The sequence below is a fragment of the Rhinolophus ferrumequinum genome, unplaced genomic scaffold (assembly GCF_004115265.2).
Source record: "Rhinolophus ferrumequinum isolate MPI-CBG mRhiFer1 unplaced genomic scaffold, mRhiFer1_v1.p scaffold_109_arrow_ctg1, whole genome shotgun sequence".
NCBI lineage: Eukaryota > Metazoa > Chordata > Mammalia > Chiroptera > Rhinolophidae > Rhinolophus > Rhinolophus ferrumequinum.
The window spans coordinates 308,639-552,431 of record NW_022680364.1 but is presented as its reverse complement, the minus strand read 5'-3'; the positions used below and the strand labels follow the sequence as shown (position 1 = coordinate 552,431).

The 243,793-nt window shown below is 39.4% G+C and overlaps 1 protein-coding gene and 1 pseudogene across 10 annotated transcripts; one reads left to right on the top strand and one right to left on the bottom strand.

Moving 5' to 3' along the window:
• Positions 1-349: 349 nt before the first annotated feature.
• Positions 350-127,903, bottom strand: ZMYND11 (zinc finger MYND-type containing 11). 10 transcript variants are annotated; one of them, XM_033102170.1, is made up of 16 exons: positions 127,782-127,903; positions 86,749-86,883; positions 45,417-45,576; positions 38,280-38,324; positions 35,459-35,620; positions 20,998-21,075; positions 20,484-20,576; positions 18,506-18,593; positions 17,904-17,959; positions 16,687-16,764; positions 15,732-15,850; positions 11,119-11,326; positions 10,691-10,759; positions 9,775-10,047; positions 9,304-9,489; positions 350-2,368 (listed from the first exon to the last, which is right to left on the bottom strand). In XM_033102170.1, exons 2-16 carry the CDS (start codon positions 86,862-86,864, stop codon positions 2,246-2,248), a joined length of 1,854 nt encoding a protein of 617 aa, XP_032958061.1. In that variant the 5' UTR covers positions 86,865-86,883; positions 127,782-127,903; the 3' UTR covers positions 350-2,245. The 10 variants fall into 10 exon arrangements, with proteins under 10 accessions (XP_032958061.1, XP_032958065.1, XP_032958059.1 ...); XM_033102174.1 differs by lacking the exon at positions 127,782-127,903 and adding an exon at positions 127,226-127,429 and having other exon boundaries at positions 17,904-17,956; XM_033102168.1 differs by lacking the exon at positions 127,782-127,903 and adding an exon at positions 127,226-127,426.
• LOC117019945 (hsc70-interacting protein-like) lies at positions 74,121-75,358 on the top strand (annotated as a pseudogene).
• Positions 127,904-243,793: the final 115,890 nt, after the last annotated feature.

Here is a 243,793-nt window from a genome sequence, read left to right as displayed (position 1 = left end):
AGGGATGATGACCATGTGATCTGGGCTGTCTGGTTTGGTGCCAGGGAACGGCGTGAATCAACAATGTAGTGAGGCCAGTTTTTTTAAATACATTTATTACCAATGTTAACACATTAAATGAATCTATATATTGCTAGTCAGAGCAGCTTACAAAATGCCAGAATGCATCGTAGAACTGGACAGCCACAATGAGTACTTACAATGTGCAGAGTGGCTAAGCTCAACATCTCGATATAGCTTTATGATTTGCAGAAAATTTTTAATCATGATTCCTAAAACAATCAATTGTAATTTTACCTAAAACTTTTACAAAACCAGGCCACAATCTTTTTTTAATTTTGTTTTTTTGTTTTTTTTTTTTTAAACACACAGTTTTCACACTGTAGTAACTTGGAAATGTGCAACCGTGTCAACGGAGACAAAAAAGCCAAAGTAACACGAGTCTTACGTTCATGCAGCTATCAGTAAATAGTACACACTCTGGAATGGTTTACACCGAAAGTATTTCCACAATAACTTGCTCTCATAGGGGTGGATCGAAGTTTTAAAACTTGAAAAACGATCAGAGAAGGTAAGTGTCTTGGTGGCGACGTCTCAACCGGGCCACATGGCACGGTGGCAGAACTGCGGCCTGACAGTGACCAGGAGTGACAGGGATGCCAAGTCACTGTGTCCTGCAGGTGCGGCGCTGAGACGGCCACGGCCGTGCTTATGAGCCACGGGCACCACTGGCAGCAGCTTGTCGATTAACTTGTGTCACCAGCACCTGCAACAGCACCAGGACTGATGGGTGATTATGTCACAGAAGACTTAGTTACATTTTTATCTTTAGAGTGACCCTGACAAACCTGGAGAAAACTTTTTAAAAGGTTTTTCTCCTGATTCTTTCACTTCCATTGTGTGTAATTGCTTTAATAAATATCAAAGGTCTAAATAAATATTTACAAATTATTTCTCTAACCTTCAAAAATAACTAAACGATAAATGGGATTTTGACTTGGTCTAAGATCAGTCTTTGAAAAAACATAATTGTGAGATTTTTCTTAAAAAAAAGTAATTTAAGTTTTCCTGGTTGTATTTTATATATCTATGTATAAAAAAATCATTATTCAACTATCGATCCATTCCTATTGGTAATGCTTCTTAATCCAGACATTCCGCAAAATACAGACTTTTTACAAATCACGGCATCTTTAATACAAGAAAATTAACATGCATTATTCTTCATTCTGTGTACAGTGATGGAGCTCATTAGTAGGCAATGATCCATTACTACAAACATAACGGCTTCTGTGAAACTTAAGTGCTTTCTTTCCTTTTAGCATTAATTAACTCACAATATACGAGGTGACACCAGATAATAGGCAATCAGATGATATTTGGGGAGGGACGGGAAGCATTAAATAAATTTGTATGCCTCATCTATAATTTCATGTATGGATTAAGGTAGTTTTTGGCTTATTTTTCTTATTTTGTTACAAGCACTCATGTTAGGACAAAGATGAAATGTGCAAACTTTAAAATTTAAATATTCATTTTCTCTAAGATCCAGCTCAGTAAAAGATTACCCCAGTTCCCTGCAATTTTAAACTACAAGATCAAAGCTAATAATTTGTTATAAAAGTTATATATTGAAAAGAAATAATGAAAAACACAACTGGGAAATATTTAAGAAAAAATATGCAGGACCAGCACCTGCTGTGTCAACCCTGTTCCCTAAATTCAATCTCATACCCACTGGCATAACCAATAGGTAATGCCTTTAAACGGTAAATTAAGTTGAATAAAACCAGCTCAACAAGGTTAAGAAATAAATTTCACATCAAGGTAGTATGTTTTTTTTTTTTCTGAAACAGTTCTGTAGTTCTTACATTCAGATCCATTTTAAATGTTTATTTGTTAAACTCACTTGTATTCACCTGTTATTTTTTTAAAGATCTGTTTGTTGTTTAAAGGTTAAAATCTCTGTAAAACCTAAAAATGTTTTAAAATTTGCTGTAAATGCAACAAATTCTCAATTAAATTTCATTTAAAATAATACCCTCCACTGATGGTACTTTTACCCCCTGAAAACTCCAGAGGGACATTAACAAAAGATTCAAACTACTGTGCAAAATTTCTTCACGAAAAGTGTTTAAAGGCTGGTGCAAAATGGGAAGCAAATTCTAAACAATTTTGGCTTCTTGGAAACAAAAACCGTCGTGTCTGAGGAGTGGCGGCGGCGCTTCCCAGCAGGAGCCCGCCTTCATCTTTTCCGGCGACAGGTGCGTTTGTGCTCGGCGTGCCAATGCTCCTGCTGGCACTTGATGGAGCAGTAGGACGTATTCCAGCAGCAGTGGTACATGGCCTCCTCCTCACAGTTGTAGCACTGTGGGCGAGAGACCGGGCGGTTAGACAGGGCCTGCGTGCACAGCGGCCGGCTACGAAGGCACTCGGGAAGCGCTTCTACAGTTCCTCCCGGCTCGTCCTGGAACGAGCACTGCGAGAACACAGAGTGGCTGACGCATGAGCCCAACAGCAGCGGGCAGAGGCTGCGGGATGCGGCCACGCTTAGCTAGACAGCCTCCTCCATCTGTGCTGGGTCATTCTCAGCAGCACACAGACTAAGTAATTTCTACTTCCTTAAAAAGGTCTTGAGCAGCTTCTGGAAACACAATGGAAGGCACCAGGCATCTGTCCTGCCCTGACCACAACCTGTGTGAAGTGATTGGCAACGTGGGTGTGCTGAAGGCTTCCAGGGGAGGTGTGGACAGGATGTTGTTGCTTTGGGTCAGTCTCCTCTCTTAGCACATCCCGGCCCCATGGCAGGCAGTTGTGCCTGTGGGAGCCGGGCTGAACAAAAGGCCCCTGCCCGCCAGAGTGCAGAGCGGCGTGCTGACTGCTGCTTCTGGTTGAGGGGGCAGCGAGGGGACAGCTGCTGTTGTATCTCTCCCCACTGTCACGAGCCCTCTCTTCTCCAGCTGAAGTGACTTACAGGACAGTTAAAGGGCCAATGCCCCTTAACCTCCCCTCCCAGGAACTAGACATTAAACACTAGGACACTCAAAACCAATTGCACATACAGGGAACATCAGTGAATGTGCACGCCCCAGGAAAGGCCAAGAAGACACTTAGTTTACACTTCAGGCTGATTCTTGGCACAGCCATCAAACAACCCTGAGAAGGGGGAGAAATAGTGTTCCAGAGTTACCGTATTATTAGATTCAGATGTCCAGTGTTCAACCGTGAATCATGCAGTTACAAAGAAATAGAAACACATGACCTTCAAACACCCTAATGGCAGTTATATTCGACAAAGACTTTAAAACAACTAATAAAAATGCTCAAATAACTTTGTTTCCCCGAAAATAAGACATAGCCAGACAATCAGACAATCAGCTCTAATGCGTCTTTTGGAACAAAAATAAGACCCGGTCTTATTTTAATATAATGTTTTATTAAAATAAGACCGGGTCTTATATAAGACAGGGAATATGATATGATATAATACCGGGTCTTTGTTTTGCTCCAAAAGATGCATTAGAGCTGATGATCCAGCTAGGTCTTATTTTTGGGGAAATATGGTAAAGGAAGATGTGGAGAAAGTCAAGAAAATGATGTCTGAAAAAAATGGAAATATCAATACAAGGAAACCAAAAGGAAAATCTGGTACTGAACAGTCCAGTAACCGAAGTGAAAAATCACTAGAGGGAGTCCAAGGCAGCTTCGAGGAGGTACAATGCAAATTAACAAGTATAAGGAAAAGAAAAGATTGAAGAGAAGTGGGCAGAACCTAAGGGACTTGAGGGACAGCACGATATACGTGTTTGGATTCCCACAAGGAGAGAGAGAGAAAAGGACAGAAAGAATATTTGAAGAAATAAGGGCTGAAAAGTTCCCAATCTGATGAAAGGTCTGAAAAGAAATATACAGGAAGCACAATGAGCTCCAAGAGACCCATATCAGGACACATATAACCATACTTTCCAAAGCAAATGTTACTAGAATCATGAAAGCAGTAAGAGAAGCAAGCAAAGGATCATCAAAGTATGGTCAGAGTTCTCATCAGAAACTCTGGAGGCCAGTGGCTGATATACTAAAGTGCTAAAAGAAAAAAACTGTTAACAGAGAATTCTATATTCAGCAAAACTGTCCTTCAAAAGTGAGAAAAATTTTAAAATTCCCAGATAAACAGAAGCTGAGGGAGTTCCAAAGATCTCAGTGAAGGTTCATCCTGGACAAGTATAAAAGCTAGTGCTATTATAACAATGCCTTGTAACTGTACCTCTTGTTTTCTACACGACTGAAGAGATTGAACAGATTTTTTAAAAAGTTGTTAGTATGAAAGCTAGTCAGTCCTATTGTACATTTCATTTGTAACTCCAAAACTCCAAATCTTGTTTTTTATATAATTTAGAAGAGTAAAGCATTTAAAAGAATTTTTTTTTTTTTTAAAGATTTTATTGGGGAAGGGGAACAGGGCTTTATTGGGGAACAGTGTGTACTTCCAGGCCTGTTTTCCAAGTCAAGTTGTTGTCCTTTCAATCTTAGTTGTGGAGGGTGCCGTTCAGCTTCAAGTTGTTGTCCTTTTCAGTCTTAGTTGTGTCGGGCGCAGCTCAGCTCCAGGTCCAGTTGCCGTTGCTAGTTGCAGGGGGCACAGCCCACCATCTCTTGCGGGAGTTGAACCGGCAACCTTGTGGTTGAGAGGATGCACTCCAACCAACTGAGCCATCCGGGAGCTCAGCGGCAGCTCAGCTCAAGGTGCCGTGTTCAATCTTAGTTGCAGGGGGACAGAGCCCACCATCCCTTGAGGGAGTCGAGGAATCGAACTGGCAACCTTGTGGTTGAGAGCCCGTGCTCCAACCAACTGAGCCATCCGGGAGGCAGCTCAGCTCAAGGTGCCGTGTTCAATCTTAGTTGCAGGGCGCGGAGCCCACCATCCCTTGAGGGAGTCGAGGAATCGAACTGGCAACCTTGTGGTTGAGAGCCCACTGGCCCATGTGGGAATCGAACCGGCAGCCTTTGGAGTTAGGAGCATGGAGCTCTAACCACCTGAGCCACCGGGCCAGCCCAAAAGAATTTTTAATTTACGTTTCTGGGCACACAATGTGCAGAGATGTAATTTTGTGACAACAGTTGAAACAGGTGGGGACAGCTGTAAAGGAGCCAAGTTTTGTATGTTGTTGAACTTAAGCTACTATAACTTTAGGTGCTTAAATGCAGTCCCCATGGTCACTACAAAGAAAAGAGCTATAGCATATACACAAAGAAAATAATTCACTACAAAAAAAAAATATCTATTAAACACAATAGACAGATATTCAGGAAATGAGGGACGAAAAGCTATGGGGTGTATATAACACAAACTGCCCCCTTATCACTTTTTCCCCCCATTTTTTAAAATTAGTTTCAGGTGCACAAAACAATGTAATAGTTACACGGATTAAACTCTCTAGTCAAAAAACAGACTGGCAGAATGGCTAAAAACACATGGTCCCAATACGTGCCGTCTGTAGGACACTCACTGGAGAAACACACAGTTTGAAAGCGAAAAGGGTGGGAAAAGATGTTCTGTGCAAATAGTAATCTAGAGAGCAGGGTCACTATATGACTGTCAGGCAAAATAGACTTTAAAGAGGGTTACAAAGATACTATATAGTTGTATTTTCTTGCTGTATTGAGCCTTCTATTAATACGAACATTTACATACCTAACGACACACCATCAAAATATATGAAGCAAAAATTGACAGAATTGAAGGAAGAAACACTTTTACAATAACAGTTGAAGATGTCAACACCCCATTCACAAGTGCATAGAACAACCAGACAGAAGATAAGGAAATGGAGGACAAAATCCACAATAAACCTAACAGACCCAGAGCGTGTACATGGGACATTTTCCAGGACAGACCGTATGTCAGCTTACAAATTACGTCTCAATGTATTTTAAAAGGTAGATATCAAAAAAAAGAGATCTTCTCTGACAACAATAATGGAATCAAACAAGCAATTAAAAAGAAAAGTAGAACTGGAAAATTCACAGAGTTGTCAAAATTAAACAACACACTTTTGAACAACCAATGGATCAAAGAAGAAATCACAGGGAACTCAGAAAGCTCAACATACTGAAACTTAAGGGACGCAGAAAGGCGGTGTCGGAGGGAAAGTTATCGTTGCAAATACTGACTGTAAGAAAAGAAAAGTCTCAAATCAGTAAGCTAAAAGTCCACCTTAAGGAATCAGGAAAAAAAAACTAAACCCAAAGCTAGCAGGAGGAAGGAAATAATAAAGATTAGAGAGTAGAAAAATAGAAGGAAAAAAAATCAATGAAGGTTGGTTCTTCAAAAAGATCAACAACACTGAAAAACTTTTAGTTAGATGGACTCAGAAAAAAGAGGGGACTCAAGAAAACCAGAAACAAAAGTGGGGACTTTACTACTAATTCCACAGAAACATATGATGGTAACAACACACTATTAACAATTATACACACCAAATTGGACAACCTAGATGACATGGACAAATTCCTAGAAACACAAAACCTACCAAGACTAAATCACAAAGAAGCAGAAAATCTGAGTAGACCCATAACTAGTAAGGAAAGTGAACCAGAAATCAAAGATATCCCAATAATAAAGAGCTCTAGACATGACAGCTTAAGTACATTCTACCAAACCATTAAGGAAGAACTAACACCAATCCTTGAATTTTTCCCAAAAAACTGAATAGGAGTCAACACTTCCAAAACTCTATGAGTCCACCAAACCCTGATACCAAAGCCAAAGTCACCACAAGAAAACTACAGATCAGGCCTTAAGAACACTGGGACAGAACCCTCCACAGAATACTAGCAAATGGACTTTCAGCAGCTTTTTAAAAAGATTAAAATACCATGACCATATAGTCCTGTAATGTGTGGATGGTTCGAGTGAAATCGGCTAATGTAACACCACATCGACATGATGAAGGAAAACACAAGCATGATCATCTCAATTGATGCAGAAAAAGCATTTAACGAAATTCAACACCCTGTCATGATAAAGACACTCCACAAAACAGGAATAGAAGGAAACTACCTCCATATGATGCGAGCCACATATGACGAGTCCACAGCAAACATCACACTCAAAGGTGAAAGACCAAGTTTTCCTTTAGACCAGGAACAAGACAAGGGTGCCTGCTGGCTTTCACGCCTGCTATTTAGCACCATCCCAGAAGTCCTAGCCGGAGCAGTTAGGCAAAGAAGAATAAAAGCATCCAAATTGAAAAGGAAGAAGTGAAATGATCTCTGCATACGATGTGATCTATGTAGAAAACCCTGAAGACTCCAGAACAAAGCTGTGAGATCTAATACATTAATTCAGCAAAATACCAAGACACAGACAACACACTACAATTGGCTGCATTTCTATACACGAGTGATGAACAATGTCATAAGGAAATTATGAAAAAATTCTATTCAAACCAGTTCAAAATAAGAATAAAACCAAGGAGGTGAAAGACGTGTACGATGAAAACTACAAAATGTGTCGGAAAGAAATTAAAGAATAAATGTTCACAGTTTGAAAGACTTAATATTATGAAAATGTCAGTACTCCTGAGAGTGCTCTACAGATTCAATGCAAGCCTATCAAAATTCCCATGACATTTTTAGTAGGTATAGAAAAGCCCCTCCTAATTTTCATGTTGAATCTTAAAGGGATCACAAATAGCCAAAACAGTCATGAAAAAAAAACCAGCACATCTGGAGGACTCTCGCTTCCTGATTTCAACTTACTACAAAGCTATGGTAATCAAAACTGTGCAGTAGTGGCATAAAGACAGATAGACCAGAGGAATAGAATAGAGCACCCAAGAAAAAAAACCCTCACATTTTTGGTCAAATGATTTTTCACGAGGTTGCTATGACCATTTAATGGTGCTGGAAAGAAGTTGAACTCTCACCTAACACCATATACAAAAATTAATTCAAAATGGATCACAGATGTAAATATAAGACCTAAGACAATAAAACTCTTAGAAGAAAATATAGGACAGAAGCTTCAGGACGTTGGATTTGGTGATGATTTCTTGGATATGACACCAAAGGCACAGGTAACACAGGAGAAAGTAAACCAAGAGGACTTTTTGAAAGTTATCCACAGAATGGGAGAAATGATTTGCAAATCATATAGCTGATAAGGGATTAATATCCAGAATACATAGAGAGCTCTTAAAACTCAACAACAAAAAAACGTCAATTCAAAGAGGGCAAGGGACTTGAGAATAGACATTTATCAAAAAAGATACAGGAATGCCAATAGGTACATGAAGAGATGCTCAACGTCACTAATAGTAGTCAGGGAAATGCGAACCAGAACCAGTGAGATGCCACCTTACACTTCTGAGGACAGCTACCGTCATCATAACACACAAGTGCTGGGAGGCTGTGGAGAAAAGGGAACCCTTGTGCACTGTTGGTGGGATTGCAGACTGGTGCAGCCACTACGGAAAACAGTATGAAAGATCCTCAAAAAGTTAAAGATAGAACCACCTATGACCCAGCAAAGTACTTCCAATAGTCAAACACGGAAGCAAGCCAAGTGTCTGTCAACGGGCAGATGCACAGAGGGGGCAGAACATACATACGACGGAATGTTCCTGAGCTACAAGGAGGGAGGAAATCCTGAACTATGTCTCAGATTCTAAGTGCAGTTAAAGACCTGTGAGACGTCACTATTATACAGTAAAACTAATCAATTTCTTTCATAGACTCTACTGTATAAAAGTCAAGTAAATTCTGAAAATCCCAATCTGCTACCGTGACACCTACGTTTATAATTTCACAATTTAGATATCCCCTATCAGGAGGCAAAAGTCAGGGTGAGCGGATTTATCCACATGAAACAGAAGCTGAGATGGAGAAGTCATGTAAATTAACTACTGTGTTTTCCTGAAAATAAGACCAGGTCTTATATTAAGTTTTGCTCCAAAAGACGCATTCGGACTTATGTTCAGGGGATGTCATCCTGAAAAACCATGCTAGGGCTTATTTTCCGGTTAGGTCTTATTTTCGGGGAAACACGGTATACTAACAAGCTCTGTCCTGAAGCGTCCCAGTCTCAACCTGACACAACCCTGAGCAGGGCTTAGCTCCGCGGGGTCTGGCGCCGAGAGCACAGATTTCAGTGGAACTGTACTGTAAGTGACACTGCCAATTCCACGCTTGATCTGTGCGCACAGACCTCCTCCCTCCGTCCCACGTCTGTTTTCGCCCCCCACCCCCCGCCCCCCCGGCCCGTCTGCAGCGGCCAGCTTCTGAAGCACACTGCCTGCCACTCACCCACTGCTTCTTCTTGGTCTGAGAGATGAGCTGCTTGTGCTGCGTTGCCAGCTTCTTGATCTCCTCCACGAACTCCTCTTTGCACTTGTCCTTCACTTGCTTACATTTTCTGTCCACCTCGCCTTGCATGTTGGCCACAGCCTTATTTACAGCTTGTCTTTTCTCTTCTTCCATCTCAGAACGCAGCTGAAATGAAAACCAAGTCAGCCCACAATGTACAAGACCATGGACACTCAGAACAAAACCATAACACATAGTTTGTACTGAAATGCTGTACCTCGTCCCCTTATGTGACTAAGGGCTGCAAATGGTTACGGGAGAAAAGCACTACTGCAGATGGAAGTATTAGAAAAGACGTTTTTCTACTGTGTTTCTCCTGGCTGATGCGTGAGTGGAAGCTCACCAGCCACAGGAGAACTGCCCGCCGTGCCCAGGGAAGGGGCAGGGCACCGTGCCTGGTGGGCCCCTCACCTTTTCCAGGGCTTCTCGGACGACTCTTTCAGTTTCTCGCTTGTGGTCAGACTTCATGCGGTCCTTGAAGTCATTGAAAATCTTGGTGTACTTGTCATGACACATGCTCTGACACACACCGTCACTGGCGGTCTGGGTGCTCCGATGCAGCATCCTTGGTGAAGAGGCACTTAACTTCTTGGTCTGAGTTGACACGGAAACTTTTTCGATTGGCTGAGGCATGGTGGGGATTTCCTGGCTGGAACTCACGGCTTCGGTTTCAGGTTCTGGTTCCTGGAGGGCAAGAAGCACTTCAGTGTGAAACCAGTTCAAGAACAAGCCACAGAATAAACTGCTGTTAAAAACCACATAATTAAGATGGTGAATTCTATTAGGTATATTTTACCACACTTAAAAATAAACAAAAAAATCCATGCAATAGCTACAATAATTCTAAACAGTAACTTCATTTTTGCTTTTAAAGTAGGCTAAAAAAAAGTATCATACAAAATATGAAACTATTACCAATGTATAGTCACTTCCTCAGACTAGATTCACCAACAATTTTCCTAAAGTCCTAAACCACTTTTCGCCGAGTCTGCGTGTGGACTATGCCCAGATTTACAACTGGTTTTAAAATGTGTGTGGGTTGTTTACTTTTAAAAGTCTGAGCCTCACCATAGTTTCCTCCAGTTTTAAAATGGTGGGCTAACTGGTGTGTTGGATAAAACTGCATGAGCAGTTTTATCATGTATCCCAGGAGTGCCCGCCCCCACCCCCATGCGCGGGGTCAGAGGGTGGGGCCCACACCTGGCTGACAGGACTTGAGTGATGGCCACACGTCCCACAGGCACACATCCCAGTAATTGCCTTGACCACAACTTTGAAAATATTTCCTGTTTCCTGCCACCTGGACTCTGCCAAGTGCACAACTTACTTCTTTTTTGGGTTCCACACTTTGATTACGTCGTCCTTTCTTTGCTCTTGGTTCTTGAGTGACCTTCAGCTGTGGGCACCGTAAAAGTAACAGCACATTATTCCTGACACTAGGAATCACTTCTGTGGTGAAAACACTGGTGATGGACCTACAGGTAAGGGGGTGACTCGCCCCATCCACCTGGAATGTGCCCTTTCCAGCCGCCCCTGCAGAGTAAGGTGGAGGCCCGCAGGGCAGCGTGCTGTCCACATTGGCATGGCTAGGGCAGGGCTGTGGGCGTTTGTCTGTCTCTCTGAACTGGTCGGGTCTCCTTTGCAGAGTGCTTCACAGATGCTTACAGGAAGGAAGGAGAAACCTGAGCACCTGCCGTCACAAGGAGGGGTGCACTAAGGACGCTCGCAGGTGGCTCCTCACAGGACACCGCTCACCTGCTCGTTGCTGGTAGAGGAGATACTGGACTCGGCCTCCTCTTCCCCGCGGTCCTCACTCTTAGACTTCCAGAATCTTCCCTCACGAAGGAAGCGCTGATGCAGCTCCAGCTCATCGCAAGCCTTTTTCCAACCCATACTGCGCTTCACATGCAGCCGATGCACGTTCACGGTGATGTCCTGTATGTTCTCAGAAGGGATCCAAGCCCTGGCAACATTGCAAGGAGCAGTTAAGAGACTCCCCAAGTAGTGCTGGGCCGTACCCACCACACAGCACAGCCTACTGTGTCTGGCAGCTCCGGCTTGGAGAACACGCTCACCACGCAGGAACGGGTGAGGTGGGCATCAGAGAAAAGCCTCGGAGGTGGAACGGCTGCCAGAGCCTCAGAAGTGCTATTTCCTTCAGCCAGCTTAAGCTCCACATAGTCTCTACCTACATTTTGCACAAGCCCTTTCCAAAGGGTTAGCACTACCCTATTCAAAATCCAGCTCTTTGTAGACTACAACTACAGAATCACTTGAAAATGCCCAGAAATTTTCGTGAGATTCATAATGTGAGGGCATCTGAAATCTGTTATCTAGTAAGTCGTATGTACGTCGCATCCTACCCATTAGACGGACCCCGATTAACGAGGACACACATATTTGTTTCATCCAGCAAACCACAGCTTTAAGTGTGTCTGAATTACATGCATTACTGATCTAACACCGTAGGATGAAACACTGTACTTGGTTCTATCAGGAAAAATGGTAAAAATTCAAGCAACTTTTCCGGGGCCCTAATCACTAAACTGGACTGAAGCGGGCCCATCTGGAATGCCGTGCGCTGTGCTTTGTGCCAGCAGGAGGCACCCACGGCTGTCGACGGGACCTGTCTGCCCAGCGTGACCACCTCTCAAACAGCTGGAGGACGTGCTGCCCAGATGGGGTGACGCTAAGCTAGTAACTGGTGGCTGGAGCCCCGTGATGGCACCAAGGAGCCTGGCTACTAGGATGGCACTTCCACATATCATGCCATCGCCTCAAAGGACCTTACACTTTGTCAGGAATGATGCGAATGCAGCACAGCCCAGGTGACGCCAGGGTGCTCTAGACAGGAAGAGGGTGTCACTGGGGCTCCATGTTCAAAGACCGGCAGGATTTAGACAGGGACCGTGTAAGGGTGGAAGTCCAGGTTGAGGGGGCGTCACAAGTGAGGTAGGAAACTAGGCTGCGTGCCTGACAGTAACACGTTTTCCAGAGCACAGGTTCCACAGTGGACTACAGCACTATGAACACACCAAGACTTCTTCTTTTCAGTCTCCTGTTTATATGTGTGAGATGTCAGTTTTCATTCCCGGCCTATAATTTCAGAGTTTCAGAAATCCCAGGCCTGTGACTACTCTGAAGGCATCTTAGAGAATCACAGCTCACAAGTCCATGCCATAAATGCAGACTTCTAGCTTGCTTGTAGAAACTATGCTATTTGCTTTACAATTTAAAAGCACATTTTAAATATATAGTAATTCATACTATTATATGCTGACAGCTAAAATTATTAAATTTGAACTGCTATGTAAATGTTTATAAATATTACATCAACATAGTCTCTTCTGACACAAGTGCTTGTTAGAAATCAAAGAAGAATATACTTTGAAAACCTCTAAACTCTAATGCAAACAGTGCACAGGAGAATTTGCTTATGGAAGAGTTCCTTGTCACTAGATCTTTAGGGAATATTTTATCTACTCTTTCAGTCAACAGATATCTACTGAGCGCCTGTTACGTACCAGACAATCAATAAAAGTATGTTAGTTCATGTTTAAAAACAGTAGGTTTTTGAGAGAGATTTCTGTTACGAGCAGTGCTGACTGCCTGGGACCAGCACTTGGCTTTTCCCCTTAGCGTATCCATTTATGCTTTGGATATAATAAAATCGATTCACATCTATTCTTAACATGGGACATAATTCTCAGTGCTGTTCATACATGCATTCCTGTTCTCCTTTAATCAATTCCATGACTGTAGACAATCAGATTTCAGTTTTAAAGACTATCACTGAGTATTCAATCTGATCTACCAAAAAATAAAAATGAAAAAGGCAAACAAAGAACACCCAACAGTTCAGGGTGTCTAATAAAAAGGGGTATAATCTAATTTAGCTGTACCTACGCATTTTTTGATCCTGAATGCTCTGAATACATGCAGAACGAAAATGGCTCAGAGATGTGCAAGCAAATGAACTCAAAACGTTTCCACTGTTTCTTGCAGCCCCCCGATTTCTTGCCAGCTCCAGCAGAGAGTCAGCGGAGCCGCCAGGCAGACCTCATCTGCTCCTTCCTCGCCGGCCGGCAGAGCCCCACTCGGACTCAGCAAACGAGTCGGCCTGCCTCTTGCAGCATCACATTACAAGGAGCTCAGGGCCCAGGGACGGGCACGTTTCAGGGTGCAGAAGGGACTAGCCCGAGACCACTGATAATTGTTTTCTCCCGCTGACATGTAAAAGACATGACGCATATTTACTGGTGGCGACACAGCACAACAGTGTGAATTTACTCAACACCACTGAACTGTACACTTCAAAATGGTTAAAAAAAAGAATATTAAGGAAAACTTGCAGCTGGTAGTCCTTATTGGCCATCAGCTCTTGGTGTTGCTTAAGTAATTAAAACTCATGGTTTTAATTTTTGTACAGTTTGTTTTTTAATACATCAAATATTCTAATATGATAGAGCATAAATCATTCATTCACTTCAAAGATCTTACTGGTCACAATGTAACCAGGAAAAGCACAGCAAAAAGACTAGATTGATAGTAAAACTATAGATTTTATTTTCTAAAATAAAGGCCTTAGAGACCCATCTGTCCAAAATTTTTTAGATAAAATTTTCTGCATAATTTGTTTTATGTCATTCAGTATATTACCTCATACTGGAGATACTACAAAGCTGTTTGAAAAGCGATGAAAAAGAAAAAAAAAATAGAGTTAAAAAAATTCTGTCAGTTATTCTCACCTGGCAGTACGGTTTTAAAAAATAACTGTTCGATTCTTGTTTTATTCTAAGCTAACTTTTATTATTTAATGAAATTTTAAAACATGAATCAAACTTTTCCTCTCTTGTTCACACATTTGTATTACAATGCTAACGTTTATTAAGTATCTCTACATGGCAGGCATTAAGCTTAGGTCTTTATATACAACAATGTCTTTAAATCTTACAACCCCTATGAGACAGGTACTACGGACGCCCCTATTTTACAAGTGAGGAAACAAGGCTCAGGGAGGCTAAATAACTTGACCGAAACTAGAGCAGGAAATGATGGTGGCAGGACACAAGTCTACGAACCAGCCGTCTGGTCGAGCCCACCTTTCCGCGCTGGCCTGCTTCACTGGGACGGAAACAAGCGAGGGTGATCACCACTTACTAAGCACACAATAGGACACTCATTTTGTACTGAATTATGGTATCATTATTTAATTAATGTTTCTTGCCATGAAAGAAAGCAGTGTCAGGTAAGTGTGCGTCTACGGAAAAACAAAACGACTTTTTTTGGATATTTACACTATCCACTGGTTTCTTGTAACTGAAATTCTGTTTAAATTAAATGAAGACCAACGAAAAGTTCACTACGGAGAGGAATGAAGCCCCTTCTTCTACAGCATCTCACAGTAACAACTGAACAAGACAGCTGCCCCTCAGGCTGACAGGAGACACTTCACAGGATGTAAACTGAAATCCTTGCAAAAGTATGACTTTGACGCTGTAGCCTGACTTTTGGCACTTCTTCCCTTTAAAAATCTGTGTTAAATCCACCCCAAAAAATGACACATGAATTATTTTTCCTATTGTGGTCTGATTAGTTAGACTCATTAAATTTCTGAGTCTTGTGATAGTTCAGAAAACTTGAGGATTTCACATTTTTAGAGTCAATGCTGTTAGTGACACATTACTTAGGATAAGATTTTAGACTTTTTAATTTTCAATGTGCAGTAAGTTTTAAGGCCTTAACATCACAATGAAGGAAGGTAGCTATAGTTTTACAATATAGTTCAGCATGCTTGGTATAAAATACTAACCATGCAACTATAATTTTATAGTAATAAAAATAGATTTTACCCTTGGGATACATGCTTTTATATTATGAAAATGTAAATTTTTAAGCTTTGCTGTATACATCTCCCCAGCAACAGAAACTTTGAAAATCTAGACTGGAAACGTCTGGTAGTTCTACACATGTAATTCTTACGCACGTGTGAGGTACTCATAAACGTTCTCAGATCATGAGACTGACACTCTCGTCTACTCCCGAGTTGTAATTTTTGTCTGTGGCTTTTTTAACACTCTTAGAAAAAAAGGGCTAAAACAGCCATAATGTCACGACGACACTATGAAATGGACACGTCCTGAGAACCCGTCCCCTGCACAGCACTATGAATGCAGTCCCAGTGTCAGCGACTGAAACGGTCCCGTTTAGTAAACAGCATCTGAAATATACCCAGAAATACGATTTATAGACATCCTCGACAAGCTGCCTAGTCAAGTCGTGTGCTGATTCATTTCCTCCATTTAAAGCAGCTTCATGCTGCTCCCCACAGGCTCAGCTCTGACTGCTGCCCTTGGGGACGTGGTTACCTTTGGTGGTGGTGACCAAAGAAGCGGACGTCAACCTGATTGTCCTCTTTCTGCATGACTTTGGCTGGCCAGAATCCAAAACCTTTCATTTTAGCCCAAACCAGCTCATGATTAGGTATCTGGAAATAAAATGTTTTACCTTGTCATATTAAAGTATTAAATACAAGTACACCATTAATACTGAACTATTTGGTCAAGTGTATTCATCATGTTGAAGATTTCTAACTCCTAAACAAACAGAACTTCTTTTTCTGGGATTGATTCGTTTTGCCTCCAAGAAAAACACCCCAAAATTAGAATCTGCATTACAGTAGGAATACAGACAGGAGAGTCTGCCGGCAGCACTCTGGGCTGTGGTGGTCTCAGAGCCGTGTGGGTGGCAGGGACACACGGCAGGCGGTCACTGTGCTTCACAAGCCTGTTACGAACAGGAGGATTTAGGCCCTGCTTCGGACCCACCTCATCAGAGATCCAAATTTTAATCAAACTCTCAAGTGACTGAGAAGCACAGCAACATCTGGAAGACTGGCTGCTCGCAGGCGGCCTCTAACCCCCGTGCCTTTGGGGTCCCCAGAACACTCACAGGGACCCCAAACGGTCCCGTGTCAGCACCCTTCCTGAAATCATGTCATTTCAGGGGAAATTACACAGCCAAAAACATATATAAAGCCTTAGATTTCTTGTGAAAGAATGAGAGGAAAGGCAAAAATCTACTTCATTCTACTGTTAAGGGACCCAATGTTTATTCTTAGGTCCTCATTTTAAAGTCAGAAATGAATTAGGATCCCAAGTTGTTTTCCCGTGTCTAAGGTTTTATACTCATTAAAACCATATGTACTACGATACAAAGAAACATTTAGGAAAGAATATAATCTTTAAGCATATTGGAAGTAAACTTCCTCAGACCATCATATACTTAAGAGGTAAAAACCCCAAACCACAAAATGTCACATACACAAGGGTAGCAGAACCAGTTGTCAGGACGAGCATTTGACAAATAGAAGCAATTCTTGCAAAGCTGTAGTTCATCCAACTGAAAAAGAAAAGCAACCATGTTAGCCTGCATAAAATATACATGTGCATTAAACTATGCAAAATAGGTCCATGTAAATTAATATTCTCTTTCATGTGCACAGATAGCCTTGAATTTCGTTCCAGCTTACATTTTTAAGTTTTCAATAAATACTGGAAGAGCCTGCCTCTTCCCCATGGTCCCAGAACTAGGAATAGAAGACAAATTCCTTGCAGGGCCTGGCACATCTGACCTCTGCCTTCTAGCCTCATCATGCCTCTGACAGGTCAATACCCGAAAAAGCTTTCTCAGAAAGGCCTTCCTCATCTACGCACACAAAAGGCCCACTACCAGGAACAGCAGCCCTTACTTCTTCGCCTATTTTCCATTTTAGTCCCTGTTTTCTTTCGTAACATTCTTTTACAACTTGTAAAGAAATCTATTTTGTCAGTTTCTGTTTCTGAGTCTCCCTCCTTAGAATACATAGCTCCATGAGCAGGAAGCCAGTACCTCCATCACCATTTCACTCCTCCTACTATACTGCAAAGCACATAGCAGACACTCACTAAATATTTGTTGAATGAATAAAAGAAAGTCAAATTTGAAATGAATTCAAGAAAAAACTTTTCACATAGATTGAGACACTTTTGCAAAGACAGGTAGTATGGTTACAGGTTGGAGGTTTCAAATAAGAAAGACCACACAGAAAACACCTTTCCTAAATGTGTATTTCATTCACTGTATAAATATGAACTTTGTTGTTTGGTTGTTTTTTTGCTTGTGTAGTCTAGTAGGAACTCAAATTTGAATCTTTCATTCAAAGATGGTAACACTAATCAAGCATCTGCCAGGTGCCAGAATGCATTATGTGACTCATTCTCTTCAGGGTAGTCATAGTAGAGCAAACAAAGTTTCGTTGTAAAAGTTACCTAGAAACGACATCTCCCAGGATCTCTCTGAGAAGTGTCTCCAGAATTTTTCCCCCTCTATTTGAAAAGCTTTTTTCATACATGGGCATTATTTCCCATGTATGTCAAACACGTAAATAAAATTATATTTAAAGGAAATGACAAAATTAAAATGTATACAAGATGGGTGTAATTCTGAAATAAATTAACATGGAATAGAACAAGAGTTTAATTGCTACGCCTGGACAGTACCTCATGGCAGGTGTCTTTGTACAGCATCCTTGCTATGTCCGCTTGCTCGCTGTCTGCTGTAATTAAATACATATCTATTATCAGTCATCTGGAAACAAGACTATCAAAGTTAACAGCCGTTTAAATTTTCAGTTTGACGAAAGTGGACATGTACTGTTTAAAATGAAAATGTATACTTAAAGTTCAGGTAGCAAAATAAAATTCTACAGGCAGCTTTAATTTTATATCTAACATAACACTAATTCTCTAGGTATAGAGCAGCCTCTTTCTTTATGTTTAAATGATAGGATATTAATAGGGAAACGACCAAAATTAATCACAATGCTTTTAAGAAGCCTCTAAATTAAGTTTATAAATTTAAACATAAAACTATAAAGAATAGTATTTTCATCATTTAGTATACTACTGTTCTGCTGTGCGATAGTCCATTCTATAAGTTATGACTATATTACCAAATATTTTTAAGAGGTAAATCATAACATTACTACTTATGGATCATTAAAATATTAACTTAATGTAATGTTTTATAAAAGATATTTTTAACCTGAAATGTAAATGGTATGGAAAAACATGCAAATGAGAAAAAACAAATACTATTCAACCTCCATAAAAAATCACTGTGTTGTGGAGAAGCAGCTGAGCGTCAGCTTTGAACTCTTCGTAACTTCGGTATTTCCCTTCATTCACTTTCTGCAGAGGCCAAAAAACAAAAAGCCAAGAGTCACTAGTGCATTTGCCTGCATTATGCTACCATGGCTTGAGCATGGTCAGAGCAGAATCTTCCCGTGTTGATGGACCGAGCGGAAGGGACACCCATGGCTCCATGTGCGATGCAGGTGGGACGTGACAGCATGGGCAAGTGCAGCAGGCCTGGTGTCCTGCACCACCGCTGTCCTCGGCGCTGATTCATGACAGTGAGCTTGGCAGCCTACGCATCTCACTCTGCAGCGGTGGTTAAGAGCTGCTGGTAACTGTTGGAAGTAGTGAAAGCTTGGGCCTGTGTACATACCTCCCATTTTTATAACACCGGAGAATAAAGATTGAAAAACAAAAAAAGGAGCTGTTGGCCTCTGTGCTAGTTTGCCATACTATGAAGGAGGTGTGTTTATAATTCTGAGTTGGGATGAGGTACTAACATGAATAACTAAAAACAAAGGCCCACGGCTTCCTCTAGGCACCGAGGCAATGCCAGGCTTTCTCCTACATTGGAGTGTTATACGTCAAGGATTTCCATCACTGGATTCTCTGCAGCTTTGCCTTTAGCTGCCAAAATGAAGGCTCATGGAGGAAATTTGAGGGCTGTTTTTTTTGGGGGGTTGGGCAGGGACACATTTTTAGAAGGGGGTATGACAAAGTTAACTAGCAAAGTTAACTTGTATAGCAAGGAGGCATTATCTTATCCTGGTGATACGTTCAGGAAATAGGTTTGAAAATAGCTTGGCCTTTAAATGCTAAGGCCTCTAAAGAATCATTAAGAACCCACCTTTCTGTCTCCAAGCTGGAGGTGCCTCCTGTCTGTCACCTAGGGTTGCAGGGCTTATCTACAAATGTTGGCATCTGAGCTCTCCCTGGATTTCAGGTTGCACTGGGCTTGGCTACGCTCAGGCGCATCCATTGGCCAGAGCTCCCCAGGGGCCCAACATGTACCCAGGTGATGACAACTGCACCCCAGACCTGAAAGCACCTTTGTGGTTTGTGGGTGTACACCCTCATGGCTTGTATGTTGGTCTGGACTGTAAGCTCCTGAAAGCATAAAAATCACGTCTTCCCCTATTTTCGCTACAAAATAGAGGTGCTTCTGCCAGCACCTGCCAATACACCACCCACCCGTCTAGTATTCCCTGTGGAGCCAAAAAGATCACACGGGATCTGCGAAGACGCCGGGTGGGGAGAAGGGGCTGCGGGAGCAGAGGTGGGTAGGAAGAGCAGCTGGTTCCCATTCTTTAGAGGCCTTGGAGTTTAGGAAAAGAGGCTATAAAACGTGCAGTGAGGAGGTGAAATTAAAATTACTTGTTTTCCTTCCACGATTTGCCAGCCACTTTAAGGGAACCTTCATTTACCCTTTTCTTCCATCGAAATAATACATCTTCAGTCTTTCTTAGCTGATAAGGGGGTTAGGAAACTCGTAAGATAATTTCAAATAATTAGTATGGTCTCCCTATAAGCTATTATGGCCAACCGTAAGACTTTAAAATTTCAAAATGACACATAAGGTACAGAATCAGTAATTCACAACCTTAGCTGGAAACATGGCTAAGTGTTCTATTGGGTTTTACCGTAATTAGTAATTAAGTATTAACAATTCACTGTTTCCCCAGACTCCACCCCGATGGAACATGAAGGGACATTACACTGCCCACGCCCGCACATTCGCTTTAACCAGCAAGTAGCAAGGTCTACAGGTTGCTTAAAGCCAGGCCTTTTATTGGGTGCTGCCACGCATGCACCAGAGCAAGCGTATGACCCTTGCGTGTGCTGGCCACGCCCACTGGCCATAGTGCCTGACAGATGGGCACCAGAATGGCACCTGGCCACCTGGGAGCTATAGGTGAGTCCGGGGCGCACGGAAGGTGGCTTTACCTCCTGGATGGTGGGGACGTCGACTGCTGAGTGCACCAGCCTCCGGTACATCGGGTGTTTGTTGTCTTTCCCCTTTTTGTTAAGGTCTATAGCCTGAAAGGTGGTTAGACACATCAGTTTTAAACGTGGCTACATCAATCTCTAAACAAGTACTTTTGAACAGAAAATGAACATGCCCTGTGGAGTTCCACGTGACAGTCCTCGAGGCTCTGATAGAAAGGACGGTTACTGTGGCAAGTCCCAGTTCATTTTCAATACTAATTATCCATAGAAATGTTCATTCTGATAAATCAATTTTTAAAATGTGTTTCTAATATAATGAAGCTAAAGGAATAAATGTCTGTTCACAAAGACAAAACAAAAAACCTGAAAGCCTTTTATAGAACTATTCACTGTACAAAAGAAACGTGACAGCAGGTCCCCCAGCAGGGTCACACTGCCCTCATCTATGGGGCCCGCGTTGGTCACAGAGTTTTACAGCGTCTCTGGGGACCCAGACCCCCTTCGGACTCACCCGCTCCTTCATGCGGGAGACGATGAACCTCAGGTACGTGCCCAGCTCCTGTTTGTTCGCGTTTTTCTTCTTGACACTCTGTTAAAACAGAAAAGGCCAGATGTGACAGCTGGTCATTTACGTCTCTAGATTCCCACATACGACAGATAGTGGTATTCAAAGATTTCATTAAAAGATGCACTATTTCCAACATATTTGGTACAGAGAAATCTTTGAAATTTGCATTGCAAAAATAGCATTTACTGTAACAAGAAGTGAAAGTATTATGTTGTACTTGACATAATACCTTAGGTAATTATGCATTTTCTATTTTCTTAATATTTTGAAACAAACCAATTTTCAGATAAAAAGAAATAATGACGATAAAGATGATACAATAACGACATAATGTAGAATCACTTATTTTACAAAAAAAATAAAATAAAATAAAAAATCAATGGATGAAGTCCTGTAGCGTTATTTTAAATTAGCAGAGTGACTGGTGAATTTCAAAATAACATCCTTCTTCCTTACAGAAGGTCACCAGCAGTCCGCGTCACTTAGGGACTGTGGTATACTGCAGTGGTATATGCCTGCGTAGTGCTTTAAAGTGCTACTGATCTGTTCAGTAAGAACTCCCAATTCTATTAGTCTGGCCTAAATGCTACTTAGCTTCTTCAATTTTTCTCCCAGAAATTCTAACTTCACATGAAGAAAAAACCCCGAGGATTCTACCTTTCATGACCTTTCTGGACAGTTAGGAGACAGGACAGAGGTCCCCTTTGCCCAGTCAAGGTTAAGACCCCGCGGCAGACACCCGGCCGTCAGAGGTCTAGACCACAACCAAGCAGGCGCTTTCATGGCGTCAGGCCACTGGCTTCTGACTCCCAGCAGAGCTACGACACAGGAAGTCGTCTTACTATGTTCAACACAGTGGAGGGAGATGCAGACATTTCTCATGTAACTGATAATTCTCAGCTAGACCCTAAGCAAATTGATAATACACACACAGCAGTAAAATGTCTGAGATGAAAAGTGAGTGAAAATGAACCATTTTCCTAACTAGGTGCCCCACCTCCACTTCTCGCCTGCACGGGCAGTGGATGTCCCCCCTCACCCAGCTTTATGTGTGACCTGTGCACAACTCCTGGGTTTATGCCAATTATAGGGTAGCTCTCCCAGTCCTGGTCTCACCCAGAAATGCCAGCGGAACTTGTTAAAATGCAGCTGGGCTTCACCCCTGAGCATCTGAGCTACACTTTCCTCTGTACCTTCTTGTTCACCCATCTGTCCATTAATTCATCAGGGGGTTGTGACACCTGGTCAAGACCAAGCACCAAGGGTATGGATGTGGAATTGAAGAGGCAACGACATTTCCTGACCCCAGGTTTATAATCTTTGGGGGAGGGGAGCTTCGATGTGGCTTGTGAGTTCTCATTTGTGTTCAGCCCCCCAGTGAGCCTTGCGCACACCGCCACCGGAAGAGAACGGCCATTCCCGGTCGCCCCAGCACACAGTGGTGCAGAGGGGGCGGGGAATCAGGTCTGGAGCACAGGCAGCTGCTTACACTACGGACACAAGTCTTTGCAACACGGACATGTTTCCATGTCTTTCTGTACTAAATAAATGGTCTGACAAGGAGCGAGGAAAGCTAAGTGGGCCAAGAAGCTGCTCTGTTCTCACCTCTTGGGAAACCTACATTCCCTGAAAAAGAGAATCATCACAGGTGCTTCCAACTACATGCTCGATCTTGACAAACATTGTGGGTACAGTGGTCCAACTGCTGACCCTAAATACCAATCTGATCGGTAAATCCTGAGTCGTGTCAATTCACATACAACAGCAATCTCCATCAGGCGGTGTAACACGATCTGTGGGGCTGTCATTCCTTTAACTAGTTAACATTTTACAGGGGAAATACACAGTCACCACTTCATGGAGGCTGAAATACAAGTTACTTTTCCCTAAATCTGGTCTGCAGTCTCCCGAGGGATGGTGGTGGCCAGGGTCGCGTCATGCCCCGCCATGCCCCGCCACAGCTCGCCCCTGTCCCCGGGGAAGTATATTCCATGTGTGAGCAGAAACACATTTTCATCACCCCATGAGTGCTTCACTGTCAGTTGGAATGAAACCTCTTTTGTTTTTAGAGCCCTGGAAAATAATGCAACTCAGTGCTTCTGCCTGGGCAAAACTAGGCCGTGCTGGAGTTGGAGTTATCACCAGAGCTGAAATGTCCGAACTAACACTCTTTCTGTGAAACAAATTACTGAAACACTTTGAAACAGTAAGGAAAACCCCATTTTACTTTGCTAAATTGGGTAACTTGTGCACTAGACTGCTCCCGTTTAAACAAAGAAAGGTCCGTGTTCAGTGCCTGCTTCCAGTCACACATGGACATGTAACGCGATGTCACATCGCAATGTTTTCACTTTGGTCTCATCTGTGCAAACACTTTTGAAGGAACTGCTCAACTGGTGCCACCACATACAGCAACATTTCTTTCTTGTTGGCAGATTGCAAATGCAGAGTCAGGCGGAAGGCCTTAATCTGACAGAAGTGGTACACACAGAGCACTAATCTGCTTCTATGCTGTGTCTGCACGTGCTCAGAGCCAAGCTGCTCGAGCTTTTCTCCCTCTATGTGCAATTAAAACTGGTGCTGAGATCCTGGAAAGGACTACCTCCAGCAAAATGGAAAAGGAACGTGGATAGTCGACCTCCACGGTTACGGAGACATGAGCCCTCCCCCCTTCCCAGCGTTACTCCGGAGGCCCCTAACCCCACTTAACAGAGTGCTGCCCAGACCTGCTCTCCTATGTCAATGCTGAGCGACTCTGTGCAGGACAGCTGCCCGGGAAGCCTTTAAAAACACCCATAACCACTTTTGTCAAGTTCTAGAGCAGGTCCCATGGACCTGTAATGAGAACAACTGCTTGGGGAAGGGGATTCAATAGTCACATTCTCTGCCTCGGTGGCACTTGGGAACACAGGAGTGTGTATATTTACCTGTTCATCAAATGGTATGTTCAACACTTGTGCGAACCCCTGCAAAGGACATTTTAGCACAAAAAGGAAGGTGCCACCCGAGTATGCCAGTGCTGCCGGAAGAGGGGCCTGGCACTCGTGGCGCTGACACCCAAGTGTTGCTGACATGCAGCTCTGACAGAACCACTGCCCGGCGTCCTAACAGAGGCTGTGCCCTCACACGGACACATGCAGTGTGTCTCAAACGGACAGAAATGCTCTTAAGTTTTAATTACTTTTTCACTCTTTGCAGGTACTGTATTAGGAACGTCAGTGGTTGGGCTGCATGGAGGACACATCAAAAGGAGTTTCACAGACAAAGAAAATGATTTTGTGAAAAGCCTCTGTTACCTGGTTTAATTTTCTTCTCTAGTGCATGCATCTGTGCTGCTGACAAACATGGGACTCTACTGCACATGCAGGACAAGAACGGAAATGCGCAGCTCTTGGGGCGGGGAGTGCAAGGCCATCCTGGCACAGCTGTGTGCTGGCCCCGTGCCACCTGCTCGCAGCTGGAGCAGATGAGAGAGAGAACCCTGAACACAGGCAAAACCTACCCCAACGATGTGCAGGGACAACACATTTGCTGTCAGTGCTTCTATGCTGGCTAAATGTGGGAGCTTTACTGCTGACAGTGTCCAGTTATAAGTTAGAGGCTGAGAACTCACAAAGGAAGTCACCGCCACTGCAGCCGGTCCCTGAGCTGTACCTAAGGCTTCCAGGGATGCCTTCGGTAACGTCCTGAGCTGCCTTCTGGGACATGCACAGACCAAGGTGTCTATAATGGCTGGAGAAAAAGCCACTCTGACTAACCTAAGGTTAGCTTCTAAGGGAGCACTGTTGTCTTTGGAACACAACTAAGCAGACAGCTGTGGACAATGGACAAGTTCAGAAAACATAACGTGACGCTGTATGATGTCTGCAGATCATTTCAGACCCAGCCCTTCCTTGGGCTTTGAAGAACGGCAGCTCCTCTTTACTTGCCGGCCTCAGGACTCCCTCTGTGACAGGGCACAGCTCAGAACACAGCCCAGCCAAGCTCAGTGGGTCCTGGTAACTGTTTCCATCACCCACAGGAGTGATCTGGCTCAACATGTGCAAACTGTCAACAGATTTCCCATTCTGTGGCCAAAGTTGCTGCAACCATTTTAAACTAACAGTCACTTGGCAGCAGCTGTGTTGGTTACAAATACGCAGAAGACGCTGAGGGGAACGTAGCTCAGTGGTAGAGCGCTTGCTTCGCACACGCAGAAGACACCCACTAAAGGGAGCAGCTCTTGGAGACGCTGCACTAACTGAGGGGCTGCTTCCAAGTACTCTACGGGAGAAACAACAGAAAACCGCAACCATCTTCCTGAATAAGGGATGCTTAAGCCAGTTACCAATAACGGCTGGGTCAGAGCAAATCAGAAGCGTCTCGGCAGATGCCATAGACAACCCATGAATAAAGCGACACCCTCAGTGCCTTACGGGTATATCTGGCTGGAAGAAGGTACGAGCAACTATGACTGACTGCAATGCCCAGGGACACTGAGGGTTAAAGGGTCTGGAATGTCAGTGTTCCCTAGAGACCCTGTTCTTCAGTTATAAAACTGTATTTTAGCTCAGCGAGCCTGTGCAAGTATTTCAGTACAGCAAATACCCAGAAGAAAACAAGGAGTGCAAAAGTGGAAATCACGGTATCTTCCACATGAGAGTTCAAATCCAAGCCCCTAAGCCTGTGACAAAGACAAGGGCCTCGTACTTTTTGGACTTCCAATATCCAGAATGTTGTCTGGCAGCAGACTCCCAGGGCTGCAAACCTTTCCTGTGGAAGGAGTGCCAGTGTGACTGTTTAAGCTTGGAGGGCTCGGTGGCGTCTGTCCTGGCCACCCTGCTGCCACTGTGCAGAGGAAGTGGTCGTGGCTGTGTGCCAAGAAGACTTGTGCAGAATGACACTGTAATTTCTTGTAATTTTCACAAAATTCTATTCCCCTTTTGATTTTTCTCCAACCATTTAAAAACGTAGCACCCATTCTTAGCTCATGAGCAGGACACAAACAGGTGGCAGGCTGCAGATTGCCTACTCCTGACTAGACTCTTTAGTTCTGGAAAGCAGCACTAGTTCAAGGAATCTAGTTCAAGGTTCTCCTGCCAGAACCCCTACGCTACCTAGCACACAGTAAATACTCGGTGAATGGAACTGACAACAGCTCCCCTGCCTACTGGAAAAAATATTCTATATAGATGAACTCGATAATAGAAGATCCTTACAAAATGTGAAACAGTTAATCACACCCAAGCTGGGCTAGCACATTCTGGCCACTATAAACAGTTCTGTTTACTTCTGTTGTGTGAACCATTTCACCACCAGAGGATACCTACATGTCACTGTTGACTTCTAATCACCAAGGGCTCATTTAAACGTTAGTGAGTTCACAACCACCTGGGTACCTGCTGGAAAGCAGATCCCTGAGCCTCAGGCAGGCTGTGTTCTAAAGCAGCACAGCAGATGATTCTGGGATAGGTGGCCCTTATATGCCACTGGAGAAACATGAATCTGCATAAATACCTGTATTGTTTGCAGAATCAGGAGCTCCAAGCTCTCCTCTATAATAATGCAGAACCACAGAACAGAAAAGAATCATACTGTGTTTCCCTGAAAATAAGACCTAGCTGGACAATCAGCTCTAATGCGTCTTTTGGAGCAAAAGAAAATTAAGACCTGGTCTTATTTTACTATAAGACCGAGTATAATATAATATATTATAATATCGGGTCTTATATAAGACCTGATCTTATATAAGACCCGGTCTTATATAATGCAATATAATGTAATATAAGACCGGATCTTATATTAATTTTTGCTCCAAAAGACGCATTAGAGCTGATTGTCCAGCTAGGTCTTATTTTCGGGGAAACATGGTAGTAAATTTTATATGCACATAGACTGTCTATGCTGTTACTGAAATCAGGCTCTACGGTACCCTCGACCAACACCTGTAGTGACTGACTACAAAGGAAACAGTATTCACAAGAAACCCCAACACCTGAGACTTGAACAGTAGAACTGGTCTGGCAAAAGTAACCCAAAGTCCTGTCATTCCTCTTCCCATATGTCATCGTCGATGACAATCATTTTTTAGGATAAATTTAGAAACACATGCCAACATTCAGTCTTTTTCACTCCCACTACCGACACATTGAATTAACTCTCCATACAAGACCAGAAGATTAGAATGCACTCTTACTGCGTGCGGGGTTAATGGTGGCAAACGAGGCTGACTCACTTCCGCTCTTGGTTACCACATGGACCTGCCTAACCCCACTAAGTCTCCACAACCAATTCAGCAATACTCATTTGCACATGAGTTTCTGGCAATTTATTTAAATTTTACAACTTCCCTTAAGCTGTCACAAATATGCCTTCTTACAGCTAAAAGTTGGAAGTTGGAGGATAACTCAAACTACTAAGAATATCTTGAGGTGGACCCTTGGAGCATGTTGGGAACACGAGGCCACCCACTCGGCCCATGGGGAGCGGGTCCTGCACGATCTCTGACGCTGACCCGCGGTGCCCCAGACCTGCTCCAGATGTGCAGGCAGCACTGAAGCTGCTCCACCTCAGGTGATTCATGTCCACAAAACAACTCTTTGCTCTCTGCCTGAGGTTAGTAAGCTTTGACCAAGTTCAGATGATAGGATCAGCTCTGTAGCAGGCAATTTTGAGTGATTTAGCCACTGCTAGAGGATTTCAAAATAACTGTACATGCCACAAAACCAACTGGTGTTGTAAAAATATGCAGTATTTTTAAGTCCACTACATGCACATAGTCACAAAAATTTGCTACAGACAGAGGGGTGTAATTAATTACACATGTCAGGAATTCCATCATTCAATACATCAATTCAGTAACTTTTGGCTCCTTTGTGGCACGTTCTAGGGACTTGAGAATGGAAAGGGACATTCAGAGAAACGTCATGGAACCAGGTTTAGGAACCACGTGTTCCCGCCCTTCTACACAACACTAACCTTTAAAAAAAGAACAAGATTCAAAAGGCAGAGGCAGACGCATTCCTCAGTGGAGTAAGCCTTTCCATTCTCTTGTGTGTCTGTTTTCAAGTCATGAGCTGCTATCACTTGTTCTCCACTCACTGGGGCTGACCACCCGCCAGCAGGAAGGCTCCTGCCCTCCTGCCCACACCTTCCCCCCTATTTCTGCATCTGCATATGGTGAAAGGAAACTGGGCACTTTACTAGCAGTCTATCAACATTTCAAAACACTGAATGAGCTTTCTGTTTATCCAGATAAAGTGGTAACCAGCCCAACTATCATCTCCTTAATCCCTTGGAGTTAAAAATCAAAGATAAAATTCAATTAAGATTCTAAACATGCCACCGAGTACATATATCACAAAGACCAAATACACTACCCCCCAAACATTTTGCACACACATCTAAGCTTTGCTGACCATAACACTGTGAAATTTATCACGGACGGCGATGTGGAAAATATGCAGTTTTTTCTTTCTTGTTTGGGTCCAGGTAGCTTCATACAGAGTCTAGGTAACAACAGTGAGACTTACAGTTTTATATCCCAGATCCAATTTTTAAAATTCTCTGGCTTTATCAATGTCCCCATTACTTTTCCCCCTAGTCAAGCCTGTGATGAATAGTAAAACTGCCTTATAAAGTACTTGATTCAGACAAGGACCTTTTTAAAATTAATTTTCTACTTTGTTAGTATAAAAATGGTATGACCCATTTGGCTTTAAAAATTGTAAAAAATATTTGATGTTCATTCATAGTTTAATACTATGATTGTCTATCAGTTAAAAAAAAAAGACCAAAGAACCCCCCCAAAAAATGGGGCTTCTATTTCTATTATATTTAAAAATCATATCTCCATTCCCGATTCATTAATATGCATCTTGATGGTAAACGTATGAACTTAGTTTCAGGATAAAAATATTACTGAATTCCCACTTTAACACGAGAAGACTGACCAGAAAGCAAGAACTGCAGTGTCATAGTAAATACATAGTAAGGAATTTATGTTCAAAACATTTTCATTTAGCATTTTGCCCCATTTCATTCTGAACATTAAATGAACATTCTCCTGACTTCCAGAATAATAATTAAAAAAAACTGTACTGTCTATATACCCAAAAGAATGAACAATGGATTCAGAATTAAGCTTCTATCGCCAATTTCAAGAAAGAGCTTTCATCATTTCTGAACAACCAAAAGTCTCAGTGCACGTGACTCAAAATACAACTAACTCACTCAGAACTAAGTCAACAATGACAAGCCAGTATGTGCCACTTGATAAACTCCAGGTGGCCTAATGGTGACCTAGTCTTGGTTTTGTTTCAGTTGACAAGTTAAATTCTTTCATTTTCAGTATCTGCAGAATGAGTATACTATAACCCATGTGAAAAAATATACATAGTGCCTGGGGCTAAACATCCAATTTAAAAGTTAATTTGAAATGGCTTCCTATAGACTATTTTCTGTGTATATATTTTTAAACTATTAAATTTCCTGCAAAATACATACCTACATTCCAAACATTTTAAAGAGCAGCAGTAGTAGTAGGAATTTTAGGAACAGTTCCAATCAGCTGGAATGACCACTAAGGGGCGCTCTTCCTCAAATCTCTGCAGACGCCTGCCGGTGGGAACAGGGCTCAGACCATCCGGCCACCATGCTGGGAGAGACTCCAGGAAGAACCATCATACTTTTAAAATTATTAATAAAATTCTCCCACAAAGATTCTTCTTCATTTCCTTATCTACATTTTCTTGTGTTTCTGTATTTTATTAATGGGCTAGGTTGACTCACCCCACAATTTGTATATTAACACAATTTAAAAATTTGTGAGCCTTAAACAGAACACTGCCACCTGAAACGTGGGGGATGAGTATTTTCCAGTTTTTAAAGACACAATGGAATAACAAATCCCCTACCCATTACCTTGAATTCCTTTCTTCGTGACTTAAACTTTTATATTCCTTTCATATAAAATCACCATAAGTATATCATAAACGGGAGGTAAACAGAACCAAAGTTGGGTCATAAAAAATCATAATATAAAAGTTTTATATTAATATAAAACAATTATAAAAGCCTAAGATAAAAATCTTTGGCTGGGTTTCACAGGAGTAATGTTCCATCTCAGGAGCCCACACATGGAAAAGGGGACAAAAGTAGGTCACTGTGTCCCATTCTAGGACTTTCTACGTGCTCACAGTAAAGGCACACACTACACAATTCAGAGCACTAAGTTCTGCCCCTAACGATGTGTTTTACTCCACACATAAGATTTTCACTTATCTGCACTTACAAGGAGCAATAACATGGATCTACAGGCCCTCCAACTTATGAAAACAAAATTCACGTATGAAGAAAGATGAACATGTTACATGAGGAAGGGAGAAATAGGGGCCCACTTTTATATTACATCTCAAAATTAAGCCAGAAAGTGCCAACTATTTTGTTTTGCCACAGTATTTCCCCCCAAAGTTAACTTTCTGACGTGTGACGAGATACCATCAGAGCAAATGCAGCACTGTCAAATGTGACAGCCATTAACTGTGCACTACATAATATATTACACTGAACTGTCTTACAGCCATGATGCAGGGTCTGCTATCCCATCTGCTGTGTACACAAGGGAAAAGCTGATTTATCTCCTTCCTTTAGAATTCTTCTAGGTCATAACGATGGCTTGATGGGAAGACAAAATGCCAGGCCAGTCATAGGCTGACATTCCATCCCAAAGAGCTTCTCTCGGAGTACTATGGGTATTTAGAACATGAAGTTCTAAAACTGTGCTGTCTCATACACTGGGTAGCCATGAGCCACAGGTGCCCAATTGAAACCTAGCTCCTGGGTCTGACAAGCCACATTCAAGTGCTCTACAGACACACGTGGACGACGGCTCCTCCTGGACAGCACAGAGAGAACATTTCCATTCCCACAAAAAGGCCTCCAGAATGCGCTGCTCTCAAGGGCAACACAGTGCCAGCCTTGGGGTGGTCCTAGGCTCCTTATAACACATCACCTTGCCCATATATTACAAACATTTCAAGCAGTCATCACTCACACCGTGTCATGATATTCCTGCAGGACTGGAGGCCAGCAAACGTGCAGTGCACGCACACATGCACGCTTGCTCACACAACACACATGCACACATGCCCCTAACCCCCACACACATGCTTGCACACACACACCCATGAATGTATGCATGCCAGCCATGCAGCATGCATACATGTGTGCATGCGCGCGCACATACACACAACAGGCACAAGGGCTTGTGGACATACCCAGGCCTGCCCTCTACAACTAGAGCACCAAAGGATAAAATGACTTTGTAATTTGGAAAATATATATATGAAAATGAAGCAAACATTAAAATAAGACATCCATTTTTACCCTATCAAATTAGTTAACAAAAGATAGGACAATACTTGCATGTTGCCATAAATGGGTATAATTTTCTGCAGACCAACGTAGTCATTTTCATCACAAATGTACATGTGCCTATCCCTTAAATTTAAGAATTCCACTTCAATGAATTTATCTTACGAAGGTGATCAGACAGAATTACAGATACATGTAAATTTATTTGTCGCTTTTTAAACAATACAATTGACTACTGTCAATTAAACAATACAACTGACAGTTTTAAAGATACATCCTTTAAGCAAATAAAACCTCAAACACACTATTCACTCAGGGGTGGCCCGATGGCTCAGTTGGTTAGAGCGCGAGCTCTGAACAGGGTTGCTGGTTTGATTCCCACGTGGGCCAGTGAGCTGTGCCCTCCGCAACTAGACTGAAGACAATGAGCTGCCACTGAGCTTCTGGAGGGGCAGCCGGATGGCTCAGTTGGTTAGAGAGCAAGCTCTTGATGACAAGATTGCCGATTCAATTCCCGCATAGGATGGTGGGCTGCGTCCCCTGCAACTAAGATTGAAAACGGCAACTAGACATGGAGCTGAGCTGCACCCTCCACAACTAGATTGAAGGACAACGACTTGACTTGGAACTGATGGGCCCTGGAGAAAAACACTGTTCCTCAATAAATAAATTTTAAAAATAAGGTTTTCTCTTATTTTTCCTGGAAAATTCATGGCTACTTCTGGAATATAAAATTCATATACATCCAAATAAAACAAACTACAAACTTTAGTTTCGTGCAGAAATAAAGTACAATGAGAAGACTGCTATTGAGACTAGAGAGCATGGCCTGACGGGCATAGCAACGTGAACATGACTGTCAGGTAAGTGTCAATGCAATGTTACTGATCAGATGGGACAGTGGGAACAAGGTGATGATGTGCATCAGTGGGGAACTGGCTGAGCAAATTATGGCACATCATGATGCCTAGAAAAAAGACCCGGGACACTGCTGAAAGGAAGCAAACTGGCTCCATCCAGAAAATTCAAACTGACACAGACACAGATCCCAATGAGCGAGAGAGCAGGGGAGGTCTGAGAACCTTCGCCTGCTGTGCGAAAGCATCTCCAGGAACTTTGTTTTCACCCTTCTCTAAATTATGTGAATTTTTAACAGCAAACTTTTAAAAATTTTAAATCCCTTTTTATTTTTTTTTTAAATGAGAGTTCTCAGTAACAATAGTGTGAAACAGAACATTACTCAAATTTTCTTCAAAAGAAAATTCTTTCAATAACAATCTACTGTGTCTGTAAATAGTTTAATTATTTTTCAGAAAGGCAAACATTCCAAAGAAATAGCCTCAAGGTTATGAGATTGACATTTACTATGAAAACTGATAAAACTATTTTAAATGAAGAAAAATTCCTATCACTGCCCTCTTAAAAATTTCAGAAGCAGTCAGACATTTGAGATAAATCTGCTTAAGCTGACTGGGTGACACAACCTATTCTCAGTGACTTTTTTTTTTTTTTTTTTAACAAATCCTCACATGTACTTTTATTTTTAACTAGAATTGATATTCTCAGCGACTTTTTCAATGCTGTAAGGGACAGAGATTATGTAAAATGAAACAGTCTTCTGATTGCTCTAAGATATTTGAAACACTTTAATCTTCAATTTTAGATGGCTGGCTTCCATCTATCATTTGCTATACCTGCACTGAAGCTGGCTTTGGACACCTTATCTTCAAAATTCCTCATTAGTATATCTAAGATATCTATATTCTTTCCAAACATTAATGAAAAACAAAAATAGAGAAGATCATTATTCTGGTTTGGAACAATAGTTCTTAAGTTTCAGTCTGTCAGTTCTCTTAGTCCACAAATATTTAGATCTGGTCAGTCACTCTCATGTTAAGATTATAAAAAAAAGCTTTACTTGAAGTTTTGACACTTCATTTAAAAAAATAAATCAACCAAAAACTTTAAAGACATACAAAATTCCATTCAAATTTCAAGGTTATTATTACCTCTTGTCCCAGGAAATGTTAGCACTGATCTTTTTCTTAAACATAAAAATTAAAACTGTGGAATAATGTAACAGAAAAAAACTATTTCTTTGGAAGTTTTAAAGCTCATGATAAAACTCACCATCCCCACCCAGACCTAAGCTTTTTGAGCCTAACCAAAGAGTAGTCCACAGTCTATGACATACATGAATTGATGATGTTTTTATTGACTCATAGCATCATCTCAGTAAGCCTAATTTTATCACAATGTGAGAATATCTAGACTGACAAAGAAAACCAGAGGGAAGAAAAGAAAAATAAAGATAGGTAAGCTAAGTTCTACTTCTGCTATCATGTTTCTCTGAACCAGTAAAACATCTGAAATTAAAAAAAAAAAAATCATCTAATCAGTAAAGAGTAGAGCAAACAGACACATATAGAAAATGGAATCTGACAATTTGATGGTAAATTCCAATGGAAGAAATATCACACGTTTCCTTTAGAGGTATACTTGTTCAATTTCTATTCTTCACGTTAAGAATATGGAACACCCATCCTCAAAAATCCCTGTTTTTGTTTCAATTCTTTACTATGAAAATAAGGACTGCATATTAAATATTAAAAAGTTATGGCTATAAAGACACAGGTATGTCCAGAATTATATTTCCTAACTTCCTGCATCTATACTATTTGATCAGTGACCCCCACCTTTCATATTTTTACTACCATAATAAGATCTCATTAATTCTTTACTTCCTGTAGTGTCACCTCGTACCAGAAACAGGATACACATTTGCTTTTACAATGCAAACCCAAATCCATGAGAATATGAACAGCAATGCAGTTCCCACACCATCACTTATAATAATTTCTTGTAGACACATATATGCTTGCAGAGCTCAAAGAGGAGGCCTACAACTTGAGCACTGACACCAACATGTTCAGACCTTGGGATTTATCGCCACTCAGCTAGCACTCAGCATTTTATTGTAAGCCATCATTATATTTTTAATGTGATCCCAACTGTCTGCTGTCTGCCTGTGGAATATGTACAGTACACAGATTGGATGGTGTACACGTAAGTAATACAAAACCACAGGTACTAAGGGAAGATTAGAATGTATGCTGTATTTTGCTCATCATACAGTAGAAAATGTTTGGCTGATACCAAAGAGGAGAAAAATTATGAAGACAAAACTTTTTCCGGAAGAATAAATGAATATTTAAGATACTTTAGTATTACACAGCATGTTCACAAATTGAACTCATGAGTAATCTGGGTAATTTGCATGGTTCCAAATAAGTATCTTAATAATTTTAAGTACAAAATAATGGAGCTTCTAGTCAAATAATTCCTTGCTAATCACTATCAATGCCGTACGATGTAGTATTCAGGTATGGCACACCTCGTACATGCACACACACACCACATTCTGAAATCAACAAGCACAGTCATGTACACTTTTCAGTGGGGAAGTAATACGAATGAAAATAATTGTGCCAAGTACCTATTTTACCTACCAACCTATTTCATTTTGCTTTAAATAAAAATGCTTTATATACAATTGTCCCATCCCTCCACCCTCCAAATAAGTAAGCAAGAAAGAAACTAACCCATGATATGACAAAAAATAAAGGCAACATCACATGGATATAAATGGGAAGTAGATACAGAATGTCTCCAACAATGTGCCTTTTGCTGTGTTTTCTGAGTAGCACAGATGACACATCGAACAGACCTTGATGTGAGAGAAGGTTTCTTTATTCCCAAAGGCTATCCGTGAAAGGGATCACACAGCCAGAGGCAAGTGTAAAGTGAGGGAAGAGAGAGTATTTTTATGTGATTACAACTTTCTAAAACCCATAGCCTAGATGTGTCACGTGTGCTGTGACGCCCATCCGTAAGTGCTCTATGTTCATTTACCATCATATCAGTAGACAACCCCCACCCTCCAGTACTTTATCCATCAACCTGGCGCGACCACCTGCGGTATCTTTGTGCAGCTAGTGTTAATGAATTCCAACCCTCTGACCAGCACATTAAAGCTCAGATAGGTACTCACCCTGCAAACTGGGCACTGCCAGTGACTACTGCTGTCTCTAAGCCTGTACTCATCAGACAAACACTTGGAATGATACACACGAAAACACAGGTCACATATCAACACCTCTCCAGGCAAATGGCATTCAAAACAATACCAGTCATGATTTTCTGTTTCCCAGTCCTACAAAAAATACAAAATAATTTCGTATGACATTTTGTCAGTATCTGCAATGACTAAGAACAAAATTGAAACTAAAGTCCATCAGAAATTAGGCATTTTAAACAATTTCAGACATTTACTGTGTTAAAACAAGAGGGAAAAAATATCTAGGTATTTGCTTCTTTAAATTTCAAATTCTTTCCTAAACAGTATTAATATTCAAAATATCTTAAGGTGATCGGATAGCAAAACCAGTCCAAAATGAAGTAAGTCCAAAGCCAAACCCAGTTCTAACATTATCTTTTATTTTTTAAAATATAATCTATGGAATAATTTCTTCAGTGAACTGAACACCCCAACAAACATCTATAGCTTACTATTTCAAATAAACAAACCTCTGTTTTGTTCTGCTCTTTTAAAAACTATAGTTAAGTACTTAATTAGCGCACTGTGGGGACAGAGAAAATAGTAATAAGTGGTGATGGTCACTATTCCTATCTTCTCATCCATGGTATTGGATGCTTTATTGAAAATAATCATTAATCAGAATGTCCATGTGATAGGTTGTCAAATTTTCAAGGTTTGTTGAATTTGGAAAAATAATTGAAAATGTAAAACTAAAGGTTTAATCACATTCTCCAAAGGACATTGCCATAAAAAACAAAAAAGGAAGGACGCTCATTTTCTTACTGGGACTATTCCTGGAAATAAAAGAACATAACTGCAGGCATACAGGTTTTCTTCAACATTTTTTTGGTTATGCTCTTTTTTGTACAGCCAATACCATTTAAACATAAACAGGAAGATGTTATAAGCTCTCTTAATTTAGAACTCGTTCTTCATAATTATCACTCTTAGCTTTTGTCAAAAAATACCTGTGTCATTCTCAGCTTTCTTTTCTAGATGTGGTAACCAAACAAACAAGGGTTTAACCCACATTTGGTGTAATCAAGGCCACTGCCAATGGGGGTCCTGAACCTCCAAATTTGTCTACACTGCTCATTTTCTCTGATGTTGGTAATGCTCCAATGGCTTTGACACAGCACGTGTGTGGCAGGCAGCAAACCGGCTGCACCGAGGGTGAACTGTGTTAACTTCTGCTGCTGGTCACCTGGAGGAGCTACTACCCCTTCCTATAAAAAGGAAGGCAGTCGCTAGTGTTCCAAAATTCACATCTTCCAACACAAATTCAGAGTCATGGCTCGAGCACATTAATCAATTCAGCAAAAAAGTAAACTTTTTGGTTTGCTTTTTGTTAAGAAATTGGTGGTCTTTATTGACCAAAATGATAAAGAAAAAAAAAACATTTCTAGCAGATATGTATGAAGCTTGGGCAATTAAGTTCACGAACTTCCCACCGTGTGCTCACATGGTGGAAACTTCGTGAACGTGAAATTGTCCGACTTTCTTATATGCTCTGTAAACTCACATTGGTGAAGTAACTTTAGTCAGACTGCTTTAAAAATCACAAGATACTGAATCTGACATAAAATCCTAATCCGTGCATGATAGGAAAAAAATCTACATCACCAAGTCTGGCACAGTGGCACAGAAACAAAGCACGTGTATGGTCTTAGTTACACAAAACGACAGTCACTGTGCAACCATTGCACAAAGCTCCTATACGTGGCATTTTAGCCATTTTAATTTTGGTATCAAAAATCACTGATGAATTAGTTAGTTTCAGAGAAGATACTTTGTTCTCTTTTTAATGAACAGAACTCTTTCCAAGTTTCAAATAAAGTATTTCAGAATATTTTCCTCATAGCTGTTGGTAAACATCTTAAAGGATTTGGTGGCTTATATTTGACTCATTAACAAAGAAATGAGTCAAATATAAGCCTTCATCATTTGACCTTTTTCACATTAATTCATCTTCCTGTGATTCTTAAATTGGTAGTTACTAGTTTAACTAAGAACAGGGAGCAAAAGGATGTAATTGTGGTGCACAGCTCCAGCCTCTCCACACTACCTCCTCCCTCTCCCTATCCCAACCCTCTCCCACCCACCCAGGAAACAAGATGACATAGATCTTTCTTCCATGGGGTGTTTAGTAGTTGACCTAGTTTTTCATAACAATTATAGAAATGACAGTATAATTCAAATGAAATAAAACAGAGAAACATTGGATGCAGGTTTATATAATGGCATATAACTAACTCTTATCTGACGTAAGAGAACATATGGGTTGGGAATGTACGTGCTGTTCATCAGAGCAATAGCTATTTAGAATATACAAAATATGCAAAAGTCAAGTTCAACAGTTTTTGGATTCCGAACCCAGGACACATTTTTGGAGGTGTAACTCATATAAACAAGCTTACGCTAGGCAGAGTAGCCTACAACTTGTCTTGTATATAGTGCTTTGACTAATAGTCAAAAACATATGCACAAAAACTAAGCCTGCATTTTCCCTGGATGTCACCAGATGTCAGCAGCTACTCTGATACACTTGACCCAGCATGTGTGAAATACCACTTCGATACTACAAGAAAGTTTTTAAAAAGCAAACCTACTAGCACAAAATCCAAAACTACAAGCAATGTAAAGACAGTATGGTTTTAATGAACAATTTTAGTAAGAGTTAACTAAACTAGCCTAAAGAAAGATAGAAATGTAATACAAAAAAATAAAAAAAAAAAGAATTAAAGTAAAATAACATAGTGCAAAATTAGTTCACCTTGTTTGGGGTTCCTGTCCTGAAGAAAGGCTGCATACTGTAGGCCTTTCAAAATAAAAACAAAATCATCTTGGTCTCTCTACCATAACTTGACTCAATATCAGGCAATACACAGAACTAAAGGGATTTCGTACATAGTCAAACTATTTGCTCTATGACTTACATTATTTTGCAGATGACGTCAACTGATAATCCATGAATGTGCTGATCATGAATAAAAAGGCAGCAGCATGCAAACTCAAGAGTCATTACTAGTTTAAGAGGAAACTTTAGATACTAACATAAAAGCTACAAAAGGATATCTGCCATGAAATCTATCATGATGTTAGGAAAACATTTTACTAACAATAAATTTGGTGCCATTATAAATGTGCACATAACTGGTTCAAGCTGTAGTTTTTTAATAATCAGGAGTGATGAATGTGAACATGGTAAACTCAATACTTCCCACAGTGTAAACTCACACAGGCTGTCTTCAGAACCTACTGGAAAACATTCCACCATCTAGAAGCAGCCTGCTGGCTTAGTCTCTGTCACCATTTACAGCATTTAAGACTGGAGCCAGACGGGCTCAAATCTGGCTCCGGCACTCACAAGCTATGTGAGGCAGAATCCTTAGCATCTGGGGCAGAATCCTTAGCGTCTCTATCTATTATTTTCTATCTGTAAAATGAACCAAGCAACAACGCCTAGCTTATAGGATTTTTATAAGGATCAAATAAGTTACTATGCTAAGTGTTAGCTGGTGTTAAGATGATCTGTTTGCCATAGTGCACAAAAAAGGAATGAACAAGTCACAAAATGATGTGACACTTGTCATGCATGTGCAAATTCCTTCTCCAGGACTTTAAGTTCATTATAACTAATTCTCATAACATTTCTGTAAGCTAGACGGAGCAAGAAATATTGTTAAGTCAATTGAGAGATAACAGTGATGTAGGAGGGCCCATCGGAGAACTGTCTGGAACAAGGGCCTCCTAAACTATAATCCACTCTCATCAGATGCAAAAGAGATTCTAACTTTTAAAGTATTCTCTGTTTGTACATAATGAGCAGATAAACCTTACATTATCAAATATGTGTTTGATGTGGTATTTCAACATAGATACAATGTAAAATTAACTTCTCTATAATTCGAGGTTTAATATAATTCTGTTAATAAATTCAGTTAACCACTGAGGTAAGAATTTGATTAAATATTTCTATTAATTTTAAAAATTATTTGAATATAAATATTGTAACATTGCTTGATGAAATAGTAAAATTTAGACAGGAGGAAAAAGACTTCTCTCTCACCCATACACACATGTGCATACACACACATACACACAATCAATATTAAGCTGAAAAGAGTATAATAGAATAAGTAGCATGACCCAAAGTATTCTACTGAATAAAATGAAAATTCTTTACCAAAGCAAGAATCATTTCTAAGTGTAAGTACATCAGTTTGAATACACATAGAACTACAGCATAACTGGTTTCTAATTAACAATCGCCAATATTTAACACTTTACAGAATAAACAAACATTTATATTTTTGTACCTGAGATAGGTAATGGACCTTTGGAAGAAATGTGTAGTTCTGCACATAATTAACATAAATATAATAAAATATATTTCACCTTTTAAAAACATCAAAGGTATCCAAGAGGCATGAAGTTTATACTCAGGATACTGAACATGATTAATTTATGACAATTGTAATCACAACAAGGAAAATGCAAAGACCGACATTTTAAAACGTTTACAGCACTTGCTATCTTTATGAAGTGGGCTGGGAGAGTCGAGCTGTTTGAATTCAGCAGGCCTCTCAATATTTTTTCAAGAACAAAGTAAGGGGGCTCTCCTTGCCTCAGCTATTTAACGGTGTCATTTCTGAAGAAAAGGACGTAAGTGCAATTCTTCCTCTGATTTAAAACGTATGAGGTTAGCTAAGTTTCAGCAGCTGCACAAACCATAGCTTCTTTTGTTTGGGCATTTGGAATCAGGATAAGCAGATGATGACAGCGAGCAAAGTGCCCATCTCGGCCTGGTGTCAGTGAATACTAAATCCATTTATCCCCAATATAACACGTAAATCTCTTCAAGAAACCACAAAATATGTATTTTTATTAGTTATGTATCAAAACCTTAAATGAAAAAAACAGCAAAAATACAGAATTCATCCCACCTTTTCATTTAGTCCTACTTTAAAAGTAGCACAAGGTCCTGTTTGGTGGGGCAAACTTGATTACATGAAAAGCAAACACTCAAACTGAAGCCGGGCATAACTGCCAAGACCTGAGCTCATGTTTGCAGTTGCTCCTGAATCGTAAGCAACAAAACTGGTACAAGGATTCTAACTGAAAATGCAAGCTGCGGTTCCTACACTAACACATTTTTGAACTGGCATTAAGTAAGAAAGAAGGAATGAAACCCTGAATCCAGATTTGGCAGGTGAGTACAGACAGTAGTAGTTTCACAGCAAACGTGATTTTTTTACACTTTTAAGTCATCCTCTACACTGGTGGCCACATTATTTAATATCAGATCAAAAGTATCTGTCAAATAATAGGACAGAGTCGTAGCTTTGTGCCAGGGACTATGAATAAAGTTGAAAAGTCACCAAATAATATGAACAGCCTCAATATCAAAACACATATTTGATATGTTTTATCTGCAAAACACATATTTGATATGTTTATCTGTTTAACTTTTATCAAAGTTACCTGCAAAACTATATGAAATACTTTTATAAGACCTTCCTATATTTAGTGAGCACCTTGAGTTAAGAATTTAACTCATAACTTATGTTTATTACAAAGGGAACTACTAAATACCAAATCTAACTGAGCCCAACAAATGGTAAAATTCTGCCCAAGAAATACATTTCTCAAGTTGTTAGAATAAATGTCATGTAATATTGTGATCAAATGTGGATTGAATATAGCCATTCATGTATATTTCTTTAGAGGAAGCAAATGATGAAGTAATCTATGAGAACATGTATGAATCTTTTTTTAAAAAATCGAAAGAAAAAAGGCCCTGATATAAGAAAACACTGAATGGTCCGACATCACAAAGTTTCCCTCTGTGCCCTGGTCTATTAGCCTCTTACCAATAAAATTTCAAAGGTATGAAAACCGTCTAGCAAAAAATTATTTGTATCCTATGAGTGAATATTAATGACATACAAATCTGGAAGTTTAAGATGACCACAGAAGATTTACAAGTTTCCCAGGTTCAGCAATCATGTCATTTTAAAAATTGATTGATACATAAATTTTTGCTTGTTTATTGACTAATATGTAAGCAAACCATTTAAATTGAGGGGCTTTATTTTTAATTATATTTTTCATTCTATTATCTCCAATGAATATATTTGAAATACCACCATGAAGATGCTTATCTATAGCCTAATTTTATCACAGCTTCTCCAGAGGAATTATCACTTCAATCAGGCTACAAATGGTGGTTGAGATCAGCATCTCAAACTGTCTAAAATTCATTCCAGTCTACAAGGAATCTCAATACAATGGAGGCCACCACCTCCCACTTATACAGGCTTCTTCCTCTTAAAGAGATTACATACAATTATATCCAGACATACTATTAGAGTTAGGCTTGTATTATATCATTGCTGGATATAATAAAAATAATGTTGCTCAAGATATGCATATTTTTCAATTCAATCGAGTTTTTAAAAATAAGCACTGGAAAAACTGGTAACAGGTGGAATGAAAAGTGATACCAACAAGCCCTGTGCTCAGCCATAGTTGTGGGGCATAAAGGAAACCACACTCTCGCCTACTTTGTCTTTCCCACCATAGATGTGAAAGTGAAGAGGAGGAGAGCCCAGCCTCCATGCTAATACAAAGTATTCAGGGGATACAAGTTTGGGGCTTATCAAGATAAATTAACTTTTCCCCCCACCCCTGAGCTACTGCTAACTATTTTTAGAGGCTACAGAAGGAAAAGAAGTGCTTTGTTATCCATTTTTTAAAATGACAGAACTTCCCTGAGCCAAGAATATTTGTAACTTTGAATTAAAGGCTTAAAAAATCCTATTCCTTTCCTTCCCAACACCATATATATTTTCTTGACTTCTTTCTTCTTGACACTGAATCAGAAAGTTAACAAGATGAATAATAATGTAAATCCCTCAATTTAAAAACTCAAGTTTTTAGAGGCAGCATGTCATACACAAGGTAGAGAATCTATAAAGGAAGGTACCAGACTCAAATGCCAGCGGGCAGGGCTGTCATTAGCTCATAGAGTTCTTTCATGCAAATCAGAAATGGTGGCTCTTCCGTAAGACTGATTTTTGTTACAATAGGAATTTTACTGCCATATGCTAGAAACTGATGAATAAACACACTGCTGTCTGAGGAGTGGTCCTTTCTAAGTTATGTAGTTCACAATTGGCCCCCATACACAGCAGTGGGCCACAGCAATCCCTACAAACACACACAACAGTTGGCCAGCATGAGATGTTTGTGCTGTGCCAAACGTTACACATGTCAGCTAGGTGTCCTTCGAAGTATTCTAAGGACACGAAAACTGTAGTCCATGACAGCCCCTGGGTAGCCAGGTGGTAAACCAGCCACATTCATGAGATAAACACACACAGGTCTCAACACTTGATGGTTACATCTTAAATATAGGTCCAATGACTTAAAGGAAACATCTATACAAATGTCCTTTTGTTTGATACAGGTCAAAAAAAGTAAAAAGAACCTGATGAAAATTTTTGCATGTATGGTTAGTAAGAAACCTGTGTATTTTTGCTATACTATATATAGGCATTTCTTGTTTTAAGCATATTTATTATTCATTGGTCAAAAATTTGCTTTGAGTATACAGTCATATGCTTTATATAATCTCATTTAATCCTTAAAACAATCAAATACAATAAATATTAATATGCCTGTATCACGGTTAAGGAATGAGTATCAGAGGTTAAGAAATTTCCTCAACTAAATGCTTGAGGTGGGATTGAAACCCTGCATATTATTATTACATATAAGCTCTTACCTCTTTCTACTATACTACCGTGTTTCCCCGAAATAAGACTTAGCTGGACCATCAGCTCTAATGCGTCTCTTGGAGCAAAAATTAATATAAGACCCAGTCCGACTAGATCTTATTTTCAGGGAAATACAGTATATTATTGCCTCTGAATTTTTAATATTTGCGTATTTCACCGATTAGAAACAATTTTTATATACTCACTTGTACTTACATCATACATGCACACTCAGTATAAAAATGTTTGTGAATAAGAACCAACATGAATAAATAAAAATTGTACACTGGTTGTTTGATTTTCATGAGATTTCATCTAGAAAAAAGAAAAGGATGCTGCTATAAATATGTTCAGTAAGAGCATGTAAAAATAAAAAATAGAATACAAAATCTAATGCAGTGCTGAACTCATTAACTACTTGTTGAATTAAACTAAACAAGAAACTTCACCTTGAAGAGGAAAAAAAGCATGTAGAAAAGCACAAATCTAAAAAGTAAAGAGAAATAAAATCACTTTTATGAAAAAATGTATACAGATCCACAAAGCAAAATGCTGTGGATTAAGTTGTACTTACTATTGGTAAATCTCAATAATTATCAGGCTAGCCTTCTATACTAAACGTGTAAGTTTCCAAGTGTTTTGAGATTAGAAATTTTATATTATCTGAATTATTTTGACTATATAATCTATTGATTATCAATGGCCCTCCCTTAAATTTCTGATGGAGACAGATTTCAATCATTTGATATTATTATTATTATACCTGGCATCCAGAGTTTCTTTAAAAGTAAAGTAAAAGCTTTACTTTTCCATATGTAAGTCATCAGAAAAATTATTTTGATAAAAACATTTTTACTCAAGTTTTAAAGAACACTTCTAATGTAAAAATCAAATGATACTAGCAAAATTAAACATTTTTTCTTCCATGTCTTCTGTTTGTGGAAAACACGAGTGTTTTTCCTGAGACTTTGGAGGCATACATTAAACTAACAAAAACAGTGTTAAAACTGAACTTCTCTAAGTCTGTAACTTGTCCTAGCTGCCCCCACGGACCAGCCCGCCACAGAGGACATGCCATGAGTTCACAGCTCAGAACTGACCGCTGAGTGTGTGTCTGGCTCATCTGCTGTAGACCCAGACGGGAAACACAATGCAAAGGTTTTGGGAAATGTTTCCACAAAGAATCAATTTTAAGACTTTTGTGTCATTTTTATATTTTCAGCTTTTCCAGAATTCACAATAAAAACACTCTCAAAATACCTAATTGTTAAATCTATTCCTATCAGAAACTAAAGAAAACTAACATCTATTAAATTTGAAACCTATCACCTGCAATGATGTTCCGCTGCAAAAAGTTTAAGACTTTTCTAATCAAGGTATTAGAAATATCGAACACAAATGAGGTGGGAAAACAGAAATTTACACGTGAATCTAATCTTTACATAAGAAAAAAATTATACTGTTTATGTGTGGGAGTATAAAATTATATACCAAAAGGAAACAGAAGATTAAATCCGCATAACTTGAAAGAGGAGTCAAAGTAACAAGAACTAGGTAAAAATATAACGAATATTAACTTTCTGTCTTTCCTGTGATTTCTGTCCGTGTGTCACAAAACCCACTATCATCACTAGTCAGCGAAGAACTGGCCAGGGGCATCTAAGTCTGGAACCTCGTCCTCTGCAGACCCCTCCTGAAGCGTGGTTCTGGGCTCTGACAGCGTCCAACCTGAAGCGAGATACTCCCCTGGGAAGAGTTTAGCCCTCCAATCTGTCAAAACAGCATCAGGATTATCCTGCATTGAAACATTTTCACTAATATTTATTACAGGAAACAGGAATACCATTAATTGTGTGTACATTAAAAGGGCTTTTGCTTGTTTTGTTTGAACTTTTCCAATTCCAAGTAACCTACACAGAAAAAGCAAGCTCCTTATAAAAGTGAGTTTTCTACTAGTAAAAAAACAGGAGGGAGTATCCATCCAACCAACACAGGTCCTTAACGTGAATAAAAATGTTAAAGTGAAATATTACTAACTTCTGAAAATGAGTTTCTATGGGTTGTATTTAAATAACGTTCAAAAATGGAAAAGTCAGCTTCTCCAAATTTATCAGATAAAACATACTTACAATCTCATCTCCTGGCAACCAATATCCTTCTTGTTCAATACCAGCTTTTGAACCTTTGCAGCCCACAGTGAGAGTTTCAACAATAAGACCATCTTTCACAGCTAAGCTCAGCTGGCGGGTGGTCTCTTTTGGATGCATACCGTGGACTCGAGACATATACCTGAGCACAGAGAAAAACAAATTTAAAAATCCCTTAGTATTAAAACATAAAAATGAATAAAAATAAGAAGCTAGAGGTGATTTATTTCTCTTCTGACATGATTGATACTCATTTGAGAGCCGTGCTGAAAGAAAGGAAGGAGTCCTGAACACTTGACTGGATTACCATGGTGTTATAAACCTTAATTCTGTTTTGTATGTTTAGAGAAACATTTGTTCAAAATAGTCCCAAACAAGCAAATATAAATCACTTAACAGATTTTAGTCAAACATCCCATTTAGTTTTAGTCTCTGGAGCAATTACCAGTAATTTCCACTCTACAGATTCTAAATATAGAATTTTATAATCTCTAGCTATAGAACTTTGGAATAGAAAATACTTTTACCCAAAATTTAGGAAATAACACCAAAGAAAATACAGGAATCACATGAGTGGTTGTCAACATATAAAGAAAACAATGCATGTTGTGATCAATAAAACAAAAGTTGATGTTCAATAAAACATACCTGGGACTGGATCACTAAAGCGTACAAGCTCTCTCTGAGTTACACGGCATTTTTTTAAGTTTAAAAAAATGTAATATTTCAAACATACCCTGGACCACAGAGAGTAGTACTGGAGGCTCCCTTGTATTCACCCATTATACTGAATTCATATTAACATGTTGGCATATTTGCTTCATATCTTCTTTTGTTTTTTAAGGAAATAAAATGTTACAGATGCAAGTGAATTTGTACCATTTTCCATTCACCTCCAATCAAACCCCAACACACACTATCAATAAACTTCTGGACATCCATAAGGCCACTGGATATCCAGGCACAAAAAACCTATCAGGACACCAGTCAGGCCAGCCTCAAACCCTCCAGAGAAACAGTCCATGCTGGCGGGCAGGGGCCAACGCCCACAGTCCTGGAGGAAATTAAGTAGGGTACAAGAATTTTAGATCAATTAATCTGTCATTTAAGTATCAGCATTCAAAACCATTTTGAACATGCAAGAACTCATTGCTGAAGAATCTTCTAAACTCAGAGGACAAATTTCAGCAAAGAACAGTAAAGCCATCAGAGGGCTGGGGGGCATGCACTCTGCTTTGCAGTTTGTGGCAGGCAACAGTGTCTGGTTTCTCTACCGGTGCAGTTAACGGAAGGTCTCAGAAGAAAGAGGCTGGGATTATGGTGATAGTAACGTTGGCCCTGACACAGAAAGATGAAGTGAAGTTAGTCCACATACACTGATTCTGTCACCTTTGCTAACTAAAGGTCTAAGGTGATAAATCATGTATATGTTTTTATATAAAGGTCGAAACTAACAGAAATAAACTGAGGTTTTGAATGTGGGGAAGGGAGATGAGCCAAAGCAAAAATGTACTAATTTCTTCACTGTTCACTGCAGGAAGCCAACCGACATTATCTGAGGAATTAAGCATACAACTTAAACTTTTAAAGGTAGCCCTTAGAACAAAATCACAAGCCTTCCAAATTAAATGAAGAAACTCATAAAAACACATTATGTAGTGAAACAAAGACAACAAAAGAAACAATAAAAACAGTATATCAAATAGGAGGAGAGGACCAAAACCAAGTCTGTCTTTTCAACAAATGCAAATTGGCTAAACTCAACAATTAAAAAGAAAAAGACAGATTGAATCACAAAACAAAAAAATGCACTGTCTATAAGAGACACACAGTGATTCAGAAAAATTGAAAAAGAATGAGCAAAGACATACAAAAATGCAATCCAAATGAAGCAGGGATCAACACTGCAACTGGGCAAAACTCGTTTTTTAAAAAGGCAAACGGCACAGGTAGTTATAAAGCAAAAACTGTAAGAAATAAAGGGGGTACTGACAGGAGTACAGAACTGAGACTTTAATTCACTTCTCTTAGTCCACAAAAACATCAAATGAACAAAATTAAGTATGGATACAGAAGACCTTTAATTAAGTTTAGTAATTAATAAAACAGATCTAGTCAAATTTATTCTGAAACTCAAACACTACCTTCAATAGGTCCAAGAAACATTCACTAAAACTGAGGAGAAAGTCAGCCACAAAAATGACCTTAATATATCTCAAAAATGATAGACATTTGCTAGTCACCACGAAATTTAACCAGATATTAAAAACAAAACTAGAAAACTCTCATAAACCATTGAATCAAAAAGATTTTCTAAAATTGCAAAAAATCTAAAAACAATAATTCAAAAGCTAAAGCAATGCTGGTTAAAAATCAAAAACTGTAGAATATTAATTCAAGTGCTCCTTCTTAAGGAAAAGTTAAATAGAGATAACATTAGCTAATCTAATCAATTATGAAGGGAAAAAATACAGAAACATACAAACTAAGAAATGTCTACAGAGACATAACCATATGTAAAAAGGAAATTAAAAGAGTCATAAGCAGCTACTTTGTTCATTTCTGTGCAAAAATGTAAGAAAAACACTATGATTTTCTAGGAAAACAGAAATGCCCAAAGCTTGCCCACAGGAAAAGCCGACTATTTAAAAAGGACAATTTCCAAAAAAAAAAACAGAGGAAAATTGACAAAGAGCTTCCCCCAAAAAACACAAGGAAAGGACATATTCACAAGGTAATTCTGTCAAACGTTTTAATGACCACATTACCTTCAATGTGACTTACTCTTCCAGTACATAGTAGAGAAGGAAAGCATGGGATCTGCCATAACAATGATAACAAAACCCCACAAAAATAGCACAGATAAACTAGTGTCCCATGATAATACTGGTACAAAAATCCTAAATATTTAAATATATACTCTAATGTTAAATATTAATATAAATTAATAAATGCTAATACATTAATACATTCAAATGTCAAAAGAATACACCATAAGTGAGTGTTTAATTACAGGATTTCTAGGAATATTTACTGTTAAGAAATCTAGAAATATAATTCATCCCATTAATAGATCAAAAGTGAGAAATCATGAAGATGTCTATACATGTTGAGACAGTCTTTAGTAAAATTCAACATCTAGCTCCCAACAAAGTAGGAGTAAACACTTCCTTAACACGATTAGGAATGTTCAAAGATGTCTTTAACACTCTATCAAAGGTATTAACCAACACAGCTGAAACAGAGAAAGTAGTGGGGTGTAAAAGTTGGTAAGGAGTTAAAATTATCATTATTTGCATATCACATAGCTAGAAAACCCAAGAAATCAGCTGATGTGCTGTTTTAAATAATCAAATAATTTAATCAATTATTTGTTTGGATACAAACTAATATACTAAAATTTACAGCATTCATAATACACAAACCAAAAACAGGAGATTTAAAATAAGACAGATCCAATCATTTACAATAGCAGTAAGAAAAATAACACAGTAAAAATAGAAGAAATGACAAGATCTTTACGAAGAAAATTCTGAAATTCTACTGACACAAAAGAAGATGAATTAGAAAGACATAACTGATATTTGGATGAAAGACAACAAAATCCAAATTGCCTATGAGATAATTTAAGCAAATACTACCACAAAGTAGGCAAGTTGATTCTAAAGTTCTATAGAGAATTCAACAAGAACTTCCCTGGAAAATTAAGAGTACTATCAAATGTGTAAACGTTATAGTACCAAAGTAATTAAAGTATGGTCGAACTAGTGCATGAGAGCAGACCAATGGAACAAAACGAAGTCCAGAAAGAAACTCAAATATACATTTGGATTATAATAAAGGTGGCATTTCAAATTAGTAGGGGAAAGACTAATTAATCAATGCACAGCATTGGGACACAAACTGGTTAACTTGAAAAAAATTGAGATGGAGCTCTGCCCTAGTCTGCACCACATCTGCAGATCACTTTGTGGTTCATAGCAAGTGATGTGCTCCCAAGAGGTCCCAGAACCAATGCGCCCACTGGCCAGCTTCCGGCCGAGACAAGCATTCACTTGGCTGCCTCCACGAACAACACATCCCAAGGACAGACTGGGCAGGCACCAGAGCTCTGCTAAACTTAATCCTGCTCTATAGGATCAGCCCCTGCACAGCAGCTCCTCCACTGTAGTCACGACCAGTCCTCACAACCCATCAGCCTGAGAGTCTATCCTTCCCACTGATGTGCAAACAGCAACCAAGGCTCAACTACAATAGGGGGGGCACAACAACCCACACAAGAAACACACCTGGAGTGCATGGCTCAGGTGACCAGGTAGACTGCACCTCTGGGCCCCACAGCACACCTACTACATAAGGCCATTCTACCAAGACCAGGAGGCATAGCAGCCCTACCTACTACATAGAAACAAACACAGGGAGGCAGCTGAAATGGGGACGCAAAGAAACATGTCCCAAATGAAAGAACAGAACCAAGTTCCAGAAAAAGAACTAAACAAAATGGACACATGCAATCTACCAGATGCAGAGTTCAAAACGCTGTTTATAAGGATGCTCAATGATCTCAGAAAGAACTTCAACAAAGAGAGATAGGAAGCATAAAAATGGAGATGGAAAACATTTAAAAAAAACCGTCAGAAATGAGGAATACAATAACTGAAGAATACGTTAGAGGGGATCAACAGATTAGATGAAGCAAAGATTGAATCAGTAACATAGAAGGTAGCAGAAAACACCCAATCAAAACAGGAAAAAGAAAAAGAATCCAAAAAAAAGAGGATAGTTAAAGGGGCCTCTGGGACAACATCAAGCATACCAACCTTTGTACCAGAAAGTGGAAAGAGAGCAAGGAAATGCAAACCTGTTTGAAGAAATGACAAAAAAAAAACTTCCCTAAATTGGAGAAGGAAATAAGACATACAAGCCCAGGAAGTACAGAGAGTTGAAACAAGATGAATCCAAAGAAGCCCACACCAAGACAGATCATAATTAAAATGCCAAAGGTTAAACACAAGGCGAGAATCTTAAAAGCAGCAAGAGAAAAGCAGTTAGTTACCAAAAAGGGAGCTCCCGTAAGACTGTCAGCTGATTTCTCAACAGAAACTTTGCAGGCCAGAAGGAACTGGCACAAAATAGTCAAAGTGACAAAAAGCAAGGACCTACAACCAAGATTACCCAGCTAAACTATCATTTAAAATTGAAGGACAGATAAAGAGCTTCCCAGACAAGAAAGAGCTAAAGGAGTTCATCACCACCAAACCACTATTACAAAGAATCTTAGAGGGACTTCTTTAAGAAGAAAAAAAAGAGATTAAAAAATATGAATAAAATGGCAATAACCATGTATCTATCAACAATTATTTTAAATACAAATAGATTAAATGCTCCAATCACAAGACATAGGGTGGCTGAATGGATAAGAAAACAAGATCCTTGCATATGCTTCCTTCCAGAGATTTACTCCAGATTGAAAGACTCGCACAGACTAAAAGTAAAAGGATGGAAAAATATATTTCATGAAAATGTAAACAAACGAAAAAGCTGGAGTAGCAATATTTATAGCAGACAAAACAGACTTTAAAACAAAGGCTCTATCAAGAGACAAAGAAGACCCCAGTTATCCCATTTCTGGGTATTTATCTGAAGAAACCCAAGCACTACTTTGAAGGGACATATGGATCTGTGCGTTCATTGCAGCATTATTTACAATGGCCAAAATATGGAAGAAACCTAAGTGTCCAGCAACAGACAACTGGATAAAGAAGGGGTGATACACACATACAATGGGATATTACTCAACTATATAAAAGAGTGAAATCTTGCCACCTGCAACAGCATAGTACTAAGTGATAAATAAGAAAAAGACAAATACCATATGATTCCACTTATGTGTGGAATCTAAAAAAACAAAATAAACGAATATACAAAACAGAAACAGACTCATAGATAAGGAGAACAAACCGATAGTTGCCAGATAGGAGTAGGGGTGAGGGGCTGGGTGAAAAGGTGAAGGGATCGACAGGTACAGATCGGTAGTTACAAAATAGTCATGGGGATGGAAGTACAACATAGGGAATATAGTCAATAATATTGTAATGACGTATGTATGGTGCCAGGTGGATACCAGACTTATTAGGGAGATCACTTCATAAATTATATAAATGTCTAATCACTATGCTGTACACCTGAAACTAATACAATATTGTATGTCAACTGTAACTGAAAAATGGAAAATAATTTTAAATAAATACAAAATAAGTCATGGAGATGTAATGTACAAAATGGTAACTACATTAATATAATAGTTATAGTAATACCATATCTACTTTCAGCAACTTTCAAATATGCGATATGCAATATAAATACCATATTGCATATTTGAAAGTTGCTGAAAGTAGATCTTAAAATTCTTAATCACAAGAAAAACACCTTTTTATAGTTATTGTGGTGATACTTTGCAATATATACGAATATCAAATCATTATGTTGTACACCTGAAACTACTAGAAGGTTGTTTGTCAACTATACCTCAATTTAAAAAAAGAAAAAAGAAAATCAGTGAAAAACTATCATCGTATAAAATGGCACAATTTCTCAAAAATATTATAGAAAAAGATTCCTTTCTCCCACATAAGCTTGCCAATCTTGGTCAGTTACCCCTTTTGCAAACTCATCTTGGTTCTTCCTTATCTGTTATTCATCCATAATAATTTTAGCATCAGTTAGCATCCATGAAAAACACTGATGAGATTTTGATTGATTAATTTGAGGAGAATAAATACAATTGATATTAAGTCTTTGCACTGATGAACTTGGTATGTCCGTTTAAATCTTCATCTATGTCCTTAATAAAGGTTTATAATTTTTCTCCATAAAAATCTGCATCTTTTGGGTTCTTCTAGATATAGCATATTTTTGTTTCTTTGAAAAGAGGATTTTATTTTATATGTTATTTTCTGGTCAGTGGTTGCTGGTATATATTCAGAAATCTTGCTAAACTCTCTTATTAGCTCTAAGTTAAGCCTATTAAACTTGTCCTTTCTTCTTGCACTGGTGAGGACTCTAGAACAATGTATACCCTAGGTAGCCTTGTTTTCAGATTTTGCAAGGGATTCTTATAATAGTTCAACCATTAAACGTTGACACTTGCCAAAGGTTACTGATGGATACATTTTATCAGTATAAACTGATAAATATGATGCTTGCTACAGGTACGGGTAGCTAGCTTTTATTAAGGAAATTGCTTTTCAGTCTCAGTTTTCTGTTTTGTCTGGCATTACATTCTATTATTCCGACACATTATAATCCTCTGAATTCCGCCACACAAATGGGTCTTCTTAGCCCCTGTGCACGCCAACATTTGGAAAGCATGGAGAGTAAGACACCAAGAAGTTTTATTTTCTCTTTATTGACAGCATGTTGGGCTCAACTTCCTTAGTTCAAAGAGAACTGAAGTCTGCCATTGATTCTGCTCCTTTGTTCTTGAAGGACCACAAAGATGCACAGGGCGAAGGATGGAGAATGGATCGGGCAGCCCTTTCCCCAAATGCAGGCTGAGCAGGAGAGGGTGTGAATGAAGGGCTGGTTCTGACTGAAACAAGAGAACGGCAGCAGGCAGACAGTGCTTCCTCCTAGTCCCGCTACAGCCTGGGAACGCAAAAGCTCTGAGTTAAGGGGTTTTGTTTTCCAAACAATAGGTCTGGGTTTAGGAAAATTAGAATAAAGAGTAAGATCTAACATGCACTAAAAAGTGTTGCCTAAAGGCTAAGAATACATTATTTAAAATAGTTGTTACAGATGCATTTAAATTTTTTCAAACAGTCACTATTTACTTCCCTTTAAGGCCTTTCTAATCACGATCTATTTGCTGATATATCTGCAGCTGCAGCCAGGAAAGGTGCCACCAGTGGGAGCAGATGACAAGTTACTTCAGATAGATCCTTGCATAAAACTGGTACTCGGTAAATACCGTGTACCGTGTTGAATACCGTGTTTCCCTGAAAATAAGACCTAGCCGGACCATCAGCTCTAATGCATCTTCTGGAGCAAAAATTAATATAAGACCGGGTCTTATTTTAATATAGTATAAGACCAGGTATAATATAACGTAACATAACACCGGGTCTTATATTAATAGACGTATTAGAGCTGATGGTCCAGCTAGGTTTTATTTTTGGGGAAACATAGTATATACGTGAGTGTTAAGAAATTTCAATGGGATTTTAAAACATCTTCATTTTAAATTAATTCTAGATTTGCAGAAGAGTTGCAAACTGGTAGAGTTCCCATATACCCTTTACCCAGCTTCTCCTAGTGTTAAATTAACATCTTATATAAAATAGTACAATTATGAAAATTTCTTAATTTCTTTTTCTAAAAATTTACTTATGTGAGATATTTGATATACATTATGTTAGTTTCAGGTATACAACATAATGGTTCAATATCTGCATATTACAAAACGACCACAATACGTCTACTTAATATCTAAACATTTAGATTATTAATTTATTAACACTGGCACACCTTCACACCTTGGAGATACTGTGTGCTTGGTTCCAGACCACCGCAATAAAGCAAGTCATAATGTTTTTGCTAGTGGAGGGTCCTGCTTTTCATTTGTAAAAAATACAGTATCTGTGAAGCACAATAAAGTGAAGTCCAATAAAACGAGGCATGCCTGTACTTTAGTATTTTAAACTACAGACTTTATCTAGGCTTCAGCAGTTTTTCCACTGTTCTTTTGTCCAAGGGACCAATTCAGGATTTCTCAACATGTGATATATGAAAAAACATCCAGAAATTAAACAGATGATATCAAAAAAAATGTTTAAGAGAGAGAAGAAAAGTGAGTAATGACCAATCCTGCCCAATAGAAATTATTAGAGTCTTCTATTAGGACAATGGCAATAATGAAGTTGGCCTGAAATTTGCTTATAGCTGACAATACAAACCATTTAAAAACAGCGTAGTATGACACAAAAGTTCGAACAAAAGAACAAAAGATCAGAATACCTAGAAATAGGTCCAAATACACAATTGCTAAATGTGAAAGGTAAGCATTACAAAAGAAGGGAAATGTAACAATATTCAGCAAGTGACAGTGAAATAACTAAAAGGCAATGTGAAGAAAAGTAATTTGTAACAATATCATCTAAACTGCGAATGACTTAAATATCACATATAATACAAAAATAAATGAGAACAAAGTATCAGCTATTTGGGGGCAAATTATGAATTATAACAATGGAAGAAACAAAGTAAAAGGCAGATTTGAAAACATAAAATTAAGATTACAAAATACAAGAGTAAGAAAACTAAAACGGAACAATGAATTAGCAAAAAGACCTATCGAGTATGACAAAAGGTTAAAAACATACCTATCAACATTGCTTATGTGCCAGATGTGTGTGTGTGTGTGTGTGTGTGTGTGTGTGTGTGTGTGTGTTTGGTCTACACAATAAACCCAAGCCTTATTGTATGAGAAATGCATGTAAGAGGTTTGGCTTAATATTTGTGATAGAAATCACCAATAAAGTAGCAAGTGTTAACAAACACAGGTTCATAAAACAATGCCTATACTTGAGGAATTCCTACTTTTCCCCTACTCTTCTATTCTTTTAAACTATGTATTGATTTTAATCTATTTTTCTTAAATAGCAGAATTAAGGCAGAGTGCTACAGATGTTAAGTAAATGAGGAACGTTCCTCTTACTGAGCATTGCAGGCTAAGTATATCTGAGTTGGTATAAATCCTGAAGAACTGAGTGATTTATCATACCATAAATACAAGATCTGACACTTAAGTTCATGAATTCATCCTGGAGAAAGTGCTACATACCTCATTGCTGACCATCACTATGGTCACCTTCTAAGTACTCCCCTTGGGAAGCTATGCACTGATGCCAGTGCTTAGTTGACACTTCAAAGCTATTTTGGAACTCTTTTTCTGGAATGGCCATCAAAGCTGTCGTCGTTATTACCCTTGATGTCCTGAATGTCATCAAAATGTCTTCCTTTCAATATTTCCTTTATCTTTGGGGAAAGAAAGAAGTCACTGGGGGCCAGGTCAGGTGAGTAGGGAGGGTGTTCCTGTACAGTTCTTTGTTTACTGGCTAAAAACTCCCTCACAGACAGAGCCCTGTGAGCTGGTGCATTGCCGTGATGCAAGAGCCATTTATTGTTGGTGAAAAGTTCAGATCGTTTTCGTCTTTTTCATGCAGCCTTTTCAGCACCTCCAAATAGTAAACTTGGTTAACTGTCCAGCTGGTACAAATTCATAATGAATAATCCTTCTGATATCAAAAAAGGTTAGCAACATCGTTTTCACTCTTGATTAGGACTGACGGAACATTTTTGGTCGTGAAGAACTGGCTGATTTCCACTGTGCACTTTGATGCTTTGTTTCAGGATCGTATTGGTACATCCATGTTTCATCACCAGTGATAACACGGCCCAAAACATCCTCTTGACTCTCCAAAAGGTCTTGGCGAACTTCGACTCTCTTTTGCTTTTATTCATCAGTGAGCTCCTTTGGGACCATTTTTGCACACACCTTTCTCAAGCCAAGATTTTCAGTTCAGATTTTCCTGTTTCTCTGTCGATGTTTATTTACTTGGTCTGCAATACTTCTCACACTCAGCCGATGATTTTGTCGCACAATTCAAAGCATTTTTGTAATTTTTTCATCAGTTCTGCTCATTTACTGGCCTCCCTGACCTCTCTTCATCAGTAACACATTCTCTCCCCTCAGAAAAACATTTAATCCATTTGTACACTGCCGTTTTCTTCATGGCATTATCCCCATAAACTTGGACTAACAAGTCCTTGATTTTACTTCCACTCTTGCTAAGTTTAACAAGAAATGTAATTCAAGCTCATTTTCGCCACGGCACACAAAAACACGCAACAATAACGAAGGCCACTCAGCAAGACACCCGCCACATGTCGACATGAACACAGCTGTGAGACACTGATATACCAAAGTTTTTATACTTTTATAAGGTTTTATACTCGGTTATAAAACCTTACCGAGCCGTTTGTACAGTGCTGCCAATGTAAGCGCAAGGTGGCAAGTTTGCAAACGTAATTGTCAAATCTTGTATAACAAAGGGTCCCAATCTATTATTCCTTTTCTTAGATCAACTACTCAGGCAGGTTACTTCATGTGAAAATACTTTTATGCCAATAATTCAGGTTACGATCATTCTAGGAATCTCATTTTCTTACAGCCTGCTTCCATCAATCACAGGGACTTTTCTTCAAATAAAGAGGCAAAAATAGCAATTTGGGTTTGAGATGCATTTACAGTGGCCATCTATTCTCCTACTTTAATGTGACTCAGCATAATCATTTCAATGTCCAATATTTAAATGTTATGTTCAATTTATATGAACTTTTTCATTTTTTCCCACCCCTTCCATTTCCTTTCCTATAATTTTCCTCCCTATGTCTCCCCTCTGTTGTTGAGCACTGAAGTGTATCCAAAACACAGATCTGTCATCTCCCCTGAGATAATTAAGCATGTTCCAAGATAAAAAAAATATATAGCTAATGGTAAAAGTCATTGTTGATTTAATATTTTTAGAAAAGTAAGAAACCTCATGAGTCATAATTTCCTAAAAGTAATTATCTGTCTTTAACCCTTCTAATAATGACTTACTCTCAGGACCTTGTCACGTTGTCTGACAGGGACAAATTGGGAACTGGGCACACCAATGAGAACAGTGTAAATACAACCGCATCTTTGGGGAGAAGGAGCCACCACAAAATAAACATACCGTGTTTCCCCAAAAATAAGACCTAGCTGGACCATCAACTCTAATGTGTCTTTTGGAGCAAAAATTAATATAAGACCCAGTATTATATTATATTATACTCAGTATTACATTATATATATTATATAAGATGCAGTAAGTGTTATAAAGATGCCACTCTCAACACAGTGTTGCTGAGAAAACTTCTGGAAAGTACTTTTGCATTATACAGTAATACCTCATGGGTGCTCCTATCACTTGAAATCAGTAATTCTCTTCCTTTGGAGATGATCTGAGATGGGACACAGATTTATATAGGAAAAAAGTTCCTCACATAATGAAATGTTGGAAGGAAAAAAAAGGATCTAAAATGCCCATAACAGTAAAATAAATTAGGGATATAAAATAAGTTATATACCCACCCAATAGAATACAATGCCTTTAAAAAAAAAACTAATGTTTCAAAAAACATAATGGTGTGAGAAAATGCTCACAGTATAACATTAAAGATAAAAAGAACAAAATTTAAAATTATATATACAGAGGGTGCCAAAAAAATGTATACACATTTTAAGAAAGGAAAAATCTGTATTAAAATAGTAATACTCAATATATACCAATAACAAAAGATGAATACAATTCACATTTGACTTCTACAATAACAACAGGTGCTCCAAGTGGTTACCATCAGCGTAATTTTAATAGTCTCTTCCTTTCTTAAAATGTGTATACATTTTTTTTGGCCCTCTCTGTATGTATGCATACAGACAGAGCTCTGCTACTAGTAATAGTTGATTAAGTTATTCAGATCAATCCTTCCACCGAAAACTAGAAAAACCAAACAAAACACTTAAAAATAATTCATTTAATTTTGGAGCATCTGCCAATTCTGGAAGAGGCAACTGAGTCTCAGAAGCCAAGCAGGGCTTTCAGAATTTTATGGGGGCAGGGAGACGACAGCTCTCGCTGAGGCCCCCTAGCAGAAGCAGCCTTGGTAAAAACCCAGACTTTGGATTGTGATCCTGACCAGCTACGCTGAGGGTGAAGCTAGAAAGAGACTGGTTCACACAAGCACTAGATCAAATCAATTCCTGATTAGATTAAGGTGATGTGAAATTGATGGTACACACCTATCAGAAGGAAACACAATTTCTAGAGGAAAAGACAGCATCATCTCAGAGCCTTCATATCTACCTATCTCTGTTTCATATGAATACCTGGCACACAATAAAAAAAAAGGCATGTGGGAGTTAAAAATATGCAATATGCAAGTATTTATTTGTTTTGCAGGTCCTAGGTTACAATATAATAATCCTCCTTCCATAGTTCTGTCCTCGCTAAATACTAGGCACAGAACTATTTATTCATCACAGACCTCCAGAGTAACTATCTAGGGAAAAAGCCAACAGAGAGGTGAAATTTGTTATTTTTTCCAATATCCTTTTCATACTTCTTATTTACTCATAACTGCTAAGTCTTAATTTCCCTCAATTCTGAAATAGTTAAAAATAATTTAGTGTTCTCTGAATATAGATACACTCTGAAGATTTGGGGGGATTAATTAACAGGAACCAAAAGGAAAAAAGAGTTTCCATTATATTTTTCATTAATAACAAAGGTATTAAAATTACTTTTTCTTTCAAAAGTTGCTCTATTATGATTACCCCACAAATGGCATAGTGTAAATTACTACCTTAGATTTTGACCTCCATTATTTATGCAGTGACTTTAATTGTTAGGTTGATGCCAAAGTAATTGTGGTTTAAAAGGTTAAAAACAATTACAAAAACCACAATCACTTTTACACCAACCAACCTAATAAAATCAGTAAAGTAAAATCTATAGTTATTTTAAAGTTAGGTGGACACTTAGGTATTATTTCCATAACAGGCAAAGTTTTCATTTGGTGGGAAAAATTTTTTATGTGACACAGGAAAACTATTTTATAGTTAACAATGGCTCCATTACATAAAAAGGGGAATATTTTCAATTCAAAAAGTCTCAATTTCAGTAATGATGAATTATGTATTTTACAGCTTGCTCCCTTTTACCCGATTAAATCAGGCCTCTTAAAAAATTTTTAAAAGCGTTACTCACCAGTTTACAACACAACTAATAAAAATACGTATCTGTGTAATGATTCAAAATCACTATAGGTTTGAGAGTAACGTAGTTGTTTCCTATCTGAAATGGAAACATATTGCAAGTTTTATGTTTCAATTTCCTTTGTAGTAGGAAAAACAACACAAGCAAAGGTAGAATACCATTTTGGCATACTTTTTTTTTTTCACAACAGTAACATTAATTAATAGTGCTTGAGATCTCAGCCTAACTACTCAGACACAGGGCGAGACTCTGCCATTTGACATGAGCTTTGCAACAATAGTCTAGGAATAAATTTTTTTCTGGTTTCAGTACTACTAGAAATAGTTATGGTTCAACTCAGCAATTGGTTCCCTTACGGACATTATTAAAATGCGGATACTTCCTCTTTGTATTAGCTACCAGAAAATGGAAACCAGATCTATAACATCCTTAGCAAGTGCGGGGCTTCATGGGACTTTCTTCTATTAGCTTTATTCCTGGCTCCATTTTATGTCCTAAACTTCATTTCTCCTTTCCCCATCCTTCTCATTCCCGTCTCGTATATATTACCTTACTCTATTTACTTACATCTTTTTCTAGTTGTTCCTAAAATATTTTGGAACAAATGATGTTCTAATAAAATATACTATGTATTTCTTCGATATGAATACAACATGCACACACACAAATTTAAGACCATTCACCTTCCATCCTTTTTTCTGGACTGTTTTATATGTTGTACCAGTATAACTACTAACAGTGGCCTTTTCGCTCTCACTCCACTTACAGGTATTCTACTTGTAGGTATTTATCCAAATACACGTCACCTAGAACTGTACACGAAAGGACATTGTTGCCTTTATCAGAAGAGCCCCCAAATGGAAACATCCCCAATGTCCCTGAGGAGATGAACAGATTTTTTAAACTCTGGTGTACCCATGTAGTGCAATACTGCTTAGCAACGAAAAAGAATGAACCACCAATATATGCAGCAAATGAATCTCAAAGCATGCTAACCAAGAAAAGCCAATGATGAAAAAGAATATATTGTTTGATTCCATTAAATAAAATTCTAGCATAAGCAAAGCTAATCACTGTGATAGAAAGCAAACTACTGATTGGCTGGGGCTGGGGACAATCATAAAGGACTGAACCATAAAGAAAGATAAGGGATTTCTGGGGGGTGATGACAACTTTCTGTATCTTGATTAAGATGGTGGTTACTGAGGGACATTACTTAGCAGATAAAGGAAGAAAAGTGACTTGCTTGAGAAAACACAGCTTGTTAATTGGAGAACAGATATTAGAATCAGTCTCGTTCTATTAAAGATTAAGCTTTCTGTTGAAAAGACTACTGCTGCAGAAAAAGAGCCTATATTCACTCAACAGTCAACAAATACTGCTGAAGACTGCTGAGTGTCATGTGCCAGTCACCATTTTTTGGTGCTTGGCAAACCCCAATACACAGAAAAGAAAAAGATCTTTACCTGTACAGCTTACACTGTGGTGGGAAAGGGCTTCAGGGGCCGATGCCAACAAAGAGGGGCGCTGCTAATGCCCGATTACACTATGTGGCGCGTTTGCTAGATGGGCCTCGAAAATAGCTCCCACAAGGGTTTGTTGACTTTGAAGTTTAAATTCTGAAGAAAGCAGACTCACAATAGAAAAACACTGGATCCTTTCCTACCACCACATAGAACTACAGATGCATTAAAGACCTAACTGTGAAAGGAAAAACTACAGTTAATAAAGAAAATGTAGGGGGATATTCTTGTGGCCTTATTATTTAAATAAAATTTCAAAAGCACAAACATTAGGCAAAAAAGATTGAATATGATTACATTAAAATTAAAATTTTCTGTCCAACAAAGCACACGATGGGAAAAGTTAATAAACAGCTAACAAAATGAGAAAAAATGTTTACAAAGCAGAAAGTGTAGAAGGGACTTAATATCTAGCATGACACGAGCTTCTGCAAATCAAAAGAAAAAAGACACCAACCCCAATGGAAAGACAGCAAAGGATAAGCACAAGCAGACACAGAAAAGAAAGCCCAAAACCGTCTAAGAACACTGGGAGCTGCCTAAACTCCTTAATAAATACAGAAGTGCAAATTAAAATATATGAGTGACAGCATTTGTGCAACTGCACTTCGAGTAAGCAGAGACATCTGGGGACACCGCTGTGAGCATTAGAGCGAGGCACGGTCCTGAGCATCGTCACGTGAAGTGCGTACATGTCTCTGGAAACGCACACCCAGCCCCTCACACAGGTCAGAAAGGAGACCAGGCTGTGCGACTGCACAATAGGAGCCACGCATGGTGATGTGTGCTAGAGGGAAAACTGGAGACAACTAGAGTCCATTGTAAGGAAATAATTCAAAGCATGGAAATTGCTTAATGCCAGATTACTGAACACAGTAGGGGAAAAAAAGAAAACACACACAACTTATCCAAGAATACAGCAATAGCAGAATGGTGACCAAAAAAAGCAGATGATAATATGTACCTATAGAGCTGTAACAAAAGCTAAATGAGGGCAGAAATGTAAGGTACTCAGCCCAGTGCCCAGTACTTAATATGTTCTAAGTGCGTGGTTCCCGCACTAGTTATCATGATCCCTCTGAGCTTTCATCTTGGTATTTGTATTACTGGATATCTGTATAATTAGAACACGTCAATAGATGACATATGGACAATAGGAAACTACAGTGGGAAAAGCAAGGCCTTTGAAGTCACATGAATCTCGGCTCACACACCAGTTCCACAATTTACTTGCTACATGACCCTGGACGAGTCACTTAACCTCTCTGCATACCAATGTGCATTTCTGTAAGTAAAATTCATAGTGTTAAGACCTGTAGTAGTTTTAAAGGTAAATAAGATGACGTAATGTAAACCTACAATAAATGTGTATGTTACAGAACAGTCTCAACAGATGGACTGCTGTGTAACCATCACCAATAACAACTCATGGGGACCATGTAACAGCACTGAAAAAGGCTAACCAATGCTGAGGAAGAAACAAGCATCAACAATGACCAGAAATAAATCAATTAAAGTAGGTCCATTACTTGAATTTGGGTAGAGGAATTGTAGGTAATTATTTTTCTGCTTTCTATTTTCCAAGAATCCCACATATGGTTATGTTACTTAAAGCAATAAAAAATAAAATTTAATCATAATACTCTGCCACTGGGTGCTTTATAGACGCAAGGATAGTTCAACATATGGAAATCAATAAGTGTAATATACCATATTAACAGAATAAAAGATAAAAATCATATGCTCTCAATGGATGCAGAAAAGCATTTGACAAAATTCAATACTCCTTCAATACTGTTTCATGACAAAACCACTCAACATGTTGAATACAAAAAATACTACCTCCCCATAACACCATATATGTGTGTGTATAAATATATACATAAATATACATATATATGTGTGTGTGTGTGTGTGTATATGTATATATAGAAAGAGAGAGAAATCATGTATTAAAAATGCCATACATTAAAAACTCACCACAAATATCATTCTCAGTGGTAAAAGACAAAGCTTTCCCTCTAAGATCAGGAATAAGGCAAGGACGCTTACTGCAAATCAAAATTCACTTTCACCACTTCCATTAAACACAGTAGTGGAAGTTCTAGCCAAAGCAACCAGGCAAGAATAGGATATAAAAAGCATCCCAACTGGAAAGGAAGATGTAAAATCATCTCTGCAGATGATATTATCTTATATGTAGAAACTCTAAAAGACTTCACCAAAAAAAGCTGTTTTAACTAATAAATGAATTCAGCGAAGCAGCAGAGAACAAAGTCAATACAAAAAAATCAATTCCATTTCTATATACGAACAATCAATCTAAAAAATTATGAAAATAATTCCATTTACAACAGCATCAAAAAGTATAAAATACTTAGCAATTAATCAACAAGGTGAAAGATCTGTACAATGAAAATTATAAAACATTGCTGAAAAAAATTAAAGATAAAATTAATGAAACACATCCCATGTTTATGGATTAGAAGAATATTGTTATACTGTCAATATTACCCAGAGCAATCTACAGAGTCAATGCAATCCCCAACAAAATCCCAACCACGTTTTTTTCAGACATAGGAAAACCCATCCTAAACTTCATATGTAATCCCCAGCCAAAACAATCTTGACAAAGAAAGAAAAAACATGTGGAGGACTCCCACTTCCGATTTATTATTACAAAGCTACAGCAATTACACTTATTACAAAGCTACAGTAATCAAAACTGTTTGGTATTGGCATTAAGACAAATATATAGACCAATGGAAAAGAACAGAGAGCCCAGAAAAAAATCCCTCACATATACAACCAAATGATTTTTGACAAGAGTGCTAAGACCATTCAATCGGGAAGAGTCTTTTCAACAAATGGTGCTCGGAAAACTGGATATCTGCGAGCAACAGAATAAAGTTGGACCCTTACCTAACACCATATACAAAAATTAACTCAAAATGGATCTAAGACCTAAATTAAAACCTAAAACAATAAAACTCTTAGAAGAAAACATAAAACAAAAGCTTCATAACATTGGACTTGGCAATGACAATGTTTTGCATATGACACCAAAGGCACAAGCCAAAAAAAGAAAATAGACAAAATGGACTTCATGAAAATTAAAAAATTTTGTACAAGAGACACTATCCACGTAGTAAAAACGCAATCTGTAAGTGGAAGAAAATATATGCAAATCACATACCTGATAAGGGATTAACATTCAGAATATATAGAGAACTCCCAAAACTCAACAGGAAATAAGCAACCCAGTTCAAATATGTGCAAAGGACTTGAACAGACATTTCTCCAAAGAAGACATACAAATGGCCAATAAGCACATGGAAAGAGGCTTAGCGTCACTAATCCTTAGGAAACGCAAACCACAACTGCAGTGAGATGCCACCTCCCACCCGTGTGGATGCCTACTATCGTGAAAATAACAGAAAACAGTAAGTGTTGGTGAGGATGTGGAGGGGTGAAAAAGAAGAAGGGATTAAGATGTACAAATTGCCAGTTATAAAAACAGTCCTGGGGATGTAAAGCACACTATAGAAAACTAGTCAATAATATTGTAATAACTTTGCCTGATGTCAGATGGACAGTAGTTATGGGGGGGAGGTAAGACATATAAATGTCTAATCACTATGTTGTACACATGAAACTAATATAGCATTTTACGTCAAAAATTTTTTTAAAGAAAGACGATCACTTAAAAATGTAATGGAGTTATTAGGAAAATGCAAATCAAAACTACAATGAGATACTACCTCACACCATTAGGATGGATGCTAAACAATAAAAAAAAACAGAAAACAAGTGTTAGTGAGGATGTGGAGAAAAGAACCCTTGTACACTGCTGGTGGGGATGTAAATGGTGCAGCTGCTGTGGAAACAATATGCAGGTTTCTCAAAAAATTAAAAACAGAAATCTTATATGATATGGTAATCCCACTCCTGGGCACACACCCCAAAGGACTGACAGCAGCAGCGTCTCGAAGAAAGATCTCAACACCCATGTTCACAGCAGCACTAGTCACAGTAGCTAATACGTGGGAGTGACCCAAGCGTCCCCTGACAGATGCCTGGCTAACACACGTGGTGTGTACAGGCCATGGAACGTTACCCAGCCTGAGAAAGGAAGAGAATCCTGCCCCGTGAGACAGTAAGGAGGGACCCTGAGGACATTGTGCTAAGTGAAATGAGCCAGTCACGAGATCACGAGAGGACACTTGTGATCCCACTTCTATGAGGCGCTTAGTCACAAAGACAGAAATTAGAAAAGCAGGGCCAGGGGCTGGGGCAGGGTGAGGGGAATTATTGTTTAACAGGTAATGAGTTTCAGTTTTACAAGGTTGAAAAAGTTCTAGAGGTGCACGTGGTGATGGCCGCACAGTGCGAATGTATTTAATACACTGAATTGTCCACTTAAACAAGGTTAAGATGGTAAAGTTCATGCTACGTGTATTATACAATAAAAAAAATTAAAACAGTGATAATGACCTGCCTCTAGGTGCTTTAGAGATGGACAGGTATACATACAACACATATTTCATTTTAAATTTGCGTTGAACAAAAATTGATAAACTTCAAAACCTAAATAGCACATCTGTGGATCTTTCATCAATGAATTTATTTAAAAATTTAGAATATACTCTGAAGGAACTAGGTTCTTCCTAATCCTAATACTTAACCTAGGACAAATAATTTACTCATTCAGCCTCACATTCTTCACCCATAAAGAAGGTATAATTTGAATGTCAGAGAGTTGCTGTTAGGGTGAAATGAAATAATATGAAGGCACCATATAGATGACTTCAAAGTTTGGAAGAATACAAATATAAATTCATTAAATATCAAAAAAAAATATTCAACAGTTAAAAGCTTACACTATGACATCAGATAGAACTACATTCAAATTTCAGGTCTGCTGACAACCTGTGTGGCTTTAGACAATTTATTTCACCGTATTCATCAGGAAAACAATGCCAACGGACCTCGGGGAGTCACTGTGAAAATCATACGAAGCACAGTGCTTGTCACAAAATAATGACTCCGAAGTTGGTATCGAAATGGCAGCATGAGGTGAGCCTCTGTAAAGCTCCCCTGGAATTTACACCTAATCGAACAACTATAACTCCACAAAGGGCTCCCTGCACAGCAGACAGGCAAGACGAGGAGGCCCACTACTGAATTCACCTAAAGGTGGCGAATCGCGCGAGCGGGGGAGGAGGGAAGGGAGAAGTGCAGAGATGGAGCCCCACGGGCACAGGACGCAGACCTGGCTCAGTGCTCCGAGCTCGCTGCATCCTGGAACTACTGCAGCTGCAGGAGAGGGAAGCACGCGGACTGCTAGGGCTCCACTTATGGCCCACAGGGCTGAGGGGGGAGCACATAACATGGCTGAACCCAACGCTCACGGCAGAGACCTCAGAGCAAAGACTGAGGGAAGAAGGCTGAAAACGGTGGTTTAAGCCCTCGCTGCCGAGCAGAGAACGGAAGCCTTAGGCCCTGAGACTAGCCGCCCCCTCCCGACCCTCCCAGAGCTCGCCCCACCCCCACCTGCCCGGTGCTAGAGGCGGAACAGTAGCAGTGTCAGATCAAAAGAACAGAATATTTGCTGTTCTGAGAACTGTGGACCCCAGACACAGATATGCAGCCAGACTAGTTCCGGCAAAGGGGAGGGAGCTGTGGAAGCAGGACCGGCTGTGGTGGTGGTCGCCGCCATTGCTCTGGGCCACCTCTCACAACTCACCCCGCCCCTGGCCCCAGCAATCTGGGCGGATCCCTGCAGGAGTAAACAGAACTGCTGAAACATATGGGCTCTGAATCTGGTGCAGGAAGAGCTTTGGAACTTCAAAAGCTCTCCGCATACCCACACGGACACTGCGCCCTGTGACCCAAGAGAACTATTAACAGAGGAGAAGCCCGTCTCCCAGGGAATCCCCCCATTGTGTGAGAAGCTGGAATAGTGCAGAGAAAACAGAGCACTACCGTGTGACAGAGAAATAAAAGGCTGCAGTCGGAAAGAAAATAAAGCATTCTACCAACAACTACTGGAAAACAAAAGAAAGACCTCTTCCTATCAACCTGTTGCAGAAGTCACTCCTGTAGATGTCTAGGAAGAGAAATAATGAATCAGTAATTGCCATGAATAACCAAGGCAACAAGACAGCTCAGAAAGAAAGTGAAAAGTCTCCAGAAAGGAACTTAAAGATATGGAAATATGTGACTTAAATGACAGAGAACTCAAGATTGCAGTTCTGAAAAAATTCAACGAGATGCAAGAAAACACAGAAAGGCAGTTTAATGAACTCAGAAACACAATCAAACAACAACATGAGCATTTTACAAAAGAGATGGAAATTTTAAAAGAGAACCAAATAGAATTTCTGGAGATTAAGAACTCAATAGAAGAAATGAAGAATGAAATAACCAGCTTACGTAGTAGAGTTGACCAGATGGAGGAAAGAATCAGTGACATCAAAGATAGAAACCTGGAACTGAAACAGATGGAAGAAGAAAGAGACTTGAGACTTAAAACAAATGAAAGAACTCTACGAGAACTTTCTGACTCCATCAGAAAGAGAAATATAAGAATAATGGGCATACCAGAAGGAGAAGAAAGAGAGAAGGGAACAGAGAACATATTCAAACAAATTGCTGATGAGAACTTCCCAAACTTGTGAACAGAACTGGATCCTAGAATCCAAGAAGCAAATAGAACACCTAATTGCCTCAATCCCAACACCTTCTCCAAGGCACATTGTATTGAAGCTGTCTAAAATCAACTACAAAGAAAGAATCATCAAGGCAGCGAGGGAAAAGAAGGTAACCTACAAAGGAAAGCCCGTTAGATTATCATCAGATTATTCAGCAGAAACTCTACAAGCCAAGAGTGAGTGGAACCAAATATTCAAACTACTGAAAGAGAGAAATTATGAGCCAAGAATAATATACCCAGCAAAGATATCCTTTAGATATGAAGGAGGAATAAAACCTTTCCAGACATACAGAAGCTGAGGGAATTTTCTAATACACGACCTGCACTACAAGAAATACTAAAGGAGGCTATATGACCACCATCAACAGGGACAATTAGTGGCAAACAAAACATAAAAAGGGGGAGAGTAAAGGCCTGAACCGGAATATGGGAATAGAGAAAGTAAGCATGCTAAAGAAAATGGAATACTCTAAATATCAAACTTTCTTTTACATAAACTTAAGGGTAACCACTCAAAAAAAAAAAAAATACAGAACTGAAATATATACTGTAATAAAAGAAGAAACAGAGGGAAACATCATAGAATACCACCACACAGAAATAACAGACAACAACAAAAAGGCAAAGAAACAATGGAGACACAGCCTTACCAGAAAACTAAAGATAGAATGACAGGAAATCCTCACATATCAATAATCACCCTAAATGTAAATGGACTGAACTCACCAATCAAAAGGCACAGCATAGCAGATTGGATCAAAAAACTAAACCCAACCATAAGCTGTGTCCAAGAGACACATCTCAGCTACAAGGACAAGCATAGACTCAAAGTAAAAGGGTGGAAATTGACACTCCAAGCAAATGGTACCCAGAGAAAATCAGGTGTAGCCATAATGATATCAGATGAAACAGACTTCAGGGTGAAAAAGATAACAAGAGACAAAGATGGACATTTCACAATGATAAAGGGAACTATACAACAAGAAGACATAACAGTCATCAATATTTATGCCCCCAATCCGGAAACACCGGAATATACCAACCAACTACTAACAGAACTAAAGGGAGAAATTGACCAAAACACAATTATACTAGGGGACCTAAATACATCATTGACAGCTATGGATATATCATCCAAACAGAAAATAAATAACAAAATAGCAGCCCTAAATGACACATTAGATGAAATGGACATAATTGACATATATAGAGCACTTCATCCTAAAACATCAGACTATACATTCTTTTCTAGTGTACATGGAACATTCTAAAAGGATAGACCATATATTGGGACATAAAACTAGCCTCAGCAAATTTAAGAAGACTGAAATCATACCAAGCATATTCTCTGACAACAAGGCTTTGAAATTGGATGTCAACTGCAAAAAGCAGGAAAAAACACAAATACATGGAAATTAAACAACATACTTTTAAAGAACGACTGGGTCAAAGAAGAAATTAGAGATCAAAAGATACATAGAAACAAATGACAATGAAAATACATCCTACCAAAATTTTTGGGATGCAGCAAAAGCAGTTTTAAGAGGGAAATTTATATCATTACAGGCCTATCTCAAGAAACAAGAAAAATCCTAAATAACCTCAGGTTACACCTTAAAGAACTAGAAAAAGAAGAACAAGTGAAACCCAAGGTCAGCAGAAGAAAGGAAATAACAAAAATCAGAGCAGAACTAAATGAAATAGAGAACAAAAAGACAATAGAAAAAATTAATGTGACAAAGAGCTGGTTCTTTGAAAAGATTAACGAAATTGACAAACCCGTGGCTAGACTAAGATAAAAAGAAAGAAGACACTAATTAAAAAAAACAGAAATGAAAAAGGGGAAGTTATCACAGACACCACAGAAATACAAAGGATCATCCAAGAATACTATGAAGGATTAATATGCCACCAAATTCAATAACCTAGGATAAATGGACAGTTCTTGGAAACATATAGCCTTCCAAAGCTGAACCATGAAGAACTGGAAAATCTAAACAGACTGATCACCAGTCACGAAATTGAATCAGTCATCCAACACCTTCCCAAAAGCAAAACTCCAGGACCAGATGGCTTCACTAGTGAATTCTACCAAACCTTTAAAGAGGATCTAATACCAATCCTGCTCAAACTCTTCCAAAAAAACTGAAGAAGAGACAGTACTCCCTAATTCATTTTATGAGGCCAACATTACCCTGATACCAAAACCTGGTAAGGACAACAGAAAAAAAGAAAAATACAGACCAACATCTCTGATGAATACAGATGCAAAAATCCTAAACAAAATTCTAGCAAATCGAATACAACAATGCATTAAAAAGATTATTCATCACAACCAAGTGGGGTTCATCCCAGGGGCACAAGGATGGTTCAACATCTGCAAATCCATCAATGTGATACATCACATAAACAAAATAAGGGACAAAATCATATGATTACATCAATTGATGCAAAAAAGCATTTGACAAGATACAACATCCATTTATAAAATAGGTATAGAATAGGTATAGAAGGAAAATACCTTAACATAATGCAGGCCATATATGACAAACCCTCAGCTAATCTCATAATTAACGGTGAAAAACTGAAGCCCTTTGCTCTACGTTCAGGAAAGGACAGGGCTCTCCCCTATCAACTCTGCTTTTCAACATAGTGCTGAAAGTCCTCGCCAGAGCAATCAGGCAAGAGAAAGAAATAAAAGGCATCCAAATTGGGACTGAAGAAGTTAAATTATCACTCTTTGCAGATGACATGATGCTATATATAGAAAACCCTAAAGACTCCACCAAAAAGCTATTAGAAACAATCAACGAAGAGACGATAACAAGAGACAAAGATGGACATTTCATAATGGTAAAGGGGACTATACAACAAGACGACATAACAGTCATCAATATTTATGCCCCCAATCCGGGAGCACCGAAATATTCCAAGCAACTACTAACAGAACTAAAGGGAGAAATGACCAAAACACAATTATACTAGGGGACTTAAATACATCATTGACAGTTATAGATAAATCATCTATACAGTTGCTGGCTACAAAATCAACGTACAAAAGTCCATTGCGTTCCTATATACTAACAATGAAATCTCAAAAAAAGAAATACAAAAAACAATTCCTTTTGCAATTGCAGCAAAAAGAATAAAATACCTAGGAATAAACTTAACCAAGGATGTGAAGGACCTATATGCTGAAAACTGTAAGACATTTTTGAAAGAATTTGAAGAAAACACAAAGAAATGGAAAGACATTCTGTGCTCTTGGATTGGAAGAATCAACATAGTTAAAATGGCCATATTACCCAAAGCAATATACAGATTTAATGCAATCCCCATCAAAATCCCACTGACATTTTTTAAAGAAATAGAACAAAAAATCATCAGATTTGTTTGGAACCACAAAAGACCCCGAATAGCCAAGGCAATCTTAAGAAAAAAGAACAATACTGGAGGTATCACCCTCCCTGACTTTAGCTTGTACTACAGGGCTACAATAATCAAAACAGCATGGTATTGGCAGAAAAACAGACACACAGACCAATGGAATAGAATTGAGAACCCAGAAATAAAACCACATAAATATGGACAGATAATTTTTGACAAAGAAGCAAAAAACATACAATGGAGGAAAGACAGCCTCTTCAATAAATGGTGCTGGGAGAATTGGAAAGCCACGTGCAAAAGAATGAAACTGGACTGCTATCTGTCACCATGTACCAAAATTAATTCAAAATGGATCAAAGACTTAAGCATAAGACCTGACACAATAAACTGCATAAAAGAAAACATAGGTACTAAACTTATGGACCTTGGGTTCAAAGAGCATTTTATGAATTTGACTCCAAACGCAAGGGAAGTAAAAGCTAAAATAAATGAAGGGGGCTATGTGAAACTTAAAAGTTTCTGCACAGCAAAAGAAACCATCGACAAAATAAAGAGACACCAACTGAATGGGAGAAGATTTTTGCAAACAGTGCCTCCGATAAGGGGCTAATATCCAAAATATACAAGGAACTCAACAACAAAAAAACAAACAACTCAATTGAAAAATGGGCAGAGGACCTAAAGAGACATTTCTCCAAAGAGGACATACAAATGGCAAACAGACATATGAAAAAATGCTCAACATCACTAATCATCAGAGAAATGCAAATGAAAACCACAATGAGATATCACCTCACCCCAGTCAGAATGGCTATCATCAACGAGACAAATAGTAACAAGTGTTGGAGAGGCTGTGGAGAAAAAGGAACCCTCATACACTGTTGGTGGGAATGCAGACTGGTACAGCCGTTATGGAAGGCAGTGTGGAGGTTCCTCAAAAAATTACGAATAGAATTACCATATGACCCAGCAATCCCTCTCCTGGGTATCTCCCCAAAAAATCTGAAAACATCCATAAAGACAAGTGTGCTCCAATGTTCACTGCAGCTTTATTTACTGTGGCCAAGACATGGAAACAACCAAAATGTCCTTCGATAGATGAATGGATCAAGAAGTTGTGGTATATATACACAATGGAATACTATTCAGCAGTAAGAAAAGATGATATAGGAACATTTGTGACAACATGGATGGATGTTAAGATTATAATGCTAAGCGAAATAAGTCAGACAGAAAAAGCAGAGAACCATAGGATTTCACTGATATGTGGTATATAAACCAAAAACAACAAAAGAACAAGACAAACAAATGAGAAACAAGAACTCATAGACACAGACAATAGTTTAGTGGTTACCAGAGGGTAAGGGAGGGTGGGGGGTGGGAAATGAGGGTAAGAGGGATCAAATATATGGTGATGGAAGGAGAACTGACTCTGGGTGGTGAACACACAATGGGATTTATAGATGATGTAATACAGAACTGTACACCTGTATTCTCTATGGAATTTTACTAACAATTGTCACCCCAATAAATTAAAAATAAATAAATAAATAAAATGGCAATAACTACAGAGAAAAAAAAGAAAAAGAAATGACTCTGTGTTCTCAATTATCCTAATCCTCCTTGAAACAGCCGCTTCAGTCAATGTAACTGCATACTTACTAAGAAACTTTTCCTCACTGCCTTGTCCCAACCCACTATGCTTCACAGTAAGATCCAAAGCCAAGAAGCTGTGTGGCCTGCTCTCCAGGTGCTCACAACCAGCAAAGGAAGAACTGTCTTTCAAAGCCTGTAAGAGACTGTCAAAAACAATGAAACTGAATTTTCTACATATGAGAATGTGAGCACAGAGGAAGGGTACTGGGATTGCTCACAGTGTGGAATGGATCAATTTCTCAAAGGAGATGAAGTCTGAGTTGGATCTTAAAGGAAAGGGTATGTTTGTTTTGTCCATTGATGAAGGAAGAACATGAAAAACCAAAAGAGTAAGGTGCTCAGGCAATAGCAAACTCTCTCATCAGATGGAGTTGAGTGGGCACAGGCAGGCGGGAAAGCGAATGGGAAGGGTTCTGCGCAAATGCAGAATGGGGAAATCAAGAGGATTTTAAGAAGAGCATAATCAGACCTAAAATCTAGAAAAATAACTGGTAAAATGTGAAGTTTAGGTTGACTTAAAGGGGTGGGGAGATGTGACTTGAAGTGTCTGCCCAGGAGACGAGCCCAGGAGAGTGTGGACACGGGGCACCCGGTGCGTCTGGGGTGCAGTGTGGGACAGGAAGCAGGAGAGAAAGGCGAGGCCCTGACGCCTGGACAGGAAGCTGGACGTTATGGGCAACAGGAAAAGGCTTTCCATCATGGAGCCTCTGATAAGATGGTGTTCGGAAAAACACCTCTGACACCACTGATGGGAAGATCCAGCCTAGCAAGACCAGGAGGCCGGAAGCCCAAATCAGAAACCAGCATAGGCAGGAGGTGACAGAGGCTAAAACCCAGGCCAGGAGAGGGAGGAACAGGAGAACTCAAGACACCTTTACTGAAGAGCACCATTCAATGCACTGGGGAGGAAAAACGACTATTTGCTTTTACCATTTCCGTATTCCAAACACATTCACTATTCCCCTCTAGCTACAGGATGAAAGTCTCAGGGCTTATATACAGGCCCCCTAGTCTGGCCCTCTCCTCTTAATCCCCTTTCCCTTAAAATCCTGCAGTCTCTGCGTGGGCTCTCCTCTTTGCCTGACCAAACCCCACCCAACTTCCAAGGACTGACTAATCCCTTCCCCCACAGGGACCCCCCCCCAAGTCAGGCCTGCAGTGCCATTTACTGCCCCCACTCAAAGGGGCTGAGACATGCTCTGCCCTACCGCTCCTATTACGTGATACCGTTTTATTCTTTAATGGTGATTTACACGTTTCTGTGTCTTGTATGTATGTTTCCTTCACAGAACTGCAGAGAAACGTCACACATGAAAACAGCTACACAACAATGCAACCAAGAGGAATGCTGTAAGACATGGTACTGAAAAAACACACTGTGGAGTAGGTTATTCAGATCAATTACTTCTTCTGCAAGGCTGTTAGTTACATTAAAACAAAAGTAGAGCCGCCCCCTTCCACACGGTCACGCTGAGCTAGTGCCCAGGCCTGGAATCGGGCTGTAGCCTCAGCCGCGCCCGCCGCCTCCCGCCGCTTGCCGACCATGGACCCCCGCAAAGTGAGCGAGCTTCGGGCCTTAGTGAAAATGTGTAAGCAGGACCCGAGCATTCTGCACACCGAAGAAATGCGCTTCCTGAGGGAGTGGGTGGAGAGCATGGGCGGTAAAGTACCACCTGCTGTTCATAACACTAAATCAGAAGAAAATATCAAGGAAGAAAAAGCAGATAGTAAGAAGGCGGAGGAAAACATAAAGACAGATGAACCATCAAGTGAGGAAAGTGATCTAGAAATTGACAATGAAGGTGTGATTGAACCAGACACTGATGCACCTCAAGAAATGGGAGATGAAAACGTAGAGATAACCGAGGAGATGATGGATGAGGCAAATGATAAAAAAGGGGCTGCCATTGATGCCCTAAATGATGGTGACCTACAGAGAGCCATTGACTTGTTCACAGATGCCATCAAGCTGAATCCTCACTTGGCCATTCTGTATGCCAAGAGAGCCAGTGTCTTCATCAAATTACAGAAGCCAAATGCTGCCATCTGAGACTGTGACAGACCTATTGAAATAAACCCTGATTCAGCTCAGCCATACAAGTGGCGAGGGAAAGCACATAGACTTCTGGGCCATTGGGAAGAATCAGCCCACGATCTTGCCCTTGCATGTAAATTGGATTATGATGAAGATGCTAGTGCAATGCTGAAAGAAGTTCAGCCAAGGGCTCAGAAAATTGCAGAACATCGGAGAAAGTATGAGCAGAAACGTGAAGAGCGAGAGATCAAAGAAAGAATGGAAAGGGTTAAGAAGGCTCGGGAAGAACATGAGAGAGCCCAGAGGGAGGAAGAAGCCAGACGACAATCAGGAGCTCAGTATGGCTCTTTTCCAGGTGGCTTTCCTGGGGGAATGCCTGGTAATTTTTCTGGAGGAATGCCTGGAATGGCAGGGGGCATGCCTGGAATGGCAGGAATGCCTGGGCTCAGTGAAATTCTTAGTGATCCAGAGGTTCTTGCAGCCATGCAGGATCCAGAAGTTATGGTGGCCTTCCAGGATGTGGCCCAGAACCCGGCAAATATGTCAAAATATCAGAGCAACCCAAAGGTGATGAATCTCATCAGTAAATTGTCAGCCAAATTTGGAGGTCAAGCATAATGCCCTTCTGACAAATAAAGCCCTGGCTGAAGGAAAAGCAATGGAGATCACCCAGTGGATGTCGCAATAATACAAACCAGTGTACCTCTGACCTTCTCATGAAGAAAGCTGGGGTGCTTTGAAGAGAATCCCTACCCCTCTGCCCCAAATGCAGCTGTAACATTTTACAGTGCTTTGCCATAGGGTATTTGTTCAGATAATGTTTTCCTACTAGAAATTACAAACTTTAAACGCTTTTAAACCTTAAAAATATTTAAAAACAAATTAAAAGGGTATGTAAAACCCTACATTTTTCTTTAAAAAAACAAAACAAACAAAAAAAACCCCAAAAGTACACCTGCCACCTGCTACCATAAAACGTTACTTAAGAAAGAATAAGTTAATGTAGATTGAAGTGACAATGTAGTTAGTAATGCTGTGAAGAATTCTTGGGATTACACATACAGTATAATATTAACTGGTGTTATTTTTTGTAACTACTTCTAAAGAAGAATTAGGTTGGTGCAAAAGTAATTGCGGTTTTTGCCATTATTTTTAACCTTTTAACCTGCAATTACTTTTGCACCAACCTAATAATCTAGGCAATTGCCATTTTCCTCCTGTAAATCTAAGGAGTGAACAGAAATTGACAGAGACAAAGCAAAATTATAACTTCAGTAAACAGTACCTAAAAATTATAGGTTTCATAAAATTAAATTGTAATAAACAGATAAATAAAGCATACCTAGCTGCAACCTACACACAAAGAAGACTTACAGTTTGGTCTTATGTCTATCTGTAGTGACAGGAAGAACTCCAGAACTCAGAAATCTCAAAGCCAAACATGTCACAAGAGGTCAGAGGTCACATTTTCTAACTGGGGTTTGACCCTCAAGTAAGCAATACATGGAATTAATTGATGCCCTAATGTGAAACATTAACTTGAATGGGACTAGTCTACCAATCCAATGTTCCTCTAGTCACAAACTGATCACCTCTAGAAACACAAAGTCAAAGTTACCAAGACAGGAAGGAACCATGAAGGCTCAACTGCTTTTCACAGCAGTCATCAAAAAAATAAAATGCCATCTCCCAATGACACCCACGTGGCAATCATTCTGGTAGAGACTAATATAAAATCCATACTTACTTCAAAATATGTCTTTAAATTATCTTATTAACTATTACTGACAACGAAACTCAAATGCCACGTTGATGTTGTAATTATCCAAATTAGATGTGAATAATCTGGATTAAACAGAAAAAGGAAGTCATATAACTTGTTTTTACTGTATGTTAAAATATAGATGACATTTAGAAAAATAACATGACAATGAGTTATAAATTAAAGTGGGAACCTTAGGGATTGAAAGTAAATTTCATTTCTGTTCCTGATTTTGTCATATGATTGTTAGTAAGTCAGAGAGCAAAAGACAAATGTCTTGGCTATTGTGTATTGTGCTGTAATAAACATAGGAGTGCATAAAGATTTTTGAATTAGAGTTTTGGATTTCTCTGGATACCTACGAGTAGAATTGCTGGATCATAAGGTAGTTCCATTTTCAGATTTTTGAGATACCTCCATACTGTTTTCCATAGTGGCTGCACCAATCTGCAATCCCACCAACAGTGCACAAGCGTTCCCTTTTCTCCACATCCTCGCCAGCACTTGCTGTTTGTTGATGTATTGATGATACAATGGAGTATTACGCAGCCATAAAGAAGAAAGAAATCTTACCATTTGCAACAACATGGATGGACCTAGAGAACATTATGTTAAGTGAAATAAGTCAGACAGAGAAAGACAAATACCATTTGATCTCACTTATATGTGGAATCTAAAGAAAAGAATAAGTGAATGAACTGATCAGAAACAGTTTTGGAGACATAGAGGAAAAACTGAGGGTTTCTAGATGGGAGGGGAGGTGAGGGTAAGACGGAAGGTGAGGGGATTAGAAAACAGTCGGTAACCACAAGATGGACACGGGGTTTTGAAAATTAATTTTCAATGTATCAATAATGGGAATGTAATCAATAACGTTGTAAAGCCCAGGGAATATAGTCAATAATATTGTAATAACTATGTATGATGTCAAGTGGGTACTAGACTTATCAGGGTGATCACTTCATAAGTTATATAAATCTCTAATCACTATGTTATATACCTGAAACTAATATAATATTGTATGTCAACTGCAATTTAAATTTTTTAATTAAAAATATAAAAAAAGACAAATGTCATATGATTTCACTTATAAGTGGAATCTAAAGAACAAAATTAACAAAACAGAAACAAACTCATAGATACAGAGAACATTTTGATGGTTGTCAGATGGGAGGGGCTTGGAGGTAGATGAAAGGGGAAGGGATTAAGAAGTACAAATTGCTTGTTACACAGTAGTCATGGGGATGTAGGGTATAACGTAAGGAATATAGTGAATACTATTGAACTAACTATGCATGGTGGCAGATGGGCACTAGGTCCATCGGGGTGATAGATGGGTGGGGGGTTGGGGCAGGGTGAAAAAGGTGAAGGGATTAAGAAATACAAACTGATAGTTACAAAATTGTCATGGGGATATAAAGTATAGGGAATATAATCAATAATATGGTAATAACTAACTATGTATAGTGCCAGGTGGTACAAGTCAGGGGAATCACTTCATAAATTATATACATTTCTAACCATATGCTGTACACTTAAAACTAAATAAAATAATACTGAATGTCAAAGCTAATAGAAAAATTTAAAAAGGGGGGAAAGATCAGTAATATTGTGATAGCATGGTACACTGTCAGATGATTGCTGGACTGACTCATCATCGTGATCGATTCTTTAGCATAAGTAATGTAATCAATAATGTAACAACTCTGTATAGTGCTAGGTGGGTATTGCTGAATAATAGGATGTATACCTGAAAGTAATATAATATTGTATGCTCGCTCTATTTTAATAAAAATCTTTTAAAAAATAAAAATAAAAACTGTAACACAAGGGCTAAATTTTAAGCATAAAAATGTATCATAAATATTTGTTTTATATAAATGCTAAGTAATCAAATATTTCGAAGCTTCAATTTCATGACATCTATCCAAATACCATAAAATTGATTAATTCGTATCTGCTAATAATTTAGTATTTACACTTTTAAACTAAAAGAGAAGCTATTCTTTTAAGATATAAGCCTATGTTTATCTTCATCTAAACTGACTAGTGTACTTTCTTTTTTATGACAAAATGACTCATGTTTACATTATGATTAAACATTACAAAACATACTTCAATTTCTAAGAACATACAATGTTTTTACTGAGACCAAAATTTTTTGTGCTTATTTAACTCCCAAATTAAGACATCTATGGAATTTCATATTATCATTAAATCAAACTTATAAACACGAGCTTTTAAATCAGAGAGACAAGCTAACCATTAAAAATAAAAAATAAAACTTAATCCCACATATGCATTTTGCTTTCTAATCTTTTTTTTGTAAAAATACTTTCTACCCCCAAATAGAACTTGTTAAAGAAAAAGTTTAGTTGTATTTTTAAATACTTGAAATATTCAAATCTCAACAGTGATTCTCTTAACTTATAGTACCTTTCAAACTACTTTTTTGAACAGAACACTAGCAGTTTTAAAAAAAAGGTAAAATTAAAAGTGGTAAAAAGGACTCAAGACTCTTTCCTAGGGGTGCAGTGACAACCAACAGGACACCACTGCTATCAACCCCAAAAGTCAGGTGTCATCACATTAGGTGAAAGAAACATTTGCAACACAGAAAAATTCTTACTTTGTTACGGAAATAAGGAAATTATTATTAGTCCCTAATTATTCAAGTAAGTCTGAGGATCTGAGGCTTCCATTCATGGAATTTCTTTTTAAATTTCAACACAATCTTAATATTCTAACTATCCTGTGCTTGAAGCCAACACTGCTGGAGATTTTGGTGTGTCTAGTGTTATATACAAACATGCAGAATGTTCCTTGGACTTGCTTCTGCTAGAAGGAACTTTTATTGCTTTTAGCTCTGCTTTTGGACTTCAGAAAATACCAGTGCCTTTAGCAACTATATATTTTTTTTATTTTAAGAAAAATCAAAAGACCGCTATGAGCTGGAAAGATGGTGGAGATAACGTAGTTTTCAATCTCTCCCAAACCTCAGACAGTTATTAGAAGAGTTAGCAATAAACAAACAAAAAACCCCACCCTTGGACAACATAAACAACAAAAGTAAGTGCTGAGAAATCCCCTTAAATCACCAAATTTGAGCAAGTGAGGGTTTATATCCAAGAGCTACAACCCCAACTGGTATCAGCACCTGTGTAGGAGAAAGCAGAGGTACGTAACAGTATCTAACGAGACGGAGTATAGGAGGATAAAATAACAGAAAGTACAGCCGGCCATTCTGAGAACAGCAGCTGAACCTGGATAGGGTGTTACACACCCCACTTACAGATGTTCCACAGTAATTCATGAATTCGTAGTAAAGTCTTATGGGCTGGGGCTTAATGGGCCCCATGAACAGTCTAACTTAATAAGCCAAGGCTCCCTTCCAGGCAGAGCCCCACACTGTAAAGAAATTGTTAGCAATTAAACCATCAAATACTACTGGAGTCAGGTCAAAAAGATCTTCAAAGTAAGAACAATACCAGGTACCAAAAAAAAAAGGGTGGTTCCAGAAGAAAGCAGTGGAGAAAAAAGTGAAGAAAAAGCAAGAAACCATGGGAAATATAAGGCCGTATTTTGAACACTGCATTAAAAATGAGGTAGGAAGAAGCTTTTGGGCATGGCTCAATCTAGAAAAATTATTCTAACCAGTTTTCCCTGATCCAAGTTCAGCAAAACTGATTTCCCATCAAAATGACCAACATGAAAGGCTACAGATAAAGGAGAATAACAACATTCCCTTACATTGTAAGCACACCTGAGATTATGTGTCTACCAGACAGAGGAAAACTTTAACTAGTACTCCAATAAAGACACAAAGAAACGAATAAAGACACAAAGAAAACCATGAAAGATGAATTGGAAAAACTCAGAAATTAGTTAAACATTATAAATTTTAAAAATTACTTCAGAAGTGAGGTCAAACTAAAAGGTACACAAGAATGAATACATAGCAGAAAATGTAAAAAAAAAAATAAAAAATATATTGCAATTTTACCCATAACTGCCAGAACTTGGAAGCAGCCAAGATGTTTTGCAAGGTAAATGGATAAACTATGGTCCATCCAGACAACAGGATATTATTCAGCACTAAAAAGAAATGAGCCATCAACCCATGAAAAGACATGGGGGAACCTTAAATGCACATGACTAAGCGAAAACAAATCAGAAAAGTCCACATACTGTATGATTCCAGCTCGATGACATTCTGGAAAAGGCACAACTATGGGGACAGGAAAAGATCAGAGGTTGTTAGGAGTTGTGGGGAGGGATGAACAGGGGGAGCACAGAGGGTTTCAGGGCAGTGAGACTGCTCTGAGTGACACTAGAATGGTGGGTACATGTCATTACACACTTGTCCACACCCACATGATGGACAACACCAGGAGTGGCTCTAATGTCTGCTGTTGGACTCTGGATTATAATGATGTGTCAGTGTGGGTTCATCCATTGTTTAACAAATATACCATCTGGGGACACTGACAGTGGGACAGGCTTGTGTGGGGGGTGCAGGGAGGTTATGCGAAATCTCCACACCTTCCCCCCCAATTTTGTTGTAAACCTAAGACTGCTCTTTAACAACTAAAATCTTTTAAAAAGAGAGATGAAAAGAATTTATGAGGTTGGTGCAAAAGTAATTGTGGATTTTACAATTATTTTTAACCTTTTAAACCACAATTACTTTTGCACCAACCTAATAATATAAAATGAAAAACAAAGAAGACGGGTAAAAATCGAACTGGGAAGTCAGGCAAAAAGACAATCACAGCAAAACGGAAATCAAGTTAGCGGACTGTTTTACACTAACGCTTTAAGTCAGAATATACAATATATAAAAGAACCCCAAAGAAAAAATATAAGCTAAGGATTCTGTGTCTAGTTAAACTGACTTTCAAGTAAAAAGACTGCAGATCAACTGTTATGAATATGCACGAACTCAAAAACTTGTTCCCATGAAGTTTTGATTAAAAATCTACTAGATGGTGTTGCCACAATGGAAAAGAGTGGGGGGTTCCTCGAAAAACTAAAACAGGGGTGGACGGCTGGCTCAGTTGGTTAGAGCGCAAGCTCTGGGCAACAGGACTGCCGGTTCGATTCCCACATGGACCAGTGAGCTGCGCCCTCTGCAACTAGAATGAAGTCAATGAGCTGCCACTCAGCTCCCGGGTGGCCGGATGGCTCAGTTGGTAGGAGCGCAGGCTCTCAACCACAAGGTTGCCAGTTCGATTCCTTGACTCCCGCAAGGGATGGTGGGCAGCGCCCCCTGCAACGAAGATTGAACACGGCACCTTGAGCTGAGCTGCCACTGAGTTCCCAGATAGCTCACTCGGTTGGAGCGCGTCCCCTCAACCACAAGGTTGCCGGTTCGACTCCCGCAAGGGATGGTGGGCTGTGCCCCCTGCAACTAGCAACGGCAACTGGACCTGGAGCTGAGCTGCACCCTCCACAACTAAGACTGGAAGGACAACAACTTGACTTGGAAAAAAGTCCTGGAGTTCCCTAATAAAGTCCTGTTACCCTTCCCCAATTAAGGAAAAAAAAAAAAAAACTAAAACAGAACTATTGTAGGACCCAGCAACTCCTGAGTATTTATCCAAAGGAGGTGAAATCACTATCTCAAGAAGATACCTGCACCCCCATGTTCATAGCATCCAAAACATAGAAACAACCTAAGTGTCCAATGACAAGATGACTGGATAAAGAAAACGTGTGCACGCGCGCGTGCATGTGTACAATGGAATTATTACTCAGCCACAAAAAATAAGAAAATTCAATCATTTTGTGACAATGTAGATGGACTCTGAGGGCATTAGCCTAAGTAAAATAAGTCAGAAAAAAAAAAAGGACAAATACTGTGTAATCTCACTTATATGTGGAATCTATAAAAACCAAGCTCACAGATACAGAGAACAGATTGGTGGCCAGAGGCAAATGTTTATTTTTCTGGGGCAGGGGGAGAATTTCCATTTATAAAATAAATAAGTCATGGGGATGTAACACAGCACGGTTATTACAGTTAATAATATTGTACTGCACATTTGAAAGTTGCTAAGAGAGTAAACCTAAAAGTTCTCAGCCGAAGAAAAAAAATGTAAGATTATACACGTTAACCAAACTTATTATGATGATCATTTTGCAATGTATACATACAGTGGTACCTCGGTTTTCAAACGTAATCCGTTCCGGAAGACTGTCCAAGTTCTGAAACGTTTGAAAACCGAGGCACGGTTTCCCCACAGAAAGTAATGCAAAATGGATTAATCCGTTACAGACCTTTAAAATCAGCCCCTAAAACTGCAAATTTAGCATGAATTTTATTACCTAAAATTAGATAAAAACACATCCATAAAATTTACGGCATTCGTAAACCGAAGTGTTCGTCAATGATGTTTGAAAACCGAGGTACCACTGTATATCAAATCACTATGTTGTACAATTTAAACTAATACCATGTCAACTGTGTCTCAAGAAAGTAGGGGAAACAGAGTAAAAAAGGAATCTACTAGAGAAGGATCTTTCAATATCAACCACAGGACTAGGTAAGGTAAGCATGAGCTGGATCTTAGAGAAGACTAATGGCAGCTGTAAGGAAGTGTATGTATATGCTGTCTCCAACCGTTCACAACCAGTATAACTGTTTCAAGACAACAGATAAAGAATTCATGTGGTCTCCACGACAGACTGTTGATTGTTATTGGCAAACAGTTTGGTGTGTGATGTTGCATGAGACAAACGGAGGGATGACATATTCTAAAATGTTACCACTCACGATGTCCCTTGGAGCCATGACCCTTAGTGTGTAGAAAGGACATATAGATTTCAGATACGCATTAAGCAAAACCCAGTAGTCATAAATTCAAGTGGAAAATAACAGTATGAATTCATGAGGTATTTTTTCTTTTACAGTTACACTTATTTCCTAACTCTGTCCACTAAAAGTCACAGGAAAAGAGCAATGAGCACACCGAGGGCCAGAAAAATGCTCCTGAAATGCTGTTTTTTTAACTGAGAGAAACCAGAAGCCCCTGGAGAAATCTGGGGCAGCGTATGTGCACAAGATGAACCTGAAAAACCCTGTTGTATCAGAAAGCAGGGTAACTTAGCAGCCAGCATGAAGAGGCTCCAGCAGGTCAAAGGTGGAAAATTTTGAGCGTCAATAAGGATTATGTCAGAAGTGGATTGAAATATATCAAATGTATTTAAATACATGAATTCTAAATGACACTTAAAAACATGAATTGGTTTCCATCAGAGGATGCTATTTTGAAAACTGGTAAACACAGAAAAAGAACCAGTTATTCTACTTTTCCAGTATGAACCATACCACACACTAACCAAACACTAAATGATGGGAGGCTTATGTCCCTGCAGAAGTATTCCAGTTGAAAAGAGAAAGGGAAAGTTAGATTAGCACCATTTTGCAATCCTTGAGGAGTTATTGGATGTAGCCCCTGCATCAAGGCTACTAACGTCAATACATGAAAAACAGCAGACACACGGCCTCCTGAGAACAGAACACAGCCACCCCACCCCAAGCCTCCAGATAAAATATCAATTTCCATGAAACGCAGAGAATGAGCAATGGGTCAAAGTACACCGCAGGGATGCAGTCAGCAAAAGCCAGACTATGGGCAACCACAAAGCAAATGAACCAGTTTCTTCAATAAGTGACAAAGAAAAACGACACAACAAGATGAATGAGAAATCTATAGATTAAAAGTGACTTATAAGACACATCAAACAAAATACGCAGAACTAAAATATTACACACAAGTAAACTACAGTGTTTAGGGTGTGCCAGGCTTCCGAATATTATAAGGAGCCAGGACCCGAAAGTCCAAAACTTTGGATGCATGACTAAAGCAGTATAGCTTTCATTTTTATAATGCAGTCACTCACCAGTCATAATACAGAGTAAAACCTAATGATTAATATGTAGCATTCTTTTCAGTAAGTCTGCTACAGCTTTCAGTAACTTAAGATACTTGTAAAGATGAAAAGAAAACTATATGTTCACAATCAGCTATAACTAAGCAGAGCAACTTGCTATCAAATTTGTCCAAGGCTTGAAAAACACCTACATTTAGAATACAGAAGAGGAGTACCAGGCTTTCCAGCAAAAGACCTGAATTCCTGTCATGGTCCCATGTTTCCTCCTAGGCTACACTGTCAAGTGTTAACGAGCAAGCCAAGGCAGTGGGCTAGGCAGTGAGCTACACAGCTCCTTCCCGTGACAAACGTGCTAAAAGAAGTACAGCATGCTGCGAAGCGTGGCCTGGTAATAAAAGGAAAATGGCGTGTTCTCAGACCGGATGCGGCAAAGGAGACACTGGCAATCACTCAAACATGTACCCTTTGATTCTCTTAGTTTTGTTTTTCACCTTTAGATGAGACTGATAAAACAATGACAATTTGGTAGGTAAATAAATTTACTCACATTTATCTTAAGATCGGTGCACCTTAGGATATGAAGAAAAATAAGGCTGTACTGATGAAGAAAGGAGAGGATGCTGACCAACAATCCATAATGTAGAACGACTGCAATGATGTTAGCACTCCTCATGCAGTCTGTTCATTTAATCCACTCCCATGCTGAATATGCTATTAATCTGAGTAAGGTATTTACTGCTATGTGACTGAGCTTGGCTCAAGCGTTATGTCCACAGAGAGCCTTCATCTGGGTTTGAATCAAGGACAGCTAGCCTGAGAGACACAGCTGAATCCTTCTGCGTGCTTTAGCAGCAACCTCTGTGTAACTTCTCCTGTGATCTGACATATGTACGTGGGTCCTCACAGACACTGGGATCACCCACTGCTATGGGGCTAATTCTCGGACCCCCACTATGTGAAGCATAAGGGCACAACCTAAGAGCAACTCGATAGCCGAACCATATACATCTCACACTGGGAGAGTCCCACAGCTTCCTAGACTGTGTCCCTAAAGCTTTTAGAGAAAGATGCTATGGCTTACAAAGAAGTATCAGCCCAAACAACTCAGTTTAGTCACGCTTCAATGACTTTCATTTTAAAAATCAAATCCAAAAAGCAGTATCTTATTTGCACTGCCTCCTGTAAATAATTTGCTTTAAACTAGGGTTTTTTAAAATCCCAACCATAGGAAAATACAGCTTTTAAGTCTTTGAGGTTTTTAAAAAAATGTTTTTATACCAGTATCACTTCACTATAACTTGTATTTAGTTACCGTGACTCAAATTATTTGCCGTATTTAGAAACATAATAAAGTCATTTTAATTATTATGTACTATTCATTTGATTATTTCCCACATAGGTGTTACCTATTTTCCCTCTAATAGACCAGGGAGCCAGGACTTTACATGGGAAACTGAAAGTATTCAAAGGATAAATACAGAGTTAAAACAACAGGTTAACACCAGCTTCCCTTTCTCTTTCTCCAATTCCTTCCCTCTTAACTAGCCTTTATAATTTTCTCCATGAGAATATAAGTAAGGGACAAAAATACAAGGTATTCAATTTTGTTACTTATTAATAAGGAAGGGCAAAAACAAGCATTTAGTTAAATAAGCTTTTTTAAAATCATGTTTTCCATGTTTACAGATAATATCTAAAAACTGTGTGGGAGGAATAAGTAAAAAGAATTCTAGTTTACCAAAAAAAAAATCATTCAAACATATTAAAAAGATAAATTTAGGTTTATTCTTTTAAAAATACCCAGAGAAACAAATGTAATAAAACAAAATCAAGTTCTGTTGGAAGACTCCCTTATAATTAATGTATAACATGTAAAGTGAAAATATTCATAAAGTAGTCTGATTTTTTTTCTACACTGAATCTTGGTCTACCAAGGTAAATAGCACTGGAAACTAGGAGAAAAAAAAAAAAAAAAAAGAACTGTCTTTTTCACCTAAAGATTTATTTAATATATTTCTAAAGTATAGGATGACATTGTTAAAAGTTCTTGGCTAGTGGGCTATGAACTAAAAAGATGGTACTTACTACACATACCATGCCTGTCCTGTATTAAAATGAATAATGAACAAGTAGACTGGTTTTAGACAGTTTACATAAAAGTGATCAACTAAAAGCCTTTTAAATAAAAGACTCAAAGATTTGTTTCAAGAGTTAAATTTTTGATAACTAAAAAGCTATAATAAATAGTATGCACTGGTATTTTAGTTATCTAATATTTATTTACAAAACCTCCAAAGACAAGTTGCTTGTGTATGTTTCTGTCTTTATTTTTCTAACTGCATACTCCTGCAAGGCAACAAAGTGACTGGTACCTTGTAATATACATTGGTTATCATAATAAATAAGTCACTTTTGAAACTTTTTTCCCAAAGTCTTATAAGCAATTTTACAGGGATATTTTTGTTTAAATTTACTTACTTTGTAATACGGTCAATGTTGGCAATTTGCTTCTGGTTTCGTATAATCTCAATGGCAGCCCAAAGATGCTGGATAGCTTTTGTATCCGCCTGTCGTCTTTTTGTTAAACGTGCCATGACCTGTTAACTGCTTTAGCTGTAGGAATATACAAAAACATAAGGGAAAAAGCATGGATTACAAACTGAATAATTACCAATAGAAGTTAACATTTGATTACCGCTGGGTACACTGATGTAGTATGTAGTATGGCCAACGTTTTATTTCATTTTCCATAACACACATCACCAATTACTTCATAAGAATTATCATTCATTATTTCATAAAGAATGATACTTTAAGACCCAAAAGTTAAAAAACGTTTTCCTAAAAAGGACAAGTGGCTACCTTATACCAATGTACCAAAAACATACATTTAAATTTTAATCTAAAACAAATTACAACACAAAGTTTCATTTTTTGACATTACATTGTGTGTAATTTCACAGATCAATACAGAATGGATTTTAAATGTCCTAATTCTTTGGTTCTTTAGTTTATTATATGCATGGTTCAAAATTTTCCATTTTACATAGACATAATGAAAAACGAAAACAACATTCTCTCTTTTTTCTAAGAACACCATAAGCAGAAAATACAAAGTCATTTCTGGCTGAGATGTGCCAGAGATACCCTATCAGAAATGTCACATGCTTGGGCAGGTGTTGGTTGTGCATTATGTTATTTGCAAACAATGTTGCTATTTTATTCAAATTTCAATATTCTGAGTGAACTGAGGAAAATGGAGAGCAGTGTGTCCGCAAGACTGGGGACGGGGTGGCATCCTGGATGGCTAGTGAGTGCAGGCACTGCAGCAGGAGGGACATGGGACCTGAATGCTAGGAAGGCCCTATGCCTTCTTCCCCAAAGCACAGTCCCGCAGGCATGCAGTAGACATCGAACCCTCTGTGATGGCTGAAACCTCCTTCCTCCTTGTCTCTTGAGGGAAGAGAAAGAGTGAGGGAAACTCTCAGCACTTAACCATGTTCTGTGACTGGCTGGCAGAGCCCTACAAATCCTGTTTCTCTACCTCTACATTTCTTTTCACAGCCAAGTCAATTCTCCCTCTTTCTCTGACAAACCCAAATAAAACCAGCAATCGCCACCAAAGCTTGTCTAGAGACACTTCTGGTGAGTTTGGGGTCAGCTGGATTTCTGGAATAAGGTCATGTTCAGAATTACACTACTAACAGAAGGATTGCGAACATGTCTCAGGGTACTCCTGAATACCCTACTTCTTCCCACTACTACTTATAATAGTTCCAAACTTTGCTCCCCAGAGAGAATCACCAAAAACTAATGCCAGTATTCACGTTTTAAAGAAAACTTCAGGAAAATCAGTTGGTTCAGTATAAACTGAAACATAACCCTAAAAGATAATAAAAATTTCAATTATAATTTCTGAATGTGTCTTTTAGAAAGAAATCAATTTAAAATGTATGGAGAGTCTCTGTTTAAATGCACTTGTATAGGAGTGCCAACTTTGCAAATCTCATAAGCTTTATAGTAAGAAATTTATTGATAAGAATACATAATGGTAGAAAGTGACATCTAATGGTCAACTGTAGTAATACACCTTGGAGTATTATACAGAGAGATAAAAGAACAAAATTTCAGCCCTTCTTACATACATAAAAAACAGTTGCCTAGTTTGTATAAGACACTATATTAGACACAAGGAAGTATTTAAAAGTTAATAAACTGTAGTCCTTGCCAGAAAATAACCTAAAATTGACAAAGGAAATTTGACATATACATGGAACTATAATTTTAATGCCTATGACATAATGTCCAAAATATGTGCTGTGAGAATCCAGATAAGGGAGACACCACCTCTAACTTAAGTAGCACTACAAAATGGTAAATATGTGGGAAAAATTCAAAAGAAATTTTAATTTCTTTGAAAGCTAATTGGCTGTTTAAAGCAAAGGTAAAAATAATGGTTAGGTATTATCAGGGTTATAATACACATAGACATACAAATGGATGACACCATCACGAAGGGGGAAGAGGCAGTAACAATTTTGTCACGCAAGTTCCTGCAGTTCATGTGAAGTGGTGTTCTATTGACTCAAGGGGGCCTGTGGTAAATTGCGGACGCGTGTTATAATCCCTAGAGCAAGCACTGAAGAATACAAACAGGAACAGTTAACATTAACTCAACTTATAAAATATTTTTTCAAAATATGTATGTGTAAAATTAATTCATCCAGAACTGCAGAAAATATATATCAGCAAAACTAACGTTTAAAGACGATACCTAAATAAATAACATAACTACTTAAGACAACATAAGACGACAACCAGCGGGAGAAAGCAGCTGAAACCTTCAACTCGATGTCACTTAATTCCTAGAACTGGTTAAAATCCAGATTAAAGAATTAAGCAATACAGGAAAGCAGATGTAAAGTTAAAACCAGAGAATTCTGAGATGTACCCGCACCAGTCACACAGGTAGGCAGACATGCCCTGTAATGAAGGGATGCCTTACAGGAGACGCCCGTAGGTACAGGAGCACAGAGAACATCGCAGAGAACACGAAGCCAAGGAAGGTGAACACAGTGACGCTTGAAGCATGTCATGAACGTACTGAAAACAACCGGACCTATTAGGACAAGAGCTCTTTAAAGTATATATAACCACTGAAATTCTCCTTTCTTATGAAATCTAAAATCATTCATTCATTTAACATCTCAGGCATACATGTTGTATATTAGACATCCTTCAATGTTATGGGAATACAGCAACAACAAAACAGACAAAAATCCATCATCTTGAAAATATGTTCAGTAATATGGGTGTTTATCAATCAAATCTCAGAAAATGAGTTTCTTAGATATATGCTCAGAAGGCTTGTCATTTTAAGTCTTCATTGATGTGGCCAAACCACACTTTTCAGTCCATTCTTTCCTAAATGTTTATTACTACTAAACTGAACTACTCAAAATTCTTAAATATGTCCAAAAACTTAATTCATATCTCTGTCTCTTTGCTTAATTAATAGTTCTCTGCGTAGAATGTTCTACACTGCCCCGTTACTAATTATTAAAATCTTCCTTGTTCTTTCTAGGACTTACTCCAACGCACTTGCTGCTCACAAACCCTCTCCCCTAGAATTAAGGTGAATCAAACTCAATCCTCTTGGGTATTCTAGTATAATTTGCTTACACCTCTCTTAAAACTTATTGCCTCATACAAATAATTATAAATTCCCCCAAAAGAGTCCATCAATTCAAGTTTATTTTTTCATCTGTCTTTCAAGGTGCCTAGCACAGTTATAAACGTGATAAACTTTTGATATAAAATTACGAAATTCAACTTTTGCAACTATGTTATATAAACAACAAAGTCCCAAAAGGAGCTTTCATTTATGTTATGCCAAAGATTAAGATATCAAAAAGAAAGATGAGAAGACTTGTAGAGATATTAACACGATCCTCATCTTATTCTGGCCCCAACACATCCGGGGAATATGATAAAACTCCCGTCAAGAGGAGGAGGAGCTCCTTCACACAGTGATTCTCAAGAGGCCCACAGTTTAAAAAATAAAAATATATAACCAAAAACTTCCCAGCAAATTGTTTCCAATTTCTTCTATTGTTATAAAACACACATAACAAACAAAATCGCCATCTTACCCATTGTAAGTGAACAGACCAGTGGTGTTAAAGACATTCACAGTGGGTGCCGCCATCACCCCCATCACTCCCCATATAACTCATTTAACCCTGTAAAACTGAAACTCTGCACCTATTATACAATAACTCCCATTTCTCCCTCCCCCGCCCATGGCACCCACCCTTCCATTAGATTGGTGCAAAAGTAATTGTAGTTTTGCAATTATTTTTAACCTTTTAAACTGCAATTACTTTTGAACGAATCTAATATTTTCTGTCTCTCCGATTCTTGTACTCTAAGTACCTCACAGAAGTGTCTGTCCTCTCGTGACTGGGTCACTTCACTCAGCACAATGTCCTCAGGGTCCCTCCTTACTGTTCCACGGGGCAGGATTCTCTTCCTTTCTCAGGCTGGGTAACGTTCCATAGCCTGTACACATCACATGTTTGTTATCCAGGCATCTGTCGGTGGACGCTTCGGTCACTCCCATGATTAGCTACTGTGACTATTGCTGCTGTGAACATGGGTGCTCAGATCTCCGAGACGCTGCTGCTGTCAGTCCTTTGGGGTGTGTGCCCAGAAGTGGGGTTGCTGGGTCACATGGTAGTTCTACTTTAACTTTGTGAGGAACCACCATACCGTTTTCCACACCAGCTGCACCATTTTACATTCCCACCAATGGCACACAAGGGTTCCAATTTCTCCACATTTTCATCAACACTTCTAATTTTCTGGTTTTATGATAGTGACCATCCTAAGAGGTGTGAAGTGGTCCAAGTAACTTTGGCAAGCCCCCAGGTGATACTGATAATTCTCTATTGCTACAAATCCATATTTAATGCAATCCCTTCCATCTACTTAAGTATCTTGTTTTGTATCATACAAATGCTACAAACAGGAAAAAAAAAAAGGAGAAAGCAAGTCAGAAAGAATCTTAAAAATAAGCAAAATTAAACAATGCATTGCTTCGTGATAAATACATATGTGCAGAAGCTTTTTATTGCAAGGAAATAATAAACATGATAGGCAAATAAGAGCCTACTTAGGGGGCTGGGAAGAGAGGCTGACCAAGGAGGACACACTGCCACGTAAGATCAAGTACATTCTGACTTTATTCTTGGTGCTGGGCTCGAGTGGCTGTTATAACATACTGTCTAACAAACTACTTTGAAGTATTTCATCATATAAGACATAAAATTTAAAAATTAATTTTACTGTGTAAGTACATGTCTTTGTTACTGAGGTCAGGTTGAAATTATCCCAAAGTCTATTAGCAATTTTAAATTATTTTTTATTGATAGTCTATTCATACCATCTTCTCATTTTTATGTTAATTTATTTACGTATTAAAGATATTCATAAAATATTTTCCTGGTTGTCTTTTAGTAAACAATAAATTATACTATAACCTAGCCACGTATCCTTTTATAATTAGAAATCCTTCAGCACTCAGGTCAAAAAAATATTCACTTCTATTTTCCTCTGGTCTTTTACAACTTTTTAAAATACAGACTTCCCAATCCATCTAGAAAAAACTTTTTTAAAAGTATGAACATTATGAAACTTTATATTTTAGAGCGGTTTTAGGTTTTCAGTAGAAAATACAGAGTCCCATGTCCCTATGTGCCCACAACTTCCCCGATTATCAATATCCCAGACTAGCAGACACATCCGTTAAAGATCAATGAATCTACACCAACACACCATTATTACTCAAAGTCCACAGTATACCTTAGGGTCCATTCTTGGTGTTATACATTCTAAAGAAAGAGTTTTCTTTAATAACAGGAACCAGATAGAGATGTCCACTTTCACCACTATTATTCAACATAGATTTGGAAGTCCTAGCCACAGCAATCAGACAAGAAAAAGAGATAAAAGGCATCCGAATTGGAAAGGAAGAAGTAAAACTGTCATTATTTGCAGATGACATGATACTAAATAGAGAGAACCCTAAAATATTCACCAAAAACATTAAAATAAATTCAGTAAAATAGCAGGACACAAAACTAATATTCAGAAATCAGACGCATTTTTATACAACAAAGAACTATCAGAAAGAGAAATTTAAAAAACAACCCTATTTTCAACTGCATCAAAAAGAATAAAATACCTAGTAATAAATTTAACTAACGAGGTAAAAGACCTGTACTCAGAAAACTAAGACACTGAACAAAGAAATTGAAGCAGGTACAAATAAATGGAAGGATATACCGTGCTCATGGACAGAAAGATTTAACAACGTTACAATACTCATAGTACCCAAAGCAATCTACAAATTCAATGAAATCCCTATAAAAATACCAATGGCATTTTTCAAAGAACTAGAGCAAATAACTCTAAAATTTATATGGACCCACAAAAGACCACGAATAGTCACAGAAATCTTGAGGAAGAACAACAAAGTTGGAGGTATCACACTATTTGATATCAAACTATACAACAAGGGCACAAAAACAAGACACAGAGATCAATGGAACACAATACAGAACTCAGAAGTAAACACACATCGACATGGTCAATTAATCTACGACAAAGGAGGCAAGAATATACAATGGGTAAAGACCATCTCTTCAATAAATGGTATTGGGAAAACTGTCCAGAGAAATACAAAAGAATGAAACTGGATCACTGTCTTACACCATATACAAGATTAAATTCAAAATGGATTATAGATGTAAATGTAAGAACCAAAACCGTAAAACTTGTAGAACATAAGCAGTAAACTGTCTGACACTGCTCTCAGTAATTTTTTTTGGATGTATCTCCTCGGCAAGGGAAACAAAAGAAAAAAGAAAACAAATGGGACTATATCCAACTAAAGAGTTTTTGCGCAGCAAACGAAACCATCAACAAAACAAAAAGGCAACCTACTAAATGGGAGAAGATATTCGCTAATAATACATCCGATAAGGGGTTAATATCCAAAATTTATAAAGAACTCATACAATTCAACACCAAAACAAAACATCCAATTAAAAAATGGGCAGAGGACCTGAATAGACATCTCTCCAAAGAGGACACACACATTGTGAATAGACACATGAAAAGATGCTCAAGGTCACTAATCAGCAGGGCGATGCAAATCAAAACCACAGTGAGATGTCACCTCACACCTGACGGAATGGCATCATCAATTAACAAACAACAAGTGTTGGCGAGGATGTGGAATAAAGGGAACCCTCTGCACTGTTGGTGGGATTGCAAACGGGTGTAGTGACTACGGAAAACAGTATGGAGGGTCCTCGAAAAATTAAAAATAGAACTTCCTTATGACCCAGCAATTCCACTTCTGGGAATTTATCCAAAGAAACCCAAAATACTAACTTGAAAAGATATATGCACACTATGTTCATTTCACCATTATTTACAACAGCCAAGACATGGAAGCAACCTAAATGCCCATCAATAGATGATAAAGAGGTGATACATATGTACAATGGAATGTTACTCGGACATAAAAATGAAGGAAATCTTGCCATTGACAACAACATGGGTGGACCTAGAAGGTATCATGCGAAGTGAAATAAGTCAGACAGAAAAAGACAAATATCATGATTTCATTTATATGTGTATGCTAAAAAACAAAATAAACAAATAAACAAAACAGAAAACAAATTCAGATACAGAGAACAAATTGATGGCTGCCAGATGGGAGGGGGGTGAAAAGAGGAAGGGATTAAGATGTACAAATTGCCAGTTATAAAAACAGCCCTGGGGATGTAAAGTACAGTATAGAAAATATAGTCAATAATACTGTAATAACTTTGTATGGTATCAGATGGACAGTAGTTATGGAGGGGTCACTTCATAAAATGTATGTTGTACACGTGAAACTAGTATTTCATGGCAACGAAAATTTTTTTTTAAAAAATGATCACTTAAAAATGTAATGGAGTTATTAGGAAAATGCAAATCAAAACTACAATGAGATACTACCTCACACCATTAGGATGGATGCTAAAAAAAAAAGAAAACAAGTGTTAGTGATGATGTGGAGAAAAGAACCCTTGTACACTGCTGGTGGGGATGTAAATGGTGCAGCTGCTGTGGAAACAATATGCAGGTTTCTCAAAAAATTAAAAACAGAAATCTTATATGATATGGTAATCCCACTCCTGGGCACACACCCCATAGGACTGACAGCAGCAACATCTCGAAGAGAGATCTGCACACCCATGTTCACAGCAGCACTAGTCACAGTAGCTAATACGTGGGAGTGACCCAAGCGTCCCCCGACAGATGCCTGGCTAACACACGTGGTGTGTACAGGCCATGGAACGTTACCCAGCCTGAGAAAGGAAGAGAATCCTGCCCCGTGCAACAGTAAGGAGGGACCCTGAGGACATTGTGCTGAGTGAAGTGAGCCAGTCACGAGGACAGACACTTGTGATCCCACTTCTATGAGGTACTCAGAGTATAGAAATCTCAGACAGAAAGTAGAAGGGGAGAGGAGAACAGGAGTTATTGTATAACAGGTGCACTTTCCGTTTTACAAGAAGAAATCAGTTACCTGGGGAGTGATGGGGGTGATGGCGGCACCCACTGTGAATGTCTTTAACACCACTGGTCTGTTCACTTACAATGGGTAAGATGGTGATTTGTTTGTTATGTGTATTTTGTCCCAATAAAAAACATTTGAATTGTTAGATTTGAATGTCAAGAATCTTTTAATAGATTGCCTTTTAAATGCCTTTCCCAGAAGTCACTGCAATGACTGTTTATTGCCAACAGTCTCTTTTTTTCTATTAAAAGTACGGATGATTATATTTGAGTTTTTAAACCCATAAAAGCACTGTAACTTTTATGACATTTAATTATTCATTACCAGCAAAACCATGCTGCAAGTGCAGGCAGATGCGTCATCCAACAACAAGCCAACAAGGAACTGCCAGGACCGCAATGCGATGGAGCCCAGTGCAGCCCAGCCCAAACCTTCAAAAGGAGTGCAGGGTGTTTGCAAAAACCACGTAAGAAGCAGGAAGTGCAGTGCTTTTCTTTATTTTATACCTTGTGGAATTGTATATACTTAATGTTCCACTTTTAAGAGAAATAGTAAGAATACTTTGCTATAAAGAGAAGTTTATGTAAACCCTAAGACTCCTTTTAAACGGCATGTCTTGCCAAAGACTGCAGGGATGATTCTGGATGTGCGCTTTTTTTGTAACTTCACAAAAGATTCTGAAAGGTAGTAAGAAATTCTGATGGGCAGTCAATAGTTTATATAAATTCTATTTGGATTAGTAAAAAAAAACTTACATCAAATAAACTATGTCAGTGCCCAGGTAGTGTCAGAACTTTGTGTCATAGTAAATTTACCTTTAATTTAGTCTGACAGAAGCAGTTCGTTAGTTAGCAAGGGCTTTAAAACCATCATTATTGTTTTACTTACACCTTTCATTTACACGCATTCATTTGGTCACAAACATTAACTGCACGCCTGCAGGCACTAGGCTACACACTGGAGATAAACATGCTTGTGCCAGGCACGGCCAACCCCTCACGGTGCTAAGGCCTGTGCTGGGGGACAGACCTGTGAGGAGACATCACTCAAGGGAGCCCCAGAAGGCAATTTATCGTGGGTGGGAGAGGAGAGGAAAGAAAGGCTAGCTTCATTTAAATGTCGACACCAATCAAGTCTCAAAAATCACTGTTATAAACACCTATTTGCAAAACTTCTGTCCTCAAACACATTCAAAACCAATTCTTAATATGCCTACCTGAATCTGCAGAATCAGTGGAGTGGCCACAATTACTTTGTTTCCTATGTTTATTCTTGGCTTCGCATAAAAACCTATGGCCATGTTCAGAGCAAAACCTGAAATATCCACTCATTCCTCTCTCTCGATCACAAATCTTCACCCCACCATTTTCACAGGCCACTGTCAGAACCCAAACCATCCCTGCTGATACAAATAAGAAAATCTGCCCCAACTGCTATTAGCCATGAAAGAAACTAAAATACTCTGTACATAAATCTGAGCTATAGTCATCTATAACCAGGAATAGCAAATCTGACTTCACAAAAGGTTCAAAAGAAAGCTGGAAAGGGAAGAGGGAATAAGGGGGAAAAACACAAAGAGTGGAGATAGGGAGAAGGAGGATGCAGAAGAGGTGGGGGTAGGCAAAATGGGTAAAGGTGGTCAGAAAGCACAAACTTCCTTCTACATTTGAAAATTGCTGAGAGTAAATCTTAAAAGTTCTCTATTCATTTATGCAGGAATAGAAAAAAACTGTAAAGATGTAGGTTAAAAGGTTGTTGGAGTTTTTTACATCTTGTAATATAAAATTAGGGTTAAATATAACACAAACGTCTCTCCTTATAGAGCTAAGATAAACAAGTATCTCCTAAGAATATTATACAGCTAAGAAGTGAAAATATCTGCTTCTAGACAACACTCCTAATTTTGCATTTCCATACTTAGGGCCAAGGAAGCTTTGCGTTGCTTTTTTTATCAGTGATCTAAATCAACATTACAGTTGGAAGTTTAGGAAATTATAAGCAAATCGATTGTATTTTTGGTCAAAACTTTGCTTTGTATTGATTAATGGTGATTCCTTAACTACTTTTTCTAAAATGCTTCAAATACCTAAAAACACTCTACTAACATTAAAGGAAATTACTCTCAGTTGTCTATAGCAATTCACACTAAAGGTGTACCTAATCTTGTTTAATGGACATTAAAGGAAGTGGGAAAAGGGAAGCACTTCTATGAGAGTATAAATGTAAAGTCCCTTCAGTGGAAAATTCTAGATTCATCTAGTCATCATGTAAGGAATTCTCATGAGCACCTCCTGGCACTTGGGGTATGGTGGTGCACAGTTCACGAAGGCTCCTGTCCTTATGAAGCTGGTGGGGGGCGGACAATAAACATAAAAACAAGATTCATTTGGATAGTGTAAGTCGTAGGAAGAAAACAAAAGGAGGAAAATAGGAACAGCACTGGGTAGGGCTCCTGGGATGCTTAATGTTGTATGTCAGCTGCACTGGCCACAGGGTATGCAGACAGCTGATTAGACATTGTTTCTGGGTGTATCTGTGAGGCTGTTTCTGGATTCAGTAAAGCAGATTTCCCTCAGGGCCTGAATAAAACCAAAGGTGGAAGAAGGAGAACTGTGACCTGCTTTTATGTCTCACTGCTGAGCTGGGATATCTCCTCTTCTCCTAACCGGAAACCCGCACTTCACCGTCAGCTCCTCTGGCTTCCCAGTCTTCAGCCTGGACAGGAACTTCACCAGCAGCTCTCCTGGGGACCCCTCAGCCTCCATAACCACATAGCACATTCTTCATATTAAATCTCACTGTGACTGTGCATGAATACGCGCCTGTGCGTGTGTGTGTTCTGTTTCTTTGGAGGACCCTAATAAAGATACTTTACACTGGCTGCTCAAAATTCCCACAGCAGTCATCTGTGTTACCTACCAAACATGTCTGGTTCCTGTCCCAGGCACTGGTCAGACTGCACTTCCCCACGGTCCTGAAAGGAGGTTTGGCCATATGACTACGTCTGGCAAACGGAATCTGAATGAACGGGATCTATGCTACTTCTGTTTTGGAAGATTGAGAATCTATCATTTGCTCTTTCTTTTTCTCTGTCAGGGGTAATGGCGATGCTGCTGATGGCGGCTGCTCTGTCATCTTACATCCCAGCCAATCCATGAGGAACGTGTCAGACAAGCATGAGTCATTGTTCTTTTAAACCACTGAGACATGAAGATTGCTTGTTATCCCAGCAAAATCTAACTGATCCTATCATACAAGTTAAGGAGATGCTATTTAAGACGTGAACGATGAAAAAGACATAGCCACGCAAAGGCCTCAGTGAGCAAGAACCTGGGATGTTTGAGGAGCAGAAAGGACAGTGGCTGGAATGCAGTGAATAAAGACAGCTGTGGTGTAACAAGGGACAGAGGTACACTAAGACCACGCAGGATGCAAAGGCCAGAGTAATCGACTTAGCTTTCCACAGAATTTCAATTGTAAACAAGTGAGAGAATTGTAAACTTCAGTGGGGTTGGAGGGGCGGTAACATAATCTAATCTAAGACGGTCATCTTTAGACTACAGATTTTAAGATGATCGAGTAAAGACCTTTACACTCCCTTCTCAAAAAGTAACAAACACAAAAAAACATCTTTGATGAACATATGCTGTACAAAAACGAAGACCATAGGTACCTGTAGGAACTGTAAGAGTTTTGGCCAAACAGAGGAATAGCAAATTTACATAGGGCAACAGTGGTGAGAAGTAACCACTTGCACAGAGCTGGAGGACGACTTTGGAACAGGATGCAGCAGGTCCTGGAATGATTAGAGATGCTGAATAAAGGGTATTATTTCATAGCCTGGATAAGAAGCGCAGAGTCCTGGCTCTGTAGTGCCGGCAGCTGCAGTCGGACAGCTACCACCGTCATCCCCGAGGGAACAGGAGACACAGCTAAGAATAAGCTGAACCAGACAGACTGAGCCAGCAACAGTCAAAAGTAGTGGTGAGACCAAAAACAGGGTTAGGTGAAGCTACATAATAAAACGTGAATATTTGGCATTCTCTTTCTACTGCCAAATTCCAGGGGCCTTATCTTAGGCTCAGGCAAGAGGCCAAATGAGACCTTTCTGGAGAAATTAAGTCATGCCACAGAAAGGACCGTTAGACACTGACATCTGCGGGAGCCTAAAGAAACAGCCATCAGGCCCCGCCTGACATCCCTACACTGAAGTCCATCCACTGATTTTCAATTAGCATCTCACCCTAAAATACAAACAGACAATGATCACCAGACATTTGAGAACAATTTCTCAATAAAAGAGAGAAAGCAGTCAGTCATATCAAGCAAACAGAAAGGAGGGGCGGGGAGTTGGTATGCAAATAAAATAGGAACAGTAAAGATTTTCAAAATGTACATAATCAATATCATCGAAGAATAGGAGAGGAAACAGCATCTCTAAAACCATAAACAGGAAAATTCAGAAAAACTTTAAATACAATGAATAACAAATTCAGTTAAAGGGACAGAAGATAAAGTTGACGCAATCTCCTGAAAAGTAAAACAAAAGACAACACACAATAAGAGACCGGAGTAGAAAACTTTATGTGATACAGTACCTTATTAACAAAAGTTTCAGAAAATAATCTGGAGAGGAGAACATTTATCTAAGAACAATGCAAGAGAAGTACCTCGCACTGAAAATAGGCAATTGCAGATGGAAAAGGCCCATCAAGGCCCAGCTTATGAATGGACGAAGGGAGGCATGAATCACATCTACTTAGAATGTCAAAACACATGTGAGGAGAAAAACAGCTTCCAGGCTTTATTTACACAGTGGTGGGAGAGGTCATTAACCAAGATGTACCAGATTTCTCAACAGCAACATGAAAGCTAGGAAATGATGGGTGACTGCCTTCTAATTCAGAAGTAACATTATTTTCAACCTAAATTTCTATAACATTAAAATGATCAACTAGTAAAGGTTGAACAAAGAGATTTTCCAGTCATGCAAATTAATCCCAAATGTAAGTCCTATGCACACTTTCTCAGGAAGTTACTGATATGAATAAGCCATGAAAAAGGAAGAGGCGGGATCCTGTGTCACCCAGGAAATAGGACTAACACAGGAAGGAAGCAACAGGAATTCCTGAACCAAGAGCTCCACAGCTGTCCATTGTAGAGGGAGCATGAGGCATGAGTCATCTCAGGGAGTATGACAGAAGTGGAGCAATTACCATATAATCAATAAACACATAAGTTTATACTGTAAACAATAAACAATACATACAAATTATGGATATCCTTGCAGAAGTCTTAAACAAAGTTTGGCAAACAGAATCAAACAGCCCATTAAAATAAATGCATTATTCAGAAATGCAATGGTGGTTCGATGCTAGGAAATAAATCACTGTAATTAACAACACTGGAAGAGCAAAGAAATGATCACCTCTTCAAGTGCTACAAAAGCACCTGACGTGATTTAATATCCACTCAAGTAAAAAAAGAAAAATAAGGTACAAATTGAGGGATACTTCTTTAATATAAACATGCCATAATGCCAGCATTTTCTTAAAGGACAAATATTAAGAGCATTTTCTGCTAGAATTAAGAAAAGATTAAGTAGTCCTCACTACATCCACTCTTACTGAACACTGAATTGGAGGTATTTATCAATGCAATTACACAGAAAAAGCAATCAAGAGGAACAGAACTGGAGAAAGAGGTATAACTATCTATATTTGCAGATGACAAGATTACACATCCAGAAAACTATAAAAAACGAAAAATACAATCAAAATAATGACATTTAGTAAAGGTTAGAAAATTAACATGCAGAAATCACTGCCCTCATATAGATGAACAATAGTTAGAGAAAATGAAATACCTAGTCATAAACTTAACAAGAAATATGCAAACCAATATGGTGAAAATTAAAAATGCTCCTGAAAAATAGACATGTAATTGAATAAATGGAAAGATATTCCATGCTCTTGCACAGAGAGACCCAATATCATAAAGATGTCCATTCTCCCTGTATCTGTGTGTAAGGTAATGATTTAAATTAAAACACTCTTAAATTCTTTTTTTCCCCTGGAGCTAGAAAAGTGTTTTAAAAAACTCATTAGGAATAATAAGCAAGAATTTCCAAAACAAGATTTGTACTCAGAAAATTATAAGACACTGAAGAGAATAATTAAAGAGGATACAAACAGATGGAAACACATACCATGCTCCTGGATAGGAAGAATATCATTAATATGTCCATACTGCCTAAGGCAATATACATATTCAATGCAATTCCTATCAAACTACCAACGACGTTTTTCACAGAAATAGAACATGTGATCCTAAAATTTATATGGAACCATAAAAGACCCCAGATATCCTCGGCAATCTTGAGAAATAAGAACAAAGTAGGAGGTATAACGATACCTGACATCAAATTATACTACAAGGCTACAGTAATCAAAACAGCATGGTACTGCCATAAACACAGACACATAGATCAATGGAACAGAATAGAGAGTCCAGAAATAAATAAATCCATGCCTATATGGTGATTTAATCTACGACAATGGAAGCAAGACTCTATGGTGGGGTAAAGACAGTCTATTCAATAAATGGTGCTGGGAAACCTGGACACAGACACATGCAAAAAAATGAAGCTGGACCACCTCCTTACACTATATACAAAAATAAATTAAAAATGGATTAAAGACTTAAATGTAAGATCTGAAACCATAAAATTCCTAGAAGAAAATACAGGAAGAAACTTCACAGGCATTACCCGGAGTAAGATTTTTACTGATATATCCCCTCGCTCAAGGGAAGTAAGAGAAAAAATAAACATGTGGGATTACATCAAACTAAAAAGTTTTTTCACAGTAAAGGAAACCATCAATAAAACAAAAAGGGATCCTACTGAATGGGAGAAGATATTTGCCAATGATATACCCGATAAGGGGTTAATATCCCAAATTTATTTTAAAAAACTCACTCAACTCCAAAAAAACAAACAACCCAATTAAAAAATGGGCAGAGGACATGAAGAGACATTTTTCTTAAAAGGACATACAGATGGCAAAGAGACATATGAAAAAATGCTCAACCTCACTAACCATCAGAGAAATGCAAATAAAAACCACAATGAGATACCACCTCACCCCACTCAAAATGGCTATCATCAATAAATCAAAAAACAAGTGCTGGCGAGGATTTGGAGAAAAGGGAACCTTTGTGCACTGTTGGTGGGATTGCAGATTGGTGCAGCCACTATGGAAAACAGTATGGAGGTATCTCAAAAATCTGAAAATGGAACTACCTTATGAACCAGCAATTCCACTCCTAGGTATCTATCCAGAGAAATCCAAAACTCTAATTCAAAAAAATGTATGAATCCCTATGTTTATTGCAGCACTATACATAATAGCCAAGACATGGAAACAACCGAAATGCCCATCGGTAGACGACTGGATTAAGAAACTGTGGTACATTTATACAATGGAGTATTATGCAGCCATAAAGAAGAAGGAAATCTTACCATTTGCAACAACATGGATGGACCTAGAGAACATTATGTTAAGTGAAATAAGTCAGACAGAGAAAGACAAATACCATATGATCTCACTTATATGTGGAATCTAAAGAAAAGAATAAATGAATGAACTAATCAGAAACAGTTTCGGAGACAAAGAGGAAAAACTGAGGGTTGCTAGATGGGGGGCGGTGGGGGTAAGGGAGAAGTTGAGGGGATTAGAAAACAATCAGTAACCACAAGATGGCCACGGAGTTTTGAAAGTCAATCTGGGGAATGTAATCAATAATGTTGTAAAGATTGTGTAGGGTATCCGATGGACACTTGTCTCATTAGGGAGACCATCTCAGGGAAGATGTAGATGCCTGATCACTGCACTGTACACCTGAAGCTGAAGCTGAACAATAATGACTGTCAACTACAGTTATATATATGTATGTATGTGTGTGTGTGTATATATATATATATATATATATATATATATATATGTTACGTATATATTTACAAGAAGCGGAGTACAGCATTAGGAACAGAGACAGTGGAAATGTAATGACTCTATGCCATGTCAGAGGGGTAGTGGATGGGGGGAGAGGGGTTGTCACTGTGTGAGGGATACAAATGATAGATGTCTAACTATTACATTGTTTTGTTCACCTGAAACTAATAAAAAAAAATTATCTTGGCCATTCTTGGCCTTTTGCGTTGTTATGTAAATTTTAGAATCAATTTACTAATTTCTTGGAATTTGATTGGGACTGCACTGAATCTATAGATCATTTGGGAGGGCATCTTTACAATGTTGAGTCCCCTAATGCCTGAACATATATTTGGGTTTTCTTTAACTTAGCGCAATAACATGTTATTATTTTTGCACCAAAATGTTGTACTTTGTCCATTCCGAGGTATTTAATATTTTATACTATTGTAATGATGTAATACCATTTCAAATTTTCATTTTCTGATTATTTTTGGTATACAGAAATAAAATAGATTTTTTAACACTGAAAAAAAAAATTCCAAAACAGAAAAATAATAAGGAAGAACTAGCCCAATCAGGGATTAATATATAGCTAATTATTAATATAACATCAATACAGTAGGGTATTGGCACATGAAAAGACACAGACGAATAGAACAAGATAGAAAGCTCGTATTGGCCCCAAGTGCTTACTGAAATCTATTACATGATAAAAAAGACATCTCACATCAGTGGTGAAAAGAAGGATATTTAAAAAGTGATGTTGTGACAACTAGATTCTTCATCTTATACACTAGGATTAATTCCTGGTGTTTCAAAAACCTAAATAAAAAAAATAATGAAATCAGTAAGTACTAAACTAAAGCATGGATAAATTCCTTTTAAACCAGAGTGGAAAAAAACATTCCTGTGGTTCAAAATATAGAAGCAAAGCAACAGGGTAACAGACTGATAAATCTGACTACCACGACCAACAACGAAATTCTAAAATCAAACACAAGTATAACCCTTTGCATGGCCAGAATACTGTATAAGCAAGGCGAAAATATAAATGACAAAATGCAGGCAAAAATATAAAAAGCACTTGCACTTATAGCGTAAAGGAAGTGCTAATACACCTAAACTTTCAGGAAAAGCTTAATAGAAAAAATAAAATGGACAAAAGATATGGACAGGAAGAAAACAGAAAAATACAAAAGGCCTGTATACTTCTGGAAAGATACTTAATTGCTCTCATAACAAAAGAAATTTAACACTCCATTTTAATACACCTTTTCTCACCAAATCAGACTAGCACAAATCTAAGAGCTGGCAATATCCTCTGTAGAGCTGCAGAGAAACAAGCATTTTCAGACACCACTGGTGGGAACACAAATGTCACAGTCTAACCACAAAATTGCATATGCATTTACTCTTCTTTTAATACGTTTTTTTACTTTTCCATTACAGCTGGCGTACAATATTTCCACCACCTTGACCAGAACTCACATTTACTCTCTGACCCAGCAATATCACACATGACGAGCGCACAAAGCCACTGACTGTAGCACTGTTTGTAAATCAATGGGGCACTGGATGATCACCGTAAGGGGCATCATCATACATAGTGGAGTACAAAGTGGGTATAAAAAAGAATGAGGGCTCATTCAAAAATGTAACCAAGAAAATATAAAGTGGGCTTCGTCAAAATTAAAAACTTTTGTGCTTCAAAGGACATCATCAAGAAAGTGAAAAGACAACCCAGAAAATAGGAGAAAATATTTGCAAATCACTTATCTGATAATGGACTTCTACTCAGAACATACAAAAAATTCTTACAACTTAACAATAAAAAGACAACCTATGGGCAAAGTTTTTGAACAGAATTTTCTCCAAGGAAGATGTACAAATGGCAAATAAGACACCAAAAGTTATCTGACATCAATAATCACTAGGGAAATGCAAATCAAAACCACCGTGAGATATCACTTCACACTCGGGATGGCTGTATGCAAAATATCAAACCAAACAAGTGTGGACACAGAGGCAAAACAACTGCTATCTTCATACACAGCTAGTGAGAATGTAAAACGGGCAGCAGCTGCTTCTGAACACAGTTTGACAGCCCGTCAAAAGAGGGGGAGCTGCCGTATAACCCAGCAATTGTTCTAGGTACATGCCCAAGAGATTCCCATTCTGTTGGCCAAAGGGGACAAGCGTGCAGTTAGAAGATGAATAAGCTGTGGGATCTAATGAACAGCATTGGGATCATATATAACACTACATTATATACTTGAAAGCTGCTGAGAGACTAGACTGTAAATGTTAATTATGTGACCAGATGGAGTTGTTAGCTAACTTCTGATGGTAATCATATGGCAATATATGTGTATCAAATCAACACATTGTACACCTTAAACTTACACAATGTTATATGTCAATTATCTCGCAAAAATACCCTATATCCAACAAAAACTTACACGTGTATTTCATAGCAGCATTATTCATAACTAAAAAGAGAAAACATCCCAAAGATCCATGAACTGATGAATGGATGAACAAACTGTGATACATCTACTGGAACATTATTCATATAGTGCAATACTATCGAACCACAAAAAGGAATGAAACACTGACATAGGTCACAACGTGGACGAAATCTTTATGCTAAGTGAAAGGAGCAGACACAAAAGGCTACACGTTGTGACTCCACTGATATGAAATGTCCAGAATAGGCCAATCCGTAGTCAGTAAGCAGATGAAGGGCTGCCCAGGCCCGGTGAGAGGGAATGGGGAGAATTCATGGATTCAAGGTTTCTTTTTGCAGAATGAAAAGTGTTTTACAATTAGATAGTGGTAATGGCTGCACAACCTTGAGAATGTGCTAGAAACCACTAAATTGTGCACTTAATACACAAGTTCCCAAAGCCAACTGACATGTCACTTTGTTGAAGAGCCTGGAGAGGATTATTTTTATAGTTTCTATTAAAAATTTTCAACTTAAAAGTAACTTTCAGAGCACAGTCACTTGTTCTTAAATGTGTCTCCCCTCCCTTTCCCTGAGACCAGCTCCCTATCCTCCAGAAAGGAGCGCCTGTCTATTCTCATTGTTAACTTTTTAAAACAACTGTTACAGAAAATTTCAAGCATATATTACAAAAAAGTAGAATTATAGGAACATTTTGTGCTTCAATAATTAACATTTTGCCATGTATTTTAAGTCTAAATTATTTTCTTAAAATCTCCCAAGCATCAGGTATCAAATGTTCATTACTATACATAGCAATTTATCCTTAATAACAGAAAACAATGATTAAGTGTAAATTACAAAATTCTGTTAAAAAAAAACGAACTCTTTATAATATCCTCCTCCCCTCTACTACCAAAAAATATTGAAGAAACAAAAGATTATTTGTATGACCACCTCTCAAATATCAATGAAAAAAATCTGTGCCTACGTAATGTAAAACATTATTGTATTTTTTGTTTGTATTTTTTACTCTTATTTTGTGGTTTTACTAAATAAGTACTCTGACTCATGTCCTGCATATTTATGAAAACTCAGACCAAATAATCAGAAATTCTGCACTCCACAAATATGCTACCTATCAAATGAATTTAATCAACCAGTCTACTTCTAAATGCATAGTTTTCACATTACTGACAGGAAACTAGTTGTTTTGTTTTGTTTAAATGAGGGCCTTTAAGCTAGTATGCATCATGTTTGTGATTAGCATATTCCATTAAGAAATTACTCACATAAAAAGGAGAAAAGGTTTTTCAACAAGTTAGTTATGTGACTCACGTTAGGTAAAATACTAGAATACAGTAATGCCTATTTTATCCTTACTTAAAGTAAGATGTATAAATCTTCCAAGTAAGTGCTGATTTCTTTAAGCATTAAACATTTCTTTAAAATGTATGACTGGAAACCTAATGACGATTAGACACACCCATACCGGTTTACACGAAGTGTACAGCAAACACATTTGCTTAGTACCTCAGGGCCATCATCACACAGTGGCACACCTATTCCCAGTAGGTCACAAAGGAGCTTCCTGCCCTACACCAGAGTTCTCAACCTTGGAGCTCTCAAGGACCAGGTGACTCTCTGTTGTGGGGTTGTCCTGTGCGTTCTAGGATGTCAGCAGCACCCCTGGCCTCTGCCCCCCAGATGCCAATAGTAGCCCCCAAGGCATGACAACCAAAAATGTTTCCAGACATTGCCAAATGTCCCCTAAGGGGCAAACATTGGCTGCAAACCAAATGGCCACTTTCTCCACCTGTGTGCTGGGTTTTTAAAATTTTCTACTCCTCCCAACATTGGCTGCAAACCAAATGGCCACTTTCTCCACCTGTGTGCTGGGTTTTTAAAATTTTCTACTCCTCCCTACGTTTACCACTCAGTGGCATGACAACCTCTTTTAAGCATACATCCCCTTTCCCTTTTAAAATTATTTTAAATGTGTTGTCCACTAAAATATCAGAACAGCACCCTGATGACAGATGGTCTCTCAGCAGGACCTCTTTGGTCATGGTGGAAGAGGGTGAAACTCTCCTCTGAAGAAAAGCTATGCGTTTTTAGCCCACAACTATCATATTATACATACTAGTTAGCCTTTTTACATTATTCAGTCTTGTTTTAATTTTCACCAAAACCAAAAATGCAAAAATTATATCCTGTTTTATTTTGCTGTCCTTAAGATTGCTATTGAGACCACAAATCTTTTCAAGTATTTTTTTTTATATATACTTGTAGCTCTTCTTTAGAAAAGCACTTATTTGTGTTCTCTATGTATAGTATTGTTTGCCATCTTCTTAATGACTCTTCAGAATTTTCTATACACCAGAAGAAAAGTAACCTTTGGGTTATCATTTATGTTGCCAATATTGTCCCAGTTTCTTCCTTTATAACGGGCTTTTGTTCAGTTTAAAATTTTTATATAATCAAATTTATCCACCTTTTCTTCCAAGATTTTTGCCCTAGTGTCAATCGCCTTTCACAACTTAAAACTTGAAAAACACATACCAAAACAACGTACATTTTATCCCATAAAATCTCAACTTCTTTGAAGTACATCTGATTTGTTTAATCATATGAAATGCTTTCTGAAAAAAAAAAATTCTGATCCTTCTTTTAAAGCCAGATTTACCAAGGGCCTAATATATACCATATTTCCCCGAAAATAAGACCTAACTGGAAAATAAGCCCTAGCATGACTTTTCAGGATTCTCGTAACATAAGCCCTACCCCAAAAATAAGCCCTACTCCAAAAATAAGCCCCAGTTAAGACTGTCAGCCAGATGGATGAATTTAGTACGTCCGTTGCAACACATGACGGACGTACTGAATTATAAAATATTAATATATAACTAAATATAAATACTATTGACATTAATACTTAAAATAAATGGTAATATAAAGAATTAAGTATTTATAAATACCCAAGCAAGCGCCTCTGGACAAGAGGTAAACGGTTATGTAAATAGATGAACCTGAGACTTCCTGCTGAATGACCAATCAGAGTACAGACACAACACACAAATAACATGCGCACTTGATAACAAATGGACGTGGTTGTGTCTAATATGAATCTTCATAATTCAATACGTCGTGTGTTGTAATGGACGTACTTAATGCACTCGTCTGAAATAAAGAAACGTTTTCTGAATTTTGGTGCCTGCTATTTTTCATCGCTTTTGTGTGGACCATCGTTCTTAACTGTCATCATTTTTGTTGCCACTCCTGTCTTGTAAGTCTTCAATTAACACTTTATTTAAAGGAATCGTGGAGGACTCCCAGGGCAAGAATCTTACGGCTTTCTGCAAAGAGAAGAAGGTGGATCTCCGAATGGTCTGAAAATGGTGAGCAGAATAACATAACCTCAGTCAACAGGTGGACGAGAGAAATGCTAAGAAGCGCAAGTGTGGATCAGGTCGGCAACCATTATTTCCTGAGCTGGAAGACATCAACTGTGAATGGATTGCTCACAGGAGAGCAAAGGCTTTGGTTGTGCGCAGGGCTGACATTCAAGCATTTGCCCTCACAATGGCACCACAGTTAGAAACATCCCCAGAAGAATTCAAAGCATCACAACACTGGCTGGATGGCTTCCTTCAGCGATATGAACTGTCTCTTAAGATTGACAACACCGTTCAAGCTGGAAGATACTGAAGTTATTAAATGTGCACTTGCATTCAAGTCCTTTGTAGATGGCATCGACTTTTCTAAATACCAACTCTCCAACATGATTGCTGTGGATGAAACTGCAGTGTTTATAGGCCAAGGATCTCAAACGACAACTGATCAGAGGGGTGCCTCGTCAATCTACATTCCCTCCACTGGTTACGAAAGTGCACACGTTACCTGTATTTTGGCAATTCGTCTGGATGGAAAGAAATCCCCACCTCTAATCATCACTAAAGGCAAGAAAGATAAGGTTGAATGTGTTTCAGGCATATATGTTCTTGAAACCGAAAAAGCCTGGTGCACACAAGCAATTATAAGGAAGAGGGTCAATTTAATGCTGCCACTTGTTCTGCGAGGTGGCCAAAGAGGTCTGCTAGTCTGGGATTCAGCCAGCACTCTCCGTGCTAAAGACATGAAGAACTTCCTTGCAGAGAGAATAGATCAAATAATGATTCCCGCAGGAATGACTGCCTGTCTCCAGATTCTTGATACTGAAATAAACAAGCCATTCAAGGACCATTTGCACATGGAAATCAATGACTACACTGAAAATAAAATGGAGAGAAATCAGCGTGGAAATTTTGTGAAGCTAACCTGCAAGAGGTCGTGACTTGGGTGAAGAATTCATGGGATAAAATCACTGACAGCTGTGTTGCCAATGCACTACGAGCAGGCTACAGACACGAAGTGCTCATTTAAGGAGAGCTGTATTGCTGGACATGAGAGATTGGGGCCAATGGTTCTAACAGGAATTGGAGTCGCTTAGAAATTCAAGCCGAAATTAGGGGTTTGGAGTTATGATAATGTTATGTTCCAGAAGAAGATGACATGACTGTATTTGAATAAATGTAGATTGTTGTACATGAAAAAATAAGACATCCCTGAAAATAAGCCCTAATGCATCTTTTGGAGCAAAAATGTAAGACCTGGTCTTATTTTGGGTGAAATATGGTACTAAGCCCTACCTAGTTTGGAAAAAGAAATTACAGGGAACAAAATGTCCAATTAATAGAACTCAAAACAAGAGGAATTTTCTTGTATTTCATTTGAAGCCATGAAATTTCAGGACAAAATTTATTGTTTTATAAAATGATATAAGAATTAAAAGACACGAAAATGAAACCATCCTAAAAACCCTGACACAGAAAAACTATGGCTACTGTGTCTACTAGTGGACTCGCATTATTCGCAGATTGCTATCTGTGAATCCGCAACTCCCTAAGATTATCTGCACCCCAATCAATACTCAGGGCCATCTGACGTCCCCCGTTCCCCGTGGGTGCAGCAGGGTGATGCTCTGCCTGCTCCTTCCAGCTCAGACTGTGATTCCTTTTCCTTGGTGATCTTGCTCTTTAAAATGACCCCTACATGGCGCTATCTGGTAGTCAGACGCTGTGCTGTGTCAAAGGAGCTTTGCTCAGCCTCCAGAGTTATGGTGCTTTTGTGCTTCCCTGAAAATAAGACCTAGCCGGACCATCAGCTCTAATGCGTCTTATGGAGCAAAAATTAATGTAAGACCCAGTATTATACATTATATTATATTATATTATACCTGGTCTTATATTAATAAGACCAGATCTTATGTTAATTTTTGCTACAAAAGATCAATTACAGCTGATGATCCGGCTAGGTCTTATTTTCGGGGAAACATGATACACACTCGGCCATCAGGTGCACCCAGAACCGGGAAGAGGAGTGCGCCATCTGTGCCAAGGGCATCCTGGAAAGTGCGAAATAACACCTAGAGTGCATGAGGAAGCTATGAAGATGGAAAAGCAGCTGAGTTTGTGGCTCCATGAGATGACAGCCATGGTCAGGAAAATGCTAACCACCCCATTCTCCACCCCCCACTCCTGACTAGTGCTGGCGGGCATGTTTCAAGAGGTGACAGATATTCTGGGGGAAACTTGTAGGCAAATGTTACACAGGAAAAAGGTTATGTAGAAGAACAGGTTTTCGACACTGAGAATGGCTTTTTTACAAGAATGCTGGCAAATGAACCTATATAAATGAAAAGGTACTGGGTTTACAAAATGTGACCAGAGCGTCGCAGGAACCTAACCTTGCATTTCCCCAAGGAGCAAAGGGTCAGTGTTGGCCAATTCCATGTTTGTGGTGACTTCATGGGACATAACTACAGCAAACAACCAGAATCGACTGTAATTTTAACATAGTGATCTTCACCATTTAAATGTTTTGACTAGCCATTTTTATAAGATTATAAAAATAAACCTCCTGAAAACCATTTTAAGCAGGCAGGCGAAAAAAAAAAGAAAAATACTGAAGATTTCATATTTCCAGTTAGAGACAGCCAATTTTGGATAAATGTCAGCATGGCTGAACAGGGTTACTGTGACCCTGTAATTTGCTAACATTTCCTAACAAGTCAGTTAAAATGACACAATCACTGTCTTCCAGGAACTTAAAAATTCATGAAATGGAGGACATATAATGTTGATATTAAAATTATTTTTTTGCCGGCCGGTCGCTCAGATGGTTGGAGCGCTGTACTCCTAACACCAAAGGCCACCGGTTCGATTCCCACATGGGCCAGTGGGCTGCGCCCTTTACAACAGCTCTCCCTGGAGCTGGGCAGCCGTGAGATAGAGGTTGGCATGAGCTACTGTGTGCTGCCACGGGCTGCCGTGTGCTGCCAGGAGTGGCTGTCAGCTGCTGTGAGCTGCTGTGAGCAGACGACTGACGACTGGCGACCGACCGCCTCAGCAGGGGGAGCGCAAGGCTCCTAACACCAGCTGGGTCAGGGAGCTGTGTCCTACACAACTAGACTGACAAACAACGGATTGAACTGGAGTGAGGGGGAGGCAGAAGAAAGGGGGAAAAATAATTATTTTTAACGAGCCATTCACCTATCACCTAGCAATCATACCAGCCTATGCTAAGTCAACCAGAATGTGTCTCTCTCAAGTATTTTTTTCAAAAGCACTGTGTCATAATTCGTAGACTGTATAAGGATAAACTTCAAATCTGAAGAAAAGGACTGAGATTCTGGACTTCACAACCGATGGAATATGAGTTACTTAGAGTATGTCTGAGCACCATGTGGAAGGTATTCAAGAGCAGAGACAACAGGAAGTCAGCCAATTTTGTCTGATATTAACAGTTTACACTAACGTAACAAATCTTGCTTATTGAAAGCTTGAATGAAGTTAGAAAGTAGACAACTCAAATAGTGGGGTATACTTTCAGCACATTAACAACCACGGCACTCTGCTACAGACTGAGATCTAGGTGATACCTCGATCTGTACGGACCTGCTTTTTCTTAATACATTTACCTTTAAAATTATCTCTTTAATTCATGAAATTAGCCCAGTTTGCAAATGAACTTTTCCATTATTTAGATTCTGATTACATGAACATTAACCACGATTTTTTAGAAACCATCTATTATTGAGCAGTCTACATAAAGGAAATTTTATCATAACAAACAGCCAATCTCATTGTACTCTTTATTTTGCTGCAATGAATAAGCAACAGAAAAAACAACTAAGAAATTACATGACCACGTTCTGGATCACAAACAGCAAGTCCACGCCCAGAGGGAGACACGTGGGCCACACTCCACACAAAGGCAAACGTCATCCATGACAGCACGCATTTAGGCGACATACCACCTCTTATTGTCTATACTGTCACACTGAGTTGATATAACACTGAGTTGATATAATCTCAAAGGGGATACCTTTGAAAATGTATAAAATATTATATGTACAAGAAAATCTGAAGTCTTACAAATTATCTTACACACTGTGTGAAGTGTGTTGGTTCTTCCAAAAGTAAACTCTGTAAATATTTCTGTTTAAAAAGTAGTAGCCTAACAAGCTAATACAAATTCTATTCGAGCACATGCAACACTCATTTTAACCATAATTGAACAGTCAAGGGTATTTTATAGCTACCTACCATCAGTTCTTTTGATTATTCTACATTAGAACGCTCAGGTCATCTCATCAGTCAACGTTTATTTCCATTACACAACAATTCTGGTTGTTTTGAATACAGATGCTACAGAGGTTGTGTTCCCTCACCTCTGCTTGGACAGTCAGTAGTTTCCCTGAGGAGCTGACATTTCACCTCAGACCTCTAGGACATTTAGGATCAACAGGCATGGTTGAAGCAAACAAAGACTGTAGCACTAGATAAAGGAAGCACAGCACACAGGGGCCAGGTAATGTGGCATTTCAGAAGCCCCCACAAAGAATCTGAGACTTTAACCTGGAGAACTGATCAGCAGAAGACTAAGGATTAGACTCCCAGCAGCTTTTCAGCTTTGAAGCTTAGTCTGTTCCAAGCACAGTGACTCCACCACCTGCCTGATCACCTGGTATCAGGTTCAGTAACAGCTTTGTGACTTAGTGAGGGAAAGTGTGCTGCTTTTAGGGCATGTCCTAGCTCCTATGAAATGGTCTCTCCCTTCTCTGAATATCGCCAGGTCCAGAAGTGATGCCACAAACTGATGCACCCATTCTGTCACCATGAGGGAACCAGCGACAGAATCAAGCTGAGGGTGATGGACTGCACAAAGGAAAGTCAGTACTTTGGCAGCCTGGAGGTCACAGCACCCCTCTGGGGCAGCTCCAACCATATGATGGTGGCAGAAGCTGGACTGGAAGAAAGAAAATAAGATGACGATGCTTTTGATGAGTGTTCAGAAAGGACACAGAAGAAAAGCAGAGCAGTGGGTGTGTCGTTTTGGCGTTTATTTTGTAATGGTAGATGTTGTGTACCTAAATGCAAATGGCAGGAAGCCTGTACAGAAGAGGGTGGAAATAAAAACGGTGAGAAGTTTCTGGAAGGTATGGTCTTGGACACGGCAAGAGAGTGACAAAAGGAGACATGAGTGCAGGTGTTTGCAGACCTCACATTCCTTCCCAGTGATGTGAGGTGATGCAGTCTCTCTCCTCTGAAGAAAGAGGCCAAAGAGGGCACAAGAGCAAGTGGGAGGAGTTGAGGAAAGAGAAGAAAGTTCAGTAAGTCACCATGGAAAGTGGAAGATGAGCTTGATCAGAAAAATAAAGTATGACTGAGGGCCCAGATGACCATCTATGTCAGTGTCCGAGAAGCTACACAGTGTCACCCATCAGCTCTCTAGATTCCCTCCAACGTGTAGGCAAGGAGAGTGTGAGGAGAAATCCATGCAGAATGTGGGTTTTGCCTATACCTTGTTGGCACTGCAAAGATAAAAGGGCACTCTTCTTTTTACCTATGAACACTTATGCAACCTACTGTGTGTACCACACTGGACATACTAGGTATTACAATGATATTTAAAAGTCAGTGTGAGGGAGACACCAAGATGGCGCAGTAAACGCTGTGTCTACCTTCTCTCACAACTACATCAAAATTACAACTAATCTACAAAGCAACCACTATCGAGAATCGTCTAAAACCAAGCTGAACTGAAGCCTTTCAACTAAGGACGTGCAGAAGCAGCCACCAGACTGGCAGGAAGGTCAGAGATGCAGAACGGGCTGGTCCCACAGCTGCATGTGTGATTAAACATCAGGAGGGCTATTTCAGCTGGGGGAAGAGGTCCCCCCAACAGCCTAAAGGAGCGAGAGATCCCAGCCCCACCCCAGCCTAGGGTTCCAATGCTGGGGAGAGAAGTCCCCATAATTTCTGGTTGTGAAAAGCAGCGGAGATGGTGGCTGAGACTGCATGCGGCGGCACTCCCAGGCGCATCAAGGGACTGTGTGTGGACTTACCCACCAACGGAATCACTCGCTTTGAGCTCCAGCACTGGGGCAGCAGCTAGAGAGGAGGCAAGGACATAAAGTGCGGAACTGAGTTGTCTGGCTTGGAACGAGGGCTGGAGGGCGGTTTTCTCCTGGAAGGGGGAGCTGGTAGAGACCACTGTTTCTTTGTTGAGCCCTCCCCTTTCCCGGTGTATGAACACAGGCGGCCGCCATTTCTGCGTCTCTGCCATTAGTCTGCCACGGCCTAGCAATTTGAGACATGGTCCCGCCCAACTTTCGGGCACACCAAGGCCGCTTCCAGTGGCTTTTTCGTGCAGACCACCTGCCTAGGCTCCAGCTGCAGACTTTCCTAGACTCTCAAAGATTCGTGGAACCCAGACAAGCAGCATCTGTCTTCAGTGTGTCCTGTACCTCTGGCTGAGGAGCCCTAAGTGCGGCACTAATGGCAGCCAGTCTTGGATTGTAGCTTGGTCTCTCAAGGAGCTTCCAAGCACAGCACGGGCGGCAGCCATCTGCAGATTTCTTCCTGGTTTCTGCTGGATGGCCCCGGATGGAGCACGGGCTTTGGCTGAAGTAGACCTACAGCGATCCCCTCCAAGGTGGTCACACAGCTACCTCCAAGGACGACACACCCAAGGGGCAGATTGGGCAGGCACCAGGGTCCTGCTGAGGCAGATCCTGCTCCATAGGATCAGCCCCTGCACCACAACTCTTCCACTGTAGTCAGCCCAGTCCTCACAACCAGTGAGCCTAAGGGTCAGTCTCTCCCACTGATGTGCAATTATCAACCAAGGCTCAACTACAAGTCCCCTTTCGGGCACACACAACCCACACAAGGGACACACCTGGAGCGTGTGGCTCAGGTGACTGGAAAGACTGCACCACTGAACCCCACAGCACACCTACAACATAAGGTCACTCTACTAAGACCAGAAGATATACCAGCCCTACTTAATACACAGAAACAAACACAGGGAGGCAGTCAAAATGGGGAGACAAACATGTCCCAAATAAAAGAACAGAACAAAGCCCCAGCAAAAGAACTAAGTGAAATGGAATAAGCAATCTATCAGACGCAGAGTTCCAAATACTGGTTATAAGAATGCTCAGTAATCTCAGGGAGAACTTCAACAGAGACAGGAAGCATAAAAATAGAGATGAAAACCCCAAAATAGAACCAGTCAGAAATAAAGGATACAATAATGGAAACGAAAAATATATTATAGGGAATCAACAGTACGCTAGATGAAGCAGAGGATCCAACCAGCAGTGTAAAAGGTAGCAGAAAACACCCAACCAGAACAGCAAAAAGAAAAAAGAATCCAAAAAATCGATGAGAGTTTAAGGGGCCGCCAGGACAATATCAAGGGTACCAACATTTGCATTATAGGGATACCAGAAGGAGAAGACAGAGCAAGGAATTGGAAACCTTATTTGAAGAAATAATGACAGAAAACTTCCCTAACCTGGGAAGGAAATAGACATACAAGCCCAAGAATTACAGAGAGTCCAAAACAAGATAAACCCAAAGAGGCCAACACCAAGATAACATCACAATTAAAATGCCAAAGGTTAAAGACAAAGAGAGAATCTTAAAAGCAGCAAGAGAAAAGCAGCTAGTTACCTACAAGGGAGCCCCCATAAGACTGTCAGCTGATTTCACCTCAGAAACTTTGCAGGCCAGAACGGAGTGGTAGGAAATATTCCAAGTGATGAAAAGCAACAACATACAACCAAGATTACTCTACCCAGCAAAGCTACCATTTAGAAGGACATATAAGCTTCCCAGACAAGAAAAAACTGAAGGAGTTCATCACCACCAAGCCAGTATTACAAGGAATCCTAGAGGGACTTTAAGATGGGCGGGGGATTAAGGATGGGTGAAAGGGGAAGGGATTAAGAGGAACAAATTGGGCATTATACAGTAGTCGTGGGGATGTAGGTTATATCACAAGGAATATAGTCCAAAGTACTGAAATAACTAGGTACGGTGCCAGAGGGGTACTAGATCTATCAGGGTGATAGATGGGAATGAGGTTGGGGGCAGGGTGAAAAAGGCGAAGGCATTAAGAAATACAAATTGGTAGTTAATACAGTATGGGGAATATAATCAACAATGTTGTAAAGACCATGTAAGGTGCCAGATGGGCACGGGACTTATCAAGGGGATCACGTCATAGACTGTAGATGCCTGACCAATGCGCTATACACCTGAAAAGCTGAAGTAGAATAATACTGAATGCCAATTACAACTAAATATATAGGTATATATAGTCACGGGATGTGAAGTACAACATAGGAAGATAGGCGACGGTATTATAACAAATACATAAGACGTCCGAGGGGTAGTAGCTTGTGGGTGGGTTATCACTTTATGACATGTTTAAATGTCTGACTATATTACATTGCTTTGTACATCTGAAACAAAAATAAAAAATAAATAAAAGTCAGTGTTTTCAGGTCAAGTAACTGGCAAGATAATTATAGGGATAACAGCTAAATAATAATAAAAGGCAAGAGTAAGAACGAGTTGAGGAAAACATTAAATGCTGTAGAAGTTAGTGAGGAGACAAATCACTGTGGGATGGCAACAAGATGAAGACGAGTGAAACTGGACAGACATCTCACGTCCCAACAAATTTTAAATTAAATTGTAAGCCGACTTCCAGCACTGGGGGTGGAGTGAGGAAGGGAAAAAAGGATACCTGAGCAAGGTAAAAAATATTACTTATACAACCAATAGTATTTGTGCATTAAAAAAACACTTACTGAAAGAATAAACAGAATGACCGGCTGAAGTAAAAGTTTTACTTAAGGGAACAGGAGATAAGACTAGAAAGTCAGACTAAGAACAGAATCCAAAATATCATGATTCACAGAATTATGAGGAGACGTTTACAATGACCTCATCTCACTGCCTAGTAGCAAATTCCAGGCCACAGTGCAGAAAAGGGACCCCGAAGCAAGCAGTCTTCCCGAATTGAGGAGACTAAGAGCAGAGACTGGTGGCCAGTTTTCAGTTTAGCATTTCACTTGCTCGAATCCAAAACAGCCAATTACTTTCCATGAATCAGATGTCAGATCCTCTTCCCTTTCTATTATTTACAATACTTAAGATCATTCTACCAGATGGCACCTCTACTAAACAAATACTGACTTGTAACAGGATACCCATTTAACATTTCCACTCATTTCTCAAGGTCAAAATTTATATTCTATTTAAAATGCAACTCTAACAGTAGCGATTAATGGGATTCTTGAGTGTATCTGGTAACCTGAGACCGGTCACCTGAACGTCACGTCTGCTATGCGCCCTGGCATCCACAGAACTGATGGACGCTGCATCAGAAAGGAGGGGACAGAAACACCTGGACATTATCAGGCACTCCACAAGTTCCCAGGGCCACTGGGTACCACAGCATGCTAGCCAGCCGTGCTCGAGTGACAGGGTTTCTTCCCTCACACTCCCTGGTACTCAGCTCAGACACTGAACCTACCCCTGCAGTGCCCATGTCTCTGGGGAACAACCTGGAAATGAAATGACACCCCCAACCTGGAGGAATACCAAGGATCACCTGAAAGCCAGAGGAAGGCCAAAAGCCAAAGGCCACACTGCTGAGTAGAGCCCAAAAATCGTCCTCACATGATGTCACTCCTGCCTGCAGGCACAACCCACCGTGGCTGGCATGATGCTTATGGAAAGACCTACACACTCTTCTGCAACCTGTCAGGGTTACAAGCTTCCCCCAACACCTGCAGGAACACGAGGCTGCTGCTCAAATTACAGGAAAGCCCAAGAGACATTGCAAATGAATGGCAGGCAGTCTATCTACTGAAAGTCATTCATCTCTGACATGCTGCGGGACCATCAGGAAACACCACCCAACCCACCCTCTGCTACCTACCTTCTCCGACCATCAGCAGAGTGACAACACAGAGCACTGTAGCAGAACCAGAAAAGACCTGAGGCCTTTCCTTCTGGGACGCATTTATTTTTCAGGCTGTCAATCCTCTTTAAAACACATTATGAATATTATTCTTGAAAGAATTTCTGAGACATACAGCTAACGGTCACAAGGTACATTGTTTTCTATAAGCCATCCCCAAAAGAAATACTTAAAAAGAAGGCACATATACCAAGACCGTCTGAAAAAAATAAAAATTTAAAATTAGAAAAAAAAAAAAAGAACTTTTAAAAATAGAGCCCAAATCCATCTCCAGACATTCCTATTTAATGTTTTAAGGGGGAAAAAAAGCAATTCAGAAGCTCAGTCATGACTGAGAACCAGTGTGCTATGAAGAGTAGGCCAGGCAACTCTTGTTCAAAATGTGTCAACTAGAATCCAGAAGAATTTATTTAAAAGAATAAGATCCAGATACTTCTGCAACTAAGGCCTACAATAGTGTATTTTTCATTAACATTTGTTTAAAGTATGTAAATGAACCAAAAGAAAGTCTAACTTTAAACTGGTGGTTGTTCAGCTTTTAATTCACTTAAAAACAACTGAGACTAAAACTAGTTTCATTAATAATCCTAAAAAAATAAAATTTAACTTTCAAATTATCCAAATGGAAGTTTCTGACCTGAAACAATCCAACACGAGTACTGATCAGAAGCAGCGAGGGGCTTCTTAAAATTATGTGTGTAGAATGCATATGTGCAGCATAATAAAACAAGTAGGTGCAGTATCTCAAAATAAAACGTATCAGGTATTTTGACATAACATAATAATAAATGTGCTATTTTTAAACATAAGAAATGTTAGATTGTTTTAACTACAGTGGAAAAATCAACCACCTTAAATTTTACATCCTCTATGCTTTAAAAAGACAAAATCTCTAACATAAATGAAACGTCCCCCAAATCTTTTAAGTGTTATTAATGGAAATCCCCCCAAAATTAGTCTCACTTGTTTCTCCCCAAGAACTGGGCAAACTAGGTATATTTTATATTAATTCAAGGGCTCCATGTAAAAAATTAATTGAAAATTAAGGACTTGATCTCCCAAACAGCATTTCTCAGACGCAGTTTTGAGACAGAAAAACCAAGAGACAGATAAATCAACCTACAAAGAAACTAAGAAGTTCATAATTGCTTTCAAGTTGAGATAGTTTCCACACACAGAGTTTTCCCCATGGTTAGCCTTCATTAAAGAATACTTCTTCCTAAAAATCTTTTCATAGCTATGAAATATAAGAAAACCACATTTACTATTCTGCTGTCACATCCCTACTGAATATCAGGATGGTCGGAATCTGTGAACGCTACAACTCAGTCACCTACTTCTCTCTCCACCATATGCTCCACCTAGTACTTTATTTTAAATGATGGTGAACACCCACTGAACTCTGAAGCCTTCACATTTAGAAAAACTTTCAGAAATTAGCTATTTCGACCCAGACTGAACTTATCCAGCAGAGGGAATGCTAAAGGGCACCCCTTCCCATGCAGCAAGGGCACTCTAGTGTGGAGTTCATCCCAGATATTTTTCCAACATTTCTCTTCTATACATGTTAAACAAAAGTTGTAGGTTCCTACCTCCCATCGTATGGCAAGTATCTTCATCATGTGACCTGCCAACATTGACACCAAGAAAATGAGCCAATTATAGATGCTTGTTCTTAGGTTCCCAGTGGAACTGGAATTGACCAGAACTTCATGTATGGAATGTTCTGATTACCAGGTGGTTTCTAATATTCCTTTTCTCTCCACCTCCTACTTCTGTAAAAAGTGTGAGCTTAGTTTCACATTCTTTTACTGTTCTGTTTCTGGTAGACTGGCACATTTGGGACATGACAGTGCATCATTACACAGATCCAACGACTCTGTGGGTTTTACGGAGACAGCAGACAGAGTGTAGGCGTAGCAGTCGTACACTGGAATTCAAACACCCACTTGTTCATATATTATGTGACCTCAGGCACTGGGCACTTCACCTACTGATATGTTCTCTTAGTATAAGCCACAGATTACTTATAATTGTACTATAATATTGTAATTTATCATACCATCATACTGTTACACTAATTCCCTCATGCTGTTGTAAGGACTACATGCAGTATATAAATTGCCTTGTATATTAGGTACTCGATAAGCGACTCGTTTTGTTTTTTTTAAATGGTGCTGCCACAAGCAATGTTTATAATAAAATCCAGCTTTCTAAAAACTGCTTACAAAGTAGACTTCTAAAGGGACTAATGTGAATATATAATCAAATTAAAATTCATTTATGACAGCCTCTCTTCCAATAAACCACAGTATCTTCCTGATTTTAAAAAACGTAGCATTTTTGCGGGGGGGCTGGCTCGGTGGCTCAGGTGGTTGGAGCTCTGTGCTCCTAACTCCGAAGGCTGCCGGTTTGATTCCCACATGGGCCAGTGGGCTCTCAACCACAAGGTTGCCGGTTCAACTCCTCAAGTCCCGCAAGGGATGGTGGGCAGCGCCCCCTGCAACTAAGATTGAACACGGCACCTTGAGCTGAGCTGCCGCTGAGCTCCTTCCTGGATGGCTCAGTTGGTTGGAGCGCGTCCTCTCAACCACAAGGTTGCCAGTTCAACTCCCACAAGGGATGGTGGGCAGCACTCCCTGCAACTACCAACGGCAACTGGACCTGGAGCTGAACTGCACCCTCCACAACTAAGACTGAAAGGACAACAACTTGACTTGGAAAAAAGTCCTGGAGGTACACACTGTTCCCCAATAAAGTGCTGTTCCCCTTCCCCAATTAAAAAAAAAAATCTAAAAAAAAAACAAAAAACAAAAACAGCATTTTTAATACCAATTGTGAGCTCTCTCAATTTCAACACAAATCCATTTAAAAATACCTGTATAGGGGCGGCTGGATGGCTCAGTTGGTTAGAGTGCAAGCTCTCAACAACGTTGCCGGTTCAATTCCTGCACGGGATGGTGGTGGGCTGCGCCCCCTGCAACTACAGATTGAAAACTGCAACTACAGATTGAAAATGGCGACTGGACTTGGAGCTGAGCTGCACCCTCCACAACTAGACTGAAGGACAACGACTTGGAGCTGATGGGCCCTGGAGAAAATACACTGTTCCCCAATATTCCCCAATTAAAAAAAATAATAAAATAAATACCTCTCTATATATTTTTTTTTAGTGCTTACATGACTAATGCTTAAACTAGGAAAGAAGAATCTACCTTCTTCAAATGGTATTTTAAATTTACTTAGCTACAAGTAGATCAAACTAGGAAAAGAAATTTAAAAATTTCAGTGGGTCAACCTTTCACTTAAATGCTTAGAAAACCTGGAGAACATAAAAATTACTAATCATAACAGTTGTTTTTAAAAATCCTCAGGTAGTTAATATAAAATCACAAAGTTACATATTAGAAGAAATTTGAAATCATGAGTGTTAAGATTTCAAAAGTAATCTTAGCTCAAATACAATGTGCCTTAACTCACACCCCTGTTCTTACATCTGTTACACTCTATTGCACTTGCTACAGTAATTGTGTTACCCAGCAAGGGTCTAGTAGATAGTAGAATTCCAATAAATAATAATGGTTAATGAATGAACTCAAGATATTGAAACATATTCTACCCACTGTAAAAAATACGATATTTTAATGTGATCTTATGAAACAGATTAATCATGGAGTTACTTGAACTATAAAAGCATATATTTAAACAAAACTAGTTTATCTACGATACTTAACTATTACTCAGTTCACACAAAATAAAACATTGTGTACAAATTTTCAGCAACACACATTTTCTAACTAATGTGTAAGAGCACATAATGTGATCTACTAAATATATCCCTCTCATCACTGAAAAACAGATAAAAGTCAATATGATCCCCTACAAATGCTCATAGAACAGTACTCCTTACTTTTGTCATTTCTTTCACATAAAGTTTAGCCACTTATTTAGTGAATGAAAAATATACCCCAAAATAGAATGAAAGATTAACTGTCTAAATATTCACTAGTACTTCCATATAAATTATATTATTTGTAAAACTGAGTTATCAGTTTGCTAAATTTCCTAACTAAACACATAATGGGCATACAAATATTCTTATATTTCCAAATAAATTTTTAATTTATTTGCATTTCTAATTTTGATATTGTACAGCATTTTCACAATACAAAATAACGTAACTTTTTAAGTGGAAAATCAGTAATAGCAGGCACACACATGCAAAAAGATCTTTCCTTAAGGCAGCACCTATATTTAAAATATTAGTTACAACTGATATTTAGATTGTCCTTCCTCCCATTATCTTCCTTTTTATGTTACCTCTTTTGACAGGGATTTTGTTATACGGATCACATTCTCTCACAAACCTCCTAGCTCATTCACTTGGCACTAGAGAGTGTACGTGCCTTAACAGGTATGTGCTACGAGGAGGCATGACATTCCATAATGGAAAGGAAGACTGCTATGTTTTTAAGATGATTCTGTGCAAGATTTTTAAAAGTGGGATAGTGTGTGAAGAACTTTACACAATGTCTGAGACATGGTAAACATACAACATGTAATACATATCACCATCATGGTACGCAATTGTACACTAAACTTGTGGATACCAAAGCATTTCTAAAAGCACGACCATAGGAGGACAGGCCTCTGGTAACGTGCAGACCCTTCTGACCACTGAAGGTCTTCAGGGAGTCACTGCACCAGAGCAGACCTGAGCTGTTTGGCAACTCTGGCAATGCCACTGCAAGGCACTAACTGGAAGTTATTCTGAAAGAGGCATGGGTAGAAACCAAACTCAAATCAGTTATTTTTTTAATTTTGGCAAAATTCCTAGTAAAAATGTGGGTGAGGGATTAGTTCCACAATGATCAAATGAGGAGGCACCAAGCAGTGTTTATTTAGAAAGTTTATATGCTTCAAACAAATATAAAACATACAACCTGATGCAGTTACAGAAAGGATGATAAATGTAGGGAAAGACAAAAATTTTTAATTTAAAACCAATGGTTAAAATAAGAATGCTCGCACTATGTACTGCAATTTGCTTTATTCATCAAATATTAAGAAGTAATGATAGGCAGCTGCCAGGGGCTGGGGAGAGGGGGGATGAATGGGGAGTTAAGTGTTTAATGGATACAGCGTTTCCGGTTTACAAGATGAGAAGAGCCATGGAGATGGATGGTGGTGATGGCTGCACAATAGTGTATTTTACGTATTTAATACCACTGACCTGTACACTTAAAAATGGTTCAGGTGGTAATTTTATGTTATGTATGTTTCAGCACAACAAAAATAAAACAAGCAATGATACAAAGATCCTCAGAACTGCTTCAATTAAGTGAGGCCCAAGGAATATAACAAATGCTTATTTTCCAACCTTCAGAGATAACTAGAGATTCAGACATATGCTACTACAGTCCAATTAGCAAGATAAGGCATATGTAACCATGTCCTGCTGTAATTTCAGAGCTTCACACCTTTCTACACTACTGTAATTATTATTAACACTGAATTTGAATTGAATTGATCTAATAGTTGTTTATAAATCAATAATCCTATAGTACAGTTACTATCATCCTTGTCTTTCAGATGAAGAAACCAAGGCTCAAGTATTTGCCCAAGATCCCTTTGCTAATAAGAGGTGAGATTCAGACCCAAGCCATCTGGCCTCCAAGTCATTTCGCTATGCTACCTCTCTAATCTAGAGACAAAAAAATCTCATTACCCTGTAAAAAAAAATTCAGTATTAAGTCCAAGTTAAGGTTTTCAAATAGTGAAAAGTTTTTAACTATCATAAGTCTATCCAGTTTCTCCTTAATTTTTTTTCTAGATACATCCTCTTTGCGTAAATGATGTTTTCCATGTAGGATTCAATTGAAGGATGGTAATGGTAGGTAAAGAAAATTAAGACACCAGAGGTTTACGGCTTTAAGCAATACTAAGACAGCATTTGATACTTCCACTACAAATGTTAAAATTCTAAATTAGCTGCAGTGTCTCAATTAAGGCATGCCAAAGAGTATGAATGTTTCTATTATACACTATCTCAACAACCCTTAAAGGAAAATGGGGATCGGGTTACAAAAGGGTGGGAGTTCACATAAACACACGTCAATTCACAGAAACATGCAAGATGACATTCACTCAAAGTAGCAACACAATGATATCTGAGAAATATTCAATAGGAACAAAGGAGCTAAATTTTAACATTGTGATTTTTTCTTTGTAAAGCTGGAAGCACTTGCATGTTTATTTAAACACTTTGTAAAAGGTAAGTGCAAAAATTAAATCACCCAATTACAGAATGCAAAAGGGAGATTCAGCAGTCATATGAAACACATGTGTTAAAAAAAAATACGATGTAAAAAAGAAATCCTGTTAACCACAGGCAGAGCTAAGCAAGAAAAATATTTTACTATGTCATAAACACATTCTGTATCTTCTAATCTTTGATTTTCCAGCCTGGCCATCTTATAAAGAAGAGTCCACCAAAATAATGACTGTAACCAGCACGAATTAACCAACGACAAGGAAAATAACATGCCTGTACAAAATTCGTATTTCATCTCCCGCTTGAACAAATTAGAATTCAGAAAAATCAAAGGTGACCTTGCTAACCAAAAAGCACTCCAACTTTTCAAGTATAACCAACGCTATCTGCCTGATAACTTCAACCATTAATTAGAATCAGTGACCCAAAATCCTGAAATGGTTATGCATCCCACAATTACTACATACACTTCAACTACATTTCTCAGTTTAAAAGTAAAGTAAGTAAACGTTTTACTTTCTGCCTTTCTACGGGCAGATTGACGGACAGATGATGCTTCAGCAGGCTCTTGCCTCCATGGACAAGGCCCACAGTAGGATGCAAAACACCTGGGTGAGGTAGACGGGAGGACCCAGGACCTAACCTCAGAATCGGATGGACCCATGCAACCTTCAGACACCCATCCTGAAAAGGCTACCTGGCCACCTGCTTTGAGCTCAGACACCTCAGACGTGCAAGGACCGGACACCCGCGGACACACTGCATGTAACACTGGGTATCACGTGCCCACACCAGGTACCATTCAGACACTACATAACACCGGCCCCGTGGACTGCCGGCACGGCCACACACTGTACGTAACACAGGTACCACGTGCACATCGGGCACCATGCCCACACCACGTATAACGGGGCACCGTGGACACACCGGTATCATGAGCACACCGTATACAGCAGCAGGTACACCGAGTTCCGTGCCCACGCCACGATGCCGGGCACAGTGGAAACACCGTACACAACCCGGGCAGCGCCACGTACACACCGGACCATGGACAGGCCCGGCACCAGGCCCACACCGTAAAGCGTCCAGAGCCGGCCCAGGCGAGCAGCGCGAGGGTCGGTGCACGTGGAAGCTGGGGTCCCAGGGCCACCCCAAGAGCCAGGGCCTGGCAGCTCCTTTGCGGACCGCACGGGCAGTCCCAGGGGCCGGAGGGCCTGCTGAGGCGGCGGAGGCCGCGCCGTCGCGGGCTCCCAGCCCTGGGGAACGCGGACCGAGCCCCGCGTGGGTCCTTGGGGGCCGCCTGCCCAGCCTCGACTATCGCTGCCGAACAACGAGCTGCTACAGCGAACGCGCCCTCCGCACACAGAGCAGCGTCCGAGCCGGCCCCGAGGCCTGGCCGCGCGGGGAAGGCCAGCCTGGCGGGCGGCGCTCACGCGACACCCCGGCTTCCCAGCCCCAGCAGGCCTCGCGCGGTCTCGCTCTGGGCCTCCTCCCCCTCCGGGCCCGCCGAAGACAGGGGAGCGCGGGCGGGACCCCCCAGGCCCGGCCCGCCGCACACAAAGCTCCGCGGGCAGAGACGGCGAGCGACGGTCACACCCGATCGGCGCCCCGAGAGGCTTCAGCCAGCCGTGCTCCACACGGCCCCGCGCCCCGCCCGGCCCCGCGCCCTTCCCACCGTTCTGCTCCGGGCCGCGCCGCGCCGCCTCCCCCGGGCCTGGGCGCCGGCCTCCGCCTGCCGCCCCGGCGTCTCCGCGAGCCCGGCCTCCCGCTCGCCCCGCCGCCCTCCTCCCCGGCTCCGCGGCCCGGGCCCCTCCCTCCCCGGCCCCCTCCCCGGCGTCGCCCAGCAGCCCGCCGCCCCCGCCGCCCGCGCCCCGGCGTCTCCCCGGCGCGCGCTTCGGGGCGCCATGTTTACAGCCGCAGCACCGCCGCGCGGGCGCCGGGAGGGAAGGGGCGGCGGTGCAGGGCCGCGGGCGGCGGTGCCGGGAAGGGGCCCGCCGCCGCCCGCACTTACGGGGTCTCCACGCCGAGCGGCGGGCCGGGGGCCGGGCGGGAAGCCGGTGCGGCCGCAGGGCAGTCGGCGTCCTGCTAGGCCCGCGCGGCTCCCAAGCGGCCTCCTCCGCGGCGCCCGCCCCCGGACTTTATTGTGCGGCCGGCCGCGCCGTGCGCTCTCGAGGCGCGGCTCCCTCCCGAAGGCCGGCGTCGTGCGCGCCCACACCCACCTTCCCTTCGTCCTGCGGTTCCAGCATATTCTCCCGGAGCCGCACATGCACCTCGCGGCCGCACACGTGGAGGCGACGTACGTGCCGGCGCGCGGGCGCGGACGGGCGCACAAAGTCCCGGCCCGCATTGTTCCGCGCGGCCGCGCTGCGGGCCGCCGCCTCCCGCCGCCGGGGCAGCTCCGGCCTTGGAGGAGAGCGGATGCTCCCGTTAGCAAAATTGGGGACGTGGCTTTGATAGCGTTTTAATTCTGCCCTCAGAAGGAATTGCAGGGCTGTCTGATTCCGTATTCTGTACACACACACGCACACACACACACACACACACACATAGGACCTCCAAAAGGACAGGGCCGCCCATTTTCAACTAGGCAGAAACTCTGCAAGTTCGTGCAAGGAGGAAGAGACTGCTCGTTCTAGGTCTAACCAGAGAGGACCCCGCTGTGTCGGTTAAGGAAGTCCCTGAGGTCGGCGTGCTTCTGCAGACGCCGCAAGTTTTCCCTCATGACTTTCTGCACTAGGAATTTGGAAGGAAGACCTTTCGGCCAAAATTTCTTACTCTGCGTCCCATTGCACATATGGATCTGAAAATCATTGGGAAGAGACGGTCCAAGAAGTGTTGCGATTCTGATCCAAGTCGTCAATCTTTCTTAGCTGGCCTCTAGACTGGGTTAGGATTTAGAAATGGGCGGTACTTGAACAGGTCAAAGAAACAACCTTTCAGCCATTCACAGCCCTGGTTCTGATACACCCCACAGAGTTCTTGGTTCTCTCAAGGGACATCCCCAAATAACTTCAACTCATTTTATTTTTACACATAAATATATGCCGTTTAAATCCAGCAGAGAGATTAAAGGGTGTCAAAGAAAGCAAGCTATACCCGGTTCAAATGCTGGAGCAAGGAATTAACAGCTTTAAGTAAATGACGGTTTAAAAAAAAAATCATCTATAAAGTAGACAACATTATATATTAATATGTATAAAAGGAAGCTCACCTTAGGAAACAAGTGACTGTATGACTGACACCACATTTTTCTCCAATTAAATGTTTTAGGCATAATTTCAGTTTTTATACCCAGATACTCTCTCTCATTCTAACTAATGTAAGTTAGATAGGTTATCCCCAGGTTTCCTATCGATTTTGCCTAGAACTTAAAATCTTGGCTCTATTTTCCCTTACAACAGTTTTATTGACCTCGTTTTTCTCTCAGCTGAGGGAAGATGGGGTAGGGGTGGGGGAAATAGTGGGGACCAGTGGTTTGGGGCTGGGAGTTGGGGGGAGGCCCAAAGACTAAATAGTTATTTCCATACAACTTATGTTACACCACGAATTTATCTGCCGGATTGCAAAGAGGCGACAAAGGAGCAGAGGAGAAAAAGAAAGAATAGTGGGCCACAAGGAATAGTGTGTCATCAACTCGGAAATGTTTCGGAGACTTAACACCACCTAAAGAAGGACACCCATACAACACTAATTCTTCTAAGCGTGTTCAAAGCGAGGGGGAGTATTTTTGAGGGGGGTTAGTGGCAATGTGTCTTTTACTCTTATAATTTTTTAAATTTAAACATTCACCATGCTTTTTGATCACACCTTGTACATATGATCTCCATTCTTTAACTATTAGAAGGAAATAATGCAGAAGAAAGTGTTAACAATGCATATTTCTTTGGGTTACAGGTAACATTTTAAAAAAAAAATCTTTGTTCATAATCAGGAAAAAAATTAATAACTAGCCCAAGACATTGGTTGCTCCCATGGGAACCACACCACGTAGATATCCCTTACTTGAAAGAATATACACTTTTCAAAAAACAAATTATAAACTTCAGTTGTATAGAATCTTATTTTCCATTGATTTCTTTAGTTACTGCATAGAGCGATTTGTAGCTGCAATCTACACATAGTTCACATCCCAAAATGTATATTAAAAAAACGAAAAAATATAAATATCAGGCAATTGAACGTAATAAAAATAAATGTAAAATGTATGTGGGTAATTGTCAGAAGCAGCTCACCACAAGAAAAGGTTTATAAATGTGTTACTTATCAATGAGATTAACTATTTTAAATCACATAAAGTGGGTTTAAGTAACTATTACCTTACACTCACTATCTTATCACAATGACAAGGCAATGAGATCTTATCTGGATCCTCATCCTAGAAAACAGAGCAGACAGGACTGTCCCTCAGACCGAGTGCCTGCGGTATCTCCTGGAACCTGCCAATCCAGAAAAAGGAGACTTAAGAAGTAAAGATTCGTCTATGTGCAGTACTATAAAACACATAGTTTTGCAATGTAAGATATGACCACAAGCAATCAGTTACTAGTAATGAGTGTGCACTGTTGCAAATGAGTGCATGCGAGTGTGCAAGGCTATCCCTGTCATGGTATTTTCTTCACTCATTTACCTTTAGAGGTGTTTCCTGATGCAGGGAGGGAACTAAAAGTCACAACCACAGGAACGTGTGGCCTGCTATGAAACATGCAACAGCCCCTCCCCCCAGAGTGGAGAAGAACCATTATTTAATACAAGATAGAGGCTGAAGTGAATGGCCACGGAGCTGGCCACTACAGAGTGCAGAGTGACAATGCCTTAGGGGTCAATAAAATGTTTTGTAGCTGTTCTTTGATTTTACAAACTTCCTTTGATTTTATTCTGTGTGTTTCTAACTTCTGATTGGCTGATTTCATAGTCTTTTGTAATAGGTAGTATTTTAGATGTGAATATAGTTTTTCCCTATCTTCTCTAAAGGTAAATTAATATTTTGGTATTAAATTGCTATATATGAGTTTAGCTAGTGTTGCTTAGTTTCCAAGTGCCTAATCACCTTGGATGATTAAAAATCATGTTTTTGAAACCAAAAAGTTTTGGACCCAACCTTGTCATGGCAATTACCATTTACCAACGTTGCGATTCTTGGTGGCTAAGTCTGAAGCAGGCACTATGCGTATTTTAATTTAAAAAACTTTCTGGTGTAAGTAAGACAGGAGCTCTATTTGTATGGAAAGTGCAGTCCCCCGCTGCCTGCACGACTCCATGGTTCCCAGCCATCAGGCCTGGTCCCCGGCGCAGGTCCAGGCGTTTCTTCAGCTCCGGTCAGGCTCGTGCTGCACGTCTCCTGCTTCTGCCTGTGAATGTACAGTAGCTACTACAGAGGGACCGACCACAGCCCAGCTAGCATGCTTCTGGACATTTCAAGGGAAGCAGCTCGCATAGAACATGAAAAGGGTGTTTGTGCACCTGTGCATCTTTTCCCTCCTAAGCTGGGACCTAGCTTTTGCCCTGTCTCTTCTCCAACACCACATAGAAAGAGACAAACTTTGGTGTAGAATGCTTGAGTTCAAGTTCAAGCTACAATGCCGGAAGACATCGAGGAAATGGTTTCACTTTTTGAACCTCAACTTCCCCATTTGTCAGGAGCATGGATTTTTGACACCAGATTGTTTGGATTAGAATCCTGACTCCAACATTCTCTAGCTGTTGACCTTGGACAAGTTATTTACCAATTTGTGTTTCATTTTCTTCATCTTTAAATTAGGAAAGATATCATTATCATATTTCATAGAATCATGGAGAAGATTAACTGAGAAAATGTGTAATTCCTATAATAGTGCCTGGTTGGAACAACTGCTCAATAATTAATAGCTCCTGTTATTATTGTCATCTGTAAAATGGGGACAATAATACCCACTTTACAGGATAAACAAGGTATTAAGTGAGCTACAGATTATAAAATGTGTCACAACCTGGAGCCTGACACACAGGATAATAAAAGCAGACCTGTCAATCACAGCCCATGTCCCCATCCCCCCAGGTAGCTTCCTCACACTTTCAGTTCCATCCAGCCAAGCCCCAGGACAGATGCGGCCTAATTGCCATACCTTGGAAAAGAAGAAATGCAAGTATCAGCCCGGGTGGACCCAACAGCCACTTTCCCAAACACTGCTTCCAACTAGTTCTGTAACTTTGGCAATGGCAGCCTTTCCAGGCATCTGCCTTCTCCTTTGTAAAGTGAGGGAGCTTTACTAAGTGTGCTTTAAGATGCCACAACCTCCAGGGCTGTTCTCACACCTGTCCATGGAATCCCGTTGTCTGTGCCTATTCTAAGCTGTTTTACACAAGCTCTTTATCAGGTATCCTTCCTGGTTCACACGTCCTTATTTGTCTTCACCCCTGGTTTCACTTCTTTCTTTCCCCCCTTCTGGTAGTTGTTTTGTTTGGGCTTAAATGACTCCTGGCCTCTGCAGAGGTCATCAGACTGGTTGGCTCCAGGTAGAGTCCTTTCTCCCTCTTCTCCCTTTAAACATATAAAACACCAGAAGATACATTTACATTTTTATATACATCCTCCAGTTTCTCCTCGGGGATACCCTTTCAACATCTTGTCACTATTTAGAGAGGACAAAGTTTTTTCACAATCTACACACAGGACAAGCCGATGCAGGATTTCAGTAGTGAGTTTATATTAGACAGGAGACACTGGCTTCCCCGTTCTCATCCAGGTTTACTCGCAGTGATGGTGACAGTGCATCTGAGCACATGGCCCTCAGGGCCACGTTAGGCAGAAATTCTTTTCTCTCATTACCACTATTTGTGCTAACAAAGGAAAACATGTGAGAAACATTCTGAGCTTCTTTAACACCCAGTCCTGTGGAGTATAGTATTTAAGATTTCCCTTTTTATTCTCTTCCTTCATGATAGTTGTGATTGGGTATTTATGCTCCTCCCCACACAAATCCATGTTTAAGGAAACATTAGTTTCCCATCAGTGACTTTGGAACTGTATCTTGTTCTGAAAGATCCTCCATTTTCTAATATTTAGAGAAGATTTTTTTCAGATTTGCATAATTGACATAAAATTAAAAGTGACATTATGTTTATGGAGGTTTCAGGTTTGTTATACCAACAGTGTTGAGAGAAATTTTCAAAAGTCTTAGGTGATAAGTAACAATTTTAAATAAATAGTTCATGAAAAAATTATCTTCTAATAGTGAAACATAAAATGTCCTGTTGTATTCTAACCCTCTCCCTGGTATGTTGAGGAAATACCTGGTGATAAGTCCATCAAACAGCTGAAGAAAATTATGTAAAACATTTTAGATTTCTTGGGTGAAATGGGTAGGTACTAAAAATCTAGGGGAGCATTAAAATTAAAAGCAAATAATTGTAGTGCTAAATTACACTTTCTTAAAAATTATTACAGTCCGAAAGTATTTCCTGAATGATTCTGTCGTTATCTCTGCACCTATCGCTTGATGGTCTCTTTTGCTCACATGCAATATTTAGATAAAGTCGGAGAAAAGCTGCAGACAACACAACTTCCTTTTCTCTTTTTATTTAACCGCGCTGAGAACGTCAGACACAGAAAGTTCTGCTTCCTTGACAGCTGCGTGTCTCTGTTTCTACCCCTCACCCAGCCCTGCCTTTCCAGGCTTTCTCCACCTCCCTCTTCTAGCTGAGCCCGGTGTCACCTTTCACACAGTGCCTGCCATTCATGGGGCTTGTCCTTTCTTATTTGCATTAATTTCTCTTTTTCTTATCCCTAGTTTGAAAACTCCCCCAGAATGGGCAAAGAAAGTAAAAGAAAAAGTGAAAGTTAGCACACTTTGGGGTTTTTATTACTAATTGTATTTTCTTTAAAGGACAGTTGCTGAAAGAGAAAGTAATTGAATTTATAGATTACAAGATTTAGAAGTACAGAATTTTTTATATATTTACTAATGTATTGAATTCAGATTATAAAACAGCTTTAGTGTGTGCCTCCATTCTAGGTAAGTCTGTAACTGAATTAACTCTTGCTGTTTGTTTTAAATGCATACGTGTTTATTTCGATTTCATATTTACTGAAGAGTTTCTATAGAGGTGCTTAGTTGTCATGTGTTAAACACATTTTGGAGTCCTTTGTGTAAACTGCCTATTATGTCAGCAAGTTCACACAAACACACACACACACACACATACACACACGCAACGTGGCCAAATAAATTCTGATTTATTATAGAAAGGATTTATATAATAATTAAAGAAGGTGTTAATAGAGGTTATTTTTCTATGTTAAATTAAAAACTAAGATATACAAGGTCTGACAGTTAAGTTCATGAACTTGTTGCAATGATGTTGCTAACCTTTTTTGATATCAGAGGAATTATTCATTGTGAATCTGTACCAGCTGGACAAACAGTTAACCAAGTTTACTCTTCAGAAGTGCTGAAAAGGCTGCGGTGTGAAAAAGTTAGATACCTGAACTTTTCGTCAACCATTCATGGCTCTTGCATCACAACAATGTACCAGCTCACACAGCACTGTCTGTGAGGGGGTTTTTAGCCAGTAAACAAATAACTGTATTGAAACACCCTCCTTACTCACCTGATCTGGCCCCCAATGACTTCTTTCTTTACCCGAAGATAAAGGAAATATTGAAAGGAAGACATTTTGATGACATTCAGGACATCAAGGGTAATAACGACCACAGCTCTGATGGCCATTCCAGAAAAAGAGTTCTAAAATGGCTTTGAAGGGTGGACTAGGTGCTGGCGTCGGTGCATAGCTTCCCAAGGGGAGTACTTCGAAGGTGACCATAGTGATATTCAGCAGTGGTCACCGAACTCAGGCTGAGTCCAGGATTATCTACTGACAGAATCTGAAGTCTGGGCTATTCCTGGTATCATTTGCAATGTACTCCTTAGTTAGGAACACATTTTTAAAAGAAGTACCTATAATGTCACACCCACAAGAAACCTCCCTACCTAGTATTAAAATTTCTATTCTGTCAATCAGAACAAAATAATAAAATTTTTAAATAAAAGATGTACAGTCACTAAACAAGTGTTTTTAGATATGTGAAAAACTCTGAAAAAAACAAGGAAAAAGAAATATCGTATTCAAATGAGTCACCCAAAGCGAAAAAAAATCTTTCCCATTGATCATCCACTGTTTAGAACCATAGAATTTGCAATTAGGCCCGTCTTGGTTGTTTCATTTATTTCTTTTAAGACGTTTAATATTCTTGGAGTCTCCTCTGGCAAGATTAGGTTGATGATGACAGATACAGAGAAGAAATTGCAAAGCTGTGATCAGGTTTGAGAGTTACAACTATTAGGTTCTTTTAATAGTGATCCTTTTATCAAAGCATTAAAAATTTAGCCTGGATAACAACTTTTGAAATTGCAATTTTAATTGAAATGTCTATTATTGCACTTTTATAAAATCACATTCACCTTTATGTGCGACTCTGGCCCTCTGCATTTTCATGAAAGCTGGACAATTTGGTTGAGATTAAAGTCTACAGTTTGCCAATAACTTCTGCGATATTATGTATAATTAAAAAATTTATTGAACTTGAGAATAAAAGCAATAAAGGAGCTAATTTTAAAACGAAATGCAAGGTCAAAAACAACTTAGTACAAATCATACATAACCGAATGAAGGAAATTCACTAATATCACTTTTTCTTCATCTCTATTAAACTAAATTTGTTAAATGTATTCTTAAAAGTTGTATAAGTGTGCCGTTCCTAATTATGTAGAAAAAATATGAAGGGTGCTTCCATTTGATATTTGCATTTTGCAAAATATTTTGAAACTATACCTTTGCCCTCCATCCCTCTTTCTCTTTCTTTTACCTCTTGTGAATATATTTTCTTCCTGTCTGTGGAGTACATACCCCCTGTAAATTAGCTGGACCACTGTGATTTCCCATAATTTGTATTCCTAAAATACTACAAGTCAAAACCAGACAGCCTAGCAATTAAAATCATGCACAATAGAGTACAGGAGGACTTCAAACACCCATCAGTGTAGAACTTTGTCCTTTTGACCATGGAAGGATAGAAGGAAGTCGGGTCCTTGATAACGTCCCAGAGTATGAAATATCCATCCCTGCAGTTGGGCAGACGCTGGAGCCGGCTGGCAGCCAACAGTTTTGAAACACATTTACAAGGCAGAGCTGACAGGCCTTCTGATTGTCTTGAATTGGAGTCATGAGGGGAAGGAAAAAGATTAAGCATGTCTCACAAATTTTTGGATGGAGTAACTAGAAGGGTATTGTTGCCATTTTTGGAGATGGAGAATACATTGGGATGAACAGTTTTTAGAACAGAATCAGGAATTCTACACCTGATGTTTAGTTTGCCTGAGATACACCAGGAGAAATATCAGTTAGGCACATGGGTATGGACATAGAAGTCAGAGCTGATGAGAAAGGGGGAGGCCTGGGAGACGCATCTGGGAATCACGGGCACGGAGCCCTCCTCCTGTGGTGGGATGGATGCAGCTGCCTTCAGAGAGGACCCCGGGAGAAGAAAGGTGCTGGAAGGAAGGCCCTGTGACTTCTGCAGGTACTGCTGGGAGTCGGCAGAGGACACCCAGAGTTGGCTCGTGAAGGAGGAAAGCTGGTTCTGTGTGGTGTCAGAGAAGTGAAAGCAGAAAATGTTTTGATGGTACGGCATGCTGTCCTGTGCTAAAAGTTGCCGACCGTTGGATATTACTGGACTTTCACACAAGCATTTTCTCGGGGCAGTGAGTTGAAGCCAGATTGGTGCGGGTTAGAGTGATGATTAATACTTCCCTTACTTCAGAAAAGAAATTTGAGAAACAAATTTAATATGTTTGAGAATAATCTATTGGCAACAAGGATATAGATCATAAAAAAATATTTTGGTAAAGAGGACCCAGGACTGTGTTCCTCAGCTTTTCCAAGGCAAGATTTTGTTATTCTGCAAATAAAACTGTAGTCAATAGGAAGTAACATCCCATTTATTTTACCATTACTTCTAATATATACAATTTTGTTTTATTCTATGTCTGTTCTCCTCCATTATTAGAACAAGAAAATAATACCTCTTTCTGTTTACTGAATTATAATTGAGACAGTAATTATTTTAAATGACGTATATTTAATATATAACATATTACATCTAAATAAAATATAGGGTAATATATATTGTTTCTTTACAGGGATTGTATCTATAGCACTTAGATATCAAAACTGATATAAAACTTGTGTTTTGTATTCATGAGTTTAGTTTCCTAAGGTGGAAACTTAGATAACTGATTTTAGATCTTTCTTCTGTAATTTATTCACCCAGCGCTATCAATTTCCCTTTAAGCACTGCTTCTGCTGCACCCCACACATTTCGATAAGTTGTCTTTTTATTCTCATCTATTTTAAAATATTTTAAAATATTTCCTGACTTTTCTTCTTTGAAATACCAACTTGAGATTATAGAGACTTTGAGAAAGCAATGTCTGAGTTTGACTTTGCTCACTAACCTGGAGAATTGTAATTTAAATTATAATTCAATATCCACCATGTCCTGTTATTGGGTGCATTGGGTAGGGTCCACACCCTGGTGTGACATAACTGTATGGACAACTTGTGTGCCTGACACATAATAGGTACCCAACAATCAGCAGCTTTTAGGATTACTGGGAAAATCATAAGTGCTTAATAAAGATTTGTTCATTTAAAAGATGCTAGACAGAGGACATTTCATTATTAATACCTGTAAATTTCATTTCTCACTGAAATAACTCAGGTCTTTAGCTGGAACCGCCTTTCCGGAGCATAGGGAAGACTAGGAGAAAAAGGGATTTCTTTGTATTATATTAAATTCCAATAAAATTAATTACATATTACTATGCAATTAATACAAAAGCAAGGTTAAACATTAAGCTAAGTCAGGTTAAACATCAGCACTCCAGACACAGCAAAATGCATTTTTTACCTTGCTTAAATTAATTAAGAACACAACGTAAGTGGTTTTATCCATCCTTGTTTTTCTCCTGTGTAAAACGAGCACTCTGCCGAGATTACTAGTCCTTTGGCTTGCTGAAAATGAGCGAGCATGAGGAAGGGTTTTCAGGGTCCCATGCTTCTGACCTTGAGAAGCATCACCCCAAGGTGCTTTTGCCCTCATGTAAAAAAAGCCACAACCGTGCTAAATTAAACAGAATGCCTGGGGATATTACTTTCTAGCCATTCTAACCCTGGCATTTTCCTTTCCAGATTTCTGATTAAAATTCTCAATAGAGTGGTAAATTCTTCCTATGTCTCAATAAAACTAAAATGCATCTAAAATGGATGTGCCTAATAACACAAGGGCAGAGAAATACTTATCTAATACTTTAGTGACTCTAAAGTCGCAATCAATTCATTCAAATAGTACTGTAGAATCTCATAAACCTTAGAGGTTCTGCAATTTCAATGTGTTAAATTGACCTAAAAATGACAAAAATGGTTTTCTGGAAATTTATCCAAGCAGAGGGTTGAGTACTGACTGCTCTGTCTTCATGCAAGCATCGAGAAATGCTAGATGGGGTGGCTGGTTAGCTCAGTTGGTTTGAGTGTGGTGCTAATCGCACCAAATTTGCTGGTTCGATCCCCACATAGGCCACTGTGAGCTGTGCCCTCCTTAAAAAACAAAACAAAAAGAGAGAAATGCCCGAAATGTGCTCACTCATGTCCCACTCAGTTTGTACCACAGGTGGTGATGGCATTGGCAGTGACATTTGATGAAGGATTGTTGTCTAGTGCCCCATTACTTCTGATATCTCATCTTAGAGAGTCTATTCTGAAACTAATGTTATATTTAAGTAGAGTTAAACATCACAAAAGACCTTTGATAATGTTGCGTTTCATTATTAGAATCAATTAAGTGAATCAGGGAATTCCTATCCAGCTTTTAGGGTGTATTTTCATATGGAATTACTCTTTCACTTCTTGCATTCCCGTCAGTAACATGTCATCTTCAACGGCTGACATCATGGAATGTGTCTGTAAACATTGCTACAGATAGCAAAATACATTGAAACACAATGTGTTTTCAATGTATTCATTATAATGTACTCTTGACCAGTGGTGAAGTAGAGTCTGAAGTTAGCAAACCCACGTGTATTTCTATTTTTGCTAATTGTTGGAAGTTCTTTTTGAACGGTGTCTATTCATGACCTTCAGGATAGCAATGGAAACAGTTCAGTTATTGAAAAGCCAGGGGAACAATTTGAAATCATTGGCTTTTTGTTTTTTGTTTTTGTTAATGGAGGGGGCTGAAAAAGTGATTCTGAGTAGACACCAAACACAACTTTAGCTAATATTTCATAGTAAGCAGATATAGTTTATGAATAAAGTGTTTGATGGGATACATGGGAAAGAGATTCTTTTGTTCAATACTCTTTTAAATTCTTAACTGCCTGTTATTTATTCTTCAATAATTTCTACCACTTTGAGTGTCAACCGACAAAGAATGCTGTGGTCTTGGTGAGAGAACCATGAGAAAGCAATAAGTCTTTTTAGAAATATGTAATCCAGTTTGATTTTTGAAGTTTACAAAGGTATTAAAATTTCTAAAAGATCGGATGTTTAGAATGTGTGTTATTAATTTATAATTTTGTAAAAACAAGAGTGAAATTTAATAGACAATTTATATTTTTTATTTCATTCTCTTCCATAGCTGTTCTCCTTCAGAATAAGGGACACCAGGGAGAAGGGGGTTGTGTGCAGGGCTTGTCTAGATGGGGGTGGGCAGGCATGTGCAAGGAGCGTGTGACCATCCCAGGAGATGTGCAGTGTCCCGAGCTGTGGCCGGCACACAGAGGTGACCAAGGCCCTCTGGGGACCACTTGTCTAGAGGCTTGCTCAGAGCGCCCTACCCCCTCACCAGGTTCCTCGACCTCAGTTGTAGGAGGCACACACAGTAAGAAAATTACCCATATTCCATATTGCATCCTTTATGTAAAAAGAGACAAAGAAAAATATTTTTTCTTCAAACTGTCTTCCTGTTATCTTTTCCTCACTGTAACCGAAACTGCTCGCGCATGTAACCCCACTTTTATATGACACTGCACCTTCTCAGAGGCCTCGTAATTGTGCTATAGATGTAAAAGCTACAGAATCTGACCACAAGTGAGGCAGTTATCTGGTTCCACGGTCATTACCGTTCCCTCTGCACTTGCCCACTGAAGGTCTGGGTTCTATAGAACGATCCTTGCTTCCTCCTTCAAACTCAGTGTCCCAGATAAATAAGACTGATCACCACATCCCCGAGGACAGAGGGACAGCCCACTGAGAACAAAGGTGCCATTCCCAGCTCATAACCAGGGAGGGCTTTCTTCTTGGTGTCACCAAATGTCCTCATTTGGATCTGAAGAAATCTCACAAAACAAAACCCACATTCAGCATGAGCTTAATGACTATTAATTTTTACCAAGGCAATTTATTGGTAATTAAAAAAAGTAAGTACCAAAAGTTTTCAATCTATATAATAGTTTTATAGGAAGTATTTACAGAGTACTTGAAAAATAGTATAATCCCTGTTTTACCTAATTACTAAAGTCAGTGAAATATTGTAGTGCTTATTTCCTTCCCTGGACAATGCAGAATTTCATTATTTTCATTGGAAAAAGAGTAGCAACTGGTTGTAGCAATCACCTAAAAGTGGTGTTAGCAGACATCATCACAAAGAATTTTTAATGTGATGCATGAAAATACATAATTCTATATAGATTTAAAACTAAAATAACATTATTCTATAAAATAACAATTCAAATAACTGAATTTAGGTTACTTAGAACTAGCTTAGAATAGCGTGCCTGATGATGTATCAAAACTAACGTAAGGTGTATGCAATATCTGTCACTAATTTCAGAAAGGTGGAGTCCCTTTTCCCACCCAACACAAAGATGCCTATCTCAGTCAAGGAACTTACGGGTATCACTTATGCCACTTCTCAGACGAAAGCCCTGTGCTAAAGTCCAGTGGTTATGAAATACAGAAACATTCCTGTTTTATCCCAGGGACTATTCTCTAAAAATTTGACAAGGTAACAACATGAAATAGAAATATGTTCCGATATTTGAACTAATTCAATTCTCACAAAGAAGTTTTTCTTATTCTTCTATCAAAGGAGATCAAATAAGGAGCTACCTTTTTAGAGTTATCCACGATTGGCGATTGCCCATGGACTTCCATCCTAAGCAGATTTCTGTGAGATTTAATAGATTACAGTCTATTAAATAGATAGTCTATTAAATAGATAGTCTATTAAATAGATTTAATAGATTATTTCAGGGTGGTGTATGGCCTACATCCATATTTTCAGGGCCAGTGAGCCCCCTGGATCCTGGCCCAAGAGGCAGAGGTGACCTTCAGTTCCTGCATTTGGCTGTCATTTTCCAAATAGTAACATGTACACAAAGGAGAATTGGGAAGCTTTTTTCTCCTAAGATATTTTCTTGTCACATAATGCCTTTTAGAAAGGAGTAAAATGTGCTTATCACGTGTGCTCATATACTTGGATCAAGTTAAATTTCCAGTCCTTCATTTGAAAGTAGCCACTATTAGAGAAAATGTTTAGCAGACATGCTTGACCCTGGAAATGAACTCAGTAATAAAACCTCTGAGTATACTGATGTACATTAGGAGTGCTCTCTCCCAGAATGCACTATCTCCACATCGGTAAAGAATTCCCTCATTTGAGTTTCTGTGGGTCTTGGTTACATGGGCTCTGATTGTAACCATTAAACAAACCTCCCGGTGTCCTCTGCCTGTACTTTTATGCCTGGCTGGAGGGAATAATGGCCCCTAGTCAGGTGGCCTGCTGTGTGGTTGCTGGGAGAGTGCATTAGCTATGCCTGTTTTGGTTTTGAATGACTATACGCCCCTGGCAAGCCATGGAGCCAACATAGTTTCTTAGGTGTCCCATTTACAGACCTGGCAGCTCACCCTTACAAGCACCCTGCATTGCTATGGGCTAAGCTTTTTTTGTCACAAACACAGACACAGGAACTGCACCCACAGCAGTTTGCCTGCCTGCCTTTTTTACTTCCTTTCCTCCTTCTAGCGTTTGAAAGAAGAGAAGAATATAGGGACATGTCCACAGGCCTTTCCGTTGTTCCATTCCTATCACATTTCCAGGAAAGTCAGACCAACTAGTTTATAGAAATGGTCTACCTCAGGTGAAGAATCAATGAGAGCAGCTGGCTCTGAAGTTTGTGCTGAAATATTACTCATGAGAAAAGTGTTGGCCTGAAGCCTCTTTGCCCCCTAATCGCCACATTGCCACTTGCAGTCTCTCTAGCAGAAATGAGCACGTCATCTGAACACACCTGGAGCCGGTGTGCAGGCAGGGACAATGGGCAGGGAAGGGTGTATGGTTCTGCCCAGCCCCTGGAGTGGAGGAGCCCAGCAGGAAAGGTCCTGAGAACATGCAGTGTCAGTCCCACTCATGGGTAGGTCCAGATGGCCCATGGGGAACGAATCTCCAGCGTACATACAGCAGGTGTGAGGGTGGTTCTCTCTTTACACTGAAGTTTGGATGCCTAAAGAGTGGTGAACATGTCCTAGAAGAAAATAAGTTTGAATTAAGTCTCAAGACAAAACACTTCTAGCAAATTAGTGAGCGGGAATAGTCAGAAATTACTGAGGAAAATTAATAGCCGGCACAGTTAAAACGTCTACAGCACAAGTTCTAGTAAAGAAGCGAATCAGTTTCCCACTGCTGGATGCTGCTTTTTGAGATCCTGGGGTAGATGGGAGATGGCTGTCTTTTCTTTAGCTAAAGGGGGGGTATATGTTCAATTCAATTGTACTATGCTCATTATACCAATATAACCACGACAATTAATAATATATTTATGTACAAGGAACTGTACCAGTTCCCAGAGGGCATTAAAAGAATCAGATTTTTTCTTATTTTCCTTTATTACGGGAGAAAGTTTGGAAATCTAATTTCATCTTTATTTTCCTTTTTCTTTTTCACCTAGAAGTATGATTTTTATTTCTTTTTTGTTTCGTGTACTTGTTTTTCTCTTGACTTCACTGCAGGTTAATATAGTTGCTTTGTGTTGTTTTAACTTTGTTATTTTGTTCTCTCACTTCTTAAAGCCAGTGAGTGCTGTGGCTCTGTGACTTGTGCTTCGCTGTTGAATCTTTTCTGGAGATGACATGATGCAAGGTGGAGCGTTTGTCACCAACTCTGCAGACTCCCACTGAACCTGCCTGTCTCGGTGCTCACACACCTGCAAAAATGCAGCCATCCACCTACACAAATACAAGCACTAAGGAGAATTTCTACTGAAGCAAATGACTTGAGTACTTTTTTTAATTCAAAGAAAGTATTGTGATGAAAACACACACCCTCTGGTTTACCTAGCAGCCGTAGGAAAACAAATGCAATCTTCTGGCCCAAGTACAAAATCTTCATGAAATCATTAAAGACTCGATATCAAATCCTCTGCAACAGGTTTTTTTCTGTCTGTTCTGGCAATGTGTAAGTGCAAACACATTTGTCTTCTTTAGGTCCTGAAGTTTTCAACTGAGACACACTTTTTCCCCCTTCTCTTTTCCAAAATTGTTGTGCCCATTTGAACCTGTATAGCAGCAGTTTAACAACTGCCTGCACCTGTCCTGCAGAGACCTTTGAAGACTCATAAAGCTTAGAGATGCTTTTTGTGAGAAGAGGCCATAGGTATTTAAGAGACTGCGAAAATGTTAAGTTCAACTTCTCCCAATTGGTTTGTCAAGGGCGTATTTTTCTCTTATAACTAGATTCCTATACCTTCATTAGTTGTTAGTTTACGATTAGTTATTTAAGATAAGTGAAAACTGTGTATGTTGGAGGCCTATTGGACTGCATCTTGAATCTTCTCTCAAAGTCCAAAAGAGAGAAAAGCATTCGTATATTTCCTCCCAAATAATGTGGTGAAACTGGTTTAAAAAGGAAGGGGCATAGCCTCACATTGAAGAAATAGTCAGTGAGGTCATAGCCCTCCCCAAACTCCTGATCTCCCTATCTGCTCTGCGTTGGGAGGCTTCTCCTTCCGGTAGCAACAGCCAAGGGTAGGCTCTGTGATGATGCAAATGTTCTGTGTCGCTCCATTCAGTATGGTAGCCACCAGCCACATGTGGTTAGCAAGCACTTGATATCCAGCCAAGTGCAATTGATTGACTGAATGTTTAATTTCATTTAATTTAAAGTTTAGTGGTTAGTGGCTGCCATTTGGATAATATACCCGTATAGTTGTTTACCTCTGGCCAGTTAAGGAAATATTTGTTCTCCTCAGAAACAATTTTTAGAAGATTCTTGTCCCCAAGTGAAGAAGAGTAATCTGAGCTGCTATTACAATGTAATATATATTACACGTAATCTTTCTATAGTTTAATAACTTAATGTAGACTTACGAACTTTAAATGTTGTTCTTATGCCTAAGTATGATCATAAGAAATAGAAAAATTTCAAAGAAACATATATTTCGTAGAATATACCTGGAGATAAAAGTGATTTAATCATCATTATGGTACAATAATAGAATTGATGTATCTTGCCATTACAGATATTTATTATAAATAAAAAGTAATCTGTCTAGTTAATCTCCTGTTATTTATTTTATATATGACTTTAAGAAGTTGCTAGGTTAGCAGTTTGGTAAGACATGCATATATTTCATTCTCCCTCAATCCTTCATGAGTTAACAGATTTTTTCCTACTGTTTCTCTTGTCTCTTGCATATCTTCTTCTTTTATTTTTTAAAGACATGCTAGGCATTGTCAATCTCACCAGTTATGTTCAGCCTTTGTCCTATAAAGAGATTATTTATTACAATGGAAAAGCTACCAGTCTTTCACCATTGAATATGTTGCTCACATGGGTTTTTGATACATATATGGTTTTATTATGTGTAGGTAGTTTCCTTCTATTCTTATTTTGTTGAGTGTTTTTAGCATAAAAGGGTTTGAATTTTGTCAAAGTTCTTTCTGTATCACTTGAGATAATCGTGGTTTTTTTTTTGAACTTCATTTTGTTGATGTGGCATATTATATTGATCAATTTTTGAGTATCATTCCAGGAATCATCCTTACATTCCAGGAATCATCCTTACATTCCAGGAACAAATTCCACTTGGTTATGGTATAAAATTTTTCTACTATGCTACTCAATTCTGTTTGTTAGTACCTTGTTGAGGACTTTTGCATCAATATTTATAAGGGATGTTGGTCTGTAGTTTTCTTTTTTCATTTAAAAATTTTTATTAAAGTATAGTTGGCATACAATATTATATTAGTTTCAAGTGTAAAATAAAGTGGTTCAACATTTATATACCTTACAATATGATCAGCTCAATAAGTCTAATAACCATAAGAGCTAAAAACTTCCAGTTACAAAGTAAATAAGCCACATGGATGTAGTGTATAGCACAGGGAATATAGTCAATAATATAGTTTTCTTCTAGTGTCTTTTTCTGGCTTTGGTACCAGGATTATACTGGTCTCATAGAATTATTTAGGAAGTGTTTCCTCTTCAATATTTTGGAAAAGTTTGAGAAGGTTTGATATCAGTTCTTTAAATTTTTGGTAGAATTCCCCGGTGGAGCCATCGTGTCTATGGCTTTTTGTTATTGGAAGATTTTGATTACTGATTCAATCTCCTTACCAGTTATTGGTCTATTCACATTTTCTATTTTTTTGTTATATATCTTGATAGATTTTGTGTTTCTAGGAATTTGTTCGTTTCTCTAGGTTATCCAATTTCTTGGCATACAACTGTTTATATATCTATATCTTATAATACTTTTCATTTCTATAGAATCAATTGTAATGTCCCTACTTTCATTTATGATTTTAGTAATTTTAGTCTTCTCTCTTTTTTGCTTAGTCCATTGAGCTATAGTTTTCTCAATTTTGTTGACCTTTTCAATGAACCAACTTTTGGTTTCATTTATTTTATCTATTGTTTTTTTCTATTCTCTCTTCTATTCTGTATTATTTTCTTCCTTTAGGTAGCATTTCGTTTAGTTTGTTCTTCTTTTTCTAGTTCCTTAAGTTATAAAGTTAGACTGTTGATTTGAGTTTTTCCTTGTTTTTTTTTTAATGTAAGCATTTATAGGTATAAATTTCTCCCTAGCACTGTTTTCACTGTATCCCATAAGTTATTTTTGCTTCATTACTCCTACTTTCCCTTGTGATTTCTTTTTTCATCCACTCGTTGATTAAAAGTGTATTACATAATTTCCACAATTTTGTAAATATTCTTTTTTATTTTTTTACTTTTTAAAAAAAAATTCTACTTTGTCCCATTGTGGACAGAAAAGATACTTTGTATCATATCTATATTTTAAAATCTACTGAGACTTATTTTGTGGGCTAATATATGGTCTATAATACCTCCAAATACAGCAAGTAATATTTATGTGATGTAATCTTACTTAGTAAACTATCCATTAGCAGTTCTCTGAGAAATCAAAAACATTTTGAATTCTTGTCTGTCCTTGCGTTGCAAATTCCTTTCCTAGAAAAAAAAGCTCTAATTCCTCAGATGGGTATATTTTTGCAAATATAGATGAGTTTCTGAGTATTTAATATGACAGAGTAACACTGAGAAATCAAATGTTGTCTCATGTTTTCCTGGCTATAGGACATCTGGAAAGTATGAAAATAATGCATTTGGCCTGTCCTTGGAGCATTTTGTATAACATTTGTTATTAGAAGTTTATGATAACTATAATCAATATACTGTATTATTCAAAATTCTCTAACCCAAGGAATTTATCAATAAATGCCTTCTAATGTGTTTGTTGAATTAATCTGTGAATTAATTGATTCTTTTTGTAATACAACACAATTTAACAAGACAACTGAGAAGAGTGGATGACAAAAGATACCTATGAAATTACAAAACAGTAAGCTGATGCAATCCACACAGGTAGAAGATACAGTTTATGAGCCCAAGACACAACTTTAATTAATGTGTTAAACTTATTTGTTTATATACCTGTCACTATGTTGAATCTGTAATCTCCTGAAGGGCACAAGCTTTATCTTACTCATCTCTGTATGTGTCTGGCAAACAGTAAATACCAACTTTGTGTCTCAGAATAAAGTAGTAAAGGGATAGATGTTTAGTACATAGTGTGAACACACAGAATCACTTATTTAGAGCAACTAAACATAGCAAACATATTTTGAGTAAGACCATTAAGCCATGAAACAGTGATGGTCTTTTTAAGTGATTTTGGGGACTAAAATTTGAGAAAAGTAGCTGTTGATGTTCTTTCTGTAAAGTGCTACAGGTCTCTATAAATTGCTGTATCACATGCACACAACACAAAGAGCTGTGGTATGAAAGGACCACCTATTTGAGCACTTCACACGGAATAATCACTCTGAGGTGTCTAGCACTTAACATGGAGCCACTGCAATGTTTATGTCTTCATGTAAATCTTAGTTTAAAACTGTCACTCTCTCCTAAACGTGTGGTCCAAGTGCTCTTTAGATTCACTTTTTCAAGGCATAAAAAGGAAAATATTTTCACTGACAAAATAAGAAATTCGTTACCCACTTGCTGAAGTTTTATGGAGAGAATGTTTATGGTAACCACATAACCAAAGATGGCAGAGACCCGAGATAAGATTTCGTCGGGTACCATGTAGCTAGAAAGGCCATTCTTGAAAACTTGGAGTATGTTGAAAGTTACAGAGTTGTATTGTCATGGACACCTAGAAACATTGTGTGAATAGAAAACATGTTTGTGCTATGAGGAATTAACCTTAAAAACAGCCTTTCAAAAAGTAACATATTTTTGGAAGTTTGGAAAATTAGGTAGTTTGGATAACTGAAGATAACTATAAAATTTAATTTGGTTTAAAAGTATTATTCCACTACATTAAATCAATAAATAGAACAATTCTCTCTCCTTTTTAGTTCTTTTAATTCCCTGGACCTGTGTGCGAATAATTTCTTTTCAAAACTCCAAGCTCCCACCTCCCAGGGACACGAACGAGGTCTGTGTGCCTTCTGATGGTACACAGGTATTCTGGGCCAATGTCTGTAGCTGAGCACTCTGTCCTGAGCTGAGGCGGGGACCATGAGTTTGGAGATGAGCGGGGGTGAGAAGACCAGGGAGGGGCTGTGGTGAGTGCTGCCCTGTGGATGAAGCGGGCACAGATGCCAGAGTCAGCACTCAGCAGACTGTGGCTGTGTGGACACCAACAGGAGAGCTCATTCTGCCACAAGGAGACTGTTTGCTAAACTCTTGATCCTTCCAGCCCATAGAGGTAGAGAAAGGACTGAGAGGGGAAGAGGGAGGGGGGTGAGGGCAGATCACCTGTGGGCAGGAGCAGACCTGCATCACCTCACGAAACTGCACAGCCACCCCATCTGATAGGCGAGGAGACTGACTTTCTAGTTCTTTGCCTGAAGTCACACAGCTAGTACTTGGAGGGGACAGAAGTCAGCTCTTTGCCTGTCTGGGGCTCAGGCATTTCCCCCCCCTTAAGAAACTGCCACCCCAGACTCCATTCTGAGCAGGCAGGAAACTCTTGTAAGTTGTGACCTGATAGGAAGGGACGTGGGTAGAAGAAGACCCGTCCTCGGGGCTGAAGAAGAACAGATTTAAAAAGGCCCAAAGGGTGGCAGGGCGCAGAAGTGGGGGTCATTGTCCTAGGGATCTGGTGCTGGTTGTACCTTGTGAAGGGCCAGGCCACCTCCTGCTTCATTTGTCCCTGTCCCCAGCTGCCTACCCTGGTCCCACCCTGAAACCAGCCTGGGGAGTGCACGGCAAGCTGAGCCAATAGGTCATGTACAGATTTTCTTCAAATAAAATAACAAAGTTTTAACCCCACGCTGCAAGGACTATGTGGACTACTACTCTGGATCCGGTGTGTGCTCCTCTATTGGCCCATTTTGGCCTTGGTTCTGGATTCAGAACTGTGTTAGAATCAGCCTTCCGTTTAAATACCTGTGAAATGGAGTAAATAATTGTCTCTGTCTCATCTGGGAAATGGGAGCAGTAGGTGAGATGAAGCATGTGAAGGGCCTAAAATAGGATTTATTTAAAAGTGAGCTTAGTACCAGGGGCTTGGATTCTCATTTTAATGCAGAGCAAAGAAACGCTCTTCTCTGCTGTCATCTAGTGTGAGTTTCAGGAATAACACCGGTTTGTATGTCACCTGGAAATGCTATACTCTGCTGCCATCTACTATACATCTTGGGAATGACAGCTGAGAGGAGGTCACCAGGAAAAACTGGTCTTTGCTGTCATCTCGTGTGCATCTCAGGAATAACACCAGAGTGGAGGTCACCTGGAAAAAAGTTCTTTCCAAAGGTCTCTGAGACAACGAAGCATATGTCAGACCCAGGGCTGTGTCCCAGGTGCAGTCACCTGTGTCCTGGAATTTGCCCGCTGGGATGTGGGGTCCTCACGGTGAAACACAGCACGGGGCTTGGCACACCTGAATTAACTGCCTTCTCACCTGGTTGTCACCTATGCATGGCTTATGCCACCCTCCCCTCTTCTCTCCCTACCTTCCCCAGGGCCATTTTTGAACTAACAGTGTGCTAGAGAGTCTCTGAAAATCACCATATCTTGGGGCAGTGGGGCAAACCAAAGATTTATTTTGCACGTAAAAGAGGCAGCCCAGGAAGACCAGGCCAAAAGGAACCCAGGTCTGAGAGCCTAATGCTTGGGTATGGAAAGACCACAGAGAGGCCTGCAGGAGCCAGACTGCAGCCCCCAGGGAGAGCTGGGGAGGCAGGCTGTGGTGGGATCTCAGGCTCTGGCCTGGGTGCTGGGGCTGAAGGGGTCTCAGGGACTCCACTCCAAGTGCAGCATTTGCAGGGGGAGCTGAACACCAGGCTCCTGGGGGCAGCTTTGCTGGAACAGCCTCCCCGCCCCGCCCGCACAGCTATGGTAGCTGGACCTGTCCGGTGGTTTGGGGTAGAGTCCCTCAGCTTTTCCCTGGCTTGAGAATTCTTGTCCAAGGCTGAGGCCACTCTCAGGTCCAGAGGGCTGCCTGGTGTGGGAACTGCAGGCCTGGGCGGGGGGTGTCTAAAGGCATCTATGGAAGACCTGGGAAAACAGTGAGGATTCACCCAAGGCTACCCAAGAGATCCCCAAACCATAGGCCATGCACTCAGTCAGCAACCATGGATGGCAGCAGCTCAGCACCCACACCCCACGTTATCCGTCTATTTCTGTCCCTGTCTGACCTTCCCCTTCAGTCTCCATCAACATCCGCCTGTGTTCAACTAGGTTCAAGGTTCGCTCTTTTTCTCCCGTGTCCTCACTCTCTGATGAGGCTGAGCTCCTGCTCCTGGTCAGCCCCCTCCCTCTCTCCTCTCCCTTCCTCCCTGTCACTTCTTCACTCTGTCTTCTCCTTCCCAGGCACTAGACAGATGCCCGCTTTGGGTCACTCCTCATCCCGCTCTGTTTCTCCACTACTTACCAGGACGTCAGGGATTCCCTGACGAGAAGACTTCATCTCTGCCCCTCCACTACTTGCCCTGATCTCCGTTAGCACTTAGGGCCTCCTTGTTGTCTGTTGTGCTGGGTCTATTGCCAGTTTAAATCACTAGGAGGGCAGGGCCTTGTCTATTTTGTTTTGTTTTTAATGACATGCATCCACCAGAAAATAACCTCTTCTATAATGTAGAATCCTGCACGTGAAAATTCTCAAGACGTGTATGTCAAGATTGAGAGGGAAAGTACAAAAAGTATATGTTCATTCTCTTCTATGACAATTCTACTTCTTTTGAACATGTGGATATAATTGTGGCTAAAAATGTGCTCAAATTTTCTCTCTTTGTCCTCCCTTTGAAACACTCCCTAGTTGATAATACATTTGATCAGCCATTCCACTAGGTAGTTAAAAACTGGAGAAGTTTTCAAGAGTTAGCAGAACATGTGGGTAGCTGTGAAACTGTGGTTTGGGCTGATTTTATAACTGTAAGTTTTCTTTGTTTTGTTAGAGGGTATTAATTCCCATACAATTAAATTTGTATCTAACTTCTACCAAACCTGAATATCGAGGAATTTTAACCACAGCAATCTTACTTATGCCCCCCAGAAACCTACCAACCTAAACATGGATTTCTCCTGCATGTCTCTGGTCCATGTCGGATTCCTACCATGGATTAGTATCTTCTGCTATAACATTTCAATCTATTCATAACTTTGCTTATATCTGAGATATGGGGATTTTGGATTACCTTTTCATTCATTCTTTTATACATTCATTCCATGTGTTCAACAGATAATATTGAGTTGCCTTGGAACCAGTAAAGATAAAAGATCAATAAGTAATTATTTCTACCATCAAGACTACCATTTACTTCTACCATTTACTGTTGGGAAATAGTCCAACAAACAGTCCATCACAATACAGTGCCATAAGCACTACTTATTTGTCCTCTGTCCCAGCCCTGTGCAAAGGAGAAGTTATGGATAGATTGCCATTAGAAAGGGCATCTAACGGAGGAAGGGGGAGTCTTCCAGAAAAGGTGACCCCAAGTTTGGTCCTGAATGATGGGGAGGATCTAACCAGGGAAGTTGGGGGCAAAGGAACTGGGAAGGATGACCATGGTCAAACCAGAGGGCACAGCTCCCAAAAACTTGTAGAAGCAAGAAAAATCTGCCAGGGGCATTGCAAGCTCTTCACTATGGCCAGCCCTTAGAAGAGCAGGGACTGAGCTCAGGGCCTCTCATAGCAGCACTTATGAAATATGCGTTCAATGAAGGAGTAGACAGAAGTGAGGCTGGAGAGGCGAGGAGGAATGGAAACTTAAGAGGCCTTTCAAATCATGCTAAAGAGTTTGGACTGCATCTTGCCCATTGTGGGAGTCCATTGAAAAGAATGGCAGAATGGGTGTGGCTGGGGGGTGTAGGAAAGTGGTGTGATCAAGCTCCAATTTTAAATTTCTTACTTTGATGTTATCAAGAATGCTATAGGCGGACATCATAAAAATGGCAGCGTGAGATGAGCCTCTGGAAACCTCCCCTGGAATTGACAACAAAATGAACAACTATAACTACACGAAGGACTCCTAACACAGCAGATAGGCAAAACGAAGAGGCCCACTACTGAATTCACCTAAAGGTGGCGAATCGCGCGAGCGGGGGAGGAGGGAAGGGAGAAGTGCGGAGATGGAGCCCCACGGGCACAGGATGCAGACCTAGCTCAGTGCTCCGAGCTCGCTGCATCCCGGAACTACCGCAGCTGCGGGAGAGGGAAGAACTTGGACTGCTAGGGCTCCGCTTATGGCCCACAGGGCTGAGGGGGCAGCATATAACACGGCTGAACCCAACGCTCACGGCAGAGACCTCAGAGCAAAGACTGAGGGAAGAAGGCTGAAAACGGTGGTTTAAGCCCTCGCTGCCGAGCAGAGAACGGACGCCTTAGGCACTGAGACTAGCTGCCCCCTCCCGACCCTCCCAGAGCTTGCCCCGCCCCCACCTGCCCGGTGCAAGAAGTGGAATAGTAACAGTGTGAGATCAAAAGAACAAAATATTTGCAGTTCTCAGAACCGTGGACTGCAGACACAGATTCGCAGCCCAACTAGTTCCTGCAAAGGGGAGGGAGCTGTGGAAGAAGGACTTGCTGTGATATTGGTCGCTGCCATTGCTCTGGACCACCTCTCACAACCCACCCCGCCCCTCTCCCCACCTATCTGGGTGGATCCCTGCAGGAGTAAACAAATCTGCTGAAGCACACAGGCTCTGAATCTGGGGCAGGAAGAGCTTTGGAAGCTCAGAAGCTCTCCACATCCCTCCACGGAGGTGGTTCCATATGACTAAGTCCACTGTTCACAGGAGAAGCCCACCATCCAGGGAATCCTCCAATTGTGTGAGAATCTGGAGTAGTGCAGAGAAAACATAACACTACACTGTGAGAGAGAATAAAAGGCTGCAGTCGGAGAGAAAATAAAACATTCTACCAACACCTACTAGAAAAAAAAGAAAGACCCTTTTCTATCAACTTCTTGCAGAACCCACTCCTGTAGATGTCTACAAAGAGAAATAATAAATCATTATTGACCGTGAATAACCAAGGCAAAAAGATAGCTCAGAATGAAAGTGAAAAGTCTCCATAAAATTAACGTAAAGATATGGAAATATGTGAGTTAAATAACAGAGAATTCAAGATGGCAGTTCTTAAAAAACTCAACGAAATGCAAGAAAACACAGACAGGCAGTTTAATGAACTCAGAAACACAATCAAAGAACAACATGAGCATTTTACCAAAGAGATTGAAATTTTAAAAAAGAACCAATTAGAATTTCTGGAAGTTAGAAACTCAATAAAAGAAATGAAGAATGAAATAGCCAGCTTAGGTAGTAGAGTTGACCAGATGGAGGAAAGAATCAGTGACATCGATGATAGAAATATGGAAATGACACGCATGGAAGAAGAGACATGAGACTTAAAAGAAGTGAAAGAACTCTACAAGAACTTTCTGACTCCATAAAAAAGAGCAATATAAGAATAATGGGCATACCAGAAGGAGAAGAAGGAGAGAAGGGAACAAAGAGTATATTCAAACAAATAGTCAATGAGAACTTCCCACACTTGTGGAAAGAACTTGATATTCGAATCCAAGAAGCAAATAGAACACCTAATTCACTCAACCCCAACAGGCCGTCTCCAAGGCACATTGTATTGAAGCTGTCAAAAATCAATGACAAAGAAAGAATCCTCAAGGCAGCCAGGGAAAAGAAGACGGTAACCTACAAAGGAAAGCCCATTAGATTATCATCAGATTTTTCAGCAGAAACTCTACAAGCCAGGAGGGAGTGGAACCAAATATTCAATCTATTTCTTTTTTTTAAGTTTATCGGGGTGACAATTGTTAGTAAAATTACATAGACTTCAGGTGTACAATTCTGTATTACGTCATCTATAAATCCCATTGTGTGTTCACCACCCAGAGTCATTTCTCCTTCGATCATCATATATTTGTTTCCCCTTATCTTCATCTACCACCCTCCTCCCCCCTTACCCTCTGGTAACCACTAAACTATTATCTGTGTCTATGAGTTATTGTTTCTCATTTGTTTGTCTTGTTCTTTTATTGTTTTTGTTTCATATACCACATATCAGTGAAATCATATGGTTCTCTGCTTTTTCTGTCTGACTTATTTCGCTTAGCATTATAATCTCAATATCCACCCATGCTGTCACAAATGGTCCTATTTCATCTTTTCTTTCCGCCGAATAGTATTCCATTGTGTATATATACCACAACTTCTTTATCCATTCATCTACCGAAGGACATTTTGGTTGTTTCCATGTCTTGGCCACCGTAAATAAAGCTTCAATGAACATTGGAGCACACGTGTCTTTACGGATAAATGTTTTCAGATTTTTTGGGTAGATACCCAGGAGAGGGATTGCTGGGTCATATGGTAATTCTACTCGTAATTTTTTGAGGAACCTCCACACTGCCTTCCATAGCGGCTGCACCAGTCTGCATTCCCAACAACAGTGTATGAGGGTTCCTTTTTCTCCACAGCCTTTCCAATACTTGTTACTATTTGTCTTGTTGATGGTAGCCGTTCTGACTAGGGTGAAGTGATATCTCATTGTGGTTTTTATTTGCATTTCTCTGATGATTAGTGATGTTGAGCATTTTTTCATATGTCTATTTGTCATTTGTATGTCCTCTTTGGAGAAACATCTCTTCAGGTCATCAGCCCATTTTCAATTGGGTTGTTTGCTTTTTTTGTTGTTGAGTAGCATGAGTTGCTTGTATACTTTGGATATTAGCCCTTTATCGGAGGCACTTTTTGCAAAAATCTTCTTCCATTCAGTTGGTTGTCTCTTTATTTTGTCGATGGTTTCTTTTGCTGTGCAGAAGCTTTTAAGTTTCACATAGTCCCATTCATTTATTTTAGCTTTTACTTCCCTTGCGTTTGGAGTCAAATTCATAAAATGCTCTTTGAACCCAAGGTCCATAAGTTTAGTACCTATGTTTTCTTCTATGCAGTTTATTGTGTCAGGTCTTATGATTAAGTCTTTGATCCATTTTGAATTAATTTTGGTACATGGTGACAGATAGCAGTCCAGTTTCATTCTTTTGCACGTGGCTATTCAATTCTCCCAGCACCACTTATTGAAGAGGCTGTCTTTTTTCCATTGTATGTTTTTTGCTTCTTTGTCAAAAATTATCTGTCCATATTTATGTGGTTTTATTTCTGGGTTCTCAATTCTATTTCATTGGTCTATGTGTCTATTTTTCTGCCAATACCATGCTGTTTTGATTATTGTTGCCCTGTAGTATAAGCTAAAGTCAGGGAGTGTGATACCTCCAGTATTGTTCTTTTTTCTTAAGATTGTTTTGGCTATTCTGGGTCTTTTGTGGTTCCAAACAAATCTGATGATTTTTTGTTCTATTTTTTAAAAAGTGCCATTGGGATTTTGATGGGGATTGCATTAAATCCGTATATTGCGTTGGGTAATATGGCCATTTTAACTATGTTGATTCTTCCAATCCATGAGCACGGAATATCTTTCTTTCCATTTCTTTGTGTCTTCTTCAATTTCTTTTAAAAATGTCTTCTAGTTTTCAGCATATAGGTCTTTCACATCCTTGGTTAAGTTTATTCCTAGGTATTTTATTCTTTTTGTTGCAATTGCAAAAGGAATTGTTTTTCTTTATTTCTTTTTCTGAGATTTCAATGTTAGTATATAGGAATGCAATGGACTTTGGTACGTTGGTTTTGTAGCTGGCAACTTTACCGTATTTGTTGATTGTTTCTAATAGCTTTTTGGTGGAGTCTTTAGGGTTTTCTATATATAGCATCATGTCATCTGCAAAGAGTGACAATTTAACTTCTTCAGTCCCAATTTGGATGCCTTTTATTTCTTTCTCTTGCCTGATTGCTCTGGTGAGGACTTCCAACACTATGTTGAAAAGCAGAGGTGATAGGGGACAGCGCTGTCATGTTCCTGAATGTAGAGCAAAGGGCTTCAGTTTTTCACCTTTAATTATGAGGGGAGCTGAGGGTTTGTCGTATATGGACTTTATTATGTTAAGGTATTTTCCTTCTATACCTATTTTATTAAGTGTTTTAATCATAAATGGATGCTGTATCTTGTCAAATGCCTTTGTTTCATCAATTGATATGATCATATGATTTTTGTCCTTTAGTTTGTTTATGTGATGTATCACATTGATGGATTTGCGGATGTTGAACCATCCTTGTGCCCCTGGGATGAACCCCACTTGGTCGTGATGAATAATCTTTTTAATGCATTGTTGCATTTGATTTGCTAGAATTTTGTTTAGGATTTTTGCATCTATATTCATCAGAGATATTGGTCTGTAGTTCTCTTTTTTTGTGTTGCCCTTCCCAGGTTTTGGTATCAGGGTAATGTTGACCTCATAAAATGAGTTAGGGAGTACTGTCTTTTCTTCAATTTTTTGGAAGAGTGTGAGCAGGATTGGCATTAGATTCTCTTTGAAGGTTTGGTAGAATTCACTAGTGAAGCCATCTGGTCCCGGACTTTTGCTTTTGGGAAGGTTTTGGACGACCGATTCAATTTCCTTACTGGTTATTGGTCTGTTTAGATTTTCTAGTTCTTCATGGTTCAGTCTGGGAAGGCTGTATGTTTCTAAGAACTTGCCCATTTCTTCTAGGTTATTGAATTTGGTGGCATATAGTCCTTCATAGTATTCTTGGATGATCCTTTGTATTTCTGTGGCATCCGTGATAATTTCCCCTTTTTCATTTCTGATTTTGTTTATTAGTGTCTTCTCTCTTTTTATCTTAGTGAGCCTAGCCAAGGGTTTGTCAATTTTGATCGGAGAATATGCTTGGTATGATTTCAATCTTCTTAAATTTGCTGAGGCTAGTTTTATGTCCCAATATATGGTCTATCCTTGAGAATGTTCCATGTACACTAGAAAAGAAGTATAGTCTGATGTTTTAGGATGAAGTGCTCTATAAATTTCAATTATGTCCATTTCATCTAATGTGTCATTTAGGGCTGCTATTTCATTATTTTCTGTTTGGATGATCTATCCATAGCTGTCAAGGATGTATTTAGGTCCCCTAGTATAATTGTGGTTTGGTCAATTTCTCCCTTTAGTTCTGTTAGTAGTTGCTTGGTATATTTTGATGCTCCCGGATTGGGGGCATAAATATTGATGACTGTTATGTCTTCTTGTTTTATAGTCCCCTTTACCATTATGAAATGTCTATTTTTGTCTCTTGTTATCTTTTTCACCTTGAAGTCTGTTTCATCTGATATCATTATGGCTACACTTGATTTTCTCTGAATACTATTTGCTTGGGTGTCAATTTCCACCCTTTCACTTTGAGTCTATGTTTGTCCTTGTAGCTGAGATGTGTCTCTTGGAGACAGCATATGGTTGGGTTAATTTTTTGATCCAATTTGCTACTCTGTGCTTTTTTATTGGTGAGTTCAGTCCATTTACATTTAAGGTGATTATTGATATGTGAGGATTTCCTATTATTCTATCTTTAGTTTTCTGGTAAGACTGTGTCTCCATGGTTTCTTTGCCTTTTTGTTGTCTATTATTTCTGTGTGGTGGTATTCTATGATGTTTCTCTCTGTTTCTTCTTTTATTGCAGTATATATTTCAGTTCTGGATTTTTTTTTTTGAGTGGTTACCATTAAGTCTATGTAAAAGAAAGTTTCATATTTAGATTATTCCATTTTCTTCAGCATGTTTACTTTCTCCATTCCCATATTCTGGTTCAGGCCTTACTCTCCCCCTTTTATGTTTTGGTTGCCACTAATTGTCCCTGTTGGTGGTAGTCAAATAGCCTCCTTTAGTATTTCTTGTAGTGCAGGTCGTATAATAGAAAATTCCCTCAGCTTCTGTATGTCTGGAAAGGTCTTTATTCCTCCTTCATATCTAAAGGATATCTTTGCTGGGTATATTATTCTTGGCTCATAATTTCTCTCTTTCAATAGTTTGAATATTTGGTTCCACTCCCTCTTGGCTTGTAGAGTTTCTGCTGAAAAATCTGATGATAATCTAATGGGCTTTCCTTTGTAGGTTACCGTCTTCTTTTCCCTGGCTGCCTTGAGGATTCTTTCTTTGTCATTGATTTTTGACAGTTTCAATACAATGTGCCTTGGATACGGCCTGTTGGGGTTGAGGTAATTAGGTGTTCTATTTGCTTCTTGGATTCGAATATCAAGTTTTTTCCACAAGTTTGGAAAGACTGTTTGTTTGAATACACTCCTTGTTCCCTTCTCTCCTTCTGGTATGCCCATTGTTCTTATATCGCTCTTTCTGATGGAGTCAGAAAGTTCTTGTAGAGTTCTTTCACTTTTTTTAAGTCTCAAGTCTCTTCTTCCATCCGTCATTTCCACATTTCTATCTTCGATATCACTGATTCTTTCCTCCATCTGGTCAACTCTACTTCTTAAGCTGGCTATTTCATTCTTAATTTCTTCTATTGAGTTCTTAATCTCCAGAAATTCTATTTGGTTCTCTTTTAAAATGTCAATCTCTTTGGTAAATGCTCATGTTGTTCTTTGATTGTGTTTCTGAGTTCATTAAACTGCCTTTCTGTATTTTCTTGCATCTCGTTGAGTTTTTTCAGAACTGCCACCTTAAATTCTCTGTCATTTAAGTCACATATTTCCATATCTTTAAGTTCCTTTTCTGGAAACTTTTCTCTTTCTTTCTGAGCTGTCTTGTTGCCTTGGTTATTCATGGCAATTAATGATTTATTATTTCTCTTCCTAGACATCTACAGGAGTGGGTTCTGCAACAGGTTGATAGGAAGAGGTCTTTCTTTTGTTTTCTAATACGTGTTGGTAGAATGTTTTATTTTTTTCTCTGACTGCAGCCCTTTTTTCTCTCTCGCACTGCATCTTATGTTTTCTCTGCACTATTCCATTTTCTCACACAATGGGGGGATTCCCTGGGAGACGGGCTTCTTCTCTGTTAATAGTTCGCTTGGGTCACAGGGCGCAGTGTCCGTGTGGGTATGTGGAGAGCTTTTGAAGTTCCAAAGGTCTTCCTGCACCAGATTCAGAGCCCATGTGTTTCAGCATTTCTGTTTACTCCTGCAGAGATCTGCCAAGATAGGTGGGGAAAGGGGCGGGGTGAGTTGTGAGAGGTGGCCAAGAGCCATGGCGGCGACTACCACCACAGCAAGTCCTGTTTCCACAGCTCCCTCCCCTTTGCCGGAACTAGTTGGACAGCGAATCTGTGTCTGTGGTCCACAGTTCTCAGAACTGCAAATATGCTGTTCTTTTGATCTGACACTGAAACTGTTCCGCTTCTAGCACTGGGCAGGTGGGGGTGGGATGAGTTCTGGGAGGGTAGACAGGGGCCGGCTAGTCTCAGTGTCTAAGGCTTCCATTCTCTGCTCAGCAGTGAGGGCTTAACCCACTGTTTTCAGCCTTCTTCCCTCAGTCCTTGCTCTGAGGTCTCTGCCGTGAGCGTTGGGTTCAGCAGTGTTATATGCTGTCCCCTCAGCCCTGTGGGCCATAAGCAGAGCCCTAGCAGTCCGAGTTCTTCCCTCTCCAGCAGCTGCATTAGTTCCGGGATTCAGCAAGCTCGGAGCATTGAGCTAGGTCTGCGTCCTGTGCCCGCGTGGCTCCCTCTCAGCACTTCTTCCTTCCCTCTCCCCTGCTGGTGCAATTTGCCTACCTTTAGGTGAATTCAGTAGTGAGGCTCTTCGTCTTGCCTGTCTGCTGTGCAGGGAGTCCTTTGTGGAGTTATAGCTGTTTAATTGTTGTAAATTCCAGGGGCGATTTCCAGAGGCTCACCTCAAGCCTCCATTTTGATGATGTCTCTCCAAATATTGAATCTATTGAAAGAGAGAAATTATGAGCCAAGAATAATATATCCAGCAAAGGTATCCTTTAGATATGAAGGAGGAATAAAGACCTTTATCCAGAAGCTGAGGGAATTTTCTAACATATAACCTGCATTACAAGAAATAGTAAAGGAGGCTATTTGACCACCATCAACAGGGACAATTAGTGGCAAACAAAACATAAAAAGGGGGAGAGTAAAGGCCTAAACCGGGATATGGGGATGGAGAAAGTAAGCATGCTGAAGAAAATGGAATACTCTAAATGTGAAACTTTCTTTTACCTAAACTTAATGGTAACCACTGAAAAAAAATCCAGAACTGAAATATATACTGTAATAAAAGAAGAAACAGAGGGAAAAATCATAGAATGCCACAACACAGAAATAATAGGCAACAACAAAAAGGCAAAGGAACAATGGAGACACAGTCTTACCAGAAAACTAAAGATAGAATGATAGGAAATCCTCACATATCAATAATCACTCCAAATGTAAATGGACTGAACTCACCAATAAAAAGGCACAGCATAGCAGATTGGATCAAAAAACTAAACCCAAGCATATGCTGTCTGTCGTGCAGGGGATCCTGCGGGGTCTCTGGTCCCGCTCCCCACACAAGAACGCAGGATATGGCTAGGCCAAAAAGGAACACCCACGGAGCCATAGGTAGGGAAGTCATACCACTATGGTCTCACTGGAGGCTGGGTTTACACGACGTGCGACCTGCTGTCCGCTTTGCTGCCAACCGACCGACTGTCCTCCACTCTCCTCCACTCTCCTTCAGTCTCCTCCTCTCTCCTCCCCTCTCCTCGACTTCCCTCCGTAGCCGCGACAGTTATATTAGTGGCCAATGGCTCAATGGTTACAGCTGACGGCCAACCAGCCACAGCTGATGGTCATCTACTACCTGAGCCAGCACCTTTCCACATGAGGCCGAGAGCCTGGAAACTGCTTTCTGGGGCTCTGTCCCCACACTCCACCCCTTCAGGTTCTCGCCTCATAATCTACGCGACAAGCGTCTTCCGCGAGGGTCCCTGTGCCATATTAGCCTATTGACACCTACGGACGAAAAGAAACGGTAGTTTTAGGAACCAACAGTGGCAAATCCCTTCCATCTGGGAGGATACACGCTAGCTTTTTGTCTTGGGAAAGGAGGGTTGCTGCCACTGGCACCTTTCCCGGTTTGTGGTACCAAACCTTTATGGCAGTGCTTGGGGTCCCTTGCATAGTTTCAACATGTAACAGAACAGGGGACCCCATAATAGGCCATAGTGAGAGCACATAGTCTCCCCGCAAAATCATCCCAGTATCGGGACCTTCGTATACTACAGTCACTTGTGGTGGCCACTCAGCCACCATCCCTGGCGTCACTTGCAAATCATGAGTCAAACCGGCCCCCCATGGGGCTATCAGGCCCAACCATCGACAGTGGGGGCTTTTGACCTGCCAGGGCCAAGTCCATTGCTGCCGTTCCACTGCTTTCAAGCATGTGGGTGCTGGCAGCAAAATGTTTCCATTCCTGCCATAGCCTGGCTTTAACAGAGTCTCACTTGTGGTAACTTGTAATTGAATGGGAGCGGCCGTTTGATGTAGCAGAGCTTCCACTGGTGCGGGCCCTCCCTTCTGTGGTCTCTCATTCAGGACTCTCAGGACATCCCATAAACGCGAGGCCCAGTCACGCATCGTGGGAGGGTGTTTTGACACCCGGAGACCTTGCTTCAAAAGGCCGTTATAGCGTTCAATCATGCCAGCTGCTTGTGGGTTATACGGAGCATGAAACAACCACTGCACGTCCATCCTGGCAGCCCAGCGCTGCACTTCTTGCCCCATAAAATGGGTACCCCTGTCACTTTCAATGACTTGGGGGCGCCCATAGAGGGCACACAGCCGTGTAAGAGCGACCACTGTATGCCGCTGATCCGCAGCTGGACACGGCCAAGCAAACATCAATCCCGTAGCAGTGTCCACTGCTGTAAATGCGTATATCGCATTGCGGGCCTTAGGCAGGGGTCCAATGTAATCCACTTGCCAGCGAGTGAGGGGCCCCCTCCCTCGCGTAATCTGCTGTGTCTCCCAGGGGAGCCTCCGCCTTTGGGGGTTGTCCTGGGCACAGACGGCACAGTCATAACAGGCATCTGCTATCTCCTGCCATTTCAAAGGCAGACCCCAGCGTCTGCTCACCTGCCACATGGTTCGGCTTCCGGCGTGCTGCAATTTCCTATGCAGCCAATGGGCTACATCAGTGGCAGGAGCCCGTTCTAACCATCGGACCCGTGCTAGGGCATCTGCTTCATCATTACCTGGGGACACTAAGGGGGAGTGACCTGTGACATGCATTAGGGTCACCTCTTTTCTCTGCCCTAGGTCCCAGAGGTCTTGCCACATGGCTTGACCCCACAGTGGACGGTGTCCTCCCAACCAGTTTTGGTGTTTCCACGTAGGGAGCCACAGCGTTAGGCCCCGGAACACCGCCCAGCTGTCAGTACAAATAACTAGGGGCCCGGGCTCGTGGCTGATTACCATCCACACGGCCCGTAGCTCAGCCCACTGGCTACTCTGGCCCACCCCAGTATCAAACCAAATGGTGTCTGTTTTGGGCTGCACACCAATAGCCATCCAAACAGCTGCAGCCCCTCGGCTAGAACCATCGGTAAACCAGGCATCCTCAGGTACTGGGGACTGTCCTTCTTTATAGGGCGAGGGCTCCAAGTCCTCCCCTCTAGGCAGAGCGCTTGGCTCAGCCTGGGCTACAAGCTCCACAGGCCCCAGGACCTGTTGTAGCTCTGTCCTCAAAGGGCTTGAACTAAGGGTGCTACGTTGCTCTAAGTATGCACCCCACTTGGCGAGGGTGGTGGTCTGTGCCACCCCCGTTTTGGGTCCCTGGGTCCACGTACGGACCCACCCCTGGACAGGATAGGTTGTTCGAACCAACACCCGTGCCGTTCCTGTGATGGCTTCTGTGGCCACTAGGGCTGCATACCCAGCAGCCAGCTGTTTCTCTATTAGTGAGTAGTGGACCTCTGCTTCTGTCCATAATTGGGACCAAAATCCCACTGACAACCGGAGACGCTCCTGCCGTTGCCAGAGGCCCCATCCGTACCCCTCTTGGGTTACGTGAACATCAAGTTCAAATGGGCGGCCGGGGTCCACTACTTGCAGAGCCTGTGCCTGCTGCACTGCCCGTTTTGTGGCAACGAAGGCTTGCTCTACAGCCTCTGTCCAATCCCATGAGGCTCCCTTTTTTTTACCATATTGTACAAGGGCTTTGCCATTTGTGCTAACTGGGGTACAAACGCCCGCCAATATCCTAGCAGACCCAAATATGTCTGCAGTTGGGAGACCTTGGTCTGCCGGGGAAAGGCTTGTATCTTATCAATGATTGCCTCAGGTATAACCTTTGTCTTACCCGACTACCCAACACCCAAAAACTTGACAGATAAGCCAGGGCCTTGGACTTTTTCCTCATTCACCGCCCAGCCGCGTGACTTCAGGTGGCGGAGAAGAGAGGGAGCTGCTTGCTCTAAATCAGAAAGAGAATCTGATGTTAACAGAATATCATCGACATAATGAAACAAGGCCACAGAGGATGGGCGATCCCACTGTGCCAAATCCTGGGCCACGAGCCCGTGGCAGATAGTGGGGCTGTGCAAGTATCCTTGCGGAAGGACTTGAAAAGTCCACTGCCGCCCATCCCAAGTAAAAGCAAACTGCTCTTGACACTCGGGTGCAATGTCAATGGAGAAAAAAGCATTGGCCAAGTCCATTACATAGTGATATGTCCCCAGGCGGACAGTCAGACGATCCATTAAATCATGTATTGAAGGCACTGAAGCGTGCAAGGGTGGTGTCACCTTATTTAACTCCCTATAGTCCACAGTCATTCACCAGGTCCCATCTGGCTTCTTGACAGGCCATACTGGGGAGTTAAAGGGACTGTGCGTCGGCCTCACAATATGTGCCTTCTCCAATTCCAATATTGTACGACCAGTCTCCTCCTGCCCTCCTGGAAGGCGGTACTGTCGCACTGTAACCACGCGCCAGGGCTGTGGCAACACTTGAGGAGGGTGGTGAGCATGCCCGCGTGTCACCGCTTTCACCACCCGGATCCGGAGACGGAACTCTCCTACCGTCGTCTGTAAGCTGAGGCCATGTAGCACGTCCACCCCTAGAATATACTCCGGAACGGGGGAGACATAAACCTTGTAGGTACGAGGGGGAAGCTTTCCTATACCCAGTGGTAAGGAAACGGCTTTCACAGTCACAGTCTTTCCCCCGTAGCCATCAATGCAGATTGCTGGTCCAGGGAACAGTTCTGGGGTCCCATAAACAAGACTGCAGTCTGCGCCAGTGTCAACTAGGGCCAAAACCCTCTGCACATTAGAAGGGGACTAATGTATGGATAGTTCCACATGGGGCCTCCGGTCCCTGCTCGTCCCCTCTGACCGGGTACCTTGGCCCCACCTCTAATCAAGCTGAAAGGAGTTGTCCTCAAGCGGCTGCATGAAGTCCTGGAGGGACACGGGTCGCGCTTGCCCAGACGTCTCCTTTATGCTTCTCCGGAATTGTTGTTCCGGACGCAACTGTTTCCAAAGTTCCAGCAGGAGTGCATTGGGTTTTCCGTCTATTTTCTCCCGATCGACCCCTGCTGCCACAAGATCACACCACATCTGTGCGCGTGTTACTCTCTGAGGTCCGCGACCTCGCCCCTTTACCTTTGGTTAGGGCTTCCAGGTCTCAACTGTGCGAACCTCCTGTCTTAATTTCCTTCGCCTCCGGCTTTCAACATCCCCCAGGGTGGCCATGGAAGTTGTAACTTCATGGATCCGTCGCCCTACATAAGGTGTAAGAATAGCAACCAAGGATCCAAAAGCACTCGCAGGTGCAGTATCCAAAACCAGATCTCTCATGCTGGCTGTAAAAAGCTCGTCATCCGGCCCCTGCATGTTAAGGTTAAAAATAGCATGCCTCATACCCATTTCACAGATGATTTGCGTAAGTTCCGTATATGACTGCCATTGACTCCCAGTGTCTGGCAGCTCGCCAGCCTGTCCCCATACTGTGCGTACCGCAACAGTGAGCCACTCCATTAGAGAATGGTTGCCCTGGTCGTGGGCCAACCTATGGCAGTTCTGTAACCTTTGTTGCAGGGACGGATGCACTGTCACAAAGGCTAGCTTTTCCATCTCGCCCAGGGAGCAGAGAATGCCATAAACGTAATAGCCAAGCCGAGACTGGCTCTCCAGGGCTCTGTCTGTACCGCCTCCCCAGCTCCTGCAACTCAGTGGGAGTGTAAGGGGTGCAGGTTGTGAACTCAGTCACAGCTGGGTTGCCTGCAGCAACACCCCCGGGGCCCAAAGGTTGCTCACGTTTTACTCTTTGCTTCAAGATTGGCCGGGCTTGGGGGTTGGGAGCTACATTGTCTCCACTGGCTTCCTCCGCCTCTGCCTCAGAGTCTCCACTGTGGGGCCCCCGCTTCCAACAAGCGGACCCGAGCTTCCAGCACTTCTAACCGGGACACCTGGTCCGGCACCTGGGCCATTTCATTAAGCGCACTTTCCGTATTGAGACTCAAGGCCGTAAGGAACAGCCAGCCCACACGGCCGGCTGTAGCCTTCTCCTCCTCCGGCAACCGCTCAGCCAGAGCCTTCAGGGCGCTCTCCACGCTGGCTGGAGAGCCATCCATGTCCTCCCACCTCTCCTTGGGGGTCCAACTCCTGAGAACAGTGGCCACCGGACACCACACACTGTGTGGGGGCCACCCGCCCTCCTGCCCAGAGTCAGACTCCATTCCTGCCTGGTCGGAATCTTGCTCACCGTGACAGGTGTCTGAGTGGGTGGAGGCCTCCTTATAAGATGTCCACAACCATCGGATCCTAAGGCCGCAGCAGATCATCAAAATTAAGGCAACGCCTTCCATGGCCAAGAAGGTGGTGTGCCAGCTGGAGGCTTGAGTCTCCCAGGCGGACGGCGCCTCCCGTTCCTGGTGTCGCTCCTCACGGGCCTCTCGAAGCTGGGCTCTCACACGCACAAACCGCTCCACCATGCTTTGGTAGGTTTTGGCCTGCACCACACGCTGCTTACGAAAATGAGCTTTTATACGTGTAAACTGCTCCAGTACATTCCGGAGAGTTTCGGCCGACACCATATCCTGCCGACTACGCCATGTGTCGTGCAGGGGACCCTGCGGGGTCTCTGGTCCCGCTCCCCACACAAGAACACAGGATATGGCTAGGCCAAAAAGGAACACCCACGGAGCCATAGGTAGGGAAGTCATACCACTATGGTCTCACTGGAGGCTGGGTTTACACGACGTGCGACCTGCTGTCCGCTTTGCTGCCAACCGACCGACTGTCCTCCACTCTCCTTCAGTCTCCTCCTCTCTCCTCCTCTCTCCTCAACTTCCCTCCGTAGCCGCGACAGTTATATTAGTGGCCAATGGCTCAATGGTTACAGCTGATGGCCAACCAGCCACAGCTGATGGCTATCTACTACCTGAGCTAGCACCTTTCCACATGAGGCCGAGAGCCTGGAAACTGCTTTCTGGGGCTCTGTCCCCACACTGTCTCTAAGAGACACATCTCAGCTACAAGAACAAGCATAGACTCAAAGTAATAGGGTGGAAATTGACACTCCAAACAAATAGTATCCAGAGAAAATTGGGTGGAGCCATACTGATATCAGATGAAACAAACTTCAGTGTGAAAAAGGTATCAAGAGACAAAGATGGACATTTCATCATGGTAAAAGGGACTATACAACAAGAAGACATAACAGTCGTCAATATTTGTGTCCCCAGTCAGGGAGCACCGCAACTCTACTATATCAAGCAACTACTAACAGAACTAAAGGGAGAAATTGACCAAAACACAATTATAGTAGGTGACCTAAATACATCCTTGACAGCTATGGATAGATCATCCAAACAGAAAATAAATAATGAAATAGCAGCGCCCTAAATGATACATTTGATTAAAATGGACATAATTGACATTTATAGAGCACTTATCCTAGAACAATAGACTATACATTTTTTTCTAGTGTACATGGAACATTCTCAAGGATAGGCCATATACATTGGGACATAAAACTAGCCTCAGCAAATTCAAGAAGATTGAAATCATACCAAGCATATTCTCTGATCACAAGGCTTTGAAATTGGATATCAACTGCAGAACTAAATGAAATAGAGAACAAAAAGACAATAGAAAAAATTAATATGACAAAGAGCTGGTTCTTTGAAAAGATTAACAAAATTGACAAACCCTTGACTAGACTCACTAAGATAAAAAGAGAAAAGACACTAATAAACAAAATCAGAAATGAAAGCGGGGAAGTTATCACAGATGCCACAGAAATACAAATGATCATCCAAGAATACTGTGAAGGACTACACCAAATTCAATAACCTAGGAGAAATGGACAAATTCTTAGGAAAAAATATAGCCTTCCTAGGCTGAATCATGAAGAATTGGAAAATCTAAATAGACCGGCCACCAGTAAGAAAATTGAATCAGTCATCTGAAACCTTCCTAAAAGCAAAAGCCCGGGACCAGATGGCTTCACTAGTGAATTCTACCAAACCTTCAAAGAGGATATAATGCCAATCCTGCTCAAACTCTTCCAAAAAATTGAAAAAGAGACAGTACTCCCTAACTCATTTTATGAGGCCAACATTATCCTGATACCAAAACCTGGTAAGGATAACACAAAAAAAGAAAACTACAGACCAACATCTCTGATGAATAAAGATCAAAATCCTAAACAAAATTCTAGCAAATTGAATGCAACAATGCATAAAAAGATTATTCATCACGACCAAGTGGGGTTCATCCCCAGGGCACAAGGATGGTTCAACATACGCAAATCTATCAATGTGATGCATCACATAAACAAAATAAAGGACAAAAATCACGGGATTATATCAATTGATGCAGAAAAAATGTTTGACAAGATACAACATCCATTTATGATTAAAACACTTAATAAAATAGGTATAGAAGGAAAATACCTTAACACAATAAAGGCCATATATGACAAACCCTCAGCTAACCTCATAATTAATGGTGAAAAACTGAAGCCCTTTGCTCTACGTTCAGGAACACGACAGGGCTGTCCCCTATCACCTTTGCTTTTCAACATAGTGTTGGAAGTCTTTGCCAGAGCAATCAGGCAAGAGAAAGAAATAAAAGGCATCCAAATTGAGACTGAAGAAGTTAAATGGTCACTCTTTGCAGATGACATGATGCTGTCTGTACGTAGAAAACCCTAAAGACTCCACCAAAAAGCTATTAGAAACAATCAACGAATACAGTAAAATGGCCGGCTACAAAATCAACGTACAAAAGTCCATTGCATTCCTATATACTAACAATGAAATCACAGAAAAAGAAATAAGAAAAACAATTCCTTTTGCAATTGCAACAAAAAGAATAAACTTAACCAAGGATGTGAAAGACCTATATGCTGAAAACTATAAGACATTCTTAAAAGAAATTGAAGAAGACACAAAGAAATGGAAAGACATTCTGTGCTCATGGATTGGAAGAATCAACATAGTTAAAATGGCCATATTACCCAAAGCAATATGCAGATTTAAGGCAATCCCCATCAAAATCCCAATGGCATTTTTAAAGAAATAGAACAAAAAATCATCAGATTTGTTTGGAACAACAAAAGACCCAGAATAGCCAAAGCAATCCTAAGAAAAAAGAACAATGCTGGAGGTACCACACTCCCTGACTTTAGCTTGTACTACAGGGCAACAATACTCAAAACAGCACAGTATTGGCAGAAAAACAGACACATAGACCAATGGAATAGAATTGAGAACCCAGAAATAAAACCACATAAATATGGACAGATGATTTTTGACAAAGAACCAAAAAACATACAATGGAGAAAAGACAGCCTCTTTAATAAATGGTGCTGGCAGAATTGGTAAACCACATGCCAAAGAATGAAACTGGACTGCTATCTGTCACCACGTACCAAAATAAACTCATAATAGATCAAAGACTTAAGCATAATATCTGAAACAATAAACTGCGTAGAAGAAAACATAGGTACTAAACTTATGGACCTTGGGTTCAAAGAGCATTTTATGAATTTGACTCCAAACGCAAGGGAAGTAAAAGCTAAAATAAATGAATGGGATTATATCAAACTTAAAAGCTTCTGCACAGCAAAAGGAACCATTGACAAAATAAAGAGGCAACCAACTGAAGGGGAGAAGATTTTTGCAAACAGTGCCTCTGATAAGGGGCTAATATCCAAAATATACAAGGAATTCATGAAACTCAACAACGAAAAAACAAACGACCCAATTGAAAAATGGGCAGAGGACCTGAAGAGACATTTCTCCAAAATGGACATACAAATGGCAAATAGACATTTGAAAATGTGCTCAACATCACTGATCATCAGAGAAATGGAAATAAAACCACAGCTCACTGTAAGTATTTATTCTCATTTATCCTAACTGCCCTGTAAGGTAAGCGTTCCCCTCTCCCTCTTACTGTTAAGGAGATTGAGGATCATGGATGTGAATTTCAACCCAGGCTGTCCAGGCATTTCCTACCATGTCATACTGCTTTTTAAAATAGAAAATTCTTCATATTGGAAAAAAGCAACCTTACAAGGAACTAACACTCTAGCACAGAGGAAGTGGGTCATAAACACCATGCACAGAGATATAAACTCAGCCCAAGAAGAGGATGGAGACCAGACAAGGTCAGAAACATTTCCCTTAGCCACAGAGCTAAGAATTCACCAGCTCCCTAGAGAGCAAAGATTAGAGAAGTTAATACCAGACCTATAATGCATACTATTTGTATTCATATACATATCATCGTATTTTATTAGTTACATCTCCAAATGTTGCTGTCATTCAGTCTTGTACATTCAGTCATTCTCAACATTTCTTTTGTTTTTTTTTGATATATTATCAACTGTATTAACTTTTTCAATTACAGTTGACATACAATAGTATAATTATTTCAGGTGTACAACATAGTGATTAGACATTTATAGAACTTGTGAAGTGATCACCCCAATAATAGTCTGTAAGCTTCTTGAAAACAGAGACTATATCTGCTCTATACACTGCTATGCTTCTAGCATCTAGTATTAATAGATATTAGGTGCTCATGAATGTGCTACGTAAATTACATGAATAAAACTAATGCAAAATGACTAAAAATAATGTATAAATATAATAACCAGAACACCAACACCCCATATCCAATATCAAGGTATTGGAAAAGTGAATCATACTCATTCAATTGCAAGCAAAACTGACCAGGCTCACTTCTGAGGGTATTCAAAATATTACCTTTGCTCACCCTTGGTGAGCCAAGAAAAATCTTGGCCTACTCAGAGAAAAAGAACGGTGAAAAAGTCAGAAGTCCACCCCATGTGAAAAAAAACAAAACAAGAGCAAATCTTACTTCTTCTGGAAAGTCCCCAAAGAAGTCAATCAGGTTCTTAGAAGAGAGGCATCTTTTTCTTGTGGTCTAACACAAACTCTTCACGGTAAGTAAAACCTAAGTCACTTCTTTCATCTTCTTCTGTGGGAAAACAGCTTTGATTTACCAAGCCTTGGCTCACACCTTCCAGATTTACAGGGTGGTGAAGCTGTTGTCATAGTCAGTGAATCCGCCCGGAGTAGATATTTTCATAACAGGAACTGTGGCCATATTTCTCTACCCCACAGGTCCATGCTTCTAGGAGATGGCGTGTCTCCAGCTACTGAAGACTCATTAACAACAGGAGCATATGAGGTCCAATGGGAATATATAGGGACACCAAAAATAGCTCCCACCAAAAATCTCTCCTTTATTCATCTCACTTAGGAAACTGAAATTCCCATATTATTTACTCCTTTGAGGGGAAGGTGATGAAAATTCCTATTACGACGTGAGTATATTTTGAGGGGATGAGCCTGGTTCACCTTTACATCATTCCCCTTATGGAATTTTACCCCGTCAATAAAGACTATTGCTGCTTTAAACAGAAATTAATCTTACCCTCTCTACAAAAAAGAGCAATGTGTTCATAATGACAACAGGTACACTAGTTTCTAATATAAACATCAAACTGAATGATAAACTCAAAATTTAAGACAATAGTTACCTCTGGAGGTGGGGCATACAATGAAGAAAAAAAAGAGTTTGGATACTCAGGAGACTTGAAATTAATTATAACATTCTTTTTCTTAAACTAGGTGGGTACACAGATTTTTGTTTTATTGTGATTCTTGACCCTTATACTTCTTAATTAGCTATACTTTTAAAAATCTATTTTCAAATAAACCAATAGATTGAGAACAGATGAGACAAACATAATTGACTAATCTGCACTCTGTTGGTTGACTCTATTCATTAATTCCTCATTTCGAGTGCTTACTGTGTACAAGGCACTGTATTAAGTTTTTTATTTTTATTAGTTTCAGGTGCACAAGACAAAGTAATACTTAGACATTTATCATTTCTATCCCTCACACTGTGTGAGCCCCCCTCCCCCCATCCACTATCCCTCTGACATCGCACCGAGCCATCCCATTTCCACTGTCTCCACTCCCAATGCTGTACTCTGCCTCTTGTAAGTGTATACATACATATATATACATACATATGTATATATATAGTATTATAGTTGGCATTCATTATTGTTCAGCTTCATGTGTACAGTGCAGTGATCAGGCATCTACATCATCCCTGAGATGGTCTCCCAAATGGGACACGTTTCCTTCAGATACCCTACAAAATCTTTACAACATTATTGATTACGTTCCCCAGATTAATTTTCAAAACCCCGTGGCCATCTTATGGTTACTGATTGTTTTCTAATCCCCTCACCTTCCCCCTTACCCCCACTCCCCCACACATCTAGCAATCCTCAGTTTTTCCTCTTTGTCTCCAAAACTGTTTCTGATTAGTTCATTCACTTATTCTTTTCTTTAGATTCAGCATATAAGTGAGATCATATGGTACTTATCTTTCTCTGTCTGACTTATTTCACTTAACATAATGTTCTCTAGGTCCATCCTTGCTGTTGCAAATGGTAAGATTTCTTTCTTCTTTATGGCTGCGTAATACTCCATTGTATAAATGTACCACGGTTTCTTAATCCAGTCATCTACCGATGGGCATTTCGGTTGTTTCCATGTCTTGGCTATTGTGTATAGTGCTGCAACAAACATAGGAGTGCATAAAGATTTTTGAATTGGAGTTTTGGATTTCTCCGGATAGATACCTAGGAGTGGAATTACTGGATCATAGGGTAGTTCCATTTTCAGGTTTTTGAGATACCTCCATACTGTTTTCCACAGTGGCTGCACCAATCTGCAATCCCACCAACAGTGCACAAGCGTTCCCTTTTCTCCACATCCGCGCCAGCACTTGTTGTTTGTTGATTTATTGATGATAGCTATTTTGACTGGGGTGAGGTGGTATCTCAGTGTGGTTTTTATTTGCATTTCTCTGATGGTTAGTGAGGTTGAGCATTTCTTCATATGTCTGTTTGCCATCTGTATGTCCTTTTTAGAAAAATGTCTCTTCATGTCCTCTGCCCATTTTTTAATTGGGTCGTTTGTTTTTTTGGAGTTGAGTTGAGTGAGATTTTATAGATTTGTGATATTAACCCCTTATCAGATATATCATTGGCAAATATCTTTTCCCATTCAGTAGGATCCCTTTTTGTTGTATTGATGGTTTTCTTTGCTGTGAAAAAACTTTTTAGTTTGATGTAATCCCACATGTTTATTTTTTCTCTTACTTCCCTCGCGCGAGGGGATATATCAGTAAAAATCTTACTCCGGGTAATGTCTGTGAAGTTTCTTCCTATATTTTCTTCTAGGTATTTTATGGTTTCAGATCTTACATTTAAGTCTTTAAGCCATTTTGAATTTACTTTTGTATATGGTGTAAGGAGGTGGTCCAGCTTCATTTCTTTGCATGTGTCTGTCCAGGTTTCCCAGCACCATTTATTGAATAGACTGTCTTTATCCCATCGTACATTCTTGCTTCCATTGTCGTAGATTAAATGGCCATATAGGCATGGATTTATTTCTGGACTCTATTCTGTTCCATTGATCTATGTATCTGTTTTTATGCCAGTACCATGCTGTTTTGATTACTGTAGCCTTGTAGTATAATTTGAAGTCAGGTATTGTTATACCTCCCACTTTGTTCTTATTTGTCAAGATTGCTGAGGCTGTACGGGGTCTTTTATGGTCCCATATAAATTTTAGGATTATATGTTCTATTTCTGTGAAAAACGTCGTTGGTAGTTTGGTAGGAATTGCGTTGAATATGTATATCGCCTTAGGCAGTATGGACATTTTAACTATATTAATTCTTCGCATCCATGAACATGATATGCGTTTCCATCTATTTATATCTTCTTTCATTCCTTTCTTCAGTGTCTTATAATTTTCTGAGTACAGATCTTTTACTTCTTTGGTTAAATTTATTCCCAGGTATTTTATAGTCTTTGGAGCAATTGTAAATGGGATTGTTTTTTAAATTTCTCCTTCTGATGTTTTATTGTTGGTATATACAAATGCAACTGATTTCTGAATATTAATTTTGTATCCTGCTACTTTACTAAATTCAGCTATCAGCTCTAATAACTTCTTGGTTGAGTCTTTAGGGTTCTCTATATATAGTATCATATCATCTGCATACAATGATAATTTTACTTCCTCCTTACCAATTTGGATGCCTTTTATTTCTTTTTCTTGTCTGATTGCTGTGGCTAGAACTTCCAGCACTATGTTGAATAGAAGTGTAGATAGTGGGCAACCTTGCCTTGTTCCTGATCTTAGGGGGAATGGTTTTAGCTTTTCCCCATTGAGTATGATGTTAGCTGTGGGTTTATCATATATGGCCTTTATTATGTTGAGATATGATCCCTCTATTCCCACTCTCTTAAGGTTTTTATCTTAAATGGCTGTTGGATTTTATCAAATGCTTTTTCTGCATCTATTGATATGATCATGTGATTTTTATTTTTCATTTTGTTAACGTGGTGTATCACATTAATTGATTTGTGGATGTTGAACCACCCTTGTGTACCTGGAATGAATCCCACTTGATCATGGTGTATGGTCTTTTTAATGTATTGCTGAATTCTGTTTGCTAATATTTTGTTGTGGATTTTTGCATGTATGTTCATGAGGGATAACAGCCTGTTGTTTTCTGTTTTTGTAATGTCTTTGTCTGATTTTGGGATCAGGGTGATAGTGGCTTCGTAAAAAATGTTTGGGTGCCTTCCCTCCTTCTGGATATTTTGGAATACCTTGAAGAGAATAGGTGATAATTCTTTTTTGAATGTTTTGTAAAATTCACCTCTAAAGCCATCTGGTCCAGGGCTTTTGTTTGTTGGGATCTTGTGGATTACTTATTCAATTTCCCTGGTGGTAATCAGTCTATTCAGGTGTTCTGTTTCTTCTTGAGTTAGCCTTGGAAGGTTATATGATCCTAGAAAATTCTTGTTTTCTTCCAGATGTCTAATCTGTTGGCATATAGATGCTCACAGTAATTTCTTAATTTTTTTTTGTATTTCTGTGGTGTCTGTCGTCACTCCTCTTTCATTTCTGATTTTATTAATTTGGGTCATCTCTGTCTTTTTTTTAATGAGTCTGACTGAAGGATTCTCAATTTTGTTTATCTTCTCTAGAAACCAGCTCTTGGATTCATTGACCTTTTGTATTGTTTTTCTCGTCTGTATTTCATTTATTTCCACTCTGATCTTTATTATGTCCTTCCTTTGGGCTTATTTTGCTGTTCTTTTTCCAGATCCCTTAAGTGTGAAGATAAACTGTTGATTAGTGATTTTTCTTGTTTCTTTAGGTAGGCCTGCATTGCTGTGAATTTCCCTCTTCAGACTGCTTTTGCTGCATCCCATAGATTTTGGGTCATGTTTTCATTTTCATTTGTCTCAAGATATCTTTTGATTTCTTTCTTGATCTCATGGTTGACCCATTCATTATTTAGTAACATGTTATTCAGCCTCCATGAATTTGTGTGTCTTCTGGTTTTTTTTCCTGTAGTTCATTTCTAATTTCATAGCACTGCGGTCAGAGAAGACAATTGGTATGATTTCAATTTTCTTATATTTATCAAGACTTGTTTTGTGGCCTAACACGTGGTCTATCTTGGAAAATGTTCCATGTGCGCTTGAGAAGAACATGTATTCTGCAGCTTTGGGGTGAAATGCTCTGAAAATAATGATGAAATCCAACTGGTCCAAGGTGTCATTTAAGGCTTTGTTTCCATATTGATTTCTGTCTGGAAGACCTGTCCCTTGTTGTCAGAGGTGTGTTGAAGTCCCCTACTATGATAGTGTTACTGTAGATCTCTGTCTTTATGTCAGACATATATGTTGTCTGTCTTTATGTCAGACAATATATATGTTTTATATATTTAGTTGCTTCTATGTTGGGTGCATAGATGTTTACTAGGATTATGTCCTCTTGTTGGATCTATCCCTTTATTATTATATAGTGCCCATCTTTGTCTTTTAATATATTCTTCATTTTAAAGTCAATTTTGTCAGATATAAGAATTGCAACTCCAGCTTTTTTCTCATTTCCATTTGCATGAAATATCTTACTCCAACCCTTCACTTTCAGACTGTGTGTGTCTTTTGATCTGAGGTGAGTCTCGTGTATACAGCATATACAAGGGTCTTGCTTTCTTATCTACTCAGCCACCCTATGTCTATTGATTGGAGCCTTTAATCCGTTTACATTTAAAGTGATTATTGATAGGTACCTAGCTATTGCCATTTTTTAAATTTGTAGTTAGATTGTTTTCATCTTTCTTCTGTTTACAGAAGCCCTCTGAATATTTCCTGCAATGCTGGCTTGGTGGTAATAAATTCCTTTAGCTTATTCTTTTCTGGGAAGCTCTTTATCTCTCCTTCAATTTTAAATGATAGCCTTGCTGGATAAAGTAATCTAGGTTGTAAGCCTTTGTTTTCCATCACTTTGAGTATCTTCTGTCATTCCCTCCTGTCCTGCAATGTTTCTGTAGAAAAGTCATTTGATAGTCTTATAGGAGTTCCCTTGTACATAACCCTCTGTCTTTCTCTTGCTGCTTTTAGGATTCTCTCTTTGTCTTTAACCTTTGTCATTTTAACTGTAATGTTTCTTGGTGTGGACCTGTTTGGGTTATCCTGGTTGACATCTATGCACCCAACATAGGAGCACCTAAATATACAAAAGAGATATTGACTGACATAAGGACAGAGATCAACAGTAACACTATCATAGTAGGGGACATCAATATATTATTTTTTAATGAATCTCTAAGGATTCTACTTTCTTCTCATCCAGTGTGTATTTAATTATATTCAGTTATTAGTTTTCTGTATTTACTTCATGTGCTATGCCTCGTTTTAAATTTTAGTACATAGTTTTCCATGGAAAACTGTCAGATATGCCCAAGGAGGCATGCACTCATGGTTCTCTTATACTCAACACAACTGAAATACTTCTGTGATTTACTTTCAGTGAACTTTTCTTTGAGTGTGAATATGAATTCTATTATTTCTCTCCACATAGTAACTTATGAATTATTTTTCATCCCTATTAAAATCTTTATAAAGGGCATTAGTTTGGAAATATTTTCTGTCCACTAAAGATCTGCTAGGAAAGTCTTACTGACTCCATCCTTTCCAAATCTTCAAAGATCAATCTGACCCATTAGACCCCTCAGTGTAAAATGAGTTATTTCTACAAAGATCATGATTTTTGAAGACACTGATTTTGTTTTTCCATTTCCTGGGTGGTCGCCTTCAGAGATGTGTCCTATATAACAGTGTCAGCCCATGTGCTGCTTCACCTAATAAATGTGGCATAATGTAGCAAATCAGAAGGATATGCATCAAAATGGCAGTGTGAGGTGAGCCTCTGGATATCTCCCCTGGAATTTACAACAAATTGAACAACTATAACTTCACAAAGGACTCCCTGCACAGCAGACAGACAAGACGAAGAGGCTCACTACTGAATTCACCTAAAGGTGGGCAAATTGCATGAGCAGGGGAGGAGGGAAGAGAGAAGTGCCCTCAAGGATTCCTACTACAGCTATTATATCTATCAGAATGGAAAGATGAAGGGATGAAGACGGATATATGTAAATGTTGAAATAACTATAATAGAACATGTGCGATGACGAATCAGCAGATTTTCTGCTAAACAGTGTAATGGGCTATTAAAAAGCAATTTTTTCATATAAACTGGGAATAGAAAAATGATTACAGTTGTTCCCCCCTTATCCACAGTTTTGCTTCCCGAAGTTTCAGGTACCCTTGGTTAACTGTGATCTGAAAATATTATATGGAAAATTCCAGAAATAAACAATTCATAAGTTTTTAATTGCATACAATTTGAGAAGCGTGATGAAATCTCAAGCCATCCATCCCACTTCATCCCTGAATGTGAATCATCCTTTGATTAGCGTATCAATGCTAAACTCCCCACCAGTTAGTCACTTAGTTACAGATCAGCTATAAGAGACAGAGAAAGAGAGCGAGAGCACATTCACAGTATATTGCTAAAATTGTTCTATTTTATTATTAGTTATTATTTTTAATCTCTTACCGTACATAATTTATATATTAAATTTTCTCGTAAGTATGTATGTATAGGAGAAAAGATATATAGGAATTTTGTAATGTACCCACTGGGGGTCTTGGAAAGTATCCCCCATGGATAAGGGGGAGACTACTGTAATTTCTGAATGCTAGAAACAAAATGTAATTCTGTAAGTAAAGATCTATATGCCAAATGAGTGGGGCCTGTCCTCCTCAAAGAAAATAGCCAGCTCGGGTGGGGACTGTGATGTTGGATCTACAGGTGTTTGGCAGCTCTGAAATAAACTTATTTTCCTTCTAAAAAAATAGCATGAGTGTAATATAATTGTCCTGAGGACGCTGGAGAGATTGGGATATTTGGATAGAAGGCTATTCATTGTAATCTTCCCCTTAAATCTCTCTCTATGCTCCATGAGCAGAGAAAATCTGGGTGATAAGATAAAAATGGGCAGAAGGACAAAGATCAAAAAAATAAACTGTAATGTGGATTACATCAAAATATACTGTACTGGGGAACAGATGAGAGGACTGTTAAATATGGTAATGAAGACTACTAAATTCTATTCAAAATTTTGGCTACCATAACTTTTGGAGAGCCAGACTTATGCAGAAATGGCTGTAGGTAGGTTAATTAACCAAAAGTGAATTCACTAAATTCACTTGTTTCTTTTAACTTTATTAGTTTTAGTTAAGTAGTTTTTTTATTTTTGTTTTTATAACTGCTTTTCGAGTAATGACCAATTTTGGTCCTCCAATTTGCTAAATAATGTTCCTTTTGTTTCTACATAAGCTTGAGACCAAAGCTGGAGGAAGGAAAGACTGATAGGCATAAGGATATGTTGTTGATTATAAACAATTCTTATCAATATATTCTTCATGTATATAGTCATTTAAATTTGTATTTATAAGTGGAATTTACCTTTATGAGTAGATAGTTATGAATATATTTTTCTTAGGAATACAAATACATATTGTTTGTTGATTTATTGATGATAGCCATTCTGATAGGTGTGAGGTGGTATCTCATTGTAGTTTTGATTTGCATTTCTCTAACAATTAATGATATTGAGCATGTTTTCTTATATCCATCTGTTGACCATCTGCATGTCCACTTTCGAAAAATAACTCTTCATGTCCTCTGCACATTTTTTAATAGGGTTGTTTGCTTTTTTGGTATTGAGTTGAGTTTTTAAATAAATTTTGAATATTAACCCCTTATTACATGTATCATTGGCAAATATCTTCTCCCACTCAGTAGGATGCTTTTTGTTTTATTGATGGTTTCCTTTGCTGTGAAAAACTTTTCAGTTTGATATAGTTCCACATGGTCTCTTTTCTTTCTCCTGACTGTGGTGGAATGCAGCAAGCTAAAAGAGAAAAAAATGGTAAAAAAAATTATATCAAGCTATTCATATATGATATGTTATTAATAGATATTCAGATGATGCTATTAAATGACAGAACACTGAATTTAGGGGAGGAGGGAATTTTCTTCTAGTTTACATTTTTTTTTGAAAAATTTAAATAAACCTCCAGTAAATGCATACACAAAAAACAATGTGTTTCCCAATACTTTGAATAGAATGTCCTAAGCAGAGCTTCCCACCCATCAGGCGATCCATTGCATACTACTGAGCTATCAGGGGATCAGTTGTAGACTTTTCTAGTTACCCCAGTGTGCTGTATGAATATAATTATTTTCTATGTGTGCCATGATGTGAAGAAGGTAGATAACACCTAGTAACTATATATATATACATACATATATATGTATGTATATATATATAATTTGTATATATATATAATTTTATATATATATAATATATATATTTGTATATATATAATTTTATTTTGCTTTACCTTCTTGAAGAACTGACTGGAAAAGTGCTTATTAGCAACACTTTTTAAATTCAGTAAACTTCACAGGGAAAGCAAGTGACTAAACACCATCAAAGACCAACCTGTCCACTTCCGTGCCATATATGGAGATGTACTAAGTAGACAACCTGAGCGGGTACACACAGCATTATTCTGAGACACTCATTTGGTTACTGAAGAAGGATGTTAAAGGGTGACTTTCATGATGACTAAATCAGAAATGAAATAGTTTTAGAAAGATAAGTAAGTGATAGCTTCCTGCTTTGTTGATTTCTAGATTGCTGTTTTTTAGAAATTCATCTGAATGTCAGGAGGCAAGAGTGGAAATGATAGGGATCATTTTACTCAGAAAAAAAGACGTCTCAAAACTGAAAATATTAACAGAGTCTTACCAACATAGATAATCGATAGAACACTGGTCTGAGTGACTCGATAAACTGAGTTGCAAAATCTATTTAAATAAAGAATGGTTAGTTCATTTCAAATTTACACTTATTACTTGAATAAGCTTAATAAAATGTGACTTTCTCATATGTCCTTGTTTATTAGCAGATGGAAAAGATTTGTGATCAATATATTAGTTTCCTTTTTCTCTGGTAACAAAGTACGACTCACTGGGTGGCTTTAACAGCAGAAGTTTATTCTCTCACAGTCCTGGAGGCCAGATGTCTGAAGTCAAGGTCCTGACAGCATTGTTTCCTTCTGGAGGCCCTGATGGAGATCTGATGCCTCTCTCTTAGCTTCTGGTGGTTGCCAGCAATATTTGACATTACTTGTCTTGTAGATGAATCACTTCAATTTCTGCTTCCATATTCATATGGCGTTCTTCTTTCTCTGTGTCTCTCTGTATAAATTTCCCTCTTCTCTCATCTTACAAGGGTACCAGTCATTGGATTGGGACCCACTCTCATTTGGTATGATCTCCTATTATCTAATGTACAAGTAAGATCACTTTCTGAGGATCTGGAAATACATGAACTTTGGAGAGACACTATTATTAACCCAGTGTAACCAGTACTTAAGCCATCAGCCTCAAATTCCCCTGCTAATGACTTTTTGCATATCCAAAGACACCTATAATGTTTGAAATTGTTCCTTAAGAAATGAAGTTTTCTATATGTAAATATTTTGTCACTTATTTCTTGATGACTTTCTAATATTGTTATGTAATTATAAACTTTAGCTCATTCCCTCTTTTAATTATCACACATTCCAAATTTATTAAATTAGAATGATTTTATGGTTACAATTATACTTAGGATTTATTAGTTTAGCCATCATTACATAATGACCTCAGTTTTCGTTTTTGGAAGATGAGTATTTGGCAAAAAAAGGGAATGCAATGAAAGTGTATTAATATCCAAAGTGATTCTCTTCAGTGAAACAGCTCATGAACATGATTCGTTTATACCAATATGAGTATGTGGCTATAATAAAGTATCTACCAAAATGTTTTCTTGAATCCATGTGAGTACTTGCAATAGTCACAGCTGCTAGAGAAATTAATACAAACCATGGCTGAAATGTATCACAGGGGGTCTGCCATCTCCCTGTCTCTGGGGTCCTCAGGCCACCTGTATTTTAAAACCCAAAGAGAATACATTGACATCCATAGTGCTTCCCTGGGGAAGTCCACTGGTGCTCTCCCCATTATTACCTTTGTTGATTCCTGGTTAATGGGGAGTGGAGGTTACCTTTCCTCTATATTAGTGACAGTCCCCTTCTCTTAGCTGTCATCATGTTTCCCCGGGTGGCTTTGTTTCATTCTGGTCACCATCTCTCTTCCTTTACTTTCCCACAGAATCACCCCATGACTGTCACAGCTGGCAGTCTTTTATTGAATTTTAGTGATTGCAGAGAGCCTAGAAAGAGCTTAACAGTTAGTCACTTACCACTGTTCCTGGGAGCTTCCCGCCATTATTGACACGTGGTCTTTCTCACTTGCCTTGTCCCTCTGGAACCCTTTTCCAACCCTAGTGCCGGACCCAGTTTTGCTTTTCTACTATCTCTCCTTTCTCTTGGGCTCTTCTCAGAAACTTCACATTTTTCCCTCTTAGGTTTGCAGAACATTTTCGTTTTTTCTTTGTTTTATCTTCTCTTTCCAAATCACAGCCTAGGCAATAGTGGAGGTATAAATATAGCAGTTACCTTTCATGCTCAAAGAGGCTCATCAAGGTATTTTTATAGTCCAAAAAGACAAGAGAAAGCACTACCCCAGGTTAGTATTGACATTTCCCTTAAAACCAAAGCCACTGCAGTCAGTGAAGCTTGAACTTATCCTCAGATTCTACTCAGCCAGCATCGCCTACTTAGCACCCTAAGAAAACGTGAGCACTCTCCTGAGCATTAATCCTAAAATGTGTCCTAAGATGTCTCTCTATACGTTATGATCTGTGTAACCGAAGGAAGGACGTTTATATTATAGAGAACAAGAATGAACTGGGCCTTTGATAATAACACAAGGAACTTGGGAGGTAGAGAAGAGCTCCTTACAGCAGCACATGAGACTTATAGAGAGTTGGTTTTGAATTTTATGAGGTCCATTACTTGGGATCAGCTCTATTTAATCATGTGGCTTCCATTTCTGGTTTCCTGCCCCTTTACTTGAGGAACAATTTATGCAAAACCCATCTGCAGTAAAAAAAATCAACATCTGGTAAAAATATAAATAAGAATTTGTTTCCCATCATAATTGTGAGGTGTCATTATTCATATTTTAAATAAATAAGAATTGAGAGTAATGAAATGACTCTCAGCCCATATATCATATCATTGGCCCAGTTGAAGAATGAGGTCAATGAACTCTGGTTTCTAGTTCACTATTTTCATCTTTCGTGTAGAGTTCATTCTCTTAATTATGCAGAAAACGTAGGCAGGTTTTGTTTGTTTGTTTTTTCTTTTCTTTTTTATCATCGTAAAGAAACTTATGTAGTAAGGTGAGAATGTTCATAGCCACTCATTAAACTGAAGTGGCTAAGGACGAGTGTCTTCTAACTTCACCAACAGGTTGTGTGATCTGGATAGGTAACTGATGGGTGAAATTTCTCTGTGGTCTGAAGCCTTTCAAACTGTATATTGTTAACTCCCTACTCTTGTTGTCAAATTCTTTAAGCTATCATTTTTATTGGCCCAATGTAAAATAGGCAGGAATATGTACATAACAAATTAGTTTAGGTTGAAGTACTGGTCATGGATTGAGATTCATGATGTGACTTAGTTTTGCATCATCTTGCCAAAACCATGGGAAGTAACACAGTTAAACACAGCAAGAGACTAAGTTGTGACTGAAATAGATAATAAGTGTGAGTGGTCTGAAAAGAAATAAAAATGTATATGGTAATTATGACCTCAAGTCTTCTTGCACTACAAACTGTTGCAAAAATCTTCTCCCAGCTTTAATGGAATGAGAGATACAGTCTCCTCATATATATAATGTAAGAGCTCTTAAAGGAATAACGCGTCCTGAGCAGTTTCTGTAGGGGCATTCAGTAGGGGCAAAAGAAACCTGAATTTTTACTTGCTATTGCTTGTGAGGTTTTAAAACAGGTAACAAAGAAAACTTTTCATTAGAGCTGCAGGAAAAATAATTATGCCTATGCAAACTCTAATAAATTTTAAGGATATTTTTAGCCTTTTTGAGTGAGCATGGTTTACTAAATTTGTTGATTTTTACTGGGCTTTTTGTATTACCCTCAGCTAAGATGTCACTAAATAAGTTATCTTTTGAGTTATTACTTTGCACCCTTTAGATACCAGTATGGGTAAAATGTTAGATTTGGTTTGCATTTACCCATATCCCTTACCGTTGTGAAAAGGCAGGAAACGAAAACTCCAGCCGTCAGAATGTTTTTCCCCAGGCACTGCCAGCTGGAGGAAGTATTTGTTTCTAAATAAACATTGCCCTTGGCAGGGTAGCTGACCTTTTCTTCACTTTCTGATCTGCCTGACTTTTCCAGTTACTCCTTGTACCCTTGTTGCTGGGGGATTTTTCCAGACATTTACCACTTCCCCACATTTCCTTGCTACTCTTCTTGGTAAATGACCCAGTTCTTTGTCCTGACTTTTAGTTGCTCCACTAGCTAGGCGTTTGTTTGCTTTGTTTCTGATTCAGATTCCTTCTGAAGTCACAGTTCCCGGGGCTTCCATTGTGAAATCTGGTCTTTCCCCACCCCACGTTCCCATGGTTTTATCAGGGTGTTGCACATGGTGGCACTTTGATAAACACTTGCAGATTTGAATTCCTGACACCTCAGGTACCTGATTCTTACCGTTTTCCTACACCTGCTTTCACGATTTGATAGGTTTATGTATGTAATCAGTAATAAACACAAAGAAGATGGGGAGATTTTACCCAGCACTTCCCTGGTGTCAGTCTCAGTCTATTTGTTGGTAATTGTTCAGTGGGACCATCCCAGTCCCTGATCTGGAGCTAGAGAGTATGCCAGATCAAGGAGCATGTTAACTAGAAAATGAAAAATTTCTTTCATCAACAGGATGTTTCAGATGCAAGACGTCTATTATTGTAAGCTATATTGTTAACCATGTGGAAACATTAAACTCGTAGGTCTTTTATTTGTCATGATTATTGTCCAGTGACATAAAATATTAAAGAACCTTAGTAGAAAAAGTTACATATAACAAATACATATAATAATTTAAGGCAAACAATATGTTAAAATACCCATTTATCTAAAATGAAATACTTGTGGTAGTTACCTTTTACTATTAAAGTCATGAAAAACCCATTTATACTTAGGTAGAATTATATTTATAAAAATTAGTAACTTCAAATGATTATTGTTCTGTCATAAAAACAGAAGTGAAAAAATTATACTTAGTAATTTTAGGCAATGCTGATGTCTTAAAACAAAACTATTTGGAAAGAATTCACTCTAATTTGCATTCTTGTATCGCTCATGCAAACTCGGCTGTCATAAATGAAACGAAACAAATATAGGTATAAAAGACAGCTTTTCTTCACGTTTTATTTTAAATTTTATAGTACCTTGAGATGCTATTAATTTCAAAGCAGGTTTAGAATTTCAAAAGTAAAGGAAACTCTCATTGCAACATGTTTGTGTTTTTAATTTCAGGATTTCTGTTAGGGTGTTCACATACTAACATGAGATTAAAGACATGAGATTAAAGATGTGAGTTTTTTCATTTTTCTGCTAATCTTTTTCTTTTGTTTTTTAAAGATTTTATTGGGGAAGGGGAACAGGACTTTATTGGGGGAACAGTGTGTACTTCCAGGACTTTTTTTTTTTTTTCCATGTCAAGTTGTTGTCCTTTCAATTTTAGTTGTGGAGGGTGCCATTCAGCTTCAAGTTGTTGTCCTTTCAGTCTTAGTTGTGGAGGGCGCAGCTCAGCTCCAGGTCCAGTTGCCATTGCTAGTTGCAGGGGCGCAGCCCACCATCCCTTGCGGGGACTCAAGGAGTTGAACCAGCAACCTTGTGGTCGAGAGCCCACTGGCCCATGTGGGAATCGAACCGGCAGCTTTCGGAGTTAGGAGCATGGAGCTCTAACCGCCTAAGCCTTCAGGCTGGCCCCTTCTGCTAATCTTTTAAGCCACAACTTGAACAATCAAATGGAGATGGTGAATATAAATATTTAAGACGCAGAATTTTATGTAATCATTTGTATTTATCTAGCATGGTAACTTTTCAACTCACTTTCATGTTGTCAGTCATTCATCTAGCATCTCTGCGCATTTAAATCTATGAGCTTTGTTTCTTATAGAGGAGGCAGGCGCTAGCATTGAGATAACAGATTGGGGCAGTAGGCATGTGAATTTTTTTGTTTTCTCCTTGATCTTGAAATATGATAGAAGGACAACGTGATATTTTGCTTATTTGAATGAATCACCTAAACCCTATGCTGTATTTAGTTTATGTCGACTAGGGGTGGGCAGGGGGGGGAGAAGAAATGCACAAAATTTAGATTCATTGGGTATTTATTAGGGCTCATTTATTTGGGGGTGAAGTATAACAGCTCAACCTATCTTTAGCATTTATCATGTGTTATATATATTATATATTATATGTATAATATATATTATATATGTAATATATATAATACATAATATTATATTGTATATATGTGAAGGTGTGACAATTAAGTTCATGAACTCATCCTAGAAAAAGTGTTACATACCTCATTGCTGAATATCACTATGGTCACTTTTGAAGTACTCCCCTTGGGAAGATATGCACTGATAGATGCACCTAGTTCACCCTTCAAAGCAATTTTGGAACTCTTTTTCTGGAATGGCCATCAGAGCTGTCATTGTACTACCCTTGATGTCCTGAATATCATCAAAATGTCTTCCTTCAATATTTCCTTTATCTTTGGGTAAATAAAGGAGTCATTGGGGACCAGATCAGGTGATTATGGAGGGTGTTTCAATACAATTATTTGTTTTCTGGCTAAAAACTCCCACACAGACAGGCACTGCACAATCTGGTGTATTGTCATTATGCAAGAGCCATGAACTGTTGGCAAAAAGTTCAGATCGTCTAACTTTTTCAGGGAGCCTTTTCAGCACTTCCAAATAATAAACTTGGCTAACTGTCAGTTGGTAAAAATTCATAATGAATAATCCCTCTGATATCAAAAAAGATTAGCAAATTCGTTGCAACAAGTTTGCAAACTTACCTGTCAGATCTTCATGTAAACCACGTCTTCTTTATCAGTTCATCCATTCAGGGACACCTAGGTAGGCTTCATAACATGGCTATTGTAAATAATGCTGCAGTGAACATATGGATGCACATGTCCCCTTGAAGTAGCATTTTGGGTTTCTTCAGATAAATAGCCAAAAATGGGATTACTGAGTCCTTCTTTGTTCCATGTTATAACCTTTGTTTTAAAGTCTGTTTAGTCTAATATAAGTATTGCTACTCTAGTTTGTTTGTTTGTTTGTTTCCATTTTCTTGAAATATCTTTTTCCATCCCTTTACTGTCACTCTGTGTGCCTTTTGATTTGGAGTGAGTCTCTTGTAGGCAGCATGGGTATGGGTCTTGTTTTCTTATCCATTCAGCCACGATTTCGATTACATCCTTTTGATTACAGCCAAGCTTTTGATTCATTTACATTTAAAGTAATTATTGATAGATATGTACCATGTGTCCCTGAAAATAAGGCCTAGCCGGATAATCAGCTCTAATGCATCTTTTGGAGCAAAAATTAATGTAAGATCTGGTCTTATTTTACGATAATATAAGACTGGGTCTTGTAATATAATATAATATAGTATAATATAATATAATATAATATAATATAATATAATATAATATAATATGACTGGGTCTTATATTAATTTTTGTTCCAAAAGATTCAGTAGAGCTGATGGTCATGACGTTCAGGTCTTATTTTTGGGAAAAAACAGTAGTTATTGCCATTTTATTTTTCATGTTTTTGATATTTTCTTTTGGTCTTAAAGAAGTCTCTCTAAGATTCCTTGTAACACTGAGTTGGTGGTGATGAACTCCTTTAGATTATTCTTGACTGGGAAGCTCTTTATCTGTCCTTTGATGTAAATTATAGCTTTGATGCATAGCATTATCTTGGTTGTATGTTGTGCTTTTCATCACTTGGAATATTTTCTGCCACTCACTTCTTGCTTGCAAAGTTTCTGCTGAGAAATCAGCTGATGGTCTCATGCGGGCTCCCTTGTAGGTAACTAACTGCTTTTCTTTTGCTGCTTTTAAGATTCTCTCTTTGTCTTTATTTCTGGCGTTTTAATTATGATGTGCCTTGCTGTGAAGATCAATACTTTAAAGTCAAGAGGAGAATCCTACAAAGAACTCAGTGGAATTGCAGGAGGAGGTAGAAATGTGTTTCCTCTTTACACAGTCTCACCATATTTGTAGCTGACTGTGTAATACTGAAGCTCAGCAGGAACTTTGAAGTTAGGTTACCAAGGTCTCCATTCTGTCTTTCTTGCCATTTACTAAAAGTGTCACATTGGGTAAGTTAATTTGGTCTTTTCATCAGTATATCTGTCATACAGGAGGGTTGTGAGTAATGTTTCATAATTTTCTACTCTGTGTGTTCCCTGAAATTCGTTTCAAGATTTAAGAGCCCTAGGAAAGACCTTATTTTCACCATTCCTATCTCATTTACATGGATTGATTTAAAAAGGTAGGAGGGGGACTTAATGAATGTTATGGAGAGGACTTGCACTAATTCTTTGTTCCAACACAGTTTCTCATCAAAATTAAAAGCAGGATTAAAAGTCTCACAACCTGCTGTTCTCAAGATAGGAGTGGCTGGCATATGATTGACCCTTCTTAGGATGATGACTTTACTGGGCTTGCCACTTCTCTGGAGCGGAACACTAGAACACTGAATGACCTGGCCTGTATAATCTCAGGATGTCATCTAAACAGAAAAGGTATTCCAACAGTGATAGTCTCAATTCCTGACCAAGTTTCTACATTTTCCCTTACCCCTTGGCCTTGTGTATGTGAAAGAGGGTCTATCCTCAAAGTTATGTTAGAAGTGGAGCCTTTTATCAAATGATTTTTTGATTTTTCCTTAAAGAAGAAAGTATCTATTATTGTATCTAAAGTGTCTAAAATTGGTGATTCAATTTTTCATCTCATTTATGCAGAATTTAGTGATATTTGAAATTGGTACATTTTTGTGGCTAGGTCTTGTGGAACAGTTTAGATTTACCTTTAATTTACTCACCTAATGTAGTACCAAAATATAACATTTAAACTTAAGTATATTAAGTATGACTTTCACTTTCTTTTTTTTTCCCCCAAAGAAAGATGTCACAATATTATTTTGGAAATTCCCTACACAAAATGTGAAAAATCCTATCAAATATGTGTCATGTGCCAGTTCAGTCAATGTCATTACAACTTTCCTATTGGGGAATATTTTTCATTCACAGTGAATTGCTCTCAATTTCAAAGTCTAAGAAAAAAGACTATTCTCTTAGAGAGTAAATCATGTTATAGTCAAACTATCATTATCAAAATAATTTGTTGAAACAGCTGAAAATGTATTTTAACTTTATAAATATGTATTAAAACACTATTTTTTCTTCTTAATAATAGTGGAAGGAAAGATAGCTTATATACTACATGACCTTATTGAAGCAACAGATTGGATCTACATTAGTGGATTATAGTTTTAAAATCCTGATTCATCTCTTTGGGAACTAAAACTGAATTCTAACTGAAAATATGAGTAAAATATGGTATTCATTTTGAGTAATAACACAAATTGCTATATTTATGATTAAAATTCATCCTTGGAAATACAATTTTTTTTCATTTATCATTGTTTTATTAATAAAATTATTCAACCAGGTGTTTACAAATTGTTTTCCTTGCACTCAAGACTTATAGTTTGTTTTAAGCTCTTAAAAATGTGTAAGCATTACCCAACCTATTTCTGAAATCAGAAAAATACATAATGTATTTATTCTTACTTTGTTAAAATCATATTTTGCTTGTTTATTACTGCATGATTTTTTTCATCTATACCATAAAAAATGATCTGAATTGGAAAGAAAAACAATAGATAGCCTGCAATATGTCCATGGCATACTTAATTGAATCTTCTAACAGCACATTGTTTCAGCATCAAATTTTGGTTTATGACATTTTCAATATTTGGATTTTGTATTCTTGTATTCCATAATCCTAGAAATGAACTAATTCGAAGAATACCTTTTGTAATGCCTGGTTGAATGGACTATCTTCTCGTAGAGCTACTAGTAGTAGTTCATAGTTAGCTACATTTATTATTTCACCTACCAGTTACTCTAAGATCCACAGTAGGCAAGTTTACAATACGTGCTAAACACTTACATCCTTTAACGTTAGAAGTCTAATCCCAATTTTGCCTTAAATGTAGTAAAAAGCATCTACCCATCAAAATAATTTACTAGCAAAAGTTTCACATTGGGGTATATATAAAACCATGTTAATCTATGAAAACATCTTAATAAAATATGACTTTCTTTTGATTTATAAAAAGATTGCTATTCCTTTTTTTTTTATTAGTTTCAGGTGCACAAGACAAAGTAATACTTAGAAGTTTATCATTCATATCCCTCACACTGTGTGAATCCCCCTTGCCCCATCCACTATCCCTCTGACATCGCACAGAGTCATTACATTTCCACTGTCTCTATTCCTAATGCTGTACTCCGCTTCTTGTAAATATATACATACATATATACATATATACATATATATGTATATATATGTATATATATATATATATATATATATATATATATATATATATAAAATTATAGTTGGCATTCATTATTGTTCAGCTTCAGGTGTACAGTGCAGTGATCAGGCATTTACATCTTCCCTGAGGTGGTCTCCCAAATGGGAAACGTGTCCATCGGATACCCTACAAAATCTTTACAACATTATTGATTATGTTCCCCAGATTAATTTTCAAAACCCCGTGGCCATCTTGTGGTTACCGACTGTTTTCTAATCCCCTCACCTTCCGCCTTATCCCCACCCGCCCACCCATCTAGCAACCCTCAGTTTTTCCTCTATGTCTCCAAAACTGTTTCTGATTAGTTCATTCACTTATTCTTTTCTTTAGATTCCACATATAAGTGAGATCATATGGTATTTGTCTTTCTCTGTCTGACTTATTTCACTTAACATAATGTTCTCTAGGTCCATCCATATTGTTACAAATGGTAAGATTTCTTTCTTCTGTATGGCTGCATAATACTCCATTGTATAAATGTACCACGGTTTCTTAATCCAGTCATCTACCGATGGGCATTTCGGTTGTTTCCATGTCTTGGCTATTGTGTATAGTGCTGCAATAAACATAGGAGTGCATAAAGATTTTTGAATTGGAGTTTTGGATTTCTCCGGATAGATACCTAGGAGTGGAATTGCTGGATCATAAGGTAGTTCAATTTTCAGATTTTTGAGATACCTCCATACTGTTTTCCATAGTGGCTGCACCAATCTGCAATCCCACCAACAGTGCACAAGCGTTTCCTTTTCTCCACATTCGCGCCAGCACTTGTTTGTTGATTTATTGATGATAGCCATTTTGACTGGGGTGAGGTGTTATCTCATTCTGGTTTTTATTTGCATTTCTCTGATGGATAGTGAGGTTGAGCATTTCTTCATATGTCTGTTTGCCATCTGTATGTCCTTTTTAGAAAAACGTCTCTTCATGTCCTCTGCCCATTTTTTAATTGGGTCGTTTGTTTTTTTGGAGTTGAGTTGAGTGAGATTTTATAGATTTGTGATATTAACCCCTTATCAGATATATCATTGGCAAATATCTTTTCCCATTCAGTAGGATCCCTTTTTGTTTTATTGATGGTTTCCTTTGTTGTGAAAAAACTTTTTAGTTTGATGTAATCCCACATGTTTATTTTTTCTCTTACTTCCCTTGCGCGAGGGGATATATCAGTAAAAATCTTACTCCGGGTAATGTCTGTGAAGTTTCTTTCTATATTTTCTTCTAGGAATTTAATGGTTTTACATCTTACATTTAAGTCTTTAAGGCATTTTGAATTTATTTTTGTATATGGTGTAAGGAGGTGGTCCCGCTTCATTTTTTTGCACGTGTCTGTCCAGGTTTCCCAGCACCATTTATTGAATAGACTGTTTTTACACCACTGTAAATTCTTGCTTCCATTGTAGATTAAATGGCCATTTAGGCGTGGATTTATTTCTGGACTCTCTATTCTGTTCCATTGATCTAAGTGTCTGTTTTTATGCCAGTACCATGCCGTTTTGATTACTGTAGCCTTGTAGTATAATTTGATGTCAGGTATTGTTATACCTCCCACTTTGTTCTTATTTCTCAAGATTGCTGAGGCTATCCGGGGTCTTTTATGGTCCCATATAAATTTTAAGATTATATGTTCTATTTCTGTGAAAACAGTCGTTGGTAGTTTGATAGGAATTGCGTTAAATATATATATTGCCTTAGGCAGTATGGACATTTTAACTATATTAATTCTTCCCATCCATGAACATGGTATGTGTTTCCATCTATTTCTATCTTGTTTCATTTCTTTCATCAGTGTCTTATAATTTTCTGAGTACAGATCTTTTACTTCTTTGGTTAAATTTATTCCCAGGTATTTTATAGTCTTTGAAGCAATTGTAAATGGGACTGTTTTTTAAATTTCTCCTTCTTTTTATTTATTTTTTATTTTATTTTTATTTTTTTTATTTTATTTATTTTATTTTATTTTATTTTTATTTATTTTTATGTTTTATTTTTGGTATATACAAATGCAACTGATTTCTGAATATTAATTTTGTATCCTGCTACTTTACTAAATGAATCTATCAGCTCTAATAGTTTCTTGGTGGAGTCTTTAGGGTTCTCTATATGTAGTATCATGTCATCTGCATGTAATGACAATATTACTTCCTCCTTACAGATTTGGATGTCTTTTATTTCTTTTTCTTGTCTGATTGCTGTGGCTAGAACTTCCAGCACTATGTTGAATAGAAGTGGAGAAAGTGTGCAACCTTGTCTTGTTCCTGATCTTAAAGGACATGGTTTTAGCTTTTCCCCATTGAGTATGTTAGCTGTGGGTTTACGATATATGGCCTTTATTATGTTGAGATATGATCCCTCTATTCCCACTTTCTTAAGGGTTTTTATAATAAATGGCTGCTGGATTTTGTCAAATGCTTTTTCTGCATCTATTTATATGATAATGTGATTTTTATTTTTCATTTTGTTAATGTGGTGTATCACATTAATTGATTTGCGGATGTTGAACCACACTTGCATATCAGGAATGAATCCCACTTAATCATGGTGTATGATCTTTGTAATGTATCGCTGAATTCTGTTCACTAATATTTTGTCGAGGATTTTTGCATCTATGTTCATTAGAGATATCGGCTTGTAGTTTTCTTTATTTGTGGTGTCTTTGTGTGATTTTGGTAACAGGGTGATAGTGGCTTCGTAAAAAGTGTTTGGGAGTCTTCCCTCCTTCTGGATTTTTTGGAAGAGCTTGAGGAGAATAGGTGATAATTCTTTTTTGAACGTTTTGTAAAATTCACCTGTAAAGCCATCTGGTCCAGGGCTTTTGTTTGTTGGGAGATTGTTGATTACTGATTCAATTTTCCTGGTGGTAATCAGTCTATTCAGGTTTTCTGTTTCTTCTTGAGTTAGTCTTAGAAGGTTGTACGCCTCTAGAAAATTGTCCATTTCTTCCAGATTGTCAAATTTGTTGTCATATAGTTGCTCATAGTAATTTCTTAAAACTTTTTGTATTTCTGTGGTGTCCGTTGTCACTTCTCCTCTTTCATTTCCGATTTTATTAATTTGGGTCCTCTCTCTCTTTTTTTTAATGAGTCTGGCTAAAGGTTTGTCAGTTTTGTTTATCATCTCTAAGAACCAACTCTTGGATTCATCGATCTTTTGTATTGTTTTTCTGGTTTCTATTTCATTTGTTTCTGCTCTGATCTTTATTATCTCCTTCCTTGTGCTCCCTTTGGGCTTATTTTGCTGTTCTTTTTCCAGATCCCTTAAGTGTGAAGATAAACTGTTGATTAGTGATGTTTCTTGTTTCTTTAGGTAGGCCTCCAAAGCTATGAATTTCCCTCTTAGGACTGCTTTCGCGGCATCCCATAGATTTTGGGTCGTCGTGTTTCCATTTTTGTTTGTCTCAAGATATCTTTTGGTTTCTTCCTTGATCTCCTGCTTGACCCATTCATTATTTAGTAATAAATTATTCAGCCTCCATGAATTGGTGTGTCTTCCAGTTTTTTTCCTGTAGTTCATTTCTAGTTTCATAGCATTGTGATCAGAGAAGACAATTGGTATGATTTCAATTTTCTTAAATTTATCAAGACTTGTTTTGTGGCCTAACATATGGTCTATCTTGGAAAATGTTCCATGTTCGCTTGAGAAAAACGTGTATTTTGCAGCATTGGGGTAAAATGTTCTGAAAATATCGATTAAATCCAAGTGGTCCAATGTATCATTTAAGGCTGTTGTTTCCATATTGATTTTCTGCCTGGAAGACTTGTCCCTTGTTGTCAGTGGTGTGTTGAAGTTTCCTACTATGATAGTGTTACTGTTGATCTCTGTCTTTATGTCAGTCAGTACCTGTTTTATATATTTAGGTGCTCCTATGTTGGGTGCATAGATGTTTACTAGGGTTATGTCCTCTTGTCGGATCGATCCCTTTATTATTATATAGTGCTCATCTTTATCTTTTAATATGTTCTTCATTTTAAAGTCTATTTTGTCAGAAATAAGGATTGCAACTCCAGCTTTTTTCTCATTTCCATTTGCATGAAATATCTTACTCCAACCCTTCACTTTCATCCTGTGTGTGTCTTTGGTTCTGAGGTGAGTCTCTTGTATACAGCATATACAAGGGTCTTGCTTTCTTATTCACTCAGCCACCCTATGTCTCTTGATTGGAGCATTTAATCCATTTACATTTAAAGTGATTATTGATAGGTACATAGTTATTGCCATTTTTAAATTTGTAGTTAGGTTGTTTTGATTTTTCTTCTATTTACAGAAATCCTTTTAGTATTTCTTGCAATGCTGGCTTGGTGGTAATAAATTCCTTTAGCTTATTTTTTTCTGGAAAGCTCTTTATCTCTCCATCAACTTTAAATGATAGCCTTGCTGGATAAAGCAATCTAGGTTGTAGGCCTTTGTTTTCCATCACTTTGAGTATCTCCTGCCACTCCCTCCTGGCCTTCAATGTTTTTGTAGAATAATCATTTGATAGTCTTATGGGAGATCCCTTGTATGTAACCCTCTGTCTTTCTCTTGCTGCTTTTAGGATTTTCTCTTTGTCTTTAAGCTTTGCCATTTTATCTATAATGTGTCTTGGTGTTTGGGTTTATCCTGGTTGGAACTCTCTGCTCTTCCTGGGCTTGTATGTTGGTTTCCTTCATCAGGTTGGGGAAGTTTTCGGACATTATTACTTCAAGTATGTTCTCAATCCCTTGCTTCCTCTCTTCACCTTCTGGTATTCCTATGATGCGCATGTTGTTGCGCTTGATGTTATCCCAGAGGTCTCTTAAACCATCCTCATTGTTTTTTATTCTTTTTTCTTTCTGTTGTTCCATTTGGGTGATCTCTGCTACCTTGTCTTCTAAGTCGCTGATTCGATCCTCTGCTTCATCTAACCTGCTGGTAATTCCTTCAAGTGAGTTCTTAATTTCGGTAATTGTGTTCTTTAGTTCTAACTGGTTGTTCGTTATGATTTCTACATCCTTCTTTATGTCTTCTCTAAGCTCCTTAAACATTCTTATCACCAGTGTTCTGAACTCTGTCTCTGAAAGGTTGGTTACGTCTGCTTCATTTGGGTCCAGTTGTGGAGGTTTCTTCTGTTCTTTTATTTGGGATGTGTATCGTTGTTTCCCCATTCTGGCTGACTCTCTGTGTTTGTTCTGATGTATTAGGTAGATCCCCTAGAGTTCTTAGTTCTTGCTAGGTTATCTTATGTAGTATGTGTCCTTTATATTTGAATTGCACTACTTCGTTCTTCTCCTCTGCGTGTGCTCCAAAGGTGACTCTATTGTTGTGTATATTGTCCTGTTCAAGAAGATCTTTAATTGCTTTTTGCTTGTGAGTAGGTGGGGTTAACTCCTAGGCTGACTGGTTGTGAGACTTGGCTCTGCCCAGCGCAAGGCGTTCTGCTACATGAGGGTTGACCACCAAAATGTGGTTTGGCCTCTGTGGGCTCTAGTGCCTGCAGAGAATTCCCTCTGGGTGTGTGACTTGTAGGTCAAACCCAGTAGTACTCTGGTTTGGTCTGGAGTTGGCCTCTGGATATGTTGAATCTTGTGCCTCTTAAGCTGGGCCCTGGTAGGGCAGTTTCAGAACAAAGAAAATCACCAAGCACAACAACAACAACAACAAAGAAAAAAATCACATACATTCACATGTAAAAACACCCGATAACCCCCCCACTCGACACAGGCAAAGATATCAAAGATATAAAGATAAAGCAAAACAAAACAAAACAAAGCAAAACAGAAAGCAGTGACAGTCTTGGCTTAAGCCCACCAAGTAAAGTCCAGGTTGTCCTCTGCTGTACCAAAGAGCCCCCTGCTTATTGCGCAGGCAGAGCCGGTCACCTGGTGCCCAGAGTTACTTTGGTACTGTAGATTTAAATGCGCGGGCCTGAGGGGTCTGGATGATAGTTTTTACAAAGTCAGTGCAGTTTCTGCCCTTGCCTGCACATATGCACACTGAGAGTAGCACCACCAGCCCCGTGTCCAGTATTCCTGAGTCTTAGGGCACTTCTTCAGTGTGTGTGTGTATGGGGGGTTGTGGGAGGGAGATTTCTGAGCTGCTGAAAGCCCAGAGCTGCGTCTGCTCCTTACTGCTTATCCCTGGGAGTGTCTCGGCAGTAGCACTTGCCCCGCCCTAGGCAGGCCAGAAAGGGTGGGGGCTGGGGATGGAGGGGTCTTCTCTCTCCCAGCCCAGCTGCGCGTCACCCTCTTCCCGCAGGCCAGAAAAGGTGGTGGCTGGGGGTGGAGGAGTCTCTTCTCTCCTAGCCCAGCCAAAATCACACTCTTCCCAGCCTCTTCCCTAGGTCAGGGCTTCCTGTCAGTCTTCCCAGAGCCTGAGTACTAGGGCTCCTCTGTAATCTGACACTACTCCTCAGTTCAGGGGCCAGTTTAAGTCTCTGGAAGGGCGGGGGTAGGATTGGAAGAGCTGGGGGGAGGGGCCCAGGTATGGAGTCTGTGTTCTTTGTCCGCCCTAGGGCCCACTAGCTGCCCTCCTGGCGGGAGAAATCAGTCGTGGGACACAGGGAAAGAGCCCACCTCCTGGTCTCTGTGCTTTCTGTTCCGCCCTGGGATCCCGTGCGTGCCCGGAACTGCGGGTGCCACCGTGGTTTTTGCTGCTGCCACTGCCGCTGCCGCCACCGATGCCGTCCGGATTTCCCCGCCCCCGCGGGCCTGGATTCTGCCACGGGCCCCACGCGTTTTCACTCCGCTCACTTCCTTCCTTCCCCTGCTCGCCCAATTAGCGCACCTTCAAGTAATCCTTCCATGAGTCTCTTAGCTGTTCTTGCACAAAAGAAATGTCAGACACTCTTTGGATTTGATTCAGATGATGAAAGTAAGTCTTCTATCTTCTCAGTAGGTATATCTGCGCAGCTCTTGCATTTCTCACTTCGCAGGAACTCCTGAGGAGTTACGGGTTTCGCTTTCCGCCACCAGCTTCCTCACAGTCAGTACTTTTGAAGTAACTATGTATGGTGTTAGTCAGTAATATTGTAAGAACTATACATGGCGTCAGATTGGTACTAGATTTATTGGGGTGACAATGGAGAGGTGTTGGGGAAAGGGTGAAAAAGATGAAGGCATGAAGATGTACAAATTGATAGTTACAAAATATTCATGGGGATGTAAAGGATAGGGAATATAGTCAATAATATGGTAATAACTATATATAGTGCCAGGTGGGTACTAGACTAGTCAGGGGATCACTTCTTAAATTATATAAATGTCTAACCACTATGCTATACACCTGAAATTAATATAAAATAATATTGAATGTCAACCTGTAATTGAAAAATTAAAAGGGGGAGAAGGTAAAGTAGAATAATAGGTTCAAATTTGCAGGTATAAACAAATAAGTCATGGGGTTGTCAAAAATATGAATAATAAAATAAGTCAATAAGTCATGGGGGAATATAGCAATAATATTGTGATGACGTTGTACAGTATCAGATCGTTGCTGGACTTATGGTGATCACTTCTTTTTGTTTATGAACACTGAATAACTATTGCATGCACCTGAAACTAATATAATATTGCAAGTTGTCCGTATTTTAATAAAAATTTAAAAAAATAAAAAAATAAACACACATAGCTTGCAACACCCACAAAGCTCCACTTTATGGAATATTACAAAATCATGGAAAGAGCATTGGACTTGAAATCAGAACATGTGACCATGAACCCAGTGTCTGTTACTTAGCCTGGTAAAGTATTTCTCAGTTTGGGTTTTATTCCCTGTTATGCATGAAAACAATACCTACTTCAGAGCCATTGTAATGATAAATTTAAACAAATCATGTAAAAACAAGTAAGTATGCAAAATTTTGAATTTTCTAGCTACAGATATAATATTCCTAAGGCTATTTGCTCCAGCTATGTTGTAGATGTTCATAAAGTAAAAATTATTAGCCGGGGAACTAAGAGCCAATATGGTAACAGAAAGTGGCAAAAATCTCTACTGGGTGAATTAAGTTGCTATTAACAGCACTTTATTTATTGAAAATATTATTAGGAAAAATCACAGGAGTATTATTATCTCCCAGACTTTTTCATTAAAGCCAGGAAGATTTATTTTCAAAACTCCCTATTTCCTCTTATCAGATATATAGGTATTTATTTTTGTGTTTCATAACATTGTAAAGAAAAAAAAAAGTCTTTTTTCCATGGAAAAATCCAGCTCGGGCAATTCTGAGTCCACTTCTGTCAATACTCAGAGAAATCATAGCTCTTAAGAGTAGCCTACGTATGGGGTCTAATATATGGTGATGGAAAGAGAACTGACTCTGGGTGGTGAACACACAATGTGAGATATCGATGATGTATTACACAATTGTACAACTGAAATCTATGTAACTTTATTAACAATTGTCACCCCAATAAACTTTAACAAAAGAAAAAAAAAGAGTAGCTTATGTAATGGGGCTAAGAGGGCACTAAAGACCTTCCCGTGTAAAATTTAAATAATGGAAGAACTTACTCAGAAATCTTTTAGGGCACAATGTGTTCATAAAATGAATACATTGACAATAGACGGGGGCATTTTCTCATTACTCACACAAACAGTTTTTCTCTGAGGAATAAGTGATACAGCTGCTGAAGTTTTCCAGTTCACTTAAAAAGGCATACAACAAAGCTGGATGCTTACTTGAGGTCCAATTAAAAAGAAGCCAGCTAAAGTTTCCAAATGTAAAGACTTTTGGATATTGCCAAGATGGACCAAGAGCCTGAAATCCTAAGGTAAGGTGGAATAAGAAAGCTGTGAGATATGCATTCAAGATAGACTTGTTGTGTCATCCTCTTGGTCTTTCTGGCTGGCAAGCTCTCCCTTGAGGGCCCCAATATATTAAACGTGTGGAACCGAGCAAAGTTATCATTGACCCAAATGAACTGAAGTTTTCCTTCCAATTTGAGAATAATTGTTGCTTTCCTCCCTAAAGAAATCTGGTGCTACTTTTATTTACTAATGCTATGGGCAGAAATGTATCACTTACCTATCGATATTAATAGTACAGAGGGGGCTCTACAGCTGTTAGCACTTAACTTTGACAGTTACTCTCAACGTAGATGACATTACTTTAGCAGCTACTCACCATGAATAATAACTTCCCTTAACATGTCATTGTATAATGAATCTCTAAGTATTCTACTTTCTTCTCATCCAGTGTGTATTTAATTATATTCAGTTGTTAGTTTTCTGTATTTGTCTCATGTGCTATGCCTTGTTTTAAATTTTAGTACATAGTTTTCCATTGAAAACTGGCAAATATGCCCAACAAGGCATGCACTCACGGTTCTGATACTCCAGAGAACTGAAATATTTGCTGTGATTTACTTTCAGTAAACTTTTTTTTGAGTTTGAATATGAATTCTGTTATTTCTGTCCACATAGTAACTTATAAATTATTTTTCATCCCTGTTAAAATCTTTATCAAGGGCATTAGTTTGGACTCTTTTCTGTCCGTTTAAAGCTCTTTTAGGAAAGTCGGTAAGGTGTGCTCCATCCTTTCCCAACGCTTCAAAGATCAATCTGACCCATTAGCCCCCTCAACGTAAAATGAGTTATTTCTACAACACTATCTCCACTCCCAATGCTGTACTCTGCCTCTTGTAAATGTATCCATTAAGTCTTAAGACAATCAGAAAATCACATGTCCTTCCTTCCTACATGTTTTGTGAATAATGGCGTTTTGTGTGAATCCTTCTATGACCTGGCTTCCCACATCTAAAGTTCTCCAAATGCCAGGCTGATGCTCAGATACTCTCATATTTTAAATATGGGTAGCAGCCCTATAAATGCAATGACCTCTTTCTTCCCTTGTTAAAATTTTGCATTGCCTGATCACTGCACTGTACACCTGAAGCTGAACAATAATGAATGCCAACTATAATATTATATGTATATGTATATATAGGTATGTATACATTTACAAGAGGCAGAGTACAGCATTGGGAGTGGAGATAGTGGAAATGGGATGGCTCGGTGCGATGTCAGAGAGATAGTGGATGGGGGCGGGGGGTCCACAGTGTGAGGGATATAAATGATAAATGTCTAAGGAAAAAAAAAAGAAAAAAAGAAAAAAAAACTCATAGACACAGACAATAGATTAGTGGTTACCAGAGGGTAAGGGGGGTGGGGGGTGGGAGATGAGGATAAGGGGGATCAAATATATGGTGATGGAAGGAGAACTGACTCTGGGTGGTGAACACACAATGTAATTTATAGATGATGTGATACAGAATTGTACACCTGGAATCTATGTAATTTTACTAACAATTGTCACCCCAAGAAATTAAAAAAATAAATAAAAAAAAAATTTGCATTAAATACCTTAGTCCTTTTTCATTTTTTCATAGATAAACTTCTACCAAACTCTAGCCTTCCTGCATTTAGGCATCTTTCCAGTTTCCATACTATTTTACATTACTGTTATAGCTATATTATAATGCTCCTATTATTGTTTCATTTCAGAACAAAATGTAATCCTGGGTGGTTTAATATTACCATTCAATTTCCCTAAACCTTTTTAAATATAATTCAAGAATCAACTTTCTATATTCTGAATACAATGTGATTTTCAAATATATTCCCCTAGTCCATTGCTTGTGCTTTCTATTAACTGTTCTTTTCAGAGCAAACATTTTGAATTTCAACATGTACATGAATATTTTATATCAGCACTATTTACAATTGCCCAAAACTGGAAATAACTCACATATACTTCAGTGAGTGAATTAATAAACAAACTGTGCTGTATCCATTTAAAGGAATTCTATTCATCAATAAAAATGAATGAACTACTGCTGTAAATAACTTGAACCTCAAAGGTTTTTTGTTGAGTGAAAAGGTACATTTCAAAAAATTACATACCACATGATTCCATTAATATGACATTCTGGAGGAAAAATGTTAGGACAAAGAAAAAAATCAGTGGTTGCCAGGGTTTAAAGGTGCGGGAGAGGGTCTGATTAAGAATCAACAACAGTGTACACCTGAAGCCAAAGCTGAATAACAATGAATGACAACTGTAATTATATATATACTTATATATATATTTATAATTATATATATATATTTCCCTCACAGGATGTGGAGTACAGCATAAAGGACAGAGTCAGTAAACTGTAACACCTATACACAATGTCAGAGGGGCAGTAGATTGGGGAGGGGTTTTCAGTTTGTGAGAGGTGTAAATACCTAACTATCGCACTGTTTTATGCACCTGAAACTAAAATAACAAAAAATGAAAACACCTAATAATAAAACAATGAATTAGAAAAAAAGAATCAACAACAGGGAATTATCTGGCATGTTCCAATTGATCTATATCATGGTGAGATGAAAATTGCAAACACCTATGCATGTGTTACAACTAATAGAATCCTATGCCAAAACAATCAATACTACTACAGTGTTTCCCAGAAAATAAGACCTAACTGGAAAATAAGCCCTCGCATGGTTTTTCAGGACGACATCCCCTGAACATAAGCCCTAATACATCTTTTGGAGCAAAAATTAATATAAGACCTGGTCATATTTTCAGGGAAACATGGTATATGCAATTTAAAAAGAAAAGAGTAGGATATGAAAAGCTGACACAAAATCAACTTTGATTCTACTCACAATCATTCATCAGCCAAACCTCACAGTTTCCTCCACATGATAATAAACCCCAAAAAAGAATCCACTGCCCTGTGTACCAGCTAAACAATTTACACTGACAATTGCAATGATGCTTAAATTAATTACCAAAAATCATTCCAATTGAAAAGCAAACTTCCATAATCATTATCATAATCACATAACAATAATCATATAATATTCAGATTAGAAACAATACGACTGTGTGACTTATTTAGGGTGGTATCCACACAAATCATCGTTTTTTCCTCTAAAGTCTTAGCCTTCCACTTGCAGATTTACTTTTCTTACTCAGCTGATTTGATCTGGATTTATTATTTCCATGTACACATTCCAAAGTTCAATCACTTTTATTTATATCATTTCTTTCCACTAAATTGCAAACTTGTAAGAAAATAAATACTTTAAGTTCCTTTTGTATCTACCACATTACCTAATTCAATGCTGGGACCACCAAAAGAGCTCAGTAAATACTTGCTACGTGATTATTTATTTTGTATTTCTTCAGTCACCAGATAACCCAGGGCACCTTCTGGACCCTGTTCCAAGATGGAGTTAGAACATAAGTTAAAGGGCTTCTCATTTTTTTAGCTTTGTTTTTGGTTTTCCTTTTTCTTATTATGTAAACTGCAATGCAGATCTCAGACATTTCACATCTTTTCATGCTTTTATTTATTTATTTTTCTTGTATGAAAGAGATACAGCTCAAATTAATGAGTAGAATGGTGGTCAGTTCTCATTCATAAACAACGATTTTTGTCAAATGTTTTTTGGAACGATTAGATATCTCACAATTAATGAACACCTAACAATGATTTGTAAGTTAGTAAATTGTTTTGTATGGAACACCCATTTTATAAACCTTTTATGCATTTAATTAATGGTAGTATCATAATGAAGGGATACTGGAACATAAAATTCATTGCTATTGAACTTAAAAATATCTCAGAAAAGTCAGGAATTAGACACTAGCTATCTTTCAGCTAAACTCATGGCATGAAGTAGAATTTCTAGCTAGGAACATGAAAGTCTGGAATCAGTGCTCTCTAATAAAGTAGTCACTAACAATATGTGACTATTTAAATTGAAATTTTAAATGATTAAAATTAAATAATTTTGGGATGGCTGGATGGCTCAGTTGGTTAGAGCACCAGCTCTGAGCAACAGGTTGCCGGTTCGATTCCCACATGGGTCCGTGAGCTGTGCCCTCCAGAACTAGATTGAAAGACAATGAGCTGCTGCTGAGCTTCCGGAGGGGTGGCCAGGTGGCTCAGTTTGATTGGAGTGCGAGCACCCAACAACGAGTTTGCTGGTTCAATTCCCGCATGGGATGGTGGGCTGTGCCCCCCTGCAACTAAAGATTGAAAACGGCAACTGGACTTGGAGCTGAGCTGCGCCCTCCACAACTAGATTGAAGGACAACAACTTAGAACTGATGGGCCCCTGGAGAAACACACTATCCCCCAATATTCCCCAATAAAAATTAAAAAAACATTAAACAATTTAAAAAATAATTCCCCATTTACATAGGCACATATTAAACAGTAGATAGCTACACATGGCTAGGGGCTTCCATTTTGGAGAACAGAGGTAGAACATTCCCATTACTGCAGGAAATTCTACTGGAGCATCAGTAGATGGTGGGCATGAAAATACCTAAATGGAGAGATTCTGTTCTTTGGAGTAAATCAGTAACTGAATTTATTAAGTAAATTTAAAATTGCTTACTTGGAATTCTGTTAAGTAAATTTTGGTTAACTGAATAATAATTATACTGAAAATTATGCAGAAGTACTAAAAATAAAATTAATTTCTATACTCCCTAAACATATATCGAGTACAGCATGCTTAAAACGTCTTCAAGAAAAAATATTGCAAACTCAAAATTTTCCAACACTTCTAAGACTTTTTGCTGATATAAAAAAATAACTCTTTTTAATTATGAAAAAAATGCCTTTTTCACAGTAAATGAGGATACTAGAAAGTGACAGGAGGAATCACACATTTTTATTTTTGGTCAAAAATAATTCTTTGCTGCTCTGAAATTATAATTTAACTGTAAGTAAATTTCTTTTTTTGTTGATACAGTGAAAGTTCCTGTCAGGAATTAAAATATGAATGTATATAAATACGCCCTTGGCAAAATCAGACATTTGCTATATTTTCATATTAAATAATGCAGCATAATCTTGGACATTTGATCATTCAAATGGAGCTGGACTGAAATGCATCATTTCACTCTATATAAAGAATAGGTTTGCTAAACAAATTGATAATTTCCCCAAATAATAAGGGATCTGCAAAGTCATTATTAACACTAAAATTCTAAATCTAGTTTAACTATTTTTTAAAAAATAAATTGTATGGGCTTTTAGAAGACTTACTGCTTAAACCAAAGCAGATGCAACTATTTACAAATGTAGTTCATCAATCTGTTAATTAAAGTAAATCCACTGAGATTTCAACCTAGAAACAGATTAGCCATTAAAAGTCACTGCATTTGCTTGAAGCCAAAACTGTTCTCTTTTTGTATGATTCCATAATCTGTACGTTTAACTTTTTTCTAAAAAAAAAAAACCTTTCCAGCCACACACCAAAATAATGAGTTTCTTCTGTAGTAGTATATAAAAACAGAATAAAAATGAAGGTAGCTGACCAAGATTGGCATTATCTAGCATACCACCTTAATAAAAAAATAGAAAGTAATTTTGTCTAGTTATGGCAAGCTGCAGTGTTCCAAGAAAACTGGTGACTACTTTTAAGATGACTGTTTTTTTTTTTTTGTTTGTTTGTTTTTTAATAGGAGAAGGTCCAAGATAGCAGATTAGGTAAATGCTATGTCTACTGCCTCCCAGGATCACATCAAAATTACAAATAAATTGTAAAACAGAAAAAGCTCAAGAGCCATCTGAAGACAGGCTAAACAGAACTGCAATAAATAAGGATATAAAGAAGGGGCCACATTGAGACTTGTAGGAGGGGTGGAGACGAGATGGATTTAAATGATATTTTTAGAGTATTTCACCTCAAAGCAGCAGAATATATATGCCTTTCAAGAGCACATGGAACATTTTCCAAGATAGACCACAAGTTAGGTCACAAAACGAGTCTCAATAAATTCAAGAAGGTTGAAATCATATGAGGCATCTTCTCTGACCACAAGGGTATGTAACTAGAACTCAATCACAAAAACAAACAAACAAACAAACAAAAACAAAACTGAACACCAAAACCTGAAAAACACAGAAACACACGGAGGCTATATAACACGCTACTAAATAATGAATGGGTCAACCATAAGATCAAGGAAGAAATCAAAAGATACATTGAGACAAATGAAAATGAAACATCTGTGAAACACAGTGAAAGCAGTTATGAGAGGGAAATTCATAGCAATATAGGCCAACCTCCAAAACAAGAAAAATCTCAAATAAACAGTGTACATTTTCAGCTAAGAGAACTGGAAAAAGAACAGCAAACAAAGTTCATAGTGAGTACAATGAAGGAAATAATAGAAATCAGAGTAGAAATAAACAAAACAGAGGCTATAAAAGCAATGCAAAAGATAAATGAAACCAAGAGATGTTTTTGAAAAGATAAAAAAAACTGACAAACTTTTAACGAGACTCAGCAAGAAAAAGAGAGGACCCAAATAAATAATATCAGAAATGAAAGAGGGGAAGTGACAATGTGCTCCACAAAAATACCAAAAAAATAAAATAAAATTATGAAAACACTACAAGCAACTATACACCAACAAATTAAACAGGTGGAAGAAATGGATAAACTCCTAGAAGCAACAAATCTTCCAAGGCTGAATGAAGATGAAACAAAAAATTTGAACAGACCAATTACTAAAGAAATTATTAAAGAAGTCAAATCAGTAATCAACAAGCTCCCAACACACAAAACTCCTGGACCAGATGGCTTCACAGGTGAATTTTACCAAATATTCAAGAAAGAATTAACACCTATTCTCCTCAAACTATTCCAAAATATCCAAGAAGGAAGGTCCCCAAGCGTATTTTACAAGGCCACCATTACCCAGATTCTAAAACCAGACAAAAACATTACAAAAAGAAAACTATAGGCTAATATTCCTAATGAACATAGATGTAAAAATCCTCAACAAAATATCAGTAAACTAAAATCAGCAATACACTGAAAAATCATACACTACAATCAAGTGGGATTCATTCCTAATATGCAAGGCTGGTTCAATGTTTGCAAATCAATTCATGTGATAGATTACATAAACAAAATGAAAAATAAAAATCACATGGTCACATCAGTAGACATTTAAAAAATGTTTGACTAAATCCAGCATGTATTTATGATCAAAATTCTCAGCAGAAAGGGAATAGAGGGAACATATTTCAACATAATATAGGCCATATATGACAAACCTACAGCTAATATCATTGTCTTGGGGAAAAGCATTCTGCTTAAGAACAGGAGCAAGACATGGATACCTACTTTCACCACTTTTTTCAACGTAGTACTGGAAAACCTAGCCACAGCAATTAGACAGGAAAAAGAAATAAAAAGCATCTAAATAAGAAAGGAAAAAGTAAAAATGTCATTATTTGTAGATGACATGATACTATAGATAGAGAACCCCAAAGATTTTACCAAAAACAAAACAAAACAAAATATTAGAACTGATAAACAAATTTAGTAAAGTAGCAAGATACAAAATTAATAACCAGAAATCAGTTGTATTTCTATACACCAATAGCAAACTATCAGAAAAAGAAATTAAGAACACAACCCCAATTGTAATTGCATCAGAAAAATTACATAGGAATAAATTTAACCAAGGAAATAAAAGACCTGTATTCAGAGAATTATAAGACATTGAAGAGAGAAATTAAAGAATAAAAATAAATGGAAACCTATGCCATGCTCATTGATAGGAAGAATTAATAGAGTTAAAATGTCCATTCTACCCATAGCAACCTATAGATTCAATGCAATCCCTATCAAAATACGAATGGCATTTTTCATACAACTAGAACAAATATTCCTAAAATGTATATATGACCATAAAAGACCCCAGATAACCATGGCAATCCTGAGAAAGAAGAACAAAGCTGGTGGCATCAAGCTACCTTATATCAAATTATACTACAAGGCCATAGTAATCAAAACAGCATAGTATTGGCATAAAAATAGAACAGAATAGAGAAACCAGAAATAAATCCATGCCTATATGATCATTTAATCTATGACAAAGAAGAAAGAAGTTATTGGAGTAAAGACAGTCTATTCAATTATGGTGCTGGGAAAACTGAACAGATGGATGCAATAAAAAATTAAACTGGACCACTCTTTTATACCATATACAAGAATAAACTCAAAATGAATTAAAGCCTTAAATATAAGACCTGAAATCATAGAAGTCCTAGAAGAAAGTACAGGAAATAAACTCTCAGACATTACCCTTAGTAATATTTTACTGATCTATATCCTTGGGCAAGGGAAACAAAAGAAAAAATAAACAAATGGGACTGCATCAACCTAAAAAGTTTTTTCACAGCAAAGGAAACCACCAATAGAATAAGAAGACACCCTACTGAATGGGATAAGATCTTTGCCAATGATATATCTGATAAAAGGTTAATATCCGAAATTTATATATATATATATATATATATATATATATATATATATATATATATATATATATATATCATACAGGTCAAAACCAAGAAACAACAATCAAATTAAAAAATGGGCAGAGGATATGAATAGACATTTCTCCAAAGAGGACATACAGATAGCCAATAGACCATAGGAAAAGATGCTCAACATCACTAATCATTAGAGAAATGCAAACAACCACAATGCGATACCTCCTCACTCCTGTCACATGGCTACCGTCAATAAATCAACAAGTCTTGGCGAGATTGTGGAGAAAAGGGAATCCTTGTGCTCTGTTGGTGGAATTTCAAATTGGTGCCACCACTATGGAAAACAATACGGAGGTTCCTCAGAAAATTAAAAATAGAACTATCTTATGACTCAGCAATTCCACTCTTGGGTATTATTCCAAAGAAATCCAAAACACTCATTCAAAAAAATATATGCTTGCTCCAGTGCTATTCATAATAACCAAGCTATGGAAACAACCAAAATGCCTATGAATAGATGATTGTGTAAAGAAATTATGGTACATTTATAAAATGGAGTACTTCTTCGTTACAAAAAAGAATGAAATCTTACCATTTGCAACAACATGGATGGACCTAGGGGATGTAATGCTAAGTGAAATAAGTCAGACAGAGAAAGACAAATACCATATGATCTAACTTTACATGTGGAATCTAAAGAACAACAACAAAAAATAAACAAACAAGACCGAAATAGACTCATAGATGCCAAGAACAAACGGATGGTTGCTAGATGAAAGGGGGTTTGGAGGATGGCTGAGGAAGGTAAAGGGATTAGGAAGTACAAATTGGTACTCAGAAACAAGTCACAGGGACGTGAAATAGAGTATGGGAAATAAAGTCAATAATATTGTAAAAACTGTGTGTGGTGTCAGATGGGTACTACACTTATTGGGGGAATCACTTCATCAGTTATATAAATGCCTAACCACTGCACTGAAACTAATATAAAATAATATTGAATGTTAAATATAATTAAATATATATATTGTCACTGGATGTAAAGCACAGCATAGGGAATATAGTCAATGGTATTGTAGTAGGTATGTACAATGTCAGATGGGTAGTAGGTCGGTGGGGTTATCACTGAGGGGTGTAAATGTCTAATCATTATGTTGTTTTGTAAACCTGAAACTCTTAATGAAAAAAGAAAATCTAAATAAAAGAGATATACCATACAAAACATGATTTCTTTTTTTTTTCAATTTTTGGGCCTTGACATAGTTATACTTTTCCTGTACAGAATGATGATTGTAGCCAAAGGGAACAATGATTTAGAATATGATGTTGAAAATAAGTGCTGATTGTTGACATTACAACCTTTAGAAAAAGAATGAATGTGATTTCAAAGTCATAAAATGGATGCTGGCAATAACTTTATATACCTGTTTATCTTCTCTATACTATTTCTGAAGTAGCGTAATTTAAAAAAGGCTTACTGCCTATGTTATTTATTTGATATCTATTAGTTCTGTCAACTAGAAGGAATTATCTTTATAACAAAAAAGTAGAGCGTTTATTTTTTCTTCTTTTTAGGATTTCCATCTCTCTACTTACGTCGCCCATTTATTCTTGCATGCTGTCCATCCATGAGAGCCGTTAGCACATTAATCATAGTTATTTGAAATTTCCAGTCTGACAATTCTGACATCTTTGCCATGTTGTTCTGATACTTGCTTTGTCTCTTCAATTGTGTTTTTTGCCATCTGGTATGGCTTGTAATTTTTTTCTTGATAGCTGGACAGGATGTACCAGGTAAAAGGAGCAGCTATAAATGGACCTTGAGGCATGTGGTGGTAAGGTGTGGGGGAGGGGAAGCAGTCTCTAGTTCTATAATTATGATATGGGATAGCCCCCTCACCATAGAAAATTGAAGTCTCCTTTTCCCTAGTTGCTTAGCTCCTTAGACCCTGGCTTTGATTACTCTTCTGATCAGTTTCTGAATCCTAGACTAGAGATTTCTCCTAGCCTGAATCACAGAATGTCTCTCACCCCAGCTTTAGAAAACTACTTCAAAGCCTATGAATTCCCAATATCCCCCAAGCCATTCCGGGCCTAACTCTTGGATAACTACATCCCAGAGACCAAATAGGTTTTAACATTCCCCCAGGCCAGTATACTTGTTTATTGTAATCTTTGAAGTCTAATGTTCTTTCCAACCCATTCTGGGCCCAGCTCCTGGACAATTGACACCACCTGAAAGACTGGTTGAATGGCCACAGGCTCTATAGAGCTAACACATTTATTAAAATCTATTTTTCCACATTTAGGGGCCTTGGGGATGCAGTGGATACCCCAGCAAGACTGTCAGTTGCAACTAAAGAAGCCAATACAGTCTTCTGGGAAGATCTCGAGATTCCTTCCTCTCTTCTAAGATCAGATAGGGCGAAAGTTACCCGAATCCCCCAACAGGTAGGGACACCTATATCCCCCTGCTCAGCAGGAAGCAAATAAAGAAGAAAAGACCTTCTGTCCCTTGACCTCCCATAGAGATTTTACGGTGTTCATGTCTCTCAAGCAGAAAACAATGCAGGCAGTTAGAGATAGGCATCAGGTCTCTGTGTTCCTGTACAACCTACAGAATGTGACTGTCAAAAAGACTTCCCCAGGCCTGCCCGGTGGCTCAGGCGGTTGGAGCTCCATGCTCCTAACTCTGAAGGCTGCCCGTTAGATTCCCACATGGGCCAGTGGGCTCTTAACCACAAGGTTGCCGGTTCAACTCCCCAAGTCCCACAAGGGATGGTGGGCTCTGCCCCCTGCAACTAAGATTGAACACAGCACCTTGAGCTGAGCTGCCCCCCAGATGGCTCAGTTGGTTGGAGTGCGGGCTCTCAACCACAAGGTTGCCAGTTTAACTCCTGCAAGGTATGGTGGGCTGCGCCCCATGCAACTAGCAATGACAACTGGACCTGGAGCTGAACTGCGCACTCCACAACTAAGACTGAAAGGACAACTTGAAGCTGAACGGCACCCTCCACAACTAAGATTGAAAGGACAACAACTTAACTTGGAAAAAAAAAGTCATGGAAGTACACACTGTTCCCCAATTAAGTCCTTTTCCCCATCTCCAATAAAATCTTTAAAATAACAGCACAAAAAGACTTCCCCTCTATCTATAAGGAAAGAAATGTGTACAAAACACCCAACTGGATTGCAGCAGTCACTCACACCTGCACAGTAAAGGCCACAACAACTTCATTTCACCTGGGCCTCATTATACCATCATTATAATATCATGCATATGCCTGGAAGTTCATTAACATCATTACAACAGACTGAATTTTGGGAGGGAACATGCACAGTCTAAAAACATGAGTCAATAGCCTCTTGTCAATCACAGGTGTCAATCAAGTGGTCCCACACCCAGAAAGAAACAGCTCATTCTAGAGGGAAAAAAAAGATTAAAAACTCCAAGTCCTCACCAGTCAGGGCCTTTTGAGTCTCTTCTCTTGCTTGGCCTGCTCCTAACCCTTTGGAGTGTACTTTTTCTCCTGATAATGCCACCTTGGGCCCTTGAGCCATTCTCTACTGCGTGGCTCTGCTTCTATTTCTTTGAAGTGTACTCTCTCTTCTAATATGCTACTCTTTCACCACTTTATTTTTGTGTCTCATTCAATTCTTTGCTTGAGACACCAAGAACCTGGACAGCATGCCTGACAAGGTCCCACTCTCTGGTAACAATGAGGTCTCCATCTTGTCGTGAGCCTGTGCCTCTGGACTGTGAACTTCACAAGTGTTTTAGTATTACTCTCCCCCCTTAGGTGAGATGGAATGGCTAGAGTGGACCGTAGTTGGGTGTTTCCCCTCCCTCAGGTCATTAGGCTTAATAAGCTCAGGTTAATTAGTTTCTCCTGAGGGCAGGCCTTAAGGAGACTAGCATGCTCTGGTGTATTTCAAGATGGTTCCTTTCCCCTCCCTCTGCCCCAATGATGAGGGGATTTTTCTCTACTATTTACTGTAGGAACCCAGTCAAGCTTTGGGAGGTAAATCTTCCAATATTGTGGGGGTCCCTCTGGAGTTTTTGACTCTTAGACTTGTTTACACGGAGCCTACAGCAATTTGTCATTTCCAGTTCAGGATTTCATACCCTGGCTCTGGTTCCAGAGGCAGTTTTCTGCCTATGAATCCCTGCTCTGGTGAGTCGTGACTCCCTGAATTCACCTGTCTCTCCAATTTTAGAGGCAGAGGTTTGCCCTGTGTTCTCCCCTTTTTTAAGGACCCAAGAGGAGTTGTTGATTTTTCTGTCTGTTGAGCTTCTTACTTGTTGTTGGGACAGAGTGGTGACTTCCAAGCAACTCATATGCCAAACCACAAAGTGGAAGTCAGCAGTTTACTTCTGAGACATGAAAAACTAGAAACTGCTCAGGTGTCGATTAACAAGAAAATGGATAAACAAAACAATGAAATACTCTTCAACAAGAAAAGGAAAAATGTAATAATATATGCATAAATTTAATGATTGTCAAAACAATATGCTGAGAGAAAGAAGCTTTACCCACGACAGTATATACCATATGACTCTATTTATATAAAATTCCAGAATAAGCAAAACTAACTTTGAGTGTAAAAAATCAAAATAATTCTGATGGAGGAAGAGACATGAGAGAATCTTCCAGAGTAATGTTCTGTATCTTGATAGGGGTTTGAGTTGCTTAAACAACAGATTTATGCATTTGTGGGTATTTATCTCTTGGTGTACTTGAGATGTGAGCATTTCATTGTATATAAATGTTGCCTTAAAATATAAATAAATATTACACTGTAGTTAACAATATGCATGCTGAAATATTTAGGGGAAGTGTACTGATGTCTGTGACTTAGAAATGCATCGATTAAAAATGAATTGATGGATAGATGGATGTGATAATGCAAGTTTAAAACATAAGAATCTAGGTAGAGGGCATATGCAAATTCTTTCAAATTTTCTGAATCTTTCAAAATGTCTTTCAGAAATGTTGGGGTTAAAAAGGAAATCCCAGAAATGTTATTAAACAGACAGAGCTTTGCCCTAAAATTCAGAAGAATTGAGGTTTAAATGCCAACTAAACAAATTTCCATCTGTAAACTCATAAGCAATTTACTTTGTCTTCCTCAGCTATGGTTTTCTATTCTATAAAACGAAGATACTAACACTCAGACAACAGGATTGTAAAGATGCTTCACCAGAAGAGGATACTAGCCCTTAGATACCTTCAAATTCCTCATCATTTCTTAAATTTCCTCATTCCAGTCATCACCATGCTTTTGGAAAAGATTCTTGCAGGGAGTTAAACTGTTTGAACTTGAGGACCTCTACTGGTCTCTTACAACTCGAGGCTTTCCTTGTTTGGACAAGTCAGTGATTCCTAACTGAATTGTTAGCATTATATATATATATGTATATTTATTTATAAAAGGCTTCTATATTAATTTTTATACATGTGCAGAGTTTATTCATCAGGACATTATTGAACAATGCTATATATCCCTTCCATTCATTAATAATATAACATGCTCTACAAAACTTTGAAATTTCACAGCAAAATGGTAGTAGCCTCCAAAATAACATTGGAAGCATAGTTTTTAATTTTATACATAACTTATAGATTTTATTCTCAAGATTATTTAAGCACTTTGAAGAAGAAATTGATAGAATGAAGAAAATTTAAGCTCTAGTAAATAATCCAGTTTTAATCCTCCAAAACCAGTCAAGAACTTTCAGATTTATGGGTCAGAAAGAAAAAAAAAAGTTCAAAATGGAGGGTTTATTTTTTTCAATGATTTTGTTCATTCACTGTAAAAACTTAAAAGACTGACGCATAAGTGGTTGCACAAAACTCCTTGAATGAGCTTACATGAGATATTCTCTCTTCACACATCATCATCATCATTGTTGCCATCAAATAGTTCAATAAGCTGACTCCAAAGAGAAAGAGCCTGCATTGAAACACCAACACAGCTGGGAAATACTGGGAAGATTTGACATGCAGAACACAGGTTCAATTTTTGCTGTTTTCTATTTAGAAGATATTTTGCAGCAAAAAAAGTACCGTAATAGATCTGCTTAACACAGCCATAAAAGAGATTTAAAACTGAGCTTGCTTATCTTTTGGAAAAGCCTTTTGGAAAATAATCAAGCACTTTCTTATAGTATGATTTTTAGGAATTTCTTAAGAATGAATAGTATTCATTATCAAATCAAATGTGTTGACTATAAAGTTTATTGTCTTAAAACAGGAAAATTCTGTTAGGGTACAACCTTTAAAATATTGCCTTTTGAGAAAATCTGATTTGTTAGTATCTAAAACAAGCTACTTTAAAATGCTGACATTTTGAGTTTTACTACAATTTGTTAGCTCTCCTTTTTTTTGGGTGTGGGGGTACTAAAATACTAAACACAATTTCTTCACTTTTATTCTTTAAGCTAACCTTCACTATTCATTTGCATTTCTGTTTACAAATATATAATAGAATGATAAATTTATATGTGAACATATTCACGTAAAAATGTACAAGAATAAGTTACATTTGTATGCATTTCTGTTTAATCTAAAGGTTGCCCTCTTAAAAGACCCAACCCCAAGGTTTATATCTCTAGAGATAAGAGAAACTGCTGTAATATAAAATATTGTCAATGCATTTTTCCAATGCTAAATAACTCGTCACACAAATGGAAGGAAAAAGGGAATGCGAAGCTTTCAGTATGTGCTGTGCATATTTACAACATGTCGAAAAAATATTTAGCTATGAGTCCTCATACCAGCTTCTTCAGAACAGTGGTTCTCAACTGGAGGTGATTATTGTCCCATGGGACATTTGGCAATATCTAGAAACATGTTTTTGTTGTCATGATGTGGGTAGGGAATGCTTACTGGCCTATGATGCTTACAGGCCAAGGGTATTGCTGGACATCCTACGATGCCCAAGACAGTCTCCTGAAGTGAAAAAGTACCCGTCCCAAAGTCTCCATAGTGTCACAGTTAGAAACTGTTCTAGAGGAAGAAAATAAATTCCAAACCACATGTAATTTATTAAGTAGAGACAATAAAACAGTTGGAGAAGATGGTAACATACATAACAATCAACCGATCCTAATTGTACCATTTCCAGTTTCCATTCCCACCAGCGGTATACAAGGGTTCCCTCTTCTCCATATCCTTGTCAGCCAGCATTTATCTATTGTCTTTTTGATAATAGGCATTCTAAAAGGTGTGAGGTGATAGCTCGTTGTGGTTTTGTTGATTAATTTCCTTGAAGATTAATATTGAGCCGTTCATATACCTATTGACCATTTGTATGTCTTCTTTAGAAACATGTCTATTTAATTCCTTTGCCCATTTTTAAATTGGGTCATTTGGTGTTTGCATTTGGTTTTTGCTATTGAGTTTTATGAGAGCCTTATATTTTTTGGATATTAACCCCTTATGAGATGTGTGGTTTTCAAATATTTTCTCCCATTCCACAGATTTTTTTTTTCATTTTCTTGATAATTTCTTTTGCTCTGAAGAAGCTTTTTAGTCTGAAGTAGTCCCATTTGTTTATTAATGCTTTTGTTGCTTGTATTTTTGGTGCTAAATCCAAAATATCATGCTATGACCAATGTCAAGGAGCTTATCCCCTGTTGTCACATAGCAGCCTGGTCGTCTGTCTCCTTTAGCCTTTCCTTAGGAAAGAGGGTCGCAGGGTTGTATGTCCTAGGGGTTGAGTTAATAAGTCTCTTTTCTAGGTCCCAGTATGCAGGGTCTGCGGTCAAAGATGAGTAAGATTCCTCTAGGGAGGGACGACTTAAGCCAGACGGGACCCCGGGGACCCCCATGAATATTGCTCTAAGACTTAGAGGAAGCAATCCTCTTAAAGTTCCATCACAGGTTGCTGACGCATGGCTCATGTGGCAGAGACCTTGATGTGCAAGGAACAATAATGGAGCAGAACCTCCTGGCTCCTCGTTTATCTCATGGGAAAGCAATACAGAGACCCGCTCCCCCCTAGGCTTAGCATACCGCACCAGTGACCACCTGGGGACAGTTTGCTTAGGTTGCTTTGGGACACAATGATTGGGTATTGGCGATAAGGTGATTGTCTTAAGCGGTGTTTGAGATGTAACAGACCCTGCCCAGAGTCACGTAATGCCTTTTGGAAAAATCAATAAATACTCAGGAGAGACCCGATTCGGGGCTCCAGTCTCTTGTGGCTGCGAGTCCCTTGGTCCTCTGTGATTTCTTGCTATATAAGTGTTTGTGTCATTATTTCTTAACCTAGCCCTCACTGCCTCCCTCGTTTCTTCCCACTGCTTCTGTTGTGCAGGTCGCAACAATCCCCTATGTTTCTTCTAGGATTTTTACACTTTCAGTTCTTATGTTCAAATCTTTAGTCTATTTTGAGTTGGTTTTTGTGTATGGTGTAAGGTGGGGCTCCAATTTTGTTCTTTTGCATGTGACTACTTCTCTCTGCTCGGTAGCCTTCTCCCTCTAACATTTCCTCTTCCAAAGGTTTAGCCTTTGGGGGGGTCCCATTTTGTCCTTTTGCATGTGAATATCCAGTTTTCCCTACATGATTTATTGAAGAAACTGTCCTTCGCTTGTCAAAAAGGAGTCTTTGAGTTCAGGAGCTTCTGCTTTCAGTCTTCCTCAGTTCCTAAGGCAAGATATCACCAACGCTAGCCACCTCCTTAAACTGGAGAGAAAAGAAAGCTAGAGGGAGAACACATACACAAATTAATATTTTAGTACATTGTCCTTTTACACATAGCTTATTTATTTATAACTTCAGTATATGTGCTCCACCTGGTGGTAAATGCAGATATAGTCACATCAATATTCAAATCTTAGTGTTCAATTTCCTACCTGCTAGCCAATGGAAAGTTCAGTCTTTGTCGTACAACCCCAATCCTGTGTGTGCCTGTACTAACAAATCAAAACAGATTTCACTGTCTAACAGAAATGATGACTGAGCTCCATCGCAGAATCTGGAATTCCACTATCATTTTCTTTGCTCCCACTCTACAGAAAGTGTTGCCAAGAGGAAATCTATTATATACATCCAAGTTGACACAGGTAGCAGTACCTTTGGCATCACTGTGACTCGGGCTAATGAGTAGGAAGTCTACATTATTGCTCCTGAGAGGTTGAAAGAATGAATCTTCTGTGTTCCATTTAATAGAGGTAGGGAAAATATCCTGTTGTTTGAGACAGAAAATATTCTGATGGCTAGTGAGACAGCTTTCCCATTGGTCAGCATGGTAAACCAAGTTAGGATATCAAAACTCAGGATAGGACAGCCCCATGGAAAGGCACTTCTCCTGCCTGGCAGACTACTTCCTCTGGTTCCAGCACCACCAGCACTATAACAGTATCACAGCAAAGATTTACCAGGTAATGAGGGGAGAAATTGTAAAATTGCCTGAAATCAGAACCTATACTTCCGTGTTAACTGAGGCTCTATTGTTAGATCACCAGGCCCCAATTTTCCTTTTTCTCTGCAAACTAGGTTTTATTGGAGCCCTCTTAACCATCAAATTGTCTGAGTCCCATTGATGACTTTTTCCCCCCCTTGGTTTCATGACTTCTATGTACATTAGACATGCAAATGGATATTTGCGATTGGGGCAACAGCAGAGCCACTGAGCCAGAGCACATTAAGTTCTCATTTAAAGAACCTCTTAGAGTGTTAAGTCAATATGCCTTACAACTAAGGCACCCAGAGTAGAAAAGTTCATGTAGGAAGTAGCCATTTCAGAAGATTATTTCAGTAGTTTATTTTTGTCAGAGTTTACAGATTTATTCCCCTTTGCCACCTACCTTGTCCCAGATTCCTTCTTAACCCTTCTTTGTGCCTTGTTTTATACTCCACTGTGCTGAGTCCTGTGCATTGCATCTTGCCAGCTGGCTCCCATTTGTATTCACCCAATTGGAAACATCAGTAAATGAGAGGGTGTGAGGAGAAAGAGATTCCCTATGTTCTTTGAGATGTGTTCGTGGCAGTGTTTTGCATTCCTCCACTACTCTACTTTCTGTCTCTGTCTATGGACTCCAGTTTTCACTGGCCTGGTGAAGGTGTCTCTATGTTGCTAGTCTCTAAATTCCTCAACTTTGTTGATTTCCTTAATCGTGCCATAATTCCTTAAATTCTATATCCATTAAAGTCTCCTATCATCTGAGTTTGATTCTATTTCTTTCTGAGACTCTGATTGTTACAATGGATATTCTACACATTACACATATTACTTGGGTTTTTTTATCATTTCATTCATGTTGTAATTTAGTCTTCTCAAGCTAGATAGTAGATGAAATTCTCCATAAACAGCACTGATCAGACGAGGACTGATCAAGGAGAGAACTCACTGCTAACCACCACCAAAAACATTACAGTTGCTACAGCTTAGTGGTAAAAGGGTTAGATTGCATATTATTAAAATGAACAGGGAACATGAATTAACAAGATCTCCTTGAGACATTCTACAATTCAGAACATTCACTAATGCCAATAAGTTGAACTAATCTTAGTACTAGATCATTTTGTATGAACAGTCATTTCTGCTGCTGATGTGTTTGTCATATCACTGTGTTATTTGCAGTGTATGGCAGTTCTGGTGGTTTATTAGACAGTTTACAGCACCAATAGGTTATGCTGAGTTCAGCAGGGTTACTCAGCAAAAAGAAATATTATATGAGGACAGTATTCATTCTATGCAGATTCATGGAAACCATTTTCACAGATAAACTCAGGTTCACAGATTAGTGAACAGTGAATGTGTCTTCAGTGTGCTACTGCATTCCAATCCAATGCCAAAAACATGGGAACCGTGTTTTCATAAATAAAAAGTGATGGGCCGTGTCACGCCCTCCTCTTTAAGTCCCCTCCCAAGGAGTGTATGTGTGCTGTAGAAGGCTTTGATTCACACTGGCAGGTTGAATTGACTATTGATAGAATTTTTGACAGTTTGTGGATGAACGTTTCAGCACAGAACACAAAGGTCATGTTCACTTGAAATCCAGCAGGTTTCATTTGATTTGGCCAGTTAATTAGAAATATGGTTCTTGCAAAAGTAAATCAAGTAAAACAGAACCACACCACAGGAAATCCATATACTACTTAATACTCAACCATTCTCTCCCCGGTGCAGAGTTCATTATAGCCTTGGTACACCAGAAGAGTTACCCAACTCCTTGGTATGGTGTAAGGCAGAGTCCCTGAGAGCAGTTTCCAGGCTCTTGGCCTCTCTGGTCCCGCTCCCCACATAAGAACGCAGGACATGGTGAGGCCAAAAAGGAACACCCACGGAGCCATAGGTAGGGGAGTCATACCACTGCATTCTCGCTGGCGGCTGGGTTGGAGACACAGGAAGCAGGAGCCACACTGTTCACAACCCGCCATCCGCTTCTCTGTCAACCAACCTCACTTGCTAACTGCAATCCGCCTCTCTGCAATCCGCAATCCACAATCCACAATCCGCTTGCTAACCACGCTTGCTAGCCGCAATCCATCATCTGCTTCTCTGCCAACCAACCAAAACCCCTAGCATAGCCAAGGCAGTTATATTAGTGGCCAATGGCTAACCAGCAACAGCTGATGCCATCCAATAACCGAGTCAGCACCTTTCCATGTGTGGCTGAGAGCCTGAGACTTTTCAAATAAGTGATGTGTTGCCTCCATAGCTATAATGATTTTTTTTTTTTACTTATAAGCTAATTATGTGTAAGGTCTTAGGCAAAACATTTGCCTCATTACCTAGACCTGGTATCTACAAATATATTTTAAATATACCAGCCATCTCAAGTAGAAAATATAGTTGGGGGCCTCACTATCTGTGGGGATAGAGCCAGGAGAGCAGTTTCCAGGCTCTCGGCCCCACGTGGAAAGGTGCTGGCTCACGTAGTAGATGGCCATCAGCTGTAGCCAGTCATTGGCCACTGATATAACAGCCATGGCTGAGTGGATTGCAGTTAGCAAGGGGTTGTGGGTTGGTTGTCAGAAAAGCGGACGGCAGATTGCGGATCGTGTGACTCCTGATTCCTGTGTGTTGTTTTGCAATGTTGAGCCAAACAGCTCAAACAAAAGAGCAAAACAAAAACAAATAAATATCTATAGCATCCATAAATGTTACATTTAAAAATAACAACCCATGGGATAATTTTCCAGATATGTTAAAATTTTCAAGAGGCAAAAGTTACTAAATGTCGCGTCCAGTGCAACACCGGCAGTGAGGGTGCGAGAAAGGGCAGCTTTGGGTTAAGTTTTTAAGAAAGAAACAAACAGAAACTTAATGCAGTTAAATCTCAGAAGGCTAGGGGTCTCACAGTTCTGAAAGACTGGAGCCCGTAATAAAGCCAACTAGAGGTTTTCATTGATAAGTATACATATACAAGAAAATAACATTGTTTCTTACACGGTCTGTGAGACTCATGCACCATAGCAGAAAAATGTTTATTCCAATCACCCTTTGTCTGTTAACAGCCGAAGCACAAGGTCCCATGAGGTCTTAATTACGGTATGTACTCTCTCAGGGTCAAGTCTCTCATATTGTAACAGCTCCGTTGAGATAAGTGGAGAGAACTGATCTTTACTGTCCTCATGACTTCTCTCACAATCAGGTGAGAGAGGAAAGACAGAGTCAGCAGTGGCTTTTCCCAGGCAGGGGGAAGGGGAGGCAAGGCTCCTTTTTGGATCTTCTAAGGCAGCTCATTGGGGTTCCCCACTCAGTTCCGCCTGGTTTGAGTTGTTCCCCACCCCGTGGGGAATCTTACTCGTCATTGGCTACAAATCATCTTTAGGGGACCAGACAGAGAGACATAAGGTGTAAAACATAGAAATAAGCAAAGTCCTAAAAAGACACAGTCTCACAGACTTTTCTTTCCTCAAGGAAAGACACAGGGGGACAGTTGGCTAGGCTGCTGTGTGACTACAACTAAATTGTTTGTAGCATTAAATTTCTCTAGTATGCTAATATTTATTTACGAGGAAATGTGCCAAAGATTAGAGACCAAACTGCAGTTGGTGGAACTGTTTCTCATCAAAGTTATTAAACATTTTTTGGCATAAATTTAGTCTAATTTGCTTATTCTTGGGTTAGAGATCACATGAAACCTGTGAAAAACAGCCTTTTTCTGAGTATATGAGAGCTGTTGGAATTAGCCTGAGCTGCTTTGCTCTACTGAAAAAGTTCTCAGGAGAGTGATGGTGGGCTCCGTATACTGCAGGTTTCTGAAGGGATAAAGCAGCCTGGAGATCATTTTTAGAAATCAGATAAAAGAAATGCCATGCTGGGGCCTCCACTTTGAAATCTGATTAGCTGCAGGATATCTACAATCTTCTCACAGAATTAACAGTTATCAAATCCTAGTCTGAGAAGATTTTTCTGTAAAATTAAACACTTCAAATGCTTAGAGATCAAAATGCAGTGAATATACCTATTTGTACCTATTTGGCTGTTTAAACTACCTTACAAAAATGACTTTAGTCAACGTTGTTTAAAATTGTCTTCTCTCAGTTTCTTCATTTTCAAAATGTATGTTAGAATAATGGTGCTGTGGGGACAGAGCCAGGAGCGCAGTTTCCAGGCTCTCAGCTCACGTGGAAAGGTGCTGGCTCAGGTAGTAGATGGCCATCAGCTGTGGCTGGTTGGCCGTCAGCTGTAACCATTGAGCCATTGGCCACTAATATAACTGCCGTGGCTACGGAGGGAAGTCGAGGAGAGAGGAGGAGAGAGGAGGAGACTGAAGGAGAGTGGAGGAGAGTGGAGGAGAGTCAGTCGGTTGGCAGCAAAGCGGACAGCAGGTCGCACGTCGTGTAAACCCAGCCTCCAGTGAGACCATAGTGGTATGACTTCCCTACCTATGGCTCCGTGCGTGTTCCTTTTTGGCCTAGCCATATCCTGCGTTCTTGTGTGGGGAGCGGGACCAGAGACCCCTCATGAGACCCCGCCTGACACCCCGCATGACACTTGGCGTAGTCGGCAGCATACCCCGCACGACAAATGGCGCAGTGAGCAGGGTACGGTGTCGGCCAAAGCCCTCCGAAGGGCGGTGGAGCGGTTTGTGCGTGTGAGAGCCCAGCTTCAGGAGGCCCGTGAGGAGCGACACCGGGAACGGGAGGCGCGGTCCACCTGGGAGACTCAAGCCTCCAGCTGGCACACCACCTTCTTGGCCATGGAAGGCGTTGCCTTAATTTTGATGATCTGCTGCGGCCTTAGGATCCGATGGTTGTGGACATCTTATAAGGAGGCCTCCACCCACTCAGACACCTGTCACGGTGAGCAAGATTCCGACCAGGCAGGAATGGAGTCTGACTCTGGGCAGGAGGGCGGGTGGCCCCCACACAGTGTGTGGTGTCCGGTGGCCACTGTTCTCAGGAGTTGGACCCCCAAGGAGAGGTGGGAGGACATGGATGGCTCTCCGGCCAGCGTGGAGAGCGCCCTGAAGGCTCTGGCTGAGCGGTTGCCAGAGGAGGCGAAGGCTACAGCCGGCCGTGTGGGCTGGATGCTCCTCACAGCCTTGAGTCTCAATACGGAAAGTGCGCTTAATGAAATGGCCCAGGTGCCGGACCAGGTGTCCCGGTTGGAAGCGCTGGAAGCTCGGGTCCGCTTGTTGGAAGCGGGGTCCCACAGTGGAGACTCTGAGGCAGAGGCGGAGGAAGCGAGTGGAGACAATATAGCTCCCAACCCCCAAGCCCGGCCAATCTTGAAGCAAAGAGTAAAACGTGAGCAACCTTTGGGCCCCGGGGGCGTTGCTGCCGGCAACCCAGCTGTGACTGAGTTCACAACCTGCACCCCTTACACTCCCACTGAGTTGCAGGAGCTGGGGAGGCGGTACAGACAGCGCCCTGAAGAGCCAGTCTCGGCTTGGCTATTACGTTTATGGGATGAGGGAGCAGACAGCATTCTCTGCTCCCCGGGCGAGATGGAAAAGCTAGCCTTTGTGACAGTGCATCCGTCCCTGTGACAAAGGTTACAGAACTGCCATAGGTTGGCCCACGACCAGGGCAACCATTCTCTAATGGAGTGGCTCACTGTTGCGGTACGCACAGTATGGGGACAGGCTGGCGAGCTGCCAGACACTGGGAGTCAATGGCAGTCATATACGGAACTTACTCAAATCATCCGTGAAATGGGTATGAGACATGTTATTTTTAACCTTAACATGCAGGGGCCGGATGACGAGCTTTTTACAGCCAGCATGAGAGATCTGGTTTTGGATACTGCACCTGCGAGTGCTTTTGGATCCTTGGTTGCTATTCTTACACCTTATGTAGGGCGACGGATCCATGAAGTTACAACTGCCATGGCCACCCTGGGGGATGTTGAAAGCCGGAGGCGAAGGAAATTAAGACAGGAGGTTCGCACAGTTGAGACCTGGAAGCCCAAACCAAAGGTAAAGGGGCGAGGTTGCGGACCTCAGAGAGTAATACGCGCACAGATGTGGCGTGATCTTGTGGCAGCAGAGGTCGATCGGGAGAAAATAGACGGAAAACCCAATGCACTCCTGCTGGAACTTTGGAAACAGTTGCGTCCGGAACAATTCTGGAGAAGCATAAAGGAGATGTCTGGGCAAGCGCGACCCGTGTCCCTGCAGGACTTCATGCGGCCACCTGAGGCCGACTCCTTTCAGCTTGATTAGAGGTGGGGCCAAGGTACCCGGTCAGAGGGGACGAGCAGGGACCGGAGGCCCCATTGGAATTATCCATACATTGGTCCCCTTCTAATGTGCAGAGGGTTTTGGCCCTAGTTGACACTGGCGCAGACTGCAGTCTTGTTTATGGGACCCCAGAACTGTTCCCTGGACCAGCAATCTGCATTGATGGCTACGGGGAAAAGACTGTGACTGTGAAAGCCGTTTCCTTACCACTGGGTATAGGAAGGCTTCCCCCTCGTACCTACAAGGTTTATGTCTCCCCCGTTCCGGAGTATATTCTAGGGGTGGACGTGCTACATGGCCTCAGCTTACAGACGACGGTAGGAGAGTTCCGTCTCCGGATCCGGGTGGTGAAAGCGGTGACACGCGGGCATGCTCACCACCCTCCTCAAGTGTTGTCACAGCCCCGGCGCGTGGTTACAGTGCGACAGTACCGCCTTCCAGGAGGGCAGGAGGAGACTGGTCGTACAATATTGGAATTGGAGAAGGCACATATTGTGAGGCCGACGCACAGTCCCTTTAACTCCCCAGTGTGGCCTGTCAAGAAGCCAGATGGGACCTGGCGAATGACTGTGGACTATAGGGAGTTAAATAGGGTGACATCACCTTTGCACGCGGCAGTACCTTCAATACACAATTTGATGGATCGTCCTACTGTCCGCCTGGGGACATATCACTATGTAATGGACTTGGCCAATGCTTTTTTCTCCATTGACATTGCACCCGAGTGTCAAGAGCAGTTTGCTTTTACTTGGGATGGGCGGCAGTGGACTTTTCAAGTCCTTCCGCAAGGATACTTGCACAGCCCCACTATCTGCCACGGGCTCGTGGCCCAGGATTTGGCACAGTGGGATCGCCCATCCTCTGTGGCCTTGTTTCATTATGTTGATGATATTCTGTTAACATCAGAATCTCTTTCTGATTTAGAGCAAGCAGCTCCCTCTCTTCTCCGCCACCTGAAGTCACGCGGCTGGGCGGTGAATGAGGAAAAAGTCCAAGGCCCTGGCTTATCCGTCAAGTTTTTGGGTGTTGTGTAGTCGGGTAAGACAAAGGTTATACCTGAGGCAATCATTGATAAGATACAAGCCTTTCCCCGGCCGACCAAGGTCTCCCAACTGCAGACATATTTGGGTCTGCTAGGATATTGGCGGGCGTTTGTACCCCATTTAGCACAAATGGCAAGGCCCTTATACAATATGATAAAAAAGGGAGCCTCATGGGATTGGACAGAGGCTGTAGAGCAAGCCTTCGTTGCCACAAAACGGGCAGTGCAGCAGGCACAGGCTCTGCAAGTAGTGGACCCCGGCCGCCCATTTAAACTTGATGTTCACGTAACCCAAGAGGGGTACAGATGGGGCCTCTGGCAACGGCAGGAGCGTCTCTGGTTGCCAGTGGGATTTTGGTCCCAATTATGGAAAGGAGCAGAGGTCCGCTACTCACTAATAGAGAAACAGCTGGCTGCTGTGTACGCAGCCCTAGTGGCCACAGAAGCCATCACAGGAACGGCACGGGTGTTGGTTCGAACAACCTATCCTGTCCAGGGGTGGGTCCGTATGTGGACCCAGGGACCCAAAACGGGGGTGGCACAGACCACCACCCTCGCCAAGTGGGGTGCCTACTTAGAGCAACGGAGCACCCTTAGTTCAAGCCCTTTGAGGACAGAGCTACAACAGGTCCTGGGGCCTGTGGAGCTTGTGGCCCAGGCTGAGCCAAGCGCTCTGCCTAGAGGGGAGGACTTGGAGCCCTCGCCCTATAAAGAAGGACAGTCCCCAGTACCTGAGGATGCCTGGTTTACCGATGGTTCTAGCCGAGGGGCTGCAGCTGTTTGGATGGCTATTGGTGTGCAGCCCAAAACAGACACCATTTGGTTTGATACTGGGGTGGGCCAGAGTAGCCAGTGGGCTGAGCTACGGGCCGTGTGGATGGTAATCAGCCACGAGCCCGGGCCCCTAGTTATTTGTACTGACAGCTGGGCGGTGTTCCGGGGCCTAACGCTGTGGCTCCCTACGTGGAAACACCAAAACTGGTTGGTAGGACACCGTCCACTGTGGGGTCAAGCCATGTGGCAGGACCTTTGGGACCTAGGGCAGAGAAAAGAGGTGACCCTAATACATGTCACAGGTCACTCCCCCTTAGTGTCCCCAGGTAATGATGAAGCAGATGCCCTAGCACGGGTCCGATGGTTAGAACGGGCTCCTGCCACTGATGTGGCCCAATGGCTGCATAGGAAATTGCAGCACGCCGGAAGCCGAACCATGTGGCAGGTGAGCAGACGCTGGGGTCTGCCTTTGAAATGGCAGGAGATAGCAGATGCCTGCTATGACTGTGCCGTCTGTGCCCAGGACAACCCCCAAAGGCGGAGGCTCCCCTGGGAGACACAGCAGATTACGCGAGGGAGGGTGCCCCTCACTCGCTGGCAAGTGGATTACATTGGACCCCTGCCTAAGGCCCGCAATGCGATATACGCATTTACAGCAGTGGACACTGCTACGGGATTGATGTTTGCTTGGCCAGTGTTCAGCTGCGGATCAGCGGCATACAGTGGTCGCTCTTACATGGCTGTGCGCCCTCTATGGGCGCCCCCAAGTCATTGAAAGTGACAGGGGTACCCATTTTACGGGGCAAGAAGTGCAGCGCTGGGCTGCCAGGATGGACGTGCAATGGTTGTTTCATGCTCCGTATAACCCACAAGCAGCTGGCATGATTGAACGCTATAATGGCCTTTTGAAGCAAGGCCTCCAGGTGTCAAAACACCCTCCCACGATGCGTGACTGGGCTTCGCTTCTATGGGATGTCCTGAGAGTCTTGAATGAGAGACCACAGAAGGGAGGGCCCACACCAGTAGAAACTTTGCTACATCCAACGGCCGCTCCCATTCAATTACAAGTTACCACAAGTGAGACTCTGTTAAAGCCAGGCTACGCAGGAATGGAAACATTTTGCTGCCAGCACCCACATGCTTGAAAGCAGTGGAACGGCAGCAATGGACTTGGCCCTGGCAGGTCAAAAGCCCCCACTGTCGATGGTTGGGCCTGATAGCCCCATGGGGGGCCGGTTTGACTCATGATTTGCAAGTGACGCCAGGGGTGGTGGCTGAGTGGCCACCACAAGTGACTGTAGTATACGAAGGTCCCGATACTGGGATGATTTTGCGGGGAGACTATGTGCTCTCACTATGGCCTATTATGGGGTCCCCTGTTCTGTTACATGTTGAAACTATGCAAGGGACCCCAAGCACTGCCATAAAGGTTTGGTACCACAAACCGGGAAAGGTGCCAGTGGCAGCAACCCTCCTTTCCCAAGACAAAAAGCTAGCGTGTATCCTCCCAGATGGAAGGGATTTGCCACTGTTGGTTCCTAAAACTACCATTTCTTTTCGTCCGTAGGTGTCAATAGGCTAATATGGCACAGGGACCCTCGCGGAAGATGCTTATCGCGTAGATTATGAGGCGAGAACCTGTTGGGGTGGAGTGTGGGGACAGAGCCCCAGAAAGCGGTTTCCAGGCTCTCGGCTTCATGTGGAAAGGTGCTGGCTCAGGTAGTAGATGGCCATCAGCTGTGGCTGGTTGGCCGTCAGCTGTAACCATTGAGCCATTGGCCACTAATATAACTGCCGCGGCTACGGAGGGAAGTCGAGGAGAGAGGAGGAGACTGAAGGAAAGTGGAGGAGAGTGGAGGAGAGTCGGTCAGTTGGCAGCAAAGCGGACAGCAGGTCGCACGTCGTGTAAACCCAGCCTCCAGTGAGACCATAGTGGTATGACTTCCCTACCTATGGCTCCGTGGGTGTTCCTTTTTGGCCTAGCCATATCCTGCGTTCTTGTGTGGGGAGCGGGACCAGAGACCCCTCATGAGACTCCGCCTGACACCCCGCATGACAGGTAGTAAATGAACATCAACTGTGATTGGATGGCCATCAACTGTGGCTAGTTGGCCGTCAGCTGTAACCAGTGAGCCATTGGCCACTAATATAACAGCCGTGGCTACGCTAGCACCAAATGGGGGCTAGTGAGAAGATGGTGGCTGGCAAGCACAGATTGCAGTTAGCACGGCGGATTGCAGCTAGCAAGTGAGGTTGGTTGGCAGAGAGAAGTGGACGGCAGGTTGCGGATCGTGTGGCTCCTGCTTCCTGTGTCTCTAACTGTGGGGACAGAGCCCCAGAAAGCAGTTTCCAGGCTCTTAGCCTCATGTGGAAAGGTGCTGGCTCGGCTGGGAGATGGCCGTCAGCTGTGGCTAGTTGGCTGTCAGCTGTTACCAGTTAGCCAATTAGCCACTGATATAACTGCCGCGGCTGCACTGGTTAGTCAGTCGGTTGGGTGGCAGGCAGAGAAGTGGACAGCAGGTTGCAGATCATGTGAATCCAGCCTCCAGTGAGACTATAGTGGTATGACTCCCCTACCTGTGGCTCCGTGGGTGTTCCTTTTTGGCCTCACCATGTCCTGCATTCTTGTGTGGGGAGCGGGAGCTGAGACCCCGCATGACACTCTCTGCATGACAGGTGCCTTCTCTATAATTGTGCCAGGCACCTCGCATACACTCAGTAAACAGTATTGTTATTAATAATTTAATTTAAACTAATTCTATACCTTTAAAGCAACTCTGCAAATGTTTCTTTGCATAATGTCCTTTAGAATTTCAGAGGTATATCGAATGGGAGCACATATAATTTATATGTTTTTGCTTATAAACAGTGATTCACAGAAAATGGTAGGAAGCTCAGACACACAGCAAGGCAGGTTGATTAGACTCGAAGGGGTGAGATGAGAAGAGAAAGTAAATATCTTGATTAGGAGGAAATCAAGTAAATGGTTAGTTCTGTTTCAGAATTCATCAGTCTGGCTGATTGACATGGAGACATGAAAAATGGTCATGACATGTCTTGTTCACTTTTGAACTAACTTAGGAATTGTTAAAACTTAATGACCAAATGCTGTTAAAACTCCATTTAGAAATCAGCAATTGATTATGTGGCACTTTACAATTCTTAAAGTCTCTTCATTAGTACTGAGTGTAATCTAATCACATTTCTAGAGCTAAAATTTTGCCATGAATAGGATAGGCTAGATCTAGGGGAATCAGTTCTCCTTGATTGTCAGGGTTAAATACTGAGGTCCATCCAGCTTCTCAGGAGGGTCCTCCAGTGATGTCAGAAATGCATCCAAGCCAGGGTGTTAAAGGCTTAATAGTGGTTCCCAGGAATGTTTTTGTTTGAAAGAAACCTATAAACACAAGAGTGGCATGAATAGCAATTCAAGAAGAATTTCAGAATCTAGAGAAGATGTTTTCTGGAGGTTGGATTATCAAGTAGGTAACTGCCTTCTCTCTCTCTCTTTCGACACACATATGTGGTGTATAAGTAATTGCGGTTTAAAAGGTTAAAAAATAGTTGCAAACACAGCACTTACTTTTGCACCGACCTAATATATATATAGATAGATAGATAGATATCATGTATCACAAATACGTATAATGAGTACCTATACTTGTAATATAATGTGCATCTGTCTATATATGCATATACACATATATGTGTATATATATTTCCTTGGTCGTTCTGGGGATTCCGGTGAATATTTGAATGTCCTGCAGAGTAACTGAGGACTCCCCATTCTGGGAAGTCAGAGATAGAATGTCTGGGAATTTTTCAGTTTGCAACTTCCCTGACTTTCTTCCCCGGCTCTGGGAGTTTCATCCTATTCATGCCCTGTTTGTACTCAGCTAACATCGGGGGTATCCCTATGTAGATGTTTGGGTTGTTTTTCTGCAAAGCTCCCTTCTCTCTCTGGAAAGTTGCCCTGCATCTTCCAGCCACCTCTGCCTTCCTGTAACCTATGGAATCTGACATTCACTAACACTTTGTTAGTTTGTGTAGCCTCTAGCATTGTTTCCTACTGCCCAGGTGATGTTTTTCTAAAAATTAGACTCTGCAAGGGAAACAATATAGTTATTTTCCCCAAAGAAGTACTTTGTATCCTATATACTTTAGTACAGTCTCAGGATTTATAGCATCTTGTTGAAGAGGAAATCAATAACTTTCACTTGATTCTAGTCATAGTTTTTTATTTTTTTAAACTTTTCCCCCCTTCTTCCATGCCCCGCCCCCACCACTCCATTTCAAGCTGTTGTTTCTTAGTCTAGTTGTGTAGGACACAGCTCCCTGGCCCATGCTGGTATTATGAGCCTTGCACTCCTCCCGGCAGAGGCAGTTGGTCACCAGTTGTTGGTCTGCTGCTCACAGCAGCTCACAGCAGCTCTCACTGGCTGCCAGCCGCGCATGGCAGCACACAGCAGCCCACAACCACTCATGCTGGCTGCTGGACAGTCACGCTGGTCACCGGTAGCTCCTGACAGCACACGGTAGTCCACGGCAACACACAGCAGCCCATGCTGACCTCCAGCTGCTCATGGCAGCCCAGCTCCAGGGAGAGCCTTTGTTCACAGTCTTAGCTGTAGAGCAGGAGTGTCAAAACTTTTTTCAACGTTTTCTACCAAGGTCCATATGTGGTAAAATACACAAACAGCCGGGCCACTCACTCGAGGTGAAGTACGTATTGCCTCACCTGGTTTATTTAAGTAAACTAAATATATTTTTGGAATTTGCTGCGGGCCAATTAACAATGGATTGCGGGCCACAGTTGGCCTGCGGGCGGCAGTTTGGACACCCCTGCTATAGAGGGTATAGCTCACTGGCCCATGTGGGAATCTAACTGGCGACCTCCGGGTTAGGATCATGGCACGCCAACCACCTGAGCCACATGGCAAGCCCTAATCAGTTTTTTGATAAATAATTAAGAAATGACCTATTGTATGTTCCATCACAACCATAGTGATGGTGGAATATTTTCCTGTGAGTCCCCAAATGATGTAGATGATGTTGGATCTAACAGCAGTTTCTGGGAGTGAGCCGGGATCCTGTCTCGTGAGACCGAAGAATGGAAACACGAACGCAGGAGAGGCAAAGAGTTTTAAAAAGAGGATAGTTTATTGAAAGCGAAGAGTCAGAGCTCCCGAGCAGGAGGGGGTCCCACATGGGGGTGACCCCGTGACTGAGGCAAAAGCTCTTACTTTTATACCTTCCCTTGCCTGCTTGGGGAAGGGGAGCTGTTTGGAGAAGGGAACTGTTTGGAGAAGGGAACTGGCGCCTTCTAATGAAATCCGTCTACCAGGTTTGTTCTGCTTGCCCATCCTGAAGGAATTAGCAAAGTAACCCACTCTTATCTATCAGATCTGCTCGTTTGTCAGGCCAAAAGGAATTTTATGATTAACCTCAAGGCCTTGTTACATTTTGTCCCAGAGCAAAGGAGTGATTTCAAAACCTTGAGTTTTAGGATATGGCTGTCTTTGTTTATTCCACCAGGGACCTCCCTGTCCACCTAGGGACATGCTAACTCTCCTGTATCAATAGTATACACACTATTTACGCCAAGTTATATATAGGAGTCATTCTAAGCATTAGAGTCAGAAAAAAAAATTGACGGTGGAAGTTAGCTCCAGGAGTTTTCTAAAAACTGTCACACAGATCATTCATGTTTATTTTTATAGTTCAGCTGAATTTTTAAAAAGTGCAGAACAAAACCTGATCGACGCTCCGCTTAGTTCTCTATCTCCTGTGCTTTTGTTTAGAATGCCTTTACCCTTGATACCTGAATCCTTTCTGGTCTCTGTGCTTATGTGAGGATAGGAAGTTCATCTTCACTCAGATACCTCCACCCCACCCATCCCTGACCCCAGGCCAGGTCATCTCTGGCCCTGGGAGTGGAATCCTTCAGTGAATGCCAAGGTTGTTAGTCTGAGCCCAAGCCTTTGACATAACCTCGGTTTGTGAAGATTCCCAGTCTTCCCAGACCTCCAGTAAGACCAACTCTTCAAAGGTGTCACTGAAGACTACTGAAGGGTATGGTTAGTCATATAATTTACTGCCTATATCAGGCCTTTCTTGGCCCTTAGCATTTTTGCTATAGTAGAAAATTTCTCTTTAATTTTGTGTATTTTAAATGGAAAACACAGCGTTATTATATTATATGTGTCCAATATCCTATAAGTAATATAAGAACAACAAGCCTCTTTTAGAGCTTCAGACAGTAGTCATTATTACATCTCTGAATAGGTCTGTCTAGTTCCAGATGGCTTTTGACTTAAAGATTAATCTCTGGGGAAAAATTATAGTTTCATAGCTAAAGACACAGCACCCAGCAACTTTTTGGCGTTTAAAGTTAATATTCATTCAAGAGAAAAATAAGGGCAGACTCAAAGTGATTCTCTAAATTTTTGGGATGCTATGAAAATGTTGAAAAGGGGGTGTGTGGAAATAAATGAAAAAAAAAAAAACCCAAATGAGAACAAAGGCGATTTATTCAGCACTTGCTACAGAATGGGAATCAGCCACAATCACTTGTGTTTGGCAGAGACAAAAAGGCAAGCAGGGGAGTGGGAGAACTTTGGAGTGAAAGAAAGGGAAGACTTCAGGTATGTTCTGATTAGAGGTTGTAGGCATGGGGAGTGGAGGCAGGTTAACTAGAAGACGGTCTTCTGATGTGTTTGATTTAGGGAGCATATTACTTTCGCTCACTCGTTCTGAGTTGAGAGTGGGGACCAACTAGACAAGCTGGCAGTCATTGACCATCGTTTGCTGCAGACGCTGGGGGTTGGCTTCCCAAGCTGATTGCTGCAGAGGTGATTGGAAAAATAATTATGCCTATGCAAACTCTGGTACATTTTAAGGATATTTTCAGCCTTTTTAAGTGAGCATGTTTTACTAAGTTAGTTGGTTTTTACTGTGCTTTTTGTATTATTCCTCAGCTAAGATGTCACTAAATAAGTTATATTTTGAGTTATTACTTTGCACCCTTTAGACACCAGTATGGGTAAAATGTGAAATTTGGTTTGCATTTACCCATATCCCTTACCGTTCTGAAAAGGCAATGGCAGGAAATGAAAAATCCAGCCCTCAGAATGTTTTGCCCCAGGCGCTGCCAGCTGGAGGAAGCATTTCTTTCTAAATAAGCATTGCGCTGGGCAGGGTATCTGACTTTTTCTTCACTTTCAGATCTGCCTGCCTTTTCCAGTTGTTCCTTGTACTCTTCTTGCTGGGGGATTTTCCAGACATTTGACAGCTCCCTGATTTCCTTCCTGCTCTTCTTCTTGGTAAATAACCCAGTTCATTGTCCTGACTTTTAGTTGCTCCACTTGCTAGGGGTTTGTTCGCTTTGTTTCTGATTCAGATTCCCACTAAAGTCACGCTTCCTGGGGCTTCCATTCTGAAATCTGGTCTTTCCCCACCCCGCATTCCCCTGGTTTTATCAGGGTGCTGCACATGGTGGCACTTTGATAAACACTTGTAGATTTGAATTCCTGACAATTCAGGTCCCTGATTCTTACCGTTTTCCTACAGATGCTTTCATGATTTGACAGGCTTATGTATGTAATCAGTAATAAACACGAAGAAGATGGGGAGATTTTACCCAGCGCTTCCCTGGTGTCAGTCTCAGTCTATTCCTTGATAATTGTTCAGTGGGACCATCCCAGTCCCTGATCTGGAGCTAGAGAGTATGCTCCAGATCAGGGAGCATTTTAACTAGAGAATGAAAAATTTCTTTCATCAACAGGATGTTTCAGATGCAAGACGTCTATTATTATAAGCTATATTGTTAACCATGTGGAAACATTAAACTCATAGGTCTTTTATTTGTCATGATTATTGTCCAGTGACATAAAATATTAAAGAACCTTAGTAGAAAAAGTTACATATAACAAAAACAAATAATAATTTAAGACAAACAATATGCTAAATATCCATTTATCTAAAACGAAATAATTGTGGTAGTCACCTTTTGCTATTAAAGTCATGAAAAACCCATTTATACTTAGGTAGAATTGTATTTATAAAAATTAATAACTTCAAATTATTTTTACTCTGTCATCAAAACAGAAATGAATAAATTATACTTAGTAATTCTAGACAATCTTGATGTTTTAAAAACAAAACTATTTGGAAAGAATTCACTGGAGTCTGAATTCTTATATTGCTAACGGAAACTCGGCTGTCAAAAATGAAACGAAACAAATATATGTATAAAAGACAGCTTTCTTCACAAGTTTTATTTTAACTTTAATAGCATCTTAAGATGCTATTAATTTCTAAGCAGGTTTAGAATTTCACAAGTAAAGGGAAACTCTCATGACAGCATTTTTATGTTTTTAATTTCAGGGTCTCTGTTAGGGTGTTTACATACTGATTAAATACATGAATTTTTAAATTTTTCTGCTAATCTTTTAAGCCACAACTTGAACAATCAAATGGAGATGGTGAATATAAATATTTAAGGTGCAGAATTTTATGTAATCATTTGTATTTATCTATCATGGTAACTTTCCAACTCACTTTCATGTTGTAGTCGTTCATCTAGTATCTCTGCACATTTAAATTTATGAGCTTTGTTTCTTGTAGAGGAGGCAGGCACTAGCATTGAGACAACAGTTTGGGGCACTAGGCATGTGGATTTCCCTGTTTTCTCTATGATCTTGAAATATGATAGAAGAACAGCGTGATATATTTTGCTTATTTGAAAGAATCACCCTAGGCTGTACACCCTAGGCTGTACTTAGTTTATGTCGACTAGGGGTGAGCAGGGGGGGAGAAGAAATACACAAAATATAGATTCAAATACACAAAATATAGTTCAGTTATTTGGGGCGAAGTATAACAGCTTAATCTATCTTTAGCACTGATCATGTGTTATATACATTATATACTATATCATATGAACCAGGCCCAATACACAGCCCCGAGCAATCAGAGATGACTAGAGGATGACTGCTGCCTGATTGCTGCCTATATTATACTATATATAATATAAAATAGCTTCTTCTCCATTACTCTGACACGATTTCTCCCATGTGTCTGTCTCCCTACCAGGTCACCTGTTCCAATCAGGCAGCAGTCATCCTGTAGTCATCTCAGATTGCTCAGGGTTGTGCATTGGGCCTGGTTCATAACAGGACATCAATAAATGCTAGCTGCTTGCCAGATTCCCAGTTTCGAGTCTAAATTAATATTAAAGCTCCACGCTCTGGCCTTTGTGCAATGGCTAAGGAAAGTGTTTCACCATAAGCTGGAGGGCAACAGAAAATATTCATTTCACATTTTCTGTTTCTTCAGTGTGGCCTCTGATGAGTATTCCTGGGGTTTCTGACAGCTGTTCTCTGTTCTGTCTGTAGGGACAGAAGAGGACTCTTGGGTTCCTTACATTCTTCAGCGTTTAGAAGGTACTTAAACATCTTACCCTATTTTTGAGTTTAGAATTAAATAATATTATTATTCAATTTTTTTACTAGTTCATGATATTTTTTACTTTTTGTTTTTGTTTAAACTCTGAAAGTAGAATGGCAGATGGTAGGTTTAACCAGTCAAGTCTATAATGACTTCTTAATTTCAAATGTCAATAGAAGTGATTTTTTTCCTGAATTTTCATTTTTGAGGATTTCAAAATTTGTTCATTTTTCATTTATTCAAAAGCAATATTTTTAGAGTAAATGGATTTCTTTAAATGCACCTTTTATTTGCTTTTTTCTTTCTTTTTTTTTTTTTTTTTAACACTGCCATGTTTCTATAGCCCAACTGAAAGTGATTTTACATGAGAAATAATTTCCTGTTTTCATCTTGGTAGGACTTGTCAGCTCTGTTGGCATAAACACAGGATTTTAAATTTAAAACCAAAATTGATTAGTAGGTATGAATGGAGATTTACTGTAAAATTCTACTACCTAAGGCTTCTAGGAGATAGATATATTTTTTGTTACTTTTATTACTGCCACTTCTCCTCTTGCAGTTTTCTTTTTTCATTGCTTCATACTTCATTTTTCTACCTTTCCTCTGGAAGAGCATTCAATATATGCCATTAGATATACAATCTTATAATGTATCTTTATAGCATCTCATTTTTCAAATGGTGATGAATGACTAATTTTAATGAGTTTGCCTTTCTTGCTTTATGCAATATCTAAAGTATAGATAATTTAGAAATAGAGATATTTTGCAGTTATTTAGAGAGAATGTTTATTTGAAAAGGAAAGTGTTTATTGTCTTTTATCCTTAGTCTAGCTTTCTCTGTAGCTCAGCGCAGGCATATAAACCTTCTCTTCTGTTCAAGACACATAGGGGGTTCCAAAGGAAGTGAACATATGGAAACTTGCCCCTTAGAGATTTTTTCCACACTGCATAATGTCAATACATGGCATATATTTTAGAATACATCCCTATGTGCATCTGTGTGTGTTTGCCTCTGTGTGTGTGTGGGTGTGTGTAAAACAGAGCAGGGCATCTACATCAAGACCAATACTTTTAAAAAAAAAAAAACTGGCAAGATTAATTTTAATTATATAGACTATTTAACTCAATATTTCAAAATATTGTCATTTCAACATGTATTATAATTACTGCTATATTTTACATTTTGTTTTCTTTTTAAAAATTTTTTATTGAAATATAGCTAACATACAGCATTATATCATTTTCAGGTATACACCATAGTTGTTTAACATTTATATACCTAAAGAAGTGATCACCATGATAAGTCCAGCAACCATCCTACATCGTACCATGCTATTACAATATTATTGACTTTATTCCCTGTGCTATAGATTACATGCCCATGACTTATTTGTGTTATACCTGGAAATTTGGACCATTTATTCCCCTTCAACTTTTCCCCTCTTTCAAATTTCTCAATTACAGTTGACATTCACTATTATTTTATGTTAAGTGTGCAGCATAGTAATTAGACATTTATATAAATTAAGAACCAATCCCCTGCCTAGTGCACTACTCGCCTGGTACTATACATAGTTATTACCATATTATTGACTGTATTCCCTGTGCTTTACTTTACATCCCCATGACTATTTCATAACCAGCAATTTATACTACTTAACCCCTTCACCTTCTTCACCCACCCTGAACAACTTCTCTCATCTGGCAACAATAAAAATATCCTCTGTATCTATGAGTTTGTTTCTGTTTAGTTCATTTGTCTATTTTGTTCTTTAGGTTCCACTTATAAGTGAAATCATGTGACATTTGTCTTTCTCTCTCTGACTTACTGAATTCAAGACAATACCCTCTAGGCCCATCAATGTTGTTGCAGATGGTGAGATTTCATTCTTTTTTAATGGCTGAGTAATATTCCATTGTATATACATGAAGGTCTGACAATTAAGTTCGTGAACTCATCCTAGAAAAAGTGTTAGATACCTCATTACTGAATATCACTACAGTCACCTTCGAAGTACTCCCCTTGGGAAGCTATGCACTGACGTCAGTGCCTAGTCCACCTTTCAAAGCAATTTTGGAACTCTTTTTCTGGAATGGCCATCAGAGCTCTTGTTATATTACACTTGATGTCCTGAATGTCATCAAAATGTCTTGCTTTCAATATTTCCAATATCTTTGGGTAAATAAAGAAGTCATTGGGGCCAGATCAGGTGAGTAGGGAGGGCAATCCAATAGTTATTTGTGTTGTGGCTAAAAACTCCCACACAGATAGGCACCGTGCAACCTGGTACATCGTCATGATGCAAGAGCCATGAACTGCTGGTGAAAAGTTCAGGTCGTCTAACTTTTTCAGGGAGCCTATTCAGCACTTCCAAATAGTAATCTCGGTTAACTCTTTGTCTTTTTGGTACAAATTCTTAATGAATAATCCCTCTGATATCAAAAAAGTTTACCAAATTCGTTGCAACAAGTTTGCGAACTTAATTGTCAGATCTTCATGTAAACCACCTCTTCTTTATCCATTCATCTATTCAGGGACACCGAAGTAGGCATCATATCTTGGCTATTGTTAATAGTGCTGCAATGAACATATAGATGCACATGTCCCCTTGAAGTTGCATTTTGGGTTTCTTCAAATAAATAGCCAGAAGTGGGACTACTAAGTCCTTTTTTGTCCCGTGGTATAGCCTTTGTTTTAAAGTCTATTTTATCTGATACAAGTATTGCTACTCTGATACAAGTTTGTTTGTTTATTTGTTTCCATTTTCATGAAATTTCTTTTTCCATCCCGTTACTGTCAGGCTGTGTGTTTTTTGATTTGGAGTGAGTCTCTTGTAGGCCTCTGAGTATGGGTCTTGTTCTCTTACCCATTCACAGCCACCGTTTTGATTACACCTTTTTGATTACAGCAACACTTTTGATTCATTTACGTTTAAAGTAATGATTGATGGATATGTACCGTGTTTCCCTGAAAGGAAGATGTAGCCAGGCCATTAGCTCTAGATGCATTGCTCTAATGCATCTTTTGGAGCAAAAATTAATATAAGACCTGGTCTTATTTTACTATAATATAAGAGTGGGTCTTATATAATATAAATAATAACTGCAATATTATAATATAATATAATAAATATAATATAATATCATATTCGGGGAAACATGGTAGGTATTGCCATTTTGTTTTTCATATTTTTGATATTTTCTTTTGGTCTTAAAAAAGTCTCTCTAGAATTCCTTATAGGACTGATTTGGTGATGATGAACTCCTTCAGATTTTTGTTAACTGGGAAGCTCTTTATCTGGGCTTTAATAGTACATTATAGCTTTACTGCATAGCGTGATCTTAGTTGTATGTCGTTGCTTTTCATCATTTTGAATATTTCCTGCCACTCCCTTCTGGCCTGCAAAGTTTCTGTTGAGAAATCAGCTGACAGTCTTATGAGGGCTCCCTTGTAGGTAACTAACTGCTTTTCTCTTGCTGCTTTTAAGATTCTCTCTTTGTCTTTAATTTTTGGCATTTTAATTATGATGTGCCTTGCTGTGAAGTTCAATACTTTAAAGTCAAGAGGAGTATCCTACAAAGAACTCAGTGGAATTGCAGGAGGAGGTAGAAATGTGTTTCCTCTTTACACAGTCTTACCATATTTGTAGCTGACTCTAATACTGAAGCTCAGCAGGAACTTTGGAATTAGGTTACCAAGGCCTCCATTCTCTCTTTCTTGCCATTTACTAAAGGTGTCTTGTTGGGTAAGTTAATTCAGTCTTTTCCTCAGTATATCTGCCATACAGGATGGTTGTGAGTAATGTTTCATAATATGCTGCTCTGTGTGATCCCTGAAATTCGGTTCAAGATTTAAGGGCCTTAGGAAAGACCATGTTTTAACCACTCCTATCTCATTTACACGGATTGATTTAAAAAGGTAGGAGGGGGACTTAATGGATATTAAGGAGACAACTTGCACCAACTCTTTGTTCCAACATAGTTTCTCATCAAAATTAAAAGCAGGATTAATAGTCGCATAACCTTCTGTTCTCAAGATAGTAGTGGCTGGTATATGATTGACCCTTCTTAGGATCATGAATTTACTGGGCTTGCCACTTCTCTGGAGCGGAACACTAGAACACTGAATGACCTGACCTGTGTAATCTCAGGATTTCATCTAAATATAAAGGGTATTCCAACAGTGATGGTCTCAATTCCTGACCAAGTTCCTACATTTCCCCTTACCCCTTGGCCTTGTGTATGTGAAAGAGGGTCTATCTTCCTCAAAGTTCTGTTAGAAGTGGAGCCTTTTATCATATGAGTTTTTCCTTAAAGGAGAAAGAATCTATTATTGGTGATCCAATTTTTCATCTTATTTATGTAAAATAAATTTATGGATATTTGAAATTGATACATTATTTGTGGCTAGATCTTATGGACCACTATAGATTTACCTTTAATTTACTCACCTCACATAGTACCAAAATATAACATCTAAACTTAAGTATATTAAGTGTGACTTTCACTTTCTTTTATTTTTTCCCCCAAAGAAAGAGGTCACAATATTATTTTGGAAATTGCCTATGCAAATTTTGAAAAATCCTATCAAATATGTGTCATGTACCAGTTCAGTCAATGTTATTCCCATTTTCCTCTTGGGGAATATTTTTCTTTCATAGTGAATTGCTCTCAATTTCAAAGTCTAAGAAAAAATGCTATTTTCTTAGAGAGTAAATCATGTTATAGTCAAACTCTCATTATCAAAATAATTTGTTGAAACAGATGAAAACATTTTAATTTAACTTTATAAATGTATGTTAAAACACTATTTTTATCTTCTTAATAATAGTGGAAGTAAAATTGGCTTATATACTACATGACCTTATTGAAGTAACAGATTGGATCTATTTATTAGTGGATTATATTTTTTAAAATCCTGATTCATTTCTTTGGGAACTAAAACTGAATTCTAATAGAAAATGTGAATAAAATATGGTATTCATTAAAAATTTTTAAGTTTGAAACTACATAGAGGCTAAGTAACTTTCTTACTACATGTATGGAATATTGAGAAATGAAGAAAAACTTATGACTACCTTCACATGCTTTCACTTGTGATTAATAATAAAACTATTTTAATATGTAAAATATTAATGTATTAAAGTAAAATAGACCTGGATGTATAGATAATCCAGTTACACTGGCACTAGTAATATATTTTGAAGTAATAGTAAAGATAATATTTTTATGCATAAAACAAATATAAAATGTCATATGAGTTATTCTTATTATAAATATTTTGACATCACAACATTATATAAGAAGTTATTTTTGTATTTCTCGTTTCTCTTCCTTTCCTAGTCTGAATATTTCCTTTCCTTTTTTCTCCTTACACAAAATTTTCAGTCTGTTCACTTAGCAGATATAACCTAATAAGAAAATATGTAATGAATCAAATGCATGATGACCTCAGGTTCAAATCTGTCTTGCACTACTGTTCTCTGAGAGAGGACAAATCCAAGCATCTTAACTAGATTTATAGATTTCTGTTGATTCACCATAGGGATGTTTTAGAATGTCTCAGACTATAGTGGTTTTCTGATAATCAGTGGAAGAAGTTAAGTCCTGTCACAATTTGTACTTTAAATAAATTCCAATTACTCTTGTAGTGTGTATAGCAAGAGTAAATATTTTCATACATGATAGTATGAGAGAATGCAAGTATGTTTACTGCTTCTCTAGTATTTAGATTGCCATATCAAATTTCTTCCAGTCTCCAGAACCCTTGAAAGACCATGTCAAGAAGCCCTGGTATTTATACTCCACATGTTCTACTGGGTACAAAGAAGACACTGCTGGACACGTGAAGGGCTTATGGTCTACTTAGGAAATGCGCTGAGTTATTTTTATGGCTAGAAACAGAGATTCACTCAGGTTACCTTAAATAGTGAGGTTGTGGTTATATTGCACCTGAGAATGAGAACAAGAATAATCTAATGGGAATCTAGAAATAGGTCAGAGACCACAAAGACTAGAAAGTGGCTTAGGATCTAGGAAATCTAGTTAAATTTAGCCCTTATCATTAGGAGATTCTCCATCATCTACCACTGAAATATAAACTCTCCCTTTTTTCTGCTTTTACTGTCATCATTTGCTTCATTTTCTATTATGAACATCGTTTATCTATCTCAGTTTTGACATTCTTTTACCAAACACAATCATGTTTTTACTTGTGGCCCACTCGGACCCCTGATATTTCATGACCTCCCCTCATATGTATATTTTCATCTCCTGCTACCAACACTTCATTCCCTCCATAGTTCATGTTTAGATTCCTAAAACAGGAATTTGAATAAATTACCTAATTATCGTCATGAATATTTGGTTAGAGCGTTAGTGCTGGCCAACCTACAGATTTGCTTTCCTTTCATCATTGCTATTCCCTGGTCCATTTCCAAAGTGGCAGGATCCTGTAGTACAAAACGTGATATCCTAGAGGTAATGAACTACTTGAAGTTGCTCTTAAATTTTTATGTACATGGAAAATTTTTTTTAGAAAAAGACTGTGGAAGTGAAAGTCATTATGGTAACACTGTCCAATACAGGAGGAAATATATAATTCTCAGAAAGTTAACATTGTGTTTGTGAGATAAGTTAGGTGACCAAAAATCAAAGCTTTGACCAAGGAAGCTGAATTAATGGCTTCATGGACCAGAGTATCAATGAAGACAACAAAATAAAGAGATCAAAGACTTAGAATAATACATTTTAGAACTGAAAAGGACCTTAATCATCATCATGGTAACCTATCCAATATATGCAGACTAAGATATAGATTGAGGTAGACATTAGATTGAACATCTACTGACTACAAGTCCATTGCTGTATTCATTCTATCCCACTACCTACTTGTGCAAACTTATGAAAGGAAAAAAAGTATTTGTAACATAACAGTTTCCAAAGGAACTTTATGTCTTGCTTCATATTTCAATGCCCCCCATATTATATATCAGTTTCTGGATAACTATATTGATGATAAGGCAAAAAAAAAAAAAAGGTAAAGAACTTCTAAAATCTATTATTTGATGAAGAGTAACAACCACAAATTACTACATTTACGATTAAAATTCATCCTTGGAAATACAATTTTTTAATTAAATCAAATGAAATTTTTAGCTTTGATTGAAGATGACTGACTGATTGCTCATATTTAACACTTTTCTAAGAAATCGTAGAAATGATCAAAGATATTGAAGAAGACATACAATCTACAAAAATGTACATGGAGCAATCAACAGATAATAGATTGAAATACATTTCTGAAACGAAATAATGGATTGAAGAGTGCTGACAGATAAAACACCACCAAGAAAGCCACAGCCTAGTATACATTCAGGAGTATGTTGACTAAACAGAAGCTGATCTGCCTGGCAGAATCTCAGCGAAACTCTGAATTCTAGAGGTGATACAGTGGAGGTGGAAAACAGAGACTAAAGTCTACATGAAGAACAGTCATTATCCCAACTCTCGGTCTAGTAAACAGGGTCAAAACCCATTTTATTTTGTCTCTGTAGCATTCCATCAATATAAAGTATGGTCAGGCACCCCCATATGCTCATGCTGAATTGGGGCCTGCCACCCACAAGCCCCTTCTCCACAGATAGAGCTTGCAATAAACATTTATATTTCTTTATTCTTAAATGTGTACAATCGGATATTTGAATACAAGTGAAAGAATATGACTGAGCCTAAAAATAATGAGAAGAAACACCAGAACTAGAGAACAAATCACAGAGAAATGAAATCTGCATCCTGTTGCATGGTTTTTTCTCCATGAACCCTGCGAGGCACTCACAGCCGAGAGCTGGAGAATCCTAAGGAATGTCTCTCCTGGTGAAAAATCGATGGGGAAGGGTGCTGCTGTGGAAGGAGAATTGAATTCCACTGGAACACTTTCCCTCTATCTCCTGTATGGAACAGGAGCCTTGATCTGTGCGGCAGGGAAACCAAACCCTTTGCTCTTAGAGTACTAGTGAAAAGAGATTGCAGCTGGAGAAGAGACAAGAAAAATCTATCCTTAGTTGAGGGGCAGGGAAGTACTTGAATTACTAAGAGCATCAGCATACTACATTGAAGGATATGATATCTGGATAAGATTTAACAAAAAAATCAGCAGGCCTAAAATTTAAGGGAAAATGGGATTTTTCAGTCTCAGAGTATCTCCAATAAATATTATTTATCAAGGGGGAAAAAGTAACTTCTTAATGATGAAACATGGTGGACATCACCTAAATCAAATGACCAAGTTTAACATAACCAGTAATAGTATATATCTACATTATGTACTCCCTGAAATTATGCAACAAGAAGGACATATCACCTCTCTGATATTCATCTCAAAAACCCATAACTTTATTGTACTTATAAGGATATATCAGACAAACTCAAAATTGAGGAACTTCCTGTAAAATAGCTGAGAATTACGCTTAAAATGTGACAAAGTCATGAAAGTCAAGGAAAATCTCAGGAACTCTTATAGATTAGAGAAGAACTATGGCAATCAAAGATTGAATTGGATTGGATCTTGAAACAGAAAGACAACACTTTAGGGAAAACTGATGAAAGTGAAATAAAATCTCCAGTTTAGAAAATAGTATTGTACCAATATTTATTTCTTAATTTTGATCGTGCTAATATTAGGAGGTTCTATCTAACAGATATAGGAGCACTCTGTACTATTTTTATATATTTAGAGCTCTTCTCTAAATGTAAAATATTTAAAAATCAGAAGCTAATTACATGTATAATTGTATGTCAAAATGTAAGAATTTGAGCTTTAAGGAATCTAGGAAATAATGAAATGAGTTGATATAAGCACCAGGAAAACCAGTAGAAGATCACAAGATTTTGGGAAAGTGTGATGCAGAGATAAAAATCAGATTCAATAGAATATATAATTATTGAGAGCTTACAAAAATATTCCAGATGTGGTAAAGTCATAAAAACGATAATTCATTTAAATTTCATGATAAAACTTCCTTTTGGTGGGGCACAGGAGTCAGAGCAATGGTCCTACAGAGTAGGGAATGGAATTCTAGCCCCCTTCTTGGGGAGGGAGAGAACTCATGTACTTACCGACCATCAGCCTCCTCCTGACCCTTACAGGTGTCCTCGTCTTAGTGAAATGTAAAGTCAAGAGACGTTGGCTCTGGTTTGTGGGACAAGAAATGCAGGTGTACATATCTTGTTTTAATTTGCATAGTGGACCAATCAGAGATGTAATTAAATAACATTACCAGAAGGAGTAGATAGGGAATGTAAGGGACATCATTCTTATCTATCATGTTAGGAAGGCAATAGCTAATATATAAAGTCGATCGCACAATAAAATTTAGATACAGCAACAGTATTTGGAGAATAAAAATTAGCCACTTGAGGAACGAAAAAAGAAAATGTGAAAAAAACTGATGGAGGGCATGGGTTGGACTCGTAGAAGAAGGGCAACTTTGAGACAGAGGCTTATCGTTACTTCCTCATTGTAAACCTTTGACCTTTTACCACATATTTGGAGATACAATGTTTGAACTGAACTGTCAATATAGCAAATAATCTGTTAGAGCCATAAAACTGTGGCCAATGCAAATATGTGTGTATATATTTTTTTTTACTTTTTTTTGTGTGTTTATGTGTATATACATACATGTATGTGTGGATATCTATCTGTATATCAGCTATCCACACATACAAACACACACACACACATATGTGTGTGTGTGTGTGTATAAAACGGGAATCTTATACATTCCATGTTATAAGTTATCAAATGTAAAGCTAAATCACCAAGAATGATTTTTAGCAATAGATTCAGAGAGTTAAATAGCAAATGCCTTAAGCTAATTATTTAGGCAATGACATGTTGTCTAAATTGAAGGCAAAAATTTGGTTGTATATTACACTAAATTGACAATCATTCAGCTCCCATGTCTAGAGCTCATTTCACCATAACGATTAATATGAAGATTATTTTTTTAAAAGTCCCTTAATAACCACTGGTCTCATTTGATAGGTCGGCCGATAAAGGAATGCACATGGTCAGGCAAGCTATGAAAGTTTTTATTGTAAGAAAGCACGAGTTTATCTAACTGACAAAGAGATGGCTACAGCAGGGACTGCATATCAAAGGAGACTTGCAGCCCCAAAGGAGGGGGTAAGCAGGGTTTCATAGGGGCTGTGCTCACAGGGTAGCATTGTTTGAACAGAAAATGTTGGCTGCCTACAAGCCAGTAGCAGTTTTGTAGCGTTTTCTGTTATTGCAAGTTTGGCTCTGTCTGCAGGTGCAGGCCATCGGACATGGCTCTATCTGTAAGTCAAGGTCTATGAGACATAATATTCAGAGACCTAACATTAAGTGAAGGTCTCCAACATTCAGAGACCTACCATTCCAGCATGGTTCGTTATTAAAAAGCAGGGCGACTGTGTCTCTCTTCTGTAGCTGCTTCAGGCTGAACGGGGGGCAGCGAGAGGAGGGCACATTGTGGAAGGGGCTGGTAATGTTGTTGCAGGTGAAGCATTTTATGGAAGGCTCCATTTGTCGGCTCCTGGAGTCAGCTCTGCAGGAATTGGGTGAAAAGGCGGAGGAGGCAGGGACCAAAGGGGGGGGGACCAAAACAGATAATGATTAGAGGCCCTAAGAGGGGGAGAAGTCAAGGACCCCATTTACCTATAAACTAGGAGCTCTACTGGTTCTTGCGGAGGTCTCTGTTTTCCTGGGCCTGGGTGAGGTCCTGTGTTAGGTTTTGAAAGTGGTGTAAGGAGACTCAGCCCTGCTGTTCCTGTCGCTACACCTACGGAGATGTTCAGTGACACTTGGAGTGAAATGAGGGACCCGGCCCTTTTTTGGCGCAAGAGAGTGTATGTGGGGACAGGTAGAGATTGATTATTGGGGGTGATCTGAATATCGGGAAATGTAAAATTAGCGTGTATTTGCCTGTCTCGTCGGTGGGGAGACAGGCGCATGTGGAACACGATCAATTAGGTTGAGGGTCCGGAGGAGAGAAGCGCAATGGTAGGGAAAGTTATGAGAGGGAAGAGTAATATTCTGAAGA

Coding starts and splice junctions, on each gene's coding strand:
- ZMYND11 (XM_033102170.1), bottom strand. CDS start 86,864: ATGGCACGTTTAACAAAAAGACGACAGGCGGATACAAAAGCTATCCAG. Junction 10,760..11,118: donor CCTCTACCAGCAACGAGCAG/GTGAGCGGTGTC, acceptor CGGTGCCCACAG/CTGAAGGTCACTCAAGAACC. Junction 2,369..9,303: donor AGACCAAGAAGAAGCAGTGG/GTGAGTGGCAGG, acceptor TCTCGCCCACAG/TGCTACAACTGTGAGGAGGA.